At 41.8% G+C, this 288358-nt stretch overlaps 5 protein-coding genes and 1 long non-coding RNA gene across 10 annotated transcripts; 3 read left to right on the top strand and 3 right to left on the bottom strand.

Annotated features, from left to right (window-relative positions):
• Positions 1-78840: 78840 nt before the first annotated feature.
• On the bottom strand, positions 78841-81910 carry FOXD1 (forkhead box D1). The gene is made up of 2 exons (XM_030467677.1): positions 80626-81910; positions 78841-78902 (listed from the first exon to the last, which is right to left on the bottom strand). The coding sequence occupies exon 1, from the start codon at positions 81908-81910 to the stop codon at positions 80648-80650; it is 1263 nt and encodes a 420-aa protein (XP_030323537.1). The 3' UTR covers positions 78841-78902; positions 80626-80647.
• An 8828-nt stretch (positions 81911-90738) lies between these two features.
• LOC115599936 lies at positions 90739-91688 on the bottom strand. The gene is made up of 2 exons (XR_003988698.1): positions 91150-91688; positions 90739-91040 (listed from the first exon to the last, which is right to left on the bottom strand). It is a non-coding gene; the product is annotated as an uncharacterized LOC115599936 (long non-coding RNA).
• A 143-nt stretch (positions 91689-91831) lies between these two features.
• BTF3 (basic transcription factor 3) lies at positions 91832-99701 on the top strand. The gene is made up of 6 exons (XM_030467668.1): positions 91832-91978; positions 92287-92355; positions 95121-95234; positions 95412-95613; positions 98737-98796; positions 99342-99701. The coding sequence occupies exons 2-6, from the start codon at positions 92287-92289 to the stop codon at positions 99386-99388; spliced, it is 492 nt and encodes a 163-aa protein (XP_030323528.1). The 5' UTR covers positions 91832-91978; the 3' UTR covers positions 99389-99701.
• A 14169-nt stretch (positions 99702-113870) lies between these two features.
• ANKRA2 (ankyrin repeat family A member 2) lies at positions 113871-122813 on the bottom strand. 3 transcript variants are annotated; one of them, XM_030467365.1, is made up of 9 exons: positions 122750-122813; positions 121563-121966; positions 119008-119166; positions 117521-117586; positions 116155-116252; positions 115848-115973; positions 115402-115468; positions 115237-115317; positions 113871-114184 (listed from the first exon to the last, which is right to left on the bottom strand). In XM_030467365.1, exons 2-9 carry the CDS (start codon positions 121849-121851, stop codon positions 114129-114131), a joined length of 942 nt encoding a protein of 313 aa, XP_030323225.1. In that variant the 5' UTR covers positions 121852-121966; positions 122750-122813; the 3' UTR covers positions 113871-114128. The 3 variants fall into 3 exon arrangements, with proteins under 3 accessions (XP_030323225.1, XP_030323224.1, XP_030323226.1); XM_030467364.1 differs by lacking the exon at positions 122750-122813 and adding an exon at positions 122567-122708; XM_030467366.1 differs by lacking the exon at positions 122750-122813 and adding an exon at positions 122410-122554.
• Positions 122814-122891: 78 nt separating this feature from the next.
• UTP15 (UTP15 small subunit processome component) lies at positions 122892-133551 on the top strand. 3 transcript variants are annotated; one of them, XM_030467362.1, is made up of 12 exons: positions 122892-123226; positions 124165-124257; positions 124342-124529; positions 125841-126019; positions 126872-126997; positions 127587-127722; positions 128784-128868; positions 131058-131207; positions 131395-131496; positions 131700-131833; positions 132338-132396; positions 132897-133551. In XM_030467362.1, the coding sequence occupies exons 1-12, from the start codon at positions 123137-123139 to the stop codon at positions 133118-133120; spliced, it is 1566 nt and encodes a 521-aa protein (XP_030323222.1). In that variant the 5' UTR covers positions 122892-123136; the 3' UTR covers positions 133121-133551. The 3 variants fall into 3 exon arrangements, with proteins under 3 accessions (XP_030323222.1, XP_030323221.1, XP_030323223.1); XM_030467363.1 differs by having other exon boundaries at positions 122904-123226; positions 124342-124526; XM_030467361.1 differs by having other exon boundaries at positions 122901-123226; positions 124165-124529.
• A 4556-nt stretch (positions 133552-138107) lies between these two features.
• ARHGEF28 (Rho guanine nucleotide exchange factor 28) lies at positions 138108-265553 on the top strand. Its single transcript, XM_030467965.1, is given in 37 exon segments — positions 138108-138159; positions 146086-146129; positions 166627-166774; positions 170145-170438; positions 179929-180112; positions 181050-181230; positions 184464-184536; positions 188099-188145; positions 189536-189596; positions 208077-208207; positions 212989-213290; positions 215697-215841; positions 217112-217223; positions 220946-220985; positions 221548-221671; positions 223072-223204; positions 223556-223611; positions 225005-225053; positions 225620-225764; positions 225866-225987; positions 226863-227003; positions 227487-227737; positions 228622-228744; positions 229124-229241; positions 230085-230339; positions 231473-231549; positions 232262-232440; positions 233127-233221; positions 234091-234273; positions 236870-237001; positions 237709-237794; positions 241190-241228; positions 241311-241358; positions 243469-243532; positions 243535-243950; positions 246964-247264; positions 264522-265553. Coding segments are annotated over 36 exon segments (5049 nt in total). The 5' UTR covers positions 138108-138159; positions 146086-146096; the 3' UTR covers positions 264683-265553.
• The last annotated feature ends 22805 nt before the right edge of the window (positions 265554-288358 follow it).

The following is a 288358-nucleotide window of genomic DNA, read 5'->3' as shown; positions in this document are numbered from 1 at the left end:
AGAAGTGCAAATGAGTTAAAAAAACAAAGATGCAAATTCATGCTCAGTTTATGCAGTAAATTCCTAAAGCACAGGTGGTTTGAGGCCAGGAGATTTCAGGGCAACATCACACTCGGCTTGCTTTTTCCCTCCCATTTTGGCACATTTTACTATCTGTATAAACCAGATTGGTATAGAACATCTTGATAATATAGTAATATAACACTTCATACTTAAATAGATTGTTCCATCCAGGCACCTCAGAGTTTTTCTCAGACATTAGTTAGGCTGCAAAATAGCTTTGGCCTGACTGTTTGCTTCAGATTTAGTAAATCTGTGTGTAGACTTGGACCAACAAATGGAAAGACATGACAAAATAATTCAAATACACTTTCCCCCAGTGGAAGTTCTTCCCTAAGTACAGTGTGTTGCAAAAATGTCACTGACATTTTGAAAAGCAAAGTAAAGTTACATGAGAACTACACTGGGAAACTATCAGAGCGTGATAGAATTAAATACAGCTTACTGGGCTGGGTATTCTTGGTTTGATTTAGTGTAAGTTTATATCAGGCTCATTTGAGTTTAATAGGAATTGCTTAGCTTAGAGTAAAATGTTACTTTGAGGTGGCATTTCTTTATTTATTTGTCTTCAGTTTTTTATTTGACTTATGAAAAAAATATAATGCTGTTGCTTCAGAAAGCAACTGGCAAAAACCTGAGAGAAACCTTCTACCTCCTCTGAAGGCTCCTCTTACCTGCTCAGGCTTACTCTTTTTTGTCTGGATTGTGTCAGCCAGTGTGCCCAAAGCTCTTCCCCTGACAGCTGTAAGCAGTCCAAGTCTGAGAAGAGACGTGTCCATGTTACATTCACAAGACACAGGCAGTGGAACAGAAGCTCATTAAGGCCCTAAATGCCCATGATCATCCTCTGGCAACCAAGTGGAGGGTTCCAGCCTCTGTTGGTCCAGGGTTGCTTTTCACATAAACCTTTGCAGAGCCACAGAGAAGAGGATGTGGGTAGAAGACTTGTCCCCTGCTTGTGAAACCAAAGTTTTGGGAAGCACCATGCACTTTATACAACTGATGGAATTGCCCATGTCAGTTTGTGGACTCTGGGACCTACCAACAGACCTGTAAAGTCATGGAAACAAAGAAGCGGAGATAGTACTTTAAGCAATGATAGTGGAACACTGCCGTATCTCTGATGCTCTTTTGTGCAGTTGCAAGGTGCTGAGGTAGAAGAAAGAGCAGAACAAGTAAATGCAACCATTATTCCTTCTACTGTTAATGTCTGAATTAACAAAATGTCCCATTACAAGGCTGTTGATTGTTGTAAATGAATCAACCAGAACAACAAAAAATATGGATGGTGAGGGACCTAGGAAATGTTTTTTCCTTCTCAAAACAGTGCATTTAAAAATATCCTCCTTATAGTTACAGGTATCTTTTAATAAATGAAAATCCACTTGCCAAGTTTTATAGAGCCCAGGAGAGCAGAGGTGTAACTTCCTCAGTATGCCATGATACTGGAAACAAAAGCTTTCAGAGAAGACAGATAGTTCCTTTTAATTAAACATGTGCTACCAGTGAAAAGTTCATCCATTCTGAAGCTGTTTGGTGTAAAAGAAAATAGGCAACTCCTAAGAGTGAGAACTTGTCTAGAAGAAAATTAGCTGGATGTAAGGCCAGCTAGGCCTGGGAAGACTGTTATATTTGTATAAGGCCTTATGTAGATATTTTAATATGATATAATTCTTTTAACCTTGTATTTTACAGGAAATGGCTTGAGAAAACGTGGAAGAGCCATTTTACTCCAGCATGCAGACCTGCACATGAAGGATTTTCTGGAGTTTTAGTTTCAGTAGTTGCACTGGAAGCAGTGAGCGTCCTTTGCAGATAAACCTTGGGAACTGTTAATCTCTGATTTAGGAGCAAGCAATTTTCTGCCTAGGATTTTGTAGAAACAAAGATGGAGTAAGGAAACCAATTGTCCTTTGATTGAAGCCATACATTCCTTGAAGTCCAGACACACGCTAATTTATATATTTGCATTCAGACACAATTAAGTGACAATGAAAGCAACCTTGAATATTTCACTGTAATAGAGAAACCTAATTTTCTCTGAGCATAAGATATTCAAATAAGAATTGTTTCACTATTCATAGGATGAAACTCTGCCCAAACATGGTCAAAGCAACTATCCACCAGAGAAATACATTTTATGAGGCCTGGAGGGCTTTTAGGAGAGAGTTGTAAATTATATCCAGGCATCAATTTTTTTCCCTGAAAATAGTCTTAGTGGATCTAGAGGTCTGTATGGCTCAAAGCCTGCATCTGTGAATTGTGATGATTTCCAACAACACTTAACAAATTCAAAATAGCATGCATTTTAGGTTTAAATATACAGAAGGCAGGTTTGTTGCACAGAGAGCATAACACTCCTTGATGAAATATTTCTCTTGGTTTGGTCACTACAATATCCTTAGGAGGACAGGCACATGAGCCACTAAGTAGTGTTTATTACCTTCCACATACTCTTACAACTTTTGACCTTTTCTGATCTCTGCTGCCAAAAAGAAATTTCCACTGGAGTTGCTGAGAAATAAACCCTATGTGTAACCTTGCATTCTGCACAACTGCTTTTCTTAGTCAACTCTCACAGATTCTTTAAACAGTCCAGAAGTCCGTGGGTCTGTGGACCACAAGCTGATCAAGAGAATTAATTGGTTTGCTCAAACCTGTTACCAAACTTCCAGATGAGACCACCAAGAACACTGATAAAAATCATGATAGACCATCTCTTTTACATTCCTCTTTATAGGAACATGGAAAAATGGACTGTTTTATACAGCTGGAACAGAGGAAAAAAATCTTCTGTTTAAGAGAGGGCCCTTCTGCTTTTGAGATCTCAGAGGCATTGTTTTTTCTTACTTGAGACACTGCATAAGCTGAAGACAGGTTCCCAACTGAGCCTGTTTCAGGCTGTTTCAATATCCTTCTCCCTACTACTGGTGGGTCTGGGCTCCCAGCTGCAGTTACCTCGTTGGCAGTGCCATCTTTCATGCATTACTTCATTCTAATTATCTCTGTAATGGTTCTTTGATCTGACACGGTTAAAATCCATCATCCAGTTTCTGTCTAAGGACAACAGAAACTGTGAGTCTTTGCTGTGTGCTAACAGCATCACTATTTTCCTGACACTGGCAGCACCAGATCTCTTGACCTAGATACAGAGTTTGCAGAGAGCACTTGAGCAGAGACGTGCCAGCCTCCCAGCTGTCTTTGCTGTGAACTGCTCCTTCACAGAACACAGAAAATACCTGTGGATGCACTGTGCTGAAGTAGAACAATCTGGTCCCTAAATAGAATCTGGTCCGTGATGGTTCTGAAAACCTATTAAGTACCTCCTTAGGCTGCTGTCCTGAATCAGTATTATTACTAGTTCTGTCTTGGATTTAGAAGGACACCCCCCCCCCCAAAGTCAGACAATGTTATGTTGAAGTATTGCCTCTGTCTCTCAAAGGGAGACAAGCCAACATGTTGCATTTGAAGCAGATCATGTTGTTGGTATCTTACAGATTAATAGCACTTATTGCACCAGCATTACACAGCAGGGCAAAATCATAATAGAGGACACACAGTAAAAACAAATGTATTTAAACGTAACCACATGTTCTGTGATTCCACAGGACTAAGTCTTCAAAGTAATAATATTATTTGTAAAACACCTCCCTTGGCAAATTATGCTGGGCTGTGCAAATACTGCAGTAAAAATGTCATTTTGAATGTTATGTAAAATCATTCAAGTAAAACTCCAAATGAGAATAGCAAATAAAAGAGCGAGGGATGGAGAGAATGTAGCTGGATACCAGTGAAAGGCATGCCACCAAGTGGGATACACCTGGAAAACCTTTGGAGAAGGAAAGCTGGCTAGAAGAGTAGTAGAGAAGGCAGAGAAGCAAGGAGATTATGATAAGCACTAGCAGTGTTAGGCAGGAAGAAAGGATGTTAAATAACATCCTATTGCTGAAAGAGAGGCAGTCTGTATCAAGAAATAAACAGAGAAAGTTGGCAGTGGCCAAGGCCCACATCCTCAGGAGTAACAGCCTGCAGGATCTGTGCCAAGCCAATGCTCTGCCAGATCTGCTTGAGTCTGTTTCTCTTCCTCCCTCGAGCACCCACTCATCTGAGCAGCTGGAACCACATATGGTGCAAGGGTCCTTCCACCCCCTTGTGCAGGGCAGAGCCCAGATTTTGCAAAACTGGTCATGACCACAGGTGACCCATGGAAATCTTGCCGGTGAGTTGTAGGACCTACTTGGTAGAACACTGCTGACTTCAGCTTCCCTTATAGGTGTCTATTATTTGGAAAAAGCCAGCTGTATAAAACATTCCATTAATTTCTGTACTCACTGATAAAGCAAACAATTGCTTTAATTTTTGTGGAGAACTTTCAAGAATGTAAGAGCTATAGAGATGTTTATTTAGGGCAGCTCTGTCTATTAACACACATCCTCAGCAGTGGACTCTTGCCTGGTGCTGGACACTCATCTGAACAGTGATTCTCAGTTACTCTACATCACAATTGCTTTAAAAAATAGACCCTTCCACAAAATCCAGTCAGATTTTTACTGAGGAAGACTGCAGTCACAACATCAGAGAAAGTACCGAGCTGTGACTGTGTAGATGAAGGGGGACAGACCCCCTGCAGCAACACTGTCTTGTTTTCCCCACACCTTCAGAAGACAGTGTGGTGGTTAAGCAGCTTTTTCCTGACATGATCTGGCTGCCAGGATTTCCTCTGGTAACAAATAATTGTAAACTTTTTTGTATTTCCAAGGAAGTATTTTTTTAGCTGCTCAGACACATAACAACGTGGCATTTTAGTGACCTAGTAATGGTACTAATTTTGGATACCAGGCACTTTCCTACCTGCTGACTCATCATCCCTGCTCCTGCCATTGGGAATATAATAGGGCTTTATGATCCCTACACTATAAAATTACAACTCAAGTGCCCTTGGTCCTAAATCAAGCATCTACCTCATAAAATTTTGAAGGCTATTTATAAGGCAACAAATGAAATGAAAAATTTCTAGATAGACATACATTGATTTTTGTGCTATACAGATGATCATACAGGTTATTATATGCCTTCGGGCCTCTTAATGTTTCTTTTCATCCTCTTCCACTTGGAATACCTCCACAACAGCAGAAACGTAGCTGAAATGTTCAGGCTATTGATGCCTAGAAGTGAGAAGAAATGTCTTTATGTTTGTCTTTCTGTGATGTGAAGCTGGTTTTTTTTCCCCTGGAGTTTACTGCTGATTTAAAAGTATCAGGATTGTTGAAAGTTAGGTTATCCATGTGACAGGCCTCACTTAATAAAGCAGACCAAGTTGTTTCACTCCTAGAAAGGAAAAGGAAGAGGGCAGTGGGAAAACTAATGCATGGTGAGTTGGGCAAATGTGTAGATCAGAAAAGAAAGGAAAGGAGCAGATGAGTTATAAGCACTGGAAAAAAAATCCCTCCTTGAGAACCCATGATTGAGTCACCAAAGACAACAGGCAGCTGTGTTGAACATTCTATTCTTCCACACACAGCAGAACCACTGTGAAGCCCTCAGAAAATGTGCAAATCTGTTCTTTCAATGGTACTGCCATTATGAAAGGATGACAGCCTGACGTTACACTTTCTGTGTTAGGTTTGCCATCAAGATTCTCTGCTGAGAGTTTGAGATATCTGGCCCCATTTACCTTTCCAACTGGAAGGGAATTACAAAAGGAATTACATTTTTGATAAAATGTAAAGATTGTGGAGTCAGGCACTCAAAATCTAGGAAAGAAAGAAACCTCTGCAACTCAGTTCAACCTCTGATGTACTGGCAAGATGTGGTAGACCAATTGCAGGTATGTGTGCTGGTTAATAGGGCTTGTTTACTAAAGAAACATGCTCTCCAGAGGTCCCTGCCTCATTTATTGCTGAAGTTGTAAATTATGAAAGGAATAAGGCAGGAGAGCTATAAAGAGGTTAAGGTAGCTGAAAAATCATGTAACACTGTCGTTCATCTCTGTCCCACAAAATCCCTCTGTGATACTAGTTAAGTCACTTAAATGAAGTGATATGAGCTGGTGGTTTGTACAGAAAGCCAGAAAGAGAGGACCAAGTTACAGAAATGAGAGCAGGATCCAAGGCAAGGGATAGCACCGAAGGCAGCCCGTGCATTCAGGGGGAGCCTTTCACATAGACAGCATTTTGGCATCAGGCAGCTGCCTCCATGTCTCTGCTTGAGTCAGAGTCTGCTTCTTGTCAGCACAGCAGCTGGTGCCTGCTGCCTGTGGGGCAAGGCATCCCAGCCAGACAGTCACTTGTTCCTACAGCAGCATTAGGTCCCCCTACCTAGGCACACATGTGAAGCTGAGTACCACACCAGGGCAGGTGAGTAGGGTCTGATTCAGTCAGCTTGTGCAGTGATGGGCATACTCCCTAAACCATGGAAAGAGAAAAAGAACCACGTGTTAAGAGCAGAAGGGGACAAGAAGTCCAAAGAAGTGGCAAAGACAGAACTAAGCAAACAAGCAATCATTTATAGGCCACAAAATCAGTGCTAAGCTGCCAAACCAAAGAGGCCCTTCAGACTTGCCTAACAGGAAAACCAGCAAGGAAAACAACCTATATTACTCCCACAAAATGCCTTACAGTGAGAGAAAAAGAAGTCAGAAAGCCCTCAAGGATTAAAAAGCCACAGAAACACCAAGAAAAAAATAGCTGGAACACTTTTCAAACAGCCAAAAGTGAGAAAAGATGTAATTAAATAGAGCCATGCCTATGGTGCTATATGACAAGACTTAAACCACTCTAAACCACTTTTTTTTGTGTCTGTTTCTGCCACATTATGCTACACACCCAAGCAATCAATTTATCTTAGGGAAAGGAATACTATTTCACAGCCTTATTTCTGCTTCTTCTTTCACGTCTCCCTCTTTTCTATGCATTTACATTCCTGGATGTTGAACCCTGTGGTTCAGCTGATGTGCAGTCTTCTCTTTCTGTGAAAATATAGAGAAAATGAGAGCAGAGATGTTCTAATCAATGACTCAGCTGTAGACTATGAACAATCAGGGCGAACACAAGAGAGAGGAGCAGGGACCACAGACAAGGTGCATCTAGTGAACAGGAATTCAAAACATGATTTCAAATACTGAGAAATACCTTTTTCCCTGTTGTGTTTGAAATAGTAGCAATCCCAGATTTATGTAAGCCAAGAAGCTTGAGCAGATCTGTCAGTCCAGCATTGATATGAAGGACTTCTAGCAATAGGTTACATATATATCAGTAAATTTAAGTGTTCAAACTTTGTCAAGAATTTCTAAGTTTCTCTAGGAACTAGACACTCCTGACTTTTTGCAAATCATAATTTGCTTTTCTTCACTGTCATTACAATGCTTGATTCAGTGATCCATCCATCCCTCTAATTTGTCCCTCAGCACCACTACAACAAAAGCTCTATCAGTAATAACAATTGTCAATCACACCATGGACTTACTGGAGTATTTGATAATATGTCATAAAGTGCCTTGTGTTAATTTCACAATGAACAAAACCAGGCTGCTATAGCTGTGTTGTGCCCCAGGGGCAACAGGGAGATTGTGATGTGTTGGCATCACTGAGGTGTAGGGTGGTCAAAGCACTCCTTCTGCATGTAACACCTTGAGCATCATTCGTAAATGGGACACAAGCTCCCACTGCCAGGTTCCCTCCTACCACACATCAAGTCTGAATCATGCCATGATATCTGTAATCAACACATCACCCAGATTCTGTAGTCACCTTGGGATGATTCTCAAGGTGAGGCTGACAGGGGAACAAAGCTGACACCAGCTGAGATCTGCAAAAATAAGCTTCTGGTGGTGTCAGAGCAGTAACTCCTGAAGATTTAAGCCCTCCATAGCCTAGAAATAGAAACTGTGAATACTGTATCACAGCATTATTGTCTGAAACACATAAACACTTTCTTGACATCTATATTTTCACAGAATCACAGAAAGTTAGGCACTGGAAGGGACCTCGAAAGATCATCAAGTCCAACTCCCCTGCCAGAGCATTATTATATATTATTGTTATTATTTTCAAATATAATAAGGGGTTATTTTCTCTATTCTTTAAGGTATTGAAATAATATTATAGAGAATGCACTTCAACCATAATGTCTGTAAGAGTTCAACAATGATGAGAAATCACTCCAGATGCTCTAGGAATCTCACTCTAGAAATCTGTTCTTGTACAGAATTGCAATTGAAAAGTGAAAACTTATTCATTGGAGTTTAATCCACATACAATTAGACATATTGGTAGAATAAGCCATTGATTCCTGTGCAGCTGGCTAGTGGCTGCTTTGAAGATCTGTTTTCAAATGGGTTGAGAGCCTGCTCTCCCTTCTGCATAGATACCTCTGAGCATGTACTTCCCAACCACCTGTGTGGTTGGTGCTTCTCTCTCCAGTAAGTACAATTGTTTATATCAAGGTGTTTGCTCACAGCTTATGTGTGTGCACTGCTGAAGGGCTGTTTCTGAAACACTGTTGTTGTTATTATTGCTATCATTACATGAGTGCAAAAAAATCAGACTGACTATACAAACCTCAGTGAAAAAAACCTCATAAAAAAAGTTGCTTTCATGTATCTAATAGAGAATTTACACAGTCTATAAATAGGCATATCTGTGTGTCAATTTAATATGAAGCTGGGTTTTGATATGAATCCTATTCTTTTTGTTGAATAGATAACTTGTTCCAGAGACATTAAGGACACCAGGTTGGAAAACCTCACCTTTGAGTGTGTGGATGGAGTACTTCTGCATGCAGCATGAGCTCTGATAAGGCCATTGACAATATATCTGTGTGAAAACAATATTTTGAGGGCACAGGGCTGGAGCCTGAATATTTTGTGGGAGTCCTGTTAGTCTTTGGTTCCTGAAGTTAACATAAGTGATCTCACAAATACTTATATGAATAATCCTCATTTCTGTTGACTGTTCAAAACTCCCTCTAAGGGTCAAGAAAATATGTTACTTTAATGATCAGTAATTTTAAAGGGATTAAATTAGTTCAATTGCTGTTCACTTTTTTTCTTTTCATATATCAAGCACTAACAAAAATCATCAGAATTCAAAGATGATCACTATAGAATTAATAACAGATGGATGCCTCTGTAGCTGACTATGATAGCACTACTTTCTAATGTTATTTATCTCTGATAAGGTTTATTTGCACTCTTAAGCCACAACATCAACAGTCCTCTAAGCAATTTGTAAGTCATTCTAAACTTGGGACCCAAGACACTTGATCTTGCAAGGGAGGTTAAGTGCAACAAGAAAAGTTTCTATGATAAGAGTGATAAGAGAAAGAATAGGGAAAATGTGGGCCCGGAGAGCTGGTCATCCAAGATGTAGAGAAGACCAAGGTACTCAAGGACTACTTTGCCTCAGGCTTCACTGGCAACAACTATGGTCATGCCCTTCATGTTATGGAAGCCAAAGGCAGGGACTACAAAAAGGAAGAGTCCCCCATTGTAGATGAAGAGCAAGTTCAAGAACACCTAAAGAACGTGAACGTGAACAAGTCTGTGGGACCTGATGGGACTGACCCACAGCTCCTGAAAGAACTGGTGGATGAAATTGCAGAACTACTGTCCACCACATTTGAAAAGTCATGGCAGTCTGGTGAAGTTCTGCTGACTGGAAAAGGGGAAATATAACCCCATTTTTCAAAAATGGAAAAAAGAAGATCCAGGGAACTACAGGCCAGTCAATATCACCTCTGTGCCTGGCAAGATTATGGACCAGATCCTCCTGAATAGTCTTCTAAGGCATGCAGATAACAAAGGAGTGATTGCTGATAGCCAACAGAGCTTCACTAAGGATGCCTGACTAATTTGGTGGCCTTTTACAACAGGGTCACAGCCTCAGTGGACAAAGGCAGAGCTACAGGAATTATGTACCTGAGCTGTAGCAGGTAGATGACCTTATCTACCTGAACTGTAGCAGGCAAGGCATTAAACACTGTCCCCTGGTCTCTAAACTGGAACAAGAGTTTGAGTGGATGGACGACTCACTGCATACAGAACTGGCTGGATGGTCACACCCAAAGAGTTCTTGTCAATAGCTCAGTGTCCAAATGGAGATTTGTGACAAGTGCTGTTCCCCAAGGGTCAGTACTTGGACCAGCATTGTTTAACATCTTTGTCAGCAACATGGACAGTAGAATCAAGTGCACCTGCAGGAAGTTTGCTAATGATACCAAATCGTATGGTGAATTCAACATACTGGAGGAAAGGGATACCATCCAGAGAGACCTTGTAAGGCTCAAGATGTGGGCTCATGTAAACTGCATGAAGTTCAACAAGGCCAAGTGCAAGGTTCTGCACCTGGGTCATGGCAATCCCATGCATGAATACAGGTTGGGAGGAGAAAGAACTGAGGACAGGAAGGACTTGAGGGGGATGGTGGACCAGAAGCTTGACATGAGCCATCTGTGTGTGCTTGCAGCCTGGAAAGCCACCTGTATCCTGGGCTGCATCAAAAGAAGCACAGACAGCTGGTCAAAGGAGGTGATTCTTCCCCTTTATTCTTCTCTTGTGAGGCCCCACCTGGAGTACTGTGTCCAGTTCTGGAGTCCCCAGCATAAGAAGAACATATAACTCCTAGAGCATGTCCAGAGGAGAGACACAAAAATTATCAGAGGGCTGGAGAACCTCTCCTGTGAAGTTAGGCTGAGGAAATTGATTGTTCATTCAGGAAAAAAGGAGGCTCCGAGGTGACCTTATAGCAGCTTTCCAATATCTAAAAGGGGTCTACAAGAAAGCTGGGGTAGGGTTTTTTTCCGAGGTGTGTAGTGAGAGGACAAGAGGAAATGGTTTAAAACTTGAAGAGGAGAGATTTAGATTACACATTAGGAAAAAATTCTGTGAATTTCGGTAGGTTCTGGTCAGTACTTGCAGTCTTAAGTTCTGAGGATACGTTTTAGGCTTAGGCCTCATGTTGGAACCTTTCACTGGGGCATGAAGCATTGCCATCCAGATGCTTTTAGGCTCCTAAACTAATTTCTGAGACCTTCCCAATCTCTGCCCTTTTCATAACCCCATTCTGCAAGCTTTGCTTGGCTTTCTAAAAAGTGGCAGAAAAACCAAGAAACATGGGCTCAGGAAAGGAATCTTGACTGAAGTATTTTGCCCTATGGAACAATTGGAAGTTACTATTTAGTCTTTTTTTGGGGTAGAGCAGTGGAACAGAACAACAACAAAAAAACCAAAAACACACACAACAGAAATTCTGAGAGACAGCTTTTTCAAGGCCGTATATCTTGGACTTCTTTCTTGTTGGTTTCTCAGCAACAGTCATCCAACATGCTGGATGCTTCTCGTTGGAGTTACTTTCTGAGGAGCAATTTATTGGGCTCTGATTGGGTAGGTCTAGTGCTGAGACACTCAATAAAATTCATGACACTTTATGAGATTTAAATCATAATTCAAAAATAGACATTCTGACTTCAGTAGAAAAAATTACAACCTAATGAAACTCAGCTAAGCTGCCAGGAACTTAACCTAGTCCTCACATCTGCTCAGCTGGAGGTATATTTATTCTATCAGTCACAGATATTGTGCCCCACTAAGTCTTGAACTGTGATGACACTGACAGTAGGACATAATTTTGGAGATTGATGTGCACCATTCAGTGGAAAAGGGAGTCTCCTGTTCCTCAGCACCGAGTGCCAGATCCTCGGGGCTTGTCTGGCGGTGGAATGAGAACCACAATGGCTCTGTGACTGCCTTGTCCTCAAGCCATCAGGCATCACTCTTCAGTTTCAGGGTGGTGCAAAGAAAATTTAGCAAGTCAGGCAACCTAGTCCCACTAAATATAGTCCACATTATTCGTTGGAAATACTCTCTGTGCTCTAATTATCTTCAGTCTCTTTAACAGATTTCTGATCCTTCAGCATTTGCTTCAGCATAAAACTCTGTAAATAATTAAATGCGTTGATTACAATAAAGAAATTTTTGGATTGTGTTGTAAGTACTTATCCTTCTGTGGTTTTATTGAGAAAGTCATGCTATTCTTAGGTAGGCTGTGCAATTAACATATGAAGAAATGTGTCACATAGATAAATGATATTTTACAGCTTTTCTACCATTAGCAGTGCTTTGTTCAATCCTGTATTACAGATGGAACTTCTGTATCAGTTTCATATAACATAAAGTTAGAGATGCCAAGCCAATTCCCAGTGCCCTGAGGAAAAATCTCACCAAGAAATGAGTAATTACCAGATTTTTCAATTGAAAACCTTACTTTCCTGGTTGCTATTTTGATGTGCTGAACCAGGTGATATTTAAAGTGGTATCTGATGAACAAACCTCTTTCTTGCAAGTAGACGAGAGTGTCCTCTCCTGGCATAGGTCAGGTTGTGTTGAAGAACTGTGGAGGGCTAATCTGAGCAAACATTTTGCCTTTCTCTCTTTCAGCATGCCATAAAAGCTTTCAGGAAAACAAGAGTGGGCAGAAAAACAAGATTTCTGGTTCTTGGACATAAAGTGAGCTGAGAGCAGAGAAGCGAGTCTCACCATAGAAGAAATCACCAGACAAGCTACATTTGCAAAGAAGTTATCTAGATTCCAGGAAAGTCTCTAAACTTTAAAGGTTCCATCAATATACCAAAGGATTCTGAAGGTTTCACATCAAAAAACGATGAATCTATTTTTATGCAGTGTATGTCTACAGATAGAAAAATTGAAGATATTTGAAATGTTCCTGCCTGAAATAACTTTTATTTGTACTACATTTAAAACTGGGAAACACTAAAGGCTTATTCAACAATAACACCTCCAAGCCCTTTTCCTCAGGATTGTTCTTCATCTGTTTTTTCCCTAACCTGCATTTGTTCTTGGGATTGCTCCAAACCAGGTGCAGGACCTTGCACTGGGCCTCACTGAACTTAATGAGATGGCATGGGGCCACTTCTCAAGCCTGTCAAGGTTCCTCTGGGTGGCCTTCTCTCCAGCATGTTGACCACACCACACAGCTTGGTGTAGTTGGCAATCATGCCGGGGGTGCACTTGAATCCCACCGTCCATGTCACCAACAAAGATTCTAAACATCACCTGTCCCAGCTCCAGTCCCTGTGGCATGCCACTCATCTCTGGCCCTCATTTAAATATCAAGCTGTTCACCACTATTCTTTGAGTACAACCATCCAGCCATTTTCTTATCCATTGAATGGTCCATCCATCAAATCCATATCCTTCCAATTTAGAGATGAGATTGTCTAGTGGGACAGTGTTGAACACTTTGCACAAGTCCAGAGAACACATCAGCTGCTCTGCCCACCAGTACTGTGACCCCCTTGAAAAAAGATCTGTCAGGCATGATTTGCCCTTGGTGAAGCCATGCAGGTTGCTGCCTCAGTTTCCATGTGCCTTAGCAGAGACTTCACGAGGACTTGTTCTATGATCTTGCTGGGCACAGGGGTAAACTGACTGGTCTGTGGGTACCCAGATATTTCTTTCTCTCCTTTTTGAAAATGGAGGCTATATTTCCACTTTTACAATCAGTTTCCCATTCACCAGACTGACATGACTTTTCAAAAATAATGAAAGGCTGCTTTACAACTTCATCCACCAGTTCCCTTGGGACTCGTGGAGGTACTTCGTAAGGTCCCATTGACTTGTGCACTTCCAGGTTTTTTAGGCAGTCTCAAATCTGATCTTCTCCTGCAGTGGGATGTGTTGGGGTTTCTTAACTGCTCCTCAGATCAGATACAATTTCAAGCTGCATTAAGGACAAGCAGTGCATGCTGCCAGGCAGGTTAGGTCTCTTGGGTATGTGTTGTCACCTTCCTATCACTCAACCTTGCTTTGCAGAATTTGTCTTTCCAGCATGGTAACAACCTAAGTAAAAAGGCTGATTTGGCCATGTGAAGTCATACATACCATGACTTAAAATCCTGTCTGTAAAGGGATTGAGCACCAAAATACACCACTTCTGTAATAAAAATACTATTTTTCTCTATGATTTTGGTAAGTTATGCATGGATGATCACTCTTAAAACACTAATAAAGTTATAGAAATCAGCAGGCAGGTGGTAAATATTTTTTGAGATGCCTGAAACGCTGATATTAAAAATACCTGAAGCTGGGGGGATAACAGCATGTGGATGTCCAGCAAAATTGTCATTGTGCAAGTCAGTGATGTTCTGTCTTATGAAGGCTCATCTATTCATAGAGCTTTGGAGGTCATCCCTATGATTTGGACAAACAGCTACAAGCACTATGGGAAAGAAGGAAAGAGGTGGGGAAACATGGCCTACAGCTAGCAGTAACCACAGGCTGCTCTTTGTCAGTCCCAGCACAGGTGCAAAATGGTTCTGCCCTGGATGCCAACTGAGATGAGCAGAGGCTCGATGATGCTCAGACAGACTGCTTCCTTACCACCTTCAGTGCATCCACCCAGACTGGGAGCTAGAGCAGGTGGCTGGGAGATTTGTCAGCCTGTGCTTTCCTTCCGCTGTGTTCTGGATTTCTCAGCATCAGACAGACATTTCTGAATGTCTCTTCAGGTCAGTTCACCTTCTTAGAGCTTACTGATCTGAGTGCCCAATTAGAGTTTAGCAAGATCTGATTTTAACTTGCATCTGCAAATGGAGGAGTACAAAGCTCATGTTGCAAAACATTTCGGTTTAAGAGACAAGACTCTGAATGCTGCAACAATGGTTTTGTGCAAAACATGAAGATAGTTAACTTTTTTTCCCACCTCCTATTTCCATTTTTATTTCATGTATCACACCGTCTTCCACACTTTAGAAGTTAAAAAAATCACATTGTTTGCATGCTTTTTGAATCATCTCATTTTCTGGTTACAGTTATGATTCAGATCATAATTAATTAATTATAAGTAGTAATATGTTTTTATTAATATTACATAATCAGTATTGAATTTTGCAAACTCCCCACTTCCATCCATCCTGCTCCACTACAGTGCACATGTGACCATATTGAGGAAGATAAATGACAGGTCACAACTATTTTTCACTTCAAAGTGCTCCACTGATCCTTGGATAAAGGCTTGAATCCTCTGAAGCCCCCAGTTAACTTTGCGTTTCAAATTTCAGTGACAGTGTAAGTAATATAATTAGTAGAATGAGAAAGTGCAATTAAAATATTCACAAATGGCTTTATGAAGACAAGCTTTTTTTCTTTTGTATTATAAAAATATCAGCACTCATTATAAAATCATGTTAGAGCAGCAGTACTTGTGGGACAGCTCTGTTCTCATATCTAATAGATAAGTTCAAGTTTCACTACTATTGCTCTATTTTCATCAGTTAGTACATGCTTACGTATGTGTAACAGAGCAACACATGTGGCTCTGTGTTACTACCTGTTAATGGAAACTGCAAGTGCATTGCATGAATTATTTTTAAAAACTATTAACTTTGGAGGATAGCATTTGCAGTCTTAGCCTACAAAGTATATAGTCTATATGAAGTAAATATCAACAGAATCTAGAAACATTGTCCAAAATCAAATTACACTGAAACTGTCAGTCCTAAAAGTGTGAATGTAAATAAAGTTCACAGCCTACCCCACACCCTCGATCTAGATTTGAACTTGACCCAGTTTCTGCAGCTAGACACCTTTGCTCAACTGTAGAGATGCTAAATTAAGAACCAACTGAATAATGATTCATTCAGTTGAAAATAAAACAACAAACATGAAACTTTTTGCAAGCTTAAGAACAGAATTCAAATGTCATACATCTGATATTCAATATTGCTACACCCTTTGGAGAGAAGGTTCCCATTTGACACCTTGTGCCATCCATTTCCAGAACTGTGCTGAGTGCTTCCATGAAGTTGGTGTGTACACCCACGTGTGTGCATCCATGTGGTGTATGTAAGACCTCCTTCCCAGTAGACATTCCCAGAGAGAGATGCCTCTGCAGAGACAGCAGGTGCTTATGGACATTTCAGGGACTCTTTGACTGCTGGAAAATCCAGCTGATGAAGAAAAGGACACATCAAACTTCACTTCCAGTCATTTCAGCACACATTTTTTCTCTCTTGATGGCTGCACAAGGCTCACCAGCCAGCTCCAAGCCTGTTTATCATTAGTTTATTGCTTTCATAATCAAACTGTTCTGCAAAACCATCAAATCCTTTACCTTCTGTAGGAGCATCTTCTTTGGAGAAGGCATACCAGTCACTTGCTAATAATAATGTCAGACCACTTTCATCCCCACAGTCTGCTGCAGCATCTCAGCTTGGTGGCTGCAAGGAAACAGAGACACGGGACTTACCATTCTTACTGTGGCAGACAGAAGGGATTTTAGGGTCCTCCGTACATCCCTCAGTCACAACAGTCATTTCTATCTCTCCTCCTGAGAGCCACATACTTCACATATTCCCTGTACAAATAGCTGCTTAGGCCCTTCTTTCAAAGAGCCTTTATTAAACCACCAACTATTTGCTGTCGAGACATTTAGGATGAAATCATCGTGTTAAGCAAATAAACGCAGCTTCATACGGATCTATGCTCTGGGAGCAGAGTAAGAAAATAATTTCTGTCTGCTCTCCACAAAAGCGGCTGGAAAGGCTGAAAGAAAAATATTATTTTTACTTCATTGTGTGAAATATCGTTTTGGAGGATCTGACGCGTTGAGCTTTTGAAGAGTTTTTGCTGGCAGGTTTCAAGGGTCCCCTGGGCTGACCCCCTGGGATTGTTTTCTTCATTAATAAACTTAGCATGATATGTGTTAAAAGGAACATTCTGTTTGCTTTGTAAACAAGGGATGTCAAACAAGAATCAGAAGCCTCACAGACACTAGGTGAGGTGCTCTTCAAGGCGGGGGAGGGGTGCTTGCATGGAAGAACAAAGTCTTGGAGAACTTATGAATACTGTGACTGCCTTACCCAAGCTGAGGCTTTGCTGGGGAAACAATCCTGTTTGCAACCCAAGGGAGGTACCTTCATTGCAGGTCTCAGTGGGAAAGCTGCACTCTTTGCTCCAAAGCAGCATGGGAGGAGCTCTGGTAGGAAAGCTCAGGAGCATCTGCCCACAGTGTGGCAGGGCACAGAGGATGGTGCAGAGCAGGTAGTCCCATCACTAATTGGAAGGTGCATTCTGACAGCTCTGAAAGCAACTGCAGGGAGAACTGCAGTGGGTTTCTTCAACAGTGTTTGACAAATTCAATACTGCTGTGGAAATTACTATGGTAAAGCTTCTGACCAGATTTAAGAGAGTAATTTGCGAGAAATTAGTAATTTTTCTGCTTGTCCTGGGGTTTTCTCACTCATCACAAAGCATAAGAAAAAGTAGCCTGCTGTTTGGCAGCATTTGTTTTCTTCCACCTGTGGCCTTGCCTGTATCACCACTCATCTTTCCCAGTGCTCCTGAACCCATTCATTTCCCATCTGTTTCCTGCCTCCTTGGAGAAATCTACTAAGCCTTAAAAGATGGCTTAGCTGCTGTCATTCAGAACAAGAGTATCTGAGCTGCATCAGAAATGCCAGTCAGGAAAGGAAAACATCCCTGGTGTGGCCCTGGGTACTGTTTTGCAGGCAGGGGTACAAATGGGTAGACAGGGAGTGGGAATGCTGCTCCGTGTTGGGTGGACAAAGCCCTTCAGCTGTCTTTGTCAGCCTGCAGGCATTCCTGCAGTGTGCCATCATTGCTCTGGCTGTCATCACTGGGGAAAGACATTCCCAGATTGCTGAAAGCCTGTTCACTTTAGGAAGAAAACCATCAAGCATACAATTTAAGATATGAGACAGAGTAAATTCTGTAACCTAGATGAACCAGGAGAGGAATATTTTCAGTGTCCGATAGTCCTTGGATGAAGATATGATCCTGGTTCAATTTACCATTTCATGTCAAACTCTGCACTGCAGCAAGAAGAGATGCAGCTTCCACGCTTAAATCTCAGACCAGCTTAGGAGACAATTCAAAACCAAACATGAAATTAGAAAAATTACCTTTTACTTAAGCTATATCACCTTTATATTATTGAAATATTCATGATATGTAGGTCACACACCATGCCATCAGCATTGATCTCACAAAGTTGATTTTGGAGTTATGTTAATAACTACAAAATGTCTACAATTAATATATCATTTCAGAATTTTTTTTCATAAAAATAATGAAATGCAAATAATGGTTTGAATAAACTAATCAGCTGTAGAATCTAAAAGCTGCCATGACAGGTCATGGTGACAAACGGGAGGATTTTCAGCCAATTTAATCAACTCATAACTATAAGCAATGGGGGGAAGTCTACACAAATTGTGAACAAAAAAACATGGGCAAAGTGATCTATAGTGGATTTAGAATTGTGAAAATTAAGTTAAAAATTTTATTTTACTTCAGAAATTTGGCTACATGTATGTGATTCTGCAAGCAATCTTTGCCTGGAGTCTTAACTTACATAGTGATGATTGAGTTATCATCACTCCTAGTGATTTTGTTTGTGCAAGGATAACATTCATTAAGTTTTCTCTGTGTACTGCTGATGTCATATGTACTCCTTCTATGCACAAAAGTTGCTGTTTTGGTTTTGCATACAAATTCCTGTTTACTTTTCACTTATTATTAAGAGGCCTAAATTTTACTTACAAAATTTGCTTGATCTGATAAGAGGAAACAAGTCTATTACCTGGACTGAGTTAACTGAGTAGTTAACTACAGTAGCTGCAGCCAGTTTCTTATATTATCTGTGGGTTTACATAGAGGCAGGGCACTTGTAGGAGCCCCAATACACTAGAAAATTGTTGTTATTGGTTTTTAAATTTGGACAGTTAGTTGGGATACAGCTCCAGTTATTAATAATCAAGTGTTAAAATTTACACATCTCAGTGATAATGTGAAACTACTGATCACAGAATCATAGAGTGGTTTGGGTTGTAATCTTAATCTTATTTTCTAGGCAGGAGATATTGATTGTACTGATGGCCCTGATGGCAGCTACATTAGAGAAGGCAAAAAGGGCATGAATATATGAAGACTGAGGTGATCCATTTGAAAGAGCACCAAACATAGAAACATCCTTAAATGATGTCCAAGTATTTTTAAAAAGAAACAAGAGTAAACACTGTTATTCCCAACAAGCAAAGGCACAATGCAGTGACAAGTAAAGGATCCTGAAGCATTGCAACACAAAATCTTAATGGTAGAATCCCATAAAGCGTGACCTTTGGAATCTTCACTTGCTGCAAACAGCAGAGATTAATCAAAGCTGCTACACAGATCTGTGTTGATAATGCTAGGGATAGCCCTGCTTCCAATGGGCAAGGTGTTCAGCATGCACTGTCTGAACAGATTAGAAGATTAGTATGCAAACTACCTCTAAAAATTTGAACTGAGTATTTGGAAAGGACTTCAGGACTCAATATAGCTGAAAAATAAGGCAGGCTTATGTAGAAAAAGACCATACCTGACAGATGTTTGGATAACAGCTTTTAAAAATGAAGATTCTCCTGTGAACCTCTCTAATATCCTGTTCACTGGCCTTGGACTGTAGAGTTCTCAAATCTATTTTCTTTGCTCATGTTAGTGCACTTTTTCATATTCTGTCCTCAGTGGATGTGGAAAACCATTGATCACTGTTCTCTACATAACAACATTTTACATATTGGGAAATTGTTATCCCTTCCTCCTCCTCCCCTAGAGCCCCATGCTTAGTCTTCTCTTTTCTAGACTAAACAAACCCTGTTCTTTCAACCTTTTCTTGTAGGTCATGTTTTCTAAACCTCTGATCATTCTTGCTTCTCTCCTTTGCACTCTCTTCAATTTGTCTACATCTTTCTTGAAGTGTGGTTCCCAAAGCTGGACTCAGTACATCAGATGAAGCCTTAACAATGTACCCTTAGTAGAACTCTGACTACTTTTTTCACTGGTTAGATGTTCCAGGTGAAACACCAAAGAGCAAGATTTGCTTTTATCCTAATGCTGAAACAGGAAGTCATGCTCTTGTGATTGTCTATGACTTTGAGATCACATTCTACAATACTGCTGAGAAGTCATAGTCTTTCTTATCTCATGTCTGTGTATTTAGATTTTTCTTAAAATCTGATTTTTTAAATTATTTTATTTTATGGCCTTTATTGCATTTCATCTTGAAGACTTCATGTCTCTAATTTACCAAGACTATTTTGTATTCTGATCATATTCTCCAGAGGGCCCTGTATGTTAGTAATTGCCACAGTTCAAAGAAGTAAGGACCTGGATGTTTCATGCTGTGATCCATGAACTGCTGCAGTCCCAGGGCTGCATGGTCACATCATGTCTTTACTAGCAAGGGCGTTTGCTCCCATGATGAGTCCTAGGAGCTCATGATTTGCACCAGTTCTCTGTTTAATAATCTGCTTTTTTTTGCTTTTTTTTTTTGTTTTTTTTTTTGCTTTTTTTTTTGCTTTCTTTTGATTCAGCATCCTTATTCTGCTGTTCTTACTTCTTTCCATCTGCTCAACCTCCCTTTTGATCCTGTGGTTAATCTTCCTCTACCTTCAGATTCTCAATCACTTTTTTCCTAGAATCAGTGGCTCTCCCACCATAACTATCAATTTCTTTGAAGCGTTTTGTAGCGATTGCTTATGTGCCATTTCCAACACATGAGGGACCATTTCTCACTTTTGCAAGTGATAAACAAATGAGTGGTATGAACTGTCTTTGAGATATTTCTGTACTGGAGGGGTTTAGGCTTATACACTTCACAACTTCCTCTCACCATTCAGCAGGATGGTTTGTAACCCTTTACTTTTTATTTATTTATTAATTTATTTATTTATATTTATTTTATTTTCTAATCCCAGACACAGTCAGTAATGCTTTCTCATGAATCTCTTGGAATTTCAAAATATTTACATATCCAGAACTTAAATGCTTTTATCAGTACTTAATAGGATTTATTCTTAAGTATTAATATTAATATTAAATATATCTACTAAATAATATAAACAAATCTACAAATTTAAAATCTGCATTTAAAATTATAATAAATCACAAAAATACGACTCAATTTTTCAGCACCCACTCTCTCTGCTCTTCCTTAGCCTTACAAACTCCTCTGCACTTTTCTCCCAGGTCTAGTTATATCTCTGTGAACCCAGCTAATGTTAACCTGGTGAGATCTTAACCTGGTGGGACTGAAACCTGCTTTGGTGTGCCCTACAAATTCCTGGATTTTTTTTTTTTTTTTTTTTTTTTTTTTTTTTTTTTTTTTTTTTGGACCTCTATTTCTACTTTTTGCTCATTTGAAGACCCTGTCAGCGGTATCCCTCAAGCCAGTGCAAGCCCTGGCCGTGCAGAAAGCTTTTCACCAGAGGGATCCCATTTCTGCCTAGCATTTCTCCTTTGTAACACACTGTCTGGAGGCTAAGGAAGCCAAAATCCTTCTGTCAACACCCTCTGTGCAGCCAAGCTTTTTCCTTCAGCCTGCACCATTGTAATCTCAGAGCCTCTGTTCTTAACCTCGAAGTGCTGAGCAGTGAACAACCATGTGGATCCTGTAAATCCACCAAAGGTCTTCCCTTCCCCATTCTCCTGCTTCCCTCATCCTGCTTCTGACTTATTTCAAACCACCTTTCTTCCCCATTCCAGTGCTGCCCACTCACACAATTCACACACACAGGGGCTCCTGAGGTTCTCTTGGCAGCAGATGCTGCTCCAGCACATCCCTTGCCTGGGTGACAGTCCTCACACCTCAGCTGTCAAGCCTCTCCCTCCCATATCACCCACCACCTTTTGATTCCCCCATGAGAGGCTGCCACAGCCTGTCCACTTGTGTGTCTTCTTCCTGAAGACCTCAAAAGGCATTGCAGAGTTTTTCCAGTGATAGGTGATACCAGAGGGCAAACCGGTGATGTAATTAATGCCATGTGCCCTGGTACATTAAGAGCCAGATTAGAAATAAAACCAGTGACCTTATTGTAGTCAGCAGCCTCCAGTCATGTCTGAGTCACGGAACATCTGCAGAGTTTCATTGGGTCTGCTAACTCTCCTGCAGATCAGGAAATATTATTAAGCCTGTTTTATACTCCTGGCATGGATAGTCCAAATTATTTATTCTGGGTCACTCAGCAGAAAGTATTCATTGCTCCTAAGCATTATCAGATCACACTCTGCAGCTTTCCAGGTTTAAAGTTGGTGAATTGCCTCTCCAATGCTTTTTTTAACTGCTTGGTCTGGATAAGATGAGATATTTAAAAACATATTTGCTGTGTTATTTCTTTGAGGTGATAGACTTTACAGTTACCAACTTTATTCACTAACTGGTGACAGTTCACTGACTTCAGTCATATAAAAATATGTATTTGTTGAAGAATGAAATTCAACTTTTGGAAACTTCTACTTCAAAGTTATCTACAAAAGATATTTTTCTGTTTTTTTTAATATTTTAATAATGAACCCTTTCCATTGATGAGTTTTTGGCACTGCCTGTTTTGAAACCTTGCTATTTGAAACAGCTTGCTGATGTTTTCTTAAATTACATCCTCTTGCGGGTCCATAAAATCCTGAAGTTATTACAAATAAATAAACGAAGCTTCTCTTCATGATGTAAACCAGCTTTGAATGAAGTCATTGAGTGGAAGTTTGACTTGGATTGCTTCTGAAAAGCTGCTCAGACCCAGGGCAAAGTTCTGCTTTTCCTCTCTGTACTGCAGAAATTGGTGAGCAGCTGTTCTAAGTCAACCGAGTGGAGCAAACCCCTGTTGCTTAATGTCTTGTTTTAATTTCCAGTGGGAAACCAAGTATCAGAAAGTCCATACCCCCCACTCCTTTTTCTTTCTCTCACTTTTTCCAAGTAGTATCCTCCTGAGTGAATTCCACAGTCAAGTGTTAGTGAAAGAGATGAGATCTCAGAGTTTTTTATTTTCTGTTGTGCTAGACATCCTACCCCATCCAGCAACTTAGGGGACCTCAAACTTCCCCAGGATCAGTGGAGTTGGTACTGCTATTTAATGACCTCTGCTCTCTGAGCTGGACCACCAAACTCAAGGCACCAGCATAAGGAGCAGACAGCACAGTGCAGACTCTCATATAGGTCATGGGCTGAAAACACCAAGTCTTTTCCTGGTTCCCTCTCTTCCCACTGTGGTGTTCTACATGGACCTTCATGATTACCCTGGCCAGCTTCTGTGTCATTCTTTGCAAGGGGCCAAATCCAAGCCTATGGCACCTCAAGGAAGGTTTGCTCCAGTGCTCTTCAAGGAGATGCCAAAAAGTTTTGACAAATGTTCTTGGATTCAGGAAATCTTCTAAGTCTTAGCACAAAGTTGCACATGTTGTTCACTAGCATCTGGACCACTGATAATTTATACTGATCATTTTGCCTTCCCAGATCTAGTGCAGTTTTCACAAATATGCACCAACCAAACACTCAAAGTGAACAAAAGGATCACGGATGGTTACTTGTTTGGTTTTTTTTTTTTAATTATTTCATTAGCTGTACTTATAAATGAGCAATATAACCAATAAACTCAATAGTCTGTACGAAAACAGTGGCTGTAATGGCCAGGACAACCTGTTCTGACTTTTCCTGTCCAAAGGCCAGGCTCTGACATTAGAGTTGAGCATCACCATGTAAACTATGTTGCTCTGTGGAAAGCTCTACACTGGTACTGTTCATAGAGTGAGGTACTACTCTGATTCTGGATAAAAATTAACAAATATCTGTCCATAGTCTTCACAAGAATTCCCTCATGGATGAGAAAAAGACTGACAAGATGGCAGGATACTTCAAAAATAAAATGTAAGCTATACTACAAGATGTAAGCTGAATTAAAAAGAGCAAATTGCTATAGGTGAAAATCAATACAAGTATGCCATTCAGCACTATAATTGAGATCTACATGCTATTTGGTCCTTCTCAATTGAGATATTTTAGTCTGTCATTTCTAAGCTGGCTGCCAAAGGGCTGTCATTATAGTCCCCAAAGGTCTGAGTGCTCACACCACCTCATATCTCCATGCTTTTTCCACAGGCAGAGGATATTAATGGTCAGAGGCTGATGTTGTATTCCATTCCTCACTCCCTCTACCCTGGAAACACTGAGCTGAAAATAAAATATTGTCAGATATTTCTTTGTACCTGGAAACACCCTGACCATAGCCTGAAGCAGGCACCCAAGCCCACCTCTCCCATTCCTCCCAGTGATATGGGGAGATAGTTTGCCATGCCCTGCTCCATAGACTGCAGAGGGCAATGGGTTAGGTGAGTCAGGCAGCAGCACATATGGTATGTTAAGTATAACCAGAGATTCTTACAGAAAGAGGAGAGCTGGTGCATACTGCTTCTAACTGAAGCTTCCACGAGATTCTATGGCAGAATTTCAGTGTGGAAATACTTCAGCTTTCAGACATTAGAGGGTAAGGTATAGAAAAAGCTCGTTGGAAAACTGAAACTGTTCAGAGAAAGCTCATAGTTAAATAATTCATTTAGCTGCACACCAATTTCCTGTCACTAAACATTTTTTAAAAATCCCTGATCATTCTGAGTTGCGTCTATGACCTATGCTGAGCTTTTTTGTTGCTCTGAGTACCTCTGAACCAGTTAACCCTGCTGTATTCTCTTTCTCAACATAAGGTAGAGATTTGTACATCTTGTCGGATGCTCAGTCATCCCTTGGCTCCCCACACTGACAGCCAAGTTACAGTTTCAGCTCCATGAAACATTGTTTATGTAAGAGCCAGAGAGAAAAGACACCTATGAACAAAGAAAAATAATTATGTTTGTTTGTGTTATAGAAACTCTCAGCAGACCCACTCATGCTTGGGCCCCAGTTCGTAGCACAGGGTAAGATCATAGTTGCAGTCTGAAGCTGCTTGCAGTCTAATTAAGACAAGATGTAACCCACTGATGCAGTGAACAGTTGAGGAGACTGAGGATGGGGGAAGTTGTCTTTTCTTAAAAAGGGGGGGAAAGAAAGGATAGGTTTTTACAACTCACCTGATTCCAGCATCTGAGATTTAAAAAATCTCCCTGTACATGACAAAAACAACAAATAACCAGGAGTTTGCAATAAGCTTCCATGGCAGGTAAAGGTTTGACATATTATTTGACATTTTCTTGTTTTCTTTACATGAGTGCTTCATGCTTGTGTCTTTAGCTGAAAGTTGAGAAAGTTAGCATGAATTATATTGACCTGTATTTTGGAGTGCTGTCTATACAGTGATTGTCTACCCACGGCTTTAGCCCTGGAGGTAGTCTCCAGAAGGGAAAGGTTCATTAAGCAGTCGTAATTGTTAAGAAAGCCTTAAAAACTGCTATGTTGTATACAGTCTTGACAGATCAGCTCCCTGAGCCTGTAAATACAATGCTGAAGGACCAGGTCAGAGGTATGGATCTGCCTTCATCCTCTGCACAAGTGGCTGAATCCTACAGTCATCCATAATCATTCATATTTCAGTATTAATTACTTCCCCAGGGACTGTCTTTTGTATGTACTCAGGTAATGTTCTTAACTCAACATTTTTTTTCGTCTCCTCTCCCTGTATTCTCACATGTGCCAGATCCCATTGGATTCTAACTTCTTGCCCAAATTTCTGTCTGCTGGAAGGAGCAACCATACATTTTCTTATTTAAAGTACTGGAACAACTTTAACAGCTGTAGGAAGAAGGCAGTAGGAATACGAGTGTGCAGGAAGTTGTATATCAATCAGAATTATGGCTATGCCTCGTAGTGTCATGCAGAAACATGGTAAAAGTGACAATATGTTCCCCTAGTCAAGTTGTAGGATGTCTTGATTTAATACTGACATGCTGGAATACTGAGTAGGAGTAGTTTTGGTTACTGTTTGGAAATCACCTGTAAAAGAAAAATGCTTAGCAGAAGCAGAATTATCAGCATTTCAGCCTGCAACATGTTGCAGAGTTCAAACAAAATAATCTTTTTATTTTTTCAAAGTTACTGAAGAAACAGCAAAATAAATACAGTAAAATATTCTTCAGCATGACACAGGCAGTGACTGTTGTTGGAGGAAGGTGGAAAGAGAAAACAAAAAAAGTCAACTTTTCAGCAGACTCTCGACCGAAAATTTCCACCTTGGAAGGAGCACACAGAAATCGTAACAGTCTTGAAAACCTGTAAATATATTAGTTTTTAAAAGTGTTCACAAAACTTTACAGCTGCTACAGGCAGGTGCTCTGTTACTTAGATCTGTTGCAAGCAGACATAATAAGATCATCAATCAGTCATTTGGGAAGTTCTGCACTCACTAAATTGCAGCTGAATCAGCCTGGGCTGAGAGTGCCAGCCCCCACCTCTAATGATTTCAGCATCATTCTTAGAATTGCACAGTTCTAAATACCCCTCAAAATTTTACTCTAACAGGAGTAATTCTTCAGAAATATAATCCTTCAAAACCAGTACTGAGTCAGTACTTCAACAGGATAAAAAAGGGATATTCATGATGCTGATTCAGATGGACTGTCAGTCTGACAAGCCATGAACATGAATGCAAACTGCTTGTGATCATTTAACTCCTTGGAGCACAGTATCCCAAAACCAGGCTGTTAACTCCATTTCCCTGTTAAAGCAATTATAACTTTCCCATGTACAATTTTTTCAAAAATTTTACATAAACATGATATATTTCTTCATTTCCTGCCTTGAGCTTATGTAGCACTGCTGTATTTTGTTAAAGCTGCCATGTTCCACCTCACCATTGGCTGGATTTCAGAAGCAACCCAAGTAGTTGTTGAAGTACACAAGTACCCATACCACAAATCCTGTTTGCACAGTAATTTCAAGGCATGTCTCTGTTCTTGTGGAAAACAGTGCTTATATAAGGACCATTCACATCTGTCTGCACTTAATACCTTTGCTCTTTAGAATAATAGCATCATTCCTCTTAAGCAGGAATGTAAGATGATAAAGTGTGTCCATGGGGCTGCCCATTACTGAGCTGTGGCTCTGCAGTTCTCTGTACTGGCAATGATCTCTGCTCCCTAGTCAAATCCCAGTGACATGTTTCTCATGTGGCTCAGTAGGACTCTCAATCTTGCAAAGCTAGCATGAAAGTAATGAAGGTCCTCCCCTATGCTGCTGATAGAAACCATACCCAGTAAACATGAGCTGGTGATCTAAAATCTTTTACAAATTTACATTTGAGGAGCCTGAAAACCTTAGCCTGCAACAATAATAGTTATTCTGATAAAATAACATCTCATTTTCTAATATGGAGTTTATTAGAATACTAGGGGGTCTGAACATGAAATAAACGGTAAGTAAGGAATGATTTTGGCTGGGATCTTATGATCCAGGAAGAAATTTTTGAGAAGATAGTTTTTTCAGATATTAAACTTCCTCTCTCATGCCTTCAATGTATTTATTTCTCTCCCTCAGTCTGATCAAGGACTTTATATGCTTTTCTGAAGATGTTTTTTTCCAGTGTCTTCACTGACACTTATTTGTGGCTTAGAGGAGGGGAAAGAAGAGACGGGCAGCCCTGTTCTAAGCAGGCACCCCATTTTCCACTGCCATTAGGACCCACCCATGGGCAGCCTGCAGCTTGCAGCTATGAGTTCAGGAGGAGGTGCCTGGGGAACATGAGGAAATACCTTTGTTGTGCCATGAACAGGTTATGTACTTCACAAGTAAGGTAAGCAGGAGCCCTTCTGCATGTACCATGTCAAGGATACCAGGACTATCATGGAAGGTGATAGTTTAGTGGCTCTGGCATGCAGCCAACAAAAAGACCAAGAGGCCGCTCCATGTCGAAGGGTGCAGGGTGTGAGATAGTGCTGGAGGAAAGGTATCCATTATATCCACTGGTGTAAAACAGAGTATCCCACCAGTTGCTCTGATTTATAGGAGCTGCAGCTGTGCAAGCTAGCCTCAAAACCAAGGGAATAAAAACCGAGGTTTTTTCCCTTTGTGTCCCTGCCTTTGCAGTCATGCATTTTGCACATTTCTCTTTTGGAGCCTCTAGCTTTCCATAAAAATTTTAAAGGTTCCTTCAGACCCCTGAACCAGCTCAGACTTTCTTTGTTTAGAGATAGTTGCCTACTTTCTTAACCAGGGACTTGTTATCAGACAGATTTGAACATTAGGTTTATTGATACTCTGAAACCAATCAAGAAGATGAGTGTCTCTTTTATGAAGCTAAAAATACCTCAGATAAAGCATTATTGCAATATCTTAATACATAGGCATTAAACTTGAATGTTGGGGTCTGTAGGTTTGAGCTTCCTACTCATCAGCTGGTATCCAAAAGCAGATACACACTTCCAATTTTCTACTGTAATACAAGAAAACATATGCAGATAGCCCTGTTCAGCAAGAAAAGAAAACCTGCAGGTCCTCTCTGCTAAAAGTGTAATCTTTACTTGTGATCTAGATGTCAAGAATTCAAACAGAATTATCCAGAATTTGTAGAGAAGGGCTCAAAGTCTTCTAACAAAAAAGAAAGAGCCATGCTGCATGCAGCTCAGAGAAACCCTTCTTACACGTCTGTTCAGATGCCACTGGTAGCACATCAGGATGTCCTTCAGCCTGAATGCTGATGCTGTCCTGAGTGGGGGCCGTGGGCAGAGCCATTCTTGGCTTCCCACACTGAAGATGTGGAAGCAGGGGGAGCTGGGCTCCAAGCCTGGCAGCCATGCCTCCTTTACAAAGATAAAAGCAGCAGAGGAGAGTTATAGCACAACCGCAGCAACTCAGTTGTTAAAGAGTACTTGAACACAATGTGTTTATGGTTAGTTTAAGGAAGGATAAACAAGGTTTAATATATGGCAATGAATACAAGGAGTTCTTTCTTGCCCTATAAATGATACTTGGATTCATTCAAATTCATGTAGCTTCCACTCACGTAAGACTCTGTTCCATTTCCTAATTTTCCATCTTCCTTATTTCCTAAAACATGAGTTGTTGAGCTAATGAATTAAAACACTCTGAGGCTTGGTTTTGGCTCTGTGTGCATCTGTGCTCTTTTACTACCATAATTCAATGTGACAAGTTTATTGTCCTAACAAACACTAGCACCTATTGTAGAACTATAATAAAAAAGAAAGATTGCTTTAAGCAGCACATTTTCTGCAGAGAAGACCAAATGTTACCTACTGACATTTTTTTTTCCTCAAATCATGGTCCCCTTTTCATTCCATAGTGGTCACTAAACATGCAAGTCTGTGGGCAAAACGGGCTAGATTAGAGTTTAAGGATCAGCTTCTGCAATGATCTGGATCAGATGGAATTCATTCTTACTATTAGCTTTCAGCTGATACTTATGAGCCTGAGCTCAGGACTCCGTTTGTGCAAGGCACATTAAACACTGTGAATGCAACCCCTGCCCCAAGGAGCTTGCAGCTCAAAAAGACAAGTATGTGAAGATAAGCCAGATAAAAAGAAAAGCTTAGGACTTTGTAGAAAACAAAGCCAAAACCTGCCTTTGCTAAATCAATGTGCAAAAAGCCAACACAAATCAGAGGTTGATCTCTGCATAAGAACCAACTTAAATGTTTCTATACAAATCAGTCATGTTCAGCACAAGGCTGGCCCTCTGGATAAATGTAAAAAAAACCAAAAAACCCCCCAAAAAAACAAAAAAGCACAACCCCCCAGATATATAACCAAGTAAATAAACTACAATGACACCAAAATAAAATATGACACACTTTAGTTTTCAAGGCTCACAAAACAAAATTTTAATGACACATATGGTCTTTATTTGACCCATAATGGTTCTTTGATATATAGTGGCAAGACTTTAATTTACTGATGTAATAAATTTTCAAGTTACCCATCCCATCCTATTGCTAATGAAATAATCAAGCCTTCTTTCCTTAAGTCTGTTTGACAGGCTATATTCAATAACAGGTCTTGGATTATTACTTTATCAGTAGAGGAATGACAAGAGCAACACACAGGTAGAAATTCAACAAGAGTCACTCTGTCCCATTTGTTTCCTGGGGGGAAAAAAAAAAAATACTTCTTCAGAGAAACACTGATACATTATGGGACTGGCTTGGTATAGGCAATGTGGTAGCTGCTCTCCACAGAAGACTTCTTTACAAAAGAATATGTCATCTGCTAAGGTGTTTACACCAGCAGTGCAAGAGCCCTGGAAAAGTGAGCTTTCTGCTTCACCTTTGGTGTACATCAGGGGTGGTGGTAAGTTCCTTGCAAAAGCACCCTTCCCTGTTTCCCTCCCTCCTCTTGTCCCTCAAGTATAGCAAGAACAGCTATTTGAGGTCTCCAGGGCTTGCTTCCCTTGCCTCTCCCCTCAGGTTCACTGTGGCAGAAGCAACCTTTCTCCAGGCAGGTCTGATTCTCCAACACTGGGCAGCACTTCAGTCCTGCATGCACCTCCAAGGAGTCTTGGGCTGCCTTTCACAGGCAAACTGGGGGGAAATCTGGATGGGGAGGTAACAGTGGTAGTTTCTTCTCTTTCAGACCAGTTGTTTCCATGAAGCTGGGTGTTTAAGAATGTGGCTGGCAGAAATTAATGCAAATCACCACATTAAAGATTATCTCAAATTCCTGTTGCTTTCTAGCTTCGTGAAGCAGATCTGTAACATGAAGTGTCAGAGGTGTGGCCTCTTCTTACAATACTACATCCTTATTGCATTCACCAGTACCAGGTTTGTGATATTCTGTGATCCTAGGAGACTGCATTAAGCACTGGAGGGATCAATCTGATACTCACTTGAGTTCTTATGATGTTTTACTTAAACAGTTATACAACTACAGCAGGCATCTTTTTGGAGCATCTTTAACACAGTTCAGAGAAACCATATTTCACTCAGCTTTTATCCCTGATTTAAATTAATTACAACTCAGGGAAGGAGCAGGGGCAGACATAGGTATATACAATCTGTGTGTTACAGATGCCTTTTTTTCCCTGATGGGAAGGGAGTGGTGGGGAGATGAAATTTTGAAAGGTCTCCACTGAGTCTACTTCTGCCCCCCATCTAACAAAAAAGGCTGCACAGCCACAGCTGACTGATACAGTGAGAAACCATGTGTAATCTGAGGAGGAGGATGCAAACTTCCTTTAACATCCCCAGAAAAGCCATAGTCATCCCATGCTCCACTCCATCAGTCTGACCAAGATGTTCCAGTACTCCAGCACACAGAAGGGCACAAACCTCCAGCACACAAGTGAGGGGAGCTCCCAGGAGCTGCAAGGGAGTGGTCAGTGGCTAATCACATTTTACATCAAGGACACTATCTGGCAGATCTACATATAATGCTGAAATATGCAATTAAATTTGGAGAGGCAAGGGAAGTAAAATTGCTTTCCCCTTTGCATCAGTGTGGACCAGCACAGTACACATCTCAGAGAACAGAATTTAGCTCAATGTATTTGAAACTAAAAAAAAAAAAAGATAGCTTATTCACATTTTTGTTTGCAACTAGTCTTAGGAGAGGAAAGCCAGGTATGAAACACCAGGCATTCATTGTATTTGTTAATTACAAAGAGAGATAACAACAAAACTTTCACTAATAAAGTGTTTTCTCTGCAAGGAATGTTGCTTCTGAGTAGATATATGTATACTCCTTTCTTTCCAGACAAAGAGAGGACAGAGAGGAATTGTCTTGCCCTTTTTTAAAAATGCAGTAATTTCCCAGGTGGAAGTTTACTATTGAGGCTTACAGCTAACATATTGAAATGTACTAAGGGATTTAAGGCTTCCATTTATCTTCATTAAAACCAGTTTGAGTTTGAAAGCTGACTTGAGGATAATTTTTCATATTGTGAGTGAGAAGACAGAGGTTTCACCCTAGCTCTTCAGCTGACTTAGGCAGTGATTTTGGACAAATCCCATCAGTATGGGACATAAAAAGTGAGGCTAATAGCATGTATCTCTCTCCAAAGTAGTCTTACATCCTTTAGGAGGAGTAAGATAGAATTGTAAGCTAATAGAGTTGCATTCAGAATCTGAGAGGATGGACCTATGTGTACCTAATCTGTGCTGCGAGTTTTATGAACTGGAAGACAGTGTGCAACTCTTACATAATCATGGACTATTTAGTAAAAAAAAAAAAAAAATTACGTTTACAATAAATGAAATCATTTTCAAAACCATATGTAAGTACTATCATGTAAACTTTCATATCAGTGACTGCTTGGGAAATAGCATCTTTCCTGCATTTTAAACAAAAAATTATGTATCCTTAGAATATTGTGCAGATAAGCAGGAGAGTGCAGTGTTATCCTGCTGAATGAAGGTGAAGAGAAGGAGTGTTGTCCTCTGTGACTTCACCTTTGCCCCCTCACACTCTGCTCAAAGTAGCACTGTGTCCCTGAGGCCACCCAGAGCACCCAAGGCTGGGTGGGAAAGAAGTGAGGAGAAAAACACAGTCCTTGACCCTTTCACATCACTGCCAATCTGCAGGTGAAAGCAACAGGACTAAGGCTGTTGAAAAAAACAGCAGAGAGCACCAGTGCTCATAGCATCCTCCCTCGGGTTGGACTGCAGCCTAGGGCACTGGAAAATCACCCTGGCAGCCTGCAGTGATGCTGAGCTGCCACATCTTGTGGTGTGGAGCCTGGGGACAGAGTGTGGAGGGAATGTGCCTGTGTGCCCACCTCCCAGCACATCAGTTCTCTGTTTGGTCCTTAGTAAATGAGTTGAGTGTGCAGCTCTTTTTGTGGACAGATGCAGCTGGGAACAGGCACCTAACAGAGGTCATCTATAAACACTTTGTCTCGAACTGTTGGATTCGATCTTTTTTGAAAGATGGCAACAGGATATTGAATATTTTTTCTTCAACTGCTCTGCCTGAGAGCACCGCAGTGCATGACATGAGCACTGCACACTCCTGCCATCACTCTGTTGCAGATGACACCCCAAACACACTGCTCCAACTCCTTTGCTGGTGTTCACCCAGTAACATCCTTGTTACATCTTATGGGAACCCCACCTTGCAGCATCTTGGAAACTTTCTGTCATCTTGGAAACTTTTCTCTTCTCTGATTTATAGGAATTAGATGCTTTTGTCATTGTTATTAAGGCTGCTGTTTGTGCAATTGCACTGAAAAAAATTATTGTGCAAGGCCAACAACCAAAAAATCTCAGCATGAAAACATGAATGTGTGATTAATTCCTCCAAAAATAAATCCACATGTCCCAAGTTAAGCAAAATATCTTGCAAAATTAAGTCAAACTCTGCAGTAAGCACTTGAAAAGCCCCCAGTTTTATACTGGTTCACCCTTTAAACAAAACTCAACTTCAATTTCAACTGTTTTTCAGCAATGCTGTTAAAGAAGCCAAAACACCTTCTCAAGGATTATGCCAAGCAGTAGTTTTGAACACGTTTGGGGCAATATTCAATGAACTGTAACTAATCATTTTCATCTTATCGCCTACAGAGTCATTGCATTGGAATGATGTTTGGCTAATTTTGTAAAGGACACTTTTACTATGGATTGTTCTACATAGCTGTCAGAAGCAACAGTGAGCCAAAACATACTCTGTCAAGGGAAGTGTTTGGTTGATGAAATTATAAATAAGTCATCAACCAAAGGCCTGCTAAAATGAATCATCATTAAGTGTTTCTCTAAATACAGTGTTTAATCTCAGACTCCAAAATAAGAACTGTAAGACCATCTTTCCCTACCTCATTCACAGATCTCCTCTTTGAACACATCATGAGAATATTAAGTTAGTTAATTTAAGCTATATGTGCATGCAAGCACATACAGAGAAGCAAAGACTGTGATATGTTTTACATAAAGCAGGCCATTGTGCACTGATTATAATGTGTAAAGAGGAAATATGTTTATACCACAATCTATTCTAAACTCAAATAGGCAGCAGTACTCTGTGTTTATAAATATAAATGCAAAACCTATGTTAAAATAATGTTAAGGGTCTGGATTCTAACCACAAAAGCCAGGAAATTCAGAGCAAACCTTGAAAGTTTGGGCCTGATTCTGATTTCATTTTCTTGCCATGTAACACCAGCATCTGCAGTGATGGTTTGTACTGGAGAAAAAACAATCTTTTGTTTGAGACTCTCTAGGTATGGCAGAGCTTGTGCAAAGTATTATCATATTTAAGTCTAAAGGCTGGATACAAGAAAAGGATGTGGGCAGCTGTGACAGCATTCCCCAGGGCTTCTTTTAATCTAATGAAGTGTGTATATTCATATGTGGGTATGTACAGGAGGGAGAGGATGGAAATGCTCAGTCTTGGCAAGCACGTCCTCAAAAGTCTCTTTTGTCCTCCAGGACACATGTAGACTTCATGCAGAGCTTGAAGCAAGCTAAATATTGTAAGTCTTTTAAAAATGCTTACACGATTAATATTTCTCATGTTGCATAATTTACAGTACTATATTACGATGGTGTAGGGAGACCATAACAAAGGAGCACAGCCAGGGATGTCCCCATTGAGTTATACAACTGAAATATTAAACATGAGACTTCAGTGAAGAAGGGAAGGAAATCATGTAACCCTGTGCAGGCCTGTGTGAAGTTCTAGTGTACCACCATGACAGAAAAAGACATTCTGATAAAGCCAAGAGCAAGTCTGGGAAGGGACACTACAAAGAGGAAGTCTGGTAGCCACCTCTAAGAACAGAAGTATGTATTGGCTCTGATCTATTGGCAGAAGTGAACCAGTCATCCACTTGGTGTTGCTGACACATTGGAGGGGCCAGGAAGTATCCCCACTGCAGTTCATGTTTTACCATTCTGCAGCCTTATTCCTCAGAATTCCAAACACACGTCCTTTAGTAAAACTGGTTTTAAATATCTAATTTTCCTTAGCAACAAGGCTGATGCTCTGCTGAATATAGCAAAAGCTTCCTTGAGGTATAATCTTCTACCATTCTGCAGCCTTATTCCTCAGAATTCCAGACACATGACCTTTAGTAAAACTGGTTTTAAATATCTAATTTTCCTTAGCAACAAGGCTGATGCTCTGCTGAATATAGCAAAAGCTTCCTTGAGGTATAATTTTCTATCCTCTAGGCAATGCATTGTGGATACATCGGTATTTGTACAGCAATTTAATGTTTACCAAGAAGGGACAGATAGGTGGCTAAAACAAGTCACCTGGTTACAGTGGGATTCTGTCTTAGTAAAATACTTGCCCCAGACCAGGCACCAAACAGTGAAGGTTACAATGAGCTTGCTGAAAGGCCTTTGAAGGGTAGTTTAGGTAGAAATCAGGCACTAAAGGGAAAGTGACCTCATCACAAAAGTACATCCAACTGCATTTCTCCTAGGGAGCTATAGATGGCTAAGTATGCAGCAGCTGTGTAGCACAGACCCCATTAGCTATGCTCTCATGGTGACTAGAGACCTCCACTGTGACTGGCCTGAATCTGCCTAAAAGGAAGAGTTGAAATCCACATTTCCTAGTTTAGCTGATGTTTGGCAGATGTCCTGAGAAAGAAGAGAGGTGGGCTTGCATGCTGGCCTCAGCCTGGAGCAGTCCTCACTCATGCCGGGCCACACATCAGCCAGAGCTCTGCTATCAACTGAGCAGGAGATGCACAGCCATACCTTGTCTTGAAGCTTCCTTCTGGGATGAAAGGCAAACAACACAGCCGGAGGGGAAGAAGAAAGTGCCTGCATCTGTGTCTTTATAACAACAGCACTCTACTGGCAAGACTGACTCCCAGGTCAGGGAAGAAGGGCCTGGTGTCACCATCCCCCAAACTTCTGCTGGAATATACAGAGAGAAGAACTGACAGGCTTCAAAAACAGGCTGTCCATCTCACTTTGTCCAGAGGGAAAGGCATTCCAAGGCACAGACTGCATGAAAGAGAGGAAAAGAAGCATGGTGAAATAGTAGTGGGTGCTGATAGACTCCCTGTTTCTGATGTTTCCTCTACTTTTCTGTACTATCCATCAAATAATATTTAATGAGACACAACTTCAGCTGCAAATACACTGGCTGTCTTCCCATGCATATCATTGACACACTTTATGCGATCAAGGATCATTGGTTTACTAGCCAGTCATAATTGTCCACCACTGTAGAAAACCTGGGAAAACAGGCATGTGTCATTTGTTTTTAATTCTTGATTTATTTAAACCAGCACTTTCTTTTAGATTAGCTTATTTGTGAACTGTGTCCTTACTAAGTAAAATGCTTAAAATAATCTAAAATCCATCATAAGTATAGATGGAATGTAATGGAAATTAAAGGATTGGGACTGTAGTCCAAGTTGACATCTTCCAGTGAAAGCTAGGTATCAAGTCAATTAAAATAGCTTTCCATGGGCAAAAAACTTGTCATTTTTGGAGGACACTCAGGATCAGTCCATTTTTCCTACCCCAAAGACTGCAAAGAAAATGCCAGGAAACTTGTTTATTAAAAAGCCATAACAAGACACACTGTACAAATAAGTGTACCAGATAAGAGTATTACTATATAAGGCTGCGTGTAGAAGCCAAATGCAGAGATAGAAACCCTACCTCCAGCCAAAAACACCAACACAGATCAACACAAAAGCAAAGAGAAAGTCCCAAATCTATCACAGTGTCCTGCATTAGCCAGTTTGACACACTGGTACATTGAACCTCAGCAAGGCAGAAATCATCCCAAAGGAATCATGTCCTTGGCTTCCTGTGAGGAGAGCATGCATTTACTGTGGCTGTTGCAAATGTGCCCTGGGAGATCTATACATAATTTCTACTGCATCTAGATGGAGCTTTCTCCTTAAGCATGCAAGAAGCGTGCAAGTAAAAAGAACTCAGAATCATAACCAGAGAACTTTTGATCTAGACTTATGGAAGGTTTTGACGTTCATTACATATTCATATCTCTCTGATCAGTGTCATGTGACAAAGAACAGATACAGATGGTTAGGCTGACAGACCACTAGATATGCTCAGCAAGCCTCATAGTGTACCTGGAGTCCCTGTAAACTTCCTTGCAATGCTCATTGCAGTGTGCTCAAAGAAGGTTTCGAGAACAAAGTGCACAGGCTGGGGAGATGGCAGTCTGCTATCAGGCTGTATTCCAGTTCTCATCACGCTGATACCAAATCTGGAATAACTCCATTAGGGATTGCTGTGCTTCTGGGTCAGCCCAGGTTTGCATCTCTGGTAAGTGATCTGGGCTTCTGTTGCAGGGGCCTTACTTGGTGGAATTAGAAGTAAGAGAATGTGTTCAGACTCCACATTTATTAAATGTCTGCTCCTGAGAAAATAGTTACTAGCCAATTACACATGACAAAAACCCATATTATTAAAACTACTAATAAATTATTGCAAAAGAACTAGTTACACTGAAGAATCAGTCTCAAAGCTTCTGATAAGTATTCATTAAAAGCTAGGAGTTTTGTCAGGTTTTTATCAGTCTAACAATCACAGAGGAAACTACCTAGAACCTTATGAGCAGTAATTTCCTTTTGCTTCATAATCACTACATGGAGGGAGAAAGGGAAGAAAGGGAAGAAAGGGAAGAAAGGGAAGAAAGGGAAGAAAGGGAAGAAAGGGAAGAAAGGGAAGAAAGGGAAGAAAGGGAAGAAAGGGAAGAAAGGGAAGAAAGGGAAGAAAGGGAAGAAAGGGAAGAAAGGGAAGAAAGGGAAGAAAGGAAGAAAGGGAAGAAAGGGAAGAAAGGGAAGAAAGGGAAGAAAGGGAAGAAGAAGGGGAAGAAGAAAGGGAAGAAAGGAAGGGAAGAAAGGAAGGGAAGAAAGGAAGGGAAGAAAGGAAGGGAAGAAAGGAAGGGAAGAAAGGGAAGAAAGGGAAGAAAGGGAAGAAAGGGAAGAAAGGGAAGAAAGGGAAGAAAGGGAAGAAAGGGAAGAAAGGGAAGAAAGGGAAGAAAGGGAAGAAAGGGAAGAAAGGGAAGAAAGGGAAGAAAGGGAAGAAAGGGAAGAAAGGGAAGAAAGGGAAGAAAGGGAAGAAAGGGAAGAAAGGGAAGAAGGGAAGAAAGGGAAGAAAGGGAAGAAAGGGAAGAAAGGGAAGAAAGGGAAGAAAGGGAAGAAAGGGAAGAAAGGGAAGAAAGGGAAGAAAGGGAAGAAAGGGAAGAAAGGGAAGAAAGGGAAGAAGGGAAGAAAGGGGAGAAAGGGAAGAAGGGGAGAAAGGGAAGAAAGGGAAGAAAGGGAAGAAAGGGAAGAAAGGGAAGAGGGAAGAAAGGGAAGAAAGGGAAGAAAGGGAAGAAAGGGAAGAAAGGGAAGAAAGGGAAGAAAGGGAAGAAAAATCTTTCTCTCATGGATCAAGATAACTTTAAAAAGAGTGTCTTGCACAAGGGGACACAAAATGCTTTAGACTTTGTCCAGCTCTTAAGATCTCTCCCACAAAGTCTTACAGAGTTATCTAAGGTCTGTTTGTTGTAGCGGGAGGAGCCATTCTTGCTCCTGAGGCTCGACGAGCTGCTGGTCTCTTCCAGGACTCCAGCCACCACACAGAACTTCCAGGGTAGAAGTGTAGCGGGAAGAGCCTTTCTTGCTCCAGAGGCTCGACGAGCTGCTGGCCTCTCCATTGCCTCACACCAGAGTGAGCTGAGGTTTTCTCTGTGGGTGTGTGTCCCATCTTTATTGGCCCCCTGGCCTTGCTCATGCCCAATAGGGGCCTGTCCTAATCAGGCACAGGTGGACTCACACCCACTCACTGGCAATTCGAGGCACCTGATTTATCTTATTTCTCTACAGTTTGTTCTCTGTGCTCATCCAAACTTTTTTCACTCCACCCCCCCTCCTAATTTTTATTCCTGAAAATGCATCCAAATTTTATGGAGAAAGTCCCTGTCTTCAGGCAATGTGGTGCTCTCTAAATTCCCATTTGCCACAGTGGTTTCATTCTCTTCTGTCTTTGATGTGGTCTCTGGTCTCTGGAACCTTGGAAGCAAGTAAACCCCATGTGTGCCAGCATTTCTATACCCCCAGCCACCATGCCAGCAACTCCAGCTGAAATCTGGGGTTGGGAAGTAAGTGGTGGGGTGTGAGGGACATCTTGAATTACACCCCTACACAGACAAACTTCCAGTTCTAAAACCAACAGCACAGCAGTTAACCAGAGAGCTTTCCCACCAGTCAAATAACACCCAAAAAACTGGGATTCATGCATATGTCATGGACTGATTGCAGCTTGTCAGACACTCCAGGCTAAGTGATTTGAGAGCAATTTCTCCAATTACCAGTCTTTTTGCTTGTGTGGACCACCACAAGCAGACACCCAGAAATCTCACCACTCCATTTAGGACTTGGCATAATATACACAGTTGCATATATATGTACGCGTGCACACACACATAGAGAAAGAAAAAATACTGTAATGCCTTTGATTTCCTACTCCATTGACTGGATTACTTTTTTTTTTTTTTTGAGACTGGTTAAACAGATGCTGTGCTGGGTGGTTAGTGATTATCATTTTTCTGCAGTGTTAGGGTACTTGACATTTTCATTCCTCAGTGACTTCAGTTAAAAACAAATAGGTCTACCTGCAGTCCACATCTGATTGCCAGATGGTCTCTGTGCCTATGAAGCTCCCATCTCCAAGTGAATTCAAATGACCTCACACATACATCTTCAAACTTTGCTATCTGACCACAAAAATGTATGGAAAACGCAACATCTGTACATGTCTGCATCTTAAATCCCTGTTGTTTTACAAAATATATTGCTTGTCACCCTGGAGTCTGAAGTCTCTTAATGATCTGCAGGGTGAGATGCAAATGGTAGCCTATGAGTTAAGAGGTTGCTTGTTGCATTAAGCCTTTTAATTTCAACCCAAGGAGAAAAGATACAATACTACTCATTTTAATCCACTGCAGCCATCAAATAGATACTCTTAAGTACTCTAAATGGTCCCCAAAGCACAGATGAGTGTGACTGCATGTCTCTATGTTGTGTGTTATTCATGCAGCTGAGGCATCCAAGCAGTTAAAATAAACTTGAAATGTTAGGAAACCATTGCTAAAACTGCACAGGGTTTCTCTTTTTTTTTTTTTTTTTTCCTACATAACAAAGCATTATTAAGAGTCACACAGACTGTAAGATCTAACATTGTTTCAAGGGAATACCTTGTCATATCAACATCACTGTACATGTAAACCCAACAAGACAGTAAACACAGCCTCATTTGAAGGGCTGGATATAAAAACAGATGGGATATCACAAACATTTTCCAAACTGCAACAGACTTCTAGGCCAATTAAACATGGTTAGCTTTGAATGGGAGAGGAAATAGTTTTCTTTGCTGTTAAATGTCAAAAAAAAAATATTCCTTCAGGCATAAAAGCCCGTTTCATTTTTGGAAACTTGCTAAAATTAATCAACCCTGCATAAACTTTTAACCAAACCAAAACAAAAAAAAAATAGAAATATATAGGGAAATATCACAGAAGAGAGGGGAAAAAAGAGACTTTGAGTTACACAATATTTAAATGAATAAGAGCTTTTCCTCAAGATTACTTCACCAATCCACATGGAAAAACATTTGCTTGTTAATCTTAGTAGAATATGAACTTGACTTTAAAAAAGGGTTGTTTTATTAATATTACACTCTTTCAAGTTTAAATGCAATAATAGGAAGCTAGGGTGAGTTATTTGTAATTTTTCACAGCAAAGCAAGTCTGCAACATTTAAATTTTAAAGAGCTTTCCTTTTTTTTTTTTTTTTCTTTTCTTTTCTTTTCTTTTCTTTTGCTTACGAAGCGAACTTAAAGTTTGACACCTGAGAACTGTGATTTGCCTTCTGTGAAATTCATTAAGATGAGTGCTTACCAAGGAGGAAATGCCAGTCTAAGTTATTTGTCCCTTCTGCTTTAGTGTGACTTAATTTTAAGAGGGAAGAAATCACATTTGAAAACCCTCGGAATAGCAAGCCACCCCAAAGTTCAGGCATGCCAAGTTTCCTGTACTGATTCATGTTTAGCTCCTCCAAAAGCCTTCATCCCACAGCAAAGTCAATAATGGACATCAGGAAGTAAAGAAAACATTGGAGAAATTCAGTTAATCTATCCTAGCAGACGAGGTCATGACAGGACCACGTGCATAAATAGCAGAGGTATTATTTTCAGATGTAGATGTCCCAAGCAGGAATGGACCAGCTGGGGAGAGGTTTCCTTCCAAGTCCACTGAATAAATGTCAGCTTTTGGCTAGTGAGAGTGTGGGCTGGGATGCCATTCGTTTCTAAAAGGGTCATCTCAAGCAAAAGTGGAAGCAAACCATCACACCACAGACACAAAGGAAATCTCCTCCACTACACCTGAGGGGCAGTAGTGCAGAGGACTGGGAGAAGGGAAGTAGAGAAGTTGCTTTTTTCTCTTGCATTTTTTTTCATTCTCATTTTTTGTCTGAAGAACAGACAGGTATGAATACACAGCCTGCAGTCTGTGGTGTTGCTTTTTAATACCAGATCAGATGAGCTCCTTCAGCCTGTGCACTTGAGATCTGCTCAGCTGCCGTACCCTTTAATTCCTCGACAGTGTAGAGATTAAGCACCTATTCTCTAAACCAAACAAATGAGTCACACTAATGTGCTGAAGGGTTTTTCAGTGATCCTGTGGTACCTTACATTTTAAAGCATTTGTTCTTAGATTCTCTTCCTACGTTGGACTTGCAGCAGTAATCTACAACCGAAGCATTTCCATTCCCTTGAAGCCGCTATTGCAAACACTTTTTGTATTGCTTGTCAGATGAGAAGAGAGGATGATATAATTGAGCCTGCTTTAAAAAAAAATCAAACTGACATAATATTGCTAGTAACTTGACAGCTTTATGTAAAGCCTTGCCCAGAAAACCCAAGCTGATCACACTGCTGAAGACAAGCAGAGGTTAGGGAGAAGGTTTAGGCTCTAGGACTCCTAGACTCAGCCTTTCAGATGTTCAGCCATATTTAGCTTGCCCTTCGACATGACCCAGCCATAAACAATAGCTTTGTGGATATGCTAAATGGCCACATCTTGCCAGTTGCTGCCAAATTAATGAGCCCATGTCATTTTTAGTTTACAGTTCAGTCATAAAGCAGCCAAGTGGAAAATGAGGCAGGGACCGTTAAGGAGTGTCACGCAAATTTTCAAAGAGTATAGTCCCTAATTCCTCACTGCCCCTTTCAGAAGTCTCTAATCATCGTTCTTTTTCCTTCCTTTGCTTTCTTCAGAGCCTCTAAAGATCCCCCTCACTGTGCAAAAGAGGCTGGCCAGAGAAACTAAGGAGTCAAGGAGGAGTAAAATGAAACCTGCACTCAAGACTTGCACAAAAAAACTAAAGCAATCTGAGTGGTCACCTGAGCTCCCCAGCTCACAGCAAGAGTATACAGGTAGAGCTCATGTGTTCTTTAACTGGAGGGGACAGAAGCAAAGGGAAGCTTTCATAAAAAATAATTGTGTTAGAGGGAACCGTATCCAGAAAGAATGTTTGCATACAAGCTCAGTGTAATATTCCACTTTCTTACACCATTTACGGGAAGGAGGAACTTTCTCAATTAAACCTAGCTTCCCACCCCCACTCTTAAAACTGTTTTCTTGGTCTGTCGTTTGATCAACACCTCAAAATTCATTTCAGGGTTGAAAAGCTTTCTGCTTCAACTGTTCAATGATACACATACTGTGCAAGTGGTTTTACATGCTTTCAACATGAAACTACACAAATCTTGACAGCTTTTCAATATGGCACTAAAATTTTAAGCAGCTTTGTACTTCCGCATAAACTCTCACCTGTGTTCTCATACCTCTTCTTCACTGCTTTTCCAGAACACCTCATTCTTAATCCTTCTTTATATTCTGCCTCTATTTCTCTGTGGCTATTGAGCTGACCTTTCCATTTTAAAAGCATGCCCTTTCACCATGGAAATGTCTTGTCTCCTCCAAGTTCAACCATTGAGTTTTCTTGTGTGTAGCTTTGCCTGAATGAAAAGGACTCTCCTTCCCAAGTGTCAGGAATTAACATTTGTGTAATTCTCATGCAGCCTCCATGGTTCCCTTTGCAACTCAAATTTTTTCTTTTTTTTAAACCCTGCTTCTGACATGCCTCAGGGTCTCAAGCGATTTGTGCCTTTATGTTCCTCTTCTTGCTTTTCATGATTGTCTAGCATTCTGTTCCCTGTGTCCCTCCAGGACCTAAGTCTATTCCTTGAAAATTTTTCTAGGACTATTCATTTGAATAAAAATGTTTTTATTTCATGCTGCATTCACACCCTTTTGGCTTGAGAGCAGAGAATGAATTTACTAGCAGGAATATTTGCGGAAGCAGCAAATTTGAAGAATGTAAGTCAGAATCTCTTGGAATATGAACACTGAAGCCCTAAATATGAGTATTTGCAAAGAAACTTAATTCTAGGAGGTACATTCTTCCAATTAGGAAGCATAGTAGTTGTCACATGACCTCTGTGCCCATCCAAAATTTGAAACACATTTCACATTTTAAGCAGGGAATTTTCTCACGGAACCTCTTGCAAACCATTTGCAGGCCCTGGGTTAGATTGTGGTGCTCTGCCACATGCCCTAAATAGAGAGTAGTGCAAGGCCACACAGGAAGAACCAAAGAGATTGAGCCTGTCTAAGAAATACTCTTCCCCAGGGCTGGTCCCTGTATGTGGAGGTGAACAATTGTCATAAGCTGGTAGGAGGAAAAAGATTCTGGAGTACAGAAGTTCCTCAGGCTACCTCTGCCTGTCTCGGGGTGCACCTTAAGAAATATTTTCTGAGCAAGATTCCCCAGAAAGAAGGTGGAGTCCTGTCCTCCTGCTCTGACAGGAACCCTATCACAGCACCACACTCCTCTGAGGAAAACTCTTCCAGTTCCCATCCCAGCCTTGTTCCAACACTTGTATCTTTATGTTAAGAATACTGTTAAGCTGTCATTAAGCTATTTTTTCCTTCTTCTATGCAGACCTTGCGGTTGCTTAAGCAGCAAGCAAATCATCTCTCAGCCTTTGTTTTGCTGGGCTAAGCAAGCTGAGTGATTCTTGTTTTCTCAAGCAAGATCAGTTCTCTGTTCTCCTAAATAAGCTCTCAGTCAGCCCTTCTTGGTTTCTGTTCCTGACTGAATTCTTCCTCTTGAAACCCAGGTACCCAGAAAGGTATTTTTATTTTCAGGGGCTTCACTGGTACCTGTGAGATTAGCCTTGGTGCCTTTGCTGTACTATGCTCATGTCTTACCTTCTGTTCCTGTTATTTTCAACTGACAAGCTTAAATTTTATTGCAAAATCCTTGTTACTTTTCAGTAAACATATGACCTTGCGATTTGCACTAATGAGTTCTATCCTGTTTCTATTACTTCAAACCCAAAGTAACTCTGGTTTTCTTCTCACATTATCTGGCTCACCACCATACTCATTTTTTCTGTGTTGAAAACAAATGTCATTAGCACATTCTCAGGCTTTCTATGAAGTCATTATTGCTGTCATTAATTAAATGCTTAAACAAGTTTAACTCAAGATTAATCCTTGAAAAACTCTCTCCATAACCTTTAGCCAGCCAGATGCTTCACCTTCCCATGTAACTCCTTTGGCTGTCCTGTTGATCTTCCACTAGTTCCCATATCTTCTCCATATAAACTGATAATTTCTTATGTATTACCATGTGAAATGCTTTACTGAAGCTGAGATAAAATAGATAACTCCTATTTCCCTCACTTATTAATATAGTTTTTAAGGAAAGTCATTCTTTTAGTTTGGCATATTTTGCCATTTTCTAACTGAAATCCTATCTTTCACCAACTTCCAAATATGTAACTATTTTTGTCTTGGTAGTTTTTTGCAAAACTGGCATACTGCCATATTGCTGAGATCAGACTGAAAGGCCTAGTTTTCCAGGTTAACACTTTTCTTTTTTCCTAAGAAAGAAAAAATAAAGAAAAAAAATTGAAAATAAAATAAATAAAAAGAAAAAAAAAGAGTATTACATTTGCTCTCCTCTAGTCAAATGCAACAATATTTAATTTAACACATTTATTCAGGATTCCATCACTTCGATGTGCAGTCTCACTTATCAGTTCTTTGGTGACTCAGGAAAAAGCTAACCTTTCCCAACATACCTTGTGCTCTCTGAATCATGTTCCTCTACAGAAATGGCAAATGTCCATTCTCATACTCTCATTCTTAATTGGATGCCTTGGCCCTGCAAAAGCAGCTTTAGAGAAAAGGAGGAAAAACTCCTAGCTTTTGAGACTACATTCAGACTATGTGAAGTCCCAACCCCCCCATTCCCTTCAAAAATACATGGTCTTCTTATTTTTTTGTTCTTCCCTGCATTCTTTCCACCCCTTCCAGTTCCTTTTGTATGGGCTCAGCTTTGACCTCAGCATTTTTCACTTCACCTCTGCACTTCTGGTGCTGGTATCAGCCTCCTCACTGACTCCCTTGATCTTGCACAGGACCTCAGCTCAATATGGAAACCCCACCCAACACACTGGGCCCCAGCACTTGTGCCCAGGTCTTGTCTCCCCATCGTGCTGTTTTTCCAACTCTTTCAAACCAACTGGTGAAGTAGAGTGTAACTCTTTCAAACAGGTGCTCTACAAGAAAGGAGGAGGTATCAGCTGATTTAACCCCATCATACAGCTACAAAGATGATCGCTATCTTCCTTCAAGGGTTGCTTTCAAAAGATATAATGAAAGTGCCTGGGAGAAATGGACAAACCTGGCAAAAATTGGGACAGATATATGAGCTGTATCCTGAGTGAAGAGAGACTAATAAACGGCATGAATAAAAAATTGTTACAAGTTACTCCAGTCTGTAAAAAGTCTTTGTGTCCTGTCCTCTTCCCCTTTCTCTCACTCTCTCTCTCTTCCTCTCTTTCTTATCTTTTTTAATTTGAGCTTCTTACTGCTCCATCACTATTACTGTTCACTGGATTTCCTTGCAGCTACTAGAAAGGAGCTCAGAACAGCATTCCAGAAGTTGCTCTCTGCAGGGCAGTCCTGGGATGTGTAAGGTACTGCTCCTCCTCTTGGTGCAAGATCTCAGACTAAAGGTAGTACAGGCAAATGCTGGCACTGTTTTCAGCCACTCCTCTTCAGTCTGGTGCAGAGAACAGTGTTGTCACTTGCATCCCTCGCAGCAGTAACTTCTCCAAAATTATCATCTTCCATGGAGAGGAATGAGGCTTGGGCGTAGAGAGATGGGACACTCAGAAAAAAGACAAAATTGGCCTTGGAGAGGTGCCCAGAACTGACCATGATGATACTGAGCTACTGCAATAATACACCAACTCAGACATTACTTGACACCAGAGAAATTCAGACCACTGCTGTGGTACCAGCTTTCTGTGGCCTGCTGCTGTTTGTCTTACAGGGGAATCCTCTTTCATCAGTGGTGTAACTGGGCTTTGTAGGAGGCATGTAAGGGTAGGCACAAGCTTTGTTTTGTTGACTCTTCCAGAGCAACAATAACCTTCAGAACCAGCACAGAACGTAACTCCTTATACATAGCGAGAGTTACCATAGGAGAAAGAAAAAAAAAAAACAACCTACCAACCTCAAAAAACACAGCCAGGCCTATGTTGTAAAATGCCTTGTGGAAAACAGACTTATTCTTCATTTGAAGCCAAAGACCTTGCTCCCAGTTTTGATGTCATTCACAAGACAGGCTTATTGCCTTGACCAAACACTTCTTTTTGTGCAGCTGAGTTTCAGACAAGGCACATAACCAATAGAATGCAAATCTTGACTTAGGGATGTGGAGTTTTAAAAAAGCAAATATATTCTGAATGGCAAAAGGTCACACTTGAAGTCACTGAAGAACTACTACATTGTACTTTCTCCCTTAGCAGGTATTTTATCCCTCATCTTGTGCCCTCTACTACTCTGAACAGCAACTCTGAAGCTATCCCAATTGTTTCCTTAGTACCTAGACTGTCGCAGGCGTTTGGCTTGGCATCTACAGGCATTCAGCCACAACCTGAGCAGATAGATTTGCTTTAATACCATAAGAAGTAGACAGGTATAAAAATGTACTAGATTATTAGCTGAGACAAGCTAGCTCTGCATCACTGGGTTCAGTAATGCTGGGCTGATTGAATCCATAGAAGCATTTTGCCTCAATATATCCTAGAGAAACAGTCTTTCTGAAAAATAATCAGTACAAAACAATGTTGCCATTAGAAGTCTAGAACTGTTGCAATTTAGTATTACTCAAGTTATTTGGTGTGATATTTAAGCAGCAATCCTCGAATGCCAGAGAAATAGAGGCCAAAGAAATTATTCTAAGTTATATTTGGTAAGCAAGAGGTTTTACTTTAAAGCACGTTAGTGAGACAAAAGTTCAGTCGAAAGTCGTATGTAGGCTTATGAGCTCTTGTGCAGGGGTTTTCTCATTTGTGTTGGCTCTTCAGATGCTGTGGATGCTGTACTGAGCAAAACACTGAACAGCTGAATATGGTTTTGCTGGAGGGGTTTTTTTCATGCCTTCCTCACTGTGCATCCGCTTGCTATTGGAATCCCACAAGAAACAAATTCCATTCTTACAATCATCATTTAGGGAAAACAGTTCAGAAAGAGGAGGAGAAAAATATTAGAATGAAGCCTCCTTTTTCCAGCTTTCTTAGTATTAGAGACAATGGACCCCGTGGTGTCTCATACAGTAAATGAGAGAAAGGACCCAGCAGTAATGAATACCATAGTCATGCTAAAAGAATGTTTCTAACCATACAACTCCAAATTGTGAGATAGTCACACAACCCTAACTCCACCCCTTGAATATATTGTGAGAACCCCCCCTAATTACCTGATTATTTATTAACTCTGTCACTGAAAAACATCCATTAAATGATTTTAAACATAATTGAAATCATAAAGAGCCACGCACAAAGCCCAGCAGGTCACCCGTAAAAAAACAGGAGCCTGGGTTCACTTAAATGTGGTTACCTGCATACTGTACATATATGTATATGTACACTGTATATATATACATATATTCTTATATACATATATATATATATATATATATATATATGTATATAAGCAGATTTTGCTGGTTCCTGACCATACAGCTCAGGAAGAAACAAAAGCTCATCAACAACATACTGATGCTCCTCATGAACAAAGGACCCACTGGAGTAATGAAAAATCTAGAGCAACTGCAGAATTGGGGGCTAATTGAACTGCACATAAAGATATGGAGACAGGACCCTTTGAACACAGAGCAAGCTGTGACCAATGCAGCCTGTCAGGAGAGCTACCTAGCTGGAGTGCCTCACAGATCAGTGCCTCACAGACTCACATTAGGTCCTCCACAGACAGCTCAGTGGTGGGAGCTCCACAGGGGAGTATTTCCTTGTACTCTTATCCTTCAGTTATCATCTGTTATAAGATATGAAACTACATGAACTTTCGTCTGACTGGATAAATTTTGTATGTTATGTTCTCATGAATTTATCCCAAATACAACAGATACATGGATGGGAGCCTGATTCTCTTCTAATGTATGAGGTACATTAGGAAATACAAGCTATGGCAGATCCTTCCTCCTAAGCAATGAAAGTAAGTAAGACAGCTAACTAGAACTTCCTGCCTCTAACAACATGGCTCTTTTGCTCTTTAAATTTTATTTTCATACCTCATAACCCGAGGAACTTCTGAAATCAAGTACACATTCACATCTAAATAAGTTATATTTTAATTAACTTTTTTTTCTAAACTGGCCCAAGGCTCAGCTGTTATTCATAAGCAATGCTGTTAGCAATTCCATTGAAGGAAAGAGGGAATGAGCACCTCTCAGCCTGGGCTTCTTCTCCCTTTCTCCCTCCCCTCCAGAGGAAGTCTCAGCTTTCATCTGCACTGGCCTCCTGAATGGCCTGTATGTGCCTTTGAGAAGAAAGTGCAAGCAACCATTTTGGTCAAGGCTTTGGCACAGTAGCCTCTATAAATATTTTTGGTACCATTCTCTGCTTCTGTATTCAGTTATAAGTGTTATCTGGCACTAAATCTAAAGGTTTTGGAAGTTACCAATGTGCATTCATTTTATTTCAAATCATGTGGCTCTAGAACTAGATTTAGTCTTCCTACACATTAGTGTCTGAGGCTTTGTCTGCTGACTCACCTGGTTTGGTTTTTAACCTAATCCCTAGCCAGCTGATGATGGGTAGCAGAAAATTCTGAGCAAGCTGCCTTCATGATTTCACAAATTGCTTGCCAGTCTAACATAGAATTGGAGGCTGAAAGTGAAGCTGTTGAGGGTCAATCAATAAGAAATACAGAGCAAGAAAGAAGGTCCTCTTTCTCTGATTTACAAGGAGTTTTTCTTTCCCTTTTTAACACACATACAAACAAAACCCCATAGGGGGAAAAAAAAAAAAAGAGCAACTGAAGGGAATTGTTAGGAATTCATATTTTGTAAACATTTAAAAATTACCTTTATTCTCTTCTCACCTTCTCAGTACTCACTACTACACAGCCCTGGTTGCAGACCTGAAACTACTGATCAGTATCCTGGACTTACAGAAATACACAGTGCACTAGCAGGACTGCATTCCAAGCAGAGCAGTGTTAATGATTATCATGCTTGGGTTAAAATGACATAGCCATAAAGACAAACCACTGATAAGGCAATGCCCAAATCCCAGACAAATGGGAATTTTCTGTGGGGCACTAAGATCTCTGGTCTTGTTACATGGACAAGAAGTCACATGGACAAGAAGCTTGCAGGAGTGGGTCCATGGCAAGGTAGTTTAACTAAAGTCCTACCTTCAGCAGGACTAAGCTTGATAGTTGGCTGTAGCAGCACTACAGTGCTTGCTTTGGTCAGCCAGTGATGTACTAGACCTCCCTCTTAGGTGTAACTCTAAAGGAGTGTTATTTTTCCCTTCTGTTTACTTTGAAAATTCAACACAACTTTTCTAACAAGAAGCGGATATCTCTAAGTTACAGTATGCAGCCTGTATGCACCTTGGTGCAAACCATGTGTTTGCTTCAGCTATGTCATGCTTTAATAGACAGATCTTTCATCAGCAGCATGAGAAACGGAAGAACCTGCCAAAGTCAGAAAGAAACCTTTGTCTTCAGACCCCAGACTTCTAGCAGTAACATGTGCCATTGCTGCTAATATTGCCACTGGGGTAGCCATCTGCTCTGCAGCATGTTGCCACAGGTGTAGCTTGTTGTTGTTTCTGACCTTTTGCATATGCTCATCTAAACAACCAGACAAATGTCTTTTTGTTTCATGAATGTTGTGAAGTCTGTTATTTTCCCTGGAGCTAGTGCTTTGCATAGCAAGAACCTCATGCAAAGCATTACTGAAGCACAAACAAAGATCCCCAAAACTTAGCTTGATCACTCTAGCAGTCACTGAAGTTGGACTTGGAACTTAAACCCTCAAGCACAGGAGAGGTTAGAGATCATAAGAGCCGTTTCTCCTTCTAAAACAGAAAGAAATTGCCAGCTGGATGGTGTCACCACTGTTGGCCTAAAAATTATCACTAACTGATTAGGATGAATTATTACAGACAGTAAAAAAGGGAAGAATAGCTATAAACTTGAGATGAAATGTGTAATTGCATCACACTTCAGGTAGAAATTAAGCCCTATAGTATTTTTGCAAACATTGGCCTCTGCCCAGCAAAAAGATGAAAGCTCAAAACCCCACTCTAGAGGTCTGAGGAGTCTCAGGGCACTGCAGAAAGCCAACAGCTGCTGATAAAATATCACATTATTTTATGTGTGTCAAATCTGGAAGAGAAAAAAAAATGCAAATAGCATGGAGGTAAAATGAAATAAGGAAGCATAACTCTTTGTTCAGTAAAGTTCTGGAAAACAAAAGGGCTGCCTTGCAAGAGCATGAATAAAGAGTGCAAGAACATGAATAAGGAGACATAAAGAGTAATGATGTTTTACAAGATGATAAAATAATTGTAGAAATCTTTTTATACTACTGCTTATAGCATCATAACACTGAGAAAAAATAACTGATTAATTGCATGGGAACTGTATGTGTTTGTGTACTGGGCTTGTGCTTTTCTAGTCAAGAGATTGCAGTAAATGGTTCAGTTTGATTAATTTACTCGTGATTTGCCACCAAACTAAAAGTAGGGAATGCATTTTAAAATTACTGGTATGTCTTAAACGTATAAAATACATGCCCCATGAAATCTGACAAGAACTGTATCTTAATTAGAGGACTCCATGGCATTGTATTATTTTTCTTTTGACACAACGGGGAATTGAAAATGTCTTCATTAGCAGAAATACCTCAAGTCTCAAATGTGAAAGTGCTTTATTAACAATTAGTATTTTTCAGTACCTAATTAACTAATGTTTGTCCAAAACCAATCAGACAGAGCAAGGCACATGCTGTCCCCATATTACAAAATTAGCAGAGATAGTAGAGCAAGGACTGCCCTTGACATCCTTGTTCTTTTTTCTTGTGGTCTGATGCCTAGACCATGACATCCAGCAACAGTCCAACAATTTCCAAGCATGTGACTCCTAGCCAATTGCTTAGAGCTGGTGTGGGGTTAGTGGAACATGCAGTTCTTGCTGTCTTTTTTGGTTTTGGCTGTCATCATTGCAGAGATAAATTTGGAGCTCTACAGAATCCAGCTTTGCAATCTCTTGGGGATTGCTAATAAGCTGGAGTGGAGCCAGCTTTTGGGAGTGGAGCCACCAATGAGTGCAGGGTGGCTAAATACCACAAAGTAAGGCCTGGCATTGGGAGAGTGGGAAATTCCACAGTGCAGGCATGAGAGATACACAGAGGAACAAAATTATCCAATACCAAAGGAGCAAATTAAGAAACAAAGAAAAATAAATTGCAAATAAAACATGCAGAGAAGTATCAAACACATACTGCATTAGAAACAGTTATAAATATTCTCCTAAAACAACTTTTCTTTGCAAATTAAAACCCTAGTTAACACATAAGTGCTACACATCTACAATGGGGAAAATTATCCATTAGATACATGAATATGAGAAGTGCAATATTGTCTGAGGCCTAAGAATTTTATGGCTGAGGGAGGAGTCTCTCTTTCTGCTTCTGACTGGGGGAGAATGCCGAGGAAAGGAGTATGAAAGCAGGGCAAAGATAGTGATCATTTCCTGGGATCCTTTATGTTCTGCAACCAGCATCCTGGAGATTTACAGAGACAGAATCATCAACCATCCTCTCTAGAACTGTCCCCAGCTTCTGGGCCTTTAGAACCAGTTACTGGGATTTATTCCTGCCACACATTTGCAGGACATTTTAAGCCAGAAGTTATGATATTTCCTGCAGTTACAGGAGACTGGGAGGAAGAAAAATACAACCATGTTTTAATTAGGCTTATTTTTATATCTGTGTAACAAATCTGAACTGGGCAGATTTTTTTAATTATAGACTCCTAAGGAGTGATCATTTTATGTTGTATATTAGTCAAGTATAAAGTACTTATAGAGATATTAACCAGTTCAGTGTGAATTATTGTTCATGCACTAAGAGAACGAAAGACACTTTAGTAAACTAATTCACTGAGACTTGGCAGTTGTTTAATGAGCAATAGATGTGATTTATAGAACCTGGATGAGGAAATCGTATAAATCATGTTCTGTGCACAGGTAAAGCAAGTACTACATGCAGCGAGTTCACACAGTAAAACATTTTAATGTTTCTGTCAGTAAATTTAACTCTAAGCTTAGGCTGCAGGGATGGTATGGAATTATCAACAGAAAGTATGCTTAAGGAAATCAATCAACTAGTTTAAAGGTTAGGAAGAAAAAAAATGTAGGGTTGGAGACAAAAGCTCTACCATTTTGTACTGTGGACAGCATCTCTAACTTCACAAGTTCTTCCCTCTTGCACCTAGATTATCAGAGTATTGATGAATGCATTTTATTCACCTAATGCAAAAAAAGAATGTACTTTTTACTAGTGATGCCATATGAAGAGGTAAAAGGACTTTCAATACAAAATTTCCTTCTTTCTTGATTTGCTCAGATTTCAAGGAAAATACTATCTTTGTCTCATAGGCTGCATATATCTGCCTGAAGTCTGAATTACTTGTGTGCATGTATGTGTACATGCGTGTGCATAAAAGTGCCCACATGCAGTAAAGCTGGAAAGAAGGATGCCTCTATAAAAAAATAAACAGTATAATACCATCAAGTATCTTCATATAATACCATCTTCATTTTTTAATATAAATAACTGAAAACCAACCCTTTAGAGAAAAAGCTGAAAGACCTTTTATGTTTTATACAGCCCTAACTAAATGTATATTAGAAATTAAATATTGAATTATTTGTGTAGATGACTAAATCTAGACATAGGTATCCTAGGTTGATTAGGTAGCCTAAGCAGTGGAAACTGCTGCAGGTAACAATCTCTTTGGATGCCCAGTGTACCTTTTCTTCTGTACCTGACTTAAAGATTCACCTTTGCAAAGTCTCTGCATGCAAAATTGGTGTAGACACTTCATAATGTTGACTAGACTCTTCCATGGGAATAACAGCAACCTATACATAACACTTATTAAGCCCTCATGGAATCAGGTTATTGTCACTAATGAGCAATATTACACCATGAACACTATTGACATGCTGTCACTGTTTAACACTGGGCCAGCTATTAACCAATGACAGATTATTAATCCCCCTCCCTGATAAAGAAAGGAGAGAGAATAAGGGAGAGAGATTTACAGGTTGGAAACTAAACTACACAGCTTTAATGAAACGGTGATGATAAAAAAAGGGAAAATTATTAAATATATAGATATATGTAGAAAAACGATACCACATTCCTCACCCCTCACACCAGTAACATTCATGTCACCACCGAGGCTGCAGGACAGCCCTGTGAAAGTCCAGGCTGGGCTCCTGGAGTCGGCAGCAGTCGGGAGCTGGAGGCAGGAACACACAGATTCAGGCTGGCAGGGATAAGGACCACAGGCAGAGGAGTGGACAGAATCCTCCCAGGATGCTGAAGCAAACAGGGACAGGCAAAGAAGGGTGAAGGTGAAAGGAAGGCAAAGGTGAAGGGACTTTACTCTCATGATCCCTCAAATATATACTGAGTACAATGCATATGGGATGCAATACTCTGTTCGGTCAATTTCGGTCATTTGTCTTGTCCACTTCTCCCTAAAAGGAGGGTTGCAGGTGTGACCTCTTTACTCCCTTTCGCTTTCTGGAGCATAAGATCTTCCTCAGGATCAAGCAATGGCTGCATTCCATTCTCTGGCTGTAACTATAAACACTGAGCATTATCAGTCCTAGGAGCAGACACTGGCTGAGAAACTTGCTGTTAATTTCAGCAAGTACAGTTACTTATGACAGACGTAGCTGAATGCCAAATTAAAAGACAGAAAATTAGCTCTATCCTGACCCAGACCAGGACACATATCAGTTTCACAGTTAACAGGAAAAAAATACAGAGTGTGTGCTGAAATTACGTGTGTCCAGTTTTTTGGTTTGTTTTGGTTTGTTTTGGGGTTTTTTGTTTTGTTTTGTTTGGGGTTTTTTTATGCTGGCATGGTAGAGTAGTGGAAAGATCATGATCAGGCAATCAGAATCACAGAATCAGCCGGGTTGGAAAGGACCTCTGAGATCATCAAGTCCAACCCTTGATCCAGTCCCATTGTGGTTACCAGACCACAGCACTAAGTGCCACATCAGTCTCATCTTAAAAACCTCCAGGGACAGAGAATCCACCACCTCCCTGGGCAGCCCATTCCAATGCCTGATCGCCCTCTCTGTAAATAATTTCTTCCTAATATCCAACCTAAACCTCCCCTGACAGAGTTTAAGTCCATGCCCTCTTGTCTTACTGGTAGCTACCTGGGAGAAGAGACCGACACCCTTCCCCCCAGCTACCTCCTCCTTTCAGGGAGTTGTAGAGAGTGATGAGGTCTCCCCTGAGCCTCCTCTTCTCCACACTGAACACCCCCAGCTCCCTCAGCCCTTCCTCACAGGAATTCTGCTGGATCCCTTCACAGCCTCCTTGCTCTTCTCTGGACCTGCTCCAGCACCTCAATCTCCTTCCTGAACTGAGGGGCCCAAAACTGGACACAGGACTCAAGCTGTGGCCTCACCAGTGCTGAGTACAGGGGCAGAATCCCTTCCCTGGACCTGCTGGCCATGCTGTTCCTAATGATACAGGCTAGGATGCCATTGGCCTTCTTGGCCACCTGGGCACACTGCTGGCTCATGTTCAGCTTCCTGTCAATCCAGACTCCCAGGTCCCTTTCTGCCTGGCTGCTCTCCAGACACTCTGTGCCCAGCCTGGAGCTCCCCATTGGGGTTGTTGTGGCCAAGGATCCTTCACTGAGATCTGTGTGGCTGTTGCCATCTGCTCTGTGGGGAAGCAGAAAGAGTGAGATTTCAAAACTGAGTCAAGTAAACAAAATAGTAAAGGTGACTTCCTGGAGACTCGAGCTAATGAACAGTTAAACCAGTCAAGCCTGAAAAAAAATGTTCACCCAATTAGGAAGGTCATTTAGACATCAGGATGCTTCAGGCTGACCCTCAGAAAAACAAGAACATGAGGCAGAAAAAGGACAGCAGAAAGAGCACCCAGTGAAATGTTGAGATATTACCCTGCTCAAGGAATGCTCTTGAGACTCAGGACCTTGAGGTCCCCTTTGGTGATCCAGTTTCAATCAACTTTATCCAGATATTTACCAAATGTTTATGCATTTCTGTTACTCTACAGCTCAAAATGGAGGATAACTATCTTACTGGAAGTGATTACAGAGAAATAAATTCTAGCATTAATTGCACTAATGCTGTTTAGACTTCTGATCTCAATAAACTAGGCTCCTTTTGAGGTTTCTGGTTGTCTGGAAGACAATTTCCAAATGTTGTTGCCAAGAAATTCTAATGAATATGTATTCATCTACACACAAACATTTTAATTTATTTTTATACATATACGACAATATACTCAGTGACAATAGACCCCAGGTATTTATAAAATTATGAGTTGCTTTAACTAGTCTATACTGGTCTGTTGCTCTGTCTGTGGACCTACAGCCTATCTGAAGGACTGGTGGAAGACCCCCCACAAGACTAATAATTATCAAAGCTATCTGACTGAGCAAAACTCTTTAGCTGATGGCAAGCTGCTTCACACTGTGCTACATTATGTTTTGCCAATCAAATGTCTCAGTGGTTAAAATTAATTCATTGAGCTCCACATGGATTACACTGGCTAGAGTACACTCGTCTCTCCTTACGCAAAAGAAGATTTGGTTCAAATGTTGCTTTGCAGCGTGTCAGGAAATGTTTTCTTCAATTAAGTAATCTCATTTTAAAGTGAGTTCTGTGCCAAAAACCAAACAGTGCAACTTCTCTGCATATGCACAGTAGTTACACATAGAATACAATCTTACAATTTCTGGAAGACTACTCCTGAAAGCCAAGGAATCTGTATTTATAACAGGATCAAAGCTACAGAAGTATTAGCCAAATTCTGCTTTCTGTTGCATCTGTCTACAAAGGTCACAGTCAATGCATTTCCAGTGGGCATACACAGATTTAGCGACTGCCATGGAGGGGCTCTACTGCAAACCTGTGTATTTCATATTGGAGAACTTTAGCGAACATAAATTAGCCCATAAACTTTTCTGCACATAACCCTGATTATCTATAACCCTTACATGCAGCTTAATTCCTCACAGAATTTGTTGTGGTCTTCCCTCAGATCAGAAACTATTTGAGAGGAATAAGAACTATCAGATAATTATTACTAAAAATAATAATAAACCTGTCTTACTTGGTCTTTACTGTGGAGATAAGAGATTCAAGATACTCACACTCATTAAATGGAACAAAAGAAACCAAGAATACCATTATTGTCACACAAAGGAAACCTACAGAAAAATGAGTGTGTTATTTGGTTTTATTTCGGCTTTTTGTTCAATGATTGAGAGTTGACCACACGCATCCCAAAGTCAATGTAGATATAGCAAAGATGATTCTGGGACGTGTGACAGGGAGTTTGGTGTAGCTTAATTGGACCTAATGAAAATATTTTCACAGAGTTTTGTGATGGCATAGCTGGCCAAGAATCATGAATTATGCTTGAAAGGGTCCACAACAGAGCCACAAAGATGATTAAGAGAGTGGAGCATTGCCCTTATGAGGAAAGGGTGAGGGAGCTGGGTCTCTCTAGCTTGGAGAAAAGGAGACTGAGGGGCGACCTCATTAATGTGTATAAATATGCAAAGGGCAAGTGCCAGGCTCTTCTCAGTGATGTCCAATGATAGGACAAGGGGTAAGGTGTGCAAGTTGGACCATAGAGGTTCTGTGTAAATATAAGAAAGAAATTTTTCACTATGAGGGTGACAGAACACTGGAACAGGCTGCCCAGTGAGGTTAAAGAGTCTCCTTCTCTGGAGACATTTAAAACCCACCTGGATAAGTTCCTGTGTGACCGACTTTAGGTGATCCTGCTCTGACAGGGGTTTGGACTTGATCTCTCAAGGTCCGTTCCAACTCCTAACATACTGTGATTCTGTGATCTGAGAGCCCAAGCAGTGCACCATTATCCTGCATCCTGGATATCCTGGGAATATGCGGGTAGGGCAGCTTTGCTACTTTCTGCAGCTTTGCTCACCTGGCTGCAGTAACAAACCTGTAGGGGAAGGAATCTTGGCTCATCATACTGCTGTGCCACAAATGGCAGTGGAACACCCCAGGAGTGTGATCCTGAAGATGAGAAGACCCAGAGAAGTGGGGCACAAAATATATGATCCAGGTCACCATTTACCCCCTTGATGAAGTTTTTAGAGAGCACAAGCTAGGGTTTTTTTTGAGGGGAAGGTTAACATAGCAAGTGAGGCAACATGTTGGCTTATGTTGCTTATAACGAAAAAAAACAACCAAAAAAAAATCCAGGAACCAACCAAACCAGACCAAACCAAACCAAACCAAACCAACAAAAAGCCCAAACATTTTTAAATATTCAGAAAGCCTATGTACTGTATCTATTGGGTTTTCCTTGCTGTCATGCAGGGTGGGGGTTGGTGGTGGTGGACCAAACGCCTGACAAACTGATAATCTGCCAAGTGACAAATACCACACCAGCCAAACCTAAAAAGTTCTGCTTGAAGCCTTAAAAGCTTTTGGCCTAATCCATCCCCTACCTCTCTGAATGGGAACTCAACCATGCTGCAATGTCCTTTGAAGGATTAATATTGAGGAAGGCTTATAATGCACCATGATTGCCCACCACCAAGGTTTTATACCACCTTATCCTTGGTGTGATCCTACTGAGATGAAGAACATGATCCATTTGGATCCACTGATCATCTGATTCAAGGGCTCCATCTTTACCTCAACTGTAGATACAGCCAATGAAACAGATTCAGAGATGGTCCCTGACCCGTGCAAGTATTGATATCAGCCTCACAGTGTGCTGTGGCACAAACAAAGGATCTTGTAGGGAGGTGGGTGTTGGCCTCTTCTCCCAAGTGATCAATGATAGGACTAGAGAAAATGGCCTGAAGTTGTACCAGAGGAGGTTTAGACAGGATTTGAGGAAGAAATTCTTTACTGAGAGGGTAGTGAGGTGTTGGCCATGGCTGCCCAGGGAGATGGTGGAGTCACCATCAGTGTAGGTATTTAAAAACTCTGTAGATTAGGCACTTTGGGACATGTTCCAGTGGGTAATACAGATATTGATATATACATTTCATTCAAAGGGGGGTGGAGGAGGGGTGTTAACAGTTGGATGCAATGATTTTAGTGGTCTTTTCCAACTGTGGCAATTCTGTGACTCTGTGATTCTGTGACAGTCAGTGTCCACTAGGAAAAAGTGTTGCCCATATAGGGGAAGAGAGATGGCGGCCAGCACTGATAGGCTGTAAAAGTTCAGGGGTTTCTTCTATTTTTCCTAGTCCTGGAGTTTGCATGGGTACTTCAATGTGAAAATATGTTGAAGTACTTTGGACATGAAGCAACTTTGAATTCAAGTGTAGTAAGAGGCTTGCATTCATATAAAAAGATAGATGGAGTGAAGTAGCTAAGCCATCCTCCAAGAGTGAACACAAGTATTAGAGAGAGCATCTTATCAAGCAAGTTATGACCTAGTATACAATTATTTTACTTAAAAATTACAATGGATTTTTAAATTAAGTTCAGAATATTGTTTAAAAAAGTTTTTTATTTTCCAGACACTGAGCTATCTTTGAATTTTAAAGAGAGGTAACAGCTTCTGCACGAGAAACAGACATACACCCTGCAGTCTACTGGATTCAAGTGGGTACCACTGCCCTGCACAGGTAAGCTGTCTGAACTAAAATTTCTCCTTGATTCTGCTTTTCCTCTGATGAGAGGAGGCTGAGCAAAACCAGTAGATTTTCTTTTTGCCTGTAACTGTCTGTTTGGCTGGAGATAAAACTTCATTTTCCCTTCTGTGCATAGGGTTTAACTTGCTCCAACCTTTACAACAGAGATACTCCAAGGACTAAGTGATGTTTGGTGCATCATCACACAAGGTCTAGGTAGGGGAAGTGGCAGTGAGCAGTGCAGACAGTAGTGGAGATGGGGCAAGGTTGGCCACCCCTTAGCAACCTCTTACCCCGTGAAGTTCCTGGTTTGTTCCAGACAAACTCTTGGGTTCAGACAGTGCAGTCCTGTGAATTGCACCACATATGCACACATACACTTTCTGTTTCATTTGCAACAGTACTGCATTTTGCAGAGGCTGGGATTTTTTTCAATGTTTTTTTCAATGGGCCACTGCTTGTTCTCAGTTTCCTGTTGCTTTGATCATGAGTTTCCAGCTCTCCTCAAGTAAGCTGTATCCTCCATGGTGGATTTCCCCTTTCCTGTGCTGGGCCAAAGCATCCAAGTGCCCTTTGATTTATTTTTTTTTTTCCTTCTCTCCCCCTTTTTTTTTCCCTTTGGCCTTTTTTTGTTTTGTTTTGTTTTGTTTCTGACTCACCATATGCGATATAATTGTGCCCACAGGAATTCCTTTCAGAGTGCCTGAGCACAAAAGAAAAACACCCGGCCAGATCTTTTTCTAGAGCAGTACAAACATTTCCTTAAACCTAAGTGTCTCAGGAGGGGCATTGACAGAAGACTCCTTTCACCCAGAAAACCAGCTCTGTGCTGAGCTGCCGGTGAACCCTCAGCCTCCTCCTGCATTTTGACATCACTGATGGAGAAAAAGTTTTGCCAATAAAAGCAGTCACATTCTTTGATTCCAGCTTTATGACAATGAAAAGGAGGCCAGAGCCAATCACTCCATGGTGGGTTTTATTAATGGAAAAGGGTGGCGGGAGCCAGTAACTCTTTGGCAGATTTGCTCCTTCAACTGCTGTCCTCCCTGCACTGTGCTTGGTGGATGGAGAGCTGCAGGCTCTCCTCTGCAATGATGTCTTTTCAGTGCTAATATACTCCTGAGTAATAATCCCTGGACTCCTCATTAGAAGCTTGCAGAGTTTGGGGAGAGAAAACCAGCTCTTAAAACTGCCCATGTGATTTGGTGTCCATAAGGAGCCATGCTAAGAAAATAGCCCTGTACTCTGAACTCATCTTATTAAGAGAGTAAAAGTGATTCCTCCTTTGAGCTCTCCTTCCCTGCAGACCAAACTGCTAAACTCTTGGTTTTGATAGATGAATTAAGTCCCTAGACAATGAAACACAAACTTTAGTCCTATCTTCAACAGCTTCCAAGAAAATGAATTGTGCCCTCTCCCGAGTACAGCTGCTCTTTACGGTGTTTCTGTCCATCACTGCACTAACAAAAGATGAGATTGTCAGATAGTTTATGGGGACACCACTTTCCCCATGTTCAGCATCGCTGTGTGATGAGGAAAAGGGCTTTTGTATCTGAATCCCACTTTGTGGAAAAGGCAGCGAGGTTTTGTCCTTCCTCCCTTCCCTCCTCTGTCACTACCACTGCCAGTGAATGCCTGGAATTTGTGCTTCAAAGCAGCAATTATCCCCATTCCATGGATCACTACATAAAGGTAGCAACAGAGGGACACCTTCTGCTCCAGTGGCCAAGCTAGCTTTATGGAGCAGCAAAATCAAAGTAAGGAGCAAGACAGGCCAGAGCTTGGATGGTGGGCAATAAAGAAGGAGAAAGTGCCAATTAATTCGGAAAGAATCTAGTAGAAAGGCTAAGTGGCTCCTTCTTCACCAAGAAGGTCACTGGACAGGTTACAACACTGAAGCCCTGGAACCTCCATCCCTCTCCATTTTGGGATGCAAGGATCAGAGCCAGGCACTTTCAGTGCTCTCAGCAGTCACCCGGGCTGACCAGTTGTTCACAGAACTTTGGTGGGCATCAGCAAGGAGGATAGAACACAAACCATGTTCTGAACAGTACACTCCACAAAGGACCTCCCAGGGAGCCTATAGCCATAGAGGATTTAAAGTTTCCACACAGAAGACGTTTGCAGCACATTCTAAGATGGTGTCAATAAAAAACCTGAAAGACCTCAGTCTGTAGAAGTTATTATTGTGTTATCACTTACTCATTGATAAGGTCCTACTGCAGAGCAATGATTACAATTTGTGGGAATTTCACATGAGCAAAGCCAAGGGTCTAATTTCCCAAAGACTGTCCAGTTTCTTTAGTCACTGCTTCTCATCCTGTTCAAGGCTGCTGTTCACAATAACCCACTGACACACGAGTGTCTGGAGATGCTCCATTTCTGAGCCTGGTATTCATTCTAGCCACAATCAAGCCTCCAGGTACGTCAGAGAAATCTGACTTAATTAAAAATGCATACTCTTTTAACCCACTGGCACAGCACCATGAAAACTAAACAAACAAAAAAATCCCTGGTAAATAAAACCAGGGTGCATCTGGCGGGTTCTGCGTGGCTGCTCCGGGGATGGAGCGGGGCAGCTCTCTAAATGCCAGGAGGCTCCAGGAAGTGCACCAGCACCTCCAAAAAACACTCCTCTTCTGAGGGGATACAAAGAGCTGGCAGGCCTGAAGTGGCCAAAGTGTATCCAGAGGAAAGCCCTTGTTATTCTTTAAGACCAAACTGAGTTAATTAAGTGATTGTAGGATTAGCAACCGGTATATTTAATTTGGCAAAATCTGTCAAACTGCCTAATCAAAATTAGATCCAGGACTTTTCTGCTCTCAAAACTCATATGGGCTGTTTAAGAGGCCTTCCTGCCTGGCATGCTTCAGAAAACTCATAACTGTATGTATCTACAGTAAGTCAGTATTGCTTCATCTGAGGTTTTTTTTTCACTTCAACAACCCTCATACACACTCCTATTAATCACCTACACCTTCGATTCTTCCCCTTTGTAAAGGAAAAAAAGACCATGTTTTAGGGCACACTTTGGGTGTCAAGTTTTTATAATAAAGGAATTATTTCATTAGATCTAAACAGCATTTGCAGTTGTAGAAAATGCATTTCAGAAGAATCCTTGCAAAGGGACTGTACAAATAAGAAAGCGTCTCTCTATTCCTCTCTTCATCTTAAAAGGAATAAAGCACCTCCTCAAAGGTATAACACCTTAGGTAATTAAATTTTTTCAAAGTGCATAGAAAATCCACAACACTGAAAGGCAATTAACTGATATTTTTGGGAGGCAAGGGTGCTAAATGTCTAGGGATTTGGAAATCTTATGACACAAAGCAAGATAGGTTGAAATACTCAGTTATTATAGGAAGGAGGGTGGGAAGTGGGGAGGAGCGAGATATAAATGCTGATGTTCCCAGTATGCCATTCAAGTTATTTATTGCAGTTTGGGACCAGAATTTATAGAGTGCTATTAAAATGTCTTGGTTGTGTTGGATCTTGATTGCAGCTGGATTCGCCTTTGTTTTTATACTTTCTTTATATAGGAAGAATGTGGCTGTACATCCCAGCACATGAGCAAGTTTATCAAATACAAGGCAGAAGCCAGAACAACAGGAAATCACATGAGAGTCCAACTCCTGGTTGGCAGAAGCACATTAACCTTTCATTCATGTCACTGGGTTTTATTCTTCAACCTCGTAGTAAAAGCTCTTCTCCGAGACCGGGTTCATAAAAGTGTTAGTGGTCCTTGATGTTCCCAGCAGAGGATAGCAAGGAAAACACAGCCCTGAATAGCTCACATTGATTGTAGCAAATACAGAGCAGGAGGGTCAGCACTATTTCCCAGCCCAGAGCCAGTGTGGTAGAACTGAGAAGCTATTCATAGCCACTGGACCCTCTCCAAGCCATGAGTGTAAATTTACTTGTATCGTCTTTGCAGAGAGGAACTGTGGTCCCCAGTGCCTCCCGCTTGATTCAGATAGACTGTTTATTTGTTTAGTCCTGTAATGATATTATCCACAGGGCTAGAGCCACACAGGGAGGATTAGGAATTCCTGAAGGAGAAGCCGTGTATTTATTACCATGACAGCCCCGTATGACACAAGCCAACAGTTACTTGTATTTGTGCTTGCCCTCTCTGGAAGCCTGGAGCTTGCAGCTGAGTGGCAACGGTGTAGGATCCATCTCGCAAGGGCTCTGGGAGAGGAGGCTGTTACAGAAAGTGGTGGGATTAGCATGTTGAAAACTCCTTCCCTGGCTGTCTGCAAACAGCAATATCTCAGGCCGCTTTTAAATGTAAATGACGGCAGGGGGAACATCAGCAAATAAAGTCTTTCCAACCACGATAACACTCCCAAACCTGTGCATTTAACCTGCCCTTCAAGAGCATTCAGCAAACCATGCAACTGAGATTCTAGCGTTTTCTAAAAGAAGCCCTGTGATTCTAAAACAACAACAGGATAAAAAAACAAAACCAACAAAACACCGTCATATAAAAACTTCTTGCAGGAACTGCATAAACCCAGAGGAAGGGGAAGAGGGGCCAATGGCGAGGAAGTAGTATATTTTCCTTTTGTTTTACTTTTTTTTCCCCTTTTATTTCCTACTTTAATAAATATTTAATCATGAAAAGGGAGGGAAAGGCCAAAAGTAACAAAGAATTGTAGGTTGTTTAGATTGCTTGGGAACTCCCTCTTTGTAGCTGACCATTGCTACATGTAGGTTAATTTCCACATGGGGCTGGAGAAACTCTATCCCTGGTTCGTGAAGTATGGGTCAGCCGAAGCATGTTAATCTGTTTAGCATGTGTGCTTCGTGGAGGTGCCAGACCACCACCATGCAAGAGCAGAAGCAGCAGCAGCCATGGTCCTCGGAGGAAGTTAATACAGACTTTAAGGGAAATAAGTGTATAAAGGTTTCATTTCACGCACTTTGCCAGCTTTGGATGTTTCATGCTTCCAGCTCTGTGGACCAGAAAGCTGGGGAGTCTCTGGGCTGTTTATAGCAGCCCTAGAAGAGGGAGTGCTGATGATGCAGCCTGTGCCACTGTGGGAGGGATGGAGGGGGGAGGGCAAAGCAGAGGCAGCCCTAATGCTTCTTCTGCCCAGTGAAAGGGGGTAGCCCTACAACATTCTGGGAGCACTGCACTCCAGATCCCTTGAGGCTCAGCACACAAGACTATCCTCACCACTTTGGGCAGCCTGGCATGTTTTCAAAACCTCGGTTTTAATCTGCACCCTTCCCCAAAGCAGAGCCTCAAAGGCAACTGAATGCTTGGAGCATTTTGCAAGCTGCTGAATGAGATAATAGAGAGTAAAACTTTAAGAGTTTATTCCTATGGCCCCACATAATGCAGACAAACCAACATCTCCTCTCTTGCTTGTGGATGGGCTGTGAGGCATGTGGCACTTGGTCTGACTCCCCACTTCTCTCTCATAATTTTTTTTTTAATTTTCTTTTGAAATGCTAGACACTTATTAAAGCATTTTTAAATAATCCAAATATTTGCTGATGAGTATTTATTTTGACAAAGGTTTTGGTTTGGCTTTTGACTTCCTGTTCAACCATACAGGCTGCAGTATTAATTTACTATAAAACCAAATGTGGTTAAGATTATTCTGCTTTGACTCTGAAATTCAGTCATTCAGGAGAAGTTTCTCTGATAGATGAAATGAACAGTCACAGGCACATCTCCTTCTGTTTTCTGGTATGTGTGTTCCAAACCAAAGGGAGCAGAGCACTGTTTGGAAGTAAAAATGTCCCACCATCAGATACCACCCTTCATCATAACCAGAACACCAAGATCATCCACACAGTCCTATGATGTCCTCACCCTTGCTGTATTTAAGGCACAGAAGGCACATAAGTGCTACACTTTGGGGATTAAAAAAAGCTGGGAGAAATCTGGCCCAGCTGTGGCTGAGAGAAATCTGGGACTGGGCTGCTCCATCATGGAGGGGTCCCAGGAGGCATTCTCTCACTGCCAGGGCCCTCTGACCCCTGTCTAGAGAAAAAAACTCAGGTGAGGTTCAGATGGGGAACAGATTAGGCCCTATGTAATCCATGAGGAAATGGTTATGGACCTGCTACATACGCTAGACACTCACAGGTCAATGGGACCGGATGGTTTACATGGTAGAGTGCTAAAAGAGTTGGAAGTTGTATTTGCCAAGCCTCTCTCCATCATCTTTCAGAAGTCCTTGCTAACTAGGGAGTCCCATTGGACTAGAGACTGGCAAATGTGACACCTATCTTCAAGAAAGGCCAGAAAGAGGATCCAAATAACTACAGAACTGTCAGTCTCACCTCGGTGGCAGGGAAGGTCATGGAATGGATAATTTCAAGAGCTATCATAGAACAGCTAAAGGTCAACCAGACAATCAGGTCCAGTTAGCATGGGTTCATGGGAGGCAGATCCTGCTTGACACACCTGATCTTGTTCTATGACAAGGTGACTCACTTAGTGGATGAGGGAAAGACTGCTGATGTAGTCTACCTGGACTTCAGTAAAGCCTTTGACACTGTCCCTCATAACACGGAAAATAATCATTATTATTTTTTTCCCTCATAATCATATATTATTGTCATTATACATATCTTGTCCCTCATAATCAATATATTATTGTCCCTCATAATCATGGAAAAGCTGGCTGCCAATGGCTTGGATGGGTATAAACTCTGCTGGGTTAAACACTGGCTGGATGGCTGGGCACAAAGAATTGTGGTTAATAGAGTTAAATCCAGTTTGCAGACAGTCACAAGTGGTATTCCCCAGGGCTCAGTGATGGGGCCACTCCTGTTTAACATTTTATTAATGACCTTGATGAGTGCATCTAATGCACCCTCAGTAAGTCTGCAGATGACACCAAGCTGGGAGGAAGGGTCGATCTGCTGGATGGTAGAAAACATTTACAGAGGCACCTGGACAGACTGGATCATTGGGCTGACACCAACTGTACGAAATTTAAAAAGGCCAAATATCAGGGCCTGCATTTTGGTCACAACAAACCCAGGCAATGCTACAGGTGTGGAGAAAAGTGGCTGGAAGGCTGCCTGGCAGAAAAGGACCTTGGTGTGTTGATTGATAGTCAGATGAATATGAGCCACCAATGTGCCCAGGTGGCCAAGAAGGCCAATGGCATTCTGGCTTGTGTCAGAAAATGTGTGGCCAGCAGGACTAGAAAAGGAATCTTCCATGTGTACTTGGCACTGGTGATGCCCCACCTCGAGTACTGTGTTCAGTTTTGGGCACCAAGATACAAAAGGGACCTCCCTAGGCTGAGGTGTACTGGGTGCTGTCAACTATTTTAGAACAGGTTTTCTTCCAGTTTACTCTTGCCAACACACACATACACAGATGTTTAAAGATGTTTACCAGAAAAAGAAATGTGCATACAAAGTAAAATGTTTCCAGCACTGAGCCACACCAGGCTCTTATTTTCCCTTTTGAAACATTTCACAAACAGTTTTTGCTTGCGGGGGAGCCAGGAGGGTGGTACCCTGGATCAGCACAGCCCCTTAGCCAGTGACGTAATTGGGTGTTTAATGCCATGAGGTACCCTAGAAAAGCAGTCCTGTCCTCCTCGAGGGAAGAGACTTCCCCTCAGCCATGGCTTGCTCCTGCCCTCACCATCCAGACATGGCGCATCAGGGTGCATGCAACACCCTGTCAGTTTGACCTTATTTATTGCTTCAGTGACCTACAGCTTCTTTTCTGCCCCTGAAAGATCCAGCCAGAGCTACTCCATCTGAAGAACTGACCATCCTGCTTGAGAGCAGGACAAGAGGGAGTCCTGCACAAGTAAGTTCAACAATGAGTTTGGAGGAAACGTGTATAGTCATCGCTTGAAATGTACTGCTGGTCAGAAACACAGGCATCTCCCACCCAGCAGCTCTGCTCCCAAACATCTCTGCTCCTTTTGGAGCAAGGCACTATCACTTTCACTTCGGTCAGCTATGCCATATCAGGAAAATGAGGTGGCACCCAAGGAAGTTCATCCATAATTGCGATAGCGCAATGATATCTGACTAGCAGACCTGTTATTTCTGACAGCATGGAGCTCTCTTTCAGGAGACCAGAAGCATGAAAGGGTTTTGTGAAGGCATCACGCTGGCTTTCTAGGTGATAAGGAAAGCTCAGCCACCCTCAAGCAGCCTGAGCTTCTGCCTGGGCGGGCAGTGCCACAGTGGCAGCTGTGGTGAGCTGCCTGGAAGGAGAAGGACTCCATCCCACCAACCCACATGGAGGGGACAAAAACTCAGTGATGACAGCTTCCTCATGCTGCTGCACAATGGGTGCCAGGCCAGGAGGACCCCCAGAAAGCAATGCAAGGAGGCCCATTTTACCCCCCATGCCAGGGTAGCACAGGAAGGGCGAGAACAGTAATTCCACTGTGGTACCAGGAGGTGTCCCTGAGAAGTTTATGAGAAATACTGATGTGTTTCAGGGGGGAGCTGGGGCTCCAGCACAGGGATACCCACACCCCTGGGTAGTTCCAAAAACACCTGGCAGTTCCAAAACTTCAGGTGGTAGCACCCACGCAATGACTGTCCGCTTTCCTGTTTGGAAAGGTGTGGAAAAAAAAACAAAACAAAACTAAAACCACCCAACTACTGGGCCAGGATGTAAAATGTGGGTTTAGCAAGAGGCAGGGCAAGCGGGCATCTCTGCCTGGCACACACAAAGGCTGCAGACATAGGCACCAGCCAGGGGCCGCCACAACCCTCTGGGGCCTCGCCGCAGCCATGGCCCCTGGCATCCCACCTGCCAGCTGGCTCTGTGGGCTCTGCAATGGTGCTGCATGATGGTCCCAGCCTCTCCCATGGGCAGAGGGTCTGTGTAGCTGCCTCCCTCAGCCCTGCTGCCTCTGCTACCGTGGGCAGGCAGGACACGCGTGGGAGCAAGCAGGGAACTGCCGGCACAGGCCCGGGAGCACTTGCGACAGTTTCTGCTGTTTTGTAGGGCAAATGGCATTAGAAAAGAAAATAACCCTGGCCAATAAAGTCCCCCAGCATGATGCAAAGTAGGCTTCCCACTTTAGAAGCTCTCCCTGTATAAAGAGGTATTTTGGTTGTTTCTGAAATAATAAATCCCAACAGTGGACAATGAAATTTACTATCACAGGAGTAACAGAAGCCTAAAATATTCCGAACATGTTCCTTGAACAAATAACATAATCCCTGGCACACTGAAACACATGGTTTGCTTCAAACATGTTTCATTTTGTCATCGCATTGAGTGTACAGTATTTCTCTTTGGGTGCAAGAGTGATTGATATCTTTGGAAGAATTGTTTGCAAGAACGTGAAAGTTGCCAAAGCAAACACGTTGGAGGGAAGTGTGCAGAAGGGGGAGCAGAAGTATTTGGAGTAGATCTGGGTTTGGGGAGTTCACACAGAGGTGAGACAGCTAGAAGTAGAACAAATAAAAACATTCTGCACACTTCATCTAAATAAATTATATACAAAAATTGTCCTTTTGTAGCCAGCAACAGCACAGTTACCACACTTCCCTCGTGCCCCTATAGAATGTGGGCTGGAAGCCAACTTTCTTCAGCTAATGATTTGTAACTTTTGCTCCACTTGAACGAATTTATTAATATTTAGAACTCTCAAATTCTGTTCCATATGAGCTGTCAGGATTGTTAAATAAAATAATCTATTTACCTTCTGTTATATGTGTTCAGGAGTGGCTTGCGTGGCTCGATGATATACATTAACAGGGTTTTTTTACGCTCCACTGCACCAGCCGAAGGCAAAACTTCACATATTTTGATCTTTCTTTTTTAAAAAATAATGTTTGACAAAACTCATTAAATCATGCAAACTTTGGGGTGTTAATTTAATAACTTCCATTACTGAAGGAAAAATATTTATTTTAATTCCCCTTTTAACTCTTTCTGCCATCAACATCTGGGAAAAGACATTGCTCTGGCTCGTTGAGATGGCTAGATCGCAGGGGTACTTTGGTGGTAGATGGCAAAGAATGTGCCTTTTCAGACATGTATTTCTGAGAATACGTGATTCTGAGAACCCCTCGCTTGGGCAGATCTGTTCCTCCAAAACTGCCCTTAGTAAAGCCCTCGACCCCCTGCTCCCCACTTTAATGTGGCAGCAGCCTTCGGAGTCCTGGGAATGCCCATCCTCTTGCAGGATGGTGGGAGGCCTCTTGCAGCAACACACTGCGAGGTTGCTTTCTGGCCTGCTTCTATCCAGAGCACCCAGTGAAATTAAAAACAAAGTAATAATCTGTTTTTAAAAGTCCACAGCTCCGTAGCCCACAGCTCCATCTATCCCAAAGAGTTCCCATTTCCCCCGGGATTAAATTCTTCTATTTCGGGGGTTACTTTGACTTTGTGTCCCTCCCTGCACAGTATTTTCACTAAGGACTGCGTTTCAGAGAGGCTTACACTATCTTCCCCTCCTATCTTCTTCCTCCTGTGGCCTAAAAACATCCAGTCCCCCAACTCTTCCCTTTCTGACTAGCCTGGAGTGAATGACACAATTGCACAAGAGACATTTGGATTTTAAAAAAAATTTTTAAAAATTTAAAAAATCCAAGTGCTATCAAGGAAACTTGCTGTATAATGCCCATGAGGAAAACAATGTGAAACATGTAAAATGTAGACAAACAGTTCAGCTACCTGCTGACAGCAGTGAACTACCAGGCACACAGCTGCAGTTGTCCCCGGGTCTGGACAGGGAGCATCCTCAGCCTTCATCTACTTATTTTCCAAAAGAGGGAGGTCACACCAGTATCAGGGCTTCCCCTGGGGCTCCAGAAATGTAGATTCTGGCCCTGGGAAGATCCTGCAACCTCTAAAATTACAGAAACACTAAAATTGAGTAAAACGCAGCAAACTTTCAACTACCTTTCACTCCATCATTTGATCCTTGCAGCTTGGACACCCTCCCATGACTATCTCTCAGGCACCTCCGGAGCTGCTTTACATGGTGAATGGCCCCAGAAACTGTCAGTGTGGGCAGCGGGAATGACAAGCAATAAGCCCACCTTTTGGGACGGGGTGGCCTCCTTCCTTATATCCTCAGCAACCTGATCGGGCAGCTGGGAGAGTGTCCTGCTCGTCACCCCAGGCCAAATCCCCTTCCTTGGCAGAAGGGGCTCCCCTCTCGCTGTGAAAAAAAGCTTCAGTGATGCCCCTCACCCCTTGGACCACAGCAGAGCTGCAGTGAGATCCTCCAAGAGCATTAAATGGAGAGATGTGCTCTCTGCAGCTAAGCAAATCTGTACTCTGAGCTGGACTCGCTTTAGATTATATGTCCCTTAGGGAAAATATTTGATCTGTTTTGTCCTTTGGACTCGTCCTGTTGAGCTGACTGGAACTAGACACAGTACAGCATGAGCAGCTCCCCGCCTGCCCGAGGGCAGAGGACAGCGAGCCTGGAAGAGTGCTGCGAACCTGGGACATGCAGCGGGGCTGCCCCTCTTCCCACTTGCCTGCTCATCTGGAACTCACGTGGGTGTTTGCTCCGAGAGATCCCACCCACCGGTGACTCAAAGGCGTCTCTCCTGGGGGAATGCGGGAGAAGCAGGTACCCTTCCCTGGCAGATACAACCGTTTCTCCAGAAAGGGCTCATCGGGCAATTCTTTCACAAAATAAGTTTTAAAAAAATCCCACACCAACTTTACCCATTCTGCTGAGACGTGGTGCGCTGCAATCACCAGTCTCCCGTTTGATATCCGCACCTTCAGCCCCCCCCCTCGCCCGCTTTCCTTCCGACGGCACCGACGGTACCACTGCCGCCCCCCGCGCCCTCGTCTGCGGGCATAAGCGGGGCTGCGGCCCGCCGAGAAAGCGCCGTCTTCGGCACCGGCTGTCGGAAGCTCCCCGTCTGACAGGTCATGAGTGCTATCTCTTTTCAGGCACTTTTGGTCACATCTAGGCGTATCTAGTTAAAGTATCTGGGTGTAGCAGACTGGTATTAATGAAGGGAATATTTCCCTCTTCCCTTCCCCAGTCAGGGTCAATCTTTCATTCGCGTTTGTGAGGACAAAAATCATTCTTCTATCGTACGGGGAAGCAACGGCTCCGCAGATTTACGACGTGTTCAGAAACCGCAGCTCTCCGCCGGGGCTGTGTCCCCCAGGGAGCAGGTCTCCCTGAGGACAGCCCGCGTCCCCGCGCATATCCCCTGGGAAGTGCGGTAGAAAACCCGCGTCTGAGCTGCTCCTGGGGATGCATACATCCTCTGTGCATGTTTGGGTGCGCGAGGCTGTTCTCAGCTACAAGCTGGAGGCATGTGGCACCCCTTGGACAAATTTCCAGCCCTCCTTCACTCACCCCACCCGGCGGCCAGTCCGAAACACCCTTTTCTCCTGGACTTCCCGCAGACAGCATTTTGGGGGCAGGAGCCGCCCCCCTCCCCCCGGCTGGTGACCTTTCCCCACCCGCCCTCCGCCCCTTTTTACCCTGCTGGTGCTTTCGGACTCAGGCCGACGCTGCACAGCGGGACGGGCAGAGAAGCAAAGTGGGAAGCCCGGTGCCGGCCTCCGCACCTGCGCACGCAACGCGGAGGCGCTGGGCGGCGGGAGTACGGCGACGAGCTTTTCCTCTTCGCCGATCTCACCCCTCGCTGGGGAGCCCAATGGAGACCTTATCGCTCCGGCTGCTCAGAAACTCCCGATGACAGAGAACCAGGGCCTGCGAGTAGGAAAGCCGAGGCTGGAGCTGACGCCCAGGGAGGAATACTTCGGCCTAACGCCATTTTTCTGTACTTCGTTTTTATAGCTGCGTTATCTTTTTCTCTTCCCCTTCTTCCCCGTCCTTCCCCCTCTTCCTCCACCCTCCTCCTGGCCCCCCTCCCAGCACTTCTCTTTTAGAAGTGGGGGCAGGGTGATGGCGGAGAGAAGTAATTCTACTCAACAGAAAAGCCAGGCCTGGGAAGGAGTTTCTATTGACCGCTCTAGGGTGATCTATCCAGGCCCGCTAATTAGAGAGGGATCCAGGGTGGCATTAGTTTTCAAACATTTTAATCGAGCTTTACCCAGAGCTCTTTTCAATGGCAGGACATAAATGTAGCAACAGTTACTGTCCCCCTGAATGGCCACCTCCCATGGCGGGCATTCAGCCTTCCTTTCACAAGCCCTAAGCAGTTTAGTCTATGGACCCAGCAACACTCCACATATCTTCTAATTGGTCTAATTAGAAAGGTGGATTGATAGATGCAAGGAAGACAGAGTTAAGTTAGGAAGATGCTTAGTGCTGCCAATCTGCACCGGGGAGCTGCTTAATCTCTGCGGGAGGAAAAAGAAATAAAGGAGGGGAAAAAAAAAAAAAAAAAAAAAAAAAAGGAGAAAGAGACCAATAATCCCGGAGTCTGACCCACAGGACAAGCCCCGACGAATCCGAGGGGCTGGATCTGCTGTCTCTTTATTAAAGGGGGCACATAACTGAGGTCACTTTCCTGACCAGGTTTTTCTTCCTCCAGTTTGTCTCTTTGCTATGCCGGGCTGGAAGCGCTCCCCGCTGCACGGCACAGTTCCGGGCCGGGTCGCGCCGTCGAGGCACCGCTTCGGCCCCCACAGGCTTTCCCCTGGGATCACACACACGATGAGGGGAAGGAAGAAAAAGGGAAAGGTGACAAAAAGCGGCTTGCTTTCCGGGCCCCCTCCTCTGCCCGTGGCTTCTCCGGCTGTCACCGCTTATCGGCGACTGGCTGAGACACTGTCGAGGCCACATTTGTGCAAGGATGCATGATAGGGGTCTGATCGGGGTGCAGGGGCAAGCAGGGCGCTGAGGAGGCTCTCCACCATACATTCCAGCCCACCACCGCCGTATCGCAGGGAGGAAGGTGCCGAGGAAAGCAGTGCGGGTGGCTTGAGGAAGGCTGAACCTTTAATTGGGCGGTAAATCAGGGAGAGGAGCATGGAACAATGCGCGCAGGTGTCAAAACAGGAAAAATCTGTCGGCGAGCACGGTAGGGCAGGGCCTCCTAGCCCCTCTCCCCCACTGTCACCCTGGTAAGTCTCCTGCCCGTAAATAGGACGAGGAGGAGAGCAGGGGGCGGGGTGGGGTGTGGACGGAGAGGGGAGAACAAGGATCGTGCGTTCCTTCGGGCCAAGGGAGAGGAACGGGGCCACGCGTGGCCCCTCTCCTTGCTAGGGCCCGGGCGAGTATATCCACCGGTGGGGTTTTTCTCTGTATTCCGCCACGCCGGCACAAAAGCCCACCGGAGAAGCATGGTGGAGGGAAGTTCCCCCTCCTCTCATTTCGGCACCCTGCGGAGACTGAGCCAACACTCCGCCCGCTCTTCTTATCCCCCTCCCCCTACCTGCCTTTCCTCACACATGCTCGCTCTCTGGCAGGTTGGGATTACAGAACAAATTCTGAGCGATTTCAAATTCAATACTTCTCTCGGGAAAAGGGGGAGAGGGCAGTGGCATTAAGACTCTGCCTGTCAAAGTCCCTAACCAAAATGCTAGCAAAAGGGGATTCGTAGACAAAAGGAAACAATGGAAGTCTCGTTAGATCATTTTTCTGGACATTGTTTATGGTCTGGGAGGGATCAATCGTTTCAAAATGTTACCAGTAAAAATGATCCTGTGTGGAATGCAGCTAATCCTTTTAGGTTCCTGTCAACTGTTTCCACTCAAGGAATCCGATTTTTCAAATCAAAGGTGCAGAACTGAATTGCCGAGGGATTTATAGCGCCGGCACCGGGCTCCCCGCCCGCCCTCTCCTCCCCCCCCCCTCCCCTCACCCCCTTTCCCCATCTCTTCTCGGAGACATCCAAATGCCCCTCCTGGCTGCCGACGGCAGGACCAGGTTGGGCCACCGTTTGTCCGTGTCAGGGCGGGTTGTCAACCTAGGGGCGCTCCCTCAGCAGGAGCTGAGGTATGCTCTGCCGGCGGGCGGCCGGGTGCCCAGCGCAGGCAGCCCGTGGCCAGGAGGAGGCACAGAGCAGCCTTTCCCTTCCAGCGGGGCTTCCCGCAGCGCCCCCGTCTATGCCCCGGCGATTTCCGCCTCTCGCCCGGACTAACCGCGCCTTCTCGCAGCCGCAGGCGCAGCAGCAGCTCCGAGGCTGGCTCTTGTGGTAACGCTGAGTTTGGCTTGCCCGAGTGTTAGCAACTTGTTGCGGGCTTCTTTTGGGTGGTGGAGAGGCTGGAGGAGAAGGGAGTCAGTTTAAAGCAGGGACATACATATCGCTTGTCGGTAGCTCCGCTCCGGTGCTCGGGTCAGGTATGTGCTCTATGAGCAGGCAAGCGGGTCCTGGGTGTCCCCTGAAGAACGTGTCCCGAGCGGCAGTTGTCTGAACACCGGGGGAAGAGCCATAGCGAGGGGAGGGGAGTAATGTTGAAAGCGATCTAAAGAGGTTAATTTCCAGAGAAGGGCCGCCCTTTGGCTTCTCATACAGAAGCTGGAGGAAGGGGGGACGAGGTCCGCTGTTTGGGGTTGGCGGGACTGTCGAGCGCTTGCGGGACAGTACGAAGACACCCGCTCATGTGCGCTGCCCCACACGCAGAGCCATCTTCACGAAGAAAGATAAGTTAAGAACTTCCAGGTTGTCTGAAAGAACCCACCGTGCTGCACCAGACGGGATTTTGTGCGGAGAGAGACTGGAGTGAATAACAACCTATTTGCCACCGTCCATAATTCCCGATCCCCTCCACTTTCGGAGGGGCCAGTCACTAAGCATATCTCCCTTTCCTTCCTCTTCACTTGACAATTTTTTTTCCACCAATAGTTACTTTAACTGTGAACTATCTATCCGATGAGGCTGTCTTTCCTTTATTCCTCCCGTTGTGCAACCGACAGGTGGAATTTCACTGTATGCACGTTTATTAGAAAACTATCAGTTTCATCTAGTGGTTCCTGAATAAGCAAACGTGACAGTGTTTATTTTAGGAAAAGAAAACCCGAGGAAGACACCTCATTTGTCTTGATTGTGTATATTTAATGTATTTCGTGTATTCAGGTGTGCGTGTGCCCTCCCGTAATCAAAGCTGAGAAGCAGACCTACATCTATCGCGCTAGGAAAAGCCATATCCCCGATATTCACAAGAACTTTACAAAGCGCCGATATTCGCCGGTGAGACCACCGCAGTGTTTTGTATGCGTGGGCGCGGGCCACTGGCAGCACCATGTCCCGGGCACACACGCCCAAACATGCACGCATTTCTATGCAGGCAGATGGTTTTCTGTTGCGCGGAGTGGAGACAAATACCTTCGGATTGACCAGGCTTTCCCAGCTTCAGACAACGAATGAATGCAACAACTAAAATTTCTATTTATCTTTTTGCTTCCAACATAAATTGTATAATTTATCATCTAAATATGGGGCCCCGCAGACTTCTGCATGCCGTTTTGCTCCATCAGCGAAAGGAAAACTTAGAATCAATTCAACAGGTCTCTTGTGGTTTAGTGAAAGGGCAAGTTATATTATTTTGATTTTTTTAAAAAGCAACACAGATTTCCATATTAATTCAGCTAAACAATATAATTTCTGAAATTAGCTAGACATTTCACTAAAAAAAAAGTCTTCTGCAGAGTTTTGGGGTGGGTTTTTTTGTGTGTGTTTTGGTTTAGGTTTTTTGTGGGGGGAGTTTTGTTTGGATTTTTTTTTGTTTTGTTTGGTTTGGTTTGGAGGTTTTTTTTTGGGGGGGGGAGGAGGGGAGGGTTTTAGTTTTTCTGGTTGGGTTTTGAGGGGGTTTTTTTATGCTTTCTGGGAATTCCGGGGCCTATCCGCCAGGTCTCTCCTCTCCTGCCCCGCGGAGCTGCAGCCCTGCACTAAAGGCACATCTTGGTAGGAGGCTCACCTTCCGTGGTGATTCTTGCCGAGCCGCTGCCGGGTGCCTTCCCGGTCCCAGGGGCTGGATCAGTGTGGGGCAGCGCCGCAGCCACGGAGGCTCTGCCCCGCTGAGCAACCGCGCTTCAACCCGCGGTGCCACCCGTTGTGTAAATCGCCGCGGGGCTCCCCGCGTACCCCTCAGACCTGCAGCCTTTGCCTCTCCTCTTCTGGGTCATACCGGGAGCTGCGCGGTCCGCAGGCCGGATGGCAGAGAGGGGGGCCGGTGGGGCTGCGGGGCCGACAGCCCGCAAGACCCTTCCGGGCGGCGACCAGCGGCAGAGCAAGACGCTGTTCTGCAAGGGAAAAACAGGAATAAAGGGTCTGCCGATCTGGGGGCTTCGTCTGCAAGTCTCCGCCTCCCCCCAAATCAATGGGCACCCATCTGCCCGGGGAGGCAAGGAGCACGTTTGCTGCCGCAGTACGCAGCTCGTCGCCGTCAGGAGTGCCATTTTCCTGCACACGCTTAGCCACGAATCTTTCCTCTCAATCGTGCTTTGCTGCGCAGGTAGGGGCCGCGACCGGAGGGCCCACGGTGCCTGCTCGACGTGGCTCTCACGGTATGGGTTGCGGGGGGGAAAAGACTTACGGAGAAGGGCGGAGTAAGCCTAAAGTCACCTGCTGCAAGTCACTGGGGCCTGCGGGTGAGGGGCGGCGGAGGTCGGCCTGTCCCTGAGTCCTGCCAGTGTGTGCGGCCCGGTGCCACGCGAAAGGGAAGCAGGAGAAACTTCGCTACGGATGGGGGAGCTGAAAACCGGATCTGCTTTGGTTAGCAAGTCCTAAGGCGGGGAGCGTTTGGCCAAGATCATAATTTCCATAATTTCTGTCAAACATAATATTATCAGAGACTACTGAAGTACTTACTGTAAGTAATGATGGAAAATATTACATACGGAGCAGAGCCTCCGGGCCCTGCCAAGGGACTATTAAACTAGACCTGCTTTCCGACAGATCCCTCACACAGGCCTCAGTGTCGGCGGGGGCGACCATGGGCTCTGTCCTCGCCAGCAGTGCCGCAAGAAACGGAGCATCTGAGAGTTTGTGAGGCTCTCACCCCAACCCCCTTTCAACTTCCCGGAGTCGGGGACGGGGCTGGCCTTGCGTATTCGAAACCAGCCTGCAAGGACGAGAGGTGCAGCAGCCGACACCCTACCTCCTCCAGGAGTGCCCCTCTACGTCAGAAAAATAATCAGGAGTGAATATATGGCCCGAATGAGTTGCGGATGGAAAAAGTTTGGGAGGAGACCGACTTCAGGGCTGGGGAGCCGTGCACGGAAGCCCCAGGTCTCGGGCGGACCCACAGGATATCCTTGCCCTGCACAGCCCATGCTGGTACCTGCAGAGCCAGCGCAATATCGAGCCCCTCTGCACGAGGTGGAGGGAAGGACTCAGTGAGCGGACAAGCAAACTAATCAGCTTCGAAACGAAGGAGGGAAAGGGAAATTTCTTTTATAGGGGATGTGGGAAGGGACCTAACACAGTCCTGCTTGCGAGAAACGTTATACAAGATGTTTGAAAAGAAATAATTTTTAAGAATCTAATTAAAAATATATAAATCAACCAACAGAAACAAAGAAATATGTGGAAGGAAACGTTTCTGGATAGACACTGTGTGTGGCATAAAAAGCGATTGAATACATAAGGGCTTCATTAAATTCCCAATAGATAACATTTGGCTAAATCTATCCCTAGATTAAAACTCTGCATAATAGCACCATAAACTCAAAAGTTTCTTTTTGTGTGGTCCTTCTGGAGGAACTGATTGAAACATTAGCCCCTTCATAGAGCAATCCCCTCCCAATTCAGCTCCAGTAATTCGTCTTTCAGCCCTTCGGGGATATGATGAGAAAAGGAGACGGGTTAATGAATCCACACTCTGTAGCCGGGAGGAGAAGAAGGAGGAGACACCATCCTGTTTGTCCCACCAGCTTGTTTATTAGGGTCCAGCCTATTTTGGAGGAATTGTTATTCCGGCCTCCGTCCCTGCGAGCACTACACGTCCCCTCTGTTCTCCTTGAAACCCGGGGGGGCACGGCGGGCCATTTGCATGAGAATGGGGCGCTGCGGCCCGGCGGTGCTGCCAGCCCATCAAAGTGCTGCAAGGACGGTGCTTTTTCTGACGGCACCTGCTCCGGCCGGGGCGCCGCCAGCCACCGCGCAGCGCAGCCGCCTGTGGAACCAGGACCGCCGGGCCCCGAGGCTCGGCCCGCGGACTCGGAGAAATCAAGCAAAGGAGTCTTCTCTTGGCACTACAGCCCCCTTTCAGGTCCTAAAAGTAAATAAAGCTACACCACGTATTGCCATTTGCAATTCCCAGGCGAAGGCCCTCTCCGCACGGCATGCAGACGACCGGCGTAAAGCGTGAGAGGAAGAAGTGGCTGAGAAGTTTCCTCGCCATACAGCTTTGAGCACAACAGAGAGAGCAAAGACCCGAGGCAAGGGCAGTGGGCACGGTAGGACTCCGCGGCCCACCGGGCCGACCCCACACAGGAAAGGTCTCCGGGTTCCCCAGGGTTTGCTGCAGGGAAGCCAAGAGAAACAAGAGTGGCCGCCGGAACATGCTCTTCCCGTCTAACTCCACGGGAACAGCACAAGGTGTCCCATGGCCTCTTGCCTCGGGCCGCTGCTCCAGAAGCCAGCAGCCGGACCACCAGCATCCCGCCACGGGGAAAGCAGCCCGCTCTCTCGCCAAGCGGCCCCCCTGCTTGATTGTGTCTCTGTTTCCGCGGGAGGCCTAAGCAGACCTCGATACCCCGCGCTGGACCGGCGTGGCGGCCCGGCGCAGCCCCCCGGCCGGGCCCGGAGAAAGTGAGTGAATCGGTCCCTCGTGAAAAGGATGCGGGCTCTCTGCGGGCTCTCCGAAGGGCAAGAACGCTGTGGCTCTGGGATCTTTATCCTCTAGTTTTGGAAATTAAATGGGACTCTACATCCCCGTCTTCTAAGGGATCTGGGGCACCAAAAGTGTCCCTCCAGTTGCGGACAGCAAATAGAGACCGACAGATATCTTATGTCCCGTCTTTCCAGTTTCTGAAAAACACTAATTTAACGCTGCATTGCTACTAAGAAAAAAGTAAGGCATCACTTTTCTACCCACGAGGATACTTAAAACCAAGGCAACGAGGTACTTCGATATGTAAAAACACATAACCACACAGCCTTCCCCTTTTCACTCCATAGGGCACTAGAAGGCATACCTCCTTCTCTCCCCCTCCCTCCCCCTTCCGTTTTTTAAGGAAAATTTACATAATTTATCTCTGAACGTACTAAATTGTTATAAACGCAGTCGTACTTGAAAAGCGTCTCCCTGATTTGAAAAACGCGTGTTTCTAGTCTACAACAAGCAACCACACACCTACTCTTAAAACCTGCGATTCTCTTTTCATGACTGAGCTCCGAATATTTGAGGCAGGCTTTTTGGTTAAAAAAAAAAAAAAAAATATATGAAATAGATATCTATCGACCTTGTGCAGGTTAAGACGAGAGTTCAGAATCAGAAATGCTGCTTTCACCGTTTGTTTCCTAAACTTACATATCCTATACTTCAATAGCTCGTGCGCTTAATCAGCTCATCACAGGAGGATATTCCAGTGTTCATTTTATATTTTATGTATTGAAAAGTAGAAACACATGTCTCTATTATAGTCACTGAAATATAATAATCTAGGACAAATCTCTCTGAAGTACAGTAAGTGCCCCTTATTAGTAGTATTTTACTCTGGGCCTCTTGGAAAACAAACTGTGATGCAGTTGTGATTTAGAACACACCCAAAACACAAAAATAGTTTTAAACTGTCTTTTTAATCAATCCCGATTGGTGCCTTACAAAGCTGGGCTTTACTCCCTCAAGAGAGATCTATTTCTATCCTCTCTCTTTTTTTCCTTTCCCCCCCCCCCTTTTTTTTTTCTTTTAATTTTTTTCTTTCTATTTTTTTTTCTCTTTCGTTCTCTGCTAAAGTTAACAATGGTTTGACTGGAAAGATCATATTCTGATCTTCTTCTCCATCAAATCCCAACATAATAAATTTCCAGCTGTAAAATTTCTTGGCTATTGTGCTATTAATCCCTAAGGAAAAAAATATCAATGTCCCAAAGAAGGGAGAATTATTAAGGAAGGAAGGGTCCAAAGCCAATTGTCTGGCTGGGCTCCTTTGGTCTTTAGGTTTTGTTTAAGTTTTGCCTTTTTTTTTTTTTTTAAATTAAAAATTTTATTTTTGAAATGTGTAAAAATTTTACATTAAAACGGTACAATAATACTTGCCAGTAATTTTTAACAATATTCCTTGTAAAGAATACGCATAAAGTACAAAATAAAAAACTCCGTAAGTCTATTATAATACAAAACACAGGTTAAAATAAGAAATTATAATCTTGAATTTCTTCTGTGTAAACATGTTAATCTTTTCTTTTATAAAAGTACATGAGACAAGTGTACTAAAATGAAAAAGTATTGCTTTGCTGTCCTCCTTCAAGCCTTTATTTTTCCTGTACATTACTGTTTTCAAGCTCCTAGACCTGAGAATCTCTGAACTTTAACAGTTCAGAGACATTATTTATCACCTTTTTTTTTTTTTTTTTTTTTTTTTTTAAGAAGTAAGGAGTAACTTTCCAATAGCGTGACCGCCTACCCGTGCAGGAGCTAAACCTGGCTTTGCAAAAATACCGCGCCCCGCGGCTCAATCCCCGCGCAAAGCCCGCAGCCCCTACGGGCGGCGTCCGCCTGGCAGCCGACCGGCGGAGAAAGGAGATACCCCAGATCCTACCTTCGGAAAGACTCACAAACCCTTAACAGTTAGAGATCCGGGCCGCGAAGCCGGGGGCGGCGGGCAGGGCGGCGGAGGGGGGCAGGCTGCCCCCGGCGCTCCCCAGCGAGCGGGCCAGCCCCGGCGCGGCGGCCGACTGCGAGGCGCAGCTGCTGCCCGCGCCGGGGCCGGGCCCCCCCCCGATGATGCTCTCGATGGAGAAGGGTGACCGGGCCAGCGCCGCGCCGCTGCCGGGCTTGGCGGCGTGAAGCGAGGCCGCTAGCGCCGGGCCCAGCGGGTGCGCGTAGCCGAAGGGCGTCCGTGCCAGCTCCGCTGCCGGCAGCAAGGGGCCCGGCGGCGCGGCGGCGGCGGGGGGCAACGCCGCGCCGGGGGCGCTGCCGGGGGCGGCGGGGGGCTGGCGGGGTGGCGGGGAGGGGTGGTGGAAGGCGAAGAGGGCGGAGTGGGGGTGGTAGGGCTGGAGCTGGAGGCCGTAACCGCAGCCATAGGGTCCGTAGGCGCAGGGCGGCTGCTGCGGGGGCTGGGGCGGGGGCTGCGGCAGGAAAGCGGCGGGGTCCACGGCACGCAGCAGCAGCTCGGGAGCCGGGAGCTGTTGCCGCTTGAAGCGCTTTCGGCGGCGCAGGAAGCTGCCGTTGTCGAACATGTCGGCGGACTCGGGGTCCAGCGTCCAGTAGTTGCCCTTGCCCGGGTTGCCGGGCTCCCGAGGGATCTTCACGAAGCAGTCGTTGAGGGAGAGGTTGTGGCGAATGCTGTTCTGCCAGGCGGGGAACTTCTCCCGGTAGTAGGGGAAGCGCCCGCTAATGAACTCGCAGATCTCGCTCAGCGTCAGCCGCTTCTTGGGGCTCTGCAGGATGGCCATGGTGATGAGGGCGATGTAGGAGTAGGGAGGCTTTACCAGACTGTTCTTGCCGCCGCCTGCCCCGCTACCGCCGCTGCCACCGCCGCCGCTGCCGCCGCCGCCGCCCGACCCGCCGCTGCCCGCCGCCTTCTGCGGGCCGCCCCGCGAGGGGGGCCGGGAGCCGCCGGCACCGGCCCCGCTGCCCACCCCGCCGCCGCCGCCTCCGCCTCCGCCGCGCACGGGCGACCGCGGCAGCAGGGCGTCGTCGTGGAGGTCGCCAACATCCTCCTCGTCTTCTTCTTCCTCCTCCTCGTCCTCGGCGTAAGAGCGGCGGCAGCGGCGCGGCTGCGGCTCTTCGTCGTCCTCCTCGTCGTCCTCTTCGCCCACCACATCGATGTCGGTCTCCTCAGCCAGCGCCGACGCCTCGGACATCTCCGAGCTCAGGGTCATGGCGCGGCGGCGGGGCAGCGCATCGGTGGCGGCAGGCGCGGTGCGGCGGGCGGGCGGGCGCCCTCCCCGCTGCCGCCAGGCCCCCGAGCCGCTCCGCCGAGAGCCGCCCCGCCGCCGCCGCGGGCAGGCGGGCCGCTCCGAGCCGCGCCGGCCCCCAGCGCCGCTGCCGCGCCGGGGGAGCGCTCGCACCGCCCGCTCGGAGGCGGTGGCTGGCTTGGGTTTTGTTTCGGGTTATTTTTCGCTGCTTTTTTAATTTCTCGCTCTCTCTTCTTCTTTTTATTATTTTTCTTTTCTTTTTTTTTTCCCCCTGCTCCCTCTTGGGGGTCTTTCGGGGGTTTTCTTTTGCTTGGGGTCGGGATTTAGGGGCCGGGCCGGGCTCTGCCGCCGATGCTGAAAGTCGGTTCCCCCCTCTTTCTCCTCACCTCAGCCCCCAGACATTAATGGATGCGGGGCAGGAGGGAGCGCGCCTAGTCCTCGGAGGAGGAGAGGGGAGGAGGCTGGCGAGGAGGGAGGGCGGAGGGGGCGGCTTGCCGGGCCTTAGGAAAGACGGTGAAAAAGCTGCGGCCGAGTCCCAGAGAGGGCGGCCTTCCTCCCCGCCTTATAGCGAGGGGACCATCACATGGCTCCCAGCGTCAGAGCGTGGCGGGACGAGCGGCGGGCTGCCCCCCCCACGAGGATCACCTCGCCGCCCGTCCCGGCCCCCGCCTTCGCCCCTCCAGGAGGGGCTCTTGGGGGGGCCGCGAGCCGACCAGGACGTCTTTAGTGGAAGAGAAGAGAAATAAAGACAAACACACACAGGGAAAAAAAAAAAAAACCCACAAACAAAAAAGAAACAAAAAAGCCAACCAGACGAACAAAAATCAAGTCTGTCTCAAAGTGCTAGAACATCTTCCTAGGAGCCGGCAGGAGGGTGTCGAGAAATCTCTGTTTTCCTGGGCTGCCCCCAGGGACGGGGTCCTGTTACCCGTGGGAAGAAAAGAAAAAAAAAAAAAAAAAAAAAAAAAGGAAAAGACAAAGAAAAAATAACCAAAAACGCAGAGAGAGGTGGTGGGTTAATAAACTTCAGAATTCTCTTCACAGGATAGTTTAAAGACATCTCTTCCCCTCACACCCACACCACACCACCTTCCCCTCTCCCCTTCATCCTCCGCCCTTCCTCTCCCCCCTCCATAGTTTAATTCATTTAAGAATTAAAATATCTCTCGACGACGACCTCGCAAGCTCTCAGAGAACCTTCTCCAAAGCACACCGCTAATCTCACAGTTTATTTGCAAGACTATTGTTTCTAACGGGAGAGAGCCAGCTCCCTCCATTATGGGAAACACTAACAGGGTTAACGTTACCTCTTTCGCATGCAAAGGAGAACAATCCACAGACCTCAAGATGCGAATTCTGCTCTGAGTGTAGGAGCAACACCCCCAAGAAAGCTTTACAAAGGATATCTTACAAATTCAGTCCCGCCGTTCCCAGTTTCAGGTAACACACGCAAGGACAGCAGAAGAGTGAAGACGCTCTTCATGCTTGAAGGGAAAAAAGACAAACGAACTTGGACATAAATGCTGTCACCGTGGTCTTAAAAATTGAAGGTTGGAAATTTTCCATTGGTCACAGTTTTGGAAGGATAAACCCTGATCATATCCGACTGGGATGAGAGGAGTGGGAAAGCATTCCATGATCCGGCAGAAATCGTCGTGAGTAGGGCAGACTGATGCTTAGAGTCCTTAGTGCTGAATTTTGCGTCTCAGACAGCTCAGACCATGTTCTTGAACAAAGTTTTCGATATATTGTCCAAAGCTACAAGCAACCCTGTTTAAAACCCAGTTCCATGGATTTACCACGTAATCCTTTCTACTATTTCCAAATAATCCTATTTACATTTTATTCATTACTAAGCGCCTGCAAGAGAATACCACCAAAAGTTATAAAAGAGGGAGAAAGGAAAAAAAAAAAAAAAAAAAAAAAAAAGAAGAGAGAGAGAGAAAGGGAGAGCGAGCCCTAAACTGACTACTATTTACTACTTTTTTCCTGTAGAAAGATAATGTCACTCGATATTTACAGTTTATAGGAAGTAGAACGCCTCCGAATTAGTTTCGGGGTCCTAGGGCAGGTTACAAAAAAGGAAGGCAGAAAGAGGACTTTTCCTTTCAGAGTGGTTTCTCGTCTTCACAGAGTCATGTTTTCCCTTCTTATCCTCTTTTTGTTCCTTTTATTCTTGTTCTTTTCCTGGTACTTTCTGATGTGCCCAAACGTTTAAAAACATGTCACAAGGAGAAAACACGCTTTTAGATAGGGAGAACGGTGCAGTTAAAATATTTATGGGGAGGAACTGTAGCCACAACCCAGCGGAGCCCTCGATCTCCTGCTTACGCCTACTCAGGGCATGCCGGTGCTTCGCAAGCGCTTTTGAGTCCTGCCATTCCTCGGCAGCCCCAGCTCCCCGGGACCACCAAAGCCCGGGCATACCGGGAGGGCCCAGGCTGGGGCACAGGTCCTTCTGGACGTGGCTGGCCGGGGTGCCCTTGGGTGGGAAGAAGGGGGGGTGATGGGAACCCTGTCGGCAGATTTGGGCAACACATTAGCTTTCATCGGTCTCCGAGGGGGGCGGACAGGCTTTCTTTCTAAGGGGCCGCCCCTTTCTAAGGGGCCGCCCCAATGCGGACAATTAAGACCTGTTGTTACCGCAGATTGCGGCTTGTCTTTGTGCATCTTCCTCTCGCTTCCGTCCCGATCCGGCAGGTGCCTTTTTGAAAGGCCAAAACAGGAGAGAAGGAAGGCGAGCAGCATCGATGAGTGGCCTTTCTCCAGGAGGGGCCCCGCCGCCCCCGGGGCCGCAGGGTTTGCCCTGTCCCGCGCACCGCCGCCGACCCCGCGATGCTCCGCGCCACTCCGCTCCTGGCGGTGCTCTGCGCGGACGGGGGATGCCACCTACCGGTAACGAGCGCCGGGCGGAGGCGGACTGGCTGGCTTCGAGGAGCCATGTGCCGGGACAGGGAAGCCGGCGTGAACCTCTGCCCAAAGCAGCCCCCCAGAAAGGTAGGGCAGGAACCCGGGGACTGAGCCTGAACCTGAGACCCTAAGGAAATGCACCGGTTTGGGGGGGAACTTTAGAAGCCCCTCTCCATGGAAAGGATGGACTTTCCCCTACTACCTTTCCACCCCGTCACGGTGCTCTGCTGATCCGCATTCCCCAAGGCAGGGTGGCTGCCCCTCTCCTGGGCCATACACCCACCGGGGAAACGGCCACCCGGGCTCAGGGCCTCAGGGGCTTTTCTTCCATCATTTCCTGCTGAATGTGAGCTGTGTAATCTGACTTGCACTTAAAACCCCAGTACCACAGAAGAAAGATGTGAAATACAGGTACAGAGGTAAATAGTTTCGGGGTTTTTTATTGGTTGGGCTTACAAATTTTAATTCTATCTTACACACACAATTCCTGCATGCATAGACAGAACACCCCACATTTTGTCAGTGTGGTGCACACATGGAATCAAAGCACTGTAGTAATTTACACAAGAAGTCCTGGTGGTTCCTATACTTCACTTGAGCATATGCCCCCTCCCCACAGCAGGGCTGAGCCCCTGCTGTCCACACTTCTTGCAGGACTGGAGCTTTTCCTCCAAAGCTTCATCCCCCAGATCCAGTCCTGGGACTGGGTATTTTGGCAGGTCTCTGCTGATGAAGGTGGTTGGATGAGAGCAATCCTGGCTCGGATGATGTGTGTGTGATGCACCATCAGGAGCCAAACTGAGTGAGACTTCCTTTCTCTTCCCCTTGATGTCTCACTCATTCTAGGGAACAGTGTCCCTTGGGACTCACACAGCACCCCAGGCCACACACCCTCGTAGAGATGGAGAGCCTGTGCCCGAGCAGGGAGCCCAGGAGCCCACATTGGTTCAGAGGATAGATGGGACCACAGACCTTCCCTGGCCTTTTATTCAGAATCATAGCACCCTGGACACCATTTAAAGCACACTCAAGCAGCCACACTGGCACACTAGCTGAGGGGCTCTAAGTTTTCTGTAGCTGCCCCTGACCATGCAGAAGGATACTTGCCTTCATCACCACACAGTGCGGCAGTGTGCACCCCTGGGAGATTTTCTGAGTGCCTGTCTAGGCACCACCGTGGGAAGTGAGATAGAGCCTGGCCACCAGCTACACATGCTGTAGTTGAAAAACCTTCTCTGGGCCTGCTGCACCTTGCAAGACTCCAGCAATACAGGCTACACTTCTATCATGACCCTGGAGGTGTCCACACCCAGACCAGGGTCTTGCCTGCAGGCAGGGATCTTGAAGCAATAGTTGTGGTCTCCATTGCATAGCATCACAGCGGACACCATTTTAGCCCCACTTTTTTGTGACTTTATCACCTACTTCCTTTGCTGTGTACTTTTGGAGGAAGGTAACAGCTCATTTAAGCCTTCTGCAGAGGCTGGGATTTCAAGCAGTGTCTGTGTGACCAGGCCAAAAGCAATTAATTGATGAGGGAGGGCAGCAGTCACTTGAAAGCTGAAGAAAAACCTGGGCTTTGCTGCTGTGCCTGCTGCTGAAAAAGTTTGTCACCCTAGGAGATGACCCCACCATCCTCCCTTCCATTGTCAAAACTTGTTTTTTTCTTCTTGACCATGTTCATGGTTGTCTGGATTTTTTCTTCTTTTCTTCTTTTCCTTCTCCCCTATAGTTCTCACAGGGCAGATACATTTGCTGTGACAGGTGAAAGTCACTTCCTTTAAGGTCTTTTTTGACTTCTAGTTTCTGTAAAATATGATTAAATGTTCTCATAACGCTCCTCAACTTCTTGTTTAACAGCACACAGAATTTATACTAGGTTAGACCAAGACTCATCTAGCAGCATAAGCTGACTTCAACATAAACCAATACCAGATGCTTAGGAAAGAACAGAGTAACAGGACAAGTACGTAAAATTGATTGCTAGATGCAAGGAATCCAGCTTTCAGGATTTTTTTTAAGTCAGAGGTAACGTATGAATTTAATAGTCCTTGATAGAATTGCTTCTATGAATATATTCAGTCACATTTTGAAATCTGTACTTTTATACCCCTTAATATATTCTGTGGTGAAATGGTTCTCCAGCTCTAATAATGTGTGGTATGAAACATCTCTTTTTGTTTGCTTTAACACAGTTACCTGCTCATTTAACCTGGTGCACTCCCATTTTTGTACCAGAAGAGGCAAAGAACAACTGTTGTCAACCACTCTGTCCCTGCCATTCATGACTTTGTGCATTTTATCACAATTTTTTTCATTGGTCAGCTCTTTTTCAGGCTGAGGGATTAAGCTTCAGAACCACTGGATTAGCACAGAAATAATACCATACCCATTAAAATCGTTGCCATCCTCTTCACCTTTCCTTATTCAATTCAGGCTGATTATTACTGTAATACTCTTCTGGAACATCACAAGATGTCTAAATTTGCTATTTCAACTTATTTCTACTCTTTTAAGACAATATTTCTGATACCAGTGGAGGGATATCTGATTTTCAAATTGAAGTACTGGCCAACAGAGCTGATACAGCAGGATACTCTTTGCATGAGCCAATCATGGTTTTTTAGGGTTACATTTTATTTCCTGACTCCTCTATTGAGTCTTGACAGCCTTTCTAACATGCCATATAAGCCCCTAATCCATAAAATCTGGCAAATTAGGAGGGAGATGTTGTATGTAATGTCTCAGATATTTGAGATATTTTCCATTTAATTCTGCAACAGTGTTAGTAAGTCCTCAAGGAGAATGAACCCATTCATAAATGCAGTAAATATTGGCAGCTATGCTCTCCATCAATTTAGAAATCCTTGGGGGTAAGCTATACCGTGATCAAAGATGGAGATGATTGATTTTTCCATCTAAAACTAAGTAGGTTCCTGCCAGGGCTTGAGCAGAAATGACAGCTAGCTGCTGCAGAAGGAGGAAGACCCTTGCCTTGTCCAGCCTTCTCTTCTCTGGCCACCTCAACTCACCACTTACCTCCTGCCAAGCACCAAGCTGGACCAGGAGGCCTAGAGAGCAAATGGCAAAATCTAGAATTAATCGCACCCTCAGAGCTGCAAAGACTTTAGTCAAAGATGGCACATTGTCAGACACACATCGAAAGCAGGAAAATTTAGTCCTGACTCATGTTGGGCTGCATGTGCCTGCCTTGAGTGGGACTATGCTGATCTTGGGTCATGTCTTCATAACACTTCTGACCTGCAACTAATTGTCTTAGCAGGTATCAATACATTTCTGCTTAAATGATCGAGTTCTCTTGAATTCTGTATGTGACGTATCTACAGGAATAACCTGATTAATTGACATCTGTGCATAAATTTATCTTCATATATATGTGCATATAATTATCTTCACTCACAGCCAGGGAGCAGTATAGTAACTTCTGACTTTAGCTCGTTTTTCAGCGAGAGCTTCATTGTTAAGTATAATACAAAAGCCTTTCTAGGACAGCCTTTGACAGCCTGCTTAATATGAACTCTCAAGTATTCAGTGAAGCCTGTTTTAACCATGTTAAGTGAAGGCAGGGGATTCTTCATGTAGCACTTCCCCAACTACTCTCTGCAGGATGTCATAAACAGAGAGACATCCCACAGCTCATGAAAGGCTTGTGATGTGGCTTGAAGCCCAGGTATTCTGGGTTGCTGAGTTTAAGAGTTACAGATAGGGTGAGAAAAGGATACTGTTTGCTGGGGAGTGTGCTCTCTTCCTTGACACTGAAGTCTATTAGGGATTACTCCATACAGCTCACCAGCACGTGGTACAACACTGTAATATACAAGAAGCAAACAGCACTGGGCTCCCTTTCAATGTTTATATATTCAGTATCTCTTTAAAAAGTTAAGAGTTCTTCAGTCAGTCTTATTTCTAGACCTTCAGAGATGGTTTTGTTTCCATTTGTACCTCTCATAACACTTTTGCCCCTGTACTCTATAATGTTTTAATTAGGTTACTAACCCATATGCATATTTTCTCAAATAACCTAGCACTTTTCCCTTTATGTCCTGGAGTATTTCAATGTTATTGTTCCCTGTGGTGCTCTGATGATATGCCATACACTTCTGCTTTCTTGGGTGCTGAATACAGCATTCTTTTGAACAAATGTTTCCTAATGAGAGGTTGAATATCAGACAGGTTTCCTTCACAGCCTGAAAATACATTGAGTATATGTTCTTTGCAGTCACTGGCAATCAGGACAAATATTACTTCAGTTTAGCCTGAGCACTTATATTTATGACCTGTGATTCATTTCCTGAATATGATACTAACTTAACACCTCTTCTCAATGTAACCTGTTATTACTTATGCAGCACTGGCCATGTCTTTTGGGAGAGGTCTTCCACTGGCATTTTGAGGGCAGATGTCATTCATCTTCCTTCAAGCTTCCACATAATTTAGGAGACAGTTTTCCTGAGTAACTATTTTAATGATCTGTTTGGTTTATTTTTTCCACTCCTATGCTGCTTCTCTGTAGCTAATGAACTTAGCTTTAGCAATGTATGTTCTTTGATGGTTCTGAGATCCTAATTTTCACCCTTTTTCAGAAATCAAGAAGATTCTTACTGCATTTAGGCTTTGTTTCAGCACAACAGGCTTTGGATCTGTCTCCCTTCTCAACAGAAGTTCTTCAACTAAATCCAGGTTTAGGTTGATGTTTCCCATTATGCAATTACACAAGAAAGACTGGAGAAAGCAAGTCAATACTATTTTAGCATTCTGAAATACTTCTTCTCTGATGCAAAGTTTGTTACTTGTAAGTCTGCTGCTTGATTCAGGAAATGTAACCAAATCATACACAATGCCTTGAACTGCAGTTCTTAAACTACTTCAGTTGATTCTTGATACAGCTCAGTGATGTGGTTTTCAGCATAATTTGTCTTCGAAATCTCACACAACGGAATATGAGCTGAGCTAATTCTATGCTGACTGCTGGGACTGCTCTTTCTACAGCTTCTTTCTTGGGATAATCTTTCTGTGACTCATTTTTACTTCAGCGTTTCAGCCCATTAAAGCATTTTGCATGTCTTTAATCATCAGTTTGGCTAGTAATTCTGAAATATTTCTTATGTACAGCAGATTATGATAAAGAAGCTGAAGTATCTATTGCTTTTACTTTCGATAGCCTGCAGTTATCTAGAGTGTTGGTTTTGGTTTTTTTTTCCCCTACTGTCTTGGCTCTATACAGATTTGCTGCAGGGACCTTGCCAATTTCATCTCACAAAAAAAATTACAAACTTTCTTTTTAGTTCAGAACAAACTCTTTTATCCCCAAATCCCTCCCCAGGTCTTCCCTTCCCCCAAGTCTTTTTTGTTCCTCTTCTTCTGAATTAGATACTGTGTTTATTAGTGCAGATACTGTCACATGGGCTTCCCCCCAGTCTTTTCTGAGCAAACTGATTCCTGGTTTCAGTTTTACAGATATGCTGGGCAAAATTTTTGCAGGTACCTCCGCCACCCTTCATAGCTGTTAGATCATCCTCTAATTGTTGTCTGTGTTGTTAGTCTGCTGGGAAGCAAAGTTCTCTCTTCAGCAGCACCTTTTGAATCACCTCCTCCCTGAGACGTTCTATCACCACTAGATGGAGTAGTTTCAGGTTTGTAATTCATTTTCACTAGTGAAGAAAGTCTCACTTTTGACAGTGAACAGTCTTCCGTAGAAATTAACTCAGGTCCAGTGAGGAGATTTCATAAGAGCAAATAAAATTTACACTCACATGAAAAGCCCAGCCTTGGCAGAGTCCTGTCTCTGCGAATTACTAACATGAGCGCCTTAATGCTGATCAATAAAGAAGGACTAATTACTTATTAATATAGTCTTACAAAAGCAAGAGCAAAGGGAGGAGTTTATTGAGGATGTTACAGAGAAGAATTGGCTTAAAAGGCATTAAAATACAGGATGAGATGGCCAGGTCAGTAGTGTTTCTGATGGTGTCAGAAGGCCTGTTTGGTTTGACTGTGGTGTTGATGGAGGCAGGACCACAGAGCAGTACAGCTGCTCCTCCTTTGCATCCCTCAATGAGCACGTGTGGCACTGATGGGAAAGCCAGGTGTTTTCTCCCAAGAATCTTTCCCTGCACTCTGCTATGCAATACAGGTGCAGACCCTGCAAAGAGGGCTTCGTGATCTGCAAGGTGAGAACAGTCTTTGGAGCCAGGTGTGTGAGAGCTCCCCCGTAAATGAGATTAGTCCCATCAGACTCTTCAGAGAGAGCAAACCGAAACACATTAGCAAACCTGTGAAGGTCTCAAATTGTGGAGCTCTGCCCTGAGGGGCAGGGTTACAAATACTCAGACAGCCTCGGAAGAGCGCATTCTGCTCCCTGAGCAGGCTTCAGGTAACACGGGGACTGGCGGCAGAGGAAAAGGGCACGTCAAGACCTCAGTGATGAAAAACACGGCTACGGGAGGAGATCGCTGCGGGCAGCCGGGCGGGAGGGACAGGCGTGCAGGATGGCGAAGAGGAGACAGATGCCCACCGGTGCCTGGCGATGTAAAAGAAGGTGCAAAATCAAAGCGAAAACCACCCCAGATGGAAGGTAAGTGAAAGGGCGCCCGCCAGAAGGGCGGTGGTGACAGCCAGCCTAGCGAGAGGGGACCAAACATCAGCGGATGGGCTGGGGGGAAGGCACCCGGCAGAGGAGAGGGATCGCGGATGCAGGGCGGGCGTTTGCGCTACGCAAGAAAAGTAAACAGAGAGATTACTTTGGGAAGAAAGTAATTAAATAGGTAATACTGGAGGAGGGGGGTGGAGCCCGGAGAGCTGCCAGCCAGGCTTTAAGAGTGGGGGAACAGAGAGTAAGAAACTCCGCAGACTCTGACCCAGCACCTCATTACTTTCCCTCCCCTCATCCCTCCAGAGGGAGGCTCCGCCCCGGCGGAAGGGCGCCCCCTGCCGGCGCTCGCAGAGGCGCATGCGCCGTGGGCAGAGAGGTTCGTTCCCTCCTTCCTTCCGGCCGCCATCTCACTCCGCTCAGCTCCGCGTGGTTCCCTGGGTGCTGCGCCCCCGCCGCCCTCCGCTTCCCCGTCGGTCCTGCGCAGCCGCTGCCTCCCGCCCCCCGGGAAGGTACGAAAGAGGCGGCGGAGGGGAGTTGGGAGGGGGTGGTTGCGCCGGCGAGGGCTGTGAATGGGTGGGCGGTGTTGGCGGTGGTTGGGGGGAAGGGAGGGCGGTTAAGGGCCGGGCCTGAGGGGAGCCCTCGCCTCGCCTCAGCGGCGCGGGTGAACAGAGCCCTTCCCGCCCCTTTGGCGGGGCTGGGCCGCACCCCGCTGGGGAGGGGGTGGGGTGAGGGGCAGCTGCCGAGCCCTTTGGCTCCCACCTGCTCTGCCGGCTGCTGGCTGACCCGCCTTCTGCGGGCGCTCTTGTTGCTTCCGCAGATGAAAGAAACAATAATGAACCAAGAAAAGCTCGCCAAGCTGCAGGCCCAAGTGCGCATCGGGGGCAAGGTAAGAGACGCTTCATCACCTTGCCCTGGGGACGGCGCGTCCCTCCCTACACGCACATCAAACCTAGCGCTAGAGTCCTGAAAACTGGGATGGGAGCAGCCCTGGATGCTCTCCCCTTGGCTTGCCTGTCCGCACGGGAAGCTGTGCTCTTGAAGGGATGGGTCTCTAGAGTTAGTTCTGTAGAAGCAGTACATGGTAGCTGAACCTTTAGCGTTTTCTGTTTCGTTTTGTTATAATGTATTGTAGCGCACTTGCAGCCTTCTTGTGTGAGCTATTGTGGGAAACGTGTAGGTTTTGGAGTATAGTATAATGGATTATAGAGGGCTGTGTGCCAAACTCTCATTAGAAATCTTTTGAGATACTCTGGTTGGGTCTTTTTTTTTGCTTTTAAGGGCAAGGTAGAAAATTTTGTGCTTGTTGTACACTTGTAGAGTAACATGCTCAGAAGACTTAATTACATCTGACTGTATGTAGCTTTTTGGTTACTTATAATCTGAAAATAAAAAACACATTGAATATAGTCAGATACTAGTAAACACTTAACTACTGTCACTTTTAAGGCAAGAATTTCTTAGTAATTTTTTTATACCTACTGAAGAGTACAGAAAATATTAAAGCACAAACTAAGCAAAACTTCTTGCTTCCAGCAGCTTTCTTTCTTGTGTTGAATTTTTTTTCTTTTGCCCTTAGCTAGAGATTTAGGCAGCCTAAGACCAGGGCTAATAGAGTAACAAAATTGTTCAGTTATTTTGTGTATTTCTGCAGAGGACTGCTGAATTGATTGACTGCATGTATGTTACCAGCATGAGTATACTTGCTATAGAGACTTTTCTAATGGTTGTCACATAAGGGCATTTATTCAGATTACAGCTTTTTGCAGCAGTCTGGTCAACGTACATTTTTTGAAGAAATTAAAGATAGCTTAGAGTATGCTGGTGATGCTGTCGTTTGATTTTAAAACTGGCCTGTGAAACACTTCATATGCTTGTAACTTTAAAAAAATTGCTTCATAACTACCTGGAAATCATTGCTGGGATTCTTCATGGCACTGTCACCCTGGGAGTGGAGGAGGCAAAGGAGTAAGTGTCATTTCTCCTTGTGAGAAAAGGTTGGACATTGCCTTTGCTGGAAGATTTTCATGATGTTGCAAGACTGCAGATCTTATAAATAACCTAAATAGTATGTTTAGGTGGAGGGCTATTGTAGTGCTTGTTTATGTGAAGTTTGAAATTTTGCTGTACAATACTTCTACATTCAGCTAAACGTCATGGCTCTTCTTTCAAACCTATTTAGAACAGTAGCAATTGCGCCTTGTGTTCCCATGGGTGGCCTGCAGTACCCACTTCTATTTAATATAGAGGTGGAAGTGTGTGAACAGCATGTCTTGGTATGGTCAGGATAGCATTTGTTTAGAGAAAACATGTAGTCTTTAGCAGCTTAAATCTGTGGAGGTGGAAGTTGCAGCTGCTCATTAAGTTAAACTTGACTTGTCTGAAGCTTAATATCTGTGTTTAGAATTGGTAAAAAGGAAGTATATGTTCCTACATAGCTTTTGATTCAAGGCATGTTTTCTTCAGATTTATTGAGAGGCCTTCTGTCCAGAAAGACATAATAAATACCCATGAAGCTGAATGTCTGTGCAGTAGTACTGAAGTAAAGCCATTTTTATTACTCTACTAATTCTCAAATAACTGTGTGTGCTAACCTGACAGCAGGGAACAAGTATAAGGCTTTCCAGCCAACTGGCCAAATTTCGATCTGTAGTTTTCCAAGTGCTGGTTTCATGTGAATTTTTCATTAGCATGCCTCTCTTTTTGTGAGTGGATTATGTTAGAGGTGTCAGTGTCTGGGCAGTTTTCTAACATCTGTCACTGAACTCAAGGTATTGCTGCCAGCTGGGCAGGAACACATTCTTGTATTGCTAGCATGTGGCAGATGGGCAACTGGAGTAGGAATTGGGTTAATGGTTACAGTGTGTTAAAAAGGAGCTTAGTTTCACCTGTTCCAGTCATTTTATGTCAGATTTTACTGAAACCTTATGATTGCACAAGCAAGTGTAGAATGATACTTCCCTGCTTTTTTTTTTTTTTTAATAGATATAGATATCTTCTAATATGGGACAGTTATTTCCCCGGAGAAATCTGGAGCTCTGTGTCTGTAGGAGAATTTAAACTTTGCTTATTTTGCTTTTTTAAACAGGGGTAATCTGGAATAATATGTGGAAATATTTTTTTTAACATATTTATAAAATATTTTTTTTTAAATAGTGTTCATATATGTGTGTGAGTCCATCAGATGAGAGATGCCTACTAAGAATAAAAATTGAGTATTTTAGGTTTCCTCAATCATTTGTTAATGATGTGCTTAACTTTATGGCCTCTGGTTGTTATAAAAAATTGGCTACAATTCAAGATGATCTAAGGGAAAATTTGTTATCTTCAGAAACTACCTAAAACTCATTCTTCATTTTTATACTGTTATACTGTGATAACAGATCCTTGAAATTTGAGTTTCTGATATGCTGCAGAATCCCTGTCCGTGGTGCGTTGCTTCCTAAAACCTTACACTTCTCATAGATATGCAAAGCTTGCCTTAAAGCAAGGGGGGACCACTGCTGTGCAGCTGGAGGGGTGTGGTTGTGTAACCTGTGACACAGAAGTAAAACTTTGTAGGTTAAGTGGGTACAAAGTAGTTACACAGCTCTGAGCATTACAGATAGTGAAGAACTATTTAAGTATTGATTTGTAAATTTTTTGTTTGCAAAGGGTACTGCCCGCAGAAAGAAGAAGGTTGTCCACAGAACAGCAACAGCAGATGACAAGAAACTTCAGTTTTCTCTGAAGAAACTGGGAGTCAACAATATTTCTGGAATTGAAGAGGTAATTGCTTCAAAGGAAATAGTATTTTCTATATAAAAATATGAAATGTATGCCACTTCCTGACAAGTAATCTTTCACTTATCTGTAAATTATTAGCAGGTCTTTACTGAACTCTAAAGTGTGTTAAATTGAAAATGCTTGCTAACCTGCTTCAAATACTTTTTTTTTTTCTTGCAGGTAAACATGTTTACCAATCAGGGAACAGTCATTCACTTCAATAACCCTAAAGTTCAGGCATCTCTGGCTGCTAACACTTTCACTATCACGGGCCACGCTGAGACAAAGCAGCTGACAGAAATGCTTCCTAGCATCTTAAACCAGCTCGGAGCTGACAGTCTGACCAGCCTGAGGAGATTGGCAGAAGCTCTACCCAAGCAATGTAAGTTGAAACTTGAATGCATTTCATGCTGGCAGCTGACAGGAGGATTATTTGTGTAGCAACAGTGAAATTCTGTGCACTCTTGCTGTATGCAGGCATTTTATAAGATGCTTATAAAGAAATGGAACTTACAGAATGTATTTATAGTTCAAATTCAACAAGTTAACTGAATATCTGAGGCACCTGTCAACATGTCTTGCAGCTGGTCTATGACTGGAAAGCTGTAGCCTGACTTGATTTCATGGTAATTTACTTTTTCATGTGGCTACCACATTTTGACATACTTCATCAAAGCCAGTTAAATAAATTACTCTAGAAGGGTTAGGCTTTAAAAAATACAAACTTTGAGTATGTCTGTTTTGATACTTTGAGTGGAAACATAAGTAATGGAGAAGGGAACCTGAGGACAGACTTCCTGAGAATGCTTTGCTCCCTCACAGGCGTGGTGAAGGTATTTCTTGTAAGGGCTTTTTGGTAGCGAGGAGGTAATTGCATGGTATTTGTAGGGGCGTATGTTTTAATTTGTGTGTAGAACACTGCAGAGAAAGGCACTGGCATGAACATGAAGCTAGATACATGAACTTCCTATTCCATCCTTAAATTAATAAAATGAACACTTCTTCCTAAAATGTTTTTGGGAAACTAGAAAAGTTAGTTAAGTATGTGTTGTAAAGTGAAGGTGCTGCTGCTACAGGGTGAGAATTGGGAGGGAAAGACAGTCTTGTTGACGCTGGGAACATCTCTTGTGTCCTTCATGTAGTCGTCCTACTTTGATGAAACTATCTTAAGCCCATTCCTTCCACGGTCTGGAATGTCCTGCATACAGAGAAAATGGCCAGTTTCTGTAGTTCTGAACTTGTTATATTTCTTCCTGTGCTTTGCTGCAAGCAAGACAGCCTCTATTTCCATTCCTAAAGTTGATAATACTTACCTCCTGTCAGCTTCCTTCTGAAAAAATCCTGCTAGATGTAGTTTTCTAGAGGTGGGGCTCATGTCTTTCCCGATGTCACCTTTGTGGCTTCCTTTTCGTAGTAATTTGGCTTGAAAGGCAAAAAAAAAAAACCCTCAAAGGATTTAAAATGATCCCCCGAGATCTCTTTTTTCAGAACAAGGTGGCTGTATTTTGAATAAACTAATGTTTTAATATTAGGAAAGCTTGTTTTGAAGTGCTTGCTTTGTATGACCTAGCAAATGGCTACTCCTTTCCACTTTGGGTGGGTGCCAAAGTAGTTGCACAAAACTTTCCACTCACCATTGTCCACTAGATGTGCAAGTCCAACAGTGGAGATTGAAGTGTCTGTGATCATTACATTTTCAGGTGCTAAAATAAACTGAGTCTGGTCTTGGGGATGAGTGAAAATACGGACAATTCAGGAGGAATAACATGGTTTGCTTTTAAATTGTTGTATTTCACACTAAGATACACTTATGCTATAACAGCTTTCTGCTGTTAAAAGACAAGGATTAGCAGGACTTTGTCCCAGGCCCTTTCAAACCAAAGTTTATGCATTCTTCTGTTTCGGTTCTCTATAGATCAGGGTGCAGGACAAGTATGAATTGATCTTTCTTTATGCTTTTCTTGAAAACTGGAAAGGATTAATTAGAATAAAACTGAGATGACAAAGTGTGAGACAGCTTACCATGGTAGTATCACTAATAGCAGTTAAATGTAGTGGCACAGGTACCCAGGGATCTGAGTTACCTCTTCTTAGCATTGCACTACTGCAGTTTCACAGATAATTTGTATTCTACAGAGGACATGGTAAAGGCTCACTTGGCCTGGCAAAATGCAGTGCAAATGGTTAAGAAATATGGGCCAGAATACATGGTTGCCAAGCCACCACCAAATTAAAATTGTTCATCCCATTCCCCACTCCTCTGACTTTGCCAGGGGACAGTAGTACCTTTAAGCACCCGTAGTCATGCGTCTCTGCCTGCAGCTTCACACTTACACCTTAGCTTTCGTTGAAAGCCTGGGATCAGAAGATCCTTTCTGTCACTTTTATGGTGGGCTCGCAGTGAACTGAACGACAGATGCTCTTTGATAATCCCCCTCCTTGATAAAGGAGAGAGAATAAGGGAGAGAGACTTACAGGTTGCAAACTAAACTGCTCAGCTTTAATGAAACAGTAATGATAAAAAGGAAAGAAGTGTTAAATACATAAATATATGCAGAAAAATGACACTATGTGCCTCCCCTCTTTCACCCCAGTAACATTCATGTCACCACTGACGCTGCAGGGCAGCCCTGGGAAAGTCCAGGCTGGGCTCCTGGAGTCAGCAGCAGTCGGGATCTGGAGGCAGGAACACACAGATTCAGGCTGGCACGGATCAGGACCACAGGCAGACAAATGGACAGAACCTTCCCAAGATGCTGAAGAAGGCGGGAGGAGATGAAGGGGCTTGACCCCCCAGATTTATACTGAGTATGACGCACATGAGGTGGAATACTCCGTTTGGTCAGTTTTGGTAATTTTTCTTGTGTGCTTCTCCCTAAAGGAGAGTTGCAGGTGTGACCTCTTTACTCTCTTTTTGAAGCCTAAGATGTTCCTCAGAAATGAGTGGTGGCCATGGTTCAGCTGACCATTCTCTAGACATAACTATAAACACTGAGTGTTACCAGTCCTAGGGAGTAGACACTGGCTGAGAAACTTGCTCTCAACTTCAGAAAGTGCAGCTGCTTATGAGGGACTTCACTGAAAGCAAAATTACAAGACAGAAAATTTGATCTATCCTGGCCCAGACCACTTTTCCTTAAAATTTGCTGATGTAAAGTAAACCTTGAGAAACACTGAGTAGTCAACAAATCAAGTTGCTTTTAAGGGAAATCAGTAAAATCAGTCTCCTCACTTGTAGCTGAAAATTATTACCATGCAAGGCACTTGGTATACCTAGATACAAGATGGTGATTAGTAAACTGGTTTAGCTCGCATCTTCTCATTTACCTGCTAAGCTTTGGGGGCATTATTGGTAAGAAAGGGCATGTCAACTTACTGTTTTTTTGAAGATTCAGAACAGGAACTGGATGAAGCATTGTATTTTAGCTCACAGATACTGTTTAAAAAAACCCACATAGCAGAATAGCTAATCAAGATGCCTATGGTGAACTGTTTGCTTTTGCAGCTGTGGACGGAAAAGCACCACTTGCTACTGGCGAAGATGATGATGATGATGAAGTTCCAGGTAAGCACAAGCATGTGGGAGAGGAAAAGGAAGTGAATTTTGCTAAGGGAGAACATGGGTAGTGTAATACTGGGCCAAGAGTAAGAGTGATGGCTACTCATTCCCTCTTGTAGAATTTCTGTGGGCAGATTATTTGTTTTCAGACACCATGAGAGACTTAAATTGACTGTTTGCTTAATTTGGCGTTTTTGTCCTGTTTATAGAAATAGCAAGAGCTAAGTAAAATAATTAACATTCAGTAGGAAGGGTGGGAAGAACGCAAAGGTCTTTTCAGTAACACTTTGCTCAGTTGTAGAAAAGCAAAGATTAATACTTTTACAGCTGTGCCCTATAACGAGTCATCTAAAACTTATTTGGTTGAACAAGAAGAAAAAAACATGAAGCTCTTAAGTTATTTGGTTTGTGTTTTATAAGCCGAAAGCTTTTAATGTTATAGGCACTTGATATGAAGTAGAACTTTGGAAGAAAAAGCAAATGCCAAAGCAAAAATGTTTGGCAAAGTGGAAGTGTGTCAGACTTTAATTTCAGCATTCTTCTTTTTCTAGATCTTGTTGAAAACTTCGATGAAGCTTCAAAGAATGAGGCAAACTGAACTAAGCATCACTCTGAATAAAGTTAAAACTTGAAAAAGCTACACGGAGCTGCTATTTTGTATTGTGACTGCTTTGATTTTATTTCCGGATGAGATCTCAAGATCTGTGATACTTGGAAACTCCTTGAACATGCAGCTCTTAGTTACTGCTTGTACACAATATTATTTTTGTGGCCTAATTGAACAAACCAATGCTTTGAAACAATTCAGATTGCTAACAAAACTCTGCCTAGACAGAATTTTTGAGTAACTTGTATACAAGCAAGACCTCCTCTTTACTGAATTTTGGCATACAATAAAAATATGAAATAAACTTCCTGGTGTCGCTTCTTGTCAGAAAAGCATGGGGAAAGATTGGCCATAAATATTAAATTCATTAAAAGTCTTGCTTCTCTGCAGAGCATCTTCCTTTTGGTGAATTGGAGGTCTTTTCCTCTGGCTTCTAAGTTTTTTTTTTCTGTGCACAGTGGAGTGTTTTAGACTCAATTGGTGAATTCCCAGGGGTTGCACTTCAGACCTACATATACTTTGTCACTTTGCAAACTGAATTAAGTAGAGCCATACTCGAGAAGTAATTGTTGGTAGTTGAATATAACAAAATGTGCAGGTTGAGAGATCTTTTTTGGTTGTGAAGAATAGTGGCAAGCTTTTGGACTCTTAGGGGAGTTAGATAATAATGTTGAATTTTCATCTTCAGGGAATTTTTAACAGATAGCTTCAGAGTGTAAATATTTAATGGGTCAAATAATATTTTCCCAGTATTGTTGTTTTACATATCTGAAAATGTTGGTTAAGTGTGTGAATGAAGTATAGGAAGGGGAAAAAGCCTTAATATGTAACGTTGTGATTTTTATTTTAGTCCATATTTAGCATCTAATAATTATATTTGGAAGTTTCAGGAATATTTTTTTCTGTTGCTTTTGTGTGTTCCAGAGGAAATCTAACTTGTTTTTTTGGCACAGGAAACTTTAAATTCCATCCTGACCTTTGCATAGCTGGAGCTTCCAGGGGTGAGGGATAAATTTCATCTTCGGGACTCTTGGTGTTAATAATAGATCAGATTTTCTCTAATAGGAGCTCAGCTAGAAGAGCACTCAGTTAGCAGCCTTCTAAGGTTGTCTCTAGAGCAGGTAACTTCTGGAAGTTGAATTCATCCTGACTTTTGCAGTATAATATTGCCATAAGTTCTTGTGCCTGGGACAAGGTGGGGCTGTGTCTGACTGGCCAAACGTGTTTGCCATCGTGTTGCATCGTTGCTGTTGGGAAACAGTGGAAGAACTTGATCAAGCTGTGCAGCTCTCGTAGTTTGAGGTTAGAACAGCCATCTGGTGTGAGTGTGAGATGGCTGAAGTCAGGTGCCAGGAATTAAAATAAGAATTCCAGTTTACTTGTCTCAGTTTGCAAGTACTTTGTCAGTAAATGACACTTTTAGCATTGACTTAATTAAAATTAAAAAGGGAATCCATTCACTTGTGGCGATAAGGTAGAAAATAAATAAACTATGCAATTGTGAAATGAAGATGGTTACTTTAGTTACCCTGTAAAAGGTGAGAACCAGATTCTACAGAGCTGTTAACTACAGTTCCTGGGACCTGTCAAGTCAATAAATTGTGCTGCTTTTCTGTTTAGTTTTTGAGAAATCAGTAAATGTGTTGCCCGTTGTGTTACTCAAATATGTAAGTCTTCAGAAATACTTCCCTTAAGCCACTGTAGCCCTTCTTAATGAAATGTTTCATGCAGGTTTCTGTGTCAGGAAGTGAGTTAGTGTCTTGATTAGGTGAGGTAGGCAACATTAGCCTTTTCCCCTACTAGCATACTTAAAAGCTAAGTATGCTTTAAAAATATGATCCTTGCTAAAGCAGTATTTTTAAAATGCAAAATAGTGCTAATCTGTTGGTAAGATGCCATGTGACATACCTGTGGAAGCCCGTGTGCTAGGTATGTGCTAGATGTGCTTCCACTCAGGAAATGCTGGCCTATCTTTGCATTCCCAAGTTGACTGATGGTCAAGATACGATAAAAAGTGTGTTTAATTATAGTACATTCTAAATGGGAGTAGTTATCTTTATAGCAGTCTTCATGTCTAAAGCTTAAAATGCACAGTCCTGTACTCAGTGCTGAGATTATTTTCTTTTAGGAGTTTGGTTATGGTCTTCCTTGTCTGTCATTAACTGCTGGAAGCTGAAAATGGTTGTATTGATGGTTCTCATTAGCTTGAACTCATTAGCTTCTGTAATTATTATACTGTTATTAATGCCATTACAGATTCACATCTGTAGTCCTGCTCAGGGAAAATGGTTTCATATCTCCATTCCAACTACCTGGACAATGGAGAAAAAAAAATACAGATGTCTGCATTTCTATTGAACAAAGGTTTGCTTAAACTTTTTATATTAAAAAAGCTAAGGGAATGTTCTGGTTCTGTCACATCAAGTTTTGTAACTGCTCGCTTCCAATACAGTAGTGGATACTAGTGAGATTTTTTTTTTACATTATTTTTAAAAATATCTTCATAATTGTTGATCTCATGCTTTTAGGGGCTTTGCTTTGGTTCAAAATTAGTATATTCTAATAAGACAAAATCCTCTTGGCAGACAGTAAAACTATTTTATTAAGCTAATGCTTGTGCATCTATAAAAATAAAAAGCTTCCCACTAGGACTTTAAAATAACATTGTTTTTGAAGTTCTAGAAGGTATCTTGAATTATTACAGATTGGATTTTTTTTAATGTTGCATGTTTGAGGTTGTGTCTCTTTGGACATTGTGTCAGTGAGAATTTAATAACTAATAGTGTATATTTAGCATTCAACAAAGAAGATAATTGAGCTGGTTTAAAATATTTAAGGTCCGTACCTCAAATACCAAATCAATACTTACTTATTATGCTGAGTTGCTGGGGGTACAGAGGAAGTTAATGTAGTTCCCACTTCCATGAAATCTTGTGCTGATGATACCTCTTGTAGGTAGAAAATGATAGACATTTCATGTTCCCTAAAGTAGTTTCCTGTATCTGCAGAAAACTTGTGTGTCATATCATGCTACAGTGAAAGCAACAAAGGACATTTCAAATGAAGATTGCAGCATGTATTTGTTATCAGAGGAAGTGGAAGAATTAAAAATAAGATGTGACCACGGTGGCAGTGGGGAAGGAAGAGAAAGCTTCTATGTGTGAATGTTACAGCTGCTGGGAGACCAGTGGTGAAAGTATTTTTCAAGGGACTGGGGGGGGGGAGTGATTGAGAAGCCAGAACATGGGAGCTTGATGATCCAGTGAGAATGGGTTTGAACAAGTTACAAAACTAGGGAAATAATGCTATGCACAGATAAGAAAGCCTACAGTAAAGTCTGTGTTGGTGATGACCACATTACAATCTTAAGTGACTGGCCAAGGTGGTGGCACGTGTAAAGAGGAGAGGTTTTAAAGGTAGGCATTTTAAAATGCTGACAAGCATGCTACATGTCTTGGGTTACGTAAACCTATGCAATGTGGCTCCTGATTTTTCTAAACTGTCTTTGTTCTTTTTCAGATTTTTAGTTTAAGCTATATCCAGCAATTTGTGAGCAAATTGCTGAAACTACTTTCCAGTGGAAGTGGTAGTGGAAAGTTCCTGGCCTGTAACAGAGATTGGAATCTGGGAAGGAAGTGTTTTACAGAAAAGGAGCTGACAGCTGAGCCAAGATGACTTAGTTAAGTTGAACATCGTGATTAGTTTGCCTGTGAATCAAACTCAGTAACTTCAGATAAATAGAGAGTGAATGCTTCTAGAAGCTTTTGAGAACCAGGAGTGTAAATCAAGGTATGGGTTCTTTGTAGCCTAAGTTACTTGCAGTTTGATCATGAAAATCTTTCATTCTCTGCTGATACTGTGTTTTCACTTAATGCATGGGTTATTGTTAGTGTAATGTTACCGAACATAACACTACAGAAGGAAGACCTCTTGTGGAGTACTTTACTCTTCCAGTAATATGTTGTTGTTTGTTTTTCTTTTTTTGAGATACAGATTTAACAGATGGAACTTGTGTATTGCCTTTACATTGCAGTGAAGGTATCCTGACAATAAAAAAGCAATTCTAACAATGTTTGTGTAGTGCAGGGATTAGTAATATTTACAGATAAACTATAACCTTTTGCATTACCAATGAATCTGCACAAATCATAGGTTAGTGTTGTTATGGTGTAAGTACTAATCGTACTTTTTATAGTGTATGTCTGTTATTTCTTACATAGGCAGAAGGCAGAATTCTGGGACTTCTTGCTGTTATTCAGATCCAGGGATATTTGAAGGTCAGTTTGATTGTGGAGTGCAGTGCTTCTGCTGCATTTCTCTCATGTAGTAGGGGATTTGATGTGCTATGCAGGGTATTGGCAGGTAGTGATGGACATAACCTCCTGCACTTGAAATCCTTATTCTACATTTCTGTTAAGTAGAGGTTTGTTTGTCTTGGTGGTTTTTTTGTTTGGGGACGATTGCTTGTTTGTTTGGGGTGGGATGCTAGAAAACTGTGGATGCAAGTTCTGCTGTACTCTCCCAGTTTTTAGAACATACCTGGAGTTGAAAAAAATCTTCCTTTTGGACACTTGTGCAGTTGTTCATGAAGCTGCAACGTTAGTAGTGTCTAGTGGGCTTGTGCTATAACCTGAAACATTCCAGCCATGTTCACCTGAGCAGTTTCCTGCTTCGCAATCAGCATAGAACTTGCAGAAGATGTTTGAACCTGCTTATTATAACAGGGCTAAAAACATTGCAATAAGATTAAGCAAGATATGAGGGTATCAGAAGTATCTACTGAAACAGGTAGAGCTCTGAGTTTAAGCCACAGGGCTGGAAGCTGTGACTAGTCCCGCTGTGCTTTCCTGTTATTTCCAGCAATGCCATCAGACAGTTGCAGAGGTGACTGAGTGTGGCTTGAGGGTCAGATCTCAGCAGAAGCATTTAGTGAGCTGCTGTTTTGCAGGACATTCCTAATTAATATGTGTAAGTAAGACTGCCACCTTCAAGGACCCATCTGGAAGACAGGAGAACCTTTTGCACTCCTGACTTGTGATGGTGCAGGACAAAGATAATGTAAAGAATCTTTTGTGTGAGCCAAAAACTATGCTAGATCTGTGGCATTAATGTTTGACATCTGTGGCATTACACACCTGTTGAGTATAACTGGCAGCCACAGCAGAATGGTATTGGTAATGTATGTTGGTGATTAAGATCTTCCTTGTCTCTTCAGTACTGTTGCCTCTGCAGGAGCAGAAAGTGGTAATGCCTCAATAAAGCATCAGGTATTGCTGACCTGAGCAATATGGCTGTGATACATAGTGACCAGACTTGCATGGGTAGAAGCTATTTTTACAACAAATGACTGCGATAAGCTGTCTTTTAAAGACTTCTGCATTTGTTCTGATTTCCATCACCTATTGGAGTCAGTGAGACCACATCTTGTTGTGTTACATGGCTGGAGATTCATCTGCCCCCCACCAGGCAGGAGTTGTATGTAAGCACGTGGTGAGAGAGCTAATGCCTCAAGGCTCCTTATCCTGTAAAGGTCATGTGAACATCAATGTTTGCAGGATTATACCTAAATTAAAAATGAGATTAAGAAAAAAAATAAACAATTGTGGCAGCAGAGTGGCAGACTTACTGATCTGGGGTGTCTCTTACAAGGTTTTGTCCCTACTGGGAGGGTTGGCATTCAAAACAGCAGGGAGGAGTTAATGTGAACATTAAATTATTTCGCTTCTGGCTGCTTTGCACCATTTAGTGTTAGGAAATGGGAGGAGATGGAGCAGTTCTGTCTGGTTTAAGGGAGTTCTTAAGCAACATGAGACCAGCATGGCCTGCTCATACAGCTGGGATTTGCCTTTAGCATATGTTGGGAGGCAGCAGTTGGATAAACAATCCCCATGTACATCTGCAGCATTTCATGCTCCAGTAATTCCTACCCAGAGGTGATGATATTTTAAGATTTTTTTTAATGTGTTTTTTACTGTTTGTGGAAGCTCTAGTAGCCTACAGGTCTCGGGATTCACTGAGTCATCTTCTTCCACCAGTTTATAGAATTCAGATTTGCTTAGATGCGACCTCATGCACGTATACGCCGGTGTCAGGGCTGACCTCTGTCAGGAACTGTAGACTAGATGGATTGCCATTCTGCTGTAGTGTGCCAGCCTTCTCCCCTTTGTAGAATAGACATTCTCTTTATATTTGTTTTCTATATTTAGCATGGTCTTATATTAATTACTTGTACCTTGAAAATTAAGCACTATTATTTATTTCCAAACCTGGAATTGTTTTTACTTTTTGTTTTTTCAATTATGTCCAGACTCTTTTAATTCTCTAGCTCAATCAGGAAATGTATTGAACAGACAAACCATGTCAGCAGGCTGTACATTAAATTCCAAGGAGGACTTGATGCATCAAGGAGGCAGCAATTTATTTTCTGAGAGGCTGTGGATCTTGTTGAAACACTCACGTTTTATGTGAGCGGAAGAGCGTACTGTTTCTAAACAAAAGCTTTTTTGCAGACAATGGCAATGTTGTTTTGCCTGTACTTGTTGTTGTACCCTGTACTCGTGACAGACATTATACCACAGGGGGACAATAGCTAGGCAAGCTGCTTTTTTGGTGCATTTTCAGAAGCAATTGTGTTTTGAGTCCTTTATATTATAACATTTAAGATAATGTAGCTGTAGCCTAATGGCTACAAGTACAGGGTACAGAGATTTGTAGGGTTTAGCCAGAGCTTGCCTGTTTAATTTAAACTGTGCTAGAAGCCTGTCTGAGTGCTAGCATATCATATTTGCTTGCAGATTGCCCATTGTTGAGTGTCCTCTACCTGACAATAAACTGAAAGTTGAATCAAGGCATTTGATGGTATGATAGGTCCTCCTGCACCACATACAGGTGATAAATACTAGAATTTGTGTGAAAGTAATACTCTTCTGTAAGCTGTATTTTCTGAAATAGAAATGCTGATGTGCTAAAGAAACTTCCAGGTTGTGAAAAGCATGTCATGTGGCTGTATCTGCCACGTTTTGATTTCAGTGCTAAAAAAAGAGCACGTGCAGTTGTTTTATGTAATGAATCAAAACCGTCCGTACACTTTCACAATGCCAGTCAGGATTTTTTATCAGAGGCTTATTCAGAGATCACTTCGGTTTCTTATTGCTGGAAAAGGATGAGCTGTACAGCACATTCCCACAGCTGCAACCCACCTTGTTGCTGTCCCCATCTTGCATCTGCCTTTCTGTTGGGCTTTGCAACCTTCCCCACTGATTTCTGTGTGCATGGTTGGCTTAATCAGTGCTCGTCTGCTGAGGAGGGGCACGCTTTACAGTCCCGTATGCCTGGAGAATTGCTAGCTTAATTTGGTGACAAATCAACCTCAACAGAAAGACCCATTCAGACGTCATTCCTATGACTAACCCTTAACAATATCTTTGATCTTTAAAGTTCCAAGTGACCGGATTCCTAATTCACCCAGTTACACATTCATTGCCAGATGGAGCAGTGTACTTCCTGAAAGCGTTATGTGCTGCCCAGCATGAGGTGCATGCAAGCGGAACTGCTGTAACAATACTAATGATGATCATTCTAGTGATGGGCTGTGCCTGCACTCCAGTGATTTATACTGGTGGTGTAAAGGAAAAGGAGTCTGTGCCACAGTGTTCAGGAAAAACTGCTGGAATGCGCCTGACAGTCAGCTTCCTGGTAAATGCAGAACAGATTTCAGTCTATCATCCCAGTACCTACAGTGTTTCTTTTTTTTTTTACCTATATCCTGCATCCTTTGCTGTTCCATGATAATACAGAGTTGCATCTGATTGATGCTAGGGATTACCTAGAGCTTTGAATGTGAACTGCTTGGATGGAACAAGTTACCTAGAATTAGGATAAATTGTCAAGGTTACTTCTGATGCTTTTTGTTCTAAGTACTGTTATAAAACAGTTGTGGAAAACAAACAGTAGTTTGGCCTTAGAATACAGCTGTCTCTTCAGGCCATGAATTAAGTAGCATCGTAAGGGTTTAAAGAAGTGAGCTCCAAGATTGCTTTAAGATTACTGGAAAAATGCAGGACCAGGGCATGGCAAAACAGCTTCAGAAGTCCAAAATTTGTGCATGCTTTAGTAGAAGTTTGCCTGTGTTGTATCTCAATCAGGTATGAATAAGGTTCAGTGACTGATTGCCATCTCCTTGGATCTGAGTAATAGTATTTATTTCTGCAGAAATATCATTGGGATACCAAATGCTGAATTCTCAGAAGAGTGGAAAGGGGAAACCTTGCATCATGGCCCTGGAACAGAGTTTGCCTCTTAGGCTGTACTGGGGAGCTGTGATGGCCTCACGTACATCTTAGAAAAAATGGAGAGCAGAGGCCCTGTCTTCAGCCCCTTGGCTCCATGCTGTGGGCACCAGCTCCCAGTGTAGCATGAGAAGGTATAGGATACTGATGTGTATTTTTATATCGAGGGAAGACACATAAGGCTGAAAGGAGATGAGGCACTGCCCTGGGAAGGACTGTCAGGAGGTTGCTGCTTTCTGCAACTGTCTCAGAAATACAAGTGGGGAAATCAAAGTACAAGACAGATGAACAAAGAAGGCAACAGAGTGGAACTAGTAATAGCCCGAGGGAAGTGCAGAAGAAGCAGGGAAGAGTGTAACAAAGCACTCGTCAAATTTACATGCAAATAGTAATGCTAACATTGTACAAGACATTACAATAGTAATGCTAACATTGTACTAACTCCTCAGTTGACTGAATTCTGTCTGGATGAAAATGTATAGATTTAGAGTTAGGTTTCAGTCACCTGACACTGAGGGGATAAGAGGTTCCTTTAGGGATATCTGGCAGAATGACGATTGCACTAAACTGTAGTTAGAATTAAAGCTTGCTTTCTTAACAGGGTATTATGATTAGTATAGCACAGAAGTTATGATTAGAGTGATACAGAATTTCTCCAAGTAGAATCACTATAGTGCAAGTTATAAGGAACAGAACCTATAATATAATTTAATTTACAATTTCTAATTACCTAGACACCAATTTAGGATTTTAATCGCCTATATCACCTGCAGATTCTCTTGGATCTTAATACACAGTTAACATGAGTGTAATCTAGACTGAAGAATCATAAAAGAATACAAGTGGTGGGGAGGGGTCCTTGGCCAGGAGTCACCAGTGGGTCCTGGTCTCACTGTCAAGCAGCAGTTCCTGTTGAGGTCAAGAATTTAACTTGTTTTACAGACAGTGCTCTGGGTGCTGCTGCACTCCCCTGTGCCATGGAGGGGTCACCAACAGCACCAGGCTGGCTGGGTGCCTGGGACCTTCAAGGCTAGCAGGGAGGGGAAGAAAAAAAAAATCTGTTAGGCTTATCTGCTTGGTGCACAGGACCTTCAGGGCCTGATAATGAGGGAAAAGGGAATGAATACGTGACACACTTGGTCCCAGAGGATGGCTGCTTGTCTTACAAAATGGTGTTAGTTGTGTGAAATGCATTTCATTACCACAGGTGGGGTGCAGGGGTTACTGGTCACAGTTCCTTAAAGAGTGGCTTTACAGGCAGTGTCTTAATGTCTTTTATTAAAATATTAATAATTTGTGGTTTTTCTTCACTCTTTATTGATTCAGTTTCTATCTCAGCCATTGCCTCAGCAGAGCTTCTTTGAACAATTACAAAGTAGATGTGTAAAATTTTGTTTCCTCCTTGGGAGAATTCTTTCACAGCTGTATTATTGCCCTCTGTGAACGTAGCTGTTTGCTTCTTCAGCTTTCTTCTACCTCCCTGCCAGGCAGATAAAGGCTGTCTGTTTTGCACTGAAAGGTTTCTAAGCTGTTGCTCTAAATGAGTATTAATTCTGACAAATGTACCCTTTGTATTTGTATTGCAGACGAGATTTGCTGTGTACTCTCTCTGTTAAGTAGACCAGAATATCCTGCAAAGTCAAACATGAATGAATGAGACAAAGACTTTGTGCAGCTCTGGAGTGTTTGGCTGTTACTACTACATGAAACTGTAGTACTACAGAGAGTATGGGCAGTCTCCTTTGTGAGGCAGAACTCATCTGTGGTTACATGCTGCACGTGGAATTTAGCAAAAATAAGTTTGTGTAATCTGGAAAAACAGCCTGTCACTCTGCTGTCATTCAAGTTCAAATGTAAAATATTTTATTAACATTCTAGTAAGAAATTACATTTGCAACAGCTTTTGGTAAGCTGTTGAGGAGAATCAACTTGGAGTTAAGATTTTAGCTGCAGAATGTTCTGACTCCTCTGGTTTTGTGGCATACCATGGCAAGAAAACCCAGCTGCCCTCAGACCTATGGGTATGGTACAGCACTAACTCCCAGTGTCTTCTCTCTGACGTTAGAGGCTACAGAAATAGTTTGCCAGAACAAAACCATCAGGCTGACATTTCAAAATGCTTATCAATGCTAAATCAGGGGCTTCAAAATATTTATCACTATAAAAAAAAAATGACTCAATACTGAGAAGTATTTTCACCAATAGAAATAAAAATTCATTATTGTGCCTAAGAAAAATGCAAACTATGTGGAGTGAAGCGTGATGTTAATATTGCATAATCAACAGTTGCCTGATTTTTTTTCCAGTACTTTGCATAGATTATTATTTTTCCCCCTCCTAGTTTCCTAACTTAAGTTTTCCTCAGCATGTCTAAATCATAGCTTATGAAACACTGCTGGCTGTTCCCTGCAGGGCATTCACAAGAGCCACAGACACTTCAATTTTGTGTTCATTGCTGTAGCAGCATAATATTATGCTATAGAAAGGGCTCCTAATGCAAGAAACTGCTTCTGAAAGCAGTGGCTGTCTTCACATTTGTACACACTTTTGGGGGATATCTGGTGATGGCTACCTGGCAATTGCCTGAAGTTCTACAGCAAAAAGATGGGATAAAAATATTACAGTTTCCTGCCTTAATCTATGTGCCTCTATTTTTGTCTTCCCATATAATAAAAAAAAAAGCATTTTCTTGTATACATTTCCAGGAAATAGTTTAAGAATTAGTCAGTTTCTTTCCTATAATAACTCAATGCTGAATAAAGTTCAAGACAAAATATAAAGCAGTTAATCACTTAGAACAAGTACTTTCCAGTATTATTTGAAATACAGTAAAGGAAATTCTGTTCCCTATGTATACTATACAATGTGTCCATACATAAAATATCCTAAAAATTAATCAGAAATGGCTCAGGTTATGGCATTTCAAGAACACACAGTTTGGATTTTATTTGCGATGTTTTCCAACAAACATGGAAGTTCAATTTATTTTTTTTTTTTAGAAAGGCCATTAAATCTCAGTATTTCTAATATGCAGCTTAACACTAGTTGCCACTTTGTATTATTCTAAAATTAGTTAGACAGCTTTTTAGGTTTTGATTATGAATCAATTTCCCTCCCTTGCTTTCAAGGCACATAAGGTTTGCTGTTTTTCATCTGGTTCAATCATGTGTGATAATGGGACAAGGGGAAATGGCTTCGCGTTGCACCAGAGGAGGTTTGGGTTGGATATTGGGAAAAACTTCTGCATAGAAAGGGTTATTAGGCACTGGAAAGAGCTGTGCAGGGAAGTGGTGGAGTTGCCATTCCTGAATGTTTTTAAAAATTGTACAGATGCAGTGCTTATGGAGATGGTTTGGCAGTGGAATGGTAGAACCAGGTTATTTGATTTGGTTGGAGGCTGGACTCTGTGTCCAGTTCTGGGCCCCTCAGTTTAGGAAGGATATTGAGGTCCTGGAATGGGTCCAAAGGAGGGCAACCGGGCTGGTGAAGGGACTCGAGCACAGACCCTATGAGAAGAGGCTGAGGGAGCAGGGGCTGTTCAGCCTAAAGAAGAGGCGGCTCAGGGGAGACCTCATCACTCTCTACAACTCCCTGAAAGGAGGGTGTAGCCAGGTGGGGGTTGGTTTCTTTTCCCAGATGACTTTTAACAAGACAAGAGGGCATGGTCTTAAGTTGTGCCAGGGGAGGTTTAGGTTAGATATTAGAAAGAATTTCTTTACGGAGAGAATGATCAAGCATTGGAATGGGCTGCCCAGGGAAGTAGTGGATTCTCCATCCCTGGAGATATTTAAAAAGAGACTGGATGTGGCACTCAGTACCATGGTCTAGCAACCGCAACGGTGGTTCAAGGGTTGGACTCGATGATCTCTGAGGTCCCTTCCAACCCAGCCAATTCTATGATTCTTACTGGTACTTTCCAACCTGAACAATTTTATGATTCTAATGTAAAACTGATGTAAACACCACATAAAAGTAAGTGTCAAAGCTTGGAAGACAGATAATAGTCACTTAAATGCAGCAAGAATTTCAGCCATACCTGCAAGCCCAGTTATATTTTCTTGCTTCCATCTCCCTTAGAGGTCATTCCATTTCATATTTTGGCTTCATGAGAGACATGGTTCTCCAGACTGTCTCTAACACAGACAACCTTTCAGAGATTAATTTTAACCTGATACACACCTCTTACATGCCACGGATTGTTCAACAGAGTCACAGAGAAATTTGTCCACAAGGTAAGGTTTCACCCATGTAGGTGTGGATTGTTTTGGTTTTTATTTTCCCCCTACATATACCCCCGTGGTATATTCAGTCATTTTGAAATAACAAAGTTAGCATTTTGAATTCATCATTTCTCTGTCTCTGATACAAAGAACTCAGATGGATTATTTCCCCAACCTTCCAGGACCTTTGGTCAGGATTGCAGTGTATGTACCTCAGGTAGCTTTAATTTCCTTTGCGGATGGAATTATTTTCAACTAGAAAAATTAAACATGGTAGAGACACTCAGCTGGGTCCAGTCTTGTCTTGTGAACTCTCATTGGAGAGTAAATTGGAAATTGGGCTCACAACCTATGGAGTGGGAAAGAAAGGCAGGGATGAGGGGGGGTGTGCATGTGAAGGTGCCAGGCCTCTAGTGGACACCGAGCAGAGATGCATATGGAAATATGTCAACATGTTGTGCGGGATCCATACGTACAAAGTGTCTTTCAAACCTTATCTATTAATTCTGCAAAACTATCATGTCTCAACTCACTGCAGTTTAATTAAATTCAGGGGTCCCAGAAAGCCAGCTAACAGTGCCTGATTTTTCAACTGATCTAAAAATGGTAATTACTGTTCTAAACAGCTACACTGGGACACTTCCTCCTTGGGATGGGAGGCTGAAGAGCAGCCCCATGGGAAGAGATCTGGAGGTCTGGGCTGATAGCAGGTTGAGTGTAAGGCAACAGTGTGCCCTGGCAGCCAAAAAGACCAACCCTGCCCTGGGGGGTATCAAGCACAGCACAGTCAAGGGAGGTGATTGTTCTGCTCTGCTCTGCACTGCTGCAGCCTCACCTCAAGTACTGTGTTTGGATGCCTCAGTGTAAGAAGGACATCAGACAATCATTTATCATTTTGTGTCCAGAGGATGGCAGACAAGATGGTCACAGGCCTCAAGGGCAAGACTGAGGATGAGCAGCTGAGGTCACTGGGTTTGTTCCACTTGGGGAATGCTGAGAATGGTGACCTCATGCCAGCATATGCCATGTGCCTTCCTGAAGGTGGGCAGCAGAGATGGAAGTGCTGAACTCCTTCCTCTCCCTGGTGACCAGCAACAGGACACAAGGAAATGGAGTGCAGCTGGATCATGGGAAGTTCTGATTCGGCCTAAGAAAGGCTGTTCACTGGGAGGGTGGTCAGTTACCAGAACAGGCTGCCCAGGGGAGTGGTCACAGTACCAAGCCTGTCAGTTTCCTTTAAGGAGATAACTCTGGATCATAGAATCATAGAATTGGCTGGGTTGGAAGGGACCTCAGAGATCATCAAGTCCAACCCTTGAACCACCGTTGCGGTTGCTAGACCATGGCACTGAGTGCCACATCCAGTCTCAGATGATACTTTTACTCCTACAGATTACTTTCAAGTGAGGAGAAGGTAATTGGACTTGATCTCTGTGAGTCACTTGCAACTTAAGATATGCTATGATTTTATGATCAGAAGGTGACACTTTGGCTGAAGAAAGCTGAATTGCAGTGTGCTAACTTCCCCCCCCATATGGCTGATGCCTCCTTTCAGACAGTGCTGGGAGGGTATGTAGGAGCCAGGAATTCTGCACTTGCACCAGAGAAATTTCTGCTTAGGATACTCTGGCCTATTTGTTGCAGGACTACAAAAGCAAGGCAGAAGCAAGTGGAAGAAAATCAGGTAGAAACTGAACTGCTGTCAAAGGTCTTGAATTTATTACCAATTTAAAAAACTTGTCAAAGCCAAGAGATGACACAGCAGTTGTTACTGCTGGAGATTGTTGGAGATTGTGAAAACAGTCACACATAATGCATATTTTGCTAATACTATCAGCAAAGACATCTATCTACTGTGGTGGTACACATCAACAATTAAACAAACTTCTTCCTGTGAATATGTATCAATGACGTGATCCAGCAGGCATTTGGCTCAGAGCCACCCACTGCACTCAGTGTAAACATTTACATGATCAAAACTGGTTTTATTTACAAAGTTTTTCACATATGGCAACTGACTTCTAAAATTATATAAAATACACTTAAGAAAGGGATGACATCACATTTCTATGAACAACAAAGAAGAGAAAGCATATTAAAAAACTTAGCTAAAACCAGCAAATGCTCCAAAGGAGGTAAAGTTACAAAACAGGCAATCCTTGTCACTGATGACAAGGCTAAATCTCCCAAGTGAAGAACTGACACCCACAGAAAAGCCAACCATTATTCCTTGATATTTTGAAGTAGCCGTAATAAATGTGACTCAATAACCTGTTGAACTAAAGCAGAGGAAAAAAAATCAGGTTAATCAGTGTCCAGTGTTTTTTCACAGCTTTAGTAGATGCCAGCTTGTCCTGTACAATCATTTAATGAAAAAAACCCCAGACAGGAATAAATTCACTCTGGGAAGAGAGTTTGCATCCCTTCAGAAAATAAAAGCACCACATAACACAAAGCTGTTACACCTCATAAAGTAGACATCTGTTCTTTAGTTTGTATAGACAGCATATGGAAATAAATTTTTAAGCTTATAAATGGGAATTAGGCAAAAACTTTTAATAGAAACAACTTCTATGGAATGTTTTGAGACTGAACTCTTGAAGCAGTTCTGTATCAAGGCTTGTGAAGTTACTGCCCCTCCAAAAGCACACGGCGCTGCTTGGAGGAGCTGCATGTGCAGTGCTGGGCTTATTTTTGGATTCAGTTCATTCCTGTAATGGCAGAAACGTCACAACTTTCGAAACAGAGGCAGTATGAGGGAAAAACAATGAGGAATCCCTTCTTTGCCTGTTTTCCAAAACCAAGGAAGGTAGTGTGTTAAGGAATTCACCAATTCTCCTAATGCACTGATCCTCCAAGATAACCTAGAGCCAGAGCTGTACTGACAGTGGGAGGAGGTTTTGCACACTACATCATACACCAATCAAGAGAGTGATAAAGGGCTTGGGAGGGCTGCAGGCCTCTTATCACTGTCAAGTAAAATACACACTCCTCTGTATAGGGCTCAGCTCCCCTTGTCTGGACGATGGCTGCATCACCCCTATGCACCATTATTTGTGCCCACAGATGCAGGTCCTGGACTGTGCCATTTTCTCACTAGGTATCAGTCTTTCTGAGACTATGATGGAAGCTCCTAACTATTTTGGGTGGACACATTTAGGTATAAAAAGACTTAAACAGGGATCTTCTGACAGCTGCAAAACCTCTACTAGGCCATTGCAGCAGCTACCACTAGCAGCTAGACAACCAGCAAAATAAATAGTATAAATAAAATAGTAACATATTAAAATAGTTTAGATGAAAATCCAAGAATTACATTTGCAATACTCACCACTCCGATAGCCCAAGGCTACAGCCAAATCCATGGAATTATAGCCAGCATCTGTTTCAATAGTTGGATCAGCACCATTTTCTATGTAAAACAGGAAAAGCAACTCGTATTTCTGGCCATTAGTAAATTATTATAATTAATAATTCAGTTGGACAGTCTACTTACCAAGGAGAATTTTTACACATTTCACATGGTTTCCATGTACTGCATATAGTAGGGGTGTGCCTCCATTCTGCAAAAGCAGGTAAAAGCCTTAGACATTTAATGATTGAGCACTCTGCAACTGTAATTCCTTAACATACCAGTATACTTCTATGTATCAGTATGCCACTTCAGAGGTTTTATAAAAATTAGGTTCTGTTTTGGTTCTTTAAAATTTTCATCTCTTTTGTCAACTGTAACCTCACCCTTCTACAAGGACTCAGCATCAGTCTAATTCGTTTTTTACCAAGAAGTCAGAACCAGTAGGGCCAATTTCTCTTACCCTAGAGAAGTTTTTAAACACTCAGATATTTCAGAAGAACAATTTTCAAACCCAAGCCAATGCTTTGACACTTCAAATTTTGGACCAAACCGCCCTCTGGCATAAGATCAAGCTTAGTGTGACTTACCCAGTCATACTCATTGACATCAACTCCACAGTCAAGCAGCATTTTGACAATATCTGTGTATCCTTTACTGGAAGCCAGTGAGAGGGCACTTTCTCGCCCTTTCCCCAAAATCTGAGGATCTGCACCCTGGAATAATAATAATAATAATAATTTATTATTACATTAACTGCATTTTTTTAAAATGTGAGGTTTTATACAGAACTTAACTTTAAAACTTCTAAGCGTGTAACACCTCTGACAAATTTAGGAAGGCAAACTAAGCTGAAAAGCAAAGAAATTTAAAATCAAGTAGTTCTTTTTTTCTTACATTCTGGAGGAGAAATTCCACTACTGCTATCTGCCCATGAGCTGCAGCCCACATCAGAGGGGTAAATCCTTCTTCATCCTTGTGATTGATTACATTTTCTGTTTGAAGAAAAATAAGCACTTTAGTAATCCCTTTGACTAATGCACTGTTTAAAGTGGTGAAATACTTTGACATATCCATGGTGAAGGGACTGAGGTACCAGTTTGTCCTACAAGTCATACTCATCTTAACTTTAAAAACAAAAATCTGAGCCAATGGTGGTGCAAATATCTTTGTCCGAGGAAGAAAGAAAATAAATCTGGACTTTATCTTTGGCAATAAGAGAAGGGCTACTAGAAAAAGAAAGAGGTACATTCTGCATTATGCTGTAGAAAGTGGATTTTTCAATAAAGGGAGGTACACAATCTTGTAAAGCGATATAGATGGTATAACTCTATTTGCCCTGAACTTCATGTAATCAGTGCTTTGTGGAAACAACCAGGGTCTATTTCTAGTGCAGCTTGAAGGACAAAACTTTTTAACAATTGGTTGACTTAAAAAAAGTAATCCATCTCAGCCATTTAAGTATCTAAGCACTTAACAAAACTCCCATGCTTATCAAAGCACCATAAGATGCATTTCTAATTGTCACTAACATTCTGTAATTGATATGATTTCCATATCCATGGCTCACTACTAAGTATACAGACTTGGCAATTCATTACCTGCTTCCCTGTAAACTTGCCAACAAAAATACACAGAAAGCATGGTTGATTACTTGTAATGAAAAATGACTATACTATTCACTATGTTATGCAGAGTTGAGATCTTATGTATGTATCAGGGACACACAAATGTCACAACACAGACAGACTATCCCACAGCTCAGAATGAGCAGAATTATTATACTGCAGGTCTGAACTACAGCTTAAAATTACCAAAATACGGCTCTGTATCTTGATGGATTAAACAGACTTGGAAAACCACCATTAAAAGAAATGTGTTGTGTATTACAAAGGTAATTTAAAAAAAAAAAAATTAAATTCTCTGGTACAACTAACAGATTCTCCCTTCTTGTTCCACAGAACCTATGTAGCTGGGCAGCAGAGGGAAGAAATTGTGCACAAATGGTTCCTATTAATCCTGTGTTCAATTTAAATCCAAATTATAGCAATGAGTGGATAAGAGACTGATCTAAAACAACAGTACACATCAGCAAATGACTGATACCTCAAATATCCTTCAATTTGTATCAGAATTGAGGGTTATTTTAAATAATAAGCTTTGGGAAGGAAACAAAAAGAAAAAAACAAAAAAAAAATCAAGCACAACAGGGTCTAAATGCTTCGTAGCAAAAAAGAAAGCATTTAACCTCCCTCTGCCTCACCTTGTTCAATACGTGTGGCCAGGTACAACATTTCTCCCTGAGCTGCCAGCTGATGGACTGATAATGCTGTAAAAAGGGAAGTAAAAGCATGTTACTCACCCCTAATTTTCATTCTGCTCTACTTGGATCTGGGCTTAAGGTGTCTGTTGTGCCACACAGAACTTGGATCTGAGAGCATAGGTAGGTTTCACCTTATATTCTGAACTAGAATCACTGTCTTAAAAACTGTTTCCAAAAGGCCAGTTTCCAGACAGCTTCATACACTTGGGTAATTTATTTAACCAACGTTTAAATCCTTATAGAAAGTAAAGACCCTTCTGACACTGACCCTTTACAAGGCAACGTGCTCCCTTCTCTGCTGCTTGATCAGCAACCCAAGAGCATATTACCCAAGAAATTGTATCAAACAAACAAAACAAAAATGCATTTTTAAATAAATTAAGGCTGTGTAGTTTAAAAATCACATCTAAGAGATCCCATGCCATCAGGACAACTGTCATGCTGCTCAATAAAGCCATTAGCATGACACTAACTACAACACAGAATAGGGCAGACATCACAAAACTATCTACAACATGACATCTTCAGGGGAACACGAAAAAAATTGTTTTCAATGTCTATTTTTAATAAAATGTACCAAGAGTTAAAATAATTCTCATGAGATTATGAAGAAAAAAAATATCTGGTCCTACAGTAAACTCCACACGGGTGCTTGGTTTTTTAATTGCAACCTGGAACTGGTTTGAAAGATGCTCAGGAGGGAATATATAACATTTTTTGCACATCGTAACAAAATTAGCCAGTAATTACTTAATAAGCAAATGTTCACTGTCCTCTCTCTATTCACTACATGAAACTTCATTATTTTTTTTCAGAAAGACTGCACATTTTGTTCAGATGTCTGTGTTGTAGTTCCAGATTTGTTCTTTCCACAGGAGCAGCTTTTTTTTTTTAAAAAATATAAAACAGAACACATTGAAAACATTGGACTTATACTTTATAGAAAAATTTATAGATTAATTAAATTTCAAAGAACTGATTTGTAAAGAAAATTCTTGACAACTAAGAGTAACAAAACCCCATAAATACTGCCTTCTTGGCTTTCAAGATCCATGACAATCATAGTAATCTGTAGCACTTCCCAGGCATCTAATTTATCAAGTTTTAAAAGGTGCAGAAGTTCTGAAAAGAAGTATACAAAGCACATCAACTTACAAGCTTAGAAAGAATCACAAAAATCTTTCCATTTTTAAAATCAAGAACTGGATAATTTCTGAGGAAAGTGCTCCACTCAGGAATACAACAGAGCACGTGGACTGTGATTTAATGGTTGGAGCCCCATTACATTAGACTAACTCAAATGTTTTCTTCATATACTGAAATTCATTACAATACGAAAGAAGAAAGAAAATCAGAAAAAAATGAGCCAAGCATCTAACATACAGTTCACAAAGTAATTATTAACAGTATATCAGAAGGATACTTACAGTTTACAAGCAGAGGTGTTGTAGACACTTCATTTCCTCTGTGCTTATTAGTCAGGGTAGTTGATTGTTTTATTGGTGAGAAATGCTTAGTAGTTGATGGAGTATAAACATGTCTTACTTGGATGCCCGGGGAAGGAGAAGTGTGGATGTTGCATTCAGCTGCATTAACAGAGAAAACGGACAGGACTTTAGTGCTCTGAAGAGCAGAGCCAGAAGTTCTAAGCCCAACTGGAAAGCACCGGTACCTCAAGGTCTTTAAAATCCAAGCTAAGGAAGCCTTGTGACATTTGCTTTTCCCACTGTGTATTGCATCAGTGGAACAAAGGGCTGTATCTGGCACAAACCAATACTGCTTACCCACTGGCTCAGTATCATAGAATCATAGAATTGGCTGGGTTGGAAGGGACCTCAGAGATCATCAAGTCCAACCCTTGATCCACTACTGCTGCAGTTACCAGCCCATGGCACTGAGTGCCACATCCAGTCTCTTTTTAAATATCTCCAGGGACGGAGAATCCACTACTTCACTGGGCAGCCCATTCCGATGTCTGATCACCCTCTCTGTAAAGAAATTCTTTCTAATATCTAACCTAAACTTCCCCTGGCACAACTTAAGACCGTGCCCTCTTGTCTTGCTGAGAGTTGCCTGGGAAAAGAGACCAACCCCCACCTGGCTACACCCTCCTTTCAGGGAGTTGTAGAGAATGATGTATGGGTCATTTTCACACAGAGATCAGTTGGTGTCTAAACAAGGTGAGGCTGTGTGTAGATGTTCAACACGTGTGGCTTGGGTTTATTGGGTGGGATGGCTCCACTTGTCTTGGCATTGCTGCGCTGACACTGCAGTAGAGTTCCACTGCAGTAACATGCAGCTCTGGGCAGCTCTTTTTAGCCACGCAGTCAAGTAACTGCTCAGCTGACCCTGTGCCCACTCTATAACCAGTCTGCTGCATGAATGGGGATGACCCTCCCTGGTTTTCTTCACTAGGACTTCTTCCACATCTGCTTGATAAAATCACAGCTGCATTATGAATGCCTTATGAACACGTATCCAGCAGGAAGAGCTATTCCACACTTACAGGCATTGCAAGAGCAGGTCACCACTCACACTTCAGTAAGTTATCCAGTGCTGCTGCATTCACTTGTACTAACTTTCCTAGCTTTCTATTAGAATCTAATGGCATTTCACTATAAAATATGTGTATTATCCTGGCTTCTAATTCTCAGAAGCAGGTTTTGAGAAGTAACTGAGAAGCCAAATTGTTTTTTGAGAAGCCAACTGATTAAATACTAGAAAAAACATTGAAGTATCAAGCTCTATTATTGGCTAAACTGATCTGATGCCAGCATGCACTAATAATGAGCAACTGGAAGCCAAGTAGCACCAAAACTGGAATCACATCATAGAGAACTTCATGAACATAAACCCAAGAGCAAACTCCAGGCAGGAGCCAATTAGAAGTAGAGGGTAACAGGTGGAAAATGAAACGACATTTTGTTTGCCAATCATACAGATACAGCTGACACAATCAAACTATGAGACCTGCCAGGGATTTTTGACCTGCAGATCCTGATCCACAGGCATACTGCTAAGGGGTTCACAAATACTACCTCAGAAAAACAACCCTGTCACTGATGGGTATAAATTAGCCATTCAGGTCTTCAGCTCCACTAGTTAGCATTTAGGGCCTGCAAATCAAAAAAGTTTGAAAATTACAGTGGCTGAACTGCAGCTACAAATACGAATCAGAGAAATAAAAATCCACAACGTGTTTGCATTTCTTATTGGAAATGGCTCAAATTCAACTTCATAGAAAAAGTTACTTTACTAACAATCTGAAATATTGCAGCAGGCACTGGAAGCCACAGCTGTTAAAGGGACACAGACAGAAGTTCTAATTTTGCTGCCTGCTGATATGCTCAGCTCTGAAAAAGCACAGCTCTGTGCAGATGAAGCTGCCCAGCAGCAGCTGGAGATGAGCTGCAGGGATGGTGGGAAACTGCAGAAACATTTCCTGGCAATTAGTGTGAAGCTGAACTGGTGAGCCACTTGCTGCCACAACTGCAGGTTCTGTATGGCCACAGTGATAAAGCAAAGTCAGCCACGTGACCTACATCATTCTCTTGTCATATCAACGAGAAGATAAAGTGTGCTGCAGAAAGGTGCTGAAGCTGAGATGATCAGACAGTGCTTTCAGTAGTGCTCTGTCAAGACACACGTTCAGCAATGCGTGGCACGTAGGAGATGCTACACACAAGAAGTAACTTTTTTTCATATGAATCACCACGTTTTCTTAAATTACAGAAGAGAGTTCTCGTAGGACTACTTTTTCAATTAAAAAAAAATTAAAATGTGATTTTAAAAAATCCCAGGATAAATTAATTTTATATCAATAAACCATTAAGTGTGTACTAAAAATGTTAGGGGAACACATCTTAGGAAACTGGTACTGATTAACATGCATGCAAGGCAGAAGCTTTTTTTATAAAAAACCCATAACATCTTAACAGGATGACACACTCCACACGTAACAACTTCCACCATGAAGTTCAACCTTTGAATAAGACGGAGGCCACTTCAAGGTCAGAGTTAACTTGGTCTTGGATATTTTTACTGTCCTCCTCATTCAAAGACTTCACAAACCGTGAGCAGTCATTCATATCAAATCTGTTGGGAAAAATTAACTTCATCCCCATGGTGACACTTTGAGCTGGGCCCTCCTCTGTGCTAGAGTCAAGCTGATGCTCCACTTTGATGTCTGGCATGGGCGGAAGGCTGTAGCTGGTGGGACACTCTTCTACAATTAACTGGGTTCCAGAGTCTAAGTTTATAGATGATGCCATGGTGTCAGTCACGCATAAGTTTTATGCAAAATGTTTTTTCATAGTTTTCAGCCAAGAGCAGTGCCGGCCAACCGAGCTGTATCTAAAGAGATCCTGATGTTTGGACAACCTGCAACTAAACACACATTAACACAGGTTAAAATACATTCTGGTGAGGTAATGTGTAAAAAAAAACAAACCACCAAATTTGGCTTCATCTTAGCTTATGGCATTCTGTGTTGACAGTCAAAACCTTGGTGAAATATCAGGCTTACTACTATCACGATATTGACCAAACCCTCAATTTAACTTTTACATGGCTATTAAAGCCAAATTCCATAACGAAACCAGCAGGAGTATCACCCAAGTGACATATCAGAGTATTAGTCTGGTTGCAATAAAAAAACAACGCACCATAACCAAACATGTTTATACCAACACAGAAAGAAGCTATAAGCTAAAGAATACTTTCCTGCCTAAAACCACCAGACTTCCAGGAAAAGTCAGTGACCTCACGGCCCTTTATGGCTCTAGAGTCCTCTCATAACCTGAAAGACACAGCTTCTGTCATACACGTACGAAAACAACAAATCCTCTGCTGGACAGACGACCGCAAAGCATCCCCAGACTACCCGCGGTTTGCCGACCCCGCCGCGGGAAGTCAAAGGCCAGGCGGGCTGGGCAGCAAGCGGAGCGGCCTGGCAGACCGGGCGCTGCTGGAGCCCTCCCTCCGCACCGCAGGCCGCCGGCTCCGGACGAAAGGCCTGAGGTGAGCAGCTGCTGCTGCTGCTGCGGTGGCGCCACCGCCCTCCCGGGACGCTGGGGGCGGGGAGGAGCAGCAGCAGTCACCGCGCCGCCATGGTCCCCTCGGGCAGAGCGGGCTCAGCTCCCGCTCCCGCTCCCGCCGGCCCCGCCTCACCTCGGCACCACCGACCGCGGCTCTGACGGGGAGAGGGAAGTGACGTCTTAACCCTTGCGTCGCCCTAAGGCGTAAGTGAGGCTGCCCGGCCACCGTGGCGATTGGCTGGGGAGAGTCGCCTCCTAATGACGCTACACCCTCACGTGCGCGGTGGCTCTCCTCGCGGCAGGCGCGGGTGTCGCCATAGCGGCGACGGAGCCTCCTCAGCCCCAGCGGCGCGGGTGGGATCGGATCGGATCGGATCGAATCGGATCGGTCTGGCCCTCCCGGAGCGCCTCCCGAAGCACCCCGGCCCCGTCCGGACCCGCAGGCGGGGCGGCCGCCGCTCCGTGAGAAGGCGCCGCGCGGGCCTTGGCCTGTCCGGACGGCCACCTCTGCGCGTCGGCCATGGCCATGTACAAACCGGTGGTGGTTCAGCAGTTCCCCAAGCTTGGGGAGCGGATCACGCAGGATACGGTCTACTGGCGGGGCTACAAGGTAGAAGGCAGCTCTGGGGCCGCCCGGGTGACTGCAGCCGGGAGGGGTCTGAGCTCTGCTCACTGCCCTGGCAGCCAGCTTGTGCGGGCTTCAGTGAGAAGCGGCTCTCTTCACACTGCCCTGAAGCCTGCTAAACAGCTTCCTGGGAAACGAGGTTGACTTGTGCCCTAGATTGGCCCAACAGACGTAGTTGTCTGTAGTAGAATTTAATTTTTTGCTACTTTTGTGCAAGTAATCGAAGTATTTTAAACTTCTATGAATGAGTAAGATTGCTTGCCTGTTTTTTTTTCAAGACACATCGTTAATGGGCCAGTCGTAGTGCACGAATTTGGAGAGAAACTCGGTAGAGTTGTATTTGAAAGGTAACTTTGTTCTAAGCATAACACAGCTCCTGCAACATGTTCAGGGAAGAGCCACAAAAATGACCAGGAGGTTTGAGTACCTCTCCTGTGAACTTAGGCTGAAGAAGTTGGGGTTGTTCAGCCAAGAGAAGAGGAGGCTCCAAGGTGACTTCATAGGAACCTTCCCATATCTGAAGGGGGTAGGGCTTTTTACACTGGTGTGTGGTGAGAGGACAAGGGAAAATGGTTTCAGACTCAAAGAGGGGAAATTTAGTTTAGACATTAGGAAAAAATTCTTTCCTGTGAGACAGGAAAGGTTTGCTGAGGGAAGTTGTGGCTGTCCCCGGTCTGGAAGTGTTCAGGGCCAGGTTGGATGGGGCCTTGAGCTGCCTGGTCTAGTGGGAGGTGTCCCTGCCCATGCAGGGGGTTGGAACCAGATGATCTTTAACATCCCTTCCAGCCCTTGCCATTCTGTGATTCTAAATGGGATTTTGAGCTCTCTGTTTGAATAATTCTGTTTGAATGCTTTGTGTTGTTATTTTCATTTTTGATGGTGCGTTTATGTGCGATTAATGATCTTTATCACATTTATTTTAGACACCTGTCCAAATAAAGGAATTCGGTGCCATAAATAAGATCGACTTCTCCCCGGTTGCTCCGTATAACTATGCGGTCACAGCCTCCTCGAGGGTAAGTGGCTTTGCCGAGGGTTTTCAGCTCTTGTCCGTCAGTTTGTGTCACCTGAGCGAGCCTCATCTCTCCTTCTTCTGCCAGATCCACATTTATGGTCGGTACTCCCAGGAGCCAATCAAAACCTTTTCGCGGTTCAGAGATGCGGCCTACTGTGCCACGTACAGAGACGATGGCAATCTGCTGGTTGCTGGCAGTGAGGAAGGCAGCATTCGCCTCTTTGACATCAGTGGAAAAGCACCCCTGAGGCAGTTTGATGGTCATACCAAGAAGTAAGGCAGGGGGGTGTTTGTGTGTGTTCCCATACGTCTCCTGTGCACGTTGCTGAAAACCGGAGCAGCGTTGATCTGTGTTGCTTGCAACTGTCTCATGAAGAGCTTACTGAAAACTGGATTTTAAAATTCAGTTCAGAATTTGAGTCACTCTTGAGAAAGTTCTAAGCGTGAACTGAGTACATGGAAGGATAAATACATTTCCTAATTTGGGGAGGTGTCTGTTAAGATGTTGTGCAGACACAGTATTCTGACTGCGTCATCATGGAGTCAGCCAGGTTGGAAAGGACCTCTGAGGTCATCAGATCCAACCCTTGACCCACTACTGCTGTGGTTACCAGACCATGGCACTGAGTGCCACATCCAGTTTCTTCTTAAAAACCTCCCAGGGACAGAGAATCTACCACCTCCCTGGGCAGCCCATTCCAGTGCCTGATCACCTTAATTATGCTTATAAGCATGATTTGGCTGGCAGGAAGAGAGTTCTAAAAAGTGCCTAAACAAAACCAGTGAAGAAGTACCCTAGAAAGAGCATAAATTCCTTAAAAATAGACAGACAAACAATCAAACAAACAGGAAACAAACCAAACAGAAGGAGTGTCTGGTGGTGGCATGGGGACATGGTTGAGAAGGAAATGGAAAAGGAGTTGTGATGCACCAGTGGGAAGGCAGTGGTAATGCTTAGATTAAACAGGTTGCAGTGGTATGGAAGACCAGTATGTGGTTTATGTACATAGAACAACAACAAAATGCACCTTTCACAGGGTAGCACACGGGCATACCTTGGGAGTGCTTCTATTTGAGGTCTATAGTAGAATAGATATTATCTGATGGCTTAACCACTAGGTTAACTATAATAAGATTTAGGGTATCTGTGTTTTCTGTTGAAGTCATTCTATAGTGGGATGCTAGAACGATAATACAGGTTTAAATAGTGCTTTTAAAGGACAAGAGTGTCCAACCCAGTCATACTTAAAATTCAATGTTGGAATTTTTTTCAAAAGGACAATGCAAGTATACAAACCTCCAAGTAACAAATGCAGAATTTACAGCTTTTAAATCATCCTCTAGGAGAGCTGTAAAACCTTTCAGGCAGAACCTGACAGTACTTAGGTTGGCACCTTCTCAGCATGACCCTTTTCTGCCTAGAAATAGAAGAGTGCTTAACCTCCAGAGTGAGGCTTTGCAAGTACCAGGGGTAAATACTTTGCATTTTTAAGTTAGAATACTTTAATAAGCTCTTCATAGAGGCTAGTTGTCTAGAAACAAGTCTGTATTTTAACTTTGTGTCTTGTGGATTTTGCTTTCTAGAGCTGTTCACGTAGCGGGCTTCCTGTCGGATAAATACCGAATATTTTCTGGTGGTGATGATTACTCATCAAATCTGTGGGATATTCCGAAGGGTACAGAAATTATCTCATTCAGTGAGCATACTGACTACGTCAGATGTGGCTGTGCAAGTAAAGTGAATGCAGATGTCTTTATAACAGGTTCGATTTGGGTTTTTTTTTAATAGATGCTTCTTTTAGGTTGAGGAAACTGCAGAGAGATACTGTTTGGCACAGTAGGATCGTGTTTATTGTATTTTAAAATTTGAGGATATGTCTTCCTCGTAAGTGCCTACTTTGTTGGTACCTTTCTTTGCTTGCTTTTTAAGCTTGACTCTGGTGTTTGTAGAGAAACTCGCGGATGGACTAATGCTTAACATCTTTTTGCTTGAGCCTGTTAAGGTTAGTGGAATTGTTCTGGTTGGAATTGGTAAAAAGTTTTAGAGAAATCCTGTGAATGTACGTAACCTTCAGTTTGGATTAACTGGAGTATTTTATCAATATAAATTGCAGACACCTGCAATTCTGGTGGAGGATGCTATTTCCATTGTAGTTTGTAGAGTCCCAATCTGGCACTCAAAAACTAAAGGTTGTGTGAGGAGTTACATGAAACCAGTTGCTTTTGGTTTTCCTAGCAATAGCTTTCTAGTAATCTGTGGTGAATTGCTAAAAAAAAATCCCCAAAAACGGCATTCTGTATTTCAGGAGACACAAGAGACTGGGTTTCATCAGGCTATTTGATAATTATTGTTATAAATAAACTTGATTAATGGAAGGGAAAATAAAATTACTATTTAGATTACCTCTAAGGCCTGACATGTTTCTAACATTCGAATCGGAAGACTTCTGTTGCTTGAAGGCTGTAAATTAAGATAAACCACAAGGTCTTCCAAGTGCATGGTTTCAAACTGTTTCTGTTAGTCAGGTGCTCCTTTAGATTGCAGGATGTAGCTGTTTCAGTTCCTAAAATAACTGGAGTGATGAAGCTGAAGCAATTGACTGTGTTGTTCGCAGGTTCCTATGATCACACTGTGAAACTATTTGATGCACGAACAAAAAGTAGTATCATGACAATAGACCATGGCCAGCCTGTGGAGAGTGTGCTTCTGTTCCCTTCTGGTGGGCTTCTGGTATCTGCAGGTAATAAATTCGGTGAAATCAAATTTATTTTCTGTGTCCCTAACTTGAGAAATAGTTCAGCTGCTGCTTTCTTGTGTGGTGGTTTTATTTGGTAATGAAGTGGTAAGTGGTATAACAGTTGGATTTCTCAAAGATCTTTAGGAATCGGTGGTGGCTGTGGGAAGGTAAGGATCTTTTTGTGCCTGGTTTGATTTTCTTGTCGTTGGTCAAAAAAAAAAAATTAATGATAATATACAGACTTTAATTAGCTCAGTGCTGAAGTGAAGAAACTAACATACTTAAGTAGTTTTGAAAGATGGAACTGTATCTTTATATTAGTGTTGACAAGGTTTTTTAATCTCCTTCAGCCTTTGTGTCCACAGTGTTATCCAGGTTATTTTTAATGTGCAGTATGTTGAATCGTTCAGCCATGCATGCAGAACAGCGTAAAAAAAAGCAGGCTTGTAGTGTGTCATGTCCCAGGAGGTAGTCATAATGGATAGGGATGGTGAGCTGTGTTATGAAGGAGGCACTGACTCAGTTAAAACTTCTCCAGAGAAGTATGAATGTGTATGGGTGTGAAACTGTTTCGTGTGCTTTCTTCTCACAGGAGGTCGATACGTCAAAGTTTGGGATGTACTGAAAGGTGGACAACTATTAGTTTCACTTAAAAATCACCATAAAACTGTAACGTGTTTGTGCCTGAACAGCTCTGGACAAAGATTATTATCAGGATCCTTGGACAGGTTAGTATGCATCCTGGTTTTGTTGTAATTTAAATTGTTAAGGACTTTCTCAGTTTGAAAATTACTGTACATCAGTGTGAATCTGCATGATATTTTGGGCTTAAACATTTAACTGTTAAGAGATGTAACTACTTGAGGCCAAGGTACATACTGTGATATACATTAAACTTTTCTTCTCGTTATGCTGAATGTCAGTAAGGGTTGCATGTGCCACCTGGGAATGTGTGTGGGGAACTTCTTAGTAAGCATTAGTTTTTCTGAATCTCTAAACTGACTATTGCAGTCTATAAAGTTACTATTCTTTGATATAGTTTAAATACTGAAAATGCATTAGCATACCCGTAAATAGCCTTGCCTTTTGTGTCTCTGGTGTCAGATTTTGTACCCAAGGTGCACAGGTGAAACACATTCTTGATTTTTTGTTTGTTTTGGGGTTAATGGCCGAGTACTGGTACTCAGTCTCTGAGAGAAAATATGAAGTGGTCTAAAATGACAGTGGTCTGATGTCTGTCTTCCTCCCTTCTGTACTTCCTCAGCCTTTATGATTGCAGAACTCTAAGTTGAAGGATCACACTGTCTGTGTGGCTATTTGTGTCATTGCTCACAATTCATGCTTTTACTGTAAGATAATACTTTATTTTCCTATTTGTTAAATGTTTCCTACCTTCAGCCAAATCATTAAAGAGTAGCTGGATACAATATCTATGGATTTACTTTGAGAAATTGTCAGTAGATCTTAAAATTTAAATTTAAGAGCAGATTTGAAGAAACACTGCCTTAAGTGTTTCTTATTGAGCATTGCTGAAGTTTGATATTCACTACATTTGTCTTCAATTTCTTTTTCTGTCCGTGCCCTATTTTCATCTTTTTTAAAAAATTTTTTGGGGGTTAGGATAATATTTTCTTCTGTGTGTCTTTTACCAGCACCTTTCTGAAGAATGCTTTGTATAAATACTCATTTTGCTTAAAGGATCTATAGAATTTGAGAGCAATTCAATTCCTGTAAAGTGTCTGCAATAAGGCATAAGTAATGGGGTTCCAATCATTTTTCTTTTGTATAGGCATGTGAAGATTTACAGTACTACTTCCTACAAAGTAGTCCACAGCTTTAACTATGCCACATCCATCCTCAGTCTTGCGCTGTCGGTGAGTATGTTAGAAATCTTTCTAGGCAAGATAATTATTGATACCTTTTAAGGCGCTGAAATAACTCAATTTTGCTTTCATTGCTATTGTTTATTCAGAAGAATTCCGTACATGCAAATCAGGCTGGCTGAGTATATTCCTTCTCAATAAAAAATTCACTTAAGTGGTTTCAAACATAATACCTTGAGATGACAGATGTTAACCAGTTAGATATGTACAAAATTATGTGTTTATCAAGGATAGTATATATCATAGGGAAAGTATTCAGTTTAGAAAGGAAGTCCTTTGACTTTATGAAGATCACACTCATCTTTCACATTTCAGGATTCTTGCACATCTTCTTGTGTGGCAGCGATAAAAGAAGTAATTAATTTGTTGAAAGATTTCTAATAGGGTGAGCTTGTCTTAAAAGCTGTTGGTGTCAGGTTGGCATGAAAAGGAAGAGGAGAGAGAATGAGCATAAATAAACTTCTTTGCCAAGGCATGTGTCTTACTGTCTTGAAAACAGAAAATTTGAGTTCAGGTAGGTAAGTGAACTTCTGGCCAGAATCTTGGAGGCTGACACCAGTTTTAACACAAAGTTGTCATCATGTAGTCACCCTCTTATGTAGCCTCTACATGACATTTAAAAGGGACTTTGAGGGATCTTCACTGCCTTTGCTACTTCACTGTTGTCCTGCTCTTCTGGAACCTAGAGGAAGGTGGGAAGGTGTGTATGGAGGAGGTGTCTTTGCTTCCTACCTTGTTCCTTAGGGAGCTGTGGCTAAATGAATTTTTGTGGTTGGGGTGAAGAGTATAGAACAAAAATCACTAGCATACCCTTTGAATGTCTGCAGTAGCTGTAGTTTGGCATCTCTAGAGCTGTGTACACATGTTTTTAAACATAAACTTTAGTTTCTGTTGACTAAACCCCTTTAGTTTTAAATGTTCATATATGAACATAAGATTGGCTCTACTGACAAAACCAAAGGCAGGTCTAATTCCAGGCAGTGCTTCCAACTGGAGCCATAAGTAGATGCATATAGAAAATTGAAAAGAGGGTGTGTATGATAAATACTGTTTTAAACTCCAAACTCATTTTCAGGTGAGAAATTAGCTCATCAGAGTGTAGTTTCTCTATAATTCAAGGAATTTCTCTTATGTGAGCATGCTTGGTCTCTCTTTCAGCTTGGAGAAACTTTTAACCTTTTTTAGATTCCTTGACAAGGAGTTCTACCTTTCTGCTACTTGTGTGAAGAACTGACTCCTTTTATTCTCTTTAAACCTTCATTAACTTCATTTGATGCCCCTAATCTAGACATTGACTAGCTGATCTCCATCCATACCTGTTATAATTCTGGAGGCTTTTATAATTATTTTTTCCCCATACTGAGGAGTCCTGTCTTAAATTAGGCCAATCTGATTATCCTCCAGGGTCTTTGATTCTTTTTTTTTTCTGAATCTGCTACAGGTTTTGAGAACAACTTGCATAGGTTTTTAAATGTGGGTAAGCAATGGATTTATTCAGTGGTGTAATTCCTAACACTTTTTTACATGTGTTGGTTTTTCTCAGCAACAGTTGAGCATTCAGATACTCTTCACGGTTTTCATAAAATTATCTGTTAATAGCAATGGGCCAGAACTCATTGTTTTATATATGAAGCCAGTATTTTTCTCCAGTGCATAATTTAAAATCATAATTGTTAGCATCAAATACATTCAGCCTTTGTTATGTAGGTGAAATTTACACCGGTGACTGACTGGTGTTTTGAACAACTTTGACTTGTTTTTCAGAAATCTTGCTGTTCTATGATGGCTTTCTCATAGGTAGAGAATGTCTGCTGTGTGGCAAGTTATAGCTGAAAGCAGTTGTACACCATTGAAAAAACCTCACAACCTGTCACAGACATTACTTACAGAGGGATGTTGATGCATGTTTGAACTTAGTTCATTGCTCAGGAATATAGTTCCTCTATATATTGGTTAAAGGTTTACAAAACTGTGCTTATGATCATCACCTTGAGGCCATCCCTTTTTTGAACAAGGTATTTGACAATGGGATTTTAACAGTAGTGCCTTCCAACTTAAGTAACTCTGTGGTGCTGTGGTTAGAGCCTTATCATGAAGCATAAAAATTTAAAAATCTGCATGGTAGAACGTGCATCTTCAAACAGAACACTAGGTTCCTAACTTCGTTTTGTTTGTTTCAGCCTGAAGATGAAACCATAGTCGTAGGCATGACCAATGGGGTACTTAATGTTAAACACAGGAAACCTGAAGAAAGGAAAGAAAAGTCTCAACAGAAGAGACAACCAGCATATAGAACTTATATGAAAGGAAGAACTTACATGCCAAAACAGGTATAGGAGAATTAAAAAGTATACTGAAGCACTCAGATTTCTTTTTTCTTTTTTTGGTTTGATGTGTGTGAAGTTGATGAAAGAGAAGGGAAGGGGAAGGCAGAAGACTTGTAAGCTTGCTCGTAGTAATATATCTAGTTCATTGTGTGTACATCTGTCTTACTCTGAGCTGGTCTTCCAATTCTAGGAAGATTTCTGTGTTAGTAAACCTGCAAAACGTGTTTTGAGGAAATATGACAAGCTGCTGAAGAGCTTCCAGTCTTCCAAGGCCCTGGATGCCGTGCTGGAGGTGAGGCACTGGGGTTTGTCTCTTGACTTACATGCTGTGATCTGACACAAATATTTTTCTGTATGTCAAACTCACTTTTATTTCAACGTGTAACTAGAAAGGAGTCAAACTTGAGTGGGTTCTGTTTTGGTTTTGTTGACATCAACCCTGTCATGTGTGTTAAGCTGCTTCCTTGGTACTAAACTCCTGTTGTGTTTGTGCAGCCACCCATCAGGCTTCACACTCCTGAGGTTACGGTTGCAGTCATGCAGGAGCTGCATCGCAGAGGAACGCTGAGGAGTGCACTTGCAGGCCGAGATGAGAAGCAAATAAATCTCCTTCTTACCTTTGTAGCAAGGTACTATTTTAACCTGAGTTCTCTCTGACTATTTTGAGACCAGTATTTGTTAACAGCTTTTGCCAGAGAGTTTAAACAGTGACAGTGGAACAGTAGTACTCTTGAAATCTCATCTGCTTTCTGTTTCCAAGGTCTGGGATTTTACTTACAGTGCCGAACAATTTTCCTGTTAGCACAAAACATTTTGCTGGTGTGAGACAGTGTATTTTACTTCACCAGCCATTCTACCCTTAGTCTGTTATTTTCCATCTGCTTGATGGAACTTTTGCGTTCAGGTGCTGGAGGACTGAGGCTTGTGCCAATCCTACAGCCCCTCACTGCGTTCCTGAAAGGAGGATGATAGAGACCACGTGAAGTATTTTTTTGACCCTCATCTCTGCTGTTCTGTGACATCTTTTCATGATGAAAAAAATTGTCCATATGCCTGCATGATAAAGCTGCATCTTGGTGGAAGGGATGGAGTTTGCAAAAGAAGTAAAATTAGGGTGTCTTCTATTTTTGCAGACGTGTGATTGAGCCTAGATTTACTCCTGTTCTGGTGACTGTTGCAGATATGATCACTGGTAAGTACAACACAAAAAAGATTCTCAAAGCCATGTAGCTAGTTTAGAAATAAGGTAGAAAGTGATACATTTTAAAGAAACTACACTTTTATGGGTGTGCTTTTATGTATGAGCCAGTGTCAAGGGAATGATCCAAAAGAGACTTTGACCACAGTCTGCACCAGCTGCAGAAAGTTCTTTGTGGTCTCTGAGTATCTTTGATACTCCATGTTTCTCTACTTACATAGTGCAAGTGAGTTTGCTTCTCTACTGAGGTGAAAATAGTATCTGAGGTCATAATATTGAGGTCAACAGAAACTTCTGTTTCTGTTCATTGACTTACTGATACTGTGAGTACATACCAATAATTAATACTGTCTTCAGAACAACGTTGAAGTTGTCTTATTTGTCCAATATGTTGGACCTTGTGCCAGGCTTCTTAAATGCATTTCTGATTAGCTAATACGATATTCACGGTTTTTTAGACAGTGTGGTTTCTTAAGTGACTTTCTTCTTTACAGACATTTATCATCCTGTGGTTGGGCAGTCAGCAATTGTTGACAGACAATTCTTGAAACTTCAGGAAGCCATAGGAAAAGAAATTGACTATCAAGAGGAACTACTAGAAGTTTTGGGAATGATGGATACGCTGTTTGCTTCTTTTACTAAAAAAAGAGATACTTATCTAGAAGACAACCAAAATAATGGTCTTAAAAAGATGATTGAAACAAATGTGAATAACTGACTTCTGCCATAACAAATTTGCGCACAACAGACATAATGTGGACTTGAAGTACATGACCTGTTCTGGTAACTTTTTATTATAGAGCCTTTCAAAATAATCCCCTGTATGTTGAAGTTCTGTGTCCCAAACTGTGTTTTTTTAATAGGCTGAAGTACTAAAGGGGGAGATGGGAAGACATTGTCACGATTTTCCATGAAATATTTTTCAAACAATCAAATTTTAAAGTTTTATTCCAAAGTTCTGTAACTTCGAAGGAGTGCTTTGTGCATTCAGTTCAAAGTTATTGATCTAGAGAAACAGTGAAAAATTTTCAGTTTCTATTTAAAATAAAATAGTTGAATTTTGTATAATTCTAATGTTTCATTGTCCTTATTTAAGGTTAATAATCTGTCTCACATACCTGGAAATACGAATAAAACAGGTATTCATTTGATAAACCTTGACTACACTGTTTTTTCTTGCTTCGTCTCCATTTCAGACTTCCATTAATTGCCTGTTCAATTAAGGTGCAGGTGAGAGGACAAGATGTAATGGCCTCAAGTTGTGCCAGGAGAGGTTTTAATTGGATATTAGGAAGAAATTCTTCACTGAAAGAGTTACCAGACATTGGAACAGGCTGCCAGGGCAATGGTGGAGTCTCCATACCTGGAGGTATTTGAGAGTCCTATAGACATAGTACTAATGGATATGGCTAAGGTCTTGCAAGTGTTAGGCTATTGGTTGGGCTCAGTGGTCTTGAAGGTCTTCTCCAACCAAGGTGATTCTGTGAATTTATAGGAAACAGAAAAATGACTCAAGATATTTGGTCCAATAGAAGAAATACACTTAGCAATGCTGAAAAGTTGGGTCGTTCAATTTTTTTTTAGAGTGCATATACATTTATGGACTAGAATTATGTAGAAAATAGATAATGAAAGTATCTATTTTCTAAATAGATTAATTAATGTAGTAAGTAAGCAAACTGCAAAAATACTTTTAAGTAAAGGAACTCAGGAATTCTATTCCTTTCAATGCACAGTAGTGCCAACTTGAGTCTACACTGTAACCAGCATGTATTTGGATACTGGGATAATGGTTTATTTTAACTTGAGGGAGTGCTGAGGAAGGATGTTATGGTTTGGAAAGATGGGTGTACCAAAGGCTGCTCAACATACGTAGGATAACAACAGGGTAGACTTTTGTCCTTAACCTGTTTTTTGTGACTAGCATTTCCCTCCCAGCCCTGGAATTTGAGGTACAATACTCATTTTCTGCAGAAGGAATTTACTCAAGTGCAGAAATATCTTGAATAATTTTGCAGGTTCTACCTAACGTATTACCAGTATTTGATTAAGAAGTGTGGAATAGTATTTGGTCTCCCTTTAAACTAATGTGTGAGAAGTATGTGTTCATGCCCTCTCATGAAAGAGTGGGCTGTGTTAGGAAAAATAGTTAAGCATCTAAAAAAAATCTGGCATGAGACATCCCTTAGAAGAGAGTAAGTGAATAAAGAAATATAACATTCCCCTTCATAGACTGAAAAAAAATAATTCTGATGTAGCCCAGATGAAGCAACCTTGCAAAAGTCTGTCTGGATGGTGAACTTGGCATTGCTATTGCCAGCAAACAGGCATCATCAGTCTTCAGAATATCATGTCTCTGCATTTAAAAGCAAACAAGAAAGGTTTGTAATGGTTCTAACAGTGCTTGTGCAACACAAGCACATCTTCATAAATATTTGATTTGATAATTGTACTTGTTTGAAATACTGCAAAGTAAGAGAGTCAGGTTGTATGGAAAAACACTGGATTTCACCAGATAACGCAGTTTTTGTTTCAAATAACATTTTTACAGCTACATAGCAAATTTCAGCAAAGATCACACACATTTTGCAACTGAAAACCAGGTAAAATTAAAGAATCAAAAACCCCACCGTAAGTAGTTTTCAATGCTTCTTCATTTACAATCCCCTTCAAAATGAAGGAAAGGCATATAGGAAATGTCAAAACACACTGTATTATAAAAAGATTTAAGTGTAGGTTATTTTAATCCTTCTATATTGTAGCTACAATGATATATTATGATGGAAGATGACAGGTAGCTTGTCTTTTTTTTTTTTTTCTTCAATGAGATTTACTTTTCTTCTGGAGCTTACTGTGCCACAACTTCTAACACCACCTTTGGTCTTCAGGCAAGGATTGTTTCTCATTTTAGTAAGCATTTTCTTATTTTAGTAAGCACTTATTTAGACTACAATTTCAGAACTTCACTTGGATAATCTTCTCCAAGCTGTGTCACTCAAGAGGATGGGGGGATGAGAAGGAGTAAAAGGAGTAGTAGCAAGTAAGTAGTAGTAATATTAGTAAGCTCAAAAAAACACCTCACTGCCTCTTTACCTGTGGTGCTTTCCCCTTTGTAACATTACTTTTTGGATGTGTATGTTGACATCTAAGCATTCACCTAAACATTTCAGTTCTTAATAATTAAGGTAGTATTTGGCAGATCACAAATGCTTTGAATTAAGCTGTACTTAAGAACTGATATATTCAAGCAGAAGCCATTCTGTACATCACAAAGAAATGCCAGTGACATATAGGTCCAGGGCAACAGTCATTACTTTGACACCAGGATGTTCTATGTCATCTGAAGGCAGTCTCTGAAGTGTATAATGGGGTTGTGGGTTTTTCCTATTTTTTTTTTTTCCCATTTTGGTATTTAAATACGGCCTAGCAAAACTTCCTTGTTATATTTCATGCAATCCCAACCTGTACAAAAAGCTTACTTAAATCCTTGTTTGCATGATGGAAATGCAAGAGGTGGTTTCCTCTGGAACTGAGGTATCTTTGAGTAAACTACTTTGTGCTGAAAATTAAAAAAATTAAACTCTTAACTAGTTATTTTTGTAACTCTTTCAATCAGGAAAATTTGGAATTAGAAATAACTGAAGATCTACAGCTGCTGCAGATGCATTTATGCTTGTCTTTTCCTCATGGATAATATGCAGTGGGGTAGCTTGCTATATTCAGTAGTCAGTGAATGTAGCAAATGAAGTAAAGCAATCCTTGTATACGCTTCCAGGGGGCTGCATGTGGAGGAAAAGTACTGTAAGGTGGTTGCCAATTTAACTTTCCAAAGCCCTGATTGAACCATAGCCAGCTGGTGCATTACCTTTACAATCTCAAGTTGCAGATTGGTTCTAACAAGTACAACAGAGGGAGTCCCTGCACCTTTGTACTCTACAGGTAGCTGCCTTTGTGAAAAGCCACGCAGAGCACACCAATGAAAAGTTTCAGGTTGTTAAAGATGGACACACCGTGTAAAGCCATGAAAATCTTGCTGAAACATAAGGAGTGGTGATGGGGATTTACTGGCTTCTTTCTCTCATGCAGGGAGGTAGCTTCATGACCCGTGCTCTGTTGCAGCAGTCCATTAGAATTGCTTTCTAAAAATGCTCTTGAAATCACGATGGGTTTAGGTGGGGTAAGATAAATAAACTAGGGGGGTTAATTGCATTAAGAACATCTGGTAAGAAGGCAGTAACTAAGAAACTTGAATTTTTTACTATGCAATGTAGGTCAGGTTGTGATCTTGTGCTCTTGTCTTCATGAGGAGCTTTCAGTGCTATTTACCAGCTTGGCTATAGCTTTTCTGTTAGTTGAACATGTGACAGATGGGCTTTGAGTAACAGCTAAGGAAAATGTTGGTCTGAGTGGTGTTGCTGTTTCCTACATATGCTTTTTTTTTAACTGTCAAAACAGGTTATTAAAATTAACGAGGTCACTAGTGTCACTGTAAAGTGGTTTTCAGGTTAAAACTCTGGAACTGTAAGTGTCCTTATGGGTATGGAAAAGGAGTACAGGATGGAGAAGAAGTATGGTAATAGAGCATGCTTTCATCTCAGAAACACTCCTTGAGTTCTTGGATAAATTCTTTTATTATAGGCTTAGCAATTTTTAAACTAGTAGCATTGCTCAATAAACTATCACTTTGACTTTACTGAGGCTTTAATTAGCTTACATAATACATATATACATTACATAGCTCTTACAAGCTATGATAAGCTTTAATTCTGGGATGAACACATCCAGCTCTCTTTATGTTTTCTCGTCCTCTATTCACCTTTGTTTTCCTGCTTTCCCAGATATTTGGGGCACTAAGGAAACACCTTCACAGTAAAACACAAATTCTTTCATGTATTACTTACGGCACCTGGGTAAACATCTTTTTGTCCCATAGCACTGGGATAAAACACAGGGGTTTATAGAGGGAGTGAGCTGTCCATCTGCGGGGCAGGAATTAAGTTACAGGTCAGTGAGATGGGGCTTGGTGGGTCCCTACCCCTCAGCACATCTCCAGGGCTCTACTGTTTTACAAGTGTAATAGGTTGTCGGAAAAGGCTGAAGAATAGCTGCAGTTGCATATTGTGTCGTTGCAGCAGTTTGAAAAGCCAAGACACGGTGTGGGCTGTCGGGATCTGCCGCATGAAACACACCTGGAGGGACAGGGCAGCAGTGTCATCAACATTCCGTGGGCAGCCTCTTGATGAAGGCTCCGTCGCCGCGGCCCGACGGGGAGGGAAGATGGGAGGGCTCCGGTTGCCGTGCGGGGATACCGAGAGCTCTCCCCTCCGCCGCTCCCGCTCCGGTGCCTGCAGCCGCTCCGGCTGGGAGAGGGCAGCGCTCCCCTCCGAACCGCGCTGGGGCTGCCGCTCCCCCTCCAGGCTCCGGGGCGCAGTCGGGGCTGATCCCAGGGGTCCCGCCCCCCTTTTCTCCTACTCTCCCCGTCGAACAACCCTGCCTCCCGCTGCCGGTGGGGGGGGCTGGCTCGGCGGCTGCTCCCCGAGAGCCGAGCACCACCCTCCCCCTGACCGGGGCCATCGCAGCATCGCTTTTTTCCCTGGCCCCGCGGGCTGCCGGGGCCCAGGGGGGGGCGGTGTCTCCGCGGGGCCGAGTGCATCCCGCCAGCCTTCCGCAGGCGCGGTCCCGGCGGCAGCGCCGCCTCCCTCCCTGGCAGAGCGGGCGGCGGCATCGGCAGAGCCTCTACCGGGACGCCCCGCATAGGTAAAGCGGCCGCTGTGGTGGGGACGGGGGGGGGTCTGCCCGACGGCACCTGCTGCCCGACAGTCCCGGCCCCAAGGGGCGGGAGGGTGAGCGCCGGGGCGGCGGCGTTGGGTGCCGGGCTGCGGGTCGCCCGGTACCGTCCCCGGGTCGCACGTCGAGCCCCGGGGAGTGAGGCGCTGGCGGAGTTCTGACGGCTGTGAGCAGGGGAAAACGCTGCCCGTGGGCTCTCAGTTACCGTCCAAGGTCCCAAAAGTGAGGAGAAGCAGGACTTTTTCCCTACATGTATGTTATGCGTGGTGTTTTTTGTGTGTGTTTCTTCTTGTTTTCATTATTTTGCTTCGAGAGCTGCTCGTGTTTGGTTTTTTTCAGTTCTTGTCCATAAGTAGACAAGGTATTTAGGAAGTGCTGGCCTTTCTTAGCTGGAGCAAAAGGACTTTTTGGATTACTTTAGCTTCTTTAACAAGTGAAAAATGGAAAGGAAATAAAAAACTTTCTAAGGGTAAAATTATGAGAAGCAACCTTTGAAGCAGTTTTTAGTAGCATGTTGCTGGGACACTGCTGTGTGCATCTTATAGATTAGTGTTCTCAAGTTCTTTGGTTCTTACACAGAAGAAAGGGCTCTAAATTTTTTTTTTTTTTTTTTTTTTTGGTGGCTATACTCCTGCCTCTGTATTTGGTCCTATTTAAAGACTGGTGTACTATGTCACTATAAGGCACATGAATATGATAGGAAGCCTAAGAGATTACACATGTTTTTTCTGTTGCAGAGATAATTTGCTTTGTACCACATTTTGTGAAAATAGAATTTCAGGGGGCATTTGAATAAGAGGCATTTTCCCACACAGACAGAAAATGCGCTGTATTCTTTGACTTCAGTATGAAAAACTGATAGGGTAAAATCTTTCCTAAAAGATGAACGGTGAAAATTTTAGGTTAAGTGCATGCTTTTATTTTTCCAAAGAGGTGTTTCAATATCTAGGGCAACAAAGAAAGTGATCATGTGTGTGTATCTTAATACTTATCTACCAGGAAATCAAGTTGGCCTTCTCAGGGGACTTGTAAATTCGACATTTCTGTAGGCACTTTGTTGTGTAAGATCAGGGAGGAGTATTCCTCATCTGGATCAGAAGATGCTGCTGTTACTCAGGAGAAGTTTCTTTGAGAATAGTTCCTTTTTGGGCTGTTTCAGAGGGGTATGGGGTCTGGCATCTTTTTGGCCAAAATAAAACACCTTAAACTAGAACTTGCACCAGGGCATAGGAAGGTTAGCGTGTGACTAGTTCAATGATTCAGAAGATTCAGTTCCAATATTTGGCTTTGCTAGCCAGAAACCAGCTCACTGAGTGGCCACATATCAGTTAGTTGTCACCTGCACAACTCGGTGTCCCGTTTATAGATGGGAGGTGCAGTAATCTCAGAGCAGAAATGCACATTCTCTGCACCTTCTACAAGTAAGTCGTTTCACTTCTAGGGTGCTACTTAGAAGAGAAAGGAGAATTTATGTCATCTTGCATGTTTGTGCCCAGGTACTGAAGCTACAGAAGTCTTAATTTGCTCCTCTCCCTCTCTCTCTCTGTCTCTGCATTTGAATATTACTGCATCTGTTGCATCTTCTCACTCCCTGCCTCTGGAATATTTGTAGAATTTTTGTCAATCTTGTTTCCTGCAGTTCTTCAAGATTTACAGCATTTTCAAAAATTTACAGGTTTTTCTATTGACTAGTTTACAGTTTTCAAAGCGTGAGTTGTATATTTCAGCCTTAGCATCGTTAAAACACTCTGCATTAATGATAAGAAGAGGACTGTGAGGTGGAGAAGTCATCCTCAATGTAAGCCACTTTTATAAATATGAGAATTATATCTCATGAGTTTTGGTATCTAAAATGTATTTCTTGCTCTTAAAGGCTGTAGTTCTGTTGTGCTATTCTAGCTGTTCATGCAAGTGTAATGCAAATTGCAAAAGCATCATTAAAAACAAGGTATATCCCAAATATACCAAATGTTGTTCAATAGTTACAGCAGTCTGGTGGATGGCCAAGCCTGAGAAATCTTGAAGCATTATAGAGAACCCTGCAGGATGAATGAAGTGCATTTGTAGAACCAAACATTTCTGGTCCACTTCTTTGCTACCTTGTCAGTAAACAGTACAATGGTGCTGTATGAAGTCATTCAGGATTTTTGCTTTTCCTTTGGTCTCATGGCTTCAAAGTGCTCAAACTAGGGAGCAGTAAATTATAAAAGTCAATGAAAAATTAATCATTGGAAAGCTATTATCACTGTCAAAATGGGCAGTAAGGGAGGTGAGACACATGTCCAGATTTTATTTTGCTTTATTGGCTACATATTTATTGGTTACATTTTTTGTCTTTCAGTAATTTATAACCCTCATTTCACATTTCTAAAACGTAGAGCCCCGTTTTATTTTTAGCTGAAACGAAAATGTTATATTAATGATGTTAATACGGGAATGCATAAAGAATGCATTTTGCTGACATTAGGAACAGGCTTCTGTCTAAGAGGCATTTTTCTAGAGTTGTTTTAGTATTTTTACGTAAAAATCTATTTTTAAAAGGTTAAAAAATGTGACCCTTTTATGAAGACTCAAATATTTTTCCATGTTAAGGAGCACAAAATGGCTGTGACTTTAATGAATTAAAGAAATATGATAGCCTTGGATAGGGGGATTTTTTCTTTTTTTTTTTTTTTTGAGGAAGATTTAAGTTTCTTTGTGTCTCAATTTGTTAGAAAGAGCTCTTTTAAAAGGCATTTAGCTGCATTTTTTTCTGTTCACTTGTAAAGTAATCAACACTTGTGCAAGCCACTTCATTATAAATTTAATAGGCAAGGGTTTGTTTTACCTCCTGGTTTGAATACTGTTAGAAGGCAGTGAAAGAGTATGCTTTAGAAACTGCTAGCTCAGGCTATGAAATTAAACCAAACTTTGAATGAAACGAAACTTTGTACCCTTCCCATATCCCATGCTTTAGATGATCAGGAGAACCAATTGTTAAAACAAAAGATTGTGTTAAAAATCTAGGCTGTAAATGTGTAAAACTCTGACTTTGGGAATTTAGTGTTTATTGGGTGCGTAATGTCAGCATTCTATTTTTTCCTTTCATTAAATTCCTCCAAACTCTTTTAATCATGTCCAGAGCAAGGATCTCCATGTTAAAGAACATTTCCTATCACATAGACCTGTTGTCTGTGCACTGCTGTTCCTGGTGCCTGGGAAGCTGTGGGCAAGCCTTAGGGTATACACATGTAACATAACTCAGCAGAAGCTATAAATTAAAAAAATACACTTTGGTTGAGTTGTGCTTGTTGAGAGAAAGTAGTGGGATGAACATTATTAATGGAAACTGGCTGGTCTGTGGGCACCACACTGGATTCTCGCTGTTTTTGAGGAGTATTTAGATTTGAGAAACATAAACACAGTATGTGCCGTAATTTGTACCCATCTTAGAGGCCGTCCCATCAGGTAGCACCTACCCACCTACAGACCCACCTACCCACCACAGACTATTGCATGGTTAGAAAAATAAAATACTGATTATGGTGACATGTTACATAGTCAAGAAATGGAAGAGAGCTCAGTTGCACAGGCTGCTCTGCTGCTGCTTAAGGAGCCTTGGAAACTGGGTACAGCTGCAGTTAAGTCAACCTTTAACTCTGAGTTAAGTCAAAAGTCAAGTCCCAACCAGTGGCTGCTGGGTCACAGAGCGGCATCAGAGCCAGAGAGTCCTATCTTGAGCTTCTCTATGTCTTTCTCCCACAGGTACATCTTTTACTGACAGGAAGGAGGAGAAAGTTGAGTTCTGAGTTTTAAGTCTGAATCAGGAAGTAGTCTGAATCAGGAAGTGTCCTTTTGTGTTTAGGAAAATGCTGAAATTATACAGTACGTGCTAGGACATCAAAATAGCAGTTACAGTGTTGGCTGAAGGGTCACCTTGCAAACCAGTTGAAATGCCTGAGATTCAGATAATGATTTCCCTTATGCAATTTCTTCAGTGCGTACAAAGTAAAAATACTTGAAAACTGAAGTCTTCTCCATTAAAAATTCCATAAAACTTCCATCTACCTAGTGTTTTATTTTCCACTGATTTATTTCCTTATGTGGTCCTTTTAATGTGTCTTGGTAATTGGGTAAACTAGTCTATAAAATGCTAACATGTGTAATGTTGAAATAAATTTGATCTATGAGAGTCAAATAATTGGCAGCCAATAAAAATATACAAAGTGAGAAGTGTTAGAGGGATTATTGAAATATCTCATGTAGAAACCCAAACTACTTGTTGATTTTCATTTCAATAACTTGAGCTGGCCTGGAGACCAGCAATAATGTTTGACACGAGGTTTAGGGGGAGATTGTAGATTGAAAAAGTTAGTTACATAAAATTATTTTCAAAAATTTTTGCTCTTTTTCTACCTTTAGCTCTACCTTTCAGCTCTACTGAAACACACGCTGCAAATCTCTCCAGTTTCTAGCACATCACAATAAATTAATCTGTTAAATTTACTGCTAAAGTGGATGCTGAGGAGGGTTTCTTTCTATGTATAGGTGAATCCTACTACTGCTGATGTTGGCTTGAGCTCAGTATTTGTGGGCAGTGCCTGAAACATGACCTGTTTGCCTGTTCGGTGCCCGTCCTGCTGGTTTCTGTGTCAGAGGCACAGATGTCAGTGGGAGAGATCAGGTGTTGATGCTGGGCAGCTCAGCAGCCCCTTCTCTGTGTGGAGCATAGAATCATAGAATTGGCTGGGTTGGAAGGGACCTCAGAGATCATCAAGTCCAACCCTTGAGCCAGCATTGCGGTTGCTAGACTGTGGCACCAAGTGCCACATCCAGTCTCTTTTTAAATATCCCCAGGGACGGAGAATCCACTACTTCCCTGGGCAGCCCATTCCAATGCTTGATCACCCTCTCCGTAAAGAAATTCTTTCTAATATCTAACCTAAACTTCCCCTGGCACAACTTAAGACCATGCCCTCTTGTTTTGCTGAGAGTTGCCTGGGAAAAAAAAACCAACCCCCACCTGGCTACACCCTCCTTTCAGGGAGTTGTAGAGAGTGATGAGGTCTCCGCTGAGCCTCCTCTTCTTCAGGCTGAACAGCCCCAGCTCCCTCAGCCTCTCCTCATAGGGTCTGTGCTTGAGTCCCTTCACCAGACTGGTTGCCCTCCTTTGGACCCGCTCCAGGACCTCGATATCCTTCCTGAACTGAGGGGCCCAGAACTGGACACAGTACTCGAGGTGTGGCCTCACCAGCGCTGAGTTACAGGGGCAGAATCACTTCCTTGGACCTGCTGGCCACGCTGTTCCTGATACAGGCCAGGATGCCATTGGCCTTCTTGGCCACCTGGTCCTGGACTGATCCTCAGGACTTGGGAGCCGTGGCACCTCATGGGCACTGGGGACTCTGATTTTTTGGGGAGCTGAACAGCTCCTTGCCATACAGAGGAGATGAGTAGGGTGATAGTGTCTCCTCCAGTGCCTGGCTTTGTAATGGAGGTTGCACAAGAGCTTGCTTCGTAGCAGAGCTGAGTATTTCCTCCCTGTGTGTATCCTCTTCTTGTTCCTGCCCCTCCCAGCCACTCCCAGCAGCTCAGCTGAGTTACTATAAGCCCCAGATGAAGGAAAGACATGAACAATTAATGAATTTTTTTTTTCAACCATCACTCTTGAGAACGTGAGATAAATAGAAGGAGCTGCTTAATGAGAGGGAGCTGCTTAGTGCTGCTTAGTGACCTTCACTCTTCTGCAAGAGGCAGGAGTACCATTAGGTACCCCTTTGTTTTCAGGAAACACCATTTTAGATCCTGGTTTGTTAGGGGAGCACATGTCAAAAATACTGTTTGAGGATAAGCTAAATCCTCAGGTTATCGTATTGAGCGTAGTATTTCTGAACGTGTAAACTCCCAGGGGATCCATAGTGTGACACAAGCAAAGCGTGGAGGAAACTGGAGTCAAGATGGCATCATCTCTCCAGTGAGTTATGTTTGTGTTATCCAGTACAAAAGAAGTTTATGGTACTGGTAGTGCAATGGTAATACCCTAAGGAAGGGCTAGGTTATGCCACCTTGTTCACATTTGCAGTATAACAGATTAGTAGGCCAGACACCTGCCTTTCTCATCCTTGCAGAGCAGGAAGATGTTGATATGTCCCTTGGGGCTCTGGATGTCAATACAGTCATAAAACAGAAGTGACCAAGAGTAGGTCTTACACTGTTGGCATAATGATCTGAATGTATTTTGCAGAGAAGATGGCGGGGTTTGGATGTTTTCCTTTAAAGAGGGAGAACTATTGCAGGTGAAGGGCTTTTACACAGCAGAATAGAACCGTGGTGTAAAACAGCTGGCTGGCAGTCAGCCATGAAGTGATGCCCTGTAAATATGCTATCTATGTGTGGCAGTAATTGTGAGTTGGTGACAGGTCTGGGACAGAAGTTAATGTCCTTCATCTGTTCTGTAAGGTGACACTTGTGAAAAGCTCTATCTTGAAGTATGCCAAGTGGAATTAACGTCACGATTTCTTAATTTCACTTATAACCCTATATTCTTCTGTATAAGCAGAATAGCACTTCCCATGCTGCTGCTTTTAACATTGGCTTCAGGATGCTGTTGCTGGAGACTGCAGAGCTTTGTCAAAGTGAGATGCCTTTGTGTCATTTGTGAGGTACCACCTTCCCCTGCAGAAAATAAGAAACCCCTCTATCCAAGTCACTTCTTACTAATCTGGCTGGATTAGTGTTTGTTTTAATACCTTTTTTAATACCTTTGTCTTACAATACAAAAGTTTGGTTTTGATTTGTTTTGGTTTGTTTTATTATTTTGTTTCTTGTTTGGTTGGAGGTTTTTTGTTTGTTTTGTTTTTTCTTTTTTTCCTGAATATCTGTAGTCAGTGATTTTGCCTTCTCTTTTGAAACTATACTGCAGTCAAACCTCAAGAATATAGGTACTTACAAATGTAGATGAATAGATGGGCACCAGGAGGTGTGCATTAACAAACTTGTGGTTTAGAAGCGTGTACAGGGGTGGTGGGTTTTTGGTTTTGATTGAAGCTGTACATTTAGTTTATGCAGGTTGTAGACAGGGAACTTTTCAAATCCCACCTGACTCAGAGTAGGCTCTACCTAAGCTTCAACAGGCAATGAGCTGCACAACTGTTGTTCTAAGAAACTGCTCAGCTGTAAAAACAAGGCCATATCTGAGTGAAGATATGAACCTCTTTTTTTGCACAATATTTCAGCAAGTAGAAGACGACTTCTGTGTAGTTGTTTGGTCCACCTTGCTGTTTTAAAGATGCAGAGTTGCTTCTGGTATACTTTTCTCGTTTGATAGGAATATTGTTTTTAGAGTATGAATTTTGATGATGTAGTGAGTTTGAAGTAGAATAATAGTAATCAGAATTGCTATGATGACTGTAATTATAGACTTCCTGGTGACAACTTGTATCAGTAGCTTGCTGTTAAAGGTAGTTAAGTCAGCCTGCCTTTGAGATATCTCAGCTGCTAAAAAACCAGCACCAGACACTTGCAATAATGGTGTGGAGTAAAAGTTGCTACAGCTACATCTTGGGGTCAACTTCATTTTTTTTCCTCTAGAGATAAGAAATGCTGCAATTCCCACTAATTCATTAGCTGCAACTACAAATATTTCAGCGGCTGGGCTCAGCATGACCTTTTTTATTTACTAGATCTATTGTGTGAAAAGCACACAGCATGTGAACTAAGACCAGCCACTCCTCCTCCAGGCTCATACGAGCATTGTCACACCAACCTTTACTCATTCTGGGGAAATCTGGGGCAACTGAATAGCTGGTAAACTTAGTATCTTTTTTTCCTCCCTAATTTAAGAAAATGTTGACTTGTTTGTAGACATGAATGCCCCCTGATCAGTGTAATAATTCTACTGGTTTATTCTGTTTCTAGGTGCTGTGACAATGGAGTTGAGCTGCCATGAAGTACCTCTTTATGTAAGTTCTGCTACACCAGGCTTCCGCCCGGAGAGTCTCTTTCATTTGGGTAACAGCTCTTTCAAAAGCAGGGTGAATGAAACCAAAAACTATTCTCTGGTTGTCTGAGGCTGCAGGCTGTTGAATGTTGCTGTCTGATGGAGGCGCGTGTAGGGATGATGGTTTTTCAGTACTGTGGCTCAGTTGTCTGAAATAAGTTTAAAATTATTTCTCCCTTATGATTTTTTTCTCCTTTCAGTAGTCGCAACTGCAGTTTTCTAAAGGAGAGTTACTTTCTGTGAAGAGATACCACTCACTCTTTCCCCCCCCCCCCACAATTTATGGCTGTTTTTTTCTCTAAATATTTGAAGTTACTATTCCCTGCACTTTCTTGAAGCAGGAAATGTTATGCTATGTCAAAAAGGGAGTAAGTTAAAGGTTGTAATTAAATGGATTATTTTCTGTAAAACCTGAAGTGATTGCTTAAAATAGGTGAACTGAGAGTTCAAAACTAGATAGTAAGAGGTGTGAGAACAGGCATTTGATAAATATTATTTACTTGGTGCTGTTAGCACGAGGATTAAAACTTGGGCAATCTAGTAATTATTATTAACAAACCATGGCTGGCTTGTTCTGCTGTGGTTTGCAGTGAGAATGGTAGTAGCAGAGGTAGGTTTGTGTCTAGGATGGTAGTTGGAAGGCTGTGAATGTGTTCCAAAAGGGTGGTAAGAAGACAAAGCAAAGATAGAAGCAAAACAATTCTCTGCTTATTGTGATGAGCTGGAGGTGGAGGAGTACAAACACCCTGTACCCCAGAGCACTGCAGGAACATAAAGGATTGCTACTGCGCCAGCACCAGTTTTCATTGCATTTGTCAGCTTGAGAGTGGAAATGTCAGGCTTGAAAAAATTAGGTGGAATATCTTTAAAGGCAATGGGAGGAAGTGGGCTGGGGATTTATGAGGCCACCTCATGTTATATTGATTATGTGGTGCAAGGTTTTTAAACTTTGACAGAGATGAATAATCAAGGACATGGTACTAATGGATAAAATTCCACATGGATTTATCATAGGTCACTGTATCAGAGGGATCTGGTACAGAACCCTTGCAAGGGAAGGCCATCTAATCCACTCTCCTGCAGTAAACAGGAGATCAGGTTGCTCAGAGCCTCGACAACCCTCACCTTGAGTATCTCCAGGGATATAGCCTCCCTGGCAACCTCTTCCATTTTAACACTGCCCTATGGTGAAGAACGTTTTCCTAAGATCCAATCTAAATCTAATTTCTTCTCTAATTTAAAATCATTCCCACTCATCCTGTCACTACAGACCCTTGCAAACAGTCCATCTCCAGCCTTCCTGTAGGGCCCCTTCAGATACTGGAAGGCTGCTAGTATGTCTCCCCAGAGCTTTCTTTTCTCCAGGCTGAACAACCCCAGGACCTTCAGTCTGTCTTTGTAGCAGAGGTGTTCCAGCCCCCTGATAATTCTCATGGCCCTCCTCTGGACCTGCTCCATCAGGTCTATAGTCCATGAAGGATCATGCATAAGGCTGGTTCTGTTTAATATTTTGATTACAGCCCTAAGAGCCACACATAAGCTTGTGGAATCTGTATAAATCTGTGACCATCATAATACTGTGAGATGTCAGTTTATATTGAGGACAATTCAGTTATTACATGAAGAGATTTATTTTTCTCACTTGCTACTTAATCCAGTTTAAAATAGAGTGATGAAAATCTTTGTATTTGGGGACTAATAGTGATACATCTGTTTTGAACCAGGGAACTCATCAGGTGGAGTCGGAGAGGGCTTTGGGTGTATTGCTTATTTGTAGAGTGATGCATACAATTTATTTGGGAACATTCATCCTAAATTGAGAGCCTGCACCAGCCCTGAGCTTTGGTAACTTGCTAGTTGTTGTCTGCAGCCTCTCTCCAGCCTAGGTGGGTAAATCCCAGAGTCTCCTAACTTACTGAAAACCCAATGAGAGTGGTTTGGATTTGCCTTTAGGCAGCCACCAGTTGTTTTCTTGTGGGGGGAGGAGGTGGAGGTGGTTTCCTCTAGGTCTCCAGTGTTCCAATAAGCCCAAGAAAAGTGGTGAAATATGGACTTCTAGAGGTTTGGAGCAGGTACACCTGTGGTGAGTTTCCCCAAAACTGGGACTATAATATTTTTTTAACAGCCTCCTATATTTTGTGTAGTAGTGTGTGTGTGTGTGTGTGTGTGTGTGTGTATGTGTGAACAAGGTTATGTAAAGCTTCCAGGTCTTCTGGAGCAAATGGGGAGGGGCTCTAGGAACAGCCTCAGGTAACTGAGGAGGATGCAAAGTTGTCTCTTAACCTTCATCTGAAACTTGAGGAGGTCTTGGCAGACCTCATACTTCCCATCTGAGGTTGATGCAGTTCCTCTGGTGAGTTAGTGTCTGAAACTGCTGCAGCTTCACAGCCTTGCTTGTCACAGTAATGTTCCTCATGTGAATCTGTGTATTTGGGAGTATCAGAGGGTTCTTCCTATCTTGAAAAAGTCCTTGAATAAAAGCTTTTTTTTGGTCTTTGTTGGGTCCAATTATTTGCTCAGTTATGGAAATATCTTCCAACTGCTCCTGCTTTATTTCCAGGATGTGACTGGAGATCACAGTCAAGTCAACATTTAAATTAGACATGAAAGTCCTTTCTGATTGTTCAGTTTCTCAGTTTCCATTAAGCTGTTTTCTGGCTAGCTGAGTTTGCCTAAAATCTGTTGAATCTTCATCCATAAGCAAGGGCAGAGAACATCACATAGACTTGTATTGCAGTGAATCCAGGTATTTCTCTGATGTCTTCCAGACTTTTTTAAAGGGCACCATGTAACTACACAGTACCAGGTCGTAGCAATTGTGTACTGTTGACATGCAACTATAAAAATATTGGTGTACAGCCGTAACACATTCCTTTCAGCAGAAAAAGTGGAAGAGATCAGAAGGTAGGAAGTAATCTCTTATTTCCAGCCTCTAAGAAAGTAGATCTCTCTCTCAATGAAGAAAACCTACACTATATGCTGGGTCCAAAATTAGGAGGCTTTTCAGGCTGTATTTAAACATCCTTAAAATCTGTATCAACTGGATTTTGTACTCTTCTTTATTCTAGGAATATTTATCTGAGAGATTTGTACTGCATGTCAGATTATCTGAGAATTAGCTGCTTATAGTACACATCTTAAAAGATAATATGCAGGGTACACTGTTGACTTGCTGCATGTGAGCAGCTATTACACAGCCGAAGGGGGCACTTCAAATTGTCATGTTTTGTCAGTACTGAATTTTGTTGCATGTCCAAACCAGTATGCATAACCTGGATGACTGAGTGATCTCTGGGGTTTGTTGGTTTTTTTTTGTTGTTTTGTTTTGCTATATAAGGGGGAATACATTCACAAAGCTCAAGAACCTTTCTGGGCAATATAATTTGTGTGAAATATGATTTTAAAATACTCTATTAAATTATACAACTTCAAAAATGTGTAATTTTGATTCATTTCTCTTTATAAGTAGGTTTTTTTCTGCATCAATACAATTATAATTAGTTACAACACACATAAATGTCACAGTTTAAAAAAATAATTGATAATGTAACAGAAAATTAAATATTTTAAGCACATGCGTTTCATTTAATTTGAGGAGCCTGTTTCCAGCTTCTAGACAGCAAAATACTTTTTATCAAATCATAAAATTACTCCTTATAAACTTGTCTAGTTTTTAGCATTGGCAATGATAAATTGAAACATCCTACATGATATCTCTTCTTTCAGAAGATAATAATAATGTTTAAATAAGCAGAGCTTTAAATACCTTTTGCCCTCTGAAATGAAACTTTTTAAAGTGATACGAATTAAATTATACTTATCCATTTTTTTTCTGTAAGGAGAGCAGCAAGCTGAGTCTTTATTTCATAGTGTACTAAAACCAGCATATGGAATAAAATCATTCTGCCTTTTAGGCAGCTGCTGTTTTAATTGTAGATGGAAAAAAAGCCTGTCCATGAAAGATAAAAAGCAAAATATTTGATGAAGCACTTTAATATCTCAAAAGAATTTATGCATGGCAATTATTCCTTCTTCTGAAGCAGTTTCTAACTTAGAAAAATGAATCTTTCTGATGAAAAAGCCTTCCTTCTTATGTAATGGCAGGTGACTGCATTATGTTTGGGGTTTATTTTAAAGAAACATTACATAAGATCATTGCTGATATTTGACGTTAGCAAAGAAATATCCTGCTGACATGGGGCAAACATACTGTGGGAGTACTCAACTCTCAAGAGCAGAAAATAAGTAATCTCAGAAGTTTGTAAATTATTCTCTGCTGAGAGCATCATAAATGTTTCCCGTGGGAGTAGCAGAGAGAAGTAGCAATGCTGAGCCATAGAGGATACCCACGTCAGTTTCCTATAGAGATCAGAGGGGCCTCATCTCCCAAGGAGATGATGCTGGAGGTTATGTGTAGATTCTGTTTTTCCAAAGAAGTATTTGGATGCTAATTCCCTGGGAAGAGGCAGAAGCATAGACTCCCAGCTTTGAGACTGAAAAATTCCAGTAAAATAAATCTTTCACATGGTCCTACACTGTTCTCAAAATGCACTTTTTTAAGGTATTGCATGTTCCTGCTTACAACCACTGATCAAATCTTAATTAACTTCTTTTGGATTCTGCTACACCAAACCTCTCCCTCTTAAGTGTCTTTGCTGCTTTGTTCTTGTTTGAGGATGGGTTGTGTTTCTTACACTGTTAAAGCTTCTTGGTGATGCTTGGGTGCCAAGGACAGAGGGGTGCTTATGTATTCAATGTTTAATACTGATATATTGTAGTCCTACAAAAAGCAAGGGTTCATCAGATTTTCCTCTGACTGTGTCATGGAGAGCTGAGGGCACCAGGCTGCTCACAGCCCTGGAACATCTGAGTGCCTGAAGGCTCCTGCCTTGGATGAGCCCAGGTCTTTGTCTGGGCTCGGTCTACAGAGTGACAAGCATGTCAAATTCTCTGGGGTTTCTTCTTTCCTCAACTTTTTTTTCTGTTCAGTGTGCTTAATCTTAGTGTGGTCTTTCTGGACTTTGCATGGTCATGCCTATTCTTTGCACTTCTGGCTATTTGTTTGGGCTAGTGATTTGCTTTGGGCAACCTGATATTAGCTTAATGCTGTTAGCCTCTGTTTTCCAGCACTGTAAAAATGTCAAGGTCTGCTCTTTATAGTGCACTGTTCCTCAGAATGCTCTTCTGTAGTCAGGAGGTATTGTTCAACTTGAAGTTACAACTTGAATTTACAACTTGAATTTACAAAGAAGGTGTAAATGAAGGGTATGTGTAAGTAAAAGTGATGTAAGTGCAGTAGGTGCCTTAAATATAAGAAAGCTGTAGTGAAACACAGTCCTATCCAGGTTTCTCAGATCCCCAACCTAGGATGCTACAATGGAGCAGTATCCTTCCTTTGTTGATCTGTTCAGAAGTTAAACATATCCTTGTGAAAGGTGTGTGGTAGCTTGCTCTGCCTTCACAGTAAGTGAAAGCTGCTTCTAATGTAACTTGCTTATGGCGTGTCCCATCAGGGGAGGTGGATCCCATCTCATTGACAGTTCCAAAGAAAGGTGTGCAGAGGGAGGGATGTGTATGATGTCTTCATTCCCAGCTATCTCCCCTCTGAGAATAAATGGGAACTGGAGGAAATGTCTCAACTTCTTCCTCTTGCCCTGCAACTGAAGCCAAGGGCTGTTCCCATGGGGGTCTGGAGCACTCCAGGCAGTGTGTCCTGAACTGATATACTAGTTTATATGCATGTGTGAGCCTGCACCCCATCCACACCTGGGCTACAGCCAGGTTTGTTATGATCTGTGCTGCTTTCTTCGGTTGAGATCTTGTGGTTCCTCAGGGATGAGTTTGCATAATTCTGTGGGACCCACTTGAAAACATGACTGCTTATTCACACGTACCTTGTTATAGAAGATGTATGAGTAAATAATAGAGGAAAAAGTGAAATAAGGGTTGTATTTCATAACCAAAGAGCACAGACAAGAACAGCAAATTCCTGGACTGATTTTTTAAGGTTCTTCAAAGCACAGCCTGCTATATTGTTGGGCAGTTTAACCACCTGGATTTCTGTAGGTGAGAAACATGGTGAAGCTGAATCGATTATAAAATGTTTTAGTTCACAGATAAGCTAATTTCATTATCCAGTAAAAAAAGACATTAGGCAGTAGACACTGGCCAAGGAATGAAGCTCTGTCCAGGCAGCTGCCAGAGATCCATCCTGCCTTGCCATGTTGCTGGTGTTCGTGTTCCCCCACTGGATTAGCCCTGGTACTGTTGTGCCATCCGCACATTTGCCAGCGGTGCCATGGAAGGGGAAAAATAATTACGGAGTTTCATCATGGACCTTTTGCATAAACTATTTCCAGGCCTGTTTCAGAATATGCATGGCAGAGGAATACAGCAGAGGAAATGAAAAATAAGTTTCAGATTAGGAGTCAGAGTCCTGTTGAAAAGATCAGAAAGCAAAAGGTGGTTGAAAGTTCAATCTGCAAAGAGGGTTTTGGTGTGTCCCCAGGGACTGGATTAATTTAATATTGTGTGAGCAACTTGCTAGTTGTGTGAGGAACCCAGAAGTCTTTTTACTCTGAAGTTTTCTGAAGTGTTCTGTGTTTGTTGATGTTGTTCCAGCTGAAGGCAATGGTAAAGTGCACTCTAATGTTCACACACTTCTGAATGCTTCTGAAATTTTTGTTTTTGCACTGGGGCTTGTGCAAAAGGTGATTAGACAAATAGGGGTTTATTTTTGCTTTAGCAGTGTGTCCAGGAATAATTTGAGCACATCTGCTGGAAAATGCTCAGATGTCCATAGGCAGAGGGGCTCTGTAAACACTTGATGAGACAAGTGAAAAGTTGTGGATCATCTTTTTTGTCAGGAAAAAATTCTAATTTTTTTTCCTAAAGTATTTTATTGATTATTTTATTTATTTTATTTAGTGTGTAGGTTTCATGTGCCTGAGAATTGGAAAACGCACGTAACAGAAATAATTCAACATCATTACTGTTTTCTAAAAGGAATAAAGTTCATACTGACACAAAATTCCAGAGTGCTTTTGCACAGTATGAATAGGTAGTGGCACAGAACTTTTGTTTATGTGGCAATTTAGAAATGTAGAAGAGTCTTGTGGTTAAAAATTGCAAATGTGTTTCCAGCATTCGTTTTCTAATGCACAAAGCTGTATTCACTGGCTGGATCCAGGGCTGGCTGGGGTCGTGTTTTGTTGTTGACCCCTCTGGGACCCTGCTCAGCTCTTTTGTAGGCGACTTGTGTGGGGCACATGGAAGAATATGCACAGGCTGGCTTGTATCTCTTGCAGACTTACTGCTGGAATGAGACTGACGTGTGAAAGAATGGGATCTATTTTAAAAGATAAGAAAGAAAAGAGCGGGTACTTCAGAGCATGTACATCAGCAGTTGGATCATTTTTTTTCTCCCCTGGTATATTATTTCCCCTCACTTTTTGTTTTCTTGCTCAGTCCTTATGTTGGGATTTTTCTGGGCTGAGACTTTGTGCTTAGAGGTATTTGTGTACTGTCTGCAACATTAGAGCCCTCATGTCACACAGGGCATGAGAATAATATGTACTCTATCTGATTTATGTATTTTAAGTCAAGTCAACTGAAAGAGAGAACCTCTTTTTTTTTTTTTTTTTTTTTTTTAGGTAACAGTTATATGTCAGAATGAGTGCTCTTTTTCTATTAATATGCCTTATTGCAGAAGTCTTCTGACCTGTACAATAATAGCTCATGCCCAAGGTTGATAATTCCTGTGTGATTTTATACAGAGGAATTTATACAACATAAATTGTGTTGCAAATTGACAGCAAAACACTGAATGATATTTTTAATGACAGACCAACAAGAATGTTAATACATGTTTTGGCACTGTGTAATGCTGGAAACTACTTTTTTTCTTCATAATTTTTTCCCCATCTTTCTGCTAAAGTCATCCAGGCTATTTTTATTTCTCTCCATCAGTTCCAGAATTAGAATGTATCTCATTCTCCGCAAGTATTTATTACTTTGCCATATGGGAGACTGAAAACTTTTCTCCACCTTATCTGTTGTGACAGTTTGATGGTGCACTCAACACAGCTTTAGGACTGCTGGTGATAAGTTTAAGAAAATAGTCGCCATGTGATGCGAAGTGCTGATCTGCTATATACTTGCTCTCTGGTTCAGATTGTTTAGAAACATTGTTAAATTAATTCTGAAAAGTCAGTATGATCAGGTGCTGTCTCTTTTCCTGCTGGTGGCACACTGAAGGCATAAAAAGCACAAATTCTGTGTACACTAAATATAATGTGCTCTCAGCAAAAATGAGATTGTGTGCCCAGGCCTGGCATGGGTCAGATTAGTACAGCTGGGTGTTGCTCTTGTGGTGATGTGTAAATGGTCTTGCTGCCAGCTGGACCTTTAATTGAGAGATAAGTTTTGCCAGCCTGTGCAGATGAATCTAGTGGATACTTTCTGTTCATCTGTATGATATGCAGAATCTTTGAGGGAATTCTTGCTCTTGGCTGAGTTTCTGCAGCCACGTACTTGTTATGGTATATAGTGTCTGAGTTTCTGCATTTGGAGCTAGAATACATCTCTGAAATGGCTGGTTGTTCAGGTTATACTAAACTTATGTGCCTTTTGATCTTCAGTTATGAGTTATTCCCTTCAGAACCCTGGTTCTTCCTTTGCCCCTGCCATCCCCCTGTATACCAGTATAGTGCATCATGAAAGCTTTACGTGACACCTGCAATGCTGGGCCAGCTTTTTGGACTGCCTCCCTGCTGCATGCCACAAGGTTTCTTTGTGGTCTAAAATTGTGCTAGGCTTCCTATGCAACCTTGGTGAACCATAAGCTCCTGCTCTGTTTGAGCCTCACGTGTCTTTGGTGTTGTTGCTTCGCAGTGGGAATGAAACCAATGCAAACTGGGAGAGCTGACAGAAGCTAAACAAAAAGCAAAGGGCTGACTGAGAGACTGCAACAGTAGAAATTAATATTGAGGAGGGGGATTTTTTTGTGATGAGATGATACTATAGAAAATGGGGACCTGGAAAGCATCCGGGCTTGTTGCATGTGCACTGGATAAGATGCATCAATATGTCTAATACATGTTTCTTTTTAAAATGTATAACATTAGAGGAAGCTGAGCCAGAGAAGTGTAGAGACTTGGAGACAAATGAATGGCATCACCTGTTCCAAGGTATCTTCTTTTTGAAGGAATTATATTTGATCCCAGATGACTGGAGGCTTGCCAGTGTGACACCCATCTGCAAGGGCTGGAAAGAGGATCCAGAGACTTACAGGCCTGTCAGCCTGACCTCGGTGGCCTGAAAAATTAATAGAGAAGTTCATCTTGAGTGTGCACACATGGCAAGTGCAGGACAAGCACGAGATCAGGCCCAGCCAGCATGGGTTCAGGTCCTGATTGACCAACCTGATCTCATTCTGTGACCAGGTGACCCACCTAGTGGATGAGGGAAAGGCCACTTGCATCCCAGAATATAATCTGAAAGATGCTTCAGGCAAGGTCCCAGAACAACCTTGAAGAGAAAAGCACTAAGAGAAAGAGTAATTTCTTAATGGAGACTGATAAGCTATCCTCTTTTGGTATGAAGTATCAGCAAGTTCATCACTTCAGTTAAGATGAAATACCTTTTGAAAAGGAAAAGTAAGTGGTAGTAGAAGATACTGGGAAAGGCTGAGACTTGTCTGCCTGGAATTCAGTAAAGCCCTTGATGTCATCTTCCACAGCATTCTCCTAGAAAAACTGGTGGCATAGACAGGTGTAGTCTTCATTGGGTTAAAAACTGGCTTCATGGGCAGGCCCAGAGAGCTATAGTAAAGTGAGTTAAGCCCAGTTGGTGGCCAGTAAGTAGTGGCATTCCCCAGGGCTCAGTGTCTTCATCAGTGATCTAGGTGAGGGATTGAGTGCCCTTTTTTCTTGCTCTTTGGACAAGAACAGAGAGCTGACTCAGCTGCTAATCACCAGGCTTCCCTTGTGCTGTCTCACCTTAAATGAATGTGGGGGAGATGCTTCTTACTTTTGCCCAGAGGCGTTTGCATAAATGTTTCCTCTGCATTTCTTACAAAGCTGCCTCATTCTGAGTAAGTACATACAAATATTTGGTGTGTAAAGCTTGTGTTTGGAGGAAGTGCTGTGGCGAGTTTTCTGCACGCATTCAGTGTCTTGTGCACGGTGTGGAGGCTGAAGATCAGTGATTTACCTGGTGAAAATGAGAGACCTTCTTGGGGTGTTAGTAGCTTTGCAGTGGAGGTCATCAAGGGGCTGGCTCTACTGAAAGCAACTATATGTACATACTAAATTTTTATAAAAATATATATTTAAGCTTTTGGGCAATGTGCAATACTAAATATGCTCATATCATCATGTACCTTTTCTCCAGTTTGTTTGTGAAATTGTTCTTGTTCTGCTACTCTGGATAGAAAAGACATTTATTATACTCAGTTGCTTCTCCTTTTAAGTCATTCAGTTGGAGAAAAAACCTGCACCCTATTTTTGTTTAGGGTGTTGTTAGTTATACAGTTAGAACATTAATGCTTATAGAGAGATGTTAAACTTCTATCTCCTATTTTTCATTTTGTTACTGCTTTCCATTGCTGAGTGTAATTTCTGTTTCATTGTGTGTTCAGCCTTGAATCTGATTGCATTCCATCCAATTAGAAGACATTCTTTCTTAAACAAGTCCGTGACAACCTTTACAGCAATTTGATGACAAGAAGTACTTGGTGGATGCTGTAAAAAATCACTGAGCATTAGAAAGGCTTTTTTATAACTTTTTCCTTGGTATTGTTGTTTTGTGTTTATTTTAAATTTCCTTACTGCTTTTTAGCATCTTTTTTGTAGGATTGTTTGTTGTTGTAGCTAATTTGCACCAAAGGTCATTAAAACTGTATGGCTGCTCTGGGAAAGTAACTATTGTCATCTAAGTACAACTAAAATATATTTAAATGGTTCACCGAAGCGGGAAGAGCCCTTCTTGCTCCTAGGGCTGATCCTGAGGCCTCGGGGCTTAGCCCATTCCTGGACGATGTCCTAGGGCTGTTCCTGGGGCTCCGGGATCTACCCCTTCTTGCCTGCTCCTGGGGCTCCTTGAGCTGTGGGCTTCTCAATCCTCACTGAAGAGTGAGAGCTCTCTCTGTGGGTGTCAGCTGCTCTCTTATTGGCCCCGTGCTCCTGCACATGCTCAGGAGGGAGGCCAGACACAGGTGAACCCACACCCACTCATCAGTAACTCAGGGCACCTGGTCCTGTCTCACTACAGTTCACCTTAAAATAGATTTTCTGAAATAAGTATTTTGAATAATGAAGAAAATTAATGTTAAATTGTAGTAGGTAGTGACAGCTTATATAGAGGAAAAAAAAAACCCTATAATTCCTACCAATATTTGGGGTTTAGCATTTACTTTGAGGTGTTGGGACCTGCATTTTGGAAACAAGAAGCCTTTTTTTCCTACCCTGCATACAGATATTTTTCTTAGAGCATATGGTGTTGGTTTGTACCTTTGAATTTACAGATAATATTTTTGAAAGGGCTGGAAAAAATATTATTTCTGAAGCTATCAAGGTTGTTGTACAGTTTGTTAAAGACATTTTAGCTTACTTTAGAATTCATTATTTTTATGGTAAGAGACAGTAGGGAAAATAGAATTATCCAGGCTGTGTATGCAACGGTAGGAAGCAATCACTGGAGTTTAAGTGTTAGCCAGTGTGATCTCCTGGATCTGGAAACCTGTAAAGGTCTTTTTGAGTTGCACTTTTTTTTACTGGGGCAAGTTGCTGGTGAAAAAGATGTTGTTGCCTAAATGAAGTTGAAGAGGAAGAAACGCCATTCAGGTTAAGTGCTAACTTCTCAGGTTAACTTATTTGGTAGGATGAGGAGTGACTTGCAGCACACTGGAAGTGCCATGGTCACCCATTGGCCCACCCTGCCTTCCTGCGAGGCTCCATGCCTCAGCCATGAGAATTTTCTGCCTCCTTTCCCCTCTTCTCCTCATGAGGAACCTGCTCCAACCCCTCAGTGGGACGCAGAAGAGCATCAGAGCATGGCTAGATGTGGGAGCTCTTCTCTGGAGGCTGTAGGAAGTCTGCTCTTTGCTGATTCCTACCCAGGATGTGGGGCTTGGGGGAACTTGCTGCTGCATGCCCAACCCAGTCAGCTCTCAAATGCCCAGAGAAACCAAAGGAAAGCATATGGCTGAAAAACCTGTTTGGTTACACTGAAAGCATGCACTGAAAGATCTGGCGAGAGATGGGGTACACGTACCTCAGCATTGGGAAAAGGATCTTCGCACAGGATTTAGCAGCCCTCATTGACAGGGCTTTAAACTGGGCTCAAAGAGGGGAAGGGGATAAAACCAGGGTCACTAGAGATGAGCCTTTATTCTGCCATCCCACTCAAGGTGAGAAATGGTGAGATACATACATCAGGACAACAAAAACACAGGGCTCAATACTAGCAAATAATAATAGGTTAGTTAGCCATGAAAGTGTCTGGAAATGATCAAATACCAAAAATGAAAACTGATTGCCTGACTGCCTCTCTGAAATGCTTATATACCAATGCATGGAGTATGTGGAATAAACAGGAGGAGTTAGAGATCTGCATTAAGTTGCATGGCTGGGATGTAATTGCAGTCACTGAAATGTGGTGGGACAGCTCCCATGACTGGAATGCTGTCATGGATGGCTATGCACTATTTAGGAAAGACAGATTAACAGGGAGAGATGGTGGTGTTGCTCCTCATGTGCGAGAGCAACTGGAACGTGCTGAGTTCTGTCCATGGGGGGAGGTGGAATGGGTTGAAAGCTTGTGGGTAAGAATTTAGGGGTCATGCAAATGGGGGTGAAACTGATACAGGTGTCTACTATAGACCACCAACCCAAGAGGAAGGTTCTGATGAGGCCTTCTATCCTCAACTGTAAGTAGCCACTAGATCACACTCTTTAGTACTTGAGTGACTTCAGTCACCCTGATATTTGTTGGAAAGCCCATACAGCCAGCCATAAAGGCTCTTGCAGTGCACTGATGGTAACTTTCTGATGCAGCTAGTTGAAGAGCCAATGAAGAGAAGTGCACTGTTGGACCTTGTATTAATGAAGAGAGGTTTGGTTTGGAATTTTAAGGTTTTAAGTAGCCTTGCTGACGGTGACCATGATATGGTGGAGTTTAGTGTTTTACAAGGAAGACGAAGGGCTGTAAGTAGGACTACAACCCTGGACTTCCACAGGAAGGATCTTTAAGGATCTACCTGCAGGAATCCCGTGGGCTAAGACTCTGGAAGGGAAGGGAGCCCAAGGAAGTTGTTCAGTTTTTAAATATTGCTTCCTTCAAGACCAAGATAGGTGCATTGTCTTGAGTAAGAAAATCAGCTAGAAGTAGGAAGAGATTTGTGTGGATCAACAAGGAACTTTTGAAGAAAGTCTTGTGGAAAAAAATTCACAGCTAATGGAAGAAAGGACTGGGAGCACGATAGGGATGTTGTTAGAGCATGCAGGAAGGCAACAAGAAAGGCCAAAGCCCTTTTAGAATTCAAACTAGCAGAGGAAGTAAAAGCAAACAAGAAGAGCTTTTTAAATATATCAGCAGTAAAAGGAAGAATAGGAAAAACATGGGCTCACTGCTGAATGGGGTGGGAGCCCTGATAACAGTGGGTGCAGAGAAGGAAGAGTTACTAAATGCCTTCTTTGCTTCCGTCTTTACTCATAGGACCTTGTGAACTCCAGACCCTAGACATAAGGGAAAAAAACCTGGAGGAGGGAAGACTCAACACTGGTCAGTGAAGACTGGGTTAGAGATCAGCTATGCAAATTGAATGTACACAAGCCCTGAGGCGATGCACAGACAAGAGTGTTGAGAGTGCTGGCTGATGTTATCATTCTACCACTCTCCATCATTTTTGAAAGATTATGGCTAACAGGAGAGGTGCCTAAGGACTGGACAAAAGCCAATCCAGTCTTCAAAAAGGGCATGAAGGAAGATCCAGGCAATTACAGACCAGTCAGCCTTACCTCCATCCCTGGAAAAAGGATGGAGCAACTTGTTCTGGAGGGCATCTCTAAGCACATGGATAAGAAGAAGGTTATCTGGAGTAGGTTATCCTTGGGTTTACCAAGGGGAAGTCATGCTTGACTAATCTGATAGCCTTCTGTGATACTGTAGCTGATTGAGTAGATGCAGGGAGACCAAGGGATGTAGTCTGCCTTGACCTTAGCGAGGCTTTGTGCACAGTCTCCCATTGCTCCCAGCAAGCTCACAAAATGTGGGATAGAAGAATCTGCAGCAAGATTAATTAAGAACAACACAACAGAGCTCAAAGAGTGGTGATCAGTAGTGCAGAGTCCAGCTGGAGACCTGTGACCAGTGGATCCCCCAAGGATCCGTGCTGGGTCCAGTCCTGTTCAACATCTCTATTAATGACCTTGATGCTGGGACAGAGTGTCTTCTCAGCAAGTTTGCTGATGACACAAAGCTGGGAGGAGTGGCTGACACCCCAGAAGGCTGTGCTGCCATTCAGAAGGACAGGCTGGGGAGCTGGGCAGGGAAAAACCTAATGAATTACAACAAAGTGCAGAATCTTACATCTGGGTGGGGACAAACCCAAGTACCACTACAGGCTGGGGACTGAGCAGTGAAGGGGAAGGGGATCTGGGGGTGCTGGTGGATGGAAGGGTGACCATGAGCCAGCAATGTGCCCTTGTGGCCAAGAAGGCCAATGGAATCCTGGGGTGCATTAGAAGGGGGGTGGTTAGTTGGTCCAGAGAGGTTCTGCTCCCCCTCTACTCTGCCCTGTTGAGGCCACAACTGGAATATTGTGTCCAGTTTTGGGCCCCTTAGTTCCAGAAGGAACAGGAGCTGCTTGAAAGGGTCCAGCACAGAGCCACAAAGATGGCTAAGGGAGTGCAACAGCTCCCTTATGAGGAAAGGCTGATGGAGTTGGATCTGTTGAGCTTGGAGAAGAGGAGAATGAGGAGTGACCTCATAATGTTTATAAATATGTGAAGGAAGAGAGCCAGGAGGATAGTGCCAGGCTCTTCTCAATTATGCCCAATGATAGGACAAGAGGCAATGGATATAAACTTAAACATTGGAGGTTCCATATAAATATAAGGGAAATGTTTTTCACTGTGAGGATGACAGGGCCCTGGAACAGGCTGCCCAGGCAAATTGTGGAGTCTCCTTCCCTGGAGACATTCAAAACCCATGTGGACACATTCCTATGTGACCTTCTATAGGTAACCCTGCTCTGTCAGGGAGGTTGGACTCAATGATCTTTTGAGGTCCCTTCCAGCCCCTAACTTTCTATGATTCTGTGGTGTTAAGATCTAGGAATCCTGTTAAAAACAAACCTTCCCTAATCTCTTCCTTGGCTACAGTACCAGGGCGATGGTTTAACTGGTGATAAAAAGTGTGCTTTCCTTTATGAATCCCAGAGAGGTCAAAGCTGCCAAACACTTGCTCAGCTACAGGTTTAATGCTTTTAGAGTTGGGTTGGTTTCTCTCTTAATGTCCCTTAACTGCGGCCTCCTTTCCCCAATCCTCCCGTGCTCTTGATTTTTTTGTTGTGAGGATTGCAATGATAATCTTGGGTCTCATAACATTAGTAGCAAAACTCCTCCTGGCTCCTGTGCACTGAGGATTTCTTCCCTGCTCTTTTTCTTCTGTACAACTTTTGCTATGTTTTTGCAGTCAGAGGTGTTTATGTGGCTGCCTGAAGTTCCCTGCTGTTGCAGGCCTGGATGGTGTTTTAAGATCTCCAGTTCCTGTGTGTCCCTGTAATACTTTGGTAGAGCTGAGTACTTGTTTTGAGCCACTCAGGTGTAAATCTAAGTAAGTTATGGCTGGCTGGTCTCAGTAAGTGTTCTTTAACATTAACATTTTCTTTCTCTGAAGTTGATCAGAATCAACACTGTATGAAGTGGCACATCCTTTCCCTTGCTTTGATTAAATGGGGATTGAACTCTGAGGTCAAAATGGACCTCAAGAAGCATGCTTAATCATACCTACACATAGAAATAAATGTGGAACTCCCTGTTGTAGTTTTCCAACTTTGTGATGATATAAGTAGACTTATTAGAAAAAAGAAAAGAGTACAAGAGACATTGGGCTGTCATTTGAGAAATCAAACCTGTGAAAATAATGTCCAAGAAACCTAGCAACTGGTGGATTGTCAAGAATTTGGTCCAGCAGCATCCTCTGGGTCCACACTCTCACAGCTACCCTTTCCTCAGGCCACCTGCCTGTTTTTCCAAAGATGAGGTGCCTGTGTTACTTAACTAGTTTAGGTTTTGGTACTTAGAGGATAAGAGTTAAGTTTAAGTTAAGTTCTATATTTAGAAAAAATGTGCCAGTTGGGATGTGTTTCCAGCTTCAGTGTCTGGAATGAGCTAAGAACAAATATTGCCCTGTAGGAGCACAGTGTCCCTGTTTCAGGTAGAGCATATATTATAATTTGTTTTTGTTGTTTTTGTTCTTTTGTAGTACTAAATGAATTAGGACCTCATTACCTACTTTGAAATGCTGATAACCACAATTTCAGTCACTTTATGCTTTAGTGATAAGTCAATGTCAGAGACCTTTTGCAGAGCTGAGATGAAGCTTTTGTTGTGTGTTGCAGAATGGTGTGGGAAGCAGTGGTCAAGTATCTTTCCCAGGTGGTGAAAGTGATGCTGAACAAATGTTTTCTGTGAGTTTGAATTTCTCATGGAACTGTTTGCTGTTGTTTACCTCCACTATTTAACTGTAATTATCTAGTGGATATGTTGTGGTTGAGAGCCTGGACTGAGAACTTGTGCTCTGCCAGAAGAAGCTTTGTTATAAGAGAGCATCTCTAAGAAAGCTTCTGGGAAAGCTTTGTGGAGCAGGGAGGCATCACAGTAGGTGGAGGAATACATTAATGAGTCTTGCTTCCCTCCATCCTGTGTGCCCTGCTACAGAAGAAGAATGATGGATCTGGCATTGCTCCCACTTCTGTTGTTTCCTGAGTTCATCTGTCAGCAGAGGAAAGATCTGCTCAGGTAGTTCCTGCTGCAGCCTGCTCCCTGGGCTGGGCTGGCCTGGCTTTGCCTAAGGAAGAGAGGAAATAAATGCTTTTGCAGAGAATGGGTGTAATAGAAAGATATAAATTATCCCTTAGATTTAAGTTAATAAAATATGCCCTTTTCATAAATGGCTCATGCATAGCTTCTGGGTTTCTGCGTAGGGGAGCTTATTTGGTTGTGTGCGAAGAAGGCAGAGATCAAGTTCATACATGTTTCTGAAACTCTGTTGCACTTTTCTAACACAGAGCTTTAGCAACTCCTAAAAAAAATGACTAGACTAGACCAGACAGTTTCAGTTGGAAGGGACCTACAGTGATCATCTAGTCCACCTGCCTGACCAGTTTGGGGCTGATGAAAAGCTAAAGCATATTGTTAACTGCATTGTCCAAATGCCTCTTAAAAACTTACAGGCTTGGGGCATCAGCCACCTCTCCAAGAAGCCTGTTCTAGTGTTTGACCAAAGCAGATGGGCACTGAAATTTTGTTTCCTTAACAATATATACGTTTTTGAACACTTTGTGCACTATTCTTCCCAGGCTGTTTTTCCATCACCTGGGACACCCTAAATTCTGGGGCTTTTTTTTTTTTTTTTTTTCCTAATAAAGTTCTCTGCAGCATTTGCATCCCCAGACCTTCATGTGAAAATACTGGGGTGTATCATCCTTAGAAGTTTTTGGCCCAAAGTTCTTCAATGTGTTGATTGTGGAAGAAATGTACAGTCATCGCTAGTACGACTCGGCCGCTCTCAAGAAAATGGTGTAATGTCTGTGTGCAGAAGTAATAGCATAGTGATGTCAGTGATCTGAGTGGTCTGCATCTAAATACAACTAAAGGCAAGGTCATCGTTAGGGTTTAATGCTGGGCTGGCAATTAACTGATGACAGATGCTCTCAATTAATTCCCCTCCCCTCCCTGATAAGGAAAGGAGAGAGAATAATGGAGAGACACTTATGGGTTGGAAACTAAACTACACAGCTTTAATGAAACAGTAATGATAAAGAAGGAAAAATTATTACATGTATATAAATATACAGAAAAAAACAATACCACGTTTCTGCCCCCCTTGCCCCAATAACTCTCACGTCACCACCGAGGCTGCAGGGCAGCCCTGGGAAAGTCCAGGCTGGGCTCCTGGAGTCAGCAGCAGTCGGGAGCTGGAGGCAGGAACACACAGATTCAGGATCAGGGATCAGGACCACAGGTAGACAAGTGGACAGAATCCTCCCAGGATGCTAAAGAAGGCGGGAAGAGCTGAAGGGACTTGACCCCTCAGATTTATACCAAGTATGACACGTATGGGATGGAATACTCTGATCAGTTTTGATCACCTGTCTTATCCACTTCTCCCTAAAGGAGCATTGCAAGTGTGACCCCTTTACTCCCTTTCTCTTCCCAGAGCATAAGATCTTCCTCAGAACCAAGCAGCGGCCTTGGTTCTGCATTCTATTCTCTAGCTGTCATGATGATAAACATCAAGCATTATCAGTTCTAGAAGCAGACACTGACTGAGAAGCTTAATTTCATCCAGTACAGCTACCAAGAAGAGACTCAGCTGAAAACAGTATTACAGGACAGAAAATTACTTGTATCCTGGCCCAAGCCAGGACAGTTGTACATCCAAAAACAGTGAAAAGAACTAAATAAACGGGCAGACTTTTCCCTCATCTCCTCTTCCTCTTCACTGTGAAAGGCTGCATTCTGGTCTGTCTCAGGACCTGGATGAATTCTGCCTCTTCCAGCTGCAGATTCTGGAGGAGTTCCCCACATGCATCACTTTCTCAGAGTAATTTTCTACCTATGTGTTTCCTAGAATGGACTGCAGGTGATTTTTGTTTGAAGAAAACAAAAATTTTAATAGTTCTGGTAAGAAAGTTGACTTCACACAGGGGAAATTAACAGCATGCTAATTACATTATTTCACTGTATCTAAGCAGCTTTGAGAAGGAATGGGAGAGCACCCTTGATGGGACACCTTTTATGGTAGCAATTAAAGCATCTGCAGAGTTCAGTGTTATATAAGAAGGGGTTTGTTATCAGTTTCTGGGGATGGCAGGCATGTTTGATCTTGATACTGGGCTCCTAATGTTGTCTACATCTCTCCTTATAGGAACAATCCTATTTAAGGAAAATTTAAATTCCTGAAACTAGCCCTTTCCTCTTCACCTCTTGTTCAATAGACTTGCCTGTATTTAAGAGGAAATCAAATGCAGGGTTTGCATCGTTGCAAGTGTCAAGAAAAGATGTTTTTTGGGAATGCAGGTGAAGATAATATGTTGCAGGGGACAGCAATGTATGTTTGCCAAGGAGGTATGTTTGCCAAGGAGGTATGTTTGCCAAGGAGGTATGTTTGACAAGAAAAGATGTTTTTTGGGAATGCAGGTGAAGATAATATGTTGCAGGGGACAGCAATGTATGTTTGCCAAGGAGGTATGTTTGACAAGGATAACAGCTAGATGCTTGTCAGGACAGTCAAGGGCATAACTGGTTTTCAGCCATGGAAATTTCCATGCTACCATGTTGTGCTGAGGTGCAGGTTTTAACCAGATTTGGCAGATTTGTTTATGGAACTGATTTGTTTACCAGATTTGTTTATGGAGCCGATGGTGTCAGTGCTGAGGTAACTGTTTGGAGTGGAGGCAGGGCAGGTATCGTTTAGAGGTGTGAATTTGATAAGACGTTCTTCTGCATTGTGTTTTCCAGAAAAAACCATTTCTGCATGTTGCTGGGCCAGTTCTGTCTTATTTAGAGCAAGTGTGGCAGCCAGGGATTATCGTTGATCACACTATCCCCCCCTCTTTGAGGAAATGCAGCTTGTAAATGTAAATTTCCTCCCTCAGACATGTCAGACATTTGTTATTGTTTTCAGATCCCTTTCCTGTTCTTTTTTGAAGCTATTGTATGATAGATTTTTCTTGGCTGGTTGCTTTCTGTTTACTATAAAGAAACGCCTGGACAGATATCTGGGAACTCATATTGTTTGAGAATAAGGTAGTCAGTTGTAGAATTGCATCAGTGCTTTTGTTTTGTAAACTGAGTCGAAGACAATTTCAAGTACTTTTGAGCTTTTTTTTTTTTTTTTTAACACAAAGCATGCTTTTGTGAATAGCAAGTCATTTATGTTCACTGGCTGGTTTATTCTGATACTTTTCAAATAAAAGTCTCTATTTATGTGGGTCAGGATAAAAGGAATTAGTTGAACGACATTATTTGGAAGGCAGTTTTTAAAATCACCTCTGCTTGTGCAGACATAAACCCACTTTATTTTCTAACAGCAAATTTGTCATTGGATCATAGCATCTGTATACTGGAGTTGAAAATATTTTAATAAACTTACATATGAATTATAGATCAATGATTTTGTTGGATATGAGATATTTACTGGATGCTTCTGAAAACACTTTAATTTTTTAGGGACAGGTGGTGATACGTGCAAAATTTGACAAAGGCATTTACCTCCCAGAAGATGCTGAGTTCTACTTTGTTTATGATGGCTCTCTGAAGAGGCATATAATGTTTGCTGAGAGAGTTAGTGACAATGCTCTTCGGTCCATTGTTCCGGGTGAGTGCTAGCTCCTGTTTATGTTTTTCATTTTTCTCAACTTTCTGCTATATCCCATCCCGTTTCAAAGCTGGGCAGAACTGGAGATTTGGTATAACTCTATTTTATGGCTCTGTAGTGGAGGAAATGCAGGAACTGAATAGTGGCCATTAGGATCCAGACTGAGTTTGATTGACTGTAGGTGATCCTGCCTTTTGTAGCAATCCACACCACTACAGTATCAAGCACAGACGTTGTTGGGTGTGTATAGTTGGTGAGCATTAAAGTGCAGTCGTCAGGGGTAGCGTAATTTTTAATGTGGCTTAATTTTATACCACAACTGTTCACAACCAAGCATCCTAACACCTGCAAAAATCATGTTTTTGTCTGAGCCTTCCCTAGGTGCAGCTATCAGCCTGGCTTGCAAGACACTTACATGGAGGTGTGCAAATCTCAGAGCTCTGCTAGAGCTGCACACAGTGCAAAAATGCCTTGCAAACTGCTCTGGGGGTACTTCACTGCAAACAGCATGGTCTTACCTTGCCTCCCAGCTGGCTCTCTGCCTTGACACTGTCCTTTTCATGAATGTAACATAAAACCTGGTTGCCTGGTGTGCTTTGTGACCTTTTAATTTGTTTGAGTGGGTGGCTATGGACATGATGTACCTGTGCAATAGGATCACTTTGTTGTTTGTTCTTGTTTTCTAAAGGGGATTCAGAGTCTGAAAATAGCTGCTGAGTATAAAAAGGTAAACAACACTGCTGTAAATAAGGGGGCTCCTTTGATCCTGTAAATTGTAAATTACTGTCATGGATTACAACTGGAGAAAATGTAATGCTAGGCTTATTCCAGGGTAGCAAAGCTTTTTGAGTCCTAAAATGACACTTCAAGACATTAAATTATTACTTCTGCACTAGGAATAAAAACATGAGGCTACAGGCAACTCTTAATCCTCAGCCTGCTCCCAGAAGAAGCCATAAACAGATGAAAAGAAAGTGTAAGGTTATAATATAGATCTGGTGATGTTAGTGTTGTCTTGTAGTGGCCAAATTAAACATAAGTAAACGCAGAACACTTCAAAAACAACTGCAGATGTGGTCGGTACATGCCTCCTTCTGCAGGTAGTGGACTGCATATATACTTGAAGTTGTTCAGGGATATTTTGGGAAATTTAGATATGCACCGATAGTTACACATAGTTTGCACCATAGTCATGATTAGCTCTCCAGTGAGAGGTACAGCTTGCAGCTCTTGTAGATGTATGGCAAAGGAAAAGGAGGAATGCATGAGGTGCTTAGGAGGTTTGTCAGATAAACTCCCATGGACTTTGAGGGTTCCAGCTGTAACTTAGAGAGCTGATACAGCATTTAATGAAGTCTGCCAAAAGCATGAAAACTGCATTAGTTAAAAGTTTCTGGGGTTTGGCCTACATGGGGTCACTGGGTAGGTACTACCCACAGATTGGTAGCATCATTGTAATCTTCCCAAGTGTTAGTTCCTTCTTGCACATACTGTAAACTTCCTTCTTCCACTAGAGCTTTTTCAGAAGCTCTCTGCTCAGCCATGCAGGTCTCCTGTTTCCTTTGCCTGATTGCTCTCAGGGTTGCACCGATCCTGAGCGTGGAGGAAGTGGTGCTTGAATATCAACCAGCTCTCTTAACTTCCAGAGCCCAAGCCAATGGGATTTCTCCAAGCAGACTTTCTTTAAGAAGTCAAAGTTATCCATCTTCAAATACAAGGCTGCAATTCCCTTTACTGTTTGGTGCATACTACCCATGATCCTGTATCTTTTCCTGATCACTATGGCCAAGGCTGCCCCCAGCCTTAATGTCCCCCACCAGTTCCCTTTTTCTTTTTGTCAGTACCAGGCCCAGCAGTACCCCTCTCCAAAACCTGAGTAAAGCAATTGTCATGGGTACACTGGAGGAATCTCCTGTACTGTGCACACCGGGCTGTGTGTCCTTCCCAGCAGGTATCAGGGTGACTGAAGTCCCTTGTGAGACCCAAGGCCTCTGGCTGTGAGGTGACTCTCAGCTCTCTGTAAAAGGCCTCAAAAGCTTCCCCATCCTGACCAGGTGTCCTGGAATAAACACCCACAGCAGTGTTTGTCTCCTGTGTCAGCCCTTAGGCCTTATACACAAGGTCTCAACCTTGCAACTCCACCATCCTATCCTCCTGCTCTGTCTTTCCTAAGAAGGGACATCTCCATCCATGGCAGTGTTCCAGGCACCTGAGCTGTCCCACCACATCTCAGGAACTGAGACCTCAGCCCCGTGACTGCACACACATCTCCAGCTCTGCCTCTTCATTCCCCGTGCTGCACCTCTTGGCAAATAAGCACTTCAGAGAGGGAGTTACCTGTGTTCTTTTCACCCTTTAGGGGTGACAGGCCTTCTGGTTCTCCAAAATAGGAGCACACTGCCCCACAAATGCTGAGCTGCTACACCTAGCTGCCTCTCCAGCAACCCCAGTTACACCCCCATCCCCCTGCAAAACTCCCTGAAAGCTCTCCCAGTGAGCCCTGATAACTCTTGCCCTTGAATCCTTTACCCCCTGCAAGACAAGCTTTCCCTGCCTGTTGACAGCAGGCCTGGTGTCCCGTAAATCAAGACATGGTCAAAGAACCCAAAGTTCTGCTGGTTGCACCAGGTTCAGAGCCGGGCATTGATCTGCTAGCTCATATTGCTCCATTCCCACAAATGGAGTGATCGAAGAGAACATGATTTGTGCTCCTGAATCCTCTGACCAGTCATCCCAAGGCCCTGCAAGCCTTTTTCATTGCCTTTGGGTTTCCCACTACTTTTTCACTGCCTGTATGAAAGATCAAAGGGGGATAATGATCTGAAGGCTGTACTATGGAAAGAAGCTTCCTCTTTACATCACTAACCTGGGCCCCAGGGAAGGTGCAGACTTATGTATGTAATCGGCCCATTCTGTATATCGGGCCTTCTACTTCCTTTAGAGAATTGATTTGCCTAGGACAAAATTGGTGTGAATAAATAGATATGTTGCTCGGAGTTTGTGTTGTGGGTCACTCTGCCACTCTTTTCATGAGTATCTCATTTTTCTTAATTCTCATCCAACAACTTCCAGGCATTTGATTTGTGGAATTTCCTCCTGATACGGTTACCTCTTCTTTCCATTGTAGTTAATGAACCTCCACCCTGAAAACTAGTTCTTGAATTAATAATGTCAGTATAATTGGTAGTCCTCCCAATTCATGTTTATCACCAGAAGTGGTTGGTGCATGCATTACAACAGATAGATGTAATTTGTAAGAAGAATACAGTAATTCTGCGTGAGTAGTCACAGCTCTTAGAGGTGTGAGGGAATGAGGAAAAACTAATATAACAAAAATAGTGTTACTAATCAATGTACATTATAATTACAGGCCATGGATGCCAAGAGGCAGTTTCAGTCTCTGTGCTAATGTACACAAGTGGATACTCACCTGTAGTCCTTGGCAGCTGTCCTGTCACTTACAGAGAAAATCTGTCTTGCAAGTTGTCTCGTTTTCTGGTCGATCATGCAGAATGTGTCACTGCAGCTAGCCACACGATGTTGCTGGATAAATTTGGACTAAGGATAAAAGATCTGCAGTCCCTGGATAATGATTTGGTGATGGCTGTTGCTCATGAAGAATTACCATCGACCTGGAACATCCTTGGAGGCTGCTTAGAAGGTGGTAAGGTTTTATTTTAAGTTGCAAAGATATTAACAGTGACTTGGTGCACAGTTTAAAACAGAATATGTCTCAATTTTGTCCCAGGTTCTCAACCCATATGCTTTCTTTGATGCTTAAGATGAGAAATTATTCAAGTGTGAGAGTGGTAATCAGAGATCTGGTTTGTGCCCAAAGGCTTAAAAGAAAATAATAATGGTTGTAACTCAGTCTCTCCTGAAGCATTTTGTACCTTGGCTCATTGTGAATGCAGTTCTTTATAAATAGACTCTGCCCTTGCAAGATTAAAGAGCTGCTGTCTGATTAAAAAAAGCAAGAATTACAGCAGTGAAGTATTGCCACCATGATTCCAACCAAGTGAGGTGTTTTAATTACACAGACAAAAAGGAGATGGTCATAAAGCCAAAGAATGTGCTACTGTAGGCATTCTGATGCACATGTAAATTATGTAAACATATTTTTGTCATGGTTCTGAGAGTGCTTATGCTTTATTTATTACTATGATCATTCTTCGGGAAGAATACAATTAAAGAAGTTTTTTGGCTTTTTTTTCTTCATGAGGGGAAGTAGGATGAAAATATACATGAAACTTTAAATTATAGTGTGCTATTGCAAAGTTTTGTAACAAAATAAGATGAAATTTTCCTGGTTTCAGGCTTAATTACAAACAAAACTGTAGCGAGGTCTTGCTGAAGAGTATAATTTTTTTGCAGACCCAGATGATTTATAACTGGGATTGGAAACAGTATTACTGTTTCACATGTTTTTCATTGAAAATTTGGTACGTTTGGCTGGTTTTCTGTTAGTACTTTAAATTGTTAAAAATTGGAGGACAGGCAGTTTCTATAGGAGCCAAACTGAGAGATTCATGCAAGCTTTTGGGAAGTAAAAACATAGCAGTTAGCCCATTTCTTTGACTGAGGATACTTTCCCCATCTTGTATCTTTCTACTTCTTAATGACAGATAACTTGAAACCTGGTACAACCTTCCTCAGAAGGGCAGATTTTGTCTCTCTGTTGTAAACAACTCTTTCAAGTCATGTAAAAATAAATACCAGGTCTCATTCAAGTATTGGCTAGACAGGAGAGAAAGAAAAACAACCAACAAAACAATTATTACTTGTTTAATTTTGGTGCGTAGTAGATATTTGTCATATTACTCAACTGCTGGCATGGCTGTTGGATATTAGCAATGAAGGCCTTGATTTAAGCCTGAAGAAATCAGCTATGGTTTTGTCCACAGCCTTGGGTAAGATTTTCAAAGCCAGATGGAGCTTAATCCAGAAGCATAAGCAGTGTACCAGTGGTACTGAGAGATGTTTGGGTGAAACCAGATGGATCCTGCCTCCTTGGAATGGAGGAGTTTATGGTGGATGTGTTGTGGGTCAGGTGGGCTGGAGATCAGCTCAGCTGTTACTGGAATAAGCCAGGGTCACAGCTATCCAAATAGCAAGATGTGTTAATTTTTAGTTATGCTAATTGTTTATTTTCAGGTGAACTTCAACCTTTATATGCAAAAGACTGTGTTGCCCTTTTGAGACTTTCATAGGACCTGTATTTTTTTGTTTCATTGTCTTTTTCTTTGTTCACTGTTCAGATATAACTATTCTACATGAACAGAAATTGAATACAGCAGAAAAGGAGAGATGTGTGCTCCAGTCACTGGATATGGTCCATGAATATTTGAAGTGTTGGATGAGCATGTCTTGAGCGTGCTACACTAGCAGTTTCCTCAGGGCACAGTTGCACTGAAGAGATGACATCTCCCTTTGTACCCTGGTCATAGCTCTCCAGTGAAGTTGGGATCTTTTCCCTTGTTTCTGGAAAAAAACCAACCTGATCCAAATTCCTGTAGCTTGGTAGTGATGCTCATGCAGAGCGAGGAACTCTCAGTGCAGTGCAGCCTGGGCAGCACTTACCAGCCATCCTTGTTTAGTGGGGGCCTCCTGAAACCTCTCTGGGACAGCTGCTTCTTCAGCCCAAGCAGGGTCAGTCATTCCCTTTGTCTCTCTCTGAGGTCCAGGCTTGGGATGGACCTGACCTCTTTTTCTGGTATCCTCTAAGCAATGTGTGTAGTTTTAAATTGGCTTATGTATTCTTTCTTTCTCCTTTTAGAGTGGATATTTTTTATTCTTCTTACAGCTATATTCTCCTTTCATCTGACTCTGAGGACCACTGACTCATGTTGCTTCCTTGTGCTGTCCCCATCACTGTGTCTTTGTCCACAAAGCCAAGAGGGCAAGCACAGCCGTGGGGTTGCATTTGTCTGAGGGAGCTCTGTGCTTGTAGGAAAAGGAGAGAGAGGGAAGGAGAATGGGATGAAATGGGGTAGAAGTACTTCAGATCTCAGCACAGGTAAGAAGAGGAAGAAGGTCTTCATTTTCTACCATGAGGTGATCAGGAGTTGTCCCAGAACTCTGTGTCTTACCAACACTCCAAAAGTTCCTGATGGATGAGAAACAGAATTTATGAAGATTCAGAAAGAGGATGAAAATCTTTCTCTACCTGCGGAGCCTACAGCTCCTTGCTCCAAAGGTCTGATGGTGTCTGGAAACTTGACGGTGTCAGGATGTTCTTTGTATTACTTGCATTGTGAAAAACAAGAGTGCTATCATCCATCGCTAGTTAGAACCTCATGCTTGTGACATCCTGTCAGTTTTCAGAGCTGCTGGGCTATTTTTATGGAAAAAAATTACTTCTGAGTGACACATCACTGGAGAAAATTATTGCACCATCTGATGGTTTTGGATCTCATTCATTTTTATGAGGATTTAGAGACACAAAGGTTGATGGAAAGGTAGAAGAATAATTTATTCATAGGAGTTTTGCTATTCAGAAAAAGTATTTGTATTCCCTTTTAAGGTATAAAAAGAACTGAATAAAGAGGGAGCCAGGATTGTCTAGGGAGTATTGCAAGTAATTCAGGAATTTAGTGGAGTTATACAGGTCAGGGCTTGTTAGGCACAGTATTTAAAGTTCAACAAAAGAAACCAGAAGACACAAACCTTTCAGTAATGCTTGGTTTAAGTAAGTCCCTGTGTGACAACTTTGTCACACACTGGTCAGTTGTTCAGATCCCTTGGCCCACAAGCAGTTTACAGCTAGAGGAAACTAGGGAACCAAACTGAGGTGCAATGCTTAGACATTTACTTGGTGGTGGGCTTGAAGAAAGGGAAAAGAAGGGTACAGGGGAGACCAAGAGAGAAGCTGATTTTCTTGTCGATTTCACCCTAACAAAGGATATTTTCCTTCTTAAAATGGGGTTATTCAATTTACGTAGATAATATGTATTTAGTATTAAGACAAACAACTTCTTAAAGCTGTTTTAAAAAAAAAGATACCAACCTGGTTTAACCTGGATGAGAAAAATGTTTCCAAATAACCTTTTCTCTCCTGATACCATCAGTTTAGGGCAATCTCTTAGGATTGGCAGTGCCCAAGGACCATCAGATCTGACTTCAGCATCTTCACTGCAGCTTTTTTGTCCTTAACACACTCAGCCAACAAGGGCCTTCTGCAGCATTGATGCCAGTCTCTGGGTGTTGGTTGGTAATAAGATGATTAATAGGGAAATTAAATAAAGAAACGGGGGATATTTCACATATTTGGTGAGTGGAAAAGAGAGGTGTCACGGCAGCCCTGCCCTGATGTACCTGATTTTGTGCATTGCAGTCACTGTGCATTCACAAAACCACTTGAACGTGGTTTTGCAGCAGTGAAGTGCACTCAAGGTGGCTTTTTAAAAAATGTCATACCTAGTGGAAAAATGAGAATGTGAACAGCAATGCATAAAAGCATGATGCCAGGAAAAAATGGAGTGTGTCAGACACTTTTGATGTCTCCCCCTGCTTTTCAAGCCACAAGTCTTGAGGCTTTTAGTCTCCTTCCAGGAAATGAATGAGATTCATAGTCCAGAAAGGGTTTAGTCATTCCTGTCAGAAAAAAATACTTGGGTTTAGTTTATTGTTTTGGATATAGGAAGGGATTCAGGTGCAAGGAAGAACAAAAGGATTTATTTAATGTTTTAAACAGACTGTGTTTGGCTTAGTCTGTGTGACTCAAACAGAGTGTTTTGGCTGGAGGATGGACGGGATTGAGATGCAAAACAACCTCCTGAGGGTGCAGCACCACATGCCTTGCAGTAGCTGACCCTCCCTGTATGAATCAGACACCAGTGCATCTTTCAAATGTGAGGAGTTGTTTGGTTTCTGTCTTGATGGAAAATGCTATTTTAAACCATTTATGACATTTTTAAAAGGGTATTTATACCATTTAAATATGAACATACTGATGAAGCCTTGTGTTTTAATTTTTTTTCCTTTTACTTCCTGTTTGCCACTGAATGCAGTTAAATTAGCTATGTTATTTTTTCATAATATGGGGGTTTTTTTTGTAATTTTTTGTTTTGTTTGGTTTTTTTCACTCCATTTTGCCACAAGTTAAATTTTTCTTAGTGAAGAAGGGAAAGAGCTTGAAAATTGTGGGAAAATGCCATTTGTTTTGTCGCATTATGGAGCTATAAGGGGATTTGGTGAAGGAAAACTGAAACTGGAAGTTGTTCTTAAAAGAAAAAAGATCTAACCCCTTTTTTTTCCCAGAACTTTACCTTTTTTTAAGTACAGATCTTTTCTTTTTAGGTAGATCTGTTAAAAAAACTTATTATCAGTCTTGTCTTTTGGGGGTTCTTGCTTTGATACACCTAATCCTGGCACAGAACTCCAGCAGAATTTGGATGGATGGATGGATGGATGGATAGACGGATGGATGGGGTCCCTGGAGGTGGCCTGGCCACTACCCACCTCTTGGAGCAGGTCTAGCTTCACAGTTGGATCAGGTTTTTTGGGGTCAGGTTTTGATCACTTCGCAGGACAGACAGTTTGTGACCTCCTCGGGTGACTTGTCCCAGTGTTTAGCCACCTGTGTGGTGAAAAATACTTACTTTGTGTTGAAAGAATATATTTAGCTTTCCACTTATCCTTCCAGCTTTACAATTAATATTTCAGATTCTAGTATCATGAATTGCTACAGGTCATCAGGTTCTGCTCACTCTTGTGCAAGCCACCCAGATGGGAGTTAACTTCAGCTGGAAGAGCTCCCAGCTGGTTCTGCTACCATATGCACTCAAGCTTGCTATGAACAAATTTAGCTAAAGGTTAGATGAAAGTTGTTAGGTTAGGCAGATAAAAACTAGTTACTAGAATATTGGTGAGATAATACAAATTACTGTAGTAGATGGTGGTTTAAAACCACAAAGTAGATGGTGTTTTAAAACAACAGAGATTAATTACTGCTTATTAGTTATTTTTAAAACTGGAGTGTTTTGTAGGAGGCTTAAAAACAATGCAGTCTGAGTTAAGATTTGACTGTGAAAAGTGCAACTTTATTTGCCCCAGTGCTGGAGCAGAGAGAAGGCTATCTTTTGTTAGGGAAGGTTTCCTAAGGGCTTAGTTTTTCATGAGTGGGAATGTCTTGATCTTATCTCCCCCAGAGCAAGTTTATCTGGCTTTTTCACAGTGTTACAATATACATTGAAATCAAGTGGCCTCAGGCCAAAGTTTTAATCAGGAGATGGAGTTCAGAGTAAATAGTTTGCCTTTTTGCTTATGTGTTTTTAATCTGAGGGTTGAAGTATGGTTAGTAGCTAAACAGATGCTTAGTGTGCTTAGTACTGGTTTATATATATGCATGTGGCTTAATTAGATAGACGTATTTGCTGGCTGCTTATTGACACTGTGTGTAGACAGAATGTGAGAAGCATCTGAAGAACACACATTGATATATAAAGTGGGACTTAAGCAGAATTTCAGTCCTCCAGACCTAGAAGCAATTCTGAAAGCTTGTTTTTCATTGAACACTTTAGCCTGGAAAGGCAAAGTTTTCGTCCAGGGGCCATGTTTTGGACCACAGCATATCCTAGGCATCTAAAACTTAACTTCTTGGTGTACATATAAATGCACCAGGCAAGGGAGTGCTGGTGCCTGGCAAACAGAGGTGCTCTGATGGGATGCAAGACTGGAAGCCTTGAGTCTGCTAAAATCATAGAAAAGGAGACGCTCTGAAGTACAGAAGTAAGACCGGGGCCAGTGCAAAGCACTGGTGGTATTATCAATCTCTATCCAGAAATATAGCTATGGAAAGGGAAGATACTGCACACATTTTCACACTGCATCTGAATGGTTTAGGGCATTCTCTGAGCAAGTGAGACACCCAGCTCCTAGCATCATTTTTACATCTGATGACAGTATAATGAGAAACGCATCCATGTCCAAGCAGCAGAGACTTCTCCCAGCTGATTGTTGCATTGTAGTCAGTCTGCTGCTTTCTTGGTCTTCTGCCCTACATCCCTTTGATTTTCTTTTCCTTCTGCACCATGACCCATTTTCAATAAATCCGCAAAAGAGGGGGCAGGGTGTGCTCCCAGCAGATGAGTGATCAGAGGAAGTTTGAAGATGTGTTGTGGGTTCAAATCCCATCTGCTGAGGAGGAAGTTGAACTGAGGTCTCTCATTTTTTGTGCCACATCAGTCATTGTTTCCAGTATCTCTGAACAGGTTTTGGGCAGCCCGATCCCTGCACGTTTAAATCTTCTTTGTAGAAGAAGGTCTCAGATCAAGGCAGATCAGGGTGTTTAATTAGCAGTGCTTGGCTGGGCTTTGGAGCTGTAGGTTGAAGTCATATTCTTATGCCTCTGTATTTCCTATGGGCTGAATTTAGCCAACCACTCACCCACTGCTTGGGTTTTACTTTTGTGAGACTCTGCCTGTACTGCATCAAACTCTGGTGTCTCCAGCAGAAGACAGACATGGATCTGTTGGAGCAGGTCCAGAGGAAGATTAGAAACCCTCTCCTATGAGCCTGGAGGACAGAGGCCTCCAGAAAGACCTTACTGCAGCTTTTTTTTTTTTTTTTTTTTTTTTAATAGAAAGGGCTTACAAGAAAGACGGAGAAAGACATTTTACCAGGGCCTGTAGCAACAGAACAAGGGGTAACAGTTTTAAAATGAAAGAGTGTATATTTAGATTGTATATAAGGAAGAAATGTTATATGAAAAGGTTCAGAGAAGTCCCGTTACTGGAAGCGTTCAAATTCAGATTGGACAGGCTTCTAGGCAAGCTGATGTAGTGTAAGATGTCCTGCCCATGGAGTAGCTGATTTTTAAAGGTCCTTTCCAAACCAAGTGATTTTACAGTTTCATATGACTATTTAGCAAAGCATTTCTGCAGATACTTGAGATGAATTTAGTGGACTTGAAGACTGCATGTACTTGAAAACTATGAAAGAATGTTATTGCCCAAAAGCTCCCCAGAAAATAAGTGCCACATTGGCAGGCTAATGTACCAGATCATGTGAAGGAATCTTGAAGGTTAATTTTTTAAAAAACATAATGAAGGGCTATTTTATATGTGTGTTCTAGAAATACTTGGGTATATATTGTATATATGTTTAGTGATGTTCTCCTTTAAATAATCCCCCTTGCATCGTGTTAACATATCTGCTTCTGTTACAACTGCACTGAAATAAAGGTTTCAGACACTGCATGCAGGTTTGCTGAATGTTACAGTGCTGAAGTCTGTGTCCTGAAGCTCTCCTGCACTCTGATGTCTGGAATATGTTTCATTTATTGAGGGAATCTTGACTTGGTTCTCTGCAATGTGACTCATTCTGAAAGTTTTAATTCTGCTTGAAAAATAAAGGGAGGAAGACTGCATGGGTTTCCATCAAATAATCAGAGCAAAAAAGTGATCATCACTGGAGATATCACAGTTATTTTCCCTGTAGAGTGATAGGACAAGTTTCTTAGGCTTACTGGGAGATGCATTTGTGTTTTTTTAAAATAATATGACACTTGAAGTCAAACATTTTCAAAGGCGACTGGGAGTTTTGGCCCCCTGTTCTTAGCTGTCCCCCCAGCTTTGCAGAAAGCAGCTGGCCTGGTAAGATGTCCAGAGAAGATGTACTCAGCTGAGACATAACAACAGCCTTCAGTTATGTAAAAGGAAGCTGCAAAGGGAAAGGAATTAAATGGTTTTTTGCCCATCTCTGGTAGGACAGAAGCATCAGGTTTACAATGAGAAAGGGTGAGATAGGTTGGGTGACTCAAATCTTTGTAACAGCAAGGGTAAAATTATTTCTTGTGTGTATTTCATGCGAAGGTTATGAAAACCTCTCATCATTAGAAGGCTTTTAGACCAGATGAGATAAACATCTGTCAGGAGTGATGAGATAAACATATGCCAGGAGTGGTTTAGGTTGAGCCAACCTTGCATTAAGGCAAGGAATGGACTTAAAGACCTCCTGAGGATGCATCAAGGGTTTTTTTTTTAATGAAGAATCATTAAAAATAAATTAAATATGCCTGAAGCTTTCAGAGGGAGTACTTGAACTGAATAATAGTCAGCCATGGGCCACTGTGTCTGTATGTAACTACTTGAAACTTTTACTCAATGCATAAATGCTTCTGGAAAAAAATGTGTTTATTTGCTTTTTGGCTATATGGTTGCTCTCTCTGTTGTAGGTTTGCTTTCCATCTGACATCTTTATCTCATAAATATTAATGCAGAGAGGAAATCTGACAACAATTTGTTGTTAATTTTACCTATTTACACAAGTTATTTACATGTACATACATATGCTACAGGAGCTTCACCTTTTGTTTGCCACTAGAGTGTATAATTTTCAGTCATGTGTTTGAAGTAGTTGAATAATAGGAAAGAAAAAGTCCTTTGAATCATGATGATAAATTTCAGTGGAATTTCATAAATCGCTGGAAAACTAACAGATTTCAGCTAACTGGTCTGAGAGTTGCAGAGTGTCCATAAATAATTGACCCTGGTGAAAGTACCCCTTATATTTAGCTTCATACTGAGGTATCAGTGTAAGAAACAGGTTGAGTGGCATTTGAGCTGAATTTTACTTAACTGCCTTTAAATTGCAGAAACAATTGTGCTGAAAATGCGTGTGGACAGATAAACCCTTCTTTGAATAAAAGTGATGGAAGGGCTTGAGCAGAGAATCAGCATCTAGTGACTAAGTCATTGTTGGATACTCTTAAGCTTCATTGCGTTGATCTTTTTAAAAAATATAGATACTTGGCCATGCAACCAGATGTTTTGTGTTGCTGAGGCAATGCGAAGCATCTGGAAAATTGCCTCTAAACTGTCCTGTGCAGAATATTAGGGAGTCGCTTGTGCTGAATGCCAGACTGTATGCAAAGAAAGAGGAATACTGAGATAATCTAATTTAAACAGATTTCTTTGACAGTTGAAATTAGATAGGATTTTAATATCCCAGTTTAGTTCCATGGATTCAAATAACTATCTAAATGTTGATTTCCATGAAGGACAGAGTCTGCCAAAGTACTTCATGTCTGAACCTGAACTGTGATACTTATGCAGACAGTTTTCTTGTTTTGAGTTCTCTTTTGAAAGCAAAAAAAAAAAAAACCCTGGGTTTTGTTATTGATGGTTTTGTTGGCTTGCTGTGGTTTTTTTCAGAGCCTAAACATAAAGAAACACTTCTCCACCTTGTGATGAAATTGGGATTGGTTAAGCTTTCTCAGTTCTTAGCAGCCCAGCCAGGAGGGTCATCAGCGTTAGCATTACCTAATAAGGATGGAGCAACACCATTAGATTTGGCTTTACAAAATGGGCACTCCAAACTTGTTGAGGTCTTCACAAAGTGAGTATAATGGTTTGCTGCTTCCTCTGAAAAACTCCTCTTAATTAAGGGATTTGGGGAGAAGTGTTGTTGGCTATTTTATGATTGTTTCTGGGTTGTTTGCTCTTTTTTTTCTTTTTTTTTTTTTTTCTTAAACTGGTAAACTTGTATTTAGAAACAGCAGAAGTTTATGATGCGCTGTATTACTTCTATTTGCAAGTCAATTAATAGTCAACTAGGTGACAGAGAACCATCTGCACCTGGTACCTCCTCCAGCACTATTGCAGCGGAATTCTGATTCATTTCCAAGTAAAGACAACCCCTGAAATATATATAGAGGAATATTTACATGTATATATTTATGTATAAACAGAACCATGGGGCCTAACTTTTACAAAGCCTCAGCAGAGCTTTTGAATAGTTTCTTCTGTAAACCTCAGGTTTGAATAAGTAGAGCCAGCAGCAAACCCAACACTGCAGCTATGACTCTTTTGCCAGAGAGCTGCCACAATGACTTAAAATTACTTAAAGGACAAGTGCTTTCTGGCGTATTTCATCTGTAAAGTTTCCTCTCCACAGAACTGAGGAGTGTCATGGTGTGTGTGTGTATGTGTCTTGGGGTACCAAATGTTCAGCATTAGTGTTGTCTATTCTTTACAAGTAAAACTGTGCTAGAACTGGGTTATGTTTTTATTTTGGTGTATGGCTCTTTCAGTTCTGACTCCATGCAGTGTACCGTTTGTGTAATACTTAACCAGTACTTAATCTGAAAAAAAAAATGTACAGGACATTATGTTATGAATGTCTCATTTCTTTGTAATGTCCAAACAATGCTGTATTCCCTTGAGAAACTTTCTGTTTTTCACTGTCGTGGGATAACCAACCTGCTATCCACCAGTCGTGCCCTACTGCTATATATGGCATCTGCTTCACTTTAAATTAGAGTGTGTCCTCCCAGTTTCCAGGGCAGTCACTCAGTCGACATTTCAAGAGCAGAGATCAGTGAGGGTGCTTGCGTGCAGTTTGTTCATTCATCAGGAGCTCTGACGCTGACATTTAGCCACACTGCACAGCACTTGCTGGAATCAGACATAAAGCTCTTCAGAAAATACTTCTGGGATAGACCTCTTCTATACCAGGTGAGTACCTTCCTAGCTCAGAATACTGGCAGATTTTCTTCAGTAATTTTCAGCTATAGACTCTTCCAGCTTAATTTGTTTTTCTTGAGTAGCCTTTTAAGTTTAAGCTGCCTGTGTCACTAATGGCTCGTGTAATTGCAGGATTACTGTTGTGGGCTTCTACTTTGTGTGAATGTAGCACATTGTAGGTGTGAAGCTGGAGAAAGAGAGATATTTAGAACTTTATCAAAGCTTTCTTCGCCTCCCAAGTTGTTTTTGAATCATTGTGGACTCTATAGTGAATAACTTTCCTGGAATGTGGCTCTTTTAATTGCATTGTCATTGTATTCATGTTGGTATTTGAAAGTGCTTTATTTAGTTCCATTCTTTTGTCTAGTAGTGTAATGGCTGGGAGCCTTTATCAAGAGCCAGTCCCAGTCTGCTGTTCACAGCAAAAATACAGAGTTCAGACTTTTGCTATGTTTTAGTTATAGTGTCGTGGGTCTTACTTTACTCTAAGGTGTCTGAGGCAATGCTGTGATATTCTTGAGGACATCTCTCAATTTCAATGGAGGAAGGAAGAGAACACTTGAAAGCACAAGTACTTTAATAGCAGTGCATTTATCTTTTTAGATTGAGACTACACGCCTATTTAAAACTAGTGAGCTAAAACCACATAAAAAAAGGCTTTTCTTTTTTTCTAATCTTAAAATTCAGCTTTTCTTTTCTGTGCTTCATTTCAGGTTTCTTTATAACTGAGGTGATTTTCCTTGAGTTACCTTCATTGCATTCTGCATGGGTTTTGGGTTTAAAATTTTTTTTTTATATAGAACATGGTCCACATGTGTTTAACACATAAACTTAAGGTGTGATGTATTGTATAGTCCTTATGTGTAATCCCATGTTGCTACTTTGCCAAGATATTTTTTTTCCAATACAAATAAGTTTTTCTGTGTTCAGAGCTTGCAGAATACCTTAATTTTTTATGTGGCTTTTCCATGGAAAACCCAAAAGCAAAACCAAGACTGTAATGAAGAATGCACTGTGATTTGTATAGCTGGATTTTTCTTGCACTCATCAAGTCCTTGTTGTCCTTGTCCTTCTTTCAGTCTTTGACATGGAAAAAGAAAATGGGGTATGTTAGATGTTTCTGTGGCTCTCAGAAGAAAAACCTCTTAAAGCAAAATTCCACATATGGTGTTTTCAGGGAAAACCCTACTACTGTTCACTTGTGGGATTCCCTTTTGCCCATTCCTGCAGTTGCAGCAGTCTACATTCTCCACTGTGGGAACTCTGTTTCTCCCCCTGCCCAGCATCAGTGGTGCACTAGTTTTAATAAAGCAGAAATAATCCAGAGTAATTGGGAAGATTGCATGGTTTAGTTAATTTTCTATACATTAGATATTGTCCTGAAGTGTATGTGAGAAGATGATCAATTGGTCACATTTAGATTATGTATTATATCTAGAAAGTAGGGCAAAATTAATATTTTTTCTGTTGCAGAGGCTTTCAGCCCCTAGTTGGATCCAAAGCATAGTGTGGGCATTAGAGATTTCACAATACACTTTCTTTTTTAAATATAAGTAGAGTTTAGTGCTGTACTGGAGTATTCTGCTAGCCTACAGCAGATTAAGACTCTATCAAGATATTTTATCTTGATACTGCATAAATGATTATGTTGGTGTTTTAGGCTTGGAACAAAAAGACGTACTAAAGGGAAGGAACTTGTCTCAGTAATGGTGGCATGCAGTGTTGGATTTGTGCTGGAAATGGATGACTTGGGGAGAAGCACAGATTACTTTTGCATTTATTCATCCAAGAAAAACCCAGTTTTTATCAAGTATATTCTTCATCCTGATGTGTGGGTTCTTTTAGTCCCTTGACTGTTCTTAGAAGTCTAAAAGAGTCATGGAAATGTTAAAACAAACAATCTGTTGGTAAGCTGGAGTTACCCACATGGAAACCACAGCTTCACTGGAAACCTTCAGGAGCTCTGCAGCTCAGAAAGTGTAAACCCACAGATTTTGTGGTTGTGCCAGGCAATACAGAGGAGGTATTTCTGAAGATGATCAGGAAGAACATCAAAATCTTCTGGACTGCCCTCCTTGGGGCAGAAACAGCTGTGGTGGTAGCAGGCAGGGTAGAGATCCTCTGCAGGAGAAATAAAAACAACCTGGTGACTCATGGAGAGATGTGAAATGGTGTCAGGTTAACAAAACCAAAATGAAACAACAAAAAACCCCCAACCAAACAAAAAAAGCACCAAACTAGGGTATCAATCAAAAATTGTTAAGATAATTTATGGTAAATTAAGTAATTTTATTGCCCAGTGGTGGACAGATTTAGTAGTTTCCCAAGAAGGAAAAAAGGAGTTGACTTCTTTCTGGTAGAGTAGGTAGGTGTCTTGCACACCAACAGATAGCAGAGAAAAATGAAGCTGTCCCCACAGAGGTGGGGGATTAGCTAGCTTGACAGTTCTGGGGCTTTCAAATCAGCCTGACTCCAATATTCAGCCCGGAGTCATCCCTTACTTTTTATTTAGCATTCGGGTTACCATTTTTGGAGCTCTGGTAGGTGGAAAATATACAGACAACTGACCTAGAAGGAAAGACTAGAAGCAAGCAGAGTTGTTGATGTAACTACACAAAAGGAGACACTGTCTCATCCACCTCCTTTGCTTATAATCTTTGAAGGTAATTGGTAAATAAAGAGCTGGATCTTAGCCTTCTCTTTCTGTTGAGCAGGAGTGACATAATCAGTGCGTATATCTGAGCCCTACCAGGGGCTATGGGCATGGGGGTTTACCATGTAGTCAGTATATAGTTCTGGTTTAGGCTTTTTGTTTTGTCCAGCAGTCAAAATTGCACCTTTACTGTGACGCTTCCAAGGTTAACTTAACTTAGACTGCTGAACAGAGCCGTTGTGCAAAGCTGCTGTGCTGCTTTTCTCATAGAGAAAGAGGTTATAAGCAGTGAAGTACGAATATTAAATTTTGTCCTTTAGATCCCTTGTGTATTTTAAGCAGAAGGTAATTTCTCTTTCTAGTTGAAAATACTTCACTGGTTTCCCTCTTGAAAAATCTCTGTGAGCTTCCTCTGGAGGGTGAGCGATAAAATCCTCTGCCTCTCTATCAGTCATTTTAGTATTGCTTATAACATATTTGTTTGCTGGTCTTTGATACTGTTTTTAAGTCTTCAGTTAAATATTATGAGTATCAAATATAGTTATTGTAATTTTGTTTTTTTTTTTTATAGAGTATTAATTCAAACCAAGTTGAGACAGTGGAAGGTCCAAAAATGCCCTGCAGTACAACAGGCTCTGTAGAAGGTACAGTGTTTTATTCCATAATGTTGCCGTCTTTACAAGCTCTGGAAAGTTGGCACAGGTTCATACACCATTTGTTTATTCAGGAAGATCAAATTTCATATGACATTAGGGACCTGTAAGAAGACAGCAGTCATACAATGAGAGAGTTGTGTAAATCACAATACTCCTTACACAGCACCAGTTCCCCAGTGTCAGACTAAAATTGTTCACAAAATATTAAGGCGTTTATAGTGACTGGAAAAACCTTAACTAATTTTATTGTCAGAGCCACAAAAATGTGAGAAGGTTCCAGGAGAGGGCAGTGTTTAACTGAATGAACGTTCAAGCCTGCAAATTTCTGTAAAGCCCAGATAGTAAAGATAGGAGCAGGGTAACATTTTGTATGAAAAGTTTTGGGATCCATCCCTGGCAAAATTCCCATGTGTTTCAATTACACATCCAATATTTTGGTGAGCTGTTTACCTCTGTAAGGATTGCAGGACTGTGCTTGCTGATGAGAATCCTCTTTCATTACTGAAACACATCTCCACTGTGGACCAAGCATCTTCTAGAGCTGAAAAGAAAATCACAAAAAAAGGTCATTCTTCAGCATCGGAAGTATGAGACTTTGTGTGCTTATGTATGATTATTAATTAAAAGTTTTAATCAGTTGGCCAGATGCTTGTGTGGATGGTACTAAATATTTGAATGAAGCAAAGAGCTGAAAACTGAGCTCTGTGAGGGTCTTGCTCAGTGTCTGTGCTGGAGGCAGCCCTGCTGAAGGCAGCAGAAACGTGAGCACCTGCATAAACAGTTGACAGGATCAGGATGAGACTGAGGAAGAGGAACAGGACTGCACTTCAGGTAGCATCAGCTGGTAACTTGAAGTGAATTAATAAAATGGGTACAGAGTCATTGTGTAACTCATGTATAGACACATAGGCTGCTACATGTTGTTAGTGTTGGAAAAGGAGTTTCACACCCAACTTCTCCAGCAGTGTTCAGACAAAAGGTGTTCTGCCATGGTAAATTTGCAGAGTAATGATAAGCTGTTGCTAGCAGTTGCAGACTATGCATCTATTGTTCAAAGTGTAAGTGGTGATTTACAATACAATGATCATCAGTGGCTTTGGTGATGCGGTGTGTAAATGCATTAGCTCTGGGTATTCATCTGAGTTACTGTTCATCACCCTACCTATTAGGGTTTTCAGTGGAAGCTGTACACTTTGTGCCTTCATGGACAAGAATTATTTTGTGCCCGGTTTTGGGTTTTTCCTGTTTTTTTGTTGTGAGTTTTTTTGGGTTTTTTTAAATAATTTCAGTTCAACAGCAAGAAAAGTATACGGTGTTTTGATAGTATACAGGACCTGTACAAACAAATGGTAATAATCACAATTGCTTATTATACACTGTGTTACCTACATGTAGACATTATGGACCTTTCACTATTGTTTTTACACTTGATGGGAAGTAAATACTGTCATTGGTTACCATACTTCTATAAAGGAAGTGGGTTTTTTTTGGCCTTTTTCACTAAGCACCACCAAATCCAAATACTGAAAAATGAAGAGTGATTACTACTGGTGACCAGCAGCCTGCCGTACACTCTCTTATTTGTCAGCATTCATGAGACCAAAAGAACTTTTATCAAGATTAAGTTAAAATTATGGCTTCTAGAAGCTGAAAGGACATGAAATTATTGAGAGAGCACTCTTTACTACATTCTCATTTACTTTCAGTGAGCTCCTTTATAAAGTCGCTGCTTAGCTCAGGACGTGAATATGGAACATTCATGTCATGAAAAGATCCTCCTCAGATTTTAAAATTGCTTCCATTCCAAGAAGCTGTAAGTACTCACTTCCAGGTGTACCTAAAGTCAAGATCAGCAGACCTTTAAAATGCAATACTACCAGAAGCCTATTAGGAATTATTGAGTAGAGGTTGCTACAGCAGTAGATTGCTTCTTGTGAAATGCTATAATACAAAAGCATTGGCTCAGTGTAAAGTGATGCTACTAGCTTAGCAGTGAATCTCCCATAGCAGCTTTCATTAAATTCAAATACATGATGTGATACATTATCCTGTGAGGATGCAGAACAAAAGGTGAAATAGATGGTATTTTGGCTAATTCAGTAGTGTGTGCTTTTTTTTCTGTTTTCTGACCTTGAAATTCCGTGCCCATGAGTTGACTTAATAGTGTTATCTGGAGGAAAAGCCATTTGCTTCCACAGTTTCAGATACAGAGGAAACAGCCTTTTATTTCAGCAAATTGGGATACTGGCAAATAAAATTGCCAATTACATGGCAATACTGTGAAAAATATCTTCCCACTGAAGCTTTTAAAGTAAGTTTCTGCCACTGCAGAAGAAATTGTCTGTTCTCTCTAGCTGAAGGGTGACACATGGGATGCTTCGTTTGATGACACTAGTGATTTTGTGCTCTGTAATTGCATTCTGTTTGAATGTAAGGGGAGGTATATATGTGGCTACAGAAGGTTAATTAAAGAAGGTGGATTAAGTAGAAACTAATGATTGAGGTACTGATCAGCATGGACCCAGTCGTGACTATTTCCAGCACGCAGGGGCACTGCTGAGGTCAGGAACAGCAGGCACACTGATTGCAGTAGGCCCATAATTGCATCCCGAAGCTTCATCTCACAGAGACTAGCCTAGTGTAGGGTTGTTGTTGAAAAAGGTTGTACAGATAATAGACAGCTGTCTTTTAATTGCTGTTCAAAAGATATATTGATACTTTTAAAAAAAACAATGAGTATGGATTTTGCGCAATGCCAAGAAAGGGCAGAGGTCCCAAAACCCCACATTCTCCAAAGGAGTCCCCCACACCTGTTCTGTACTGACTGCTAAGTCATACTTTGTGTGTTTGCTGGAGCTGGGGAATGGAGAGGGATGTGTGCATCTAGGACTAGATGTGAACCTTGAGTTGAAAGTTTCAGTATAAAATGAAACATATTTACTGGCATAACTATGGAAGCCTGAGTGATGCTGGTGTTATTTGTATTCTTGTATCCAGATTACACCTCTATGCTGTTTCACAATAGTCCTTGAGGATGCAACAGTTCAGGCAAAACTTGCAAAATGTGGTCTTTGTTTTGTGTGCACTGTGTCCCTCCCCCCAGCACAGGGAAGAAATCACAAACCCAGAGCAACAGAGATTAAGTGATTTTTCACTTTCTGGGGTGCAGATAATAAAAGGTCTTATTTCAGAAAATGCATGAAACCCCTGCTGAAGAAAAAAGAGAGCCCGGCTGCTCTGCAGAGTTGTAAGGCACGGCACTAGAACTGTTGGTTTTCTGAGCATGTAGGGGTTAATCAGCAGCTGGATGAAAAATCTCTGTGCTTGCCTGTCCTGAACATAACTGTGACAATAACACAGCACTTACGCATCCAGCTCTCATGCTGCCCACGGGATCGCTGCCCTGTCCATTGTCTGGATTGCCTGCCTGTGTGCCTCCTCCTGGTGTCCCCCCTCCTGTTGGAAAAAGGAGAGAGACCAGTAGCAGAAGCCAAAATAGACCCAAAGTGAATTGGTTTGTTACTAAAGGCAGGAATCTTTGCTTTTGCAGGTCCTGTGAATTTGGCATCTGGTGAATTGTCCCTGGATGATGTGAAGGTACAGATTTCTCCTTATACAGACAGTTAAGCTTCATTTAGGTTGAGAAGCAGCAACCCTCTGCTTGGCTATCTGAGCACCTCTCAAAGCTAACAAATAAATAGGGTGACTAATGCCTGCCAGACAACATTTCCTGCCTGTTTCTGTCCTGTGGGAATAGTTACGTGTGTAGATGATAATTATTTGAAGGAACCTGTTGTATGGTTGTGGACCGGAAAACTGGGTTGGGGAAGCAACCTGTTTTAGGACGAGAAAGCTCTTGTGTTTACGGTGAACTTTAGTGCCTTCAGGGAGCTTGCAGTTCAGCTGGCAGCACTGGTTTCTTCCAGCCTCGCACAAGTTTCTTCCTTGAGATGGCATGATTCATTACATCTGAGGAGTTAGGCTCTGAGGGAGACCACCTGGGTAACTGTGAGCCTTCAGCTGGACTTAATTGCAAAAAAAATAAATGCTTGATGTGAAAAATATGGCAGCTCCCATTGTCTTCTACATGGGGGTATCTAACAGCTTTTGAGGGGACCGGTATTTCTAAGAAGTACCATTATGGTTAGTCAGTGGTATTTCATCTCTAATCTTAAATCCTGCTTCTTATTTAGATGTATCTGCTTACAAAGTCAGAAAATCTTTGTTTCAGAGTTTTTTTAATCATCTTGTAAAGCAGGACCTCAGCTGGGTATGAAGCGAAAGTGATGATTTAGATTGAGAGGAAAAAAAAACTGGTAAAATCAAACAAACACTATAAAGGTGGTAGCTGCTCAATAGCCAATGACTATTGATTTTTTAATAACATTTGAAGTTAGTGGAATGCTTTTGGACTGCCACTTTTGTTGGGTCATTATTATAAAGCTAATGACTTCTTTTGGCCTGTTTGGTGGTTTTTTTGTTAAATTTTTAATTTAAGCTGTGCAGGAGATTGACCATTTGTTCGGGATTCAAATGTCATCTCAGCATTATACCTCTGTGGTATGCGTACATTTTGGAGCTATGTTGAAAACCTACATTGGGGCAGAGTATTGCATCTCATGAGTCTTGCTGGAGGGCAAGGGCTCTGGTACCATATTGACTGTCTCTTGTTTTGAGAGTATTGATGAGTAAGGACACAGTTAAACTTAGTAAAAGAAGAGCAGGCTGAAAACTGGAGTTAGTACTGTAAACAAGACGTGGCTTGATCTCTTCTGTTATGTTCAGAGTTGGAGTCCATAAGGTTGATGTACATATCTTAGAGTCTGGGAGTGGCTTGGGGTATCTGTTGCATTGATTCAAATGGCTAAAATGAAGTGACTCCTGCTTGATAGTGTTTGAACTGAATTCTGAAAGCTTACAGCACAGCTTGCAAATAAGCACAAATATATTTGTCTTCAAAAATACAGCTCAAGTTTTCTGTTTATAGCCTTTTCAAGAGTCTGTGGTTCCTTCTAAAGAAAATGAAGATCATGTCCTGTTGGGCATAGGTAAGTAATAATTAATCATTTTGACTCCTCAGAAGCTATTGATATATGCTGTGATGCAAAAGACACAAAGCAGATTCTTTGGAAGACATGAAAGTCATTGACATTTCAGCCTCTCATGACAAGAGATTGATCAGTTACATCTATGTCTGAGAGGGACCCTCTTTTAAAGCGTCTCTAGTATAGATAGGTGGTGTATCCAACAGTATCATGATACCCTAGGATTTTTCAGTAGTATGTTAACTATTGTAGGAAAAACAGTTATCTTGAAAATAATTTCTGACAGAGACAACATATGTGACTGAAGATGAAATGAAGCACAGAGAAATGTTTAGATGCCAGAGTGGTAAGTGAATTGTCGGGCTGGTAGGAGAATATAACCACTTGCTGTAGGCAGTACATTTAGAGACTGAAACTCAAATCAAAAAGTGAGTATTTTCAAGTTTGGCAAAAGCTTCACAAACAATGAGCAAACATGTGCATGGAAAGGCATGAAAGGATGACGAGTAACTAAGCTCTGCCAGCGAGCTCTGCTGTACCAGGCAGAGAGCTTCAGTCTGGCATTACTTGCCTGTAGTCTGGTGCTGAGCTCAGGCAGAGCAGCCCAGATGGTGGCATTCAGACAGCCCATTTGCAAACTTTGGTGGCTGCAAAATGAAGACTTGCTCTGTGTGTGCAGGAAGGGAAAGGATGAATGGGAGGGTGTTATATGTTTGAGGGAATTGTAGACTGATGTAAGCTGATGTCATCTCAGAGGCATAGTTGTCAAATAAGATGTCAGATTATTTTAATAAACTCTCATTAAAATCATCATCTAGTTACCAATGTTTCTGGTTTTTGTTCTGCCAAGAGTCTATGCTTCAACCATTTAATCATGTTTGTTTCTCTCTCCCATCCAACGAAAATGGGAGCTGCATAAGGGAATTTTCAAACTAGGAGTAGTAGCAGAAATATTAATATTCACAGTTATCCTGACTTCAGTGCTTTTGGGCACAGGACAACATAGCAGTCCTTGTCTTGCACCGAAATGCAGTGCACTTGCATAAGAAGTCATGGCCCATATGATCAAATCTGTTTTGTCAAGCAAGACCTAAGTATTGGAATGTATCTCAGCGTAGGAGGGTGTGGAGCCATCAGGAAGTGATTATGGTTTGCTAATCTGAAGCCACATCTGCTCCAGTCTCCACTCCAATTATACCATCTGGAGGGATCATAAGGTAGCTTAGAAGCTGACTGAGTGGAAGTTCTCCACCCTGAAATTACAGCTGATATGTCTTTTTTCTTACTCCTGAAATGCCTTTTCCTTCTAAGGCATCATTTGCACAGTACTGCTTGTGACAACTGGAACAGGATCCGGGCCTGCTGGCTTCAGACCAGCTCAGTCTCCTTTCTGATGCTGGGATGGGCAGCTGCAGCAGGTCCTAACTCCTCTGCAGAGAACAAGCAAGTGATTTTGGCCATGGTTCATATTCTTAGTTAGAAATGGTAAGAGGAGCCTGGAACAAGATACAGATGCTTAAAAATATATTGGGCATCTCATGTAGATATGAAGTAAAATTGTAAGTATGGATTTACATGTGTAGATACACATACATTTGTACCTACGCATGTGTATATAAATACCTTTTGTCCTGAGCACAAACTCAGCTTATATTAAACTAAGAAAAATTCCCTGTTGTACTTCTTATGTGAAAAAGAACCATCCATCTGTCTCTTCCCTAAATTATAATTACCTTGTACATTTAAGAAGCTAATTTGTTTGTGGATAACCTGCAGCAAAATTGATTCTGCTTGTTTTAGAATTAGAGTCACAGTAACCAAGAATTTGGTTGCCCTGTGTAAGGATTGGAGCGTGGAGTCACTGCTGGCTGCTCGCCCATCTCCCAGCTGCATGCTCAAGTTGTCTGAAGCACTCATAACCTAGACAACCAGTGGGATTTTGCCATTGAGCTCAGCAGGGCCTGGAGGTCTTCCAGTCAGCACTGTGTGTGAGATCTGATGGAGCTGAAGTGCAGGTTGGGCTCTGAGTGGGCTATGGGGTGTGTGATGAAATGTGGAAATGAGAAGGGATGAGAAAAGATGGAAGTAGAGGTTGGTGACAAGAAATGTGCAAGTTGACTTAAGCTGGTTTTGTTGGTTTATTTGAGTGTAAAAATCATGCATGTTCTAACCTGACTCATGTAAACATATTGCTAAATACTGTAGTTTTGTTACCCTGGTTTGTTTTAAACTACTTTTTAAAAGTGTTTGCTTGGCATTTGTTGTTACATGTTTTTGGCAGAAAAGCACACAGTGGGGGATAAAAAGAGAAATGGAAATGATTGTTAGTGGGAGAGAGGAAGAGGGAAAACAGTTAAGGGGGGCTTGAGTGAAGAATGAATAGAAATGAGCAAACTCTCAAATCTTGCTAGAAAGCTGTATGTAAATCAAAGAGGACTTGTAAGAATGAGGGTAAGAGTGCTCTTTGAATGGGTACAAATTCCCTCACTTCTGCTTCTCACTTCTTGTTTTCACATGGTACTTGGCCTTTGGAAGCATTTACTGAAACCATGTCTCATCACAGAATGGTTTGGGTTGGAAGGGGCCTTTAAGAAAGCTGTGGATCCTGGAAAGGCTCTGCTGCTCCTGCTGTTTTCTTCCCCAGCCTTTCCTTCTAAAGCATATTTACTGATCTGTTTTTTTCCCCACCACCAGCAAAGTTTTGGGAGTGTACAATGTTGAAAGGGTGGCATCTATCCTTGCTCGCTGTCTTCTTCATCTTTGGGTTTGGACCTTGCTTCCATAGGTACCATTTGAGTCTTGTAGTTCAGACTGGAGAACTGTAGTTCAGTTTTTTTGTGCAAGATGCTTCTCATCCTCCAGTATTGCTGGAGAGACTGTGGGGTTCCACGTCTGTGTCAGGGTGGGGATGGGCCAATAAGAAGCTATGTCAACTACTGATGATGGGTTTTGGGTTTGTTGGATTCAAGAACTGAAGGAGTAGGAGTCAGCCATGAGGAACTACAGGATGCTAGATCAGGCTGAACTGGGGTTGTATGGAGGTTCCTGAGTTCAGTGGTAGTCACACCTGCCAATCTTCTCCCCCCTCTCTCTGTCATCCCTGGAAATTGTTAGAGATCTGTTTTATATTTACAAAAGAAAAACAAAGAAAGAAAAAAGGACTTTTTTTTTTTTCCTTTAATTGAAAGAAACACGCTGGAAAGCTTGAGAGACAGAAAAGATAACCAGGTGGGATGACTGAGTGAAAGGAACAAAAAGAAAAGCAACAAAAGAGGGATTATTTTTTTCTTTGCAATATTGCACTTATGTATTACTGCCAGACATTGTCATCCTCAGAGTCAGCAACCCTGTACATTTTGGAGGAGAGTCTAAGAGATGACAGATGAATGCTGTTACTGTTGGGCATGTGACAGCATTAGCTGGGCATGTGTTTTTAAACATTTTTAATTCCTTCCTGTTGTGCATATCTGGTTTGGAAAGAGGATGTTCACAAGGCCATTTATAAAGCTGCAGAAGTTTCTTTTTTCCAATAAGAAAAATCTGACCTCCAGTTTTTCTTCCAAGGAAATATAGCTATTTATTTTTTTTCCTAAACTTCAAGAAGGCAGGATAATGTTATGTTTTCAAAATATTTTTCTTGCTCTCCAGGTTACAGTGCCAATGACCTAGTGATGTCTGTCTAATTTATTCTCTTTGCTCTGCTGTTTTCCTTCAAGAGAGAAAAATACTGATGCCAAATTTTTGGCAGTTTTCTGTATGTGACCAGGCACCTACAAAGCATTTTAATATAGCCTGGCCTTTGGTTTTCACAACTCCACAGAAATCTCAGTTTAGTCACAGATCAGTTTAAGGAACAGAACATAACAGATCTTCTCCTCTCTGTAAACCAGCAGGGATGCACTGTAATGTTAAGAAAAAATCTGGTTTCAATGTTGCTGTTCTGTTCTTTTTAAACTGGTTTTCCTTACCATGGTTGATAAGACTTAAAAGGGTGTTCTTTTTTAAATTATCTTAGAAAAAATTGTCCTGCTGTGTGGAGTCCCTCTTTTGCCCAGTTTTTGTTCAGTCTGTGAAATGGTTAATTTTTCTTCTTACTATGATCACATCTTTTGCTCCTGTTATAGTGTGTTTGCCTTTGGGTTTTGGTGGGGAGAATGTTTACATGTGGGAGTGTTTTGAGTCGGCTGAGCCTGTTACGACATTGGAACAGCAGGAAATAATTTATGTTTATTGATAGGTAAAAAGAAAAGTTACCTGTTAAGTGTTGCCAATCTGAGACAGTCACAGGAGTCCTGTGAGTAAGCCTATGCACATCTTTTCTGTTTGTGGTAATTTTTATCTTTTCCTGGCAGCTTTCAATTCTCTCCCTTATGTATGCTTTGAGAGAGGCTGGGTGATCCAGCCACAGCATCTCTAGTCCAGGAGCTGCAGGTCTTTGCTTCAGTTTCTCTCCTTAGTGAATTTACAGTTGGACCTTGGGCACATCACTTATCTTTTCATTAGGTTTCAGTTACCTGAACTAAGGAAGACCATAGAATGTGAGGTGAGAAAGAGACACTGCAGTATGTGGATGTTTGGAGTAGTGCAAAAACTATGACTGGTTGTGCTGAAGAAGTTTTGGAAGGTAAAGGAGGCTTTTTAAAAACTCATTTCAGACCAAGATAGGTGGAAAATTGCAGAGAAAAATAATAGCTGAAGAAATCTGCAGGTTTAGTGCTGCAGTTAATGACTGTCAATTGCATTCTGCCATTTTTATTTTTTTTTTGGCTGCAGCTTTCAGAGATCCTTATGTGACTTTGGGAAACCTTTGCATGGTTCCTTGCACCTTGTGGAAGAGATGCTTAACTTGGGGTTAAGCTCAGGGTCCTGCCAGAAACAACCTTTAAGAAACATTTAAATGTGGCAGTAGTTTATCTCAGTAGATAAAGCATAATCTCATTTGTTCAGGGTGTCTATAAACAATTTAATATTGAAGACTGCAGAATAGTTGAGAGCTACAGAAGATGTGGGAGTTAGAATCTTCTGGGATGTAGGCCTAAACTGAGCTTAATTAAAACACCATGGAGAAATCTGGAAGAAGCTACACTGGGAACTAAAACAAGCTTGTTCTTGTTTCATGGGGTTTCCTCCACTCTTCCTTTTCTGAGACATTATAATTCAAGTTAACCTCAAAAGGAAGACAGAAAGAAAAATGAACAAGTCACATACATGTGCTGTCTGGGTTCCCAGAACTTGTCCTCCTCCTCTGCCTAAAATCCAAACCAAATTTGCTCAACAAAATAATCTTTCAAAAAGAGGCTTTTTTCCCCTGATGTTTAAATAAGCTCTTTTGCCTGTCTGTCTTCTGCCTGGTTAAATTTCATGCTAACATAAATAAACAAACAGGGATACATATAATGTGTAAGCTGCTCTTTAAATGTGAAATATAATCCAGAAATACTTCATGAAGAAAACAGTCACAGTCTTGGCTTTCTTCCTTCTTAGGAGGCGGCCCTTCCCCTGAATCTTCCTGAAACATAGAAAATTAGATTTTTAAAGAGATGGGTCTTTGGTGAAATTTCTGTCAGGACAGACTGCCAGAGTAAGCATAGAGTCAATAACCAAGTCATTGGCAAAACTTCAGAAGGAGCAAGGTCCAAGTTAAACTTGGGTTTGCTTTCATGTGAGGCCATCTGCTCTCTCTGTGTTGCTGGGACTCACAGAGATCTCTGTGGAACTGAAACCAGGAAGAGGTTTTTATTGACTCCAGTCTTTAGTTCTCAAGCTTTTGCAAATAAACTCAAGGGACCTTTTCATCAGGATATGGGACAAAACCTGATGAGCTTTCCATCCACATTTGTACTGCCTATCCCAACAGTCTTTTGATGTGAAAAGATACTAGACAAGGAGACCAAATTGGTGAATTATCTCTTTATGTACTTTGGAAGTGCTTGATGGTTGTTTTGAGAGTCAGGGCACACTGACCGCTGTCATGTGAAAGTAGTATTAATGAGGTTGTTATCCTAAACTGAGCTTGTTATCCTAAACCACATCAGGTAAACGGCACAGTAAAAAAAAAAGGAAGCAAAAAAAATCTGCAGTCAGTCATGAACCAGACATCAGAAAGGTACGCATCTGAGGAACACTGTGAAATCTTGGCAGCGGGACAGTGAACTGAACAAGATAAAGAGTTTAGGACAAAGCCTGAGATAAGACATTTTGCATCCCCACTGGTTCTTTCAAGCTACATTTAGTCAGGATTGGGTGGGGATCATGTTTTTGCCTCACTTTTGTAGAAACTCTGAACCCTTCTTCATCCCAATTTTGTGTGTTCAAGGATCTTGCAGTTCTAATATAGTTTATGCAAAACAGTCTTAAATTTTTGAAGGTACATTTCTCATTTATCAGGTATCACTTCTTACAAGCAGTTGCTTTTCAAAAAAGGTAAGTATTGCTAATAGCTCATTGTAGATTAATGTAGATCATTTCTTTAATATCACAATCATGATATTTTAACATGAAAATGTTGTTCTTGTTACATATGTTCCACCTGTAGTTAACAGCATAGTGTCCAAGAAATTGCACAAATAAGTCAACAAAAATAGGCCTGAATTTATATACAGTGTGGTTATTCTGTATTTTTCTTTACTATTGCTGATACCTATCTACACAGCATCTATGGGATACATAGAAAAGAAGTCTCTAGCATGAGTGGATTTTGCCATCAGCTGTTTGAATAGAAGAGTGGAGAACACCTGCATGAAGGGAGGTGGTGAATGGAAGAGTGGAGAACACCTGCATGAAGGGAGGTGGGGAATGGAAGAGTGGAGAACACCTGCATGAAGGGAGGTGGTGAATTGAAGGGTTGGGGGCTGGAAGGGGTCAGGGACAGAACGTGCATGGGCTTGATGCCTGAATTCACCTAGGATGGCACTTTTCTGGGCCAGCAAAATATGCTGCTTTAAAGAGGTACTAGAAGGAAGAGGATCTGTGATGCTGAATGCTAATGATCTTTCACCATATTGAAAACTGGCTTCATGCAGGAGGAAACTTTGTGTTTGCAATGGAAAGTGTGCAGTGCAAGAAGATCCCCATTCCTGCTGTCCCTGCCTTGATCACTGTGCTTTCCAGCGCTGTACCTGTGCAGGTGATGTGGAATGGGGAGCCTGCTGCAGGAAAACAGGGAGAGAGGTGAGATGCACCAAGTACTTACACATGGTGATGATGGGCAGTGACTCCCTACTTGGACCTTTGGGATCCTCTGCTGAGCTGTTTAAGTCCCAAACAGCCATGTTACTTCTGGGAGGCCTCAACACGTCTCTCTGTTCACAAAATAAAGTAATGAATGGGCTAGTTCCTTAAACTAAACACATGAATCACCCATGAGAAATTTAACAATAAGAGATCATAGAACTGCGGGAGGTTGTCTGCCAAGATCTTAAAGGTTTGGGCTCGCTTCTGTGTCTTTCAGTTATTGGTTCAGTGATTTGGCAAAGGGAAAGAGGGAGAACAGCGATGTGACAAAGTTTATTGTGACTGTTCTAGATTAAACTTTGCTAAGAAGGCCCCAGGTTTTTGGTAGAGATGAGAGGTGGTAAAAATAGTAAATGCAGCAAGGCATCCTATGAGACCTGCGTGGCTGTTGGTGACAGCAGTCTATACAGCCATCATCTTCTTGTGGGCAGGTGAAAAGAGGATTAAGTGCTTGATGTATGGGACCTGATTGGTAGCACTTTGCTTCTAGATGCCTTTAGTTTACATGTGCCAAGTTTTCAGCATGTTTGTTAAGTCCAATGTAGGGTAATGCAGATGTTTTTTCCAGGTATGCTGATTGACTCTCTGTGTGGGAAGATGTGCTCTAATTAGTATAAATAAAGAACTGAAAAAGGTAGGAAAGCCTTTTATGCCTGTGGGTCACAGAGGCTGATGGAGATGATTCATAGCCATTTCTACACCATCTTTCTTTGTCAGAGCCCTCGCTGCTGCTTTGGGAAATGATTGCAGGCTCTCCTAGTCTTAGAGCAAAACCAAGCTGGAGCAGCCAGCTTCACCCCAAATGTCAGGGGACACTTTGCCCAGAACAAACCAGACAGGGAATTTTTGGCATAGCCAATCATCAGCCAGCTCTCACCTCACCTGTGTCCACCAGTGCTCCACTCCAGCCCTGTTTCTGGGGTTGGTACCCCTGCTTTCCATCCCATGCACATCTCTTTCCCATCTGGGGGAGGGACCAGAGCTGGGACCAGAGGGGCTGTCTCCCTCTGGTCTGCCTGGGAGAGAGGAAGCTGCCAGCCCACAGTTCAGCAGAGTCTGGGGAGACCAAGCTCACCTGCTGTGCAGTACAGAGGTGTCCTCTGAGTGTGCCTGGGAGGTGACAGTGTCCTTCCTTCCATGGAGACTGCGGATGACATTTCTCTGCTTCTTTCTGTCTTGCTGTGAGCTGCGGGAACAGTCAGACAGTAGACAGTGGACTGAAATATCTCTGAAAAACATTTATATCATATGGATGTATTTTGGCAAGCATTGGGTGAAGGAATTTAAGGCATTACATTATTTATGAAAAGTGTTAGCCTTAGGTAATGCACATAAGACCCCCCATTTGTTCTTTATCTTCAGATCTATACCTTGGCATACGTAACTGAAAACATTTTTTCATTGTAGAGTAAGGTTAATATTTTCCAGATAGAAAGCACCTTTTATCTTGTAAGCTGCCAGATCTTTGTGCCAGCTGCATGCAAATGCCACCACCGTGAAAACAAAGAGTAGCAAGTGAAAAGTGGGTTAGGTCATCCCACAAAGTGCAAGAATGGGGAAGAGAAATATTTTTAGTCAAAGACTGTGGGGCAGAGCCCTTCTTTGTGGCAAAAGGCAGCATGAGGTCTTTTCATGGCTGCATAAAGACGTTTTACAATCTGGAAAAAAATAATCTTTCACAAGGCCTGAACAGAGCAAATAACATGAGTGATATTCAATTAACCCTTCAGAAACGGGGGTTAAGGTTGATAATTTATCTGTACTTTCAAGCTGCTGTTGACAAATTTCCATGTGAGATCCTATTCAAGGGAGATTGCAGTAGGCAGGGGAAAAAGCCTAAGAACTTGGCCAAGAAATGGAGGATAAACAACTGGAGTAAATGATTAGGTTTTCATCACAGAAGAAATTTAGTAGCTGTATTCCTCTAGTGTTATGTAATGGGGCTGCTGTTGAAAAATCATTTAATAATCCTTAACTACTCATTTGCATTAGAAAGTTCTAAATGAACGCAATTAGTTTAAAAGAGGAAGTAGGCAATAACTGAGCAGTTGGTGAAAATGTTTATGCAGTGCACAGAGGTCATTTGGGAAAGTAAATGTCTTGGCATGTAAAATACTTCAATGCCATTAAATACATTGGCTGCATTTCTGCATCATGAGTGTTTTGTTTGGTTCTAGTTATCCCTTCCTGGATTAAACAGAAGCCCATGAAGAGCAGTGGGAGAGAGTAAAAAAAAATTTAGTTGAATGTATAAGTGGAAAAAAAATAGAATTGGTCAATTTAGAGAAAAGACTCATAAGTGAAGATACCACAGAAGTAAGCAAAATTTACCATTTCTCATAAAGCAGAAGAAAGGAATAGTTGCTAAAATCTAAGGGTGAGAAATTTTGAAGCCACTGTAAAACATACATCTCTCTCTAAATGTAAGCTAAAGCTTTTATTCTTGTTGGTGTTAAATTTATGCCATGAGCAAGAGAGCACACTTAGGAAGAACTGCTGCGTAGAGGGGAAATCTTTTGTTTTGGGGCAGTTGAAGACATTTCCTAAGAGAACAAATGATCCAACAAATACGTGCTGTCCTTTCCTTTTCCTTCAAAACGTGGCCACAACAGGAGGCAGGCGAGTGTCCTGGATGGTGTGCAGGTGGGAAGGTGCACGTCAGTGCTTGCATTCCTGGATGCCCAGGGGATTTATCCGTGCAATTTGAACCTGACATTCGAGGGAGTGGAGATATTTTGAAGTGGATGCTGAAAGTGTGGATTTATATCCTCTCTGTATTTTCAGTCACCCATTGTCTGTTTTATTTCCCCCGGGCTGTTAATTATATATAAAAATCAAAGTCTATGGGAGTGTCTAATATTTAAAGTGAAAGTCCAAGCCTTTCAGTGTCTGGGGCAAATTATTCTTTTCAAGCCTAACAAAGCTGGCAGAACTTCAGTTAAGGGAAGGGCAGAACAATTATGTGTTTCAAGTATGTTTTATGTAATTTGTGCACTTTATGAAGTGCTTGTAGTATAATTATTTTATCCCTGAAAACTTGATAGGTGTTTTTCTAATGGGTTTTGAATTTAATTTGCATTTGAATTGCATTATTTTCTTTCAATAAATACATTGTTATTTCTTACTGAAATGTGAATTGAGGAATCACTTGAAACACAATACAGAAGTAGCTCTGCAGACCTCAGCAGCCTGAAAAATAATTGAAGTGAAGCGAGGAATGTTAACAAGCTCAAATGTCATCATCTTCCAAAAACTGACATTTAAGCTGATCTATATTCTCTCTTTTCCTTTATATGGAATACAAAAACACATACATTGTGGGGTAACTAAAAGCAATGTTTGGTGGAATTGGTTAAGAAATAGTGGACATGTTATTTTGTTTTAGCTCTTGTGTAGCCACATCTGAGCCTGTTAAAAAAAGAGAAGTTTGTGTAGTGTAAAGATGTTGGGGGAAGGGATAATGAGTTCCTACTGAATACTAATTGCCATCGAGTTGTTCAGGGAGACTGTATGAGAATGGAGGATTTGTTATAAATTAGTCACTAGCTGTATTGTGTATTGCTGTGAGGTTAGACCAGAGCTGTAAAGGTGCCAGCTCTACAAAAACATTACAGTTCTCTGTCTAACATGGTGACTTTGTGAAGGAGAAAATACTATTCAGACTAAATATTATTGGAAAGAGAACTCATGTAGTGACAGTTTAATCTTTCTTTATAATACTTAAGCTTTAAGCTTATTTCAGCTAGATAGATAGCAGTGAAAGACTTTGAGTGAGTTATCACTGCTTTTTCAGCTGCAACTTCACAGGGTCTGCCAAAGCTGTAAATTGTGAGAGAATTTACTCTGCAGCAATACAGGGTACAGGAGATTGATTAGTGCTTTTAGTGTAGTGCTTTGGCTTCTTTAATTCTAGCTCTTTGCCTCTCCTTAATTTGAGAGTCCTTGTAAACCCCACTTTTAACATCAAAACAAAGCTTTGAAAAACTTGCAATAGTTTGTTTACTTTTGAGACCTATTTTCTCATTCCTTACTCAGTTCTTATTGTTTTCATTTACATCAAAATGGAAAGGTGAGTTAATGATTCATTGGCACACAGTGACCTTTCAAATAGCTCTGGACCACGATGCAACAGCTCCACTTGAAGATCTCATACTTTAACCTCCCTGCTTCTGCCTTAATATTTGCAGCCTGATCTGTCTACATGCCGGGACGCCTGAAGAGAGCAAATATTTACAGCTTGTCCCTCCCCAGTGTTTAGTGGGCTATTCTTTTTTGCCCATTCCTTTATTTTACATCACTCTTAGACTTAACTTGCTATAGAGAACAACAAAGTGCAATTTTGGGAATCTCCTCTCTTTTTATTTAACACAAAAATGGACTCTGACTCTGATTCACCTTTTAATTACTCTTGGCCTTCCTTACCTAAAATGAGGATTCGAAGAAGGGCATCCAGACCAGGTAGAAAAAGCTGTCTTCTTTTAAGTGAATCTTGCTTAATAGCTCTGCCTTCTTTTCATTGTCTGTTTCTGTGCAGGTGGCTAATGAGAGCTTGCATGAAGTAGATTTTCTTTCTATCAGAAGTCAACCACACTGTCAGTTATTCTTCTGTAGATAATGGTATTGAAATTTGTTAAGAGAGAAGAAGCTTTCTTCAAATTATCCATTGTTCTTAAATTATTATTTTTAAAACTTTATTTCTTTTTCCTGTACTCGCTTAGGGCTTTTTCTTCTGTTTGCATGTGTAGCTCTCACTGAGCAGCTCTGGGAGCTGCACGGCAGTGACTGCAGAAAGCTCTGCTGGTTACAGTTGTTTTCATTTAAGGAGAATTTGTTAGTTCCAATATGTCTCAACAGCTAACAGGAATTTATTTTTTAAAAATTATGTACTAAAGTCCTACCAGAATGAGAAGAAAAATATTTTGCTTTCTTTAAAAAAAGCAAAAAAGGTTAATAAGTGGCTTTGGTGGCAGGGTCAGTTACTGTTTTTGAACACATAGACACTGTTCTCCTTTGTGGGGAAGTCTTAGGAAAATAAGGATTATAAATTATAATATGATAAAGGAGTTTTTAAGGAGATTGAAAGGCACTGACCAGCAAGTTTATTGTTAGGAAGAATTGCCACTGAAAGGCTTTAATGAGATAAATTTTAACTACATCTAAAGCCAAAGAAATGTAGAGAAAGAAGGGCAAAAATTGTAATTTGTGCTTATTTCCTCAAAATTGCTTTTTTATGTTTCAGCAAGGGGAAAGAAAGCAAATAACAGAAGTATGATCCATCAGTGTCATTAAAGTTAATGAGCCAAGAGAATCATGTTTACGCAGTCTGAGACTTTGACCTAGTTTTAGGGTGAAAAGTGTGTGCAGAATGCTCACTTTAATGTGCAGAACACTTTCTGAATATGGTTTTTTCTTTTTAGTTTCTGCATTGTGTATGGTTGCACATGCAATTTGCAAACAAGATGAAATAGGCTGCAAATTGCATGGTGCGTGTGCTTTCCATCTGCCATGAAGACATAAATACTCTTGTGCACCCATCCACCATAGCACTGCTGTTACTTATTTTACTTTTAGATAGCTTTTTGGCTTTATTTTATGTTATTTTATTTTTTCAAATACCTCATCTGTGGTGAATCAGTGTATGCAGATCCAGTGTTTACATTTTATAGTATTGCAATTTGTTTCCCATCCCTCTTAATAATATACCAACACATGTAGCTTGTGTGCACATCTGACCACAGGTGTGTGGTTTTTGGAGCAAGAAGGTGCTCTTGGGTGCATGTGGATGTTGTAGTGGTAAATTCAAGTGTGTTCACTTGTAAATTCACTTGTGTTTGGTGAATTGAAATCCTGGCTGCCCACAAGGTAGGAGAAGTGCCTCTGCAAAGGGATAGCAGGCTAATGATCTTTGTTTATGATCTTCATTTTTTTTTTTTGGTAGTATCTGAAGATGGATAGTTGATCCTGACAGACAGGTGGGGGGCACATACCCGGCATCTGCATTTTCCTCATGTAGGAGTTCAGGTCTCAGCAAACAAGAGACCAGTAGTGCTTGGTGGTACGTGCCTCTGGATTCTTCCTCCCCACTTCCAAAGTCATGAAGTCATTGTTCTTTCACCCACCTGTGCTGGGTGCTTCAGCTGAACTGGGCAATGAAATGTCAGCTTTCACTCCTTCCTCTCCAAACCGACAGGTTGCTGGTTTCCTGGTCCCTGGTTGTTGCCCAGGCAGGGAGGGAAAATGGCTAGACTTCCAGTGGGAGAGTCTGAAGTGGAAAATTCCACCTCCTACTTTGCACCATCTGCATCAGTGTTTTCAGATTTTGACATTCCTGTGTGCCCCATTATCAGCTTTTGTCCCTGATGGGGGACATCTCAGGCTGGGTGGTGCCCTCCTCCTCTGGATCTCCTAGGAGCCAGCAGGAGCCAAGCACAGGCTCTGCATCTTTGAGGCCATGAGTTGCAGACTTCCTCCTGCTGAGGCTGCGTGTTCATGGCATAATTAAGGGTTGATTAAGCTCAACAGAGAATGTGAACATGGCTGTGTATTAGTGATTGGGCTGGGAGGGTCTCAAAGTTTCATTCCTTGCTGCAAGACTCCTAATATTTTTGTTTTTTAATGGGAAATGGCCATAAGGCAAGTCTCTTCTGCCCTTCCCTCATGGTGCATAGTCCTACCTGTTCAGAGGCAGTGACTCTCTGAGCTTTTTTGAAGACTTTAACAACCTTCAAGGGTGCTGAGAATGTCTGTTTTTGACAAGTCTGTCCTACTGTGCTGGGAGGTGGGAGTTATATGCTGAGTCCATTTAGGCAGTGGTGGGAACTGAAATCAAGCATCCCTCATCTTGGGAAAGTTCTTTATGCATTGTGTTGTATAAAATGAGATACCAACTGATTTCTGTTTGCATATGTATTTGTACAGTAGGCAAGGTAGTCACCTTGCTTAAGGAATGGATGTCAGGCGTATGAATTCCATGTTGGAAATAGATGCTTTTTCACATCCCACATTTAGGTGACAAAGATCAAAGTCAGTGATTGACAAGTGCCTTCATCCTCGGTGTTTCTTAGTTGTTACTTTAGGACCACATCTAGAACATGGTAGTATGATATCTACCATCCAGGTGCTTGAGCCTCTCCATACAGTATGTAGGAAACACAGTACTTCTATTTCCACTTCAGAGATTTTGGAGAGTTAAATATTTGTCTTTATCACAACAGCACTTCAAAGCTTACCTTGATTTACCCTCTGGCTAATGTAATTCTTGTGTACTTGCTTAACTTTGCTGTCATGAGTAGTTGCACTCATACACGAGTAGTTGCACGAGTTGAGTGGCACTCGAACACCTGAATTAGGGGCACAGATCTCCCATTTAAACTGGTTGTATGGTCCACATCTACAAATACATGTCACCTTAGTTGAAACCTCCCCTCACTGTGAATATATGGAATTGAGTCTTCAAATTTGTGTTGCTACTTCTAGATTTAGAGAAGTATTTCTGCAGTCCTGCATGACCCATGAACTTAGCAGTCTGCATTTTTTGCTGACATCACAGATAATACTTCCAGTTACGCATTAACTCCTGCTCAGATTGCTGGGGGTAAGTGGGATGGTCTGTCTGAGAACTATTCATTGCATGTAGAAAAGGGAATTCCTACTTTCTTTCCTGGCTTCTGACTTGGTGGTGCTTATGAATTTAACTTCTGTTTTGCTGTGTACTCTTTAAAGAGTTATCTAAGTTTTTATTTTTGTCAAAAAACAGTCAGTGTTAACGTTCTTACTGTTTTTTGACACTGATCATTCAAGGCTATACACTGCACCAACATAAAGTATGTTTTGAGTTATTTCTGTGATGATCCCGTGTTTTTTTTTAAAGTTAAGTATTCTAATAAGCACTTAAGCTGGGTAAATAATGTAGTTTTTTCTGTGTGACAACAACATAACAGAAAATGTAGAGGACTCATTCCTAGTTATTAATTGGTGTTATTCATGTTTGGAGAATATCCTTCCCATCACTGTGGGAATATTTAATTCCCACATTTAAATAAAGCTTGTGTCTGTCTTGACTTTTTACCAGGCAGATGGCAGAGAGCTGCAGGCTCTGCTAAAGGACACATGCCTTTATTTTGTTCTGTATAATAAACTGTGTTGGCACAATAAAGAGTGTTCATCTCTGGCAGAAGGATCAGATTGGTGAGCTGTGCCTGGTGGTTTGTTTAAGTGTTGTATTCATGTAATTTTTACCTTGCATTTTGCATGTGCACTTACATGATGTTGCAAATGCATTTTGTTGATATTCCTTGTCTTTCAGGCAAGGGTGGCCTTGCTGCATATTACTGCTGGTACCTAGTGCAGTGAGCCATGGCTCACATATCCAACCTGCTGCTGTGTTAAGCTTGAGGAAGGGCTGCTGGTGGTCTCCCTGAGACTGAGATGACTTGAAGCCAGCAAGGCAGGCTGGAGGCAATTAATGAGGCTGTAGGAATGCAACGTGTGATGTGGATGTTTGCAAGAGTTTTGTCACTTTTTAAACTGTGCAGGCCTGTCTGGTGGAAATAAGTTACTAGCACTGTCAATGTGTAATTAATAATGCTCTCCCCTGCATTCAGCAAAGTCTTTAAATATTTTTCTTGTTAGAAAATAAGTTTGATGTAGTCATGCCTTCATGCATGTTTGAATTGGGGGCTGGACTGTGAGCAAGGTGGTTACAGTGGGGTCTTATTGTAAGAGGAAGACCAAAATAACCTTCTGCTTTTGTCTGATCATTTGAAATATATTTATTTAGACATTTTACCTTTAACAACAGACTGACTAAAGCATATGCCAGAAAGGAGTATGAAATTCAGCAGTGATAATCAATAAGGATTTACCTGCGACAAGTGCTGCAGATAATATATTCTGATATACCTTCTTGTATTTGCTGCAGCTCTCCTCATGAATTGTTACTTAGGTTTTTACTCTGTTACAGAAAGCTAAAATGATGTAAATAAAGATGTGAAGTAATAAAAGGATCTATTTGTTTCTCACTGGGGACATGTAATTCTTTGGACAGCCCATTAGCTGCCTGTAGGGACCCCAGCAGAGGGGATTGTTGCTGAAGTCTCCTGTCTCCATAGGCTTGGGTTTACCCCATGATTTGTAAAGCCTTAATGCCTGGCCTGGTTTTCAGGCTATGTGTTGAACCTTTGCAGCACAGCACTGGAGCTGAATGACTGCCTTGCCAGTTGTTCCCAGTGGGTTTATACGTGAGAGGGAGTGTGTGCTGGGGAAGGTAATAAGCATAGAGGAAGCAACAGAGAGCCTGACATTTTTCCCCTTCCTGGTTGTTGGCTTAAGACCTGGTCCAAGACCAAGTCTTGGAAAGTTTTAGTTGCCACAAGAAAGTACTGCCAGTTTTGCCAAATCATATTTCCATATGATTTTAGCTGCCAAAGTCTAATGAACTGCTGTAGAAAACAATGCTTTTATACTATTTATAGAAAAAGGCTTTGGGATCATGGCAGACATGAGAAAGTGGTTTGTAACTTTAATAGTTCTCTAGATGGCAGTTGCTAAAATCATGTTAAACTTCTTTCAGGAGGAAGAAGCAGCTTGAGAAGTGTAAGGATGTTTTAATGATATGAGATCCTGCAAGGCCTGGTAGGACTAGAAACCAAATAATTCATAGTGTGCCATTTCTAAATGGGAATTTCCAGTTTTCTCTAAGTGTAGATCTTATTGTTATTGATTTTATAAGATAGCATCTTCAATAAAATCTGAGGGGTAGCACTGAAGTTTTGATACTGGTCTGGGATTTTCTACTATTTTTTCTCAAAGGAACCAAAGCCTCAGACCTTGACTAGTATAGTTTGTATTCCAGTGCCGTTTCTTCGTTATAACTTTTCTTGCACTCTGATGGCCATGGGCGTCTTTGATGGAGCTTTGAGCAACCTGATCTAGAGAAAGATATTCCAGCCCATAGTAGATGGGTTGGACGAAGTGATCTTGAAAGTTCTCTTCTGACCCAGACCTTGCTGTCTGAGTCTGTGATCTTCTGAAAGCAGTTATAATTGCTTTAGGAGTATAGTGTGAGAAAAAATATTTGTGGTATCTTTTTTTTCCACCCGTGCAGAAAATAAGTTTCTGACGCAGACTAAGAAGGATTTTTTTTTTTGCATAGTTTTTAATAACAGACAAACTAGAATTAAGCTTATTGGGATTGATTTCGGATATTTTGCTGGGTATCATACTTTGCTGTGTCACGTTGTTATGCTAGTCTATCTCAGTTTAGTTCCAATGGCAATGCCTAACTTAAAGCACCATAAATAAGGAAAATTGCATTACAATTGTGATTATGTTTATGTAGGCTGTTTTTGCAGAATTTAGAACAAGATAATATGAGGCCTTGTCTACCCCCAGATTCTGGATTGGAGCATGCTTTTCATACTTATGTACAGCTTTAAGAGAACTGGGCCTGTAGAACAGACTAGCACTGTAGCACTTGGTGAGCTTTTCTTCTGCTCAAAGCCATAAATAGCCCATGCAGCTTTTTCTAATACTGCAGTCATGGATACACTATTGAAAACTGAACTCTGAATTTCTCTTAATGACTTCTGGTGAAACCAGAAGTAATTTCTCATTTCATTACTAAAAGTAGTCTTCATCCCAAACGTCTTGTTCATGGGTCAAATCTTGATTGGTTGCTGTCTCCCTGTAAGGGCACTATCCGTGGTGTTTTGTTTATATCTCTTGTACAATTTTGTTTCTGTTTTCTGTTTTAAGAACAGTAATCTGCTTTATGAACAGTAATCTGCTTTATTGGTTTAAGATTTATATTTATGCTGCTTCCAGTGGGTAGAAGAATCATTATTTCACTGCAGTTGAACAGTATTGCATTCATATAATGTATCAGATGTCAGGTATTTCATGTGTAAGCCAGGATCATGCATATTTCATCCCAGCACATAAATCTTGTTCTGTGTACTTCTGCAACCACAGGTACAGTAGAGTTCTACAGTAGAGTTCTAGCTTAGGTGGAAAATTGAGGGTATAGAGGAACATTTCTTTTTAAGTTATATGAATTACTATGTGGTATGTTGTAGAATTTTGTCAGCTATAGACTTCCTAGAACATATACCAACTTTTAGGCCAGACAAATACTACTAAAATTGTAATGTTTAAAGCTTAATGTTTTACCATTTTTGTTGTATAATATATACGTGAAGAGAAAATGGTTTGAGATTTAATTTTATATTTTCCATAATTTCTTTTTTGCAGAACAGAGACACTCTACCCTTGATATTCTCAGGAAACTCAAGGCTCCACCTACTTTATTTGCTGCACCCAAGCTTTCTGCCATGCTGAGTGAAAGTGATGAAGTATATGCAAACTGTATGGTAGTAGACCAAGTAAGCATATGTTTGAACTTCTGGCAATTTTTTCATCATCTTCTGTTAAAGTAACTTATTTGTGTCATTGTAAAGTCTTCTGAATCTGTCAGCAGTAGCATTAGTAAACTCTGAAACACAAACAGTATTACTCTTCAGTATTACTCTTAGGCTTCTCAGCTGTGTTTTGTAACCCATTTATGAAGTCCCTGTTCAACAGATTCAGTTGATGATAGGAATTATATGATAGATGGAAGTGATTTTTTTATTTGTAACATGCTGTGGGCTCTCCCTGGGGTGAAATTTGGAATACAGGAGTAAGAAACAATCAGATCATAATGTTAGAAAAAGTGTTCCCTGGAACACTTCTGCTGCTGCATTCACTGCAGATTCAGTTGTTTATGATGGCTGAAATAGAAGTTTCAGTCAGAGACCAGAAATGCACCTAATGCACTAAGAGGGATGAAGTGATGATCTAGGAGAGAGCAACTGGCAGAGAGCTATACATGCAATCTGGAAAGCCTTATGCAAGTTGGAAAGACAGACCTGCAAAAGTGCCACCCAATTACAGATTCAGACTGTATACCTGAACATATTTCTGAGGATACTTTGGCTTGGAATCCTACCCTGTGCTCAATATATAGCCACATTCAGCTTTGTTAAATTGCTGATTGTTGCTAAACTCCTTTAAGTGCCACACAGGAGGAGGTGGAGCAGCTACTGGAGAAGGTCCCTCTGGTATTGAGGGGAAACTGGCCAGGCTGGAATAACTTTGAAGGGAGGAACAGCTGTTCAAGTTGTAGGAGAAGCATGTCACCTTCTTCTATCTATGCACAATGCAGTAGTACTTGCAGACTTGCACAGTATCTTTGAATGAAGATAGGGGCTCCTGAAAAAATTCCAGCAGTTCCATCTTTTACTAGAAGACTTATTACAATGGGGATGAAAACACATCTCAAATGAAGTGGGAGGGAAGAAAGTCAGCAATCTGAAAGACCAGGACTTTGGAGATGCTAGCAATCCTTCCTTTCTTCCTATTTTTATGCAGGTGCTTTTTGGAGGTTGTTTTCAGTGGCTTTGTGACTTTTCAGTATTATTCAGTGTCTGAATCTTTCAAGTACACTATCCTAGAAATACAAAACCATTTCATATCATGGCCTGCTACAGGCCACCCAGCCAGGCTGACCAAGTGGATGAGGCCCTCTTGAGACAGTAGAAGCTGCTTCACACTCACAAGCCATGGTCCTCATGGGGGACTTTAATCTACCTGTCATCTACTGGAGGGACAACACAGCACAGCACCAGCATTCCAGGAAGTTTATTGAGTGCATTGTTGACAACTTCCTCCTCCAAATGGTAGAGGAATCAACCAGAAAAAGTGCTTTGCTGGACTTTGTTCTCACCAACAGAGATGGGATAGTGAGCGGTGTAGAACTGAACTCAATGGGAGACTTGACTGCAGCGACCATGCCACTGTAAAATTCAAGATCCTTAGGGCAGTGAGAAAAGTGCTGGGTAAGATGACAGCAACTGACTTTAAAAAGGCAGATTTTAGTCTTTTCAAAGATCTGATTGGTAGGGTAGAATTGAAAGAAGCCTTGGATGGGAAAGGAGCCCAGGAAGGCTGGTCTGTATTGAAGGAACACCTCCTGCATACCCAGGACCACTGCGTCCCACTGAAAAGCAATCCAGGCAGAAATGCCAGGGGGTCAGCATGTCACTATGGCACTCCTGGACACACTTTGGTGTAAAAGCAAAGTTTAGAGAGGATGGAAGCAAGGACAGATACCCTGGGAGAATCACAGAGAAGTAGTCAGAGAAGCAAGAGATCAGGTTGGGAAAGAAACAGCACAGAGAGAACTGGATCTGGCAAGGGAGATTAAGGGCAGCAAGAAAAGTTTCTGTGGATATGTCAATGATAAGAGGTAGATTAAGGAAAATTTTGACCCACTCCAGAATGAAGCGGGAGAGCTGGTCATCCAAGATGTAGAGAAGACCAAGGTACTCAGTGACTACTTTGCCTGAGTCTTCACTGTCAAGGACTCAGATCACAATCTCTATGTTACAGAAGCCTGAAGGCTCAGCTAAGGCATGAGGATAACAAAGGGGTGATTGGTGACAGTGCCCATCTTCACTAAGGGCAAGTCCTGACTGACTAATTTTGTGGCCTTTTATGATGGGGCCACAGCCTTGGTGAACAAAGTCAGAGAAACAGACTATCTGAACCACGACATTCTGGTCTCTAAATTTGAACAGTAGGGATTTGATGGATGGACCAGTCATTGGATACAGAACTGGCTGAATGGCTGCACTCAAAGGAGATCAATGCTCAGTTTCCAACTAGAGATGTGTGATGAGTGGTGTTCCTCAAGGGTTGGTACTTGGACCAGTGCTGTTTAACATCTTTGTCAGCACATAGACAGTGGAATTGAATGCACCCTCACAACACCAAACTGTGTTGGGCCCCAGGCCACAGTATCACAAATCCAGGCTGATACAAACACAGACCCACCATCAGTAAGGAAGAGTTGGCATGCAAATTATTATGTGAGCTTGACCAATGGACCAAGATTCCATCCACCTAAAGGTGTTGAGAGAATTGACTGATGTCACTGTAAGGCTACTCTCCATAATCTTTGAGAAGTCATGGAGATTGGGGGAAGTCACAGATGACTGGAAGAAGAATAGTGCCATCTCGCATCTAACAAGAAGGGTTCGAAGGCGGGCCCAGGTAATTATTTGCCCATCAGTCTAACTTCAGTCCCTGGGAAAGTTATGAAATTAATCCTCCTGGAGACTGTCACAAGTCAAATGAAGCATGTGACTGGGGAAAGCCTGCACAGACTCACCAGGGGCAAATCACTTGTGACAAGCCTGATTGCCTTATATGACAAAGTAACTTGCTGAGTTGATACAGGGCAAGTGGTGGACATAATCTACCTGGCTTTAGGTAATCTATCCAAGGCTTCAGATATGGTCCCCCATAGCCTCCCTCCTACAGAAACTGCTGCATTGTGGTCTAGGCAAGTGGTCTGGTGTGGTGGTGGGGGAACTGGTTGACAGGCCACACTTGTAGTGTGGTGTTAAATAGTGCCTTTTCAGACTGGCCTTTTCAGACTAGTCACAAGTGGGGTCTCCCAGGGATCAGTATTAGACCCAACATTGCTTAGTAGCTTTGTAAATTGTTTGGATGTTGGGGACAAGTGTACCTTGATGAATTTTGCAGATGGCACCAATTTGTGTAGGGAAGTAGACACTCCGGAAGGGTGAGCCACCCTCCTGGAATACTGGACAGGCTGCAAAATGGGCTAATAAGAACCTTATGAAGTTTAGTGTGGGCAAGTGTAAGGTCATGCACCTTGGAAAACACAACACAAGAGTGCAGAAGAGACTGGGATCCACCTGGATGGAGAGGTGTCTGGAGGTCTTGGTGGCCGGCAAGCTCAATATGAGTAAATGATGTGCTGCAGCAGCAAAGAAAGCCAACAGGATGCTGGGTTGTATCAGTAAGGGCATCACCAGCAAAGAGAAATTATCAACCCACTCTACTCAGTGCTTGTCAGGTCACACTTGGAATACTGTATTCAGTTCTTGTCCCTACTATACAAAAACCAGATGTGGACAGCCTGGAGAGCAAACAGAGAAGGGCCACAAAGATGCTCAGGAGACTTGACAGCCTGACATACGAGGAAAGGCTGAAAGAACTGGGTTTGTTCAGCCTGGAGAAAAAAAGGCTTAGAGGTGACCTTGTTGCAATGTTCCACTACTTACAGATGAAGAAGAGATGGAAACTCTTTTTACAAGGAATCACAGGGAAAAGATGGGGGGTAATGAGTGGAAGTTATTCTGGGGAAATCCCAATTGGACACCAGAATAAAATTTTTCAATATGAGAACAGTTGGTTGTTGAAATATTCTCCCCAGGGAGGTGATGCATTCCCAAGAGTGGACACTTTTAAGACTTAGCTTGACAAGCTGCTGGGGCATCTTATCTAAACCATATTCCTACCATGAAAGGTTGGACCAGATGATCCTTGAGGTGCCTTCCAACCTGGCATTCTGTGATTCTATGATAAACAGATGACAATAGCATCTAACCAAAATACTGACAATAAGCTGTATTTTAGTATCTTCTGCAGAGTCAACAGGAGAATTCAACCTCAGTTGCATAAAGAATTGTTGCCAGAGTCTAAATCCTAATCTCTGTAATTGAGAAAACATAAATCCTAACTCTATTTATATAGTGTTGGTGAAAGAGGAGTGCTTCATCTGTGTAATTGCTTGATGTCAAAAACAAAGATTCCTTTTCTTTCCTCCACAGCAGAACCTCTGTTCCAGCTCATGTGTATTGATCTCAAAGCTTAGAAAATTGCTGATGGAAAATTAAGAGTGCATGATATGTAGGCTGATTCTTCTCAATTAAATTGTACAATAATTCTCATCTGTATGTCTCCAACACTATACTAATGTATTGTGCATATCTTTTTCTTTGACAGAAGAACATGTTTTAATAAAATCTGTATATATATGAACTGATACAGTTAAGAAAACACACAAAAAATTATGGGTGAAAAATCAATTAGACTCGGAAATACCAATTAATTGCTACTTTAATTATGGACAAAAGTAATGCAAGGTCTAGAATCTTGTAGCCATTTATCTTGCCTTCCATTCTTCTGCTGTAAAAATGTGGGGGAAAAGGCAAAATATAACCATAAATACAATGGCAAACTAATCTGATCCCTATTCCCTGACAATGCATGTTGTTACTGCCTTTTACCAACATTCATTTTTACTTAGCAGGCTGGAGATTTGAAGACCAGCAATGTTCATGAAGATGGTGTCAGCAGTGAAATATGTTTGAATTCCACTAACTCAGTCCTGATGGCTAAGAGCTCTTCATCTCCCTCCCTTGAGGAAAATGACCAGTATATGTATGTTCCCAATGAAGGAAATCAAATGCCAGTGAAAAGTGGAGAAACTGCAGGCTTAAGAAGTACTGTTTCACCTTCAGATCCATATGGAGCAGATTCGTATCTTCCATTCAAGATCCATGGATTTATTAAGGATCGGAGCCAACTTTATGCTGACATGAAAAGAAGAAGGTATGGAATTGACTTGATTGTATGGCCAGAATGAGAGTTATTTATGCTAAACTTTTATTTCAAAAGGTGAAGCCAAATCTGGTGTAATAAATATTGCTGATATAAAATCAGTGTTTTCAGTCACTGATATTTCTTTTGTCCTAATGATTTGCTCTCATAAAATAGATATGAAGACATAGTTAAAAAATAAAAGGCATCCTCTAAGAAAAGTAATTTTTTATTCAAATCCATGCCTGTGTACCAATTTTCTTGCATATTTTTAAGAAGAATCAGCTGTTCACTGTAAAAGTTTCCATTGTGCCATTTTTATCAAAAATCTGATTATCACCTTAGTTTTCCTCAGTTATATTTTCCATTAAGAAAACAGTACAAAATCTGTTGAACTCTCTTTTAATTTCTTGCACTGGCCTGTGGGACCAGCTTATTTCGGTTTCTTATTTTTCTTTTTTCCTCAAAAGACATAGTGCAGAATACAGCTTGTATTTCTGATAGGTTTTGACATTTTTTTACTCTTTTGCTGGTACACAAGTTCTGCTGCCAGCAGAACCATTTGTCTGAGAATCCTCCTCTAGATCACTTTAGATTGTGCTGGGAATTGGTTGGCTTCAGGAATGTGGAGACCTTTGAAGACAAAACTAATTTTTTTGTTTTAACCACTAGTAGACTTCCATGATAAAAAGGTTTTATTGCTTTTTTGGATTAAAGAGAGACAAGATCAATTCCTTCTTGTACAAGAAGAAATTAGAATCTGTCTCCCACCTTTCAAGAGTGAACTATTTAGAGGTAGGGCCTAGTTTGTGAAAGCAATTATGAAGCAGTAGTGTCTGTTGCTGACTGAAGTGGGCAATAGCATTTTTTCTACTTTAATTTTGAGTTTCTATGCAACTGTGAAGTCCACCTGGGAGGAATTTTATCTTAACACAGATGAGGCATCACATGTTAGACTAAGAGTTGTACTTTCCCAAACCTTCTAATTTTCCTAGCTATGGGGATATCACATAGATTACTCTAAATAATATGTCTTAAATAATTTGCCCCTCTGTCACAGACATTTTCCTCCTATATATTTTTAGATATTCCTACCTTTTTAAAGACCTAGGTCCAGTATCTGCATTTAATCTTTAAGAGCTTATGTGAATTTTTAGAGATAAGTGATTGACCTAATATGGCAACTGTAAGTGATCCAAATATTACACATAAAATTAGACTAGCAGTATGTAATTCCAGCAGCATCTCCTTTGAAGTGTACTTAGAGCTTTTTATGTCAGAAAACGTCCCCAGGTAAGTTCCTCCAGTAAGATGTGTATGCTTGTCTGTTGACATTGACACATACTGCTTTTCCAATTTTAAAATGTGACGGTATCTGATAATGCAGTTCTAATTTCTGAAAAGTCTCATGAGCTATTACTAGAAAACACTGCTAAAGATGGTCTCTGGAAATGTAATAAGGAAGCAGTTTTGTACAGTACCAGTAGATTTAACCTTCCACAAAGTGAGTTGTGGTATGTGAAGGAATTGTTGTGCTGTTATTCCTGGTGGGAACTCTGACTATTTAGAAATTCCACACATAGTTTGAAGTTTTATGTTGTAAGGCTGGAATGTTATTGTAAGCAGTCAACCATTCCTTCCAGTCACTCTGAGGAAGAGACTCTGAACTTCCTCTTGCAGCTAATGGGACCCATTCTGGGAAACCTTGCTGGGAAAACTTACTGTACTCTCCTGCTGAGAAACCTTCAACAATCACATAGTCTGTATGTCTATGAAATACAGGTATAGCCAGAGATTTTTCACTCTGCATATAGTACTCCGTGTTTTTAAGTTTTCATCTTTTGAAATTAATCTCATAAACTGTCTCAGACACTCCTTCATTTCTGTTGTTAATTTTTGCTTCCATCCTCCACTAAGTCACAGAGGTAGAAAAGATGTCTATGAATACCCACATCATATCTTTCTAATACACACATGCACAGAATATCCATGTATAGCTACATATCTTAGCTCTGAAATTGAGCTCATTGCCTTAGTTCTTACTATCTATATAGACAGTTATGTGCCTGGAACAAAAAATCTCATTTTAATAGACATCCTGAGCATGGATCTGAAAATCATTCTCCAGAGGTGGCTGGCTGTGGTGAGTCTGCATGGTCATAGGCCATACAAGCACCTCTACTGAAGACCCACAAGGTTGAGTCAGATGCTTCCTGTACATAGTGACTAAGTAGCCTGACCTCTCAGGTGATTGCAGTCCTGAGAAGGGAACTCAGAGTGTGATTTAACTGCCATAATCATGGTGGTTTGGGTTGTCATTTATGAGAGTAAACAGAAACATCTTTGCTCTCTGCATTAAGATTGCAATGGATGGTTACTAGAATTCATGGTAATTAAAAACTTTGTTGTCTGCTTCAGTTCAAGTCTTGATGACCTTGAAGTCGAAGACAGAAGCGGAGGTGTTTCAGACAGATCCCATGTTCACTACCCTCCTTTCAGCTCTTCAGAGATCATGGCTTCTAGCAGAGATGGATTTGACTTCTCTACCAGTCCGCAGCCCAAGGTATTTGAAACTGTCTTGGTTTGCATTGTTTTCCTTTCAAGTATGTCCCTGAAACTATGTGAGAAACATCTGAATCTGAAGGGGAAAATGAGATCTCAGCTGGCATTGCTAGTCCCTATGGAGAGCAGCACGCACAGGGCTGTGGAACCAGAGCTCTCTTGCTGTGGCTGGTCTCAACAGCAGACATGGGAATGGTCCATTGGAGATTTGCTTCAGCTTTGAAAAAGCATCATTTATCAGAAGCATTTCAAAGAAAATATCTCAGATTCAGTGAATAAACATTTTCTAGCCAAAATATAGTGAGGAAGTGTTTAACCAGCTGTAGTTACACTAAAGGTTTACAACCCTGTAAAGTATAAAATCATCCTGCTGCCTATTTTAAAACAATTCCTAGAGTCAGGGAAATTCAGTTAGGTTTTGTGCATTGACCAGTTGTGACCACCAGTGCAGATGTCTCCTCTTTATTACGGTTTTCAAAAGTATCCTGACTACATTAATTTTCACTAGACCATGGTACCATGTTTAGGATCTTCAGACACATACGTAGCTATTTTTTGTTCTTAGGCATTTTTAATTTTTTTTATTAGACAGACCTTTTGCCACTGTGTGGCTTTATCTGACCTTCCGCAAATGATTACATGAAGGGACAAAGAATCCAGAACAAGCAATAAATTGTTAGGGCTGCTTTTAAAAACAACAAGGTAAGCAGTTTAGGACTAAGTTCTGTTGACATTTAAATGGTGTCTCAAAAATCATTCTTCTCAAGCACTGTCACTGACATATTTGGGGGTTGCTAGGTTCCCACCCAAGAAAAAAAACTGCAGTAAGGGAAGAAGGTTAACACCTTTCTATGGAAATTCTGACATCAGTGCACTACTAAGTCAGGGCACTAGACTGCATTAAATGTTCCTCAGGTATTAAAGTAGTATGATTAACTGCTCCCTTGGTAAAAGAAGATAGCTTGGTCATCAGATACAATGGCCAATAACACTGTTGCTTGCCATCAAACTGGAGAAAAACATAAGCTAACATGCACCCACAGACTATGTCCTGTAGGATATAAAAATTTATCATGGTGAAAGCACGACAGACTTCCTAAGAATTCAAGTGAAGTTAACTGTACTTCAGCTTAAAGCTTTAATGAAAACAAGAAAACATATGTGTGTGGTCAGTCATTTTTCTTTCAGAAATTCTGTTGCTGATCTTGCTTGTTTCTGTTGCTGGTGCATTTTAAAATAACAGAAGTTTACTTTGCTGCAATTTTTTGTAGGATTGCACAGTGTCTGGGATTCGATCACGCTCCTATTCCTGCTCCTCACCGAAAGGTTTATTAAGAAGACCTCGTATTCCTCAGGACTTTGCAGTTGGAGATGCAAATGAAGGTCAGTGATATGAATTTGCCCCTGCACAGCCTCATCACATGCCTGCCCTGCTTTGTGCCCAGTGCTGACAGCTTTACTCAGACCTCTCCTGTACACAGACCTCGCCGAGGCACATGGTTTGGTTATCTTTGGGTAACCTTGCCATCTTCCCTCACTCTTCTCAGATTTACTGCCCCATCATGTCCTACCCTGCTACAGTAGCTGGTCCTCAGGAGGGCACACAAACTGGGAGAGCATTAGTCAGAAAAAGTAAAACAGGCAAGGGCAGTAACTTGCCTTTTGGAAGATCCTATTCCCAGCCTCCTGATGAATGTCTGGCAAACACCTCAAGGAAGCTCAGGATGACACAGAAGAGGTGTCAAACAGGGCAGGTGGCCCCAGCTTCCTGTACATCCTAGGGAGTCTCTGGAACACAGATAAGCTATTTTTATCTCCACAGTCTGGGGAGCAAAACCCATCCTGTCCATCATGTGAAGTCAGAGAAGTCCATGCAAGAAACTTGTAATTTTTCACAAATTGTGTCTAATGGGCTTTATTTCTGAACAGTTTTGTATTTAGAAGACAACACTTTTTGCAATGTGAGCACGGGTTTATATTTGAAAACCATGCAAAACTCAAATTGCGTATACTCTGCTTTTCATATAGATTGCCTGACTTAAAAACCACTTGAATTTCCAGAAACTTGGTCTCCTGTCCCTATAACCCTATCCACTGCCTTACTTCCAGCTTGTTTCTCCCTCCAGAATACCTTTAGCTTTCCTCTAGTCCTGAGTGAGAGGCAGGACATCTGAGTTAAAGTGAACCAGATGGGATGGACACCCAGAGAAGCTGTGGATGCCCCTTCACTGGAGGTGTTCAGGGGCAGGTTGGATGGGTCTCTCTTGCAGCCTGGTCTAGTGAAAGATGTCCCTGCCCAGGGGGAGGAGGTTTGGACTACATGAGTTTTGAAAGCTCTGCAGCTCCTTCCAGCCTAAACCATGCTATGATTCTGTGACATTGCAAGTGAAAACACACAACAGCTGTAGAAATAATTGCTGTTAACTTTGAAACTAGTTAACAAAATCAAAAGCTGTTGGGAAGGTGAGGGAAGAGAAGGGTGACAGGCAGACACAGTGGCTGCAGGCATCTTTTTACCCTAAGAAACTGTGTTAAGCAGTGAAGCAAATAACTTGCTTTTCATTGCTCAAATTGCTGTAAGAGCCTGTGCTATATTTTTAGCTATCACTAAATGCATTTGTAGCCATTTGTATCCAACACATCAGGTCAGAAATCTTCAGCAAAACACAACAGAAGAGGGAGGTGTCATAGAAGCAGTGCATGGCTGATGATGAACGCCCTATCCTGTGTGTTTAAAAGTTAGAAGTCCTTTGATCTCGCAGCTAAGGGACTGTTGGTGTCACAGCCCATTAATCCTCATCCAGACAACATTACTGATACTCTGACTTGATCTGGGCTTGGATCCGTGTCTTATTCATTCTCCTTTCTTCTGGTACAGTCAGTGCTGGGCTGTTTTGTGTCCAGTGGAGAAGGTGGAAATGCTTTCCTGCCCATACTATGGAAAGAGGCTGTTATGGAGCTGGCACCACAGATGCATTAGGCTGCTGGGAGAGAGGATGGTGGTCTTCTGAGGATCCTGCTGGTGCTTCCTTGCCACCTCCTTCCTCTTCACTTCTTTGCTAGCATTTTGCAAGGATAAGAGCACTGAACAGCGTGTTTGGCACCTGACAGTGGGTATTACTGCTGTGGGGCAAACACAGCTGCGCTCACTTTGTGCAGTCATATCTGTGTATGGGACTGGACCAAGAGGTTGGTCCAAGCACCTAGGTCAGATAGTTCAACCAGATCTCTGCAGGTTGTAGTGGGATTGTGTCTGGGTCTTTGTAGATGTCTGTGTGCTGAAAACCTGCCCCTTTTCCACTGCCCATCTACCAGCGCTTTGGACATCTTGCTTCAATCTTAATTATGCAGGGGGGATGTGCAGGTGACCTTATGAGTTTCATTGAAAAACAAGCCAACAGAGATGAATGCAGGATGGCAACAGGACTGTCCTTATTGCAGAAAGTATGAAAAAAAATCAAAGTCACCATCCATTTCTGATGGAAGCTTTTCAGTATGCTCAGGTCTAAAACAACGACTGGCTTTTATTCAAGAAGATATTGCCAAGATATAACAGAAAAGAATCTGTCCCTGCTCTGCAGGTGGTGTACTCATGAAGAGGGACTGATCTCTCCTTTGGGCTCTTTCATTCTGTAGATCAGTGTTTCTGCTCCACCCTTGTAATAAGTACCTCAGTGCCAACACCTCTGCACTATTTTATGAGAGGCTGTCTTCATCTCTCATGGACACGTGGCCACTGTTTCTTCCAGAAGCATCCTGTGGCACCAGGCTGTGCCTGGTAACTAACTGAAATGCCCACTTTCAGTCTTGTTCCTTCTTTGATGAGCATTTTAGCTCTCACCAACCTGAAGACTATGCTTGTCTGAAGACATTCTGATTCAGTGAACAGTGTTCCAATTTGTATCTAACTTCAAGGAAAGACATAGCCTGCCTGATGCTTTGACTTTAGCAAATATTTAAGTATTTGAAAAAAGTCTCTGCAAAATGGAATTTTCTTCTTCTAGTTTGGATATGGTAGAAAAGTGTCTGATGTGTCATTTTTTCCCTTCCAAAGTAACCCAACTGAATAATTTATCCTTTATTTTTCTTTTTAAAGGTATTTTATTGAAAGGTATCTCCATGAGTCCTCTCTACTGATTCTCGGGTGTAAACTTGTAACACTTTACACATCCTGTGCAGTACATACATGAGTAATATTCATCTTTATGTGGAAGGGTTTAAAATTTTCAATCTTACAGGTAAAGCTGCACAATACAGATAGTTGCAAATGTTTAAAGAATGTCATTAAGACATTGTACAACAGATTTTCTGAAAAGCAAAATGAAGTGTGAATCATCCAAGTCTGCCTTTTTCAGAAAAACAAAAGATAATTTTTGTTGTCATTCTTAAAAAGGCTGTTTGCAGAGACTAGCATTCACTGATGTCCATCTCAGCTCTGACAAATTCTGTCAGCTTGGCAGTAGTTGTACCCTAATCATAGAATCATAGAATCATAGAATAGGCTGGGTTGGAAGGGACCTCAGAGATCATCGAGTCCAACCCTTGATCAGCTACTGCCACAGTCACTAGACTATGGCACCGAGTGCCATATCGAGTCGCTTTTTAAATGTCTCCAGGGACGAAGAGTCCACCACCTCCCCAGGCAGCCCGTTCCAATGTCTGATCACCCTTTCCGTGAAAAAATTCTTTCTAATATCCAATCTGAACTTCCCCCGGCACAATTTAAGACCATGCCCTCTTGTCTTACTGAGAGTTGCCTGGGAAAAGAGACCAACCCCCGCCTGGCTCCATCCTCCTTTCAGGTAGTTGTAGAGAGCAATGAGGTCTCCCCTGAGCCTCCTCTTCTTCAGGCTGAACAGTCCCAGCTCCCTCAGCCTCTCCTCATAGGATCTGTGTTCAAGTCCCTTCACCAGCTTGGTTGCCCTCCTTTGGCAACTAAGCCTAAGCAGAGCTGCTTCTAGTGTATGGTGTGTTTTCGTTAATTTTTCCATTATATTGCAAGCTTTTAATGTCAAGGTTATGGCCTGGTGGTGGCCATCCGTGCATTTCAAATAAGCCTGATGACCTTGCAGCTGGAGTGCCTGGTAACTGTTTATGTCTTGCAGAGCGAGCCTACAGTCTGCCTGAACAGTCCCGGGAGAAAAGGTATGGGTTCTTATGTCTCCTCTGGAGCAGATCACAGAAGAGGTCTCGGTGCCCCTGGTAGCAGGGTGCTCATCAGCAGGACTGGGGCTGCTGCCTGCCCAGGGCATCACTCTGCCCACACCTCAACTATGAGCTAAGCTCAGCCCGGCTCTCTCGCTGCAGTACGGACCACGCATGTCCTGCAGCAGGGATGTGCTGTGAGCCATAGGGATGTGCCGTGAGCCATAGGGATGTGCCGTGAGCCATAGGGATGTGGTTCTGTCTTCTGGAGGAACATTCAGAGCACTGTACTGTAACAGAAGTGAGGGGGCTTCTAATACCAACCATGGTCTCTGCAAGTGTGTAACACATTGCATATTCAGAGCACTCCAGGGGCTTCTGTTTATTCCTTTCTGTAAAGAAGGATTGCAGTTGTTTGTTTGTTTTTTATAACATCAGGTAAACCCACATTAAAACACGCAGTTATAGCTCTTAGTGCAAATGCTATGCATATTCTGAACTCTTCCAAGGGACTCTTCCCAGCAGAATGTCTTGGGTTTTTTTTCACTGATCTCTCTTTCAGGATTCAGGAAGAGGAATGGAACAAATACATTATACCTTCAAAAAATGAGCCTGAAAAATGTAAAGTGAGTCGTACTTTAAGCTTTCTAATGAACAGAATGACCAGCACACGGAATAAGTGCAAGGTAATTTGGGATTTATGTCTATATGCTTATTTATAATTATACCATTGTAATTAAATGAATTATAGATGACAATCTAAATTTTTATGTAAGGATAAGTTGTTGTTATTACAAAACCACATAAGTAATAGGAAGGGAATTTTTTTTTTAGTTTTCAAGCATATGCAGGATGTCCTGAAATGGCCTTCATAGTTTAAAAAAAACGCTTTCCTTTTAAACATCAGCATTACCTGGACAATATCAACTATTTCACTTGCCATTTTTAATGTTACTTATAATCTCATTTGATGATTCAGGCAGTGTTCAAATGTATGAATTGCCTTTAAGACATCGTTTTCTTTGCTAAATAAAATGAAGAAATATGGACCTATTCTTGCCATTAATGTCAATAATTAATTGACTTACAAACTAGCATGCAGTCAGTTGAATTTGCCTTATTTGAAGTTAATGGGACTTACTGGTTGAATAAGCCCTGCTTAGTGTTAGAGAGTTGCAGATTTGAGGCTTGAACAAATACATCCTGTGGAAGGTAGATTAGAACATTTGTGGTTTAATTTTTGAGGCATCTGAAATGTAGATTAATGGCATCAATTAACCATAGATAGAGAGATAGTTTGAGAGAGAGAGATTTGAGAGATAGATTTGTCCTACAGGATCCTTCTAGCTGGCCTTTCAGCAGTCTTGCAGTATGCCCTCTTATGCCCCAGGGTATCCTAACATACATGGAAATGAAGCTGGTTTGGCTGAAGCTGTATGTGCAAGAGTGGCAGAACTGGCTCTGAACATGTACCTCTGGTCCAGCAGACCAAACATCACATACATTAGCCTGTGCTTATGTGGTCTTCTAAAGAATAACTACCATAGCTGCTTGGAAAAATCTAAGCTCACATCAACATAAGTACTGTAAAAAGTAGAATTAATGAAATTGATTAATAGTAATTAAAAATAAGTTATTTCTGATGTGTTTTAAGATCTAAAGACAAGTTGTCTAAATTTACATAACTACAGCTTTAACTGCAGAAGCACAAGTTTATGTGTATGCCCCAGGGAGATGTAGGTGTTGGTATCTGTGTGTGCAGAGAGTCAATAACACTTTTTAAGTTTTATTTCTAGCCCTTCCCTATTTACATCTTCATAATGGTATTTCTGCCAGACTTCCTTGATAATGCTTGCTGTCTTAGGTACCATTGAAAGAAATGCCTGCATCATTTTAGGACTTCAGCAGTTTTGGATGTAACGATACAGTATACTGTCACAAATCTTCCAGGACAGGGAATAAATACTTTAGAATAACTTGTTACTAAATAGGAATGATTTAATGTTTTTAAGATCTAATAACATTATCTTCTTTTCTTATGTCCCTTTTTTTACCTCTTTTCATGTCTCGGCTGTTGGGGATGAAGACAAAAAATAAAGATGCCAAAGATAAAGAGAAACTGAGCAGGCACAATTTTACAAATGGGACCTTCTCTGGAGTTATCCCATGTATGGCCTGTGAAAAGGCCCTCCTTGGAAAGGAGTCACTGCAGTGCTCTCGTGAGTAGTTGCTCCAAATCCCATTTTGAGATGGTGGTCCAGTGTTTTGTTTCTAAAAGAAACTTTAATGATATTTGGATCAACCTCCTTTATATAACTAGCTGAGACTGGCAAGGGAGAGGAAGGAGGAATGGCAGGTGATAGCTTCAGAAGGGACCATGGTGCCTTCTAGTCCCAGCACATTAGGCAAAAAACATCTCCTGTCCAGGGGCTGTCACAAAAAAGCATCCCTGGGGCTACTTAAAGTAAGTGGACCTGGAGGAGGGAAAAAGATGAAGCTTCAGAGTAGCATTTTCTGCAGGCTAGGGACCCTGTTTGGAGCCAGGCTTTGAAATGTGCCTTCTCTTTCAGACTGCAACATGATTGTGCATAAGAGCTGCAAGGAGTCTGCTCCTGTGTGCACCAAGGTAACTTCCTGTACTGCAAAGGTGTAAAAATGTCTGATGTGAGCAACAAAGCAAGCACTGTGCTTGAACAATAATTTTTAGAAGAGGGTCAACAAACAGTTTAAAGAGGTATTTCTGTTTTGGAAGAATTACAATCTCGACTTGTGAAATGGTATGTCTGGAGGGATGCAAAAGTGATTGAAAAGAAAGGCTTCTTAAAAACACATACAGCCTCTTTCATAGGAGGGAGGATCCTGCATGCTCGGAGTAATGGAAAGTGGGAATGGAAGGGACTTTGGGAAGCAACCCTGTCTGTCTCCTCACCCTCAGGCAGGTTCACGTCTAGGTAACAGATCAGGCAGATGCTTTTCTGACCTGTTCTGAAAAATCCCTGAAGGAGAAGGTGCCACAGCCTGCCTAGGCAGTCACTCCCAGTGTTCAGCTGCCTCTGCACACAGGGCAAGATCAGCCCTAGAGCTGATGGCTACTGCCTTCCTTTAAGTAGGAGTACTTCCATGGTAAGTTTATCATGACAAAAACACCATTTTCAAAAACAATGTGTAAGATTTATGATTCCATGGAATAAAGTGGTACCTGTAGAGAAGTGTGATACAGTGATACATTAATTTTTCAAATTAATGGAGTGTGTCTTTCTGCTATAGCTGGATTTTGCATCATGCTGACTTGCAGGGACAACATGTTTCTATGGATTCTCTTCAGCATAAATGAGCCTTAACCTGGAGATGAATCAGATGGTTTTATTAATTTATTTCAGTTATAACACATGTCATGCACAAAATTCTGGGAAACTTTAGAGCATTAGGATAGCTGAACTGGTAGTGTTAATTACTGGGGCTGGTGGATTATTTGTCAAGAGGAGATAAGAGCACCCGCCACCCCTAAATTGTCTCAACAAGAATGAAGTGCAGAAAATATTCACTGACCCACCTCAAGTGAAATACATGCCTAAGCACAACAAGATTTTGCTGCAGATTTTGCAAAAGTCCACTTTGGAGTTGGGAACAATTCTGCCACTGATAGCTGGGGTTCCTGCCCTGCCACAAATGCATCAAGCTCGTTTGAATATAAAGCCCTGAATGTAACCCTCTTGTCTTAGAGACTTCACAGGCAATATTTGTATAGAGAAATTAAAACATTGTAACTAAGTGTTTAGAATTAAGATTGTTTTGTACTGTAGTACAAATAATGTCACTCTACTTTGAATATTATTATTTACCAATAACTAATAATCGTGGTTTTATTGGTTTTTGGTAGGAATTCGTACCATAATTTAGGACCACTTTCTTGAAGCCCTTTTGTGTAATGATGTATGGAAGTGAGTTACTGACTTGACAATTCAGTGTGTTAACAACTATGATTTCGTTGCAATTTCATAAAATTTGTCTTTTTCCAGAAGTCCCAGGAGAGGTACCATAAAAACAAACCCAAAGCTGGTGTGACAAGTAAGTTAGGAGGTGTAAACCTAGCCACTTCTAAGTTAAGCCTTGTCTAAACATCATGGCACTGGTTGCACAAACTGTCATTTGTGTGTTGCTATTTTTCATTTCAGCATCTGTAAGAAAGTGTGTGTGTCTCTAATATGAGTTGGGTTTTTTTAAGAAATTACTGTTGAATTAATTTGTCTGCCACTAAAATGAGTGAGACCTCTACTATGCTTTTTTATTTTTTCAGTGAAAATGGAAATCAAATGTACTCAGTGTTTCTTGTGCTTTTGAGTACATCATTTACCATATGCACAACTGTTTGTTGAGTCTCTTGTGGACAGATTACTGTCTTAGAGAATGTATGATTTGAGACTGTTTTCTTCTCAGTGATATCCATGGCAGAGTAATTCCACTTTGTCTAAGGCTTTTTTCTGTGTTTATGAGTATCATGGGTTTGTACCATGGCAAGCGGACATTCATATAGGTCCATATGAACACCAGACAGTATTTCTCAGTCTCAGTGTGCTGTTAATGCCATACTCTACATTGTTTTACAGAATACTGTGTTGTGCTTTGCCTCACAGATTCCCTGCCTGGAGACATTTCACAGATGGTGCTCTCCTCAGTGCCTCCTTCTTCTTCTGTGCCCATTGGAATGTCTGCTGGAAGAAGGGAAATATCACACCAGTCCCATTTGTCCAAAAGTGTCCCCAGTGCCAGTTGTGAAAGGTAGAGGGCAGCCACTAGGGATTTATGCTAAATACATAATTCAGCACTACTAGGAAAATCAAAACCATTATATAAATGAAGGCTTTTCTTTTCTGCTCTAGAAGATTTGCACCATTTTCTGAGCAAGACTCTGAGACTAGCAGCTGGAAGTCGAAGTCACGATCTGAAGAGATGTTAGAGGCATTAGGGACCTTTTCTTCAATGGATTCTTTTATGCTGGAAGGTGAGAAGTATTGTGCAGGTGTTACATTTTGTAACTTGTATTGGAAAGTTTAAATAAGAGTCAAAAATAAAAAACCTCCCTAACTGATGTAGAAAGCCTTATTATTAAAATGATACAATAAGACATATTACTCTTAAAGTACATCTTTTCCCTCTTTCTTTTTTGCTTGCTTGCTTGCTTGCTTTCTTGCTTATTTTCTTGTTTTCTTTCTTGTGGCTTGCTTTCTTTGATAATTTCTAGAATATTTTTGTACAGTGTTATAATTTTTAAATAACTGCAATAAGCATATTTGGCATGCTTGCAGAACCAGAGCATCAATATACTTTTCTGCACTCATCTAATCATCTGTGCTGACTGTACTATGCAAAATGTAAAACTACATCACTTTGATTTCCTCAGTAAGCCAAACATCTTACCTGCTATTCTACCTTATCTTTGTGATATGAATAGAATTAGACCTTTTCTGTAGGTAGGTGTAAGACTGAATTTCAAAGCGGAAGGACATTACTTATAAAGGATAGTGCAGATATCTCTCACTGGACATCTACTTTTGAAAATGTTGGATTTTATTTTTAAATTTTAAAAAGCCTCTTCAAGCAAAGGAGTGTAAAAAGGACTTAATTTGAGAAAAGGAGGATGTTTGGTTTTTTACTCTCATCAACCACTTTGACATTAACATTTCAGCACTTCAGTAATTACACTGACATCTGGCAAGTTTCTCTGATGTAAAGTTACTGCCAGTGTTTGCTTAAGCCTTGTCTAAAGTTCACTGCTGTCATGTGTTCCCCTTGAAATAGGAATGGATCTGCATGTGTGAAGCAACTTCCCTTTATGTTCAGGTGCCTAGAGTTAATGAGGTTTATGTTTTGTCATAGATGACATGGATTTGTCTCGGTGGACTGATCTCTGCACAGACACCCAAGAGTTTGAGGCGGAGTCCTGGAGTCTTGTTGTGGATCCAATGTTCTGCAGCAAGCAAGAAAAGGATGTCATCAAGAGGCAAGATGTAATTTTTGGTTAGTATTCGAAAGCTTTGTGTAAGTTTAAAAACACTTCGGTGTAGAAAATCATTTATCCACATCTTACAGAGGAGAAAGAATGCTTCAACTCAGAATAATAAGAACGTTCAAAGAACATATTTTTTTGTCAAAATTTTTTGTCAGAAATTACAATGTGTCTTACAGCTAAGAAAGTAGAGAACAGTGACTTCCAGAGACATGTCTACCCTGTTCACAGTATGATTGTGGCTGGAAAGAACTGCATCCAAACCCCAGCTTAAGCAATTGCAACCCCAGCTTGTTCATCAGGGTACAGTTGAGAGACCTGTGCAAGAGCAAAATAAATAAGGTTTTCCCTGCTGATGCAATCTATTATGCTTGAGGCTCACAGAGAAAAAATTATTATGGCTCTATATTTGAATGTTGCTAAAATCTATCTTTAGCAGGTATGCAAAGTGTTCAGGTAATTACTGTAGTGTGCTGTTTTCTTCTATACCACAGAGCTGATGCAAACAGAAGTGCATCACATCCATACCCTATTCATTATGTCTGAAATATTCAGGAAGGGGATGAAGGAAGAATTGCAGCTGGACCACAGCACAGTTGACAGAATATTCCCCTGTTTGGATGAGCTTCTGGAGATGCACAGGCAGTTCTTCTGCAGAATGAAGGATAGACGTCAGGAATCATATGAGGCGGGGAATGAGCGTAATTTTGTCATCAGCAGAATTGGAGACATCCTTGTGCAGCAGGTAGCAAATCAGCTCTGTTGATCCTTTATGTACTCAAGGTTCTCAAACAATTTTTTTGACTTCAGAACTTTTGTAGGCAGGAAGAAGGCTATGTTTGCCTCATAAAATTCAAAGATTATTACATGCTGAAACAGCAATAAGAGAAAGTCCTTACTGACAGGTGACTGTGGTGAACTTGGGATGAAAACTTCTATCTACATGGTGCGAGCAATGACAAAAGTAATAAACTTGATCCTGTTCACAGTAGAAGGCTGCTGCCATCACACCGTGGACTGCAAAAATAGAAGCAATGCGTTCAATTTTTTAGCATCTGAGTGGAGGTGTGAAGAATTGACTGATGATGGAAAAGAAACTACCTGTTCATTTCTTGTAGCAATCTGGCATAGAGCATCTCAAGTTACTGCTCTCTGAAAAATGAGTGGTCACAGCATGTTAATGGTAGTCATAGAACAACTAACTGCTTGCTGGCCACACTTCAGTTCCTTGCAGTCAGGACAGTGTGGCTTTTCACCTTCAATCAGTCAGTTTTCACTCCACTGAAATAAAGAAACTTGTAATATTACCTTTTTTAGAAGCGGTGTGGGGATCAGACAAAAATAAACCTCAAAGGAATTGTGTTTCCAAAGAGGTGAAGGAAAGACTATTATAATTATTTTTCTAGCTATTACTGGCAAAAAGGTAATGTAAATGTGCCTACATTCCTATTCATGCTCCTAAAAACAGCAATCCCACCTTCAGTCTGATAGGCTTTGTTAGTGAGATTTGGAGAGCCTGAGAAACAAATAGCATAAAAGCTAAGTATTTGAATGAAATACATTAATTAAAGCTATACACTTCCCTGTTAAGTGCAATGTTGAGCCCAATTGACTTATTAATTTGTTCAGTTTTCAGAGGAAAATGCAACTAAAATGAAGAACATATATGGGCAGTTTTGCAGTCATCAAAAACAAGCTGTTAATCTCTTCAAAGAGTTGCAACAAAGCAAGAAGTTCCAGAATTTTATTAAAGTAAGTTTATATGGAAACATGATCACTTTTGACAGAATGCTTAGGAAAAAGATTCATAGCTTTTACTTAGGTTTAGAATTGAAATTATATAGAGTAACTCACTTTTAATAGCTAATAATGGCAAAGATTTTTCCTCCTTTACCAGTGAGCTGATACATTACATTTTTCTTTCAAATTTTAGAAAGCCTTGGCATCCAGTGTGTGTCACACACATGATCATGTTGTAGTACACCTCATTCCTCCAGTTCCTTAGGGATGGTTTAGATAACCCAGCATTTTGTTTTAGGTTATTCTGATGCCTTTCAATCATTTTTCTTATTAGTCACTTGGTGGCTAATATGCATTTGCTACTTAAAAGTATGTATTTGTATCTGTGCAGCTGAGAAATAGTAATCTGTTGGCACGACGCCGAGGGATCCCAGAGTGCATTTTGCTTGTCACCCAGCGAATCACCAAATACCCTGTGCTGGTTGAAAGGATATTGCAGTACTCAAAAGGTGAATAAAAACTCAAGTGTTGTCTTCATGTCCATTCTAGTCCATTTCTAGAATAAGGGATAGGCACTATTACGGTATAACAAAGCATGAGATTCACTCCTTTGTAGAGAGCCAAGCAATGTAAAAAAACTGCTGTTAAGGCAGATGTAACTTAAACAGGGTGTCTGGTGTATTCCAGCAGCATAAGCCATATTAGTCCAGAAAAATGTACTTGTTTTTGGAAAAGATCTTGAATAGAGAATGTAAATACTTAAGGCATGCATCTGCACGTTCTCTGAAATTAGTTCTGGTGGAGTCTCTTATAAGCAAGGCTTGACAAGCATTTCATAAATTGCTCTCCAGTTTTTCAGACAAAGCTTGAATAACCTCTGCAAGTTTGTAGAGCATTTTAGAAATTCTAATAACTTCTAGTCATTGCCCCAAAAATGAGCAATAAATGAGTTCTGTAGAAAGTTGCACATCCAACTGCAAACCCTTTGTGCTTTCAATCCTCTTTCAATTTGTTTTGCTTTTTAACTTTGTAAGAAGAGTAGTAGACTATATGGTTTACTTAGCCAGTAATTTTTTAAAAAATGCTAACAGCTCATAAATGTATTAGAAACTATCAGTTGTTTTATATTGCCTAATGAATAAATCTGAGGTATGTGTCATCTTTTAACTGGCAAGTCAAACAAAGATAGATGTCTAATATTTCTAGTAAACTAATAACCAGGTTCATCTTAAAGTGACATATTTATCAATTTAAGCTTTGCACATCATGTTGATTGTTCCCAGAAACTAGGGACTAGTATCTTCTCTTGAATATGGTAACCACCGATATATTTATTTTTTTGTTTCATACAGAAGGAACAGAAGAACATAAAGACCTGTGCAAAGCCCTATGTCTAATTAAGGACATGATAGCAGCAGTAGATTTGAAAGTGAATGAGTATGAGAAAAAGCAAAAGCTGCTGGAAATTCTCAGTAGAACTGAAAACAAAACATATACAAAGATGAAAAATGGACATGTTTTTAGGAAGCAAGACTTGGTGAAGAAAGAGAGGATTCTTCTTCATGATGGCTTTGTGTACTGGAAGACAGCAACTGGTCGTTTCAAAGGTATTCCATATGAGCAGTAAAACCCTTGACCTCTTTATTTGCAAATAACATAAGAATATTGTTTGGTTAAAAAAATTAAAGCACTTTGTTATGCTGTATTGTAAACACAAATTTCTGAGGTAATGATGCCAATAATTTCAAGAAGAGTAGTTTCAGAAGCTGCCATGGCTTGTGGGTGACCCATTGTGTATCTGGGTAAGAAGACAAGTTCATGTACAGAGCCATCAGCTGCATTTTGTCTTCTCTGCCCTCCTTTCAGTTCATTGTTTTTGCAGTTTCATCCCATAACGTGAGTCTTGGCTTGTACATATATATATATATATATATAGTTCACAGTACTGGCCATCGAAAATAATGCATGGAAAATCACGTGCTGTTCTTCAGTGGTACTGGGATATATGCAGTGGAAATTAAAATCTGAAGTCACATTTAGTTGGAGGCTGATTTGTACATGGAAGCCCAGAATTTGATTTTTGGTATTAATCAAATGCAGGGGTTGGGGGGTTTTAAGTTTACTGGTATTTGCTAGTATACTTACCAAGCTATCTGTTAATCATTATTCCAGAAATACTTTTACCAGTGTAAAATTGTGCTGTCAGTATATGTTAGAGCACAGGGAAAATAAAATATATGTGGGATAGTGTTTGCCAGGTTGCCTCTGAATGTCCTGGAGAAGCTGTACTGACACATGAATGAGTGTTCTTCTTTTCCTGGGCCAGTGCTTCAGCACAGTACTGCAGGAAGGTTAATATCAGAACGTGTGGTCTTTCCTGGGAGATTCAAAGTGGTGATGTGCATTTGCTTCATGCAGACCATAGGCTAATCCATATATTTCCTGTTTAGCATGCTGTAGGATTCTGTGGGATATTTATTTATTAGGGTATAGTGTAATGAGGCAACCAGGTGCCACTAATTGCCAGGGAGTGAGCATGAGCTTGTGTCAAGCCCACCTGTGCCCAATTAGGGTGGGCCCCCACTGCGCATGAGCAGGACCAGGGGGCCAATAAAAGGCCCCCTAATTAGTGGCACCTGGTTGCCTTGTTACACTATATTAGGGCTTCTCCTTTTTTAAAGGAAATCAACTGTAATTATAATAACTTTAATAAAACCCATTTTCCTTTTCTCATTTTAAGACACCTTAGCTCTGCTCCTAACTGATGTTCTGCTGTTCTTACAAGAAAAAGATCAAAAATACATCTTTGCAGCTGTTGTAAGTATATTATCTGATGTTTGAATATGCACATTGCACTTCCATTTGTGTATTTCTCAAAAATTAGGTGTTTTTTGGTTATTCCTACATAACGATATTTTTTTCTAAAATCCTGGCATGTACTCAAAGCAGTAATAAAATTAAGTTTATTTTCAAAATTAAATAATTTAAGGAGGGTGGATGGAAATAACAGAGTGACATTTTTAACGTCACGCCTAATCTGATTATGAAGGCTTGAAGCAGAACAGGCTCTTTCAGTTATGTAAAACAAATTTTAACTTCTGGGTCTGTAAAACAAAACAATAACTTCAGCTGCAAATGTAGTTGGCACACATAAATGGTATGAAAAGTCAAGGAGAGAAGTTCCCAAAGTATATGGGTATGGACTTTATATTAATACTGTTGCTTATTATCATTGAGCCTCTAGGGTTTACTTTTTCTGTCTATACTCAATGCTTTACTTATTTGTAAATACTAGAACGTATTTTTTTAAATACTTTTAAAAAGTGTCTGACAACTGAAAATTTGTAGTCTCTATCAATTGGTGAGAACACGTTGTCTGGCTATAGGAGTAGAATTAGTCCAATTAATTGAAAAAAAAAAAGCTATTCTAAAAGTATGATGGTATGATTTAAAAAAAAGAAAAAAAAAAAGAAAAAGTATTATAAGATGGTACTTTATTGTTTTTATGTGCTGTGACTGTTTCCCCCAGGACCAGAAGCCTTCTGTTATCTCCCTTCAGAGGCTCATAGTAAGAGAAGTAGCCAACGAAGACAGGGGGATGTTTCTGATCAGCGCTTCATCTGCAGGGCCTGAGATGTATGAAATTCATACCAACTCCAAAGAGGAACGTAACAACTGGATGAGGCATATTCAAGATGCAGTGGAAAGGTAGGGGAAAAAGGAAAAAAAGATTTTCCTCCTGGCAGTCCATGGGAGGTCAGCTGGATAATCACAGCAGTGTAGTCTCTGTTCTTCATTGCACTGGATCCATCCTGTGACGCTGGGTTTTTCCTCTGAGCTAAGGATGCAGACTCCAGAACTGCACTATCACTGTGGCTGAAATTCCCTTGTGACTTCTGGTTTCTTATTATCTGGTTTGTCACTGAATCAGAAGATCCTTCCCACTCTCCATTAAATGTCTTTTCCAGCCACTGTAATCTTTGCTCACCTTTGCCTTTGGATGCTTTCTAGAGTCCTGTAAATGTCCATACAGCCATTTTGGGGAAATCCCAAATCATGCCTGTTATCATGGTGTCAGTTCTTTAAGAATGGCAGGGAAATCATTGTTCCTCATGGACCTCCAGCTTATGATTAGCACAGCAAACCTGCATGAGGGCCAGCTACCCATTTGCTGCACCATGCAGCCTTACCAGAATTAAAAGGAGTCCTTCAGTCTGGTTTGTGTCCAATTACTGCTTTTTAAAGAAGCATACAAATAGCACACTTTTAGATTGCAGCAAAAGTTGGTGCTTATGTTGTGTTCTGTTTATTATGAATTCAACACTGTACTGAAGGTGAATATATGATGTGCAGATTTTGCTTTATCCACCTTTGTTTGTCTTTCATCTTTGCAGTTGTCCAGAGGAAGAAGAAGAAGGAAAAATGAATGAATCTGATGAGGACAGACGTATTGCTGAGGCCAAAGCATCCAGAATTCAGAAATGTCAAGGTGTAGTACCTTTCCTGCCAACTCTGAGAGCTCCTGCCTCCTTAGAGTTCAGGATAAGTGAATCATGTGCCCATGCTGGCTGGTGGGTTCAGTGTCTTCATGGGCAGAGTCACAGCAGATAAAGCCGGGTGGTCTGATGGTATAATGCAAATTAATTGAAAGAAAAGCATTTTTTTTCTGAACATTTTATTTTTGCTACATTACTGTGAGTTAAAAAAAATGCTTTCAGAAGAAACACTGAATTTCCCACATTAGCATCAGGGCCTGCTAACTCCATGTTTATGGAGATAGTCCAGATCTTCAGTAATTTCATGGCTTAGTGCTTGTGTAAGGCATTTCATCCTTTGCTGCTGTTAGTGCTGCTGAAAATGTAGCTGATAGGGATAAATTCTGCTTCCTTGGTTTCCCTACATCTAATTTACCCAGTATAAAGATTATATAGCTATGAGGAAAGAAATTCCAGGCCTGTCCTTCCTGTAGAGAGTCGCAGGGAAGATTATCATCTGCTGAGAGTATACATTCTTCTTCAACACTGAGGCAGATTCAGTGCATCTTCTGGCTGCCTGAGCCAAATGTTTTTCCATCACTGCCCATTGCGAATGCAACAGGAGGCAGCTGAGGGCCCCAGAGTGTAGCCAAGTGCACCTCAGGGTAGGGCACTAGCTTGACCCTCTGCCAATGGACACTAATGGCACTATGGCCACTATGGACACTGCCAATGGCACTAATTTGGTTCCTGGCAGCTTAAAAAAAACGGCATAGCTTGAGCTAGCAATGTCTATGTGGCATAAAGGTGAGAAGGGTGAATGGAGAGTGTGCCTTGCCTGCAGGACAAATGTATTACTACAGTGTTCAATTTTCATTGACAGAATCGCTGAGTACCCAGGACCAGCAGATCTGCAGTTGTTTGGAAGAGAAGTTGCACATCTATGCAGAACTGGGAGATATTTGTGGGTTTGAGGATGTTCATGTAGAACCTCGCCTCCTTATCAAACCTGATTCTGCAGAAACTCCACAGGCAGCTTCATTGCTGGCAGCAGCACTTAGAGAGGGTGAGTATGCACGGGGAGAGTGGACTGGTGGTTCTTCATGTGAACAGATAATTCAGGATAACAAAGTACAGGCATGTTGTGTTGTGCTGCAATTCTGTAAAGTCGTGAGAACTGGCAGCGTCAAAACTTGGCAAAGGGTATTGAAGATAAGCATCTCAAGTTTATAATTGTCAGATGCATGAGATGGTACCTGCCAGATTTTAAGATAAGGAATATATTCAGTACATAATATTGTATGTAAGCAGGCAGGGACATGGTGTTAGATTGCATCTGAGGATTGTTTCCATACCTGTCATCCTTGTGGTACAGCCTTGTGAAGCAGATCACAGGATAGAGTATAGTATTGCATCTTGCCTCCAGCATTCACCTACCTTGTGCGATTTGGTGACAGATCAGAATCATGCAGGGTAAAATACAGACTGAACTGCAGATAAGCTTGGCAGGTCTGCCAAGAAACAAATACCAGAATTGCTCTGTGGGCCATGTTTTTCCTGCTGTCTACTAGAGATGTTAGCTTTGTGCTACCTACAGTACTGTCCTGCAAGGGAAGGAAGGGTATATTATTTGTAGACACCTTGCCCAGCTGGAAGGTTAGATAAACTCAGCTGAAAGAGTCCTAGTAAACTGAGCCAAATCCAGCATGGGCTGTATACTCTTTGAGAAGGGATACAAGATTTTAGCATGACCTAAGTTGAGAACTGTGGGCTCAGAACTACATTTGAACTGATAAAGCAGCAAAGGTTGGTCCCCATCATCTTTATAAAATCATCATTTTATTGATCAAACTGATAAAACTTGGCTAGGAAATATAATTCAGTGATGCAGTAGTAAATATTATTTCAGTTAAAAATGACAGCCTATATATATACACTTTATTCTACCTACTTCTGATTTTCACTTTCTCTCATGCTAATGGTGATGTTAGCAATGCATCGGAGTTTGTGACTCTACAGAACACTGTAAGGAATTTATAGTTGTTTACAATGTAGGCAGTTTGTGGGGTTAATTTTCCAGAATAAAAATCCTAAGTTCCTAAGTCCTAATAGCAGACTCTGTAGGAATAAAGCATTGCTCACAGTGGAGAAGGATAGAATTAGTGCTTAAGCAAATTGGATATATGCAAATCCACCAGATGAGATGGAATAAATCCAAGGCTGCTCAGGGAGCTAGCCAATGTCGTTGTGAGGCTGCTTTCTGTCATCTTTGAAAGGTCAGAGTGATCAGGAGAGGTTCCTGGTGACTTGAAAAAGGGAAGCATCGTATGTCTCTTCAAGAAGGAATACAAGGGGAACTACAAAACAGTCAGCCTCACCATTTCTGAGCTGGTGATAGAGGAAATCCTGAAAGCCGTTTCCAAGAACATGAAAGAAGAAGATAAGTAGGAACAGCCAGCACGAATACATCAAGGGTAACTTGTGTGAGAGGAGAGCAATGCATGTTGTTTACATTGACAACTGCAAGGCCATCAACACTACACTATTTGTAGTATACTTACAGATGAATCCATGAGAAGTGGACTGCATAACTGAGTAGAAGGACTGCTGGGCTGAAAGGATTGTGATCAATGATATGATGTCCAGCTGGCAACATGTTATTAGAGGATTCCCTTTGGCATGGATCCTGAGACCAATACTGTTCAAGATATGAACATCATTAACTTCATTCAAGAATGAAGTTAATCCAGGGATTGAGTACACTTTTAGCAAATTCAAATACACTGTCACTAAATGAGGCTGAGCGATCACTGTGCTAGAGAGACCTCTACAGACCAAGAAAATGGGCTAAGAGTAACCTGTAGATGTTTGACAAAGACAGGTGCAAAGTTCTGCATCTGATATGGGGTAATCCCACTTGTTGGTACAGGCTGGATACTGACTATATAGAGAACAGCTTCTCAGAAGTGGACCTGGAAGTCCTGCTTGACAGCAGGTTAACCACGAGGCAGCAATTTGCCCTTATGGCAAAGAAGGCCAACTGGCTCCCATGCTGCTGCATTAGGACCAGCAGGTTGAGGGAGGTGACTCCTATCCTGGTGAGTCCTACCAGGAGTGCTGTGATAAGTGCTGGGCTCTTTGGACAAGAGAGACAGTGACAGTCTGCAGCAAATCCAGCAAAGTACAGCAAGGTGGCTAGGGGACATGATGTCTGAGGAGAGGCTGAGGTGGTTGGTTGGTCTGTTCAGCTTTGAGAGAAGGTGGCTTGGTTGGATCTCACTGCTGTCCTCAGCTGCTTAGGAGGAGGAGAGAAGCAAGATTTCCTGTGGAGTCATGTGGTGACAGGACAAGAGGCAACAGGCATGAGCTGGAACATGTCTGATGGCAATTAAATGAAAGGAAAAATTATATGCCATCAGGGTAGTAAAAGACATTTGCAGGTTGCCAGTAGAGGCTGTGAGGCCTTCATCGTCGATGAAGCTAAAAGCTTGTCTGTGCAAACCTCTGGGCAACCTTAGTTTGATCAGCTTTGAGGAGGGCTTTGGGTTAGATAAACTCTGAAAGTCCCTTCCAACCCAAATCGATCTATGATACTATGTCATTGATTTAGGCTTTAAGGAGCTATTTAAGGGGCCCTCTGTAATTCTGTGTGTTTTCTTTAGTTGAAAGTCTTCATGTTGCTGTAATGACATCACAAATGAGTGAAACAGACAGATCACCAGAGGAAAGCATTGAGGAATTAAGTGTGAAGCACAGATTTAGCACCAGTGAAATCGTGGAATCTGTTCCTAGTGGTGAGTAAAAATTGATGCTTTTACATGTTCAGGATGCAAAATACTTGATACTGTTTTTTTTTTTAAAGCTTTCTCAGCTTATGGTGAACTCAGTAGAAAATAGTGGAATAAAAACTGTCTTTGGGTAAATGCTCAGATAGTGTACACAGTCATATAATTCCATTAAGTAAAGGATGGTTTGCATCCACCACACCTTTTCCATAGCACATGACTATTTTTAGCAGTATTGAGTCAGATCTCCACACACTTTCTCATCATTATTGCTCAGGCCCACAGCAAATCTGTGTTGCAGGATAGGCCATTTCCCAAGTCAGACAAATTTGTCAGGACCTGGAAGAACAGGATTGACATTCCAGTCATTTCAGTTGTAAAAGGTAGCATGCATTTCTTGTAACAAAAATACAAAAAAAATCTTTAAAAAACTTTGCTGCTGAGCATTTTTGTGATATAGTTATACTTACCTCCAAACTCTTCTAAGTTAAAAACTACTTATTTTCAAGGTAGGAAAACTGGAATATCCCATCTGTGTCGTCTTGGATTCCAAACTTGCTTTTCCTCATCCTAGAATACCTTATGTAACTCCCAAGTTACATAAGGTTGTAGTTTCAGCATACTGTGAGTAGCTGTAAAAAAGTGTCCCATTTGTTTCTTGAGTTAGAGTGTTTTGATTCTTTTCTCTTCCATTTTATTTGGGCTTTATTTGTTAGATGCAGAAATAAAAGAAGTTGAAGAATCATCTGAAGTTGATCTCAGTGTTGAAAAGGAAATGGCTGGTGCCAATTTTGAGGATAAGGTATTGTAAATAATATTTCTTTCCCTGTTGCACATAGCATTCTGGGTGCTGGGAATGTAAATGTCCAAATTTTTACTGGGGTTTGTCAAGACTGTTCTAAAACACAAAGCATGGAAATAGGCAAATTTCACCCAAATCCAGATAATTCAATTGAATAGAGGTCACTGCAATTACATTTTTTAAAAGCAATTAGCAATTTTAAGCAACCCAAATGCAGAAAAATTTTGCTGGCAGGCTTACAGATCAGTGGGTTGTAATAACAGCCAAAATCTTCTTTTTCCACATCATTCAATGTATCCATCTCTGTGGAGCTGACAATAGTATTCCTTTTACTCCCTCCTCCTATTCATAGGATGATGAAAGTCTCCTGCAATGACAGAGACCTCAGCACATGCAAGGAAGACTTATGCCCTGGAAGAACTTTGTCCTGAGAACAAACACATAAAATAGGATGGATTGTCTTATACCAGCTTGCTTCAAAATTTTGAATTAAACCAAAATGGAGTAATTAGAGAAACTGCCCATTTTTAAGTCCTGTAACTGATAAGCAACTCTGGAGAAAAAGCAGAATCAAAAGTCAGTTCTGGGCAAAATTAGAATGGCAAATTTTACCTAGTAGCTGAGTGCTGAAGTCAAAGCAGTGCAAATTGCTGTGTGGAAATAAAGTGAAATGTAATTGTCAAGTCCTTAGGTAGAGAAGCAGGACCATGAAAGGAATAAAAGAGAGAAACAAGGATAGAAGATACATTACTTGAAATCAAAAGCAAAATTTGCTAGAAAACGGGATACTTAGTATACTGTCTTTGCATCAGATCTGAAAGGGTTTGTGTGCCTGAAATGTTGCTGGCTTTTCTAGCTGTTTCTAGGAATCTCCTAATACCCTAATCTCTGTATAACCTTGCCTCATGTTCAGCTCCAGGTAATCTTTCTTATTAGACTGCTGTATTAGAAAGGAATAGAAAGAAGATTGTGTGTGGAAAAAAATGGGATGAAAACCAAAGTCCAAGTGAGGGAGCACAGAAGATAGGTGAGGGGAAATAAAATAACCTAATAGAGGAGAGAGGGGCTCTGATCTAGCCTCTTGAATGTTCCAGTAGCTCCACATGAAACCATTGCTGTTTGGTTTATGGAGAAGACAGAGCCAGACTTATCTCAGAGGATAGCAAAAGGAAGAACATCCAAGATTATCAATTGCAGCAAGGGAAATTCTGATTGTATACAAGGAAAAAAAAACCAGCACACAGGGATGAAGGAGGAACAGGTTGTCCAGAGATGTTGTTGGGTCTTAATTTTTGGAGTTTTTCCATATTTGACTGGGGGAGACCCTGAGCAACCTCATCTAACTCTGAACCTAGCCCTGCTTTGAGCTGCAGATGGACTAGCAGGATCTGCAGCAAATTCTTCCACCCTAACTTATTATTCTGGTCCTCCCTGTTTGGGCAAGACTCAAGTATTTCACGTCTTACCATGTCGGAATCAGACTTACCAGGAGGTGGCAGAACAAGCAAACAAACTGGGCGATGCCAGGGTTTCCCAGGAAGGAGGCTGTTCCCCTGCCTGCTTTCGGTGTCGCGTTGAGGGGTGGCAGCAGCGATCTAAGGCCATCTGTCCTGGGAAACCCAGAGCCGGACAGCCAGAGCAAAAGCCCCGAGCTGAGGGGTTCGATGGTGACAAATTCCCAGGACAAGCATAGCCTGTACAGCTCAAGGAAGCCTAGGTGGTCAGTTGTGAGGGGAAGTCCCCATCTCCCCCTGCTCTGCTTCTCTGAGGCACCGTGGATGCAGCCTGTCCTGGGATCTGATCATCCTCATCTCTCTGACCCAAGGTGCTTGGGAAGAGTGGCAGGAAGGTGGTGATGGCTCACAGCACAGGTGGAACAGCTGAATTGCTTCAGACCTATCTGGATTTACAGGACTTGTGCTGAAGTGGTGCAGCTGCAATGCTGCTGCCACCCCAGCTAGCTCTGCTAAACCTGCTTGGGGATTATCCCCTAGTGCTCCAGTGGTCCTGCAGTGAGTAGACCACAGGTGCTGACCACTTGCCATGCCAAAGCCATCTAAGCCTTCACCTCCTCTTCACAAAATTAAAAAGGGCTTTCAAACACTGAAAGAAACTCCATTCCATGTTCAGCCTGTGGGCTCTCCTTGGTAGTTTCACTCTTCCTCACCCTGCCAGCATGTCCTTCCTTCTCTCCCTCTTGGCCCTGCTCTTCCTCTTTGCCCACTGTTCACAGTGGCTGTCCAGCCCAGGGAAAATTGAGCTTCCTTGTGCTGCACAGATCTGTGCAAAGCCCTCTGCTTCTCACAGCAGAGCTAAGGAGTTATGTGGCTCATGGGTGCAGTGAGAAGTGGAAGAGGAGGTGAAGAGGTGGAGGGGGAATGGAGGGAAATTCTGAAAGAGATAATGAGAGAGAGGAAGAGGCAGGGAGGAAATGCCACAGCTGGTTTGTGCTCCTTTTCCCCCCAGCTAGTCTGTGTTTTGGGACATGGCCCTTTTCATCTCCATTTTCAGTTATCACAGATAAATGGAGCATCTGCTTTTCTCTCTGTGAAAATGAGACTCAGTAGAGAACTGAGGATAATCAGAGAGAGAGCAAATATTCCCCAAGCCCTCCTCTGCTCCTCTGAAAAAAAATTGAGAGAAATCGTTCAGGAAGTTTTTTCGGCATAACCTCAGAAGGGATTGTCTTTTATTTCTCCACCGTTTCACTTTATCTTTCTCAGAGGAGCTGTTCTTCTTGCTGAAGGGATTATGGGTGGCTTCACCCCATAAATTTAGAAAGCTTCTTAGGAAAAGAGAGCAGGGTTGAAAGTGTGAATTGGCTGAGCCTCACTGCAGTGGACAATATTAACTATGATGGTGCCTTTTGCAGAGTACAGTGGGCACTCAGCCTTTGCCTGGTGCCTCACAACACACCCAAGGCATTCACCATAACCCACTAACATGACTTCTGCTAGCTTCTTGCTACATTAATATCTCTATTTTTGAAGAGTGTTGTGCTGTTTCGTCCTCCTGTAAGTAATCTAAACCCACTGTGCTGTATATACAGAAGTCTGGTTACTGTATTTCAAAACTGTCAAGTAAACGAAGAATGAATGGAAATGTCTTTTCTGTGTAGCATTAATCACAAGAGGATTAAAATTGTGGATGAAATATTCTTGTTTTTACAGTTGTGCTTAGACTCTCTAGTGATTTCCACGGCAACTACAGTGTTGGTAAATTATTAGTCTTCATAGGTTATTGCTTCTGTCTTTTTTCACAAAAGGTTTGACTCAGCACTGCATATATTAGTAATGTGAATATCTCTACTACTTAAAAATTTTTTTTAAAATTACCTACATGATACAATTCTGAAGGTAAAAACTACTTTTTAAAGCATCATGTGTTTATTTTAGGGAGGAAGTATGAGTTTCCCAGAATCTACAGGAACAGAGGTGAGTTTATTTAAACCCTAGACAGAATGTAGTAACTACTTAGTTGTCAAACCTTTGAAAATCCTTCTCCTTTATTTTCTAGATTATACAAGCAATCCAGAATTTAACCCGTCTCTTGTACAGCATAAAGGTGATTACTCCACTGTTGATTTTGTAATTAGTCTTAATAAATTACTTATTAAGGTTTGTTTACATCTTGCCCTACTTTTAGACATTATGTCAGTGGATACTTATCTCTACCTCAACTGTTACATGAGTTATCATATAAGATATTTTTCTTCTACAGCAGTGGTAGCTTTCTTTAAGAACTGAAGAATGGTTGCTTGCTTAGAAATCAGTCTTCCCCTCAAAAAAAGGATTTGTATGCAGCCCAAAAATCTAGGGGGCAAATAAAATGATGGCTTAACTGACCTAGTGCTATTTCATACATAGATTTCTGAAATTATAGTTCAAAATATTGAAAAATTTTAGCATTTTAAAAAAAATATTCTTCTGGCTATTCATAAACAGTGCCTCTGCCACTTAGGTAGCAAACTCAACCCATTTTAGGTATCTCAATCTCAATAATTGTGTTTGTTCTATAGGGCCTTAATCTGAAGATTTTCCCTCTTTCTAATTCTGAATGTTTTCACTTATTTTTTTTTATTTAGATGCCATTTTATGGTTTATTTTAAAATACTTTGAGTATGTATAATTTTTGGATGCTTTTGACATTAGCATAATTCTGGAAACCTTGGGCTCAGAAATTAAGTGAATCAAAGCAATTCAAAAGCAAACTAAAAAGCTCGTACTTCAGGCAAGATCTTTAAAAAACTGAAAGACAGCTTAACATCAGAGGAGGAGTTAAGTAAGGCCTGGGATAATGCCTTAATCATTCAGAACATGAATTGGTCGTATTTGAGTGCAGAAAAACAAGCAGGGGATCCAGTCCTTGCCTTGTTTACAAATCACTGGAACTGGCCCAGTACTGGAGGGAGAGCCAAGAGAAGTGGGAACTGCACATTGCACAAAGTTAAAAACTCTTTCTGGGGTGGACACCATGGAGTAGCAGAGCTGTGGAAATTCTCTGGGAATGTCTGCTGAAGTAGATTCCCATGTGAGCTGCTGAAGATAGGCTGTGCAATAAGTGCCTCAGCCAGTCTAGGGCTTTCTTGCTTTTCTTCCTCCTTAATCCCAGATAGTTATTTTTGTGTTATTGGAGGATGTCACAATCTTTAATGCAAACAATGTCACAACATCCTCGTGAAGGTTGGAATAGCACTCTTGGTAGTAAAATAAACAATTGAAACACAAATCATTACTGTATTGCAAATTGCTCCCAGCACAGGTATCTCAGTCAGGTGCATGTAGCAGTGTCATCCTTATGACATGACTGTGTTGGCAGGTGCCTCTAGTTAGTAGGATTGCACTCTTGCAGGTTAGCAAGGAGAGGTAGAGAGGCTGGTGCTGGTCTCTTCTTGCAGGCAATTAGCAACAGAACAAGAGGGAATGGCTTCAAGCTGCAAGAGGGTGGGTTTGGACTGGAGATTAGGAAAAGAATTTTCACAGAAAGAGTGGTCAGACACTGGAATAGGCTGCCCAGGGATGTAGTTGAGTCACCATCCCTGAATGTGTTTAAGGGTTATTTAGATGTGGTGTTGGGGGATACGGTTTAGGGGAGAAGTTTTTAGAGTAGTGGTGATGGTTGGACTTGATGATCCCAAGGGTCTTCTCCAACCTTAGAGATTCTGTGATTCTAAGAAGGGCCTTAGAGTTGAAGTAAACTGTACTGGAAACAGTTCTATTTTATCTGTATAAGCCACATCTGTGTTAGGAATACTGTGTTGAGTGTAGCATTCCCTGTGCCTTAATGCCCTATTTAGCAATGAAAAAATCATTATTCCAATGTGTGTTAACATCGTCTAACAGAACAGGACCCCAGCAGTACCTGAAGTGCATATGCACAGCTGTAGCATAAATGTATGTAATAATACTAAGTGTAAACCAGAAGCCCTGCTAAAAGTGCTTGAAGTGGCTGAGTGCTTTCAGAAACATGTGTTGATAAAGGCATGAACACAGAATTTTCTCTACTTGCATGAGGAACAACCTCCCAAAAAGCATTAAGGGAGGTTTTATTTATATTAATGCGTTTATATAATTTATATATAATTACATTTATATAATGCTTCTATGTAAAAAATACAGGAACAGATTAATGCTAATATTTAAACATCTGTGTCTGATTTTGTTGTGGTGTCTAGGCAGCACTAGCAATCCAGGACAGCCACAGAGAGCTCCATAGGTTACTCCTGCAAGAGAGTGAGAAGCTGGTCGGGGCCATGGCTCCTCGGCTAAACTCCTCCTGGAACAAGAAAAATACCGGAATCTGGAAAAACAAAGGGTGGAGATGGCCAACATACACAAGCTGAAGCAGCAGTTCCAACAGGAGCAGCAGCAGTGGCTGCGTGAATGTGACCAGCGGGAGCGGGAGCAGGAGGCGCGGGAGAGCCGACTGGGGCAGCGGGAGAGGGAGTGTGGGTGCCAGGAGGAGCTGCTGGAGAGAAGCCGACAAGGACTGGCACTGCAGCTGCAGGAGTACCAGCACAGCCTGGAGAGGCTCCAGGAGGGCCAGAAAATGGTGGAGAGAGAAAGAGACAGAGTGAAAATGCAGAAGCAGCTTCTCGGCACTGGGAAGCATGGTCAACAAAGTAAGGCCTGTTGTCATCCCACAGGGAGCTATGAGGTGTGTTGATTCTCCCCTCCTTTTGGAGATGTAATTACATCTCCAAATGCAGACCTAGAGAGGCTTTCCTTGACAATAGACTAGTATGGTTCTGGGTTTTGTTGGTTGCAGCGTAAAAGTGAGCATGTGGCAAGATGAGATGCATGCATATCCAAGGGCTTGCTTTGAAACTCATGAAGTTTAACCAGGGGAAGTGCAGTCTCCTGCCCCTGGGAGTACCAGGCCCTGGGAAGTACCAACCTCATGCATCAATATTTGCTGGAGGCACACAGCTGGAGAGCAGCTTTGCAGAAAAGCACCTGTGGGTCTGATGGACACCAAGCTGAAACACAAGTCAGCAATGTGCCCCGACCACAGAGGAAGCTAATGGTCTCCCAGGCTACATTTGGCAAAGTATTGCTAGTATGTATGTATGTAAAGGAAGTGATCTTTTGCCTCTATTTTCAGCCATACCTGGAGTACTGTGTCCAAACCCGGTACAGAGAAACACAGAGCTAGGGGGCAGGGGGCATGGAATGGTGGGAATGGTTGTCCAGTGAAGGGCCACAAAAATATTTGAGGGAACTGGACATGTCTCCTATGAGGAAAGGCTGAGGCTGTTCATCCTGGAGAATAAAAGGCCCAGGGGGGATCATGCCAATGTATACAAGTACCTGAATGAGGGTGTAAAGTGGATTGAGCTAGGTTCTCTCCAGTGGTGCCACTGGATCATAGTGGACAGGATCACATGCAATGGTCACAAATGGAAACACAGGAGATACCCTCTGAACATTATGAAACACTTTTCTCTGGTGAGAATGACCAAGCAGTGGCACAGGTAACCAAGGGAGGTTGTGGAGTCTCCATCACTGGAGATACTCAAAAGCCATCTGAACATGGCCCTGGGCAACTTGCTTTCATTGGGACTGCTTGAGCAGAGAGGCTGGACCAGATGACATTCAGAGATCCCTTCCAATCTCAACCATTCTGTGATTTTTAAGCTGGGTGCCCTACAGCAGCCAAACTCAGACTGATGAGTATTAACATGAGGAGGTGTAAATTTGAAATGTGAGAATCTGTGTTTTATTCTGCTTTGCTGCTATGTTTGCGAGATACTTTCTGTCTTCCACCTCTTCTAGGAAAGCTAAATTATTGTAATGCTTGAGGCATGTAAAGCTTTTAGTGAAGTCTTTGGCTGCTGTCCTTGTTATTGCACTATAGTGCTGTCTCCAGTGAGGAACAGTAGATGCTCCAGGAGTGGGAAACACCAGGGTACCATGAACCCCACATGTCAGACCCTGCTGTCCTGCTTCCCTGAAACCAGCAGACCCTTAGGGGAAGAGATTAGTGTGTGGCTCCATCCCTGACAGCATAATTCCTTAGAGGTGGTTATTGTTAGGGGATGCAATTCAAAGTACCTCTGAAGCTGTGTAAGAATTTTGTCCTAAAAGTGACGAAGTGTTTGTTGGTGATGGAGGGCAGACACTGACTCTGAACACAACTGTCTGGGTGCTCACCTGCCAGGTGGAGTCTGGACTCCAGTCCGTCTTGGAGTGTACGGTCCTGATTTCCATTACTATTCTTTAAAGGATCTGAAAATCAAAACATTTTTCCTGGCTTTTGTATACACTGAAAGCTTACTGACACAAACAGCTGTTTTTTTCCCCTCAGGTTTTAGTTTTCACGAGAAAATCTGTTGTGCCTTTCTTCAGGCAGTCACCTCCCTAGTTTTTCATCTGGCAACTGACCCATAACAGTGACCATGCGATGTCTAAGCCTGTGCCTGCATGAAGGGATGAAGAATTGGCCTCTGACCTCTCCCTTTTCATCAGCTTTCCTAAACACCCTGTGTACATGTCTTATTCCTGTATCCTTGCCCAGCCCAAACATCGAAACACTTCTTACAAGTGTAGCTTGTGGTACAATTTTGACTTATGTGGCAGTGCTTAAGAAGTGGATGATAAAGCAAATACTGGACTTACCCATCAGTTTCAGTGGATGGGACTTCTGAAATTGTTGGAAAAGATGAAATTGAATATCAGGATAACCTGATACAGGGATGGCCAGTATTACACAGGCGGAGAGGCAAAATAATGAAATGCTGAGTGTTGCAGACTAGTACTTCTTAATCCAGTACTTCCTGTATGAAAATACTTGTATTTCAAGTAAGCTGCATGACTTTGGATGCATCCCAGGCCTTGAAGTTGTCTCTGTCCTGCATTTTCCACTACTATATTTCCTTGCAGGATCAGAGACGGTTGAGTGGTTTCCAGTCAGCCAGGATTTCCGTGCCAGTGTTTTTGTCATGACACTGCACCTAGCTAGGTTTGGATGGTCAAACATTGCAGTAACTTGCACTGCTGCTCCTGCTTTCATGTGAGTTCAGCCTTGGTGAACACCTGAAGGCAGGGACTCTTTGCAGGAGTTACATTTTTAGCCCCTGGGACCCATGGCTGCTTGCTGAATGCTGTTTGCCATCCCCAATTTGACTGCTTCAGTCCTGTCCTCTATGATTACCTGTTGACGTGAGGTACAGTGTTATTTTTGGATTGCAGTGTACACCAATTTACATACATGAAGTGGTACCTCCTTGAGCCATGGGGCAAAATATTAACCCTCTGAAAGGAGTCAGCAGACTTAGTTCATCTCAGCAGTCCTTTGCTGTTTGCTGTTTTGCAATTATTACTGAGTTTTCCTGTGTTTTAAAGGGAGTTAAGGCAAAATATATTAGATTATCACAGTATATTCCTGGATGCTCATCCACTTGAACCTGTTTTGAGGTTAGCTTGTGGGAAATCAGGTCACTTTGCTACGAATCCTCATGCTGTCTGGCAGTAGTTCTGTGTGTCCTGGTATAAAGGAATCTTTTGGATGATGCATGATGGTTCAGTTTTAGCTAGTCCTGTGAGGAGCAGGGAGTTTGGCTTCATCATCCTTGTGTGTCCCTTCCAACTCAAGATGCTCTGTGACTCTATGACTCTGGTGCTGGACAAAGGTGAAAATGCTGTTCTCTCTTTTTTTTCCCCTTCTGCAGATAGTGGGACATAATCAATCCGACAGCTTACACCTCGCAAATACACTCTACTTAAATGAAGCTGTAGTGTGTTTGTCTCTAAACAGTCCCAACAGATCAGATTCTTCTCTCGTTTATGAGGATGGTGTGCATGGTCTGAATATCTCAGATTCTGATAGAGCAAAGATCAGTGAAAATCAGGTGGACCTTAAAATGGACACTTCTTGTCAACCAACGCTAACCAGTGCACTGTGGAAATCCACTGATTGTTACCAGCAGATGTCTTTTTCCTGCAAAAGCAACAAGGATGCCTATAATAATGGTAATTAACACTTATTTTAATTAACAAGTAGTATGGGAGTTTGCCACCTCTCAGGATTAATAGTCCTAAGAATGACGACATCTTGGTAGTGGTGGAAGCAGCAGATTTTGCTGAAAAAATTGCACGCTGAAACAATTTGCGAGTTTGTTGAAGGTAGATGAGAAAAGGACCAAAGCAGAAATATAGAAAACCTTTGGGAAAAACCACACAATCCCACTGTTTGTGTCCACACAACACTGCATAACATAATTCTCCCAAAATCCTTTCCCAATACCTTTTGACTTTTTTGAGTTTTTTGCAAGCTGAAGTCACTCTTGCAGTTCAAGGGCATTTTATTAGCTGTTTGAGGACATATGTGCATTACTTGATGATTTCTAGGTCTAACACCTTTTGATATACTATCTTAAAATGATAATCAGTGGTCTAACTCCCTCATTCTCTATTGAGAATGAAATTAAAATTTCTTGTAAGTCTGTAGTTTTGGTCTGACAATATGTTTCCATGGCTCTTATTGCATTACCTTTTTTATTGTTGTATTTTACCAGAGCTTCCAAACATACAGAACAAAGAAATAGAACAAGAGGAAATAGCCTCAAGTTGTGCCAGGGGAGGCTTAGACTGTATATTAGGAAAAATTTCATTACTGAAAGGGTTGTCAAGCATTGGGCAACAGGCTGTCCAGGGAGGTGGTGAAGTCACCATCCCTGGAGGTATTTGAAAGACGTGTACACTGAAAATTCTCTGAAGGACTTAAAAACATGCTAGTGAGAAACTAAAATTTCAGTTTTATTTCCCATGTTGCAGAATGTGAATTTTGATCTGACTGGGTGTCTGCATTCTTCCATTATACTGAGACTTGTAGAGCAGCACGTAAAAACACAACAGCTAACAGTTGTAGGGGACAATGGTGTGCTCTTGGTGTAATAGATAGAGTAATCTGGTGGGGTTTTCCTGCAGAGTTGTGAAATTCAGATGAGACATGGCAAGTCAACACTGCAGCAGTGCCCAAGCTCCCATTTTTCAGCAGCTGGCAGTATCAGCTGACTTCTGGCCTCAGAGTAGCTGCACACACATTAGAAACAGATATAGGTACAAAGTTTTTTAATTTTCCTAGGTGAAGTCTTGAAGTTGTTAAAATAAAGAAGTCCTTGATTAATGAGCTTGGTCCTCAGTACTCCTCATAATATATTATGCAGGCACCCACTACAGCCTTACTGATCCTTGTTACATGGATTGCCAAAATAGCATTTTAGAATCAAAGGCAGAGGAGGATGGCCTCATCACCACAATCAGCAAACCAAGCTGATCAGTAAAAGAGATTAATATTTCTAAAAACACTTGAATAATTAGCCAGGTGAAACTTGTTCTAGTTTGACTGAAGTTGTCATTTCAGTAATAGGTTAGCTAAGTGAGTGGAAATTTGAAAGGGAACACATATGTGGGTTTAAACCTCTTACAACTGGATTAGCTTGCACTGGCAAATATTCAGATGCAAGTGAACCAGTATACTTTCTATTAAGCCCACATGAGAGCAGCTGGTTTAATTAAACTGCCTTGTACCAGTTTAATTGTGCTGATTTTAAGATAGGCTGATGGAGCTTCTGTAGGTACAGATGCCCTTCACCTACAATGGGCCAGCTTTCTATTTGGCTGCTGTCACTGCATCTTGTGTAGACATCCTGATCTTGTCCTGGTACCAGGACACAAATGCAGTCCCTGCAGCTCAGGGACCAGCACGGGCTACAAAGCCTGCCCAAGAGGTAGAGTAGCAAGCTCATATGAGACTCTCTGGCTAAGTCAGGTCTGTAAAACCTGCAGTTACTTCCTTGATTAACTCACTTGGTGCCTTTGGCAAAGCAGTGCAGCAAATCCTTGCAGCATCCTGATGATGCAGGTGGTGCTGCACACTGTTAAAGCAGGCAGGGCTGGAAGCCTCTCCCCTGGAGAGACCATCACATTCCACAGTTGCATTTGTGACTGGGAGGGTGACAAGTATTTCATGCTCTGATTGTGGAGTGCATGAGTCTGCACGATTCAGACTTGCTTCTGTCATGCATCAGAATCCACTGTATAGGGAGTGAGGAATGAGAGGAACTCTAAACTTCCCCCCAAAAGACAGATGGCATCCCAAGTCCCAGCAAATGGCTCTGTCCATGGAAATGGAGTAAATCACTTGCTCCTAAGCAATGTGAATCAAGCTGAGCAGTATGAACGTGTCATGCAAGAAAGCAGACTTCCTTCCTGGGTTTTTTTGTTTGGTTGGTTTGTAGCTGTTTTTTCTCCAGACTTTAGCAGAGTTTAAGAAGATTTCTGACCTTGTGCGTCAATTTCCTGACTGCTCTGCAGGATACAGTCAGATCTGATCACAGTATGAAGGAAAATCAACAGAGGTGCAATGAGAGAAAGACTAAAAAAGAATTTGAAACTTAGCTGAAACTTCTAATATTTTCATATGGATGAATGTTTCATGGCATTTTCCTGTTTTTTTTCAGTCAGCTCTATGTATAAAGTCACATAATCGTCTTTCAAAAAAACATTCCTAAATAATAATAAAAAATACAACTAAGAAGCAGATACTGAGTATGGTTTAATGGAAATAGCCACATACCAGATACACAGGTGGCCAAATCTTGCACACAATACGTTTTATGTATACTCAAAAGGAATTTCTTGGGTTCGATTAATTTCCCTAGAATTACTAGGTATCCTGTAAGAAGTCTGTTCTGTTAAAAAAACCCTTAAGTTATTTAATGAGAAGCACCACCTGAACACATTGTTAAGGAGTTAATCACACTGCATTCTATCGTATGTTAACTACTATGCAATTTAGCTTCACAAACACACTCAAATGAAAACATCCACATTCCTCCAGTGCATAATTTTCCATTCATATTTTCTAAGGTAAGACATAAGTCTCTTCACCTAGCTAGCATCATGATTATATATCATTGTTTTATGTGTATGGGAGGGAACTCTACTAAAGGCCTTGGGGCAAGTTCCCACAAAGCTGAAACTGGCACAAGTACACTCACTGGAAAAGGTGTGTCAGTCAACAGGAGGAAAATATGATTGAAAGAAAAATGTGTTAATGCTTTACATTAGTGGGTATGAAATTATCTGCATGAAAGAAGACAAGCACGGTGGCTAATTAGGAATTGGGGCAAGTATAAGTTTTGTATTGGAGTAGCCTGAGAACTGAGTGAATTTCTCTTGAGTTTAATTGACATGTCAGGTTAACTAGCCAGAGTGATGCTTAAGGATTTACCTATGGATTCACCCCTTTGATTCCAGGAATCAGTGCAGTTTTGAGTCTTTGAAGCTTTCAAGTGAGCAGCATTGTTTGCTGGTGCTACCTTTCATTTTTTTCATTTGGAATTTGTAGCTACAGAAACAGAGTTGAAAAAGGATAGTGCAGGAAAACTGCACTGAAACTTGATTATGAGAGGACATTGCCCTAGGTAACTGCAGTTATAACTGCATCCTTAATATAAAGGATGTTTATTCATAATGTAGGGGAAAATGTACTTTTATAGGGAAGAACCTGTGATCTCTCTAAACAGCCAGAACCAGAGCTCCAGTTTACTAAACAGCAAAACCAGAGCTCTATTTAACTGAATTGATTTTAGTCTTTTCTAAAGGACACAGTTTGGTACGTATATGCATGTAATCAAATGAGACGGTTTTATTTTGGCAAAATAATCCATTTATACATTTATATTGGTTTTCATCAAAGAAAGTGGTTTCTAACTGTATGAAAGATTTAATTTGCTATAGGAAAAACAAAACCCTCATAAACAATGTGTAGTTTCCTATAACTTTTTTTTTTCCTTATTTTTTTTAAGAATTTCCCTTTCTGTACCTTAAGGTGGATTGTGCTAATAGTGGTTGCTCTAGTGAACCTGTTATTGAAACTGTAGATCAGAAAATTTTGTTTTAGTTCCCATTGGTAACTGAGATAAAGCTTACCTTTGGTTATGGCCTTGTCACATAAGTACCTGCATATATTTGCACCAGGGAGGTTGAGAGCTGTGCCGTATGGGGTCTGGCTCCTCCCATATTTGTCTAAGATGAATTTGTCACAGTTGGAAGAGGTATACAATGTAAAACTGGTGCAACTCTTAGAAAAACAAGAGAAATATGCTTTGCACAACAGTCTGAAGATGTTCAGATTTCCTTCCCTGTGGTTCCAAGTGAGTATACAGTTTTGGCAAGGGGCAAAGCGCAGCAGCTCAGGATTTTTTAAGCACAGCCACTGCTTCCAGTGTTGAAGGTGATTGATGGGATCCCATATTGAGGACTTTCTTGAATATGATCACTTTCATCACTTGGAAGCTGTGAAATAATACTAGTTCCCACAAAAATACCCATCACAGTTCTGCATATGTGACTGTTGTGAGTTTATTTCTGTACTACTGCTGCTGCATGAACTCCTTTTGAGTACATCCTTTTGTCCTCTGAGGTGGAACGCAGTTGTGCCCTTATAGCACACACTTTTCACACCTCCTGTTTAAACAGCATCTTCCATATAGTCAATGGCAGCCCAATGCCTTACCACCTGCAAATACTTTTCTGCCTATTTTGAATTTTTTTGGTGTATTTCACAATGTTTTGAATAGTGCCATGTTTTTCAATGTTTGCCCTGCACAGTGGAGCAATCCTTTCTGCTGTTCATTCACTTGAGAAAAGCTTAGGAGGGAAACATTTTAAAAGTGAAGGATGGCATGACTGTGAAGCTTCCAGTTTGTCGTGAAGCCTTCTGAGCAGATCTGATACTGGGTGGCACCAGCATTACAAATAAGGCATCTGAATGGCTTCACACATGACTGCAGAGGCCACTCAGTGCCTAACAGAAGTTATAATAAGAATAAAATGAAGTTGAAATAAATAGGAATATGAAGCTGAGTAACATCAGCACCTGCATCTCCCAAGTTCAAAATTACATCTGTTTATTAGAACAAGTAAGATCCTAATTTAACTCTGCAACAGAGAGCAGCAAACCTGCCTCCTCTCCAGAACACAGACCACTGAGTTTCAAGCTCTTCAGTAAGGCATTGGTGACTGTGGGGATACTTCATGGAAGTGAATTGCAGGGGAAGTATTCTTTTCCTCTTGGGAATAACACTGCCATTTGTTTAAAGCAGATGGCAAAAGGGATTAAATCACATGGCAGTGTGATACCAGAGTGAAAAATATGTCATTATATGTCATCTGTAATTAGTGTACTTAAAGTAACCCTTGTTTTTACAGCTTTCCAGCACTAGGGTTTTGTACTTCTGTTACTAGTTTACTCAGAATACTTTTTCTCATTTTTGAACCACAGTAGGTGCAGCAGTATTACACAATCTTTTAATTAAGTCAGTTAATGATGTTCTAGTTTTATTTTGTACGCTAATGTAAGTGTATAATTTCCTCTATATTGCTGTCTGATTTTATTCTTTCTAGTATCTTCCCATTTAGAGCTCATTCATTAGGAAGGAAGTTTAAATAGTGCACATTTTCAAGGTGATAAACAGAGTGAAGAGATTGCCCATTCCTGTCTTTTGAGGTACTGCTGGTTCATATAAATCTGCAGACCATGCTCAGCGTTTCATTGGCTGCAGAATTCTTATTCAATAGGGGGATGGCCAAATCTTTCTCAATCTCTTTGTGTTTATGGTTCCGGAAACTTCAATGCAGTGTTTTTTCTAGTCAGTGGAATTACTGGCATCAATGAAACTGGAATGGTTTGGACTGTGTCTCTTACATACAGATTTATTCTTTACTTAGGTAAAGTTTTTCCAGTAGATACAGATTTCAGGGAGGTAGAAGGAGCACATTTTGAAGACATGGAGAGGGTCTCCTGCAAGACAGCTGGTTTGTTGTGAAGCAGCTCCAGCTCAGAGCTGTGACTTCAGCAGCAAGGTCACAGGGAAAGAGGTGATCTCTCAGGAAAAGCAGTCACAAAACAAGAGTCTTGCTAATTGTTGTTTGATGTCAGGAAGATACCTTGGGAGGTCCGTGTTTTCCTCAGGCGGTGTGATCTGTGGGTGGAGACTTGGTTGTGTGCCCTGCTTTAGTGCATTACAAATGTTTTGTATATGTTTTGTAATAGAGTTAGAGCCTGGAATAGATGCACAAGTATGAATAAATAATTCATCCTAGATCTGGGAGAAGCTGTTTATGGATGGCCCAATTTTGCAAGACACAGTATGCAAACACACCCTGTAAAATCATATAGCTGAATCACCAAATGTACCTGTCTGGCTTATTTTAAAAAGTACAATCTCATTTTAATTATTTACTATAATCTTTACTTATTCCAGGAAATGGCCTGTAGCATATTCTATAAAAGTAATGAATTCTTAGTAATATGAATCCTCAGCAGCATCTGCTGTTAAGCATTTATTGAGGAACTGGGGAAGATTGTCTGTCTGTCTTTTACTGGCATTCCTCACAGGCGCACCCGATTGCCTTCCACATAAATTATATTGGCTGTGGCCAAACTGTTAGAGGAGATTTCATTGAGCATCTTGTTCTGTCTCCCCAGGTGCTATAGAAAACTTTCCTTTGGGTGTAATGTAAATTTTTTGTGAGGCAGTAGAGGGGAGCAGCTTTGGTGCTGGTATGGAAGTTGTTTTTAGTTTAATCAAATAGGAAGACTTCCAGCAGTCACCTGCTGACATTCCTTGAGTGTCCTTTGGAAGTTTGCTCTACAGCTGAAGCATAAATGATACAAAAATAAATATAGTTTGGCTGTATCTGTTTAGAGTCTGCCTTAGGAAACTCATGTGAAGAAACCCATGTGCCTTCAAATGTCATGGAATAAATTTTTTGTTAAAGAATGCATGACACGGAAAGTTTGTATATTCGGCAGGGATGAAAAGAGGTTAATTTTTATTTCTTTTTTGAATTGAGGTTGAGAATTGTGAAGTAGTTACAGCAAGAACTGCAACGAAACTGTTTCCTGTTCAGAGGAACTTTCCCCTACAGCACAGCAGAAACATGAAGGGCTGAAAGGAAGAAAGGCTTCTCTGCATTAAACAGACAGTTTTGAACTGAAGGTGCAAATTACTGCAGGAAGGTGTTTTTAAAAGACAGCATCCCTTCTTCTTCTGCTGTGTGGAAGTGGCCCACTCTCTGAAGTGGTGGGACGAGACTGGTGCAGAGATGCAGTGTGAAGGGCAGGCAAAGTGCTGGAGGGAGTCAGACCAAAGCAGAACTGGGGTCTACAGAGGCACAGCTGTGGCACTGGAAGCTAAGTCAACTAATACTAAAGACAAGGGAGATGGGGGTGGGGATGAATTTGGGCTTGAGGGTAAGGCTATTGTTGCACGAAGGGGGAGAGAAGTGAGAGCCTAAGAAAGGAAAGTGGATCCAAGGACATTCCTGGGGTGCACTCAAGGAAAGCACTTAGCTGAAGTGATGGAGGCACATGCTTATTTGATAATTGTGCTTTTTTCTGGCTTTGATGTACAGTTTTCCCTTTAGCTTTTATGCAAACTGTTTCCACAGCAGTTATATGTTCACAGAACATTGAGCAAACAATTAAAAAGGGCACCCATTTAAAAAATATTCAAATCACACCCTGAAACTTCCCATGCTTATGATGCAGAACTTGGGGAAAGCGCAATTTTTCAATTTCTTTTGTTTTTTTCAATGACTGCATGAAGAAAACATCATTGCATATACTTCCCGCCAGCCTAACTAAAAATAGGTAAAAATTGCTGTGGTAATACTCAAGCTGCAGTAAAAAGTTAGCAACTATTCCCTTGTATTTTGAGCCAGGCAAGAACAAGTGACTATCTCTGTGACTATCAGATGAGAGGCTTTTGTCAGGTGCTTGCTCTTATAGTAATGCTTGTATTTCTTTCCTGCATTAATCAACAAGCATCAGCCTTTATTAAAGTGTAAAATTAGCATATAATTAATTTGAAACAGGTGCTTTGAATTATTTTTTGCTCCTCCAGCAATCCTGTGTTTTGGTTCAGTATCCTTCTGCCACTTCTGAGTTTTGATCTCATCAGCTTTTCAGTAAGAATTGGTAGATCTGGTCTCTTGCTGGGAAAGAGATGTTCTCAGGACACTCGGGAGTGTTTTATAAAGTGACCTCCTCCTTTGGGCTTTTGTAGAAAGAGTTATACCCTTCTGCCAGTCAAGAAAATGTTTGCCAAAGTCCAAAGCACACTCCTTTATGTTGCACCTGAAAGACTGGCCAAAATCTGGGGACTAAACTGCTTGCTTGCCAAGGTCTTTGGTTTAATATTTATTTCAAAGCAAAACTGTAGTTTAAAAACAAAACCAACAACCATCCATAAAATATGAAGCAAAGTTAATCAGCACAATAATGTCTGTCTGTGGTAACAGGGAGCTCAGAGAAAGAGTTTTGATGTGTAAATGTCCCCTTTCGTTTCAAAGGGAGTGAATTCGTGTGCCAGAGACTGTTTTTTCAAGGTTGATGCTGTTTCTCTCTTTGTGAGGGAAATAGAGGAAGCTTCACTGCAGTGTTTCACCTGTGGAGTGCAAATGGAGACAGCAGGCAAGGGAAGCCATGCGGATGTGTCGAGGGGCCGAGTCTTTGGAAATGCTGTTTGGGTCTGTAACTTTATGGGAGCTCTGTTTCTCCAGCAAATATTCAAGCAGGAGCAGTGTACCCTCTGACCGCAGCTGGCTTTTGACTTTAGCCTGGCTGGCCAAAGGTCTTCCTTGGATTATGGGGCGGCAGGAAAACAATCGCAGCCTCCTTCAGAGGCAGCCGCGTTAGACACCCGCACAGAGCGAGGCTTCCCCGCTGCTGTCTGCGGGCAGATGAGTGGCCCCTGCCCAGGAGAGATGCCCTGTGCAGGGTGCAGCAGCAGCCCTGAGCCAGCAGCTGGTCACCTTCCTTGTGATCCTTTGTAGGAAGGGTGTTCTTGGGGTTTTATGGTTATTTTCTCTTGCTCATTTGAGTGCAGCTGTGTTTAATGAGCTGGAAAAGAAGTAGGTCAATAAAACATATGTTTGTTGTTAGCAGAATACCTGTTGGACCATGTGTGTGTCTGTAATTGACCATCTCAAGCTTCAAAGCTGAGCACAAAGACAGCTTAATAGGGAATTCGTACCTAAATAAATTAATATTAAGCAGAAGCAGGCAGCCGGCAGGCAGTATGCCTTGCCAAGGTGAGACTGTGGGTATTTAATGCACTGACAAGTGAGGATTTCAAGTCAGGCCTATTTTTATCTCTCTTACTTATATACATTAAAAAACAGCACCCCAAAAATAGTTTAGAAGCCCTGTGCATTGAAGCAAACACAACTGATAACCATGTAAGCAAGTTAAATTTTTTTATTACTTTTTATTACTATCCTAGGTCATAACGTAGCAACTGGCATTCTATGAACTTGATCTGACAGTGGCATCAGTGGCAGTGTCTGAGCTTGAGATGTTTTTAGTATCTTTTCTGTGATAACACTAGTGTTGGAAACAGCTCCATCATCACATGACTTCAAAACCTAGACCTTTAAAACAAGTATCAGCTGCATGAGCTGGAGTAATTATAGAGCTTTAGGATAAGGCAGTTTGGATGAAATAAATTTAAGTTCTGTCTGATTTAAGTTCTGCACTGATCAAAAATTCAGAAGTACACATGTGAAGAAGAGTTACGTTGCTAGCCGTAGTCGTCATAGACTTTGACTTCTTTTTCTTCTCTGTCTTATAACAAAATATGCCAAAAGCAGATAAAGAGTAAGTAATGTGGAGTATATTATGATCTAATTGTTCATCTGCTTTTTGTGAAAAGACCTCTCGTTCTTGAAGGTGCTTGTTTGCCTAAGAAATGCAGCTGCTGCTTTTTCGCGAAGTTTAGCTACTTAAAAGTAAACAGCAGTATTAGAGTTCTCAGATTGATTTCCCGCCTCATTCAGTCATCTGGGGAACGGATTAGGCTCCTCTTTCCTTGGTGGCTTCAGGGTCAAACTATTTTTTTCGAATGTTTTTTGAGATCCGGTACTAAACTCCCTTCCCGCTGTGAAATCAGCTTTACTGAGGTGTGAAAGCTGGGTTCTCGAAGGTTTTTGCTATCTCGAAGTGAATTGTCCTCCAAGCCTACCGACACCTTTTCTATTCCGCGTGTCCTGACTTCAGGGGAGGGCAGCATCTTAGTCTCGGCCGTTCCCGGAGGAAAGATGCTCTGCCCCGGCAGCTCCGGTGCTGCTGCTGCGGAGTGGCCTTCCCTCATCTCCCACCAACCATCGGCACTATAAACAAACGAGCCTGAGGTGTGGAAAACCCAAGGCAAACTGGTAACGTCTTAGTAGGTACTTAAAAAAAAGCAATGCAAACCGATCATAGTGCTTTTCTTTCACCGGGAGGAAAGGGAGAGAGGCCGAGATGCCCGGAGTTCCCTGGGGAATCGGCTCTCGGTAATCTGCATGGAAATCACCGGGAGCATCATTAGAGACAAGTGCCGTGGGATTTGCCGGTGGGGACTTTTCAGTGGAGCTGCTGGGCGTTAGGCTGCTGGTGGCTATTGAACTGGAATGGCAAATGAGAGCCTGTTACCCTTGAATTCCTTTGAATATCCCAGACCCAGTAGACTTAGCACTGATTTTTAAAGGTGTCTGATTGTGTTTTGCATTATGCATGAGTGCCAGTGGGGGGATTAAATACAGCAGTTCTGCCATTTCAGATAGCTTTGGCCTGAAGTTGATTTGTCAGCTGTCAGTCCAGATGAACTTGGTATGAAAACAGGCACCAGTTATTGGAAGGAAATGGTAAACCCAAAACCTAATTCCATGTATTATTTTCATAGGAGTAATAGTTTTGAGAACTTTTAATGTATTTGTTGCTAAAAGTGGCATGAATATCTCCAGATTTAATGAAAGTTTATTTTTTAAGGAGAGTCAACATGTGACACAGATCTCTAAAAGTCACAGCAAGTTAAATCAGTCTATATATATGCAGTATCTGCAAAACTTGTGTGGTGAATTGCCCTCAAACCTCCCCTCTGTTTATTCTGGATGTTTTATGTTTGTTTGGGTTGTGGTTGTTTTTTTTTTTTTTAAATTGCTAGGAAGGAAAAAACCTGTCCTAAGCTCAGACCTGACCCAGCTTTGAGGAGCTTGAACCAGAGGCCTCTGAAAATCCCTTCCAACTTGAATTATGCTATCATACTGTGAAATTAGGGTCAGAGCTGGGGGCTTTCTATTAAAAACACAAGAGACTTCAGGAGAGATTTTTTGACTGGAGTTTTCCCTAGTGCTTTGATAATATTTTCCTGTCGTTCCCATAATCATCACTGTGGGTGCTCCAGGGTTACCTGAAGAGCTCTGATCCTCGAGGGAGAGAGAGGAGAGGTGAAGGAGAAAATCCGTGGCATTTACTTGATGTGTAAGTGCTTACATCCTGTGACAACAGACAGAAGGTGAGAAGCAGTGTGACTAACGAGTTGTTTACTTGGCTTTTGTACCTCCGCCCCCACCCAGGAGAAGGGGCTCTGTTTGGTTTGGTATGTGTTGATCTCGGATTCCTGCAAATGTCAATGCTTTATCTGTCCTTCATCTTCCAAGCAGTTTATGCGATGGCACTAATCCTGTCTCTTAGTGTTACAGGAAGAGTAGAGCATTGTAGTTAAGATGTGGAATGCCACTTCTTTATGTTTCCCCTGGAACATTACCATGTTTTTAGCCAGGAGCTGTTTGAGTTTGATGACCCCATTTGGAGAACTGAGGTCCCCTTAGAAATTCAGGCTGCCTCAGTGAGCTGCAGGCCTGCAATTTTTTGTCAGTTGCCTAGAAAAGTATTTTTATTTTGGGGCAGTGGAGTATCTCTCTGCAGTTTTGTAGTACCAATCCTTAAGGTAGCAGAGTTAAACACAAGGGAAAACAGGAGGAAAAAAATTAATTAGCTTTTAATGTTGGATTTGGCAGTGTGTGTGCATGAGACTATTTGTAATTTTTTTTTCCATAAGTTTAGTTGAAGCAGCCTCTAGCTCTTGATAAAATTGGTGAGAAAGGTAATCCCTGTTGTCTGAGTTTTCTTTATTTGATGATACAGATATGGTCTCAGCTGATAAAAAGGAGGAAATTGATGTAAATGGTATTTTGTGCTGCTACTACACTGCATCAAAATGTTGAAGTGATGTCACAGGTCACCTTGTAGCTCCTCTCCATCCTCGAGCATATCCCTGTTTGCTGGGGAGTTTAACCATCCTGACACTGATAGAGTGTATTTTCCTGGTCTGGTGTGCTGTTTTGTCTGGAGTATTCACGGTGCAGCTGTGGATCTGGCTCCTGAGGAAAGAGCTACCTGCAGTGCTGTAGCAGAAATACATTTTGCATAACTGAGATGCAGTTAAAGGGTGTTCAGTTTGCACATGAACTGCATGGACCAAGATGCAGTGAGATGTCAACAGCCCTTGGCCACTGCAGAAGTGGGAGGGAGCCTGGAAGTCTCTCAGAAGACTCTGTGGAAGGGTTTGAGCTACAGCTCAGCTTTTTTAAGTCCTTGGAAATATGGGAATATTTTCTGTGCTTGTATAAATAGGAAGGGAAAATTGTGTTCTTTAGGTGTAAATGAACAAGAAGAAGGCTGTGGCCAGGTACAGACACCTTTGCTTCTCATTTCTGTGCAAGGGATGCAGGAGGGAGGCATATGATGGAGCCCAGCCTAGGCAAGAGGGGTGCAGGCAGGGGCAGTGGGAACACTTTGGCTGGGTGCTGGTGGTGTTGGTGCTGTGCTGTTGAGCTGAACACAGCCTGCCCAAGCATCATGTGGTAGGATGGAGGGGAGCAGAAGAATTGATGAATAAATGCAGAATTTTTAAAAAGGAACTAATACAAAATTAATTTTGTGGCTGATGTTGGCAGATGACTTATGATAACAGTGAAGGAAGCTCATAAAAAGCAGGTGGTCCTTATTTACCTGGCTCTTGATTCACAGTTCTGACTGTCAGCTGTACTGCTGTGGAGAATGGGCCTGGAGAGATACTGATGGGTGTCCCAGCTGCCTGGGATGCATTGGTGAGCTTTCCAGCCATTTCCTCTTAACAGCAGCCCCCTTAACTAAACCTCATGTACCTTCCTGACTGCACAGATAATTGTTTTGTTAGTTTTTCTTTGCTTGTTTGCAGCTTTTTTTCTTTTTTTTTGGGGGGGGGGAGGAAGGGGAGAAGGCTTTTTCTTTTTTTTTTTTTTTTTCTTTGATGATTCTTGGTTCTCAGCCTTCCTTAGTAGGAAAGAGCTGATGCTTCCAAGGCTGGTTCTGGGGGTTTCTTCTCTTTTTGGGGAGAGTGTTTAAGGAGGAGAATTTCTCAGCCATTCTCTCGTTTGGTGCCAAGGGCAGCTGATTTCCCCATACTACACATTATTGGTCAGGAGGGAGTTAAATCCAGTTGGCAGCCAGTTGCCAGTGGTGTTCCCCAGGGCTCAGTCTTGGGGACAGTCTCATTCAGTATCTTTATCAATGATCTTGATGAGCGGATTGAGTGCTTCCTCAGTAAATTTGCAGATGACACTGAGTCTGGTGGGAGTGTTGATCTGCTCAAGGGTAGGAGGGTTCTGCAGAGGGATGTGGACTGGCTGCACTGGTGGGCCAAGGCAAATAATACAAGGTTTAGCAAGGCCAAATGCTGGGTCCTGCACTTTGGTCACAACATCCTCATGCAATACTGCAAGTCTGGGGAGCAATGGCTGGAAAGCTGCCAGGCAGAAAAGGACCTGGGTGTGCTGGTTGACAGACATCTGACTATGCCAGCAGAATGCCCAGCTGGCCAAGAAGGCCACCAGCATTCTGGTTTATATCAGGAACAGTGTGGCCAGCAGGAGAAGGGAAGTGATGGTGCCCTTGTACTGGTGAGGCTGCACCTCAAGTGCTGTGTTCAGTTCTGTGCCCCTGGGGCAACTGAGGTGGTGAAGGGTCTGGAGAAGAAGAGATACAAGAAGAGGCTGAGAGAATTGGAAATGTTTAGTTTGGATAAGAGGAGGCTGAAAGGAGACCTTACTGCTCTCTACAGCTATCTGAAAGGAGGTGGTAGGGAGGTGGGTGCTGGCCTCTTCTCTCAAGTGACCAGTGACAGGGCTAGAGGAAATGGCCTGAAGTTGCTCTAGGGGAGGTTTAGAGAAGATCTGAGGAAGAAACTCTTTCCTAAGATAGTAATTACAGAGTAGTTAGGTGTTGGAACAGACTGCCTAGGGAGGTGGTGGAATCAATTTCCCTCGATGTATTTAGAAACTGTAGATGAAGCATTTCAGGACATGCTCTAGTGGGTATGCTGATATAGATACTGATAAATATATTTATGTATTTTAGTGTAAGGGAAGGATGTTGACAGCTGGACATGTTGATTCTAGTGGTCTTTTCCAACTGTGCCAATTCTGTGATTCTGCGGAGAGGGAACTTCTTGGCAGCTGTTGTTACTCTGCATAACAAGAACCTGTGTCTGCTGGCCGATTTCTCCCTTTTCCCCGCTCTCCCTTCACCTGAAGGTGTTATTGCCAGTTCTGGCAGCTCTCCCTCTCCTCTCTCCCTGAGCAGCTGGTCCTGGGGTGCATCATGCTGCCACCTGCAATGCCAGCTGGTCTCCTGGCTCTGCTGCTTCCAGCATGGCACTGGGCATGGAAACAGCAGGCTCCCCCTCTGCAAGAAAGCTGAGCGTGTTGTCCCGGGGACACATTGTGCTTTTATTAGGCAGAGCCCATGTTGAGTGCCACCCAAAGCGCAGCCAAAACCATCGCCTTCCCTCCTCGGTTGGATTAAGCACAACATTTCCAGCCCGAAAAGCCGCTCATCAGCCCGGTGGCAGCTGGACTCTGGTCTCCTGAGTGCTATCCTGCTGCTCACGTTCTCTGGATGCAGCAGAAATAAAACTAAAAGCAAACAACAACAACAAACCAACAAAAAAGCCCAGCTAAAGTGGCGATAAATAATTTATTTAAATAGTGACAGAATTGGATTTGTTTTTCCAGAATGCTGGCAGTTTCCACTGCTCAGCTCAGTTGCTTGGAGTTGTAACAGTTCATGAGAAATGGTTTGGAAACAGCTTCTGTTTTAATTGGTGAAGCAATTACTGTTTAGTTTTGATGGTGGAAAATAACTGCATGTAGGGTGTTTATCTTTCTTTTCTGTGTTTTTTCAAATTTGTAATTAGGCTTCTCCAATTATGTACTTCATAAATTTGGAAACAGATCTTTCAAATAAGTGCTTACTGCCTGGTATTCTTATGCACATAACTTTGGGTGAATAGACTCACAGGACTTAAAAGGAATATTAATACATGTGAAATTATCCTGAAATTGAAGTGTTTAGAGGCTGAGGACCTTTTAATTGTTAGGACTCTTCATAAAAAATAAATAAAACTGAATTATTCAGTTTCATAAACAAAAGTAGACATAGTATATTTCTGGCTTCTTCTGTTGCTCCAAGTTGTAGTATTTTTCTAATACGGCTATCAAAAAGAAATAAGTGCAAAAGTAATCTTTAACAAACCAGGTCTGTTCAAGTAAGTTAAGAAGTCAAATCCTGCTGCATTACATATTGCAAAGAACTCACCTGCAACCAAGATTTACTCTGGATTTCCACCAAGACTGAAATTTGATCCTTCAAATCCAGTGTAAAGCAGAAAAAGAAAGGGAATTTGGGATTAATTTTCTTAACATCCTATGTCATCCCACCATGACCAAGCACTGCTTGTGTATAAATACCTTGCCCTTGCCACCAACCCTGCGGTCTCAGTAGGAGGTATAACATAAATGTGGCTTTCTCTGGGAGCCAAAGCCTGTTTGCTCCCCCCACCTTTGTGAATATCAAAGATGAGAAGCTGCTGAAGGCAGAAGCAGTGATAGGATGTGTTCCCACATGCCCATCCCATAATCATCTCCCACTGCTCCACACACCCGCTGCTGGGGAGCAGCTTGGGCTTTACAGGCTGCCAACAGGTTTGTTTTGCCTTAAACTCTTGCCTTGGTGAACAGGACTGGTGAAAGGTACATGTGTCAGGGGAATGCCAAATGTGGGCAGGTATGATTTCAAATTGTTACCAGTTACCAGATTTCAAATTGTTACCAGTGTGTGAAGAACCCAAATGTCTCCTTTATAATAGACTTTCATGGCACATACACATGAGAAGGGGAATGAAGGCATGAAATGACTCTGCTCAAGTGATCAAGGCTCAAAGGACCCTGGTGCTTGCTGGGTTTTCTTGCTTCTGGTGTTAGACAAGCTGTGGAAAGGGTGGCAAGCTCCCCTTCTTCCTGTGGAGTTCTTCTGGCAGAGAGAAAAATGAAAAGTTAACCCTCTCGATGTAACAGCAGAGGTCAATTGGACCAAGATTACAGTGGAAAATATTTCTGCTTGTCCACTGCAGACTTTACTCATCCCTAGCTATGAGGATACATGCTCTCTTACTATGCAGCCTTTTTTTTATGTTATGGTAAAATTGCTTTACAGAAACAACAATGCAGAAAAGCCAGCTATTGTGGTGTAGTTCCTGAGGGCCTGGAATGGTACAGAAAGCTGACTAGGGAGAAAACCCAACTGTGGGTTTTCTTTTTTTGTTGTTTGGGTTGGGTTTTTTGTTTGTTTGGGTTTTTCGAGATCATCACAAAAGCCTTCAGACTTCAGTGCTGTAAAACTAGTACCTGATTCTTTGCACTTGTAGGAGAAAATTAGATAACATATGAAGATACTTTTAAAATAATTTCTTAGTGTTTGGGCACAAGTATTATCTTCATGTCACACCTAAAGATTGAGACAAGAACAGAGCATTTGTGCAAATAAACTCGGCAGAAAAAGCTGAATACGAGTATAATTGTGTTACAGACAGCAAGTGCTAGTCAAGTAGACTTTTCCCTTGTTTTTTCTTAGCTGATTCTTTTTCACCCATAAAAGGAAGGCTTGCAAATAGAATGATGGCAACTTGCATTAATTTTACAATTGTATTATTACTAATGAGAGTATTAAATATGTACTGTATGTTTCCCTGCAGCCCAACTCTGAAAGCATTTATGCAGTTCCATTATTGTGTGGTTAGTGAAGTATGGGTATGAATTTCTTGTATTGCAAACACAGTAACAGTGGTTATCTCTCGGATAACAGTGGACAGTCCTGAACAGGTTGCAGTAAACGTGACTACGGTACCTCTCGCCAGGCTGTCGTATAATTTGTAATACAGCAATGGTTTTCTTTCTAGGCAGATGCAGTAAACCAGAAAATGGTGCTAATGATGGAGTCAGAATTTGATCTTTGTCCTATCTTGGGCATGGCAGAGGATGCATTGTCACATGTCCTTTCTCTTGTTTGCTACAGATCTGAATGCATCGCAGACCCGGTGTCCCCAGACAAGCATTCAGGATCAGGGATCCATCCCACTGCCACAGGCAGACACAGTGCTGCTGAACCACCAGCCTGAGGACCTGCAGGATGCAGAAAGTGGAGGCAGAGTAGAAGAGAAGATTGTTTATCTCTGATGGCTTGTTTTTTAATTTTGGTAGCACTGTGGAAATGTAGTTGTGTTTGCTTTTCTGAATGTCTGTGTTTGCTCTCTCTGTATGACTAAATGGCTTTAAGGATAGTATTTGATATTAAATGCAAGATTTTACCCATGATAAATATAACACTTAAGTTATTTTCAATCCTTTGCAAATCTTTAATTTATGACATGATTTCAAATGCTTTGCAAGAAGTAGTGTGTAGCAAGATAGATGTAATGTTTTGCAATTGTGAAGAGATGTGAAAACTACTGTTGATTTTCTCTTAGGCCTTCTTTTTTAAAAAGGCTGAGAGATGGGACTGCTATTTGAGACTTCAGAGTATGAATCAGTAACCTTACGACAGTTGTGATATAATGAGAGGACAGCAGTGTTAAGATTGATGGCTATAGTCTTCTCTGAAGTGTGCTATGTATTCGTAACCATCATGTAATTTTCCTTGTCCCCTAGCTCAGGAACTGCTCTCAAGAGAATGCTTGTTATGGTCTCAGCATAATTACATAATTGTAAGTGTGTTTGTTCATGTCTCAAAGCTTACCCTAATTTTGGTACTGTTGCCAGTTTCTGTGCAGAGATGTTGTAAAACACTTTGTTATTGTAATAACTGTACATCATTTCAGTAAGTGCCCTTACCCATTACAATTTACCAGATGGAACCATCTCACTGGTCCTTGAAAGAAAGGGAAAAATGGTAGGCTTTTAGATAAACAGATCCTTCTGAAACTGCTGATTTTCCATAGAGGAGCAAGCTAGCTAGCTTCCTGATTTCAGGTTCACAGGCATGAAAAGTGCATAAGGCAGTAAGAAAATAGGACCTATTTTGTGCCTTTCTGTCTTTCAGAAATAGTTGTATACCTCTTCTGAATGGAATAAATGTTCTGTGCATTTCTGAAAACTTGTAACTTTGATTCATTGCCAGGTCCAGACAAGCTCCTTGCCTGGTTTGCAGCCTGCCCTGCTTCAGGTGCTGTCTGCTTTGGTCCAGGCCAGGGAAAGATGTACTCCAGGCACAGGCAGGCACAGGCAGTCCACTAGACTGTCAAGGTGCTGCTTAGCCTGGCTGATGGGACCAGCAGCAGGGTGGCAGAGATGCAGATGCACAGCTCCTGCATCAGGCAGAGCTTCTGCATCACATCTGCCCAGCTCACGGGGCAGAGTTGCACAGGATTGTCCCTGCCCACTTGTCTTGATGAGCCCCAAGTGGTGCCCATTTTACCCTAAGCAGAGTTTCAGGTAGATGTTCGTCAAGAAGGGTTTCCTGATATGGAGGATTCATCTCAAGGTACTGCTGAGCTAGTGGGAATGCTCAAAAGCAGAGTTTTCTGGGCTACCAGATTAGCCATCCAGTTGGTATCTTCAGCCAACAACTGGGCAACTGACCACCTTGATGAGCAGTACCTGATTCCCAGTTGGTATTAACTCACATGCCAATGTCATCAGGAAAAGACTGGCCCTGCAGCTGTATTTTCCAGTTTCCATTTCCAGCCTTCAAGATTCCTGCTCACCTGACAGTGCTTCCTCATGTCTCCTTATAAGAGAAAAAAACCTAAAATCTTCTTAGGATTTCTGGAAATGTTTTACCTTCTTTACATTTCACAGACTGAAATTAAAATGGGAATCCAAGCTCTCTTAAGGGTCTTAGGGTAAGGATAGTCCCCTGTCTCTCTGTTTTACCATTCAGCAATGAATTCAACGTTGCCATCTGGACAGCTTTTTGGCAAATTTCTGCATAGCCAGACCAAGTCCTTGGGATGCAGTATATCCCAGGATATGGGCATTGCTCAGAGACAGTTGGTAAATTGGGGAAAACAGACTAGTTTTCTCCACGATTACTCTCTCTGCATTTTATTATGCCTTCTCTGAAACATCTGGTACTGGTTACTGTCAAATCCAAGCTGCTGGATGGATAGATGCTGTCCCAGCCTGGTGTGGGAATTCCCATGTAAGGGACTTGCCACTGGGAAAGGAAGGGAGGATACTGCTTCTCTCATCAGTTTTAATTGAGGGTCTGGGAGTCTAAAAACAGCTGGCTGGGACTTCAGCTGTTGTGCAAATTCCTTGGATCCTCTAACATCAGGCAGCATCATATTTTGCTCACCTGTGTTTACAGTAAAACTTCTGGCACTCAAAGAAGGCAAAGGCAGGAAACAGGTGGCCTCTAGATTTAGGTATTTTAATTTAAAAATGTTTAAACTATAGACCAGTATGGTCTCGGCAGGTGCTCTTTATAACAAGATGTATTATTCACCCCTGAACTCTGTCCATTATTTAGGCATTTCTTAATACATAAAAGAATGTAAATGCAGCCCCTGTGAGACTCAGACATTTTAGCAGGCTGCATTTTTTGCCATCGTCACGCATGTATTAATGATTAGTCTAGTTTTTTAATTAGAAAAATATATCTGGATGTTCACCCCTTCACTTTTTTTACTTTATTTTGAAGTGGGATTATTTTCAAGGCCTGTTGTTTTTATTTTTAACTCATCCTATATATTGTGCTTTCTTTTTGCCCTGCTTCTCAAGGCATTTTGCCTATGAAAGCTCAAAATCAAATTTAGTAATTAATTTCAGTGTTTAAATTTAAGGAGCAGTTTCTGTGCCACAAATCTCCAATGCACCAGGCTGAGCTTTCTCTTAGTTTTTTCTCTTTTTTTAACTCTCTTCCATCATTTAAAAACAGGGGTGTGGGGGATGTTTTTTACTGTAATGCCTTGATTCTGTCCAGCATTTTCTCCATAGTGTTGCATGCTAGTAAACCTGCCATATCTCACAACTTTGAGAGATTTCAAAGGGAAAAACACAACAAAAGGTTTTTTTCTAGCAGATCTATGGAAACAGTAAAGAAGGAATTCATAAAGGGTCAAACTTACAGTATGCTGGACCCGTAGCCTTGGATTTATGCATTCAGTCACTTAGAATGCATTCAGAGTGAGGCCAAAATAAAGCAAAAGCTTCACTTGGCTGTTTTTTGACCATTAAGGTAAACAACAGACTTAGCTTCATTTTTAAGAGATTTTTCATAGAGCTTGTCCATGTATATTTTTTTAACCACTAAATTAGGTACAGATTAGGCTTTCAGCAACACTCACCAAAGATTGTTTACTGAAGTGAAGTGATAAAAAAACCCCAACATCTTTTATTTGCCATGTAAGGAACAGCAATCATTGTCCTGTGGGCTGCATTCATTTACATGCCACCTATTCAGCGTAAGAGTAAGATTTTTCACAGCTTCTTAATAAAGTAGGTGCAAATTCTGTAGTAATGTGCCGTAAGGATAATAAAATCATGATCATAGTGTTGTTCATTCAGAGAAAAGCAAAGAGTAACTACTGTAGTAAGTAATGTGTACAACTTGCACTGGCTGAATTTCGAAAGCAAAACGATTTGCAGATGAGGCAGTTTGCCTTGTGCCTTTGATGAAAAATGAGGTAATAGTCTGACTGCCTGGATAACTCCTAGTGACTTTTCTATTTGAAAAGATTTTCAGCCCCAACTCCTTCCCAGCCAAAGCCAAGCTTCCCAGTTTGTACTACAGAAGTAGAAACAGCGTAGGTATTTGCGTACTATAACAGGTTGGATGTTTGCTTTTTCTTATGGAATTGCAGTTTGTGACTTATTTTTGCCAAGGTAAGTGAACGTATTTGTTTTGTTCTCTTCCCTAGTGTAGATCTGGATGTAGAAGCACTGCGGAGTAGCTGTGAATATTCTCAGTAATCTTAGTTCAAAGGACAGCTACATGTTAGCCTCCAAAAAAGTTTTCCTATCTCACTTGCTGCCAAGTTCTGAGATAAGACTGTCAGGATGGCCTGAATTCAATGGCTTGAATTTTGCATGAAGGCTGCCTTTGGCAGGCTGATATGAAACCAGGGTGTTGCATTTCTTCAGTATAAAGGAAAAACCTCAAAGGATAACCTGGCTGGCATTAATATAAAGAGTTCTTGTTAATAGAGACCTTTGCTCTGTAAAAGTTCATCAGACAATAGACTATTAGGCTTCTTAGTCTTGCACCAGGAGAACACTGAAGACTAAGAGGATTGTGGAAGAACTGTTCTGTGGGCTGTGTTGGTGAAATATCCAGGTAAGTCACCTTGGAATATCAGTGTTTTTCACTGACATGCAGAGCAGTGTTGGCAGCAGCTCTATTCAGGTCAGTGGTTGGCTCCAAGATTCCCAGAATGTTCCCTGTGTTTTCTAGGGATCAGTTATGCACTATTTTCTTCTTCTTCTCTTTGCTCACTCAGCCTCAGATAAAGATGTTCCCACCCCTTACACGGAATGGCTGCCACAGAGAGCTCTGAAGCACCTACTGAATTCTGACGTTGGGTCTTGAAATACTCAGAGTAGAGAGCAGGAGGTGAGAAAAGAAACATTAGAAAAGGAGGTCTGCATATAGAGAAGGCAGGAAGAGTGTTCCCTACTATGGGATGTTTTAAAGGCTTCTTCATAACACAAGATTTTGTATTTGGAGAAAAAAAAAAATCAATCATTCTAACACTATCTATTGTTTGTTAGATTTATAATCTGAAAACCGGTTAGATGCAGTTTGGTAAAAATCCAGTGCCAGATACAGTGAGGATTGGATATTTATGGAAGTCACAATGAAGCATGAGAGCTGAAACAAAGAATTTCTTCTATGGAAGCTGTTTAACAGACCCAAGGGAACTCTCTTACCAACTTTCCATAAACTGCCAAACTATGCCTACAGGAGCTATGCAGAGATGTGAACCTTTTGATAACCTGGGTTACCACTGCTAACAACAAAGCCTGCACAAAGGAACAACCCAATGAACTGAAGATGGTCTACATTCCCTGTCCTCAGATCACTGAAGATGCTCATGCTTATAGATGCTGTATGAACAGAAAAAGCTTGCACACAGCTGCATCTGTAAGATTCTCTTCCTTCTACCAGCTAGTTTGAAGATCCTATCCCCCCCATGGAAATATGATGTCCTGACCTCAGCTGAACTTCATTTGATATCTAGACTACAGCCATGCAAAATACCTGGGTATTAAGTAATCAGAATGTAGGAAATCCTGTTGCTGCTGTTAAATGCTGTGGAACACATCTTAGTCACATCAGACTACCTTCCATTTGATGCCCAGGCTTTCCTCCTGATAACTTTTCATGAGCTTTAGGTCCTTGGTGAACATCTAACACTCCCGACTAGAGGGCATGGTTGATATTTTTTCTGTGTCTGGCACATCAGAACTTTTTACAAAGAGGTGAAACTCAGTACAGGAGGCAAAGCTTGCTTGTGGCTGGTCTACAGATGTAGTGTGAACTCCCTGAGAAACTGCAGGTGCTCACCTTGTTCCTCCAGGTGTCTCTTAAGAAGAACCCTGGGTTCAGAGGGAAGGGTTCCAGCTCTGGGACTGGTATCTGTCTGTCAGCTGGACATTGCTGGCAGCTTGATAACACAGAAAACCCAGCTGTGGGAGGACTAAGCCAGTCAGTGCTGCTGAAGCTGATGCCATAGGTCATGCTGGGAGCCAGCTGCTTGTTCAACCCTGGTTTTCCCCAGAGCAGAGTGGTGAAACCCCAGGAGAGCTGTTGTATCAGTCAGGTCACTCCCCTATCTGGCTCTTAACCCCCTGGTACCTGTCTTGAGGTTACAGGGTTGTGTGCAGGTAGTGAAAGGTGCCTTACAGCTCTGGGAAACCACTCGTGGCATGTAAAAGGAATGAAGGGTATTCCACAACATGAAGTAGTTATTGACAAAGGCTAAGGCACTTTCACTGGAAATCTTGGTTTGCACAGCAGAAACAATTCCATTTCTAATTCTGACTCCAGCTGTTTTCATTTGATTTGCAGCATAGCTCTTCAAAGAGATCTGGATAAGAACTTTCAAAGACAATACATCAGCACTGCATGAGACCACCAAAAAGCAGTTTAGTTTATTTGTAGGAGGTTAGTCACTTCTGCTTGTCCTGCAGGCAGGACTCCTTTGGAGTCTTAAGAAATAAAAAACCCATGAAATGGCTGGGACTCTGACATGCTGCTTAGATGTTCTGAACATGAATAACAGAGTATCGTCTACAGATACCAAATTCAAACTTCTCTTCCTTTTGGGAAACTGGGAGCTCAGAACATCTGGGCAACTGAAATTCCCCAGAATGCACTCCTTCCATCTATAATGTGAATTAAATGTAACTCTATTACTGCTCACCACTTGATTTCCCAATTGCCTTCTGATAAGCATAAACATTTCCCTAAACATTGCTCAGATGCTTGCAGCCTATTATTTCTGTAACTTCTGTCAGCAGTTATGGGGTAATTACAGAGTAGGGCCTGAACATAAAAGAGATCAGAAGGCTGTCAGATATTTGGAACATGTAGACATGAATCCAACCTTGAAAGACTCAGGCAAAATGTTCCCCTTCAACACAAATTTTTTTCAAGCTCAGATGATGAACTGTCAGACAAAGCTATGCAGACTCAAAAATAAGTGCTTAGGGAAATAAAGAGCACAAGATATAGTGGAAACTGCTTCTTCTGTACAGTGTTCATGGAGTTACCAATGCAAAAAATCCCTGTAGGTGTTTATTGTTATTTTAACAACAATTTGTTATTGTTTGTTTGGGGTTTTTGTTTACTGGGGTTTAGTATATAATTAAATAACTAGATAACTGTAGTGTTGAAAGTGAAGCTGAATATGAGTGACCGGGCTTAATGTGGCACAAAAATTCACAGTCAGGTAGCAGGAAGGATTGTTTCCATCCATGGGAAGACTTTTTTATGGACTGAGGATCCACAGTTGGCAGAGGAGGCATGTGAGGTTGCACTGTCTGGTCCTGCTAGAGCTGTTAAACTCTCCTGTTTAACAGGAGAGGTCTTGCCTCTAGGTCCATTGACATACTGTGATCTCCCCCCAGCACAAACCCCGGATGATCTGTGTGTTTTTCCAGCAGGCATCTGGCTAGGGCTGCCAGTGCTCTTGTCCCTGAGGGCATAGGTGTGCTCCTGGGCCACGAGCCTGGCACATGATGGTTGAAGACAGTTTCTCCATGTTGCCTTTGTCCCCTCTGTGATAAAATGGTGATTTTTTCTGTATTGCAGAGTGGCTGTGTGCCACATCACACAAGCTGCTTCTTGTGTATTGGTACTCTCTGTTATGCTGCTATTTCAGCTACTGTTAAAAGGCATTTGACAAGTAGTGGTTTCTGAAATGCAATATCTCTGTGAAAATTCAAAATTAATTTACATTTTTACAAAGCAACAAGGGTCAGGTATGGTTATAATCACTAGCACCATGTGTGTTGTTTAATCTTCAAAGCAAGTTTTACCTTTAGAGGTCCATAATTTACTCAGTAAATATTGTTCCTCTTACTTCAAAAGGAAGCAATAATTAGATTATCCCTGGACTCAGATTAACATTTAATTTGTACATGCCGTCACAGCAACATAGTTGTCTGCATACAATAGCAAAATAATTCTTTTCAACTCTGTGTGTATGCTGTCAGTGTCTAAAGCTGTAATTTAATACCCAGAGGAAAGATCTGGCAGGGTATGAAATGCAAACACTCAGAGGTTTTCCAAGCCAAAGTGCCCTCCATCTTCTTGTCACTGGTGCACAGTCACAGCCTGAAGCTGTCTACTCCTGCCACCTCCCCACCCACTTGCTGTCAGACCCAAGTCCCTTCTTGAGTCACTCACCATGTTTTTTTATTTTGTTCGTTTTTTCTTTTGTTTTCTTTGTTTGTTTCTGGTGGTGTTTTGCTTTGTTTTGTTTTTACACAGGGATAATTTGTGGCTTTACAGGGTGATAACTGGCAGAGATAACTCTGAGCCCATGCAACCCCCTGCTCCAGCCCCACAATGGGAGGCTGGGCTGGTGGCAAAGGGGTCCTCTGCCAGTGCCTTCCCACAGCTGTTCCTGGGGGATGGAAAACAGCAGGGACAGCTAGTGCTTCCCTCTTTGAGGCTGGCCTAAGAGATTTTATCCAAACAGCTTCACAGTGCCATGCAGCTATGGGAGAAGCTGGGTTGGCAATGGGTTTCTCATGGCCTTCGGCCATTGGGACTGCTGTTGCTGGAGGGGCTGAGGCAAGGTTGTCATTCATAGGGAGCAGGGTTTCTTGTTGCCTGGCTGGCAGAGCAGCCTCGTTGTTATGATGGAGACATCCAGTCCAGTGCCTCATTCAGCACAGCTAGAGATGGTGCAGCTGGAAACCAAGGGTGGGTGCCTCTTGTCCACCCAACAGCTGAAATAAGCACCTCTTTCATCAGCCATAGCAAGCTGCTGTTACTGCAGCCTCCATTAAGATTTAAATAGTGGGGATCACATCTTGTAGTGCAATTTTATGCTTGAAGCCCAAGCTGATAGGACAAAAGGACTAGAGAGATAGGGAATAGAGCAAGGAATACTTCTTTGCTATCTATGTTTTCATAATCACCTTTATGATACGAGTCGCAGGTGCAGCACTGCAAGATATTCCTATCCATTTTCTGTTTTGTTTTGAACATTAAAAAGTCATAACAGGCTTCTTTCTTAGGGTTTGAAAAAGAGCATGTCTACTTTAATGTGACTTAGCTTGAATGCCATTATACATTTTAATGAGGTAATGCATGAGGAGGGGTCAAGTAGAGCAAAGCTCATCCTTTTCCCATCAGAACTAACATTTCTAACACAGAAGTAATTCTGTGGCTGTAATTTGAATAAAGTACATAGCATTAGATGCTCAATTGAATATTCCATGTCAGGGTAGTCTGTTGTGCTTTGTTGCTATGGGGGCTGCATGAAGGTTGAATTAATTAAGGCGTGAGCAGATGCTGTGGAGTATATAGTGTCATTTGTGCTTTCTGCTTGCAATTAATGTGCATGTGTAGGGAGTGAGAAACAAGGGAATAGAGAGATACCCACCTTAATTTGTTTGCAACAGCTTTTCACACAAAATGAATTATTTGTAGATGAAAAGTGATGCTTTTATGCATGCTAAAAGCACAGATTAAAAAAAAAAACTTGAAAAGGATCTATCAGAATCAGCATCTAGCTGGGTCATCATATTTCACATGAAAATGCCAGAATCAAAGGCGTAAGTTTCCCTCCTTGTTCTTACACAATCCACGAATTAAAAAGATCTGGTTCATCTGCAAAATAGATTAATAGATTTTGCAAAAACTGGACAAGTCCGTGTTTTAGAAGTACAAATGTCCAATGGTTCTTGATTAGAAAGTGTGTTCCTACCACTCCTAGTAGTAAGGCAAAAACAGGCATTTTCATCTAAATTGGTAGAAGGGAAGAATGAGGATACTAACGTTCTGAGATGTTAAAGAGTATTTCTGTGGCACAATTGTCATCTTGGATCCTATTTGTAAAAAATATTTTCTAAGCACTTCTGGCAAAATTTCATACCTTCTCATATAACAATCAGGTACTTGAAATACTTTTCTTAAAAGAGAAGTATTTGTAGTGTAAAACTCTCTGAATCACCTGTGTCACTGAAGAATGAGAAGTGATATATGTTTTTTTCCAGATTGTGAGAAATAACAGCCAGCTGAATGAATACTAAAGCATGTTTCTCTCCCAGGTGCTCAATCCTCTCCTTCTCTCTTAATATGCCTACTAAATCTGCTGCATTTTCTATTCATTTCCTAATAGCCAATTATTATCTCAGATGCTCTCTTGGGAAATGTGTCTTTCTAAGGGTTATGGAAATAATTAGAAAATAATACAGCCTGCTTTTTGAAGGAGTCTAGATATACTTCTGTTTTTCTTGTTGCTAATGAGAGGCTTGCTTGTTCTTACTTTGATTTAGTAATCAAAAACTATTTTTTTTTATTCAAAAAGAAAAGTATAATGTATACCAAAATGTAAAAAAACAAATATTTGAGAAAAAGTTAAAAAATCAACAGAAATGACTGAATGGTTTTCATCAAATGAATATGCTCAAATTAAATGTAGATAACATTATGAACAGAAAAGACTGAAATAGACTGGAGGTATTGCTTCAGCTACCATGTCAGTAGGAAAAGTCAGACATTAAATTAACTGTCTAGCGGGCCTGTCCCTGTATTTGCCATAAAATTCAATTAAATTCAAGTAAATTTGTTCTTGTCTCTGCTCCACTTCTGAACCTTTAAGCAAATGAAACATATTCCATTTTTATAACACAGTTTCATCCAGAGCCCCTGATCTTTACTGTGGGGTTTTGTGTATTTTTTACTAATCTTATAGCCATTTGTCATCTTTTTCTGTGAAGAACTGTTTTTCCCTTTCATTAGTAATACATAACAAAAAGTTGCCACGTTTTTATAATATTGGCATGAAAGTCTTCCTATATTCTATATAGGAATCTATCTAATCCTATATTAGATCACCTTCACTTATCATTCTTCCTTCCTGGCCTTCATGTTAACCTGTATTTTCCCTGAAGTCCTTAATCGTCTGTTTTCTTTAGTAATACAAAAATGTATGATACTCCCTTTGTATCTGAAGGTTCTTGGAACACACCTACACCAGCCAACACCATTAAAGACCTTTAGCTAGTTAGGATACTCAGCAAGATGTATCTGCTACAACCTCAAGCTCCTCATGTGCATGAGCTGTAGTGAGAGCCACACAGCTCTCACAAACTGACTTGAGCTAACTTGCTGAACTAGAGCTTGAAGATTGTTAAGGCATTTTGCATATTCAAAAAAGCCCAGGGCTTCCTTTAGAGTTGTTCAGTGCTAAACCTATTGAATAGGGCAGGGATAGGTATTTATGTTCTGTGTTTATGCCTTCATTTTTTTTTCCCTAGCACTTACTGCTAAATTTATGACTTGACTTCTTTAGCAAGGCTTTTGATATGGCTTCTCCACTGAAACAAAATTTGGCATGGTATTTATCAATAAAAGTAAATCCAAAGTCTTGCATCTGTGCAGGGGTAAAACTGGACAGCAGCGGAGGCTGGAATCCAGGGGATGCAGACTCAAGGGACCTAGGGACCCAGAAAAAGAATGATGGGCCCCAGTCAAGCTGAGTCAGCAATGTACCCTTGCAGTGAGGAAGGCAGAGATGCAAATTCAGCAGTGTTAGCAAAAATACAGCCAGCATGTTGAGGGAAGTAATTACTCACCCCATTATGTACTTGTGAGGCTGCTTCAAGGGTGTTCAGCCTGGGGACCCAGTACAAGACAGCTTTTGGAAATGGGAGCTTAGGGATCCAGAGGAAGATGCCATCCAAGGAGAGTCCAAGGCAACTCCAATGGCTTGGAAGAGAGAGGAGATGGAGCCAGGCTTGTCTCAGGGTTGTCCAGTGAAAGGACAGGAAGCAGCAGGTGCATATAGCAGCAGGGGGAACTTGTACCATGTTTAAAGGAAAAACTCTTCACCATGGTGTGGGAGACATGCTGGGACATGTTGCACAGAGAAGTCATGGCATCTCTATCTTTGCATATTTTCAGAATGTATCTAGGCAAGACCCTGAACGACCTGACTTAAGCTCGTTCTAGAGACGTCCTTCAACTTAAATTACTCTCTGAGTTTGTGTGAATTACTATTAAATATACTCCATCCCACCCACCAAAAATATGATATGAAAATCTTATTGTCTTCATTACTCCACTAGAACCTTGGTGTTTCATTTGGTTTCACCACTTTCTTAATTCTGTCTCTGACTTAGAAGGCATATAGCAGATATTTACTGCCCTTAAACAAGTTTATACTCTTAATTCAAATTCCATAGTCTGCAATTACACATAATAATTTTCTATCAATACAGTTCTACTGATCACCATTCTTTATCCTGGATTTTGTTACAGTCACCGCTATCCATAGGGGTTGATATGTAACTGTGTTGTCTTAACTACGACAATAAGAAGGAATTTTATTTCTTTGGATTATTTGTTTTGTTTCACCTTAGCTGACCTTGTGAAGGTGGTAGATTCAGGAGATGAACTGGGGTATTTTTTCTGAAAGTGTTTTTTTTGGACTGAAGAATACAAGCCTTGGCTTCAAGCGTTGTCTAGAAATAATTCCTAAGGCAACTGAGGATCTGAAACATGAACACCAGTCCACATTGTCTCATTTGCTTATCAAAGCTACATAATAAAATCTTAGCTAGCACAGAATTTGCTGCTGAAAACCTGTGATCTTAATAGATATTTTTGCACACAAGCCATTATGTGTAGTCAAAGAAATTTGTGTCTCCTTTTTTATAATGTAAATCCTAGTAATTATTTTTAAAATACAGAGGACTTGGTTTCAAGTTCTTTCACTTGATGCATAGTTTGAGGTTACATGGGTTTTCTTTGAGCTTTTTAAGAAAACCATTTAAATTAAGTGGAAAACTTGCATTTGCTTTAACGGGCCTTGGACAAATGCCCTTGTGAGCATTTGGGAAAGGTGCCAGCCAGACATGCAGGTGCCCCTTTATTTACCAGAGACAGAAGCAACAGCAGTGTAAAAGCCACTGCCAAACCACACGGTGTGTCACCCACGGGGGTGACAAAGAGGTTGGGGGTGTTTGATCCTTATTCCATTGACCCCAGGCTGCCCAGGACTGCTGCCCACAGCCGTGATGTGTGGCGAGGGGAGTGCCTGCCTGCCAGGAATGGCACAGTGATCCTCAGATCCTCTCTGGAGCTGGCAGAAGGGAATGGAATCGTACTATTGAATGAAGAGCCAGGCAACATGAGAGATGTTTCTTTCCCACGGAGGTCGATGCATTTGGCCTCTGCTTCTGGAGCTGCTGCAGAAAGACCAAGCCTGAGAGCAGGATCTAGGACTGTGCAGCAAAAGAAACTCCAGGTCCTTCACACTGAGTCTTAAAGAGAGCTTCTGGGGACAAATTTTTCAGACTCTTCCTGCCACAATGTGCAACTGGTATACTGTGAGTTAGCACATGGACATTGGGAGATCCTGCTAAGGCCCAAGGCATGACAGCAAAGACTCCAGCATTTGAGTATTGCACTTTTCTTAGCAAATGGTTTCAGGATAGGCTGTAGGAATGGATGCAGCTGATTAGGCAATTAGAGCAGAGAGAAGATAATAAGCTTTCTGACAGACTGAGAGGAATAATTTAAATTTCTTATAAAATCAAAACACCTCTGATACTCCTTGGTATGAAGAACAGGATGTCAGGGGTGCAGTGACATGAGATAATGTGTTATTTGATATTTTCAATATTTTTTTTTTCTCATTAACCATGAAAATTGGTGTGGTTTTCAGCCTTGCTAGAGGATAGAACAAAAGCTAAGGGATGCATATCTGGTGTCTGTCTGTCTGTCTATCACATCTGAGGATGCACCCATTTGTTCAGTTTCTTAAATGTTGCTCCTTTTTTGATATCCTGGTATCAGGATCTGAAGTACTTTCCCCGTTGAGAGCCAGGAAAAAATAATTTGGAAAACAAAAGCAAATTACAAACTTTAAATTTAGATTGACGGGAGTCTGACCAACATAGGTACGTGTCTCTCCCTTCCAAGCCCTAATGGCCTGAATATGTGAGACAGGGAGAAGAGGGAAATAAGGAACCTCAGATTTTCAGTCTCTGTGGCCACAAAAAGGCAGGAAGGGAGGTGTCTGCATCATTCCTAGCTCACCCTGTCCATTCCTTTTGTGACACTTCTCCCACCACCAGTGCTTGCTGCCTGTGGGAAACAGGGGGCATGATAAATCCCCCATCAGGTTGCAGGGTTACCTGGATGTCTTGCTGAAGACCCAAACTGGGTGTTATTGCAGGGGCAAAGAAGCTCAGTTCCATTTTATGTATAACAGTTGAGGGACTTACTAAACCAAGCAATGAAGGTTTCAGCAGCACCCATGACCAGTCTCAGAATTCCAGTTGTATCATATGGCCATACAGCCAACCCATCCCAAGCACAGAGCCACTGGGAGGCTATGAATGATGGATGACAATAAACCAAGGCCCACAGAAAATTGTAATATCATTCTTAATGCCACTGAAGAGGCTAACAGCCAGGAATTATTCCATATGGATTTTCCAAGGCTCTCCTATCTGCCTGATCACAGTCTAGCTCTTTAGCATGAGAGACTTTTTTAGGAAGCGCAGAGATAAGGTACACTATGGGAAACAGTTCAAAATCCAGACCAAGGAAGTACAGCTGTGTCCCTTCTGCAAACCAGGTGCATTTTACTAGTACAGTGGGAGTACATATAAACAAACAAATTAGAAAAAAAACGGGCTTGCAGCCAACATCAAGCTTGCTGTACTTCCACCAGCTGCAAGGGTTTTAACCTGCTCTTTGCAGAAGAGAGCCACTTCTGACTGTACATGTTCAAAGCTCTGTTAGTTCAGATCAACATTGCACTGTGTCAGCTGGACCTGCTGGCAGAAAGGAGCATGAAAATTCAAATGCATGGTTCTGTCTTTCTATCTGTCTGTCTGTCTGTCTATCTATCTATCTATCTATCTATCTATCTATCTATCTATCTACCTATCTATCTACCTATGTCTCAGCACATCTTTCTTGCTTGCCTGACCATTTTCTGAGCAGCTATGGGACTGGAGTCTTGATTATGCTGGTGTAAGCCTGTAACTCTATCAGTGACCTCAGTGAGTTTGTGACCATTTACATCTCTGAGCTGAGAGTGAGATTTTTGTCCACCCATTTGCCACTTCTCAAGCAACCTCCTGCCACTCCATGTGGAAAACATGACATACTAGACTACTACCTCTGTTGTGTCACTCTCCCTCTGCAAGATATCACTTGGGGAATTTGTCAGGCTCAGAAAAAAAATTAACAGGAACTGGTTCTGTATCTGGAGTTTTTAGTTTGTTGCCTTCGAACTGTGTCTGGAAACAAATACCTTTCTTCTTTATTTTCCTCTTGGGACTGTCAGTAGATCTACTTTCAGGTGGTTTAATGAGAAACAAGCTTCTGTCAGCAATGGTTAAGCAACATGATTAATTGCTTGAGTCAAGGGCTGCAGCATGCCTCCATTTATTCCCAGAGCAGCGGGAGCCAGGCTGAGCCCTTTCACCAGTGGGGCTGTTTCTGGGTGCAAAAACACTCAGACATCTCACCCTACACCACCCCAAGCTCTCATGTGTCACACTGCAAGCAATCTTCTACTGCCCTACTTGGGTCCCATCCCCAGGATCTTCTTTTTCAGATTCTCCACTTAGACGTTCCTTGGCATCACAGATTTGGGGCTGTGGCTGCATGCCGACTGTCCAGGGGAGGGGGTGCCGGGTGCTTTGCAGCAGCCTTGCCACAAGGAAATAACAAGCACCTTAAAAATCCTGCCTGCACAGAGAGGAGAAAGGGCCCTTGGCTCTTCCAGGTCAGCTTGGAAGGCAGGAGGGAAGGCTAAGGTCACGGCCTGCAAGTCTACATGGGTTCAGAGGTGAGCTAAGTTAGCTCTTGGTCCTTGGACACAAGGATGAGGCTGTGTTTCTGCTTAGGGCTGGGACCCCCCGGCTGTGTGATAATTTCTGTTTGCAAAAGCAGGAATTGGCACAGTCCTGCAAATAAGTACCATAGGACCGAAGAAGCCTTCTCACCAGGGTAACTTAGGAGACAAAAACTCTTGGAAAATACTAACTGTAATTTGATGATCACATGGCCTTCAGGGCACATCTTCCGCTACACTTGCTTTTTTGATTCACGATTTTCTTGATAATCCCGAGGGGGAGGATTTTCCGTGAGAGCATTTGGAACGGTCTTCGATCATTCAGAGGCCTCTTTCCTCCAGAAAACAACTCCCCTCAATACATAACAAAGATTTTTCCACGCATCAGCAGCAGAGTCAAAAGTGCTGGGATGTGCTGGCAGGGCCTAAATGTTTCCTGAACCATCTCCTTGCAGTGTACATGGCTGCCCCATACCTCAACATTTTCTTTCTGCTCTTTAAATACATTTATCAATATCCTCCCTCTCATGACAACATGGCTTACTACTTGTATTCCACTGCTGGCCTAGAAAATGAGCAGCAAGTTATGATAGTGCTGCATTAAAATTTTAGCCTCAGATTGTCAGCAGAAATGTTGCCACTGATTTCCATGGGGACCAAGTCTGTGCCTTTGGCAGAAAAGGGGTGATTTCAGTTTTAAGATGGCTCTGTTGGGCTCCCGGTTTTGCAAACTAGCTTTCCAGCCCCTCAAGCAAGGATAGTTTTGTTCCATCTGGAGGGAGTAAGTGTCCTGTGCTACTGTGGGAGCTGGGACTAAATCAGAGCAGCACTTTCCAAGTAAGAGAACTCCCAAATGCAGTGGATAGATGGAGAAAATGGTAGTTCTCCCTGGAAAAACTGGAAAGAGACATATTTAGGCAAAAAATCTCAATTTAGTGCTCTGCACATGATTAAATAATTGTAAAGGACCAGAACATGACTCTTTACTTATACTGTAACTTTGTTAAGTTTTTGAAGGGCTGATATGAAATAATTCAGTTGCCATTACCACTTTTACTCTACTCTAGGAAAAAACAAGAAAACAGTAAGTCTGCAAAGATTCACTGCTATTCACATTCTGTTAGTAGATGGACAGCATAATATGGTGCTTAAAATGGATCATCTTCAATTGGAGAAATGTGATGAAAGAGGTGCTAGTAAGCTCTTGCCAGTACTCCAACACACTGCCATGAGTAAGTGGGGATTGTTAAAAGGGAAATGCAAGGCTGAAGTAAGGAGGTGGAAAAGCCCCCAAGCATTGGGTCTGAGGGAAAGGTATGGCCAACATATCATGCATCATAGTTGTGCTGGATTAACTTACCCTAGAGTCTTATTGCATGGTATTTTAAAAATAGAAATTATATCACAAATGCTACTGAAGAAGGCAGTAAAGTTGTTTAGAGTCAGCTATATAATTTGCTTAATTCACAAGGCATTCATTAAGACTTAGGCTTGCAGTAGTAATTCTTAGATATTTATGTATGATTCATTCACTTGGTTGTGTCATGTACAGTTATCTACACTTTTGGGAAGAGTTAGTAATTCTTTTTTCTTTCATTGCATATGGACTGCAAAAAGCTTAGAAATCAAATCCATGAATATATATATTATTTCTGTATGAATTACATAAGCTGTAAATGCTATGGCACACTTACAAAGCTTTGATTACTCATCCCACCCCGAGCTGAGAAACTGCTGATCCCCATAGAAAACAAGGGACGACTTTGAAGTCTACCAACATTGGCATGTCGTGGAGCAAATGAACCTGAAAGAGAAGTGCAAGCCCTTACTTCTGATACAGTAGAAAGCTGGCAAGTTCCTACAGATTTTTAGTCCCAGATGACATCACTTTCTCTCTGGCAGCTTGCAGCTTGTCTGGCACTGCCAGGTAAATACAGCCATGCCACACAGCACTAGGACTGCGCCCATCACCTCTGAGAGCGTCTCCTGTCTTCCCGTTCTTAATCTGGGAAACTGGCAAGCTGCAGAGTAGATGATGTATGAACCTGCAAGGGCAGATCTGCAACCAGTGTGTATTGGCATATCTCCCATACGGTGGAAACAGAAGTTATGCTGATTTATGCACTTTGAGACATTAGCCCAAGGTAATGGCATGTTCCCTTCTGACTTCAATAGGAGCAGGAGCTGATGTTGGGAGCAAGGCTTCCTTCCACAAAAGGAAAAACACAGCTGGAACATGAAATCCAAGGGAGAGAAGCATCAAAAGCTGCCTCAACAGCAGTGGTTAGAATTAAACGCTGTGCACAGCTTTAATGTTCCTAAGAGCCAGGTTTCAGATGTGTAAGTAAGTGCATTCTTTGTCTGATGCCAAGAAAACAGATGTGGGACTAATAGCCACAGGCAGCGTCACACAACTAATAGAGAATCTCCCCAAACTGCGTGCCTGCCTAGACGTGTGATGGAAAGGTGGGAGGAAATTGTCTGGATATATACATTCCTTGTGGTAAGGCAAATGTAGCTCAGTGAAGCCCATGACTAACAAATACCAAGCACTGAAGGTCTTAAATTATAAAATTGTAACACCTTGAAGCCTGTCGATAAGCTTTTATTAAGCTTTTAAAGTTTAGATGGAAAGGATTGTAGGGCTCAGAAAATAAACTTCTTAGATGTCCCTTCAATGTTCTGTTTTGGGATTAAGCTGTAGCAAAATCCCTCTTAGAAAAGAAGTATGTTCTACCATTCTAATCAGTCTAAGTAGTAATGCTAAAAATAAGTAACCGGCCTCCTTCCGCAGGTTATTCTCTGTTTTGTAATTGCCCTGAAACTGATGTGACAGTACCTGATGGTACCACCTGCTGTCATGGATGTGAGGGAGGAAATCACGCTTAGGACAAACTACTTCATAGACCATTAAACAATATATTTTAATTTTAAGAAAATGTCCTAACACTAATGTTGGAACATCCTCTTCTGATTCATTTGTAATTTGACATCTCCTAATTATCCAGTGAGATACATCCTTCAGGAAATGGTCCTGATGCTTCATCAACTTCCTGTAGTACCCTGTACAGCTCTGTTGATGGATGCCTTCTTCTTTCTCAATGCTTCTTATATCTGACTAGTCCTAGCCAGGTACATAAATTTAATCCTGACAACTCTGCAATGTTTCCTGAGCAACATCTGTGCTGTAGAACCACCTCCTTCTGTCCAAGCTAAAATTTTGGCTAAACCTTTTCTTTTAAACTTGTTTTTTCATACTGACCTGAAAAGACATGAGAGATGTGAGGTTGCCAGTGGGCCACATGCATGTGATGTTGACCAGCACAGTTTGTCTGTACCCAGTACTTAGTTCAATGTCTGTTTTTCTTGTTTTTAAATCTGGTTTACTAAATCTTTGTGATAAAACTTGTTCTATCTAGTTGTGCCCATCAAATGGCTCTTTGTTGGGGAGAATGCAGGTTACAAGTGTTGCAGTATGCAAATAAGAAATAAACATTGAGCTGTATTAACAATGCAGTTGAAGTGTGTGTATCTAATTTACATGTCTGACTCAAACTGAGAAGGTCTGTTGAATTACATTTGTTTAAAAAACAAGGCAGTTTTCACTAACTCATTTCTGAAAAGCCTAGTTTATTCAGTGTTATATTATGCTCACAGGCATATGGATAAAAATATCTCTCCTTAATGCAAGAGTAAACTTAAATGTTTTTCCTTTGCCTTTTTTTATTGTGCAATAAGATGAGATATATATCCACTAATCAAAAATACAGATGATAATATCCAGCAGATCATACTTTATAATTGCTTTTTGTCTCATAAAAAATAATCCCATGCAAGTAGCTGATAAAGACATTTCAGTGTCTTTTCACTAATTCACTATTTTTCACTAATAACAGACTACAAATTCATATTCCTGCAATAGCATCTTTCAATCAACTAGCTGTTCAACTGGCTGTGGTGTAGAGCTGCACTATCTTTACTTATTTATTTACTTTTAGTAAGTTTACCACGCTTGCTTAGATAAGCTATGTGGGTCCCACTTGAGAGGCAAATGAAAAAGGCAGCCTAAGAAATCCCACTCATGTCTGTAGTCTATGGCCTATTAGGTAAAGATGCAGTTTGTATGCCAGGGCTGCTGTGGTAGCTTGGGGAGCCCTTTTATGCAGCTGCTGGATCCTGACAGGTACAATGAGATTTTTGCCCCAGGAATTGCTGTACTGGTCACTGCCTAAGTAACCTGCACAGATAGGCAACCTGGGCTAGGTCTGCACCAAGCCAGAGGTGATGGTGTGAACTCTGTCATCACCTATAGAAAATGAAGTGTTTGGGGACAATGCCTTTGCCAAAGCATGGGGGGAGGTGATGCTGGTGGGAAAACTGGCAATTGTTGTTCCAAATTGGTGTGCTTATCTTGTATCAGCTTTGAGCTGGGAATGCTCAAAGCTAACACCGTGTACTTATCTCTTCCTGGCACTGAGCAGGGGTAAAGGATGAACTGCTCTCTTTTCTAAGCCAAGACCCAATCCAGATGTTGGAAGTTCTTTGCCAGCCTGGTAATTAATGTGAGCACTGGGATATGGTGGAGGTCCTGTAGCCAGATGGTTGTTCCAACAATAGCTGGAGGCAAAGACTGACAGCTAGAGTTGTGCCAACATGACTGAGAAGGTTCACATAGGTAACAAATGTTGGTTCTGCTGCCTCCTCCTCTCTTTTAATTAATAGCACCACTAGTTTGCTAGGAGCTAATCAGCACACATGATACAACCCAGTCCCACCCTATGAAGAGTTATAAATTAGCATTTAGAATCCTCTCTTTTTGAGGAAGAAAATCCTAATTATTTTTGGATGGGTCTCCCTCCTCAAGCAGACATGCCTCTTTGGTAAGACTTGCACCTCTGACTTTGCTGGATGTGAACTGGGAATTACTTACTGGAGCTCAGTTCTGTGCAGTAAGTATATTTATCAATGTCATTTCCTGAATTTGTTATATTTTCCACCTTAAAAAATTACCTAACTTTAAAGTTTTTCAAAACTTTCTCAGTGAAAGTCCTTGGTAGGACACTGAAACAGGTGAACATTGACTCTGATAGGTGGACACACACAATCATTTAGACATAAATCACTGACCACATTTTGGACTATGAGTCAATTCAACCTCATCTAGGTTCATCTCTGAGAAAGAGATCAGAAAGCAAGGGCATCTTTCTGAAGGTCTTCTGAACCTTTTTACTCAACAGGGGTGCCTTCCCCAGCCACACTGCAGACTCATACCCATACATTTTTGTGTGACAAAATTTCCACCTGTCCTGGAAGACTGGAAAGAAGTTAAAAAATTACCAATCTCAAGACAAAGAGAGGCAAACTAAAAAATATCTCTGGGAGGGCTACAGGGTAATCTAGTGTCATAGTCAGGTGTGGGCTTGGTGCCCATGAAAACTTGGGCTAGGATATCATTCTAAGCTGAGGAAGTCAGACTCTGGTAGAATCCCAGGAGTCACTGAGGAAAGGGTAGCTGGGTGGGGGAATTTTATACTGAAGAGGTATGTTATGCTCTTCTAAACACAACTGATGTGTTTTGTTTTATTTTGTATGAAAACACAATAGTTTCTTTACACTGTCTATGCAAAGCCTATTTATATCTGCGTGACCGCTTGCACCTCTCTGTCCAAGTCAGGTGCAAGAATATTCAGCTTTCTGGGAGAGGATGCACTTAACTCAAGAGCCAGGGCTGCACCTGAGGAACAGAGAATAAGAAAGAGGCTGCTGGGCAGATACTTCTCTGTGGTCTTATGCCAGAGTCCCCATGTTTAAAAGGCAGGTGGTTAGACATGGGCTAGATCCCAGGTGCCTGCAGACCTCCTGAGAAACAGGGGTTGGATCTTCTAATAGCTAGGTGATGAGCATTAAGTATATTTGGACAGATGCCATCACATCTGCATCATTCCTTGGAAAGCTAAGTCACTAGTAGCTTCATTTATAAAGGTGGCTACTTCATGCAGAGCTTTCCCCATTTAAATAAGTAAACTGGCATTTGAAAGCAATTTTATCTGCTTGTGTTCTTGCCCTGCCACACCATTTTGTTCTCAGCAGTAGATTAATGTGCAGAAGTTGAGGGGTCATTAGTGAAGAAACAAACTCTACTTCTGTTCATCAGCTGTCATCACTTAGTGGTATTTTGCAAGAGAGAGGAGAACGAAAAGAAAAGCTCACCAAAGGAAACATGTGGATGTGGTATTAACATCCTTCATGACTCCCTTTCTTTGCCTTCCTCTTGGGATGTATCTCCTCAGAGCTGCGACATCAGTGTGGATGCTCTGGAAAGGACCAGAGAAGACCACTGGAAAGTGGTCTTCCTATCCTACCCAGCTTGTACCCCTCCCATACACAGAGTCCTGATGAGGGTGGCAACTCTTTCACAAAATAGTCAAAGAGCTTTGGTTAGTTTAGCTTATTCTCTCTTAACTCCCTTTTTAAAATACATTCATGGTTGACAGAACAGTCATGTATGTTTATTTTACCCCTGATGGTCTAAAGGCATAAGCAGGGCTGAGGAGAGATAACACAGTGAGGAGGCTAGGAGGTTTCCTTGTGGATAATAACTGACTAAACAGAGATCATCCCACTGGCTTTTACCAGTGAGTCTGTTTTAAACATGAAAAATACTAAATCCATAGAGAAGAAAGTAAATTTAACCAGTGCTCTTTGTTGTATCTTGAACCAGAAGCATGTAATTAATTTTAAAGGATATGTCTTTATTTTGGACGAAAACTTGGAGGTTTCTTTTGAAGGTACTGCAATGCCCTTTTGAGTAACATTTTTTTTCATGCAGTGTGTTTCATCATTTCTTCTCTCATCCATAATTTTTCAAATCCTCCCTCATCAAATTACCACAGCTCTAGGGGTCCTGAAGAAATCAGTGTTAACAACTCACTGAAATTAAATGTTTCATATTTTACTGGACACTATCAATATGCAGCATAGAGTTCACATATGAAGCCTTCCATGTTTATATGTAATTCTCTTATACCTTGGACTAAATCAGTTGGAGCAAAAATTCTTTTCCATCACAACTTTTGTGTTGCAAAGGTGATGTGCTGTGCTGTATCGGGGAGGCTTTGTCATCTGAACTGGCAGCTGCCAAGAATGGCCTCACCTGTGTCTGAGCTTGAGGGAAAGAAAGGTAATATAAAGTCATGTTGTTTTGGCAATGGCCATATCTTGTTACCAAATAAAGATAATAAAAAAGGACTGAGGAGAGGCCTACAAAAGCACAGACCTTTGCAGTGCATCCTGACAGTCCTTAGTGAAAGCTTTGAAGACTGCTAAAAGGGAGCTTTGTTTCCTCATCCAGGGCTCAGCCAGCCAGGCTAAACAATTAAAATTTTCCATATAAGTCTCAGAAAGCTGTTGAGCAGATAGGAGTTGGACATTAAATTGTATCACTGGACCTCAGCTTTCAAAAGCTGTGGTTTCATTAGTGAGTTTATGGAGGTGTTTCAGATGGCAATTTTCCCTGTTGAAACACAAATTATTGAGAACCCTGAGAGAAGTAGCTCAGAAATAAACTGTGTAAGTGGCCATGTACCACAACTCATAGGAAAGAAGAGAGAGTGATGCTATTTATAACTACCTCATCTCCTGTGTTTGTCCTGAAGGACCTGCTCAGGAGTTGCTGGGAAGTGATGCTGTTCTTCCAGAGGGAATGAGGTTCTTTCCTACATTTACTTACCTGTTTGGGTATGTTCTTTGATTTTGAGATCAATTTTTCTTTGTCTCCTGAGTAGAAAATACAACAAAGGAGAAGCACTGCAGGAGTCATGTGAAATGTATTTATTGAAATCCTGATCTCCAGAGAGATGGAGGAAATAATGCAAGCTGCCCTTCAGAAAAAAAACAAAACCAAAAACCCAAACCAAAAATTAAATAGGTTACAAGGCTGCAACAAGGTAGGAAGTTCAACAACAACAACAACAACAAAATGGAACCTCAACTATAAAATTCAGAATAAAACCATGAAATACCTGCTCTAGCACAGAACACAAAATATAAAAGCAAAAAAGGGAAAGAACAACCACAAAGGAGATGTATTAAAAATTACCTTAGAGATAATGTTGAACCTATACCACTGCACTAGGTTGTTTGGGACCTGTATTTTGAGACATTAGCACAGTAAGTTCCAGATATTGCCTTGGAAACCTGAAGTAGCGCTGTGTACTCCAACTGCTGTGATCACATCATTGCTTCTGAGGTCCAGTGTGTGCTAGGGAGAGGGTGAGCATTTTCCTCTGTGCACTGCTGAGGTTTGCAGTCCTTCTTTGCAGGAGAGGAGACAGTCATCATTTAATTACAGTGGGCT

Source organism: Calypte anna, chromosome Z (genome assembly GCF_003957555.1).
Source record: "Calypte anna isolate BGI_N300 chromosome Z, bCalAnn1_v1.p, whole genome shotgun sequence".
Taxonomy (NCBI): domain Eukaryota; kingdom Metazoa; phylum Chordata; class Aves; order Apodiformes; family Trochilidae; genus Calypte; species Calypte anna.
The sequence above is the reverse complement of the archived record's forward strand: the minus strand, read 5'-3'. Positions and strand labels throughout refer to the sequence as shown.

Coding starts and splice junctions, on each gene's coding strand:
- BTF3 (XM_030467668.1), top strand. CDS start 92,287: ATGAAAGAAACAATAATGAACCAAGAAAAGCTCGCCAAGCTGCAGGCC. Junction 92,356..95,120: donor AAGTGCGCATCGGGGGCAAG/GTAAGAGACGCT, acceptor TTGTTTGCAAAG/GGTACTGCCCGCAGAAAGAA. Junction 95,614..98,736: donor AGAAGCTCTACCCAAGCAAT/GTAAGTTGAAAC, acceptor TTGCTTTTGCAG/CTGTGGACGGAAAAGCACCA.
- FOXD1 (XM_030467677.1), bottom strand. CDS start 81,910: ATGACCCTGAGCTCGGAGATGTCCGAGGCGTCGGCGCTGGCTGAGGAG.
- ANKRA2 (XM_030467365.1), bottom strand. CDS start 121,851: ATGGCATCATCTATAAACTTAGACTCTGGAACCCAGTTAATTGTAGAA. Junction 119,167..121,562: donor GGCCTCCGTCTTATTCAAAG/GTTGAACTTCAT, acceptor CTGTTAATGCAG/CTGAATGCAACATCCACACT. Junction 115,318..115,401: donor ATGTGTAAAAATTCTCCTTG/GTAAGTAGACTG, acceptor TGTTTTACATAG/AAAATGGTGCTGATCCAACT.
- UTP15 (XM_030467361.1), top strand. CDS start 123,137: ATGGCCATGTACAAACCGGTGGTGGTTCAGCAGTTCCCCAAGCTTGGG. Junction 127,723..128,783: donor TTATCAGGATCCTTGGACAG/GTTAGTATGCAT, acceptor TCTTTTGTATAG/GCATGTGAAGATTTACAGTA. Junction 131,208..131,394: donor GAACTTACATGCCAAAACAG/GTATAGGAGAAT, acceptor TTCCAATTCTAG/GAAGATTTCTGTGTTAGTAA.